The sequence below is a fragment of the Mobula birostris genome, chromosome 8, assembly GCF_030028105.1.
Source record: "Mobula birostris isolate sMobBir1 chromosome 8, sMobBir1.hap1, whole genome shotgun sequence".
NCBI lineage: Eukaryota > Metazoa > Chordata > Chondrichthyes > Myliobatiformes > Myliobatidae > Mobula > Mobula birostris.
Window position 1 is genome coordinate 94,117,441 of NC_092377.1, and position 226,920 is coordinate 94,344,360.

A 226,920-nucleotide genomic window follows, 5' to 3' on the forward strand; every position below is an offset into this window, starting at 1 on the left:
GCATAGAGTAAATTTAAGGTCAGGGTTAGTTACAGGACTTGTTAAAGTAGGGCTACAACCCAGTTTACCTGTGAATGATGTTTCTCTATTGTTAGGGAATGACTTAGCAGATGGGCAAGTTTTTCCCGAAGTGCATTTAACAATAAATTCAAATTCTGAGGAACCACAGAGGGATTCTAGCATCAATTCTTCCTGTGTTGGAACCCGAGCTATGGCTAAAAAGACTGATGTGCAGGATGGGTCTGTTACCCATGACTGTTCAACTCAGGATTCAAATTTTGAGGATGTGTCAGAAACTTTCTTACCTTCATTATTTGATTAAGATTCTTGTGATAAATCTGACCATGAAGATTTGTCTTTATCTCGGAAGGAGATGATAGCAGAGCAGAGTAGAGACCCTGAGATTATCATATTAAAGGAACAAGCTCTTCCAGAGAGTGAAATTGAGAAGGTGCCAGTAGGATATTATTTTGAAAAGGGGGTATTAATGAGAAAGACGAGATCACCTACAATTCCTGCTAGTGAGGAATGGGAAGTTAATCACCAGGTAGTAGTTCCTAAAGTTTATCGAAATGAGATTTTAACTATGGCTCATAGTATGCATTTGGGTGGTCATTTAGGTGTAAAGAAAACTATGAACAAGGTTTTTAAACATTTTTACTGGCCTAGTTTAAGAAAAAGATGTGGCGACATTTTGCAGGACGTGTCATACTTGTCAGATTGTGGGTAAACCTAATCAAGTTACTCTAGTGGCCCCACTGCAACCGATTCCAGCATTTGGTGAGCTGTTTTCCAAATTTATTATAGATTGTATAGGCCCATTGCTAAAAACTAAAACTGGACATCAATATTTGCTGACCATTATGTGCACAGTGTCTAGGTTTCCAGAGGCAATACCCCTTAGGAATATAACAGCCAAAACTGTGACAAAGGCTCTTATAAAATTCTTTACTTATTTTGGATTTCCTAAGGAAATACAATCCGATCAAGGTAGTAATTTATGTCTGGATTGTTCCAGCAGATAGCTTATAAACTGGGAGCAAAACAGATTACCTCATCTGCATATCATCCAGAATCACAAGGAGAGATTCCATTCTACCCTTAAAACTATGATTAGGACATATTGTATGGAAAATGAAAAGGACTGGGATGAAGGCGTACATTTACTATTTTTTGCAGTATGGGAGGCAGTGCAGGAATCATTAGGTTTTAGTCCTTTTGAACTTGTGTTTGGGCATAGAGTTCGAAGACCTTTGGCCTTGTTGAAAGAACTGGATTAATAAAGAGGTACACACTAATTTGCTGGATTATGTTTTAAAATTTAAAGAAAGATTACATAACGCTTGTAGCTTAGTGAAGGAAAATTTAAAATCGGCTCTGGAGAAAATGAAGGCTTGGTATGATAAGGAAGCTAGAATGAGGTCATTTAAGCCTGGAGATAAGGTGTTGGTTCTTTTCCCGGTGCAAATGAACCCATTACAAGCTAAATTTCATGGTCCTTATGAGATTAAATCTAAAGTAAATGATGCGGATTACGTTATAAAAACCCCAGATCGAAGAAAGCCAACACAGTTGTGTCATATAAGTATGATAAAACCATATTATGAGAGACAGGCTGCTACTATGACTGTTGTGGTCAATAATAATGAGTTTGCTCCCATTGGGAACTTAATGGATGATTCATCTGAAACTCATTTTAAACCTAACATTATTTCTGCCAGATTACCAAACTCAACAATTCTGGAAAATATTGATGAGAAATTAGCTCATTTACAGCTAAAGAAGAGAGAGCAGATGAAACTATTAATTTTTAAATATAGGGATTTATTTCCAGACGTCCCTAGGAGAACCACAGTAGCTTCACATGATGTAGATGTTGGAGATGCAAAACCCATAAAACAACATCCATATCAGATGAACAGGGAAAAATGTGAACTTGCTGAAAAAGAAATTAAGTATATGTTAGAGAATAATATTATTAGACCTTCTAATTTGAATTGGAGTTCACCGTGTGTTATGGTGACTAAGCCAGACAATAGTATTAGGTTTTGTACAGATTACAGGAAGGTGAATGCTGTGACAAAAACTGATGCATATCCAATCCCTAGGGTAGATGATTGTGTGGATAAAGTTGGACAAGCAAAGTTCCTTACAAAGATTGATTTGTTAAAAGGTTATTGGTGTGTTCCATTGACAGATAGAGGTAGAGAGATTTCCTGCATTTGTAACCCCATCCGGGTTATATGAATATAATGTTCTTCCATTTGGGATGAAGAATGCATGAGGTACTTTACAGTGGATGATTAATAGTGCGATTCATTGGTTAAAAGATACAGATGCCTATATTGATGATTTAGTTACAGGAAATAATACTTGGAAAACACATATTACTGCGGTGGAGAAACTATTTGAAAGACTTTCAAAAGCTAACTTAACTATTAACTTAGCTAAAAGTGAATTTGGTCATGCCATGGTGACCTACCTTGGTTATGTTGTGGGTCAGGGAAAATTAGTTCCTGCTCAGGCAAAAGTTCAGGCAATTTTAGAAGTACCCACTCCAACTGGTAAGAAAACTCTCAGAAGATTCTTGGGTATGGTAGGATATTACCGAAAATTTTTTAAGAATTTTGCAAACATTGCTCTTCCATTAACTAATCTCTTGAAGAAAAATGAAAAGTTTGTTTGGACAGAGCCTTGTCAAGAGGCCTTTGATAAATTGAAAACTATTCTACGTAATCAACCTGTGCTCAAATCCCCTGACTTTGAAAAACCATTTTCATTAGCTGTAGATGCTAGTGATGAAGCTGCAGGAGCAGTGTTACTTCAAAGGGATGAGGGGGATGAAGTTGATCGTCCAGTAGCTTATCTTTCTAAGAAATTTAACGCCCATCAAAGAAGTTATTCAACTATAGAAAAGGAATTATTATCTCTTGTTTTGGCTTTACAACATTTTGAGGTGTATGTTGGTACTACTCAGAAACCACTCACAGTTTACACCAATCATAATCAAAGTGTTTTTGAGTAGGATGAAAAACAAAAATAGAAGATTACTAAATTGGAGTTTGATGTTACAGGAGTATAATATTTTGATAACTCATATTAAAGGTAAGGATAATGTGATTGCTGATTGTCTATCTAGATGTTAAATGTACAATGTAATTTTTTGAAGTGTATTTTAACATTTGTAACACTCCTACTATATGATAATACAGTGTATATTGTATAAGTTGTAAATTTTATATATTCCTATTTTTTTTTGAAAATAGTTAATTGTTAAAATTTTGCTCCTAAAAAGACCAAAATTTTTTTTGGAGGGAGGCGTTACATACCTCATGGGTATCTTGTGACTGTCTTATGAGCTTGATGTAATTGAGTATCTGATGAGCATGAAGTAATGGTCTTGTGGAGGTCACATGATGTAATTTTCCCGCCGATGTGAGGTCACGTGATGACATATTCTCACCAGGTATGTAAAGGGAGACCCCTGGTGTGACGCAGTTAGTTTTTCCAGTTGAGTTTTAAGTTCAGTTCGTTATTTAATTCGTCAGATACATCGTTATGCTGCATATTCGTCTTATGACGCGGTTTTGTTTTAAAGTGGAGTTCTACTTTCTGTTGTAAGTAGTATTGGAGAGTGGAGACCTTACCGGAAATACAGGAATTCGCCGAGTCGAGTAAAGCTGATATTGTTCGGCGGTTTTGGAGAGGATCGACCTTTATTGAATCTTCGTTCAAGAAATAGTGACCTGCATCTGAGATATCCTCTGCTAAGGTAGGAAGGATTATGCAATGTCCATTCTCCGGAGGAAAAGGTTAGTTCTTTTAAACCGTTTTATTTCTGTCGTCGTGAATCCTGCGGACAAGGGGCAGGTTTCAGCTGGGATCAGCAGTAACTTCACGTCTTCGAGGAATTCTTTACTTCAGGAAAGTCTCTCCTAATTGACTGTATAAATCTCTTGGGCTTTCGAATTTACCATTCTAAGAACTGTGTTTGAATTTACCACTTTAAGAACTGTTTTTGCATTTACCCTGTTAAGAACTGTTCCAGAGTTGCTGTATAGCAGTTAACTTTCGGTTAAATTAGTCGTTTGAATATCTTTCATTATTTTTGAGCAGAATTTAATAAATGTTTGTTTGTTTTTATAAAACCTGACTCAATTCTATATTCGTTGTTGCCAGTCACGTGACACTAACATTGTTGAGTTGATTACTGAATGAAGCATTCAAGTCTTCAAAGAATATTATCAGTTTCAAAAAGTGGATGAATGCATCTCATATACCTTTTGAAATTCATCTGACTTATGTGTGTAGCAGCAAGTGTTAAAACTGTTCATCATTCTCCATACAAAGCTCTCAAAATAGTCGAGAATTGAGAGCATGGAACTTGAGGCCATAAGACCATAAGAGCTTGGAGCAGAATTAGGCCACTTGGCCCATTGAGTCTGCTCCACCATTCCATTATGGCTGATTTATTATTGATCTCAAATCCATTCTCATGCCTTCTCCTCATAAACCTTGATGCCTTAACTAAGAAGAAACTATCAACCTCCCTTTTAAATATACTCAATGACTTGGCCTCCACAGCCATCCATGGCAGTGAGTTTTACAGAATCACCACTCACTGGTTAAAGAAATTCCTCCTCATCTCTGTTCGAAATGGACATCCCTCTATTCTGAGGTTGTGTCTTTTGGTCCTAGACTCACCCTCTATAGAATTTTCAACGTTTGTTTGATTTCAATGAGATTGCCCTTTATTTTTCTAAACTCTAGTGCATATGGGCCCAGAGCCATCAAACGCTCCTCATATGTTAACCCTTTCATTCCCGGAGCCAATCTCATGAACTTCCTCTGGAACCCCTCCAATACCAACACATCTTTTCTTAGAAAAGGGGACCAAAACTGCTCACGATACTCCAAGTACCGTCTGACCAATGTATTTTAAAGCCTCAGGATCACATCCTTGTTCTTAGATTCTAGTCCTCTCAAAATGAATGCATTTGCCTTCCTTACCACTGACTCAACTTGTAAGTTAAACTTTAGGGAATCCTTCGCACCTCTGAGTTTTAAAATTTTCTTCCCATTTAGAAAATAGTCTATGCCTTTATTACTTCTATCAAAGTGCAAGACCTACACTTTTTGACTCTTTGCATCTGACACTTCTTTGTCCATTCTCCCAACTGTCCAAGTCTTGCTGACTCTCTGCTTCCTCAACACGATCTGCCCCTCCAACTATCTTCATATCCTCTGCAAATCTGGCCATAAAGCTATCAATTCTGTCATCCAAATTATTGACGTATAACATGAAAAGAAGCAACCCCTGTACGGACCCCTGCAGAACACCACTAGTCACCGACAGCCAGCAAAAAAGGCTCCCTTTATTTCCACTCTTTGACTCCAGCCAGTCAGTCAATCTTTTATCCATGCTAGTATCTTTCCTATAGTACCGTGAGCATCTTTTAAGCAGCATCATGTGCGGCACCTTGTCAAAGGCCTCTGAAAATCCAAGTAAACAACATCCGCTGACTCTCCTTTCTCTATGCTGATTGCAATTTCCTCAAATAATTCCAACAGGTAAGATTTCCCCTTAAGAAAGCTATGCTGACTTTAGCCAATTTTATCATATGCCTCCAAGTACCCAAAAACCTCATCCTCAATAATGGACTCCAACATTTTCCCAACCACAAAATACAGACTAACTGGGATATAATTTCCTGCCTTCTTAAAGAGTGGAGTGATACTTGCAATTTTCCAGTCCTCCAGAACCATTCCAGAATCCAGTGATTCTTGAAAGATCCTTATTAATACCTCCACAGTCTCTTCAGCCACCCCTTTCAGAACCCTGGGCTGCAGTCCATCTGGTCCAGGTGACTTACCTAGGTTCGGACCTTTCAGCTTCTCAAGTACCTTCTCCTTAGTAATAAGAATTACACTCACTTCTGCCTCCTTACACCCTCTGATTTCTGGCATACTGCTGGTGTCTTCTACATCAGGGGTCCCCAACCTTTTTTGCACTGCGGACCGGTTTAATATTGACAATATTCTTGCGGACCGGCCGACCTGGGGCCAGGGGTCAGTGGGTAGGGTTGCCAACGCACAAGAGTAGCAGTCAAAAAATATGTTGTGTTTACCCTGAGAAAGACTACAATGACCATGAAGTCTTGCGCGGGCACCAGTGCGCATGCATGACCTGCGCATGAGTGTACCTGCTGATATTATTCCCTGTAAATCGTTTTTGGCGATTCTGTTCGGGGGGGGGGGTGTTAATCACGTCCGGAATATTGGTAATAAGAGGCTAATACACTCAATTTCGTTTCTAAAGGTGTTTATCTAACGAATTTAATATTAAACACACAGCGCATATTTTCCTCGCATGAATATAGTGATAAGTCAATCATCAGGGGAGGACAGGGGAACTTGAAGTTAGTGTTGAAAGAATTTCCAGTAGAAGTGGTAGAGGCAGGTTCGATATTATTTAAAGAAAAATTGGATAGGTATATGGACAGGAAAGGAATGGAGGGTTATGGGCTGAGTGCAGGTCAGTGGGACTAGGTGAGAGTAGCTTTCAGCACAGACTAGAAGGGCCGAGATCGCCTATTTCCGTGCTGTAATTGTTATATGGTTATATAAGTCATTTATCAGTCAATAGCATCATAACGTTTTAAGTAATAGAAACATAGAAACATAGAAAATAGGTGCAGGAGTAGGCCATTCGGTCCTTTGAGCCTGCACCGCCATTTATTATGATCATGGCTGATCATCCAACTCAGAACTCCGTCCCAGCCTTCCCTCCATACCCCCTGATCCCCGTAGCCACAAGGGCCATATCTAACTCCCTCTTAAATATAGCCAATGAACTGGCCTCAACTGTTTCCTGTGGCAGAGAATTCCACAGATTCACCACTCTCTGTGTGAAGAAGTTTTTCCTAATCTCGGTCCTAAAAGGTTTCCCCTCTATCCTCAAACTGTGGCCCCTCGTTCTGGACTTCCCCAACATCGGGAACAATCTTCCTGCATCTAGCCTGTCCAATCCCTTTAGGATTTTATACGTTTCAATCAGATCCCCCCTCAATCTTCTAAATTCCAACGAGTACAAGCCCAGTTCACCCAGTCTTTCTTCATATGAAAGTCCTGCCATCCCAGGAATCAATCTGGTGAACCTTCTTTGTACTCCCTCTATGGCAAGGATGTCTTTCCTCAGATTAGGGGAACAAAACTGCACACAATACTCCAGGTGTGGTCTCACCAAGGCCTTGTACAACTGCAGTAGTACCTCCCTGCTCCTGTACTCGAATCCTCTCGCTATAAATGCCAGCATACCATTTGCCTTTTTCACCGCCTGCTGTACCTGCATGCCCACTTTCAATGACTGGTGTATAATGGCACCCAGGTCTCGTTGCACCTCCCCTTTTCCTAATCGGCCACCATTCAGATAATAATCTGTTTTCCTATTTTTGCCACCAAAGTGGATAACTTCACATTTATCCACATTAAATTGCATCTGCCATGAATTTGCCCACTCACCCAACCTATCCAAGTCACCCTGCATCCTCTTAGCATCCTCCTCACAGCTAACACTGCCACCCAGCTTCATGTCATCTGCAAACTTGGAGATGCTGCATTTAATTCCCTCATCCAAGTCATTAATATATATTGTAAACAACTGGGGTCCCAGCACTGAGCCTTGCGGTACCCCACTAGTCACCACCTGCCATTCTGAAAAGGTCCCGTTTATTCCCACTCTTTGCTTCCTGTCTGCTAACCAACTCTCCACCCACACCAATACCTTACCCCCAATACCGTGTGCTTTAAGTTTGCACACTAATCCCCTGTGTGGGACCTTGTCAAAAGCCTTCTGAAAATCCAAATGTACCACATCCACTGGTTCTCCCCTATCCACTCTACTAGTAATGTTTGGATATTAAACACACGGCACGTATTTTCCCCGTATGAACATATAAAATCATTGCAACGCACCAATATCGCTGAATCAGTGGGAGCCCTGGGCTTGTTTCCCTGCAACAAGATGGTCCGATCGAGGGGTGAAGGGAGACAGCGATACTCGAAGGGGGTTCCTTATGTCCAGTCCATTCCGCAATTTAGTTTTCGTTGCATTCATTTCAGAGATATGTTGGAAATGGAAGCAATGTTTTCAGCACTTTCGTGGCTATCTCAGGATATTTAGCCTTGACTTTGATCCAGAATGCCGGCAGAGATGTTATTCCAAACATACCTTTCAGCCCACCGTCATTTGCAAGCTGGAGGAGTTGATCTCCTTCCTGCGCTGACATGGATGATGCGCTGTTAATGACCTCGCATGTGTTCAAGCTCAACAGTGGACGTGACAGGGAATGAGGAAAGGTGCAGCTGCTCCTATCGCCAAATCATATCGTTTCCTCGCGGCCCGGTGGTTGGGGACCACTGTTCTACAGTGAAGGTTGACTCAAAATATTTATTAAGTGTGTCCACTATTTCTTTGTCCCCACTACTACTTCTCCAGTATCATTTTCCAGTGGTCCAATATTCACTCTCGCTTCTTTTTTCCTGTTTTTGTTCATTCATTATAAATAATATCTACATTTTTTTCCAGGTTCACCATTTATGTTTGGTTATTTCCAGGTAAAGAATTGACATAATGTCCAATATATCAGTCTCTGGCAATGTTAAAAGATATCACAAACCTGTTCAGTTGCATTCAAAAAGCAATAGCCTGCTTTAGTACTTTAGATTCTTGATTCCTCAATGGGACAGGCCCCGAATAAACAAACTTTCTGTGACCTCAAGGCTCCTAAAGCCAATGAAATATTTCCAAATGTAGTCACTATTGTAATGAAGGGTGAAGCAAACACCATTTCACACATGTTGAGGTAAGTGATGTTTAATAATATTAGCTAAATTTAAATGTTGGGCAGAGAAAATAGAACAGGTCATCTTCTGAATAATGACATGGGATTTCAAACATCTAGCCAGGTGTGTAGACCTGGTTTCAAATTTTCTTCTTAACTGGGTGATGCTTCTCATGATGAGGCATTCCCTCAGTAGCATACTGAGGTGTGTGCTGGCATCAGGTCCATAGGCCTTTGATTTAGTAACATCTGTTGTGTAAGCATGGCGGTGTAGTAGCTAGCATAACGCTTTGTGGTAAGTATCAGTAACTAGGGTTCAATTCCCACCACTGTCTGTAAGGAGTTTGTATGTTCTCCTTGTGACCTCATGGGTGTCTTCCCACAGGCCAAAGATGTACCTGTTGGTAGGTTAATTGGCCATTGCAGATTATCTCGTGATTAGGCTAGGGTTAAATTGTGGGTTGCTGGGTGGCGTGGCTCTAAGGGCTAGAAGGGCCTATTTCACGCTATATCTCAATAAATAAATAAACACTAGCAATCAAATATTTAATTAATCTTCCAGGAAACATTTCAAGGAACTGCCACTCAAATTATTGAAGTGAGTAAAAGAAAAAAAGATACAGGACTACTTTGAAATACTGCAGTAGAACGAAGCCCCAGTCAGAAAAACATAGATCTATGTCAACGCAAGACAGGTAGATTGAACACTACTTTATGTTTGTGAACATTTTTGGGGAACAGTGTACCAATCAATGGAATTTGTTGCTAACTTATTACTTCAAAACTCAGGTTCAAATAGTAATAAGCGTGGACGCTGAAAAGGCATTTGATTCAGTTAATTGGAATTTTCTTTACAGAGTTTTACATAGATTTGGTCTAGATGAAACAATTATTAAAACTATACAAGTGCTATATGACAATCCTACAGCTAGCATTAAAATCAATGGATATTTATCTAATAGTTTTACCCTAGAAAGGAGCATGAGACAAGGTTGTGCACGGTCACCACTACTCTTCGCATTATATCTGGAACCATTAGCTCAACACAACAGACAAAATGAAGATATCAGGGGAATTACTATTAAAGGGACAGAACATAAGTTGGCAGATGAAATTTTGATCTGTCTAGGGGAACCAACATACTCTACCTAATTCAGATTATTATCTGAATGGTGGCCGATTAGGAAAAGGGGGGGTGCAACGAGACCTGGGTGTCATTATACACCAGTCATTGAAAGTGGGCATGCAGGTACAGCAGGCGGTGAAAAAGGCGAATGGTATGCTGGCATTTATAGCGAGAGGATTCGAGTACAGGAGCAGGGAGGTACTACTGCAGTTGTACAAGGCCTTGGTGAGACCACACCTGGAGTATTGTGTGCAGTTTTGGTCCCCTAATCTGAGGAAAGACATCCTTGCCATAGAGGGAGTACAAAGAAGGTTCACCAGATTGATTCCTGGGATGGCAGGACTTTCATATGAAGAAAGACTGGATGAACTGGGCTTGTACTCGTTGGAATTTAGAAGATTGAGGGGGGATCTGATTGAAACGTATAAGATCCTAAAGGGATTGGACAGGCTAGATGCAGGAAGATTGTTCCCGATGTTGGGGAAGTCCAGAACGAGGGGCCACAGTTTGAGGATAGAGGAGAAGCCTTTTAGGACCGAGATTAGGAAAAACTTTTTCACACAGAGAGTGGTGAATCTGTGGAATTCTCTGCCACAGGAAACAGTTGAGGCCAGTTCATTGGCTATATTTAAGAGGGAGTTAGATATGGCCCTTGTGGCTACGGGGGTCAGGGGGTATGGAGGGAAGGCTGGGGCGGGGTTCTGAGTTGGATGATCAGCCATGATCATAATAAGTGGCGGTGCAGGCTCGAAGGGCCGAATGGCCTACTCCTGCACCTATTTTCTATGTTTAAATTGATGCGATACTTTGAACAATATGGCCAATTATCAGGATACAAGATCAACATAGATAAAACCCAACTACTTTCATATAACTATAGTGCGCCAAGAGAAACTGAAAGTAGATATCCTTGGGCATGGCAAACAGAGTCTGTCAAATATTTGGGCATCATTATGCTAAAAGATTTGGCAAAATTATCAGAATGCAATTATCAGCCTATATATAAGAAAATTAAGGAAGATATAACAAGATGGAACCTAATTCTTTTTCTTGGTCTCAGTTCAAGGATTGAATCTACTAAAATGAATATACTGCCCAGACTACTATATCTCTTTCAGACTCCACCAATAGAGATTAACCAAAATCAATTCAATAAATGGAACAAGATGCTATCAAGATATATATGGCAAGGTAAAAGGCCTAGAGTTTGTCTCAAAACTTTGCAATTAGCCAGGGAAAAAGGAGGATGGGGCCTACCTTCTCTTAGAGATTATTATTTTTCAGCACAGTTGAGAGCCGTGATATGCTGGTGCAACCCATCATATGGTACTCAATGGAAAAATACTGAGGACGGGATACTTTCCATCTCCATACAGGCAATTTTGGCTGATAACAACCTACAAAGTTACATAAATACTATTGATAACCCATGGGTGAAATGGACTCTTAAAATATGGAAAACTATTATAAAAGAATATAAACTAGAGAGAGACATTGCAATTCTTAAATGGTGTGCATGTGACTCGGATTTTACGCCGAACAAACTGGATGCTAGATTTAAGGGCTGGACAGCTAAAAGAATAACAGTTCTATGCAATATAATGAAAGAAGGAACACTGTTCAGTTTTGAAATGCTCAAAGAGAAACACTTATTAGAAAAACAAGACTTTTATCGATATTTACAGATGTGACAGTATGTTAATAGGACGGTTAAAAATGTAACCAAGGCAGCTACATGTTTGATAGAGCTATTTAGAAAAGCGTATAATTCAGACAACAGTAGTAGAATAATTTCAGGCGTGTATAAGGCTTTGTCAAATCTTAAAACACATTCAACTTCATACATTAAAACAAAATGGGAGAAGGAAGGAGGGATAATAATATCTGAGGAAGACTGGACAATAATATGGAGGTATCGGTGGAAGTGTACCAGCTCACAGAAATGGAGGGAGTTCGGGTGGAAAAACTTTTTAAGATATTTTATTACACCCTGTCAGAAATCCCATTATGATAGTAACCTCCCTATTTGCTGGAGAAATTGTGGAAATCAAAATGCAAAGCATTATCATATTTTCTGGGAATGCCCCATTATCAAAGACTATTGGATTGGGATATACAATGCCCTACAAGACATCTTTAAATGTGAAATACCCTTAGGAAGTAAGACCATATATTTTGGGTATATACCTCAAGAATGGTTGAAAAGAGACAAACATTTAATGAATGTACTGCTGGTGGCTGGTAAAAAGACCCTTACCAGGAAATGGTTGTCACAGGAGAGCCCAACTTTAAATGTATGGATGGAAATTACAATGGACATTTACAAAATGGAGAAGATAACAGTATCTGTTAGTCAAAAGTTGGAACAATTTGATTCATACTGGGAAAAATGGTTTAACTACAACACATAGGCCTGATTTTATTCTCACAAGTCAATGAATATGTTGTAAAAAAAAAGATCACTCCCTACCTTGTACAGTTTTCTTCTTTTGATTGTTCTTTCTTTCCTCTCGTGTATACAGTACCTCAGATAAATACTGTAGATTTGTGACAAATATGACTATATAATATATGTACACTATCTGAAATACATCTCATGGAAATGTTTGTTTGATGATGAACTTCAAAAAAAAATAAATTACAAAAAAAAAACAAAACTTAGGTTCAAATTTATGCAGGCAGCCTTAAGAAGCCTAAAGGTGACAAGAACAAGACCGTGGTTCTCCTCCAGTAAGTTGCAAACTCATAATCAAGAATTGTTTGGCACTCCATTATGTTTCTGATAATGACAGGGTTGTTGTTAGACTATTGTAGCATTGTCAGTAAATGTAATGTTACTTAATGTTAATGGTCATGTCTTGGCAAGGGGTGCTCACCGTTCTGATTTTGTTTTCTCTCTTTGCACATTTTTGTAGGCAAGCCCCAATAAGATTTACTAACATCGCTCATGCTATCATTGTAGTCCTCCTTTACTTTGGTCTACGTTATATTTCATAAGCTTTAACTACTCTCGTATTGAAAATTACTGCATTTGCAGTGTCTGATTTCTTCAGGTTTTAATTGTCCATAGAGGTGAAGCTGGTTTCTGTTATGTGCTGAGCAGTGTCCACAATGCTCTGCAGATTCCAGCAGTCATGGGCAGAGCTGCTGCTGTACCAAGCTGTGTTGCTACAGATAGGATGCGTTCTATGTTGCATTGGGAAAAAATGGGTGAAGGTCAAAGGCCAAATTTTTTTGTTGCCTGAGAAAGTAGAGGTGATGGCAAGCTTTCTTGGCCGTGGCACCAAAGTGAGTAGATGAAGACAGGCTAATGTTTACTCCTTGAATCTTGAAATTCACAGCCTTCTTGACTTCAGCACCATTGATGTGGACAAGAGCATGTGCACCCCCCACTTCTAGAGTCAAGACTGGCTCTTTTATTTTACTGACATTGAGTGAAAAGTTGTCATGACAAATAAACACAATAGGAAAATAAGAATCTGATTTGCAAAAAATGTACATGAAGTGTAAACTATATTTTTTCTAATAATTGTCAATTAGGTTAAAATATGGTTCAATACCCTGTGCATTTAACCTGTTTGATTTGATTGGTTTTTTTTGGTCTTTTAGAAAATAAAAATTAAAGAAAAATTAAAGAAAATTAAAGTGAAATTGAGGCTTATTTTTAAAATTTCAGGTATATCAAATTTGGTTTGATGTCCTTGAAACATTTGAACATTTTCAATGGATGCAAGTTAGAATCAATTTTGCATGCTGAATTTAATACACTATTTTAGATATTTTAAAGCTTTTTGATATACTACAACTCAACATCTAAACTTATTAATAAAAAAACAAAAACACTAATAAAATGATTCAAAGACTTTTAATATACAGTTTTTTAAAATATAAATTAAAAGGAAACAGAACATTTGACACCTGGAAATTTAACATAACCATTTAAAAAGAATAAAACCCAATTACACACAACAATTAGGCAACTGCAAAAACTCCCATTGCAAAAGATTCTAGGATTTACATACCAGTTGAAAAAAAGACTCAAGATTTCTTTAAAAATAATTGCCCCAAGAAAGAAACAAAACATCCTGGTTTAACACATTAAAAATACATCAGTCCAATACACTTTGGATGAGAGTTCATAAGGCAAAATCTATTTTATTTTTGTTGTGAATATATTCCTTGGCTTCCATTTCTTAAGTCAAACATTGCTTAGCCATCATATACTTGCTCTCATTCTTTCTGACTACCTCTCAGTGTAATCAATACAAGGAAAAATATATCAATTATTATACTTAAATACAAAATGAATACTGTTATTCCTAACAGAGAATACTAAATACTACAGACAAGGTTAAAGTACACAGGTCATATTAGATGTGCCAGAAAGATTATCGCTTTGTTCTTAAATCTGGTCAACTTTATCTAATCTTTACACATAATTGAAGCTGCAAATAACCATGCCATTGAAACAAGTTACATATATACAATAAATTTTACCACCAGTATGTACATTTTACATTTGTAGAAAGGCTTATTTTCTTTGCACCTGTTTGGAAATACAAACCCCAACTCAGTTCAAAAATAAAAAGATTAAGCTCAGAAGGTCAGAAAAGAAAATTGAGATGTAATAAAAAAGGCACATTTGGCAGCTACTAAAACTGACGTGCGCCCGACACAAACAGTACAGTGCGCATTAATACACATTCAGTCACAGGTTAATTGACTTCATTTAAACCAAAGCAAATCACTCAGGCTGAAACAGGTTTTGTCTGATGCATCAAGGATCACCAGCCTTGTTGCAGTAATTTGCTGCAATATTTTCTTCTACGAAGGAAGGCTCATTCAGTTTATTATCCCCCAACAGGAACATCGAGCAGCAGATAACTGAAGATGAGGTACAGATCAACTATGATGTAGCTCTATGGTGGAATGTGCTCAAGGGGGTGAATGTTCCTATCTTTTACAAAATATATTTTGAAAAATTAATACATTTATCAGGAGACACTGCAACTTTTGCAAACCTACAGAGTTGGCCATTCTTTTTGTAAAAAAAATCCTATGTATTTCTATCCCTGCCTTGTGGTCATCAAATATAAAATTTTAAAGAATTATAGAGTATAGAAAAATTATAAACAAACAGTTTTGTTAAAACAAATAAGAATTTAACTTAACAGTCTTTTACTGCATTCAGTGACATGTAATAAATGTAACTTTGATAATTATCTATATAAGATATACAGAAAGGGAAAGTGTCTCATTTGTCACCTGCAGTTGAGATAACAGCTATGGATTCTAGCTTGTAGTGAGTTAAGCCTTCACCATATTTTTCACAAGTGCTTTCTCTCATTTGCCTAACCACAACCAATTGATATTAATCATAAAAACTGAACTACACATTGGTAATAGTGTTTTCCAACTGGTATGTAACCCTGAAAATGAAAGCAACTGATATGCAATTTTTCACTGCTCATACTTTTTTTCATTAGAGTTTCCCTTTGAATGCTTTTACAATTATTCCCCAAGTTTTGCTTTCCCGTGCACTCACTGCCTTTCACAGTGGGATCATTATTAAAATGAAAACAGCATGCATATTATTCTCAAGTGGTTAAGGTGTGCTGCTTGATTTAAAAGATCCAAAAAGCATTCTTCAGGGTAAAGAAAAAAAAATCAACTAGTGAAAAGATAGAACTAATCAATATGCAGAGGTTTTCTGAATGACATTGGCATTTATGAAACTAAAAATATTTTACATCCAAAACTACCGGATTAATGGGCTTAAGTATAAATCTTTCATTATTCAGCATTAATGTTTTGTTAACAAGCTGACAATGATTCAGTAGTTTATAACCTGTTTAGCTCATGACTCAAAATTGTGTGTATATCAAATCTGTGGCAAATTTCATTTTGCATTTTATACCCACACCTTTGGCAGCCCTTCAGCATTTTACCAATTTACAGAATCAATGAAAACACCACAAACTGAACTTTTGTTCAAAAACAGTTTTATTTAATGCCAATTAAGCCTTTTATTCAGGGCTATATACTGAAAATACCCATAACAGTTTAGATTTGGCAGCCCTATCAATATCAATTGGTTAACTGAACAAAAAGTAGCCACTGGCATATCTAAGTGCTTAAAAAGGTCTGCTGAAATTATAGCATGTTTATGTTGTTTGCCTGTCCCATATATGCTGAAATATTTGCGTAAAGCATAATAACCTACAATATGAAATCTATTTAAGTACAGTATATTTAAGTTTAGGTGAATTTATTTATTGTAGAGGCAATAAACTGATTTATTTAAAAATTAGCATGCATTAGGTGTGTTTATTCAGACCACAATGTAAGACACTGGAATGAAGCTTGAAGAGTAACCCAGATCATAACATCATTACTTTTTGATCAATAATAACATTTGGTTTCTATTTGGATCTACATTTGTAAATACCACAGTTCAGGATGAGGCTTGCTATTAAGTCCTATGCTCCACCCACCATTGCTTGAATAAAATAAAATAGTTTCCATCTTAAACATCCTGCATTCCTTTTTTTGACCCCTATGCAATTGCTGTAATATCAATGAGAGTTATTTGAGGCTGTGTGAGATGAACAGCACACAACTGTAGCAGAAATTAGTTACCATCTTTCATGGGACAGTAGGATATGTTTTAAATAGAAATGTAGTTGATTTGAAAACGAGAACAGGTAATTCCGACTAATTTATGAAAAAAATGGTGTTTTGAAAATGTTAAATGATAAGCCTACAGGAATTTTTTTAAGGCAAAGATGATGATTTCAGTAAAGACTGAAAGAACACATTCTACTTATCATAGAGGATATAGAATCAAGCCAAGAACAGCCACTACAATATTAAATCATGTGGTTATCAGTACAAAGCTTTCTTATGCACTACAGTGTGTCATATTTATTACTCTTATCACAGGTAATTACTCTACAATCCAATTTACATTAAACAGTATAAGCTACTTCAACAGCATCTTGCCTCTAAAAAAACTCAGGGTATTTTGTTCACTTATACAGAGTGTATATAATTCTGTTCCAGCATCAACCTCCTTTACCTTATGTATCGTATAACTCAAGCTGGTGCAAGGTATGGGAACATTTGGCAATCTGAATAAATAATTTATATTTATCATAGCCAATTATCTGGTTGAATCTTATGAAATAATCCAGTCTGCCATATAATTTCAGAAACTGCAGTGATGTTATGAAATGGGGTTGTCACTTGACTTAAGTCAGTAATTGCAAATTTAAGAGAATAATATGTCCGAGCCCACTGAAAACGTAAATGTAGAAATGATTAGTTTCCACATTTTACTGCATTGGGTAAAATTCACTTTCCTTTGTTTAATGGAGATAGGTGCTACATTCTCATTGAAGGATTTTTCTGGTCTGACTTGTTCTTGGATCACTTTCACAAAGAATGTGCTTCTTTGGTGTAGCAGGTACCCATATTTCAAGAAGTTTTATAGTTACCACTCTGCAGAGCTAGTATTTCCTCAATATTCTAGGTACCAAAAATGCATTTTCAGAAATGAAACAAGGCATGATTATGTGAAACATCAATCCTGTGTTTTAAGTTGAAGGTGCAAGCCACTTTATCCTCAAAGAAATGTCTTGTTGACCAGTTGATATCAATGGTCGACCTTCATTGTTGATACAACTTTATTACTGGTATAACAACCCCACAACGGCATTCTCAGTTACTGGCAAAGTCAACATGGTTCAGTTTTTACATGTAACTATCCAAATTGTTCTTCACTGCCTAAATGCAAACAGAGAAGGCAAATAGATGGAGACTCCAGTCTCTGCCACAATCCAAGCTTTAACTGTATTCCTATAGCTGAGACATTTAGATTCCACCCATCTCATAAACTCCCTCTGCCTCATGCTGCATCCTCTGCAGTTTCCATGAGTTTGTAGTGTTTAATGTAGATATTTTATAGCTAAGAAGAATGGGCATTTTCCAGCAGAGGTGGTCCATCCCGATGGAACGAAGGATGTGTGTGCTCCCTTTTATAGGTTTTTGGTGGAAGCTTTGGAATTGTTTGAGATGTGGAGCTCTGTCTTGGTGGAACAGGTGGTCCTGCTGCAATGCCAATGTCTTCTTGTGGCAAAGGAGGAGATGGCAATTGTCTGCGGGTTCCAAGTGGTGAGGGCATCTGAGGAGGTGGTGGAGTAAAAGGAGTAGGTGAATTAGGGAAGAAAGTGTTGGGCAGTTCAGTTTTTCTACCCATTGGAGGAGGTTGCAAAGGCAAAGGTGAGACTGTAAATACATCTGGTGTTCGTACGGGCTCTCGAGGTGGCAAGCTGGGAGGACTGTCAGGAGGTTCTGAAATCGATGACCTCTCAGACAATGGATATCGAGGTGAGTAAACCTTAGCTGTGGGTTGTCGAGGTGGTATAGCAGGTGGGCTGTCCAAATGTTTTGACTTGATCTGAAATAGAGAAGTATGCACATTAGTGACTGATTAGCCTTGTGAATCATACCATTTCCAAAATCATTAATCTTTCAGAAGCCATTAAAGCATGAAATCCAGAGCAACTCTTTACTGCTATATGAAAGGATAGCTACATTATTAAAGTGTCTTATTTTGGTCAAGATGTAAAAGTAAGGCCCTGTCTGGTGTACTGATAAAATACTATAGATGTATTACAAAGAATTCTCAGTGTAGGGACCAAGATTCTTCCTTCAACCAACAACATGAAGAACAATTATACTCTATTCATGTATTTGTGTGGGTTTGCACTATGTGAAATATTACTGCAGCATGTGTCTACAAATGACTGGTATTCAAAATAATCCATTGGCAGAGAACACCTTTTAAATATCTAGAGTGCATAAAAACATTATAAAAGTTATGATACACAGGCAATATTTCACACAATACCATAGATTATATTGAAGTAATATTTTAGTTTGCTCACCTTAGATGGGGATGATTCTGTTGGAGCTGATTCAGGTCGTCTACGTGGTGGAATAGGAGGAGGCATGTGTGTTTCATCAGCAGTTTTATTGCAACTCATTATTGAAGAGATTGATTGTGATCCTGTGATTAAATAAAAACAATTCAGCTTTGCTAACACTAGAATTCATTCAAATAATATTTACATTACAGGCTTTGTAGGATCAACCACTGGCAAAATTCAAAGAGGACATTCATCGTCAAGTGTGTGCATGCATTGAATTGTGCAACTTGGATCATGAATTCCAATACTGAACTGCAGAGGGTAAAAGCAGTTACAAACATGCAAATTTATGGTTAACTTTCAGTAATATCTGCAATAAAATAAGGCATTAAAAGCATTAGTAAAAGCTCTGACCCGGGTTCTCAGATAGGCTGATTATAATGTACCAATGAAAAGGTTACATGTATTACAATCTAAAACCGAAATGCTATATCTACAAGTTATAAGTTACTTCAGTAATATATTTCTTTTTACTTAAAATTAAATGGTAAAATGAAAAATCCAACTTCAAAATGTTCACCATAATCTATATATGATTAACTTTAAATTACAATGCCTTAAAATTTGTTCTGTTTGAATACCAAACTGGTGAAAAAATCCAGATGCATATGAAATAAAGGCATGAAGGAAGGCGAACATTTTCAATGTTCCAGCATGCATGCTGTCATCTATGTTAAAACAAAGCTGCTTTTTAGCATAAAAGACAGTGCATGATCAGCTTTAAAAAGCCGTGCTGTATATTAAATATGCAACATTAAAGCCCAATACTAACTTGTGCCATGGGCCAGTGAAACGGGGGAAAATATGGTATCACTGCCTGTGGAAGAAAATAGAGAAAATCTAAGGAAGGAACCAAGCTAAACAGATTTATTGAATTTTACCATTTGTAGATGTCAGTTATGTGCTTTTTATGTCTTCTGATACGTAGATTTGGTAGTGTAATAATTTGCTATGGACAGTATAATGACACAAATAAACTTAATGTTTAATACTGGCACACCTTAGCACTAAAAATATACATAACACAAATACTCTGCCCCTTAGGTTCAAAGGAAGAAATCAAAGTTGATGACAATGTTTCTCACCCTTTATATTCCACCTTGCCTGAACAGAGGAGCATTTTCAATAAAAGACTAAGCTAATTGCGCTGTTCCAAAGAACGTTACATGAGGTCATTCTTACCCTCGGCCATTAGGCTCTATAATGAGTCAACCTATAGTTGAGGAAGTGATGACCCCCCTCCTGTTAGACTGTTATTAACCTGTTTACCACACCCTGCTATCGCAGACTCCCTGTGCAATAGTACAATTCTTACTCTATCATCTTACCAGTGTGAACTTGTAAATCTTGTACATCTTATTTTTAAGGTAACTTTTTAAAATTCTTTCTTACTTCTCTTCTAATATGTGTATATCTGTGCACTTGTAATGCTACTGTGACACTAATTTCCTTTGGGATCAATAAAGTATCTATCTATAAATTAGGTCATCACAAAGAATTTAGATACATTTTAAGTGAATTTCAAAATGATTTGAGAGATTACTTGTCTTTTCTTTCACTAATGCAATCATATACCTAATACCTATTAAAGAAATATTGATATAAAAATAGTACTCATTGCTATGAATGCTTATGCTTAGATTGGTGAATTTGAGAAATGTGTGATAAAAATGTGTGCACTCTACAAATGTGTCACAAATATAAAAGTAGTGCTGCCTCTCCAAAAATATTTGCCATGTTTACTCAGTGAACTGCCATAACTTGGGCATATGACCTTAAAAAACAATTTTAAAAGGGTGCTTTGCAGATTGAATCCATAGATAACCTTGCTTTCTCAATGAACATAAACCAGTAAAATAATTGCTCTCCTTCCTATAACAAGCTTAGATTACAGTACTTCCTGATGTGGCTGAATGAAACAATTACCTGTTTTGATGCTCACAAATTTATCAGGTCATTTCACACAGAGAAGGTTTTGGTAATATGTGAAAAAACAACACCTTTGCTTCAGATGGTTTTCAACTCTAGCTTGCATATTAACCTACTCCATTTCCCAGCTCAAAGCATGCAAGTAGTAACATATAAATTAAGGAAGCAGTTTCTAAATATTTATGACTAAATAACAAACAAAACTTAAAGGCCAATGATATTACTGTTGAATTAAAGCCTACTTTTAGGAACTTTATTTTGAGGTTTAAAAGTGATAAAATTAACAGCATACTTGAATTGAAAGGACTAGCTGGATCAGAGTCCCCAAATACACTGCAGACATCTGTTGAGCTGGATGCTGCTGAAGCAGGGGGTGGTGTCAGAGGTGTACGCGGAGAGTTTGGTGCTGATGCTGCACTTTCAGTCTCATTTTCTGTGATGCGGCTGTAACTGATTTTACGTGGTTCCTGCAGTAGTGGTGTAGGATGCCCACGCAAGGTTCCTGATCCTGGATGCCGAGGGTTAGATGGCCGGACACCAGGAGACTTCAGTGTGTAGTTAAACCTCTTTGCCTAAAATACAGTTCAATTGAAAGAAGCTAAGTTGAGTCACGTCCACAATGGAAAATTTTAATGGGTTATGTAGATCATCAATACAGTAGGGATAAAGAACTTTAAAGTAAAATGATACAAGATAATTCAAATGAAATATTTTCTAATGGATTTATCTCTGAATTTTACTGAAGTCTGTAACTCAAGCCAGAAGGCTTGCACAACACAAGTTCAATCCTGTCTCTCTGATTTTCTACCTTAATGAATTATAGAAAAGTTAGTGATTATATTTAGCTTTGTAGTATTACAGTATCTGATATTATCTGCATCAGTGATCTTTTTAATGTCCCATGCAAACTAAGAATGGGAATAAGGTAAAAACAATTTAGCAAATTTAAGAAGCCAGGTACAGAAGATCTCTACAGAGTAGTGGCCAAACAGCGATCGTGATTGACTGGCAAGAACAAATTAAAATAAAGCAGAAGCAAGCGGAGTGGCCATCGTTGGAGAGAACAGTGTTACAGAGTTAACTTGAGGCTTCAGTGCGGAGAGGCTTGTGTGAGAGAGGGCACAAAAAGCTGTCACCAAGTTTTTCTCTCCAGTTTATTTGTTGTTTTCCTCTTTATATTTGCACAGTTATAACAGTAGGGATGCAAGGCAGGGTAGTTGAATGCTGCAGCATCTAATACTCTGCATTAAGGAACTGGTGCTGGAATTGCATGAACTCTGGATCATTTGTGAGGCCGATCGGGTGATAGATATGACACAGAGAAGTACTTAAAATCAAGGCACAGGATACAGGAGACTGGTGACAGTCAGGAAGAGGAAAGGGGTTAAACAGCCTGTGCACAGTACTCCCGTGGCTAGCCCCCTCAACAACAGGTACACCACTTTGAATACTGTTGTGGGGGATGACCTAGCAGAGGAAAGTCACAGCATTTAGGTCTCCAGCACAGAGTCTGGCTCTGTGACTCAGAAGGGAAAGGGGGGGGGGGGTGCAGATTGGAAGAAGAGGTGAGCTGTGGTGATAGGGAACTCGTTAGGGGAACTGAAAGGAGGTTCTGTGGACAAGATCGAGATTCCTGGATGGTATGTTGCCTCCAGGGTGCCAGGATCCAGGACATCTTGGATCGAGTCCTCACTATTCTTAAGTGGGAGAGTGAGCAGCCAGAGGTTGTGATCCATATAGGTACCAATGACGTAGGTAGGAAGAGCGACAAGGTTCTGCAAAGTGAGTTCAGGGAAGTATGTGTTAAGTTAGATGGGAAGATCATACAGTTTAACATGTGGCTAAAGAGTTGGTGTAGGAGGGAGGGCATCAAATGTTTGGATCATTGGACTCTCTTCCAGGGAAGGTGGGACCTGTACATTTACACCTGAACGGGAGGGGGATGGGAACCAGGGTGCCAGAACAGATAGCGGAGAGGTTGTGGAGGCAGATGTTAAGACCTCAAAGTGAGGTCTTAAGGTTGAGCATGGTGCGACTAATATTCTAAGCTCAGAATCAGGTTTATTATCACTGGCATGTGACGTGAAATTTGTTAACTTAGCAGCAGCAGTTCAATGCAATACATAATCTAGCAGAGAGAGAGAAAAAAAATAAAATAAAACATAATAATAAGTAAACAAGTAAACCAATTACATATATTGAATAGATTATTAAAAATGTGCAGAAACAGAAATACTGTATATTAAAAAAAAGTGAGGTAGTGTCCAAAGCTTCAAAGTCTATTTAGGAACTGGATGGCAGAGGGGAAGAAGTTGTTCCAGAATCGCTGAGTGTGTGCCTTCAGGCTTCTGTACCTCCTGTCTGATGGTAACAGTAAGAAAAAAGCATGTCCTGGGTGCTGGAGGTCCTTAATAATGGACACTGCCTTTCTGAGACACTGCTCATTGAAGATGTCCTTGGTACTTTGTAGGATAGATGGAGCTAACTAAATTTACAACCCTCTGCAGCTTCTTTCAGTCCTGTGCAGTAGCAACCACCGCCCCCCCCATACCAGACAGTGATGCAGCCTGTCAGAATGCTCACCATGGTACAATTATAGAAGTTTTTGAGTGTATTTGTTGACATGCCAAATCGCTTCAAACTCCTAATAAAGTATAGCCGCTGTCTTGCCTCCTTTATGACTACATCAATATGCTGGCACCAGGTTAGATCCTCAGAGATCTTGACGCCTAGGAACTTGAAGCTGCTCACTCTCTCCACTTCTGATTCCTGTTTGAGGATTGGTACGTGTTCCTTTGTCTTACTCTTCCTGAAGTCCACAATCAGCTCTTTCGTCTGACTGATGTTGAGTGCCAAGTTGTTGCTGTGGCACCACTCCACTAGTTGGCATATCTCACTTACGTCCTCTCATCACCACCTGAGATTCTACCAGCAATGGTTGTATTGTCAGCAAATTTGCAGATGGTATTTGAGGTATGCCTAACCACACAGTCGTGTATACAGAGGATAGAGCAGTGGGCTAAGCACGCGCCCCTGAGGTGCGCCAGTGTTGATCGTCAGTGAAGAGGATATGTTATCACCAATCCGCACAGACTGTGGTCTTCCGGTTAGGAAGTCGAGAATCCAACTACAGAGAGAGGTTCAGAGGCCCAGGTTCTGCAACTTCTCAATCAAGATTGTGGGAGTGATGGTATTAAATGCTGAGCTATAGTCGATGAACAGCATCCTGACATAGGTGCTTGTGTTGTCTAGGTGGTCTAAAGCTGTATGAAGAGCCATGAAGATTTCGTCTGCTGTTGACCTATTGTTACGATAGGCAAACTGCAATGGGTCCATGTCCTTGCTGAGGCAGGAGTTCAGTCTAGTCATAACCAACCTCTCAAAGCATTTCATCACTGTCGATGTGAGTGCTACCGGGCGATAGTCGTTTAGGCAGCCCACATTATTCTTCTTTAGCACAGGTATAATTGTTGCTTTTTTGAAGCAAGTGGGAACTTCTGCTCGTAGCAGTGAGAGGTTTCAATGTAAGTAGTATTGTAGGAAAGACAGATGAGCTCAGGGCATGGATCAAAACATGGAATGATGATATTGCAGCCATTAGTGAGACTTGGTTGCAGGAGGGACAGGATTGGAAGCTCAATATTCTTGGGGCTTCCATTGTTTTAGGCTCGACAGAGTTGGGGGGGGGGGTGATGATGTTACTAGTCAGGGAAAATGACATGACTGTGCTCAATCAAGACAACCTGGAAAACTCATCTAGTGAGGCTTTATGGGTGGAACTGAGGAATAAGAAAGATATCACACACAAAATGCTGAAGGAGCTCAGCAGACCAGGCAGCGTCTATGGAAAAGAGTAAACAGTTGACACTTCATTAAGACTGGAATAAAAAGATCAGAAGTTAGAGCAAGGTGAGGGGAGCAGAGGAAGAAATACTAATGAGATGTCCTCCTTCTTCAAAGAAAGGGGCTTTCCATCCTCCACCATCAACGCTGCCCTCATCTGCAACTCTTCCACTGTGCACACATCTGTCCTTACCCCATCAGGGATAGGCATAATTCTCCGTAACCTCTGCCGTTTCCAATGGGATCCCACCCTTCCCCTACTTTCTGCAGGGATCGCTCCTTACACAACTCTCTTGTCCATTCATCCCTCCCCACTGATCTCACACCTGGTACTTATCCTTGCAAATGGAACAAGTGCCATACCTGCCACTACACCTCTCACCTTTCAGGGCCCCAAACAGTCCTTCCAGGTGAGTTGACACTTCACCTGTGAGTCTGTTGCAGTCATCTATTGTATCCAATCCTCCTGATGTGGCCCCCTGTATATCGGTGAGACCCAGTGCAGACTGGGAGACCGCTTCACCGAACACCTACACTCTGTCCTCCAGAAAAAGCGGGATCTCCATGTGGCCACCCATTTCAATTCTACGTCTCATTCCTATTCAGACATGTCAAGAGTCCATGGCCTCCTCTACTGCTGCAAAGAGGTCACACGCAGGTTGGAGGAGCAACAGCTTGTATTCCCTCTGGGTAGCCTCCAGCTTGATGGCATGAACACTGATTTCTCGAACTTCTGGTAAATGCCCTCCAACCTTCACCATTCCTGTTTCCCTTTCTCACCTTATCTCCTTAGCTGCCCATCACCTCGCTCTGGTGCTCCTCCCCCTTCCCTTTCTTCCATGGTCTTCTAACTTTGCCCATCAGATTCCCCCTTCTCCTTATTCTTTCACCTATCAACGTCCCAGCCCTTTACTTCATCTCTCCCCCACTCCTGATTTCACCTATTGCATACCAACTTGTACTTCTTCCTCTGCTCCCCACACCCTCTTGCTCTAACTTCTCATCTTTTTTCCTCAGTCCTGATAAAGGGTTTCAGCCTGAAACGTCAACTGTTTCCTCTTTTCCACAGATACTGCCTGGCCTACTGAGTTCCTCCGGCATTTCAGTGTGTTGCTTCGATTTCCAGTGTCTGCAGATTTTCTCATCTTTGTGCTCATAAGAAAGGTATGACCACATTAATGGGGCTATATTATAGACCATCCAACAGTCTGCGGGATTTAGAGGAACAAACTTTTAGAAATTGCACACTGTTGCAAGATATACAAGACTGTTGTAGTTGATGATCTTAACTTTTCACATATTGACAGACTCCCATACAGTAAAAGGACCAGATGGGATAGAGTTTGTCAAATATGTTTAGGGAGATTTCCTTAATTGGTACACAGAAGTCCCAAAGACAGAGTGCGCGATACTTTATTTGCCACTAGGGAATGAGACAAGGCAGGCAATAGGAGTTTTTGTAGGGGAATTCTTTGCATCTAGTGATCATAATGCCATTAGTTTCAAATTAAACACGGAAAAAGATAGGTCTTGTCCGCTGGTTGAGATTCTAAATTGGGGAAAGGCCAATTTTGATGGTATCGGAAAGGATCTGGCAAGTGTGGATTGGGACAGGTTGTTTTCAGGCAAAGCTGTGCTTGGTTAGTGGGACCCTTTCAAAAGTGAAATTTTGAGAGTACAAAGCTTGTATGTGCTTGTCAGAGTAAAAGGTAAAGATAACAAGTGTAGGGAACCTTGGTATGCAAGAGATATTGAGGCTCTGGTTAAGAAAAAGGTGGTGCATAGCAGATAGGAACAATTGAGGTACTTATAGAGTATTAGAAATGCAAGAGAACATTTAAGAAAGAAGTCAGGAGGGCTAAAAGGCAGCATGAGGTTCCCCTAGTAGACAAGATGAAGGAGAATCCAAAGGGCTTCTACAGATATATTAAGAGCAAAAGGAATGCAAGGGACAAAATTAGTCCTCTGGAAGATCAGGATGGTAATCTATGCATGGAGCCAAAAGAGATGGGGAGATCTTAAGTGGATTTTTTTGTATCTGTATTGACTCAGGAGACAGACACGGCACCTATAGAAATGAGGCAGCAGAGAGGTCATGGATCCTGTACAGATTACGGTGGAGGAGGTGTTTGCCATCTTGAGGCAATTAGGGTGGATAAATCCCCAAGGCCTGACAAGATGTTTCCTTGGACCCTCTAGCAGAGAAGTGATGAAATTACTGGGGCTCTAGCAGAGATATTTAAATCATCCTTAGCGACAGGTGAAGTACCAGAGGATTGGAGGATAACTAATGTTGTTCTGTTGCTTAAGAAAGGCTCTAAAAATAAACCAGGAAATTATAGGCCAGTGAGTCTGACATCAGTAGTGAGAAACTTATTGCAAGGTATTCTAAAGGACCAGATATATGAGTACTTGGATAGACATGGACCGATTAGGGTTAGTCAGCATGGCTTTGTGCGCAGTAGGCTATGCCTAACCTATCTTGCAGTTTTTTTTGAGGAAGTTACCAGGAAATTTGATGAAGGCAGTGGATGTCATCAACAGGGACTTTAGCAAGACATTTAAGATGAGGTAGTCAATTGGATTAGACATTGGCTTTGTGAGGAGAAGCCAGAGAGTGGTAGTAGATGATTAACTCTGACTGGAGGCATGTGATATGTGGAATGCCAAGGGGATTGGTGCTGGGTCTGCCGTTGTTCATCATTTATATCAACAATCTGGATCAATGTTCTCTCTAAGGTGTTTGCCATGCACACATCTTTAGCTACCAGCGCACAAAGAATTAGTATTTTGAGGATGGACTTTAGGACCAGGGGTAGCCAGGGAGCTCAGGAACTGCTGCCCATGGCTGCTACTGAATCCGCAGTATTTCTGTTCTGCTAACAGATGCCGTTAACGCATTAAAATTAATGGATCGATAATTCTCAAATCGTGTTATTTCATTCTCTGCAAATTTATACTTACACTGACTTTCTACTGATTCAGGACTCGGCAGCAGCCACAGGTTCCTGAGCTCCCCGGCTCCCCCAGGTCCTAAAGTCCATCATGACGCAAAACCTTTGTGCAATTCCTTTGTGCGATAGTAGCAAAAGATGTGTATGCGTGTGCACACCTTACAGGGAACATTGATCTGGATAATAATATGGTTAACTGGATCAGCAAATTTCCAGCTGATACCAAGACTAGGGGTGTAGTAGACAGCAAGGAAGACTATCAGAGGTTGCAATGGGATCTGGGCCAGCAGGAAAATCGACTGAAAAATGGCAGATGGAATTTAATGCAGATAAGTGCGAGGTATTTCACTTTGGTAGGACCAACCTGGGTAGTCTTACACAGTGAACAGTAGGGCACTGAAGAGTGTGGTAGAACAAAGGGATCTGAGAATACAGGTCCATAATTCACTGAAAGGGGTGTCACAGGTAGATAGGATCATAAAGAAAGCTTTTGGCACATTGGCCTTCATAAATCACATATTGAGTACAGGAGATGGAATGTTATGTTGAAGTTGTATAAGACATTGGTGAGACCCAATATAGAGTACTGTGTTCAGTTTTGGTCACTGACCTACAGGAAAGATGTAAAAAAGGTTGAAAGAGTACAGAGAAAATCTCCAAGGATATTGCCAGAACTGGAGGACCTGAGTTGTAAGGAAAGATTGAATAGGTTAGAATTTTATACCTTGGAATGTTGAAGATTGAAGGGAGATTTGGTAGTGACATACAAAATTATGAGGGGGTATAGATGGGGTAAATGCAAGCAGGCTTTTTTCCACTGAGGTTGGGTGGGGCTACAACCAGAGGTCATGGCTTAAGTGTGAAATGTGAAACTTTAAGGGGAACACGAGGGGAAACTTCTTCACTTGGAGGGTCATGAGCGTGTGGAACGAGCTGCCAACGCAAGTGGTGCATGCATGCTCAATTTCAATGTTTAAGAGAAGTTTGGATAGGTACATGGATGGCAGGGGTATGGAGGGATATGGGCCAGGGGCAGGTTAATGAGAGTAGGCAATTTAAATGGTTCAGCATGGTCTAGATATGCCAAAGGGCCCGTCTCTATGACAGACTGTACTTTTCTATGATTCTGTTACTTAATTTCTAGATAACTTGAGCACAAATTAAAGTTTATCACAGACTTTATCACCAAATGCTTTGAGGATTGTGTACCAAAGAGAATAATCTGTGTGTTCCCCAAGCTAAAATGACAGATGAATCAGGTGATTCACTCCCTGTTGAAGCCTAGCTCTACAGCATTCAAATCAGTTGATCCCGATCTTTACAAGAAATCAAGACATGACCTCTGAAAAGCTAAAAGAGATGTTAAGAGACAGTACCAGTCCAAAATAGAGCCTCAGAGCAGACATCAGTTGTGGCACGACTTGCATGCTCTATTGAGCTACAAAGGAAAATTGGGCAGCATTGCTGACAATAGCACATCCCTTCCCAATGAATTTAATCCATTCTATGCACTTTTTGACAAGGGAACTGGTATGTCATTACCCATCTTGACAGCCTTCAGTGCACCTGAACTCACAATCACCTTTGCAGTCATCAGATTACTTTTCTGGAGAGTTAACCTGTGGAAAGCATCTGGCCTGGATGGTATCCCTGGCCGTGTCCTTAGATCCTGTGCAGATCATCTGGCTGACATACAATGTCCAATTCACAAGAAATCAAAAGTCTCTTTTCAGATGCCAATTATTACAAACTTCCGGGCAGCCTACAAGCCGTTTAAATTTTGCAGCTACTCAAGCTGTGATTTTATAGGTAGTTTCTGTGGCTCTGTCTGTGAAGCTTTGATGTCAATTTCCTTTGGAGATGCTTTGTAGGCAGGTTGATGGAAACAAATAAGGCAGATTACATCGTGGTCAGTCAAGCCCATGTTGATAACTCAGAAATGTGGATAATATGGTAAATTGAATTGACTTTATTTCTTACATCCTTCACAAACATGAGGAGCAAAAATCTTTACCATCTAAATGTGCAATCAAAGTAATTTATAATAAATAGAACAGTCAATGTAACATAGAAATACACTCAACTCTGCGTGAGTTAATTATTCTGATGGCCTGATGGATGAAGCTGTCCCAGAGCCTGTTGGTCCTGGCTTTTATGCTGCACTACCATTTCCCGATGGTAGCACCTGGAATACATTGTGGTTGAGGGGACCTGCGTCCCCAATGATCCTTCAGGCCCTTCTTGCACACCTGTCTTTGTAAATGTCCTGAATCATGGGAAGTTCACAACTACAGATGCACTGGGCTTTACGCACCACTCTCTGCAGGATCCTGCAATTAAGGGAGGTCCTCGGTGACATGGATGCCGAGAAACTTTAAGCTGTTTACCCTCTCAACCCCAGATCCATTGATGTCAATAGGGGTTAGTATTGTCACATGTATTGAGGTAGAGTGAAAAACTGTAACAGGATGCAGAATAATCTGTACAGTTACAGAGAAATGGCACTACAGACAGACAGCAAGGTGCAAGGCCACAACAGGGTAGATTGTTTGGTCAAGAGACCTCCTTATACTAGGGGACTGTTCAATGGTCTTATAACGTGAAGGATAGAAGCTGTCATTGAGCCTGGTGGTACGTGCTTACAAGTAATGGGAGAACTGAGCTGCAGTATGAAATTTGTTCAGATTACATACTATAACAGCATTTGGATTAGAGGGATAGGGGATAGAGAAAGGTGCTGCTTGCCCTGACAACTTGCACTTGTTCCTCTGATTAAATAGGGTATTGTTATGACAGGACAGTGCTCCAAGCATTTTGTCAAGAGAAGGATTCTTTTAATGCGACTGTTCCAGAATTGCATCCCTTCCCAATCTGGTAGGGAAGATCAGTTTGTCTGAGATGTAAACAAGGATTTTTTAAGGTCTGAATAGAAGTTCTTGTTGGACTATTCTGAAACTTCCAGGGTTAGAGTTAATTGTTCTGATCACTGTAGCAAGATGGATACATGTTACAGTGAGCTGAAGGATTATGCAGCATTCACCAGTTCTGCACTGGGAGATGCTGAAACAGCAGGCTAGCTTACTCTTGATGGCTAAGCTCACTGAAGCCCTCATGGTTCTTCTTCTGGTTTGCCATTTCAGAAAATGAACCCACCACTTTGTTCTTTACACTAGCCACCTTCAGACCATTATTCCTCACCCATCTAGAGGCACAAAGAATGTGATTTGCATAATGCACCAATTCAAACAAAAGAAGTGAAGAGAGTAGTACCAACCATTATACACAGCCTTTTCTCGACTGTTTCAAAACTTTTAACTCTATCAGCATTTTCTTCAAATTTGGCTGCTCACAGAAAATTGCATCTTTATTTTTGTTCACTGATAGTATACACAGGCCATGCTACTAACCAACGACACTCTAACAGAACCAAGTCAATGAAGACCACTGACAAACAAGACTGCTGTTCAAACCTGAGTTGCAGTATGTTGTTGATACCTGTGTTTGAGCAGATGTGGAGACTAAGCTTTAAGCCCTCATTGATTCACTTACAGTGGTTTGAGTGGATGGCTCTTACTTTCAATACACACAAGTCAAAAATAGTCTACTAACTTCCTCTGACAACTGAGATTCATAGAGAGACCCTGGAAAATGTGGACCACGTTCCATATCTCAGGAGGCACCTTTTCTAATGATGGAAATTGATGACAAAATTGATGGACATTGGACATGTTCAATGCAGTAGTACAGCCTTTGCTTGATTTGAAGACTTCAACACCAACATAAAAATTATGGTCTGCTGGAAGCAGTAATCCTTGCACTTCACTTTGTTTCCAAAATCTTGACTTCTTGTAGCAGGCACTAGAAGTGTGCCAGAAAGCAGTCTCCATAAAATCCACCAAATTCACTTGAAAGGTAAATAAACCAACATCAATATTCTATCCAGGACCAACACCCCCAGCACTGAAGTGCAGGTTACACTCCATCACCTCCACTTAATAGGTAAATCCCTTGCATGCCTGAGACCAGATTCTGAGATCTCTCTTGAGAAGAGAATGACAGACAGAAGTCAAGATCTAGGATATGCTCAAATTCTTTTGAAGAAAGGCAGCACCACTGCTATTATTCTGATTTTGTACTATTTTATTTACACATATCCCCCGCTTTTTGAAAGTTTGCTTTTACGAAAGATCAACATTAGTACTTGTTTTTGCTAACCGAAAGAAATCCAAAGAGGATTTTCACTTTTACAAAAAAAGGCAAAAAGCAAAAATAGCGTTCAGCGTTTGTTTTGCAGCAAGCCATTATAGAGGCAGTGCGCACCCTGAGCAGCGAGAGTGGTGCTGCCAAGCTCCTTCCCCGGGAACTACACTCAGCATCAAGACGCTATAGCTTTGAACTATGTCTGTGAGCATCTGTGCTTTACCTCAATTTATTTTGTGCATCCGTTAGCAAAATGTGTCCTAAGGTATCAGAAAAGCCTAAGAGAGCTCGTAAGGGTGTTAAACTTAAGAGTAAAGCTGGATGTAATTAAGCATTTTGACCGTGGTGAACAAAATAAAGACATTGTGCATATGTTGAACTTGCCTGCGTCCACCATGCAGAGAGAAAGAATCTTGAAAGCTGCTGATGTTACTATTGGTTCTGATCGTAGCAAAGTGGTCTCTTTTAGTCGGCATCCGGTAATGGATAAAATGGAAAGTCTATTGCTTAGTGGATTGATGGTAAGTGAAACTGTAAATACATTATTTCTACTTTATATAGGCTGTGTATTTACCATATCATTCCTGCTTTTACTATATGTTACTGTTATTTTAGGTTTTTTTTGGATCTGAGAACGCTGAACAATTTTTCCCGTATAAATTAATGGCAATTGCTTCTTCACTTTACGCCATTTCAGCTTATGAAAGGTTTCATAAGAACGCTCTACTTTTGGATAGTAGGGGATACCTGTATTTTGTATTTTATAGTAACTTTACGTCTGCAGTGTACTAATGCAAAACAATGAACTTCATGACATACCAAACAGTGATAATAAACCTGATTCTGATGAAATCAGTGAACTTGTTCCTGAGTAAGAAAAGGGAATCCAGTTGTAACTGGGATGAAGTGAGTCACAGAAGGATAAAAGAAATAAAGGGTTTAATTTAAAGGCGTATCAGTTCATTGGTGGCTAGAAAAGACCTACTTTATCACAGGAGTGCTCAAATATGGATCCTCCTGGGACACATCCAAGATCACATTCAGCATTCCCAATATTGAATCACTGTTAATATGCATTTAAAAGATAAAAATACTTACAAATCTAGGTAAAGACTTGGCATTCCGAGGCTCTATTTCCAAAGACTTATTGAACAAGTAATCTGTAAATTCTTTCTCTAATATATTTCCCATTGGATTTAAATTTTCAAAAAACTTCTGTTAAAAGAAATGGAAATATGAAATAAAAATGGAAATGTAGGTATCTGTCCAAAATTGCAGTTGATGTGTTTTACAATCATACAGAATAGAAACAGGCTTTTTGGCAACTTAATCTGGGCTGAACATTTTTTATTTTCCCCACACTTCCCTTAAATCTTATCTCTGTGCATCTCTCTAAAAGAAAAACGACTGATTTGGATTAAAGAAAATATTAGGAAAAGACGACAATGAAACTAAACTTTATTTAAAAGTTACACAATCTCTTAGATTTAATTTAGAAATTTATAAAGAACTGAACATTCTGTATGACTGGTTCCAGTATTTTCACCACAATATCAATTTCAGACAGACATGGCACTTCTCCAAGTGTATATCTTAACACAATTTCTGATATACAATTTAGACAATAAAACTACATAAACATAAGAAAGTGTGCAATGCTGGAAATCCAAAGCAACACACACAAAATACTGGAGGAACTCAGCTGGTCAAGCAGCACCTATGGAAGTGAATAGATAATCAGTGCTTCCTGAGACCCTTCTTCAGAAATGAGATGGAAGGAGAAAGGTGCCAGAATAAAAAGGTAGGGGAAAAGAATGAGGCTAGCTGGAAGGTTGCAGGTGAAGCCAAGTAGGTAGGAAAGGTCAAGGGCTGGAAAAGGAATTTGATAGGAGAGGAGAGTAGACCATAGAAGAAACAGGAGGAGGGGACCCGGAGGGGACCCAGAGGGTAGTAATAGGCAGGTGAAAAGAAGTAAAAGGTCAAAACATGGAATGGGGTGGGGAATTTGTTTACTGGAAGGAGAAATAGATATTCATGACATCGGGTTGGAGGCTACCCAGGCAGAATACAAGATGTTGCTCCTCCACCCTGAGGGTGGCCTTATCTTGGCGCAAGAGGAGGCCATGGACTGACGTACTGGAACAGGAATGCAAATTAAAATGTTTGGCCACCGGGAAGTCCCACTTGCGGCAGATGGTGCGGAGGTGCTTGACGGTCCCCCAATTTTACTATGGTTCTCACCAATGTAAAGGAGGTCACATTGGGCGTACCGGACACAATAGACAACCTCAGTAGATTTGCAGGTGAAGTGTTGTCTCATCTGGAAGGACTGCCTGGGGCAAACGAAGAGGTGTATGGGCAGGTGCGCACTTAGGCCGCTTGCAGAGATAAGCAGCGGGACTTATATTATTTCAGTCTAATTCAGTCCCTCTGAACAACACCCTCATGCAATATATGGTACGACGATCTTGAAGGTTAGGTCACATGGGATTCGGGGGAATTGCGAGTTGGATTCAGAATTGGCTTGATGATAGGTGATGGTTCAAGATCGATTCTCTAACTGGAGGACTGTCAGGTGCCCCAGAGGTCAGTGCTGGGACTTCAGTTATTCAGTTACTTGGCCTGCCTCACTTCCTAAGAGGAGGAACTGGACCTCTTCTTGCGGAATGACAGGCCAAATAACTGAAGTGGTAGCTAGGGAGCACTTTAATCCAGTGACCACAATTCTATTAGTTTTTAAAAAAGTTATGGAAAAAGATAGAAAAGATCCACAAGTTAAAGACCTAAAGTAGAGAAAATCCAACTTTGAGGGATCTAACTGGGGTTGACCGGTGAATATGTAAAGGCAAATGAACAGTTGGCAAGTGGGAGGCTTTTAACAGGAATATATCAAGAGTCCAGGGGGTAGCATGTTCCTGTTAGGGTAAAAAGGTAGACACACCAAGTTTAGGGCAATAAGAAATATCAAGGCTCTGGTAAGGACAAATAAGGAAGCCTATATCACATTAAGGCAGCTGGGTACGAATGAATCCCTCGCCGAGTATAAACAATTTAAGGCCAGGATTAATAAAGAAATTAGGAGGGCAAAAGGAGCGTATGAGATGTATTTGGCATGCAGGGTTAAAGATAATCCTTGGAGGTTCTTGGGTTATATTAACAGTAAAAGTGTGACTAGGGAGACACTGGGTCCTCTTATATGCTATCGTGGCTGCCTATGTGTGAAGCCACTGGTGATGGCCAAGATTTTTAATGTCTATTTCTCCACTATGTTTACTGAGGAGAATATCATGGATGCCAAATAAATGAAGGTAATAAGTAATGAGGTCTTATAAGAGAAGAAGGTATTTACAACCTTGAAGTGCATTAAGATGGGCAAATATCCAGGTGCAATCCCCAGATCTTATGAGAAGTAAGGGAAGAAAGCCTTTGTAGAGGTACTTCCTTCATTGTTAGCCATTGGTAAAGTACCAGAGACTGGAGGAAGTCTCAGGTTGTTCCATTGTTCAAGAAGGCTAGCAAGGACAAGCCAGGGAACTACAGGCTGCTGAGCTTGACTTCAGTTGTAGGAAAGTCACCGCAGGGAGTTCTGAGTGACAAGATCTACTACCACTTAGATATGAGGTTTGATCAGGAATAGTCAGCAAGGCTTTGTGCATACAAAGTCATGTCTTATGAATCTTTTGGAAATTTTCAAAGAGGTAACTAATGGGATAGATGAAGATAAGGCAGTGGATGTTGTTTATATGGACTTTGATATGGCCTTTAACAAGGTTCTGGATTGTAGGATGATCTTCAAGGTTAAGTCACATGGGATTCAGTGGGAGCTGCGAGGTGGATTCAGAACTGGCTTCATGATATGTGATGGTTCAAGATCGATTCTCTAACCGGAGGACTGCCGAGTGCCCTAGAGGTCAGTGATGAGACTTCAGTTATTCATTATTTATGTAAATAATTAAGATATGAATGTTTATGGCACGATTAGAAAACTTGTTGATGATACAAACTTAGGTTTGTTGCTAGTGAAGCATGTTACAATGAATTGCAAAGAGATCATGAAGAGTTAGGGAGGTGGGCTGAGAAACAGCGAACATATTTCATGTTATGTAAATATATGGTGGTGCATTTTAGGCAGTCAAACTAGACTTATCATTAGTCAGGGTGCCGAGGTTAGGAGTAGCAATATTATGTTGCAGCTATACAAGTCATGGGTGAGGCCACATTTAGAGCATTGTGTACAGTTTTGGTCACTGTTATAGAACAGACATCATGCTAATAAGATTTACAAAGTCATTGCCTGGACTAGGTGGATAGCCACAGTCTTTTTCCCAGGGTTAGAGTCCAAAACAAGACAGCAGTGATACAAGATAAAAGACATCTGATGGGTAACTTATTTACACAGAAGGTAGTCAGTACCTGGAATAAACTGTCACAAGAAGTGGTCGAGGAAAATGCAATTACATTTAAATGGCAGTTGAATAGGTACATGGAGGGGAGGAAGAATCTTGGAGGTTTATTAGCTGAATGCAGGTAAATGGGACAAACAGGGAGGATGCTGTGGTCAGTATGAACCAGTTGGTCAAAGGACCTGTTTCCATGCTGTATTACTCTATGATTGACTCCAATCTGAATTCATGATGGCATGTGCTGTAAACAAACATGGGACTGAAATAATAGCTGCTGTCATCCACTTCTTCATTTGTAAAGTAAATTTTTTAACTCCAGCAGTAATTTTTAAAAAGTCTATCTTGACCAAAGCAGGCACAGGAAGAGCTTCTTCCCTGAGGCTATGACGCTTCTGAACCTCTCATCACAGCGCTAAGCAATACTGCATCCGTATTGTACTCTCTCAGTACTTTTATATTTGTGTGTTGTAGCACTTTTTTTATTCACAGTTACTTTGCAAATAACACTATTCTTTGCATTACTGGTCAGATGCTAAATGCATTTCATTGGCTTTGTATCTGTACTCGGCACAATGACAATAAAGTTGAATCTAATCTAATCTCATACAGGGATTTTTTTTGTTGATTCTTGCCTGAAACACAAAAAACACTGTTGTCCAAAATTGAGATTGTTCTTTTTTAAATGTGAGGTGACAAGGTTTCCCAGTAATAATTATCCAATCTCAGCATGTTGAACAAATTTGAGCATTCTGAATTACGTCAGGTCTGAAATCTCCCTCTCTCTAACAGAAGAAGTGTTGAATAAAACAATTCATACACAATTTATTTTTTACTGAACTATTTTCACAAAATAAGGCATTGTTGCATTTTCCCTCTCCTCTTGGTCTTTCTAAAAAAGGACTGACCTTAATGTTTTGCTCTACTCGTAAGCAGTATGGTTGATTTTGGTATTGCTGGATCTCTCCTGTTATTTCAGCAACCTTCCTTCTCTTACTGAAGTTTATTAATTCTCTACCATGTCTCTTCAGGAAATCAGGATTACCTTCCTCAGTCTTCAAAATGTTTGTCAAATATATTCCTAAATAATGAAATAAATTGCCAGTTACTTGGTTAATAAATTTGAAATGCCCAAGTAAAATTAGAAACAATCAAACTTGAAATCAAACAAAAGATAATTTAAGACATAGCTAATCCAATGATAAAGACACAGCCTGTTCCTTCAAAATGGACTTCACGTGTGAATATGAAAGGTCAACCTCACTGCTCTTTTAAATTCCACAGTTCAGCAGTTTCAGGTGTCACAACCTTGAAACATTCCCCACACCTCTTGATAGCCAACAGAACCTGGGTTGATTCTTTTTCAAGTTGATTTTTAGTTGATTCTTTTTCTTTTACAACAGTTTTTAAAAGCTTCTGATGTTCAAAGACATTTAAAAACCTTAAAATTCAAGTAAATATTAAATAATTATAAAAGCCCCCCATGTAGGATCTTAGATTAAAAGTTAAGGTGGAGTACAATTAACAGTGTATTACAAGAACATGATGAGGATTGGCACACCAAAATTGTCCTTGTGCCTTTTAAAGCCCAATATATAGCTGTATCAGTTTCCGACTTGCCCACAGCACCGAGGTAGAGTGTGCAAACATCAATGAGTGCTAAGAATTTACCTCATCAGGACTCTTCTGCAACGTGGTGTATGTTACTTCTCACCAAACCCACAGATTTTACAGTGCATTAGTATACTGAGCTGTCACATTGCATGCAAGAACTGCTGTTACCTGCTTTCCTTTTTGCAAATACTTTGTTACAGATGACTGAAGCTGAGCAAACCTTTGCATTGGTACAATACTATTGTCTGAGTCAAACTACGAATAGCACTTTAGTATGATTGGAGATAGACCAACTGAATAGATCAATGAATTAAGTAATATGGTGAGCAGTTTTGGGCACCATATCTAAGAAAGGATATGCTGGCATTGGAGAGGGTCCAGAAAAGGTTTACAAGATTGATCTCAGGAATGAAAGGGTTAACATGTGAGGAGTATTCAATGGTTGTGGGCCTGTACCCCTTGGAGTTTTGAAGAATGAGGAGGGATCTCACTAAAAGCTACCAAATATCGAAAGGCCCAAACAGAGTGGACATGGAGAGGATGTTTCCAACTGTGGGAAAATCTTCAGACAGAGGGCACAGTCTCAGAATAGAAGGCCATTCCTTTGGAACAGAGATGCCGAGAAATTTCAGAGGGTGGTAAATCCATGGAATTCATTGCCATGGACATCTGTGAAAATCAAATCAATGGATATATTTAAAGCAGACGTTAATAGGTTCTTGATTAGTAAGAGTGTCAATGATTATGGGAAGAAGGCAGGAGAAATGGGTTGAGCCATGATTGCATGAGGCAGTAAACTTAATGGGCCAAATGGCATCATTCTGCTCATATGTCTATGGTCACCACAGCAGCAGGTGGAAACCTATGCAACTATGGGGCGAATGTGCAAAATCCACACAGACAGCACAAGAGGTCAGGGTCAAATTTGCACTGCTGGAGTTGTAGGGGGAGTTGCACCAAAGTGGATAACTTCATAGTTCCTACATTGGAAATAATCTGCCATCTCTCCAAAGCTAGCTCTCTAATTCAAAATAGTCAGCTTGTCCTCATTAGATTACTTTAACTTAGAAAAGACAACATAGGAGAAAGAATTTCTCCAGATAAAATATAAACAAATACAAGATTCATATGAAATTTCTCATCCCACTGCTGTTGTTTACTAAACAATAATACCAATACCTATAATACATGTAGTACATCACGGAATAAAAAAAATCAGAGCCTACCAAAGAAAGGCACACATGGAGGGTTAATGGATCTGAGTTTGGCCAAATACTTTTTATAGTGATCTTCACTCAATTCATGAGCTTCCTCCAAAATTTTCTTTTGCCGACTTGGTATTTGCTATGAAACCAAACAAACAGAGCAATCAGGATTGAGGAATTCCATTTGGTTCAACCAACTTACAACATCTACATTGTATATTTGCATACCGAAATATACTAATTTAGTCTAGGTTAAATTTGGACTCAACCTAGTTGTCTTTTGAATAAATGAACTTATTAGTTGCTGTACTGCATTATTGTACATGGAAAATGTCCATGACTTAGTATGAAGATGATATTTCCCAAATTATTGCTAACTTGTGGATTCTTGATTGGACAAAATACATTTTGATTCCAAATGTAATCACTTTGCTTTCAAAAATTCTCCTCTTTCTTAAATTTATTTTGTTTAGCAAATAGAAAACTAATCACTTTTACCTTTTCATTGCAGTCCTTAATTCTTTCCACCACCTCCTTTTATCTTAAGTCCAGTGACAATTTGGGGCACAAGTCATGCATGGGATAATAACATTTTATAAATGGTCAGAAACAGCTCTAAGCTTCATCCTTGATTTTATGCATCATTTTAATGTCACTGCCAGTGATGGCTCCCATTACAAAATGCTGCACAAGGTAGTTTTTAAGCAAAGTTCCTAGTACACTGTCCAAATCCCCAGAACAGATAAGATAATTTAACACCTGTTGGCTTCAAGCCCAAATTTTGAGGATCAGCACCAGATTTATTGTCACTAATATATGTCTTGAAATTTGTTCTTTTGTGGCAGTACAATGCAACATATAAAATATACAATAAGAAGCACACACACATTATATAAAATAAATAAGTAGTGCAGAAATAGTTAGGTAATGCTCACGGCTCAATATCTGTTCAGAGATCTGATGCCAGAGGCAAAAAAGCTGCTCATAAAACATTGAGTGGATGTCTTCAGACTCCTGTACCTCCTCCCTGATGGAAGCAATGAAAAGAGGGCATGTCCTGGATGGTAAGGGTCCTTAATGATGAATGGTAGGCTTTGCCCCTCCATACTAGATAGCGATGCAACCAGTCAGATGCTCTCCACAGTATCTGTCGAAATTTGCTAGAGTCTTTGGTGACATACCATATCTCCTCAAACTCCTAATGAAATATAGCCACTAACATGCCTTCTTTGTAACTGCATCAATATGTTGGGTCCAAAATAGATCTTCAGAGATGTAGACACCTAGGAACTTGAAACTGCACACTCTTTCCACTGCTGAATCCTTGAGAGGACTGGTGTGTGTTCCGTCGATTTCCAAAAGACCATAAGACATAGGAGCAGAATTAGTCCATTTGGCCCATTGAGCCCGTTCCACCATTTAATCATGGCAGATCCTTCATACCCCCTCCTCAGCCCCACTCCCCAGTCTTCTCTCCATAACCTTTGATGCCGTGTCCAAGCAAGAACCTATCAAGCCCTGCCTTAAAAACTCCCAACGACCTGACCTCCAAAGCTACCTGTAGTAATAAATTTCACAAATTCACCACTCTCTGGCTAAATTCCCTTCCTGAAGTCCACAATCAGTTCCTTGGTCCTACTGACGATGAGGGCAAGGTTGTTGTTGTGAAACCACTCAACCAGCTGATCTATCTCACTCCTGTATGCCTCATCACCATTTGAGATTCTGTCGACAACAGTTGTATCATCAGCAAAATGATAGATGCCGTTTGCGCTGTGCCTAGCCACACAGTAATGCATGACGAAAAAGTACAGCAGTAGGTACGTATATCTGAGGTGCACTTGTGATGATTTTCTGTGACCCACACTGACTGTGGACTCCCAATGACGAAGTCAATGATCCAGGTGCAGAGGGAGGTACAAAGGCCTGGGTTTTAGATGTTATTGATCAGTACTGACAGGGTGATGGTGTTGAATGCTGAACTGTAATTAATAAACAGCAGCCTGACATAGGTATTGCTGTCGTCCAGGTGGTCCAAGGCTCAGCAGAGAGCCAATGAATCAGAATCAGGTTTAATATCACCTGCATACGTCATGATATTTGTTAACTTAACACAGCAGTACATGATTATACACAAAAAATAATCTGCAGTAAATGTATGTACATTAAATAGTTAAATTAAAAATAGTTCAAAAATAGAAACAATTTAAAAAGGTGAGGTAGTGCTCATGAAATTTAGGAATCAGATGGCAGAGGGGAAGAAGCTGTTTCTGAATCGCTGAGCACGTGCCTTCAGACTTCTGTACCTCCTTCCTGATGGTAACAATGACAAGGGGCATGCCCTGGGTGATGAGAGTCCTTAATAATGTACACTGCCTTTCTGAGGCACTGCTCCTTGAAGATGTCTTGGAAACTCTGGAGACTAGTACCCATGATGGAAATGGCTAATTTTACAACTTTCTGTAACTTCTTTTAATCCCATACATTAGCCCCCCATACCAGACCGTGATGCAGCCTGTCAGAATGCTCTCCGTAGTATATCGGCAGAAGTTTGAGATGACAAACAAAATCTCCTCAAACTCCTAATGAAGTATAGTTGATATCTTCACTTCTTTGTAGCTGCATTAATATGTTGGGATCAGGTTAGATCCTGAGCGATCTTGACACCCAGGAACTTCAAGGTGCTGACTCACTCTACTTCTGATCCCTCTAGGAGGATTGGTTCATGTTCCCTCATCCTACATTTTCTGAAGCCCAAAATCAGCTCTTTGGTCTTACAGACATTGAGTGTAAGGTTGTTGCTGTGACACCACTCAACCAACTGGTATACCTCGCTCCTGTATGGCCTTTTGTCACCATCTGAAATCCTGCCAACAATGGTTGTATCATCAGCAAATTCATAGATGCTATTTGAGCAATGCCTAGCCACACAGTAATGGGTGTAGAGAGTAGAGCAGTGGGCTAAGCACACATCCCTGAGGTGCACCAGTGTTGATCGGCAGTGAGGATCCAATTGCAGGAGGAGGAACAGAGGTCCAGGTTCTGTAGTTTATTGATCAAAACTAGGAATGATGGTGTTAAACACTGAGCAATAGTCAATGGACAGCATCTTGACATAGGTATATGTATTGTCCAGGTGATCCAAGGCTGCGTGAAGAACCATTGAGATTGCATTTGACGTAGACTGATTGTGGTGATAGGCAAATTGCAGTGGGTCCAGGTCTTTACTGAGGCAGCAGATGACTCTAGCCATGACCAACCTCTCAAAGCAATTCATCATCATAGATTTGAGTGCTACCGGATAATAGTCACTAAGGTAGCTCACCCTGCTCTTCCTGAGCACTGGTAAAATTATTGCTCTTTTGAAGTAGGTGGGAACTTCTAATGTAGCAGTGAGAGGCTGAAAATGTCCTTGAATACACCTGCCAATTGGTTGGCAGAAGTTTTCAGGGCCAAAGCAGGTACTTTATTGGGACCTGCCACCTCACGAGGGTTTACCCTTCTGAAAGGCAGCCTGACATCGGCCTCCGACACAGAGATCACAGGGTCACCGGGTGCAGCAGGGATCTTCACAACTGTAGTTTTATTCTCTTTCAAACTGGGCATAAAAGACGTTGAGCTCATCTGGTAGTGAAGCATTACTACCATTCATGCTATTGGGTTTCGCTTTGTAGGAAGTAATGTCTTGCAAACCTTTCTAGAGTTGACGTGCATCTGATGTTGCCTCCAATCTCGCTCAGAATTGTTTCTTAGCTCTTGAAATAGCTCTCCACAAGTCATACCTGGTTTTCTTATACAGAGCTGGGTTGCCAGATTTAAATGTCACAGATTTTGCCTTCAGATGATGAACCTCGTATTTCATCCACAGCTTTTGGGTTAGGAATGTACAGCAGGTTTTCGTAGACACATACTCATCCAGACAGGTTTTAATGAAGTTGGTAACAACTGCGGGATTCTCATCCAGATTCAAGAGGTTGCGTCCACTGTTGATCTATTTCCTTGCGGAAAGGCATGATGCGTTTTAAACTAGAATTGCCGAAAGATGGAACCACAGTGCCAGAACAGTTAGTAGAGAGGTTATGGAGGCAGATTTTGATAAGGCCTCAAAGTCAGGAATCAAAAGGTTGAGCATGGTGCGACTAGTGCCCTGAGCTGCATATACTTCAATGCAAGTAGTATTGCAGGAAAGGCAGATGAACTTGGGGCATGGATCAACACCTGGAATTATGACGTTGTAGCCATTAGTGAGATTTGGTTGCAGGAGAGGCAGCTCAGTATTCCTGTGTTTCGTTGTTTTAGACGTGACAGAGTGGGAGGGATTAAAGGAGGAGAGGTGGTGTTTCTAATCAGGGAAAATGTCACAGCAGTGCTCTGTCAGGACAAACTGGAGAACTCAACTAGTGAGGTGTTATAGGTTGAACTGAGAAATAAGAAAGGTATGACCACGTTAATAGGGCTATATTACAGACCATCCAACAGTCTTAGGGATTTAGAGGAAAAAAAATTGTAAATAGAACGCAGGCTGTTGCAAGAAACATAAGGCTGTATAGTAGGCAATTTTAACTTTCCACATGTTGACCAAGAATCCCATTCTGTAAAAGGATTGATGAGATAGAGTTTGTTAAGTGTGTTCAGGAAAATTTCCTTCATCAGTACATAGATATCCCTATGAGAGAGTATGTGATACTGGCTCTGCTATTAGGGAATAACACTGGGCTAGTTACAGAAGTTTGTGTAGGGAACACTTTGCTTCCAGGGACCATAATGCCATTAGTTTCGAAGTAAATATGTAAAGAGATAGGTCTGGTTTGCGGGCTGAGATTCAAAATTGGAGAACGCTATCAGAAGTGATCTGGCGAGTGCGGACCGAGAGGAGATTTGATAGAGGTATACAAAATTATGAGGGGTATAGATAGGGTAAATGCAAGCAGGCCTTTTCTATTGAGGTTGGCTGGGACTACAACCAGAGATCATTGCTTAAGGATGGAAGGTGAAAAGTTTAAGGGGAATATGTGGGGAAATTTCTTCACTCAGAGGGTTGTGAGAGTGTGGAATGAGCTAACAGCAAAAGTGGTCTTCGTGAGCTCGATTTACGAGGGGTGATTGTTGTTTGTGGCCTAAGATAGGAGTCAATTTTAGAAAACTTAGCACGTTTATTTTTCAACATATTTCCCTCCTACATTTACACACTTAGTCCAGCGGGCATGGAGAATATGATCTTGGACCTCCAAAAAGTGTCCACAGCAGGGGTGATTGATAAGCTCGTGGCCTAAGGTAGAAGGAGATGAGTTATACGGCTCTCGTTACATGCCCATGCAGTTCAACTCTGAGTGATTATGCAGAAAGTTTGAAGTTCATAACTCATCTCCTTCTACCTTAGGCCACAAACTTATCAATCACCCCTGATGAGTTATTAACTTCAAACTTTCTGCATAATCACTCAAAGAGTTGAAATGCATGTGCACGTAACGAGAGCCATATAACTCATCTCCGCCTACCTTAAGCCACAAACTTATCAGTCACCCCTGCTGTGGACACTTTCTGGAGGTCCAAAATCCGTATGCTCCACGACCATTGGACTAAATGTGTAAATGTAGGAGGGAACTATGTTGAAAAATAAATGTGCTAGGTTTTCTAAAATTGACTCTTTCTACCTTCAGCCACGAACTTATCAATTACCCTTCGTAAATGTTTAAGAGAAGTTTGGATAGCTATATGGATAGTAGGGATACGGAGGGCTATTGTGCAAGTGCAGGTCATTGGGAGTAGGCAGTTTAAATGGTTTTGGCATGGACTAGATGGGCCAAAGGGCCTGTTTTTGTGTTGTATTTCTCTATGACTCTATTGTGGCAATAGGCAAATTGCAGCAGGTCCATGTCTTTCCTTGGGTAGGAGTTAATTTCAACCATGACTAACGTCTCAAAGCACTTTGTGTCAGTAGATATGAGTGGTACTGGGCCATAGCTCTTGAGGCAGTTCACCCTAGTCTTCTTGAGCACAGGTACCAGTTACACCATCAGTGCCTGTTGCTTTGCGAGGGCTCATCCTTATGAAAGACGCTGCAGGGATATGCCCAGCTATAGCTTTATTCTCTGTTTCAAAGTATGCATAAAAGGTGTTCAGCTCATCGGGGAGTGAAGCATCACAGCCATTTATGACATTAGGTTTGCATCGTAGGAAGTAATGGTCTGCAAACTCTAACATAGCTCCTCTGCCTCACTTGACCATACCTTTGAGGTCCTCACCACTGGTCCTGTGGTCCTCAGTCTCTGTATAATGGGAGTAGAAATAAAACCAGATGATTGGACTTGCCAAAGTGCAGGCGTGGGATGGCATGGTAAGCGATCTTGATGGTAGTGTAACAGTGGTCAACCTGTGTTGACTCCTCTGATTCCACAGGTGATATATTGGCGGTGGTTGGTCAGTGACCTCTTCAAGCTGGCCTATTTTAAGTCTCCAAAATGATCAGGAAGGGATCAAGGTATGCTGTCTCATAACCACCGATCACGGTGATCAGCTGCTCCAGTGCCAACCTAACACCGGCCAGGATGATGCCAGAAAATTCCTTCGACAGATAGAATGGATGACAACTGACTGTCAAATCTTCCAGATTGTGGTAGCAGGACTGAGACAGAATAGCCAGATGACACGATGAGTAAATCATGAAGCAAATGTTGCTGCTTCTGTCTTTACCTGGTGCTACTCTCTAATCCTTGTGGTGGAAGGTGAAGGTTTGTGTCTGGAATGCTGAGGGGTGAGCCACATCTCTGTGAAGCAAAGTAAACAGCAGTCCTTGAGGTACTACAGTCTTGTACTGACACCTTCAATTTTATTTTCCAGAGGATTTGAGGAAGTGGCAACCCTCTGGACCCCGTGATTCAGTTTTACCTGCAGCCCAGCACTTTGGCTACATTTTCTTAAAGGGAAACTGCACTTGGTATGTAGATGGTCTGCAGTCCACAGTTCACCAATTTTGAGGATAGACTGCTTTTTTAAATGTCTTAAAACGTAGCTTACTGAAGTACCTATGGTTGTGACTATAGATTTCAATTGAAGTAGTCCTAAACAGATATATTTGATGATTTCTTTTGGAGATGCAAGCAAAGAGTCACTGCTCTCCAATGCCACCAGATCTTAAACTGTAATTCATGTTCACCCATCAACTTCCATCCATATCTTCATGTAATAATGTAATTTTATTTGCTTAAGTTACTTTATTTTACAGTATGTTTGCTTATAATTAATCACAAAAGTTTAATGTTTTAAAATAAACTTTCAAAATTACTTTTATCCTCAACTGCTTCCATATATCTTAAAGTATTTGGTGGCAGTGAAATAACTAACATCATAAGTAGTGCTAGGATTAGGATAAGTCAAGGTGGGTCATTATTTCCCACAACCTGCAGAAATGCCAAGGCAATACATTGGGAGCTGCAAAATTTAATGAGTAGCCAACATGGTGCAAGTGGCAGCTTAAGAAGCAGAATGGGGTACCATCATAATCATGTGAACTTGTGAATTACTTCCCGCATTACTTAATCCAATGTTTTGTAATATGTGACTGAATCAAACCAGCTTCTCAATATTTGAATAATTAGAACAACACACAAAGTTTAATTTATGAGCAATATGTTCCATGAATGAGAGAGGAAACTTTCTCTGAAAGAGATATGGGGATGAACTTCTATCTTCCATCACAGAACTTGTTGAGAAAGCACTTTGATTAATTTTAAGGAAAAATTGGACAGATTCTTGATAACTCAGGGATTAAAAGGTTAATTGGGTAGGAAGGAATGAAAATCTGAGATTTAAATGAGGTTAGAAATCTCATTGAAAAGTGGAGCAGCTCAAATGCTGAGGAAGTTCCTCATGCTCCTATTTCAAATGTACATTGCAGGAGTTTTACAAAAATTGCACATTTAACAACAGAATACCAATGACGTATACTCAAAGTGACCAATTGTTCCTTCTCACTGTAAAATTCTATTTTCTGTGAATAGAATCCTACTCACTAATTGCACCATGCATACCTATTAAAAAGTTCATGCCCAGAAAGTATATTTTTATGAAGTTTATCCCACAATAAATACTTCATCAATAATTATATTTAATATTTGAAGCTGGATAAGAATACCTTTCTTCCACAAAAAAAAAGGGAAATGCAGTTTCTCTAAGAAAGCTATGTTGCAGTGATAATTGAAAAGAAAATGGTCATTCACATTCTCCTCTTTACACATTCAGTCACACATTACAAAACATTGGATTAAGTAAGGCGGGAAGTAACTCACAAGTTCACATGATTATGATGGTACCCCATTTATCCGGAATAGTCTTTCGTTTTCACAGAATTCTACATATTACATTACAACTTTGAATGGATTACATACCTCAAATGTGTGATCTAGTCGATAAACAGGAGATGAATTCATGGCACTAACCACTTCCAGCACACCGTTAAAATTGTTTAGCTCTTGGAAAACCTGCAGGATCTCAATTATGCGACTGACCACTGCAATTCTTTCCTCCAAATTTTCAGTTTCTACTATGCACCTAAAGATTTAAAATAATTATAAACTTATGACAAAGTCTATTTCAACAATAAAGAAACATTTTGATTCATATATTCAAAACTTGGAAAACTTAACTTTCCACTAAATTTAACAGCAGTACCGAAAGACAAGAAATTATATTCATTTCTGCATGTCACTGATAATTAATTTTTGGAAATCAACAAAGCTATTAAAGTTTTCAAAAGTAGATTCCCGTTGCAATCTACATCCAAATCTTTCAAAACGCCTTCAGAGAAAATGTTACCTAAATACAGGCTAGATCATTGTGCTCAGACCCCTACCACCCAGTTCGGTGTTCACCTGCATCATTAGTGAGAAGTCTATATTACCAGTTCTCTGAACCCCAGAGTCTGGTGGCATGGCTTTAGATAGTGAATTAACCTCAGGTAGTGCATTACGGAGGACCTACACAAATACAAGCAATGGTTGTAAGACATAGCTTTGAATCTGTGGAAAATTAGCACTGATTGCAATTTGATTTACAAAGGAGGTAAATAATAAATTAACTAAAACTTTATTATGTATAAATAATTTTAAAAATTAATCATAATTTTAACCATTGCAAAATCATGATTTAAAATAGGATTTGATGAAATATAGCTATACTAGAATCAGGATAAGATAGATACTTATTGATCCCAAAGGAAATTACACTATCACAGTAGCATTACAAGTGCACAGATATACAAATATAAGAAGAGAAGTAAGAAAGAATAAAAAATAAACAGTCTAACAGGAGGGGCTCATCACTTCCAGAGCTATGGGTTGACTCAATATAGAGCCTATTGGCCAAGGGTACGAATGATCTCAGATAACACTCTTTGAAGCATCTCTGAATAAGTTTAAAACTGTAATGATTTATGTGGCACTAAGAATTATACTTGTTCCAAATTAGTGCAGTAGTGGAGCCTTTTTAGGACAAATAATATACCATGTACCGAATCCACGTGTTAGCCCAAAATGCTTGCATTGGCTGATCAGTAACAAAAATTCTAGCATTGAACCTTGTTGCATGCATTGCCACTTTATCAGACTGTAATCAAACACGTAAATGCCTTACTTTTCAAACCATAAAGTGAGATTGGTCGTATGTCGTATCATCTTCAAGAGGTTTGAAGAGTTTATTTCTTTATCATCCTTCGTCCACACACTTCCTACTAGTTCTGATGGCTGAACAGCTCTAAAATCCATATTCATACAACCACAACATTAAAACCAAGTATTAATAAACAGTTCAAACTTTAGCATTTCATATGACAAATGCTATAAGTGTAAATTCACCAGTTTATGGCATTATTAGTTATTTACATAACAACATGCTTAAGTAAGTATCTTGTCCAGAGAAGAGGTGATTTTTACTTTAAAGCTCTATTAAACTGAAAAACTGTTATCAGTGGAGCAAAGCAGATAACACCACTGCATTCTGCCCTTGAATTCATCTCACTTATATAATCCGAAAATTATTACTGAAACAATTTTAAGCATTTACAATACAAGTTCTTCTAGACTGACATGAACTACATTTGTATCAATATTTCATTAAGTGTACTCTATTACATTTTGTAACAAGCTTTTCAGCAAAACATAAAATTACTATTTTGAAGGTTCAGCCATACAGTTGAACTCACCTTGTATTACAACTCTTAAAATCTTAGTAAAATCTAATGTTGCTTATTTGCCATAATAATGTGATTCTAAGTCTGAAATCAAGAATATTCAACAGCAGCATTAGAAAACGTGTTACCTGTAAAGATCTGATTCTAATAATGTTAGCTGCCTTGCAATCTCTATTGGATGCAAAGTCAACAAGTCAAATGCTTCAGTCTGGTCAACTTTAGTTATATGCCATTCAATAGATGGGGGTGAACTTTGAAATGTAATAGCATGTGATGGTCCATTTGCTTGTGCTTGTTTTTTCCTCTGAATAATTTTACTGATAGATTCAACCCATTTCTTCATGGCTTTACCTGCATCACAAACATGAAAGGGTTATTATAATTAGCCTTTAATATCGAAATTACTTTTTATTTGTCAATATTTTCGAGTTGAAGATGCTTGGTAGCTTTAGGGCACTCACCTCTAACTGTCCCAATGAATTCCTCTAGACGACGCAACAACTCTATATCTCTTTCAAAGTCATAGAAGTGATGTTCTACCCAGTGACGACAAACGTTCAGAACTCTTAATGCAATAAAAATTAGAAAATAAGTTTTGCAGTTTTAGCAATTCCCCTCATTATTGCCTCTCATTGTTCAATTGACTAAAATAAATTTAGTTATTCCACAGTATTCCACCCAACTATACAAAAATTAGCATAATTTGTAAAGCAAGATAAATTTGTGTAAGAAAGGATGTTGACTCATACTACCTTCAACTTTAATATATTCTAAAACTTTTATATGTAACATGGCAACACAATGTTGCAAGGAACTCATTTCAAAAGAAAAAAATTAGTTTTCTTGTCTATAAAGAAGTTCTAAGTACACTCTGGGGCCACGTTATTAGGTATATGAGGTACCTAAAAAAAGGTAGCCACTGGGTGTATGTTTGCAGTCTCCTGCTGCTAGAGCCTATCCACTTTAAGGTTCAATGTGGTGAACATTCAGAGATGCTCTTTTGCACACCACTGTTGTAAATGTGTGGTTACTCTCACCTTGGACCATTTTCACCCACAGAACTACAGCTCGTTCAATTTTATTTTTTGTGCACCGTTCTCTGTAAACTCTAGTCTGTTCAGTGTGAAAATCCCAGATCATCAATAGTTTCTGAGATACGCAAACCACCCTGTCTGTCAACAATAATCATTCTACAGTCATACTCACTTCGATCATAGTTCTTCCTAATTATGATGTTTGAATTAAACCTCTTGACCATGTCTGCATGCATTTATGCATTGAATTGCTGCCATATGATTGACTGATTAGATATTTGCATTAATAAGCAGGTGTACAGCTATACCTAATAAAGTGCCAACAGAGTGTAGTTCCATCAAGTTCTCTGTGAAATGATTTCCAGATTACTAGAAATTAAACATTGGTTACTAATTCCACAAGAAGAAACAACATGAAATTCTGGCAAACTCAAGCTTCTGAAAGCTGGTACAAAATCTGATCAGTGGGACATCTGTGATAAGATAATGTGAATGTCGAAGAATTGAAAGCAATTTAATTTTTTTTAAATCACAAAATGGCTGTCCCCACCCGACACAAAATACACAAGTAATGCTCCACAAATATCTTTAGCCTTTCAATGTTGAAGCAATAAATTTTGAACTGTGAGCAGCCAATCCAGTGGGACAGCTATAAGCCAGTTCCATTGATTGTAACTGAGATATTCACAGAGTGATAAATAAACCTGAAACACAGACATCATTAATTTCCACTAATGAACTAGATCTGCGTTAAAGCATTGCAAAAATGAGCAAATCTTGTTCGAACCAAAAGTACAGATATTAATTCAATATCTCCAAGAGAAAATTTGAAGTTTAATTCATGGTGATAAAAACCATCTTTGACAACTATAGCTGCAAATCAATTTCCCAGATAATCTGCAGAAACTAACAGAGACAAATGTGAGTTTCTTGCAGAGACAACAGAATTTATTAATGGGAGAAAAGAGGAACTGAAGAAATTAATTATTAGGCAAAAATATAAAGTAGAGAAGTTGGTAAGCCTGAAAGCCAATAATTCCAAAGGAACATGTCAAAGTTTAGAAAGAGTAAACACAAGGAATTCTGTCCTCTTGTGGCAACCATTTCAGCCCTGGGAAAAAGCTTCTGACTATCCACACGATCAATGCCTCTCATCATCTTATACACCTCTAACAGATCACCTCTCATCCTCCGTCGCTCCAAAGAGCAAAGGCCGAGTTCACTCAACCTATTCTCATAAAGCATGTTCCCCAATCCAGGCAACATCCTTATAAATCTCCCCTGCACCCTTTCAGTGGTTTCCATATCCTTCCTGTAGGGTGGTGACCAGGAATGAGCACAGTAATCCAAGTGAGGTCTGACAAGGGTCCTATATAGCTGCAACATTACCTCTCGGCTATTAAACTCAATCCCACGGTTCATGAAGGCCAATGCACCGTATGCCTTCTTAACCACAGAGTCAACCTGCACAGCAGCTTTGAGTGTCCTTTGGACTCGGACCCCAAGATCCTCTGATCCTCCACACTACCAAGAGTTTCACCATTAATACTATATTTCTGCCATCATATTTGACATATCAAAATGAACCACCACACACTTATCTGGGTTGAACTCCATCTGCCACTTCTCAGCCCAGTTTTGCATCCTATCGATGTCCTGTTGTAACCTCTAACAGCCGTCCACACTATCTACAACACCTCCAACCTTTGTGTCATCAGCAAATTTACTAACCCATCCCTCCACTTCCTCATCTAGGTCATTTATAAAAATCACAAAGAGAAGGGGTCCCAGAAGAGATATCTGAGGCACATCACTGATCACCAACCTCCATGCAGAATATGACCTGTCTACAACCACTCTTTGACTTCTGTGGGCAAGCCAATTCTGGATCCATATAGTAATGTCCCCTTGGATCCTATGTCTCCTTACTTTCTCAATAAGCCTTGAATGGAGTACCTTATCAAATGCCTTAATGAAATCCATATACACTACATCTACTGCTCTACCTTCATCAATGTGTTTAGTCACATTCTCAAAAAATTCAATCAGGCTCGTAAGGCACTGATTAGTCAGCCTTTGACAAAGCTATGCTGACTATTCCTAATCATACTATGCCTCTCTAAATATTCATAAATCCTGCCTCGCAGGATCTTTCCATCAATTTACTAACCACTGAAGTAAGACTCACTGGTCTATAATTTCCTGGGCTATCTCTACTCCTTTTCTTGAATAAGGGAACAACATCTGCAACTCTCCAATACTCCTGAACTACTCCTGTCCCCATTGATGATGCAAAGATCATTGCCAAGGGCTCAGCAATATCCTCCCTCACCTCCCACAGTAGCCTGGGGTATATCTCATCCGGTCCCGGTGACTTATCCAACTTGATAGTTTCCAAAAGCTCCAGTGCACCCTCTTGCTTAACGTCTATATGCTCAAGTTTTTCAGTCTACTGTAAGTCATCCCTACAATCGCCAAGGTCCTTTTCCATAATGAATACTGAAGCAAAGTATTCATTAAGTACCTCTGCTACCTCCTCCGGTTCCATACACACTTTTCCACTGTCACACTTGACTGGTCTTATTCTCTCACATCTTATCCTTTTGTTCTTCACATACTTGTAGCATGCCTTGGGGCGTTCCTTAATCCTGTTTGCCAAGGCCTTATCATGGCCCCTTCTGGCTCTCTTAATTTCATTCTTAAACTCCTTCCTGTTTGCCTTATAATTTTCTAGATTCCTATCATTATCTAGTTTTTTTGAACCTTTCGTAAGTTTTTCTTTTCTTCTTGAGTAGATTTTCAACAGCCTTTGTACACCATGGCTCCTGTACCACACCATACTTTCCGTCTCATTGGAACGTACCTATGCAGAACACTACGCAAATATCTCCTGAACATTTGCCACATTTCTGCTGTACATTTCCCTGAGAACATCTGTTCCCAATTTATGCTTTCAAGTTCGCGCTTGATATTCATATTTCCCCTTACTCCAATTAAATGATTTCCTAACTTGTCTGTTCCTATCCCTTTCCAATGCTATGGTAAAGGGAATAGAATTGTGATGACGATCTCCAAAATACTCTCCCAGTGAGAGATCTGACACCTGACCAGGTTCATTTCGCAATACCAGATCAAGTACAGCCTCTCCTCTTCTAGGCTTATCCACATATCATGTCAGGAAACTTTCCTGAACACACCTAACAAACTCCACCCCATCTTAAGTCCCTTGCTCTAGGGAGATACCAATCAATATTGGGGAAATTAACATCTTCCATCACGACAACCCTGTTATTATTGCACTATTCCAGAATCTGTCTCCGTATCTGCTCCTCGATGTCCCTGTTACTATTGGATGGTCTATAAAAAACACCCAGTAGAGTTATTGACCCCTTCCTGTTTCTAACTTTCACTACAGAGACTCTGTAGACAAGCCCTCCATGACTTCCTCCTTTTCTGCAGCCGTGACAGTATCTCTGATCAGCACTGCCACCTCTTTTGCCCCCCCGCCATCCTTTTTGAACCATCTAAAGCCTGGCACTCTAAGTAGCCATTCCTGCCCAGCCATCCAAGTCTCTGTAACAGCCATAACATGGCCAAGTACTGATTCACGATGTCAAGATGTCATGGCTCCAAGTACTGATTCACGCTCTAAGCTCATCAGCCTTGTTCACGATATTCCTTGCATCTCCTTCCTTAGAGGGTCAGACACCCTGAGCCAATAGGCTGGTCCCGGACTTATTTTCTGGCATAATTTACATATTACTATTTAACTATTTATGGTTTTATTACTATTTAAATATTTATGGTGCAACTGTAACAAAAACCAATTTCCCCCGGGATCAATAAAGTATGACTATGACAAAATAGACACATCTCAAACCATCAGTCTGAGTGCATCCCTTCTCTATCACCTGCCTATCCTCCCTCTTACACCATCTACAAGATTTCTCGATTTGTGACTATCTCCTCAGTTCAGTTCCCACCCCCCAGCAATTCTACAAACGTTTGTAGTTTAAACTCTCTCAATAGCCTTAACGAACCTCCCTGCCAGGATAGTGGTCCCCTTGGATTCAAGTGCAACCCGTCCTTTTTGTACAGGTCACATCTGCTCCAAAAGAGGTCCCAATGATCCAGAAATCTGAATCCCTGTCCCCTGCTCCAATCCCTCAGTCACGCATTTATTCCTCCACCTCACTCTATTCCAATACTCACTACTGCGTGGCTCAGGCAGTAATCCCAAGATTACTACCCTTGTGGTCCTGTTTCTCAGCTTCTTTCTTAACTCCATGTAGTCTGTTTTCAGGACCTCCTCCCTTTTCCTACCTATGTCATTGGTACCAATATGTACCAGGACCTCTGGCTGTTCACCTTCCCACTTCAGGATATCGTGGACGCAATCAAAAACATCCTGGACCCTGGCACCTGGGAGGCAAACTACCATCCGTGCTTCTTTCCTGCATCCACAGAATCACCTGTCTGACCTCCTAACTACAGAGTTCCCTATCACTGCAGAACCGAATTGTTTTCAGGTTGCAGGATGTGACTACTGAGGCAATGTATGGTTGCTATGCTACAGCTAGTCACAATCTGTATCAATAATGTGGTAAAGAAATCAAATGTAATATTTTCAAGTTTTCTGATTATACCAGACTAGAAGGATTGAGAGTATAGCAGAAGATGGAAATAGGCTTCAAGAGGATATGGACAAAGTGAGTGAATGGTCTAGAATAAAGCAGGTGGAATATAAATGAAAAATCTGGAATTATGCACACCACAGAAAAGTTGGGAGTCTTTGTGAAATGGTTAGAGGCTGTATAATGTTTATGCTCAGAGATCTACATATATTTGCAAACAAGTCATTAAACAGCAACATACAGGTTAAACAATGAGCAAGTCAAATGGTGAATTTATCTTTTTTAAATGACAGAAGTTGAATACAGAAGTAGAAAGTCTTACTGCAATTTTACATCTCGTACGTTGTTGAGATAATCAATTTAGATGTCACTTAGAATTCCAAATTTTTTATAGTGTATGGGGTCTTTCTCTTTTGTTAAATTTAAAATGGCTTCTTTTGTTATGTTATACTGGAGAATGCTGAGAAAGTCTCTAACTAGACAGTTGCTTGGGTTATTATAGATAGCAGGGTGCTATTAACCAATGGGTGGTCATATATTGTTTTGTTTTCGGATACCATGCTGTATCATATGACTGATACTGCGGCAACCGACCCTGTAGGGAGTGTTGAGGCAGGTGCTGGGTGGGATTTCCCCTAGACATATACGAGCCAATATAACGGAAGAGGGGGCTCATCCGGGATTTGGATTTTCGGTAAAGCTGTAATAGTCGTCGCGTTAAGTGGTGCGAAGACGGATCGAGATAAGATTGTAAGTTGGTGTGAATTGGAGGAGGTACCCGTGAATCATGCATGCGTGCTAAGTGGGGTCAATTTTCGCATTCCGGCAGATGTACTGGTGCGAGGGTTGAGTATGATCAAAGGTATCGGGCAGGTAAACTTATAGCTAGAAGGTGTGGGAAAGAACTGGAGTCCAGCTGGATGTTGGTGCGGACAAGTGCCAACGTCATGACGTTGGAACTACCAGCAACAGTCCACGTCCAGGGGGAGGTGGGGCCGTGGGGGTCTCCACACCCTCCCGGAGGACGAAAGTGAGGAGGTGCCGGAGGAGGAGCTAGATGAGGCCCCAGGGGAGGTGCCAGTAGCCAGGGGTGGAGGTGTGGAATGGGAAGGCTTGGCCAGGCCCCGTCCCCCAGTTAGGGCTGAGACCTCCGAGTTAGCGGCTGCCATTACCTTCCTGGCGAGAAGGGTTGAGGGGCCCCGCCCAAAGCTGAGAATTTTCTCGGGAGCCAGGCCCACCCCAGAAGGGGAGGATGAATATGAGACCTGGGTTGAGGATACATCCCAGTTGTTAGAGGTGTGGCCAGTTTCAGATGAGGAAAAGAGACAGCGATTGGTGGAAAGTTTAAGGGGCGGGGCAGCCCGTGTGATCCACGATTTGAGAGCGGAATGCCCTTCAGCTTCCCTGTCGGAGTGTTTGGATCTACGTTGGAGGAACATGAGGAGCGGCTGCTGAAGGTGCTGAGTTGGCTGAAGGAGGAAGGGTTAAAACTTTCCCTGGATAAATGTCAGTTCTGTAAGACGTCGGTCAGTTATGTCGGGCACATAATCTCACGAAATGGAGTGGCGAAGGTGTTATGGGAGAAGTACTTTGTTCATTATGGCCTTCCTCGGCGGATCCATAGTGATTAGGGACGGGACTTCCAGAGCAGGCTTATCCATGAATTACTGGGTATGCTTGGGGTTGAGAAATCCAGAACCACCCCCTATCACCCACAGGGTGATCCTCAGCCCGAGAGGTTTAACCGGACCCTGCTGGACATGCTCGGCACTTTGGAGATCGGACAGAAGAATAAGTGGAGTCAGCACATCGCTGATTTGGTTCACTGTTACAATTGTACTCGCAATGATGCTACAGGGTACTTGCCCTACTATCTGATGTTCAGACGGGAAGCGAGGTTGCCCATTGATCTGTGTTTTGGGACTGAAGTGGGTGAAATACCTTCGAAGCCATGTCTGAAGTACGTGTCTGATATGAGGAGAGAGTTGAAAAGGTCGTACGAGTTGGCTGAGGCGGCAGCCACCAAGCAGAACCAGCGGAATAAGAAGAGGTATGATCAGAAAGTAAAGTTCGTCCAGCTATTGCCAGGAAACCGAGTCCTTATCCGGAATTTAGGACTACCTGGTAAGCACAAGTTGGCGGACCGTTGGGCAGCCACCCCCTATGTGGTGGAGAGTCAGATGCCGAATCTCCCTGTTTACCGGGTGAGACCTGAGGATGGGAAGGGGCCTGTCAAGGTACTCCATCGGAACCACCTGCTGCCTCTGGGTCGAGACGTGCAGGTAGACCCAGAGCCCGAATGGGAGTTTACGGCTAGTACGAGGACTCTGGGAGGGCGCGGGGCAAGGGAAGAGCCCGCTGCAAAGGAGACGGGGCCGGTCCCCACCCCGAAAAGGGATACGTCATCGGAAGACGATGATTCGGACGTGTGGTACCTGTTTATGTTTGCTGATTCCCCGGTGCCGGGAGAAGAGGCTCCTGGCCCTTCCATCACTGAGTTAGGGGAACCGAGGGAGGGTGTTGCAGAGCCGTCTGTACTACAGCCGGAATTGGGGGAGGAGAGGGTGGGGCCAGAACCTGAGGCAGGGGGCTCACAGGGGCTGAGGGGTCCTGGTGAGGGGGAGGGTCTGACAGATAGGCCCGGTGGGGGGGGGGGGGGGTTACCTGGGGTGTCTCAACAGGGAGAGTCAGCAGAGGAAGTCCAGAGGCCTCAGAGGAGTAGGCATCCCCTGGAGAGACTGACTTATACAGCGCCGGGAGAACAGGGTGTGATCTCTACTGCCCTGGAAAGTTATTTCACTGCTTTATGCACCTGGGTTGGGTTTTGTGTTTTACAAGGAGCACTGGTGAACTCTGTTAATGTCATGAGGGCATGACTTTTATTGGTGGGGGGGGGAGAGTGTATGGGGTCTTTCTTTTTTGTTAAATTTAAAATGGCTTCTTTTGTTATGTTATACTGGGGAATGCTGAGAAAGTCTCTAACTAGACAGTTGCTTGGGTTATTATAGATAGCAGGGTGCTATTAACCAATGGGTGGTCATGTATCGTTTTGTTTTCGGATAAATGCTATATCATATGACTGTGGACGGGGTTTTTGCGGGGAGTCGGAGGAGAGACGAGGAGGACGGCGGATGTGTGGGGGTTTTTGGCGGGGAGCCGGAGGAGAGACGAGGAGGATGGCGGATGTGCGGGGGTTTTTGGCGGGAAGTCGGAGGAGAGACGAGGAGGACAGTGGACGAGGTTTTTGGGGGGAGTCGGAGGAGAGACGGGGAGGACGGTGGACGAGGTTTTGGCAGGGAGTCGGAGGAGAGACGGGGAGGACGGTGGACGGGGTTTTTGGGGGGAGTTGGAGGAGAGACAGGGAGGACGGTGGAGGGACGGGGAGGACGGCGAATGTGCGGGGGTTTTTGATGGCGAGTCGGAGGAGAGATGGGGAGGACGGTGGATGGGATTTTTGGCGGGGAGTCAGAGGATAGATGGGGAGGACGGCGGAGAGACGGGGAGGACGGTGGAGAGACGAGGGGTCGGAGGAGAGACGGGGAGGACGGTGGACGTACGGAAAGGCTCCGGTCGATCACTCCGGGTGGTCCCGAGCCGTGAGCTGACAGGATTCGGGTGGTCGTCAGGAATCGATTGAGCTCCAACGGTTGCGCAGAAGAACTTGGACTTTGATAAGTGTTGGCGCCTTTTTTTCATTACTTCCCTTTCTGTATTGGATTTATATTAATGTCATAGAATTAGTAATATCTATAAAGTGTACTTGTTAAAATTTACTGGGTGTGTTGGCTGATGATTGATGTTTGGGCTTGATTCAGGCCGAACCGACCCTGTGGGAAGCGTTGAGGCAGGTGCTGGGTGGGATTTCCCCTAGACATATACGAGCCAATATAACAGAACGTTACTGTAGTATTACAAAATGCTACTTACCTAAGTTGCACAGGTTGAACATATTCTTTCCTAAACCGTTTCAGTTCTGCACTAAGAGGTTGGTCACCATGCTCCAAAGCTTTTCGATCAGCTTCAGTGGGCTCTGGCTCTGGAATCTCAAATCTGACATTAAGTGCAGTATACAACACAAAATCAAAATGTGTCCACCCAAAGTATGTTATAATTCATTTAGTATCTTACTCAAGTGGTAAACTGAGTAAAATTATAAGCTAAACATAAATAAGACTAAATTTCACCACTTCATTTATCTCTTGCAAACACTACGCACATCAGTACTGCATTCATTTATCAGCTTTCTTTCTCATTACCAATTGTGTTGTCACCATCTGCACTTGTGAATGAAAGAATACAAGCTTCTTGAAATTTTATACTTTCATAGTAGAGAAATAGGTCATTAAGACCAACCATCTTTGTTCTGCATAAGCCTTGTCTGATCAACATATCCTTCTATTCCTTTCTCACTATTTTCTGCTATAGTTCAACTTTAACTTGATTTATATTCTTTATCACAGTCATTATTATCAACACAAAACTTTCTAATTCTACGAAATTCTGCCAAGTTCAAAGCACCAATGTTGCTCAGCCTCTGCTTGTGTAGTCAGAAAACCAGAAATGCTGAACTACACAATAATATACAAATAGTTCAAAATATATTTTTAATTCACATAATGAAATTTCTCCATCTGTCACAATAATTCCCCCTCCTGTTCAAGGCAAATTTTCCACACCACCCGTATTACTCTATTCCAGAACCCAGTCTAATTCAATAGACAAATACAAAAGCATTATTAGCATCTCTCACATGTGACAGGTGCTCTTTACCCACTTCCCACTTTCTCTGGATTCTCTTGGTCACTCTCCCAATTACTATCCTCTGTGATGCTGCTTACATCCTGCCAAAGATTTGCTCTGCTCTATACAACAGAAAATTGGTACAACTACCACAGAAACAGATAGAAAGGAATAGTTTGAATTAAAATGAAACAAATTAACAAAAACAGATTATGGAGACATACACTAGAAAAAGTGTGTGCTAAACGAAACAGGAAGGGTGTAACACATACCAACATCAGGAATAAAAAAGAAGAAACTGAATAAGGCATGAAGAGACTTGACAGCAGTTTCACATCACCTGAAATCCTTACATGACTGTGTATACTGGCTACCTCCAAGGCGGACCAAAAGTCACTGTCGTAGAAGAGATTTCCTGATCCATAACTGTCTGCAATCCAGACAGTACAAAGCATTCTAAATGCAGTAAAAGTGGCATCTGTCTAAACTTTGGCCTAAAGCTTAGATACAACTACATATCTAAATAAAGAAAGCACTTTAGAGTCAGCTTATGGAAAATAAACTGGCCATTACACTAACACCAGCAAATAGAGCAATACTCTACAATCCAAAATATTTAGGAACCAAGAAATGTTAGCAATAATTCTCTTTCCCCAGCTTCTAATCTGCCAGTTTTTTTTTTGGCATACAAGATTTGAGGCTAACAATATTTATGTATTATTTATGTAAGCTAACATTTCAAATTATTTTTTAAAAACTTCAATTTTATTAAGTTCCTGGTTTTGTGCAGCTACGTTTCTTTTACTATTCCTTAACATTAAGACAACAAATTGCAGCACAAGATCATTCAGTAACCTACCTTTCAATTAAAAGCCCAAGCAACTCCCGAGGCTTGCAGAAAGAACGATATGTTGTGAGGAATGTCCTAACAAAGTTTGGATCTAGAAAAACAAGAAGTATTTTGAATATGGTACCCTTAATGTAACTTCTGCAATTTTTTTCCTGAAAACAAAAGATATAGTAATTTGTGACATCAAAAAGCCCACTACAAAATATTTATTATTTCTATTATATAATGCCTCAAAAGAAGCATTAATTTCAAAAAGTAAAACATTGACCATTTGCCACTGAGTTCATAATATGTTTTATCTATTTTCTTGTGCATTTTATTCCTTATGCCATTTAAGGTGTCTGCAATACAATACCAATGCAAATATCGAATATCAGAATAGTACATAGTATTCTGTTTTTCCGATGAGCAAGTGAATCATAAATTCTGTGTATGGCATTCACTTAATATTTTGGAGATGGGAAAGCATGGTGAAAAACAGAAGAATGCAAGACTAACTAAACATTTCACATTTCTTCAGTTGAAGTAGAAAGATATTCTTATTATCAAATTGCTATCAATTTAAGCAGAGCCAGCACTACAACTTAAAATAAACAAGAGCATCAAAGCAAAATAGTACTTCTTACACATTACAAAGCAGAATATATTTCGCGAAACTATTGTCATGTAAATACTATTAGCCCAACACTCCTACAGTTTATTTGTTCTGTTCTATAAAACAGACAATTAATAAAAACAAAGCCATAGGGGAAAACTTTTTCCTCCTTTTAGTACCTTCAGGATATTCTTATTCCAACTTATGTGTTTAAAAACCTTTTGAACAAGCATTTTACGTCCTTCCAGCTTTTCAATTCATTTTTGTAACACGACCTGCCTGCCTTTGCTAAAGACAATGCACCAATACACAATTCATTAAACCTGCCTTCTCTAAACATACTATGATCCACCTGAATAGTTGAGTGACTATTCCTTCAAATGAAGAACTGTCAATTTTTCAGTTAGCTTGTCACATATTTTCCAAAAATGATAATCAAATTTAGAAAATCTACAGATTAATTGCGCAGTCTGCTCACGTGTACATGTCTAAAAGATGCTGAGAAATGTCATATGTCATTTTGGGGTTCCTCAAGCAAATCTTTTGTCACTTCCTCTTTCCCTTGTTTATGTGCCTTTACCTCACAAGATGCCACTGCTGCTTAACGCCTACCTTTAAGATTTCAGGGCTGCCGGTCTGCCTGACCTCCTGCAGCAACAACACAAAGTGGACGTCTGATTTGTAAAATGACAGCACAGTGGACATCTTGGATCAGGTCTCGTGTCTATGGTAGTTTGACCTAGCGGCACCAGAAACTACCGAATCACCCAGCGAGCTCTGCAAATCAAAACAGCAGATATATGTTTTCATAAACATGTCAGTTTACCTTTTAAACTGTTTTAATGCCACCTGCAGAACTCCAATCAAGGTGCCAGAAATCCCCAATGGGCAATTCTGATTTGTACATGCCAAATGTGGCATTTTATGCAGTTGAAATCTGCACCATGTGTCCACGTGGTTGGCTCAAAATGAATATGGTGCTGGAACCATTCAAACATCCACAGTAGTGTGCTTGATGGAACTTTTCTTTGAATGACTGAATTTTAAATGTGCACTACCACAGCCTAGCAGGAAAAAGAAAAAAATAATACTGGGAGGAGGTGGTGCAAGATAGGTGAGGATTTTGTACATATACAGTTGCAAGAAAAAGTTTGTGAGCACTTTGTAATTACCTGGTTTTCTGCATTAATTATTTATAAAATGTGGTCTGATCTTCACTTAAGTAGCTTAAACTAATAACGCACAAACAACTGAATTTCTTGTACACCATTTAAATAATCACAGTCTAGGTTCAGTAAGGTAGGTGAACCTCTGGGATAATGCCTTCTACAAAAGCTATTCGGAGTCAGGTGTTCCAACAATGAGATGAGATTGGAGGTATGGGTTGGAGAGGTGCCCTGCCTTATAAAAAAGACATACAAAATCAGGTTACTGACAGAATCTGCTCTTCTCAGGAAAGGTCTGTTTCTGTGCACCATGCCTTGATCAAAACAACATTCAGAGGACCTTAGAAGAAGAATTGTAGAGATGCAAGAAACTGGAAAAGACTAAAAAAGCATTTCTAAAGACCTCAGTGTTCATCAGTCCACAGAAAGAGAAATTGTCTACAAATGGAGACAACGCAGTACTGTTGCTACTCTACCTAGGAATGGGCATCCTACAAAGAGCACAATGTGCAAATTATGAGGGAGGTGAAAAAGAATTAAGGGTAACAGCAAAAGACCTGTAGAAATCTCTCAAACGTGCTAAAGTCTCTGTTCATGTGTCCACTACAAGAAAAACACTGAACAGAGACTTCATGGAAGGACATCATCAAGGAAACCACTGCTCTCCTAAAATAACATTGCTGCACGTCTCAAGTTTGCAAAACCACCTGGATGCTCCACAATGCTTCTAAAACAATGTTCTGTGGACAGATGAGACAAGGTTGATCTTTTTGGTAGAAATGCACACCGCTACTGCACATTTGGAGGAAAAAGGACACTGCACACCAACACCAAAACCTCATCCCAACTGTGAAGCATGGCAGAAGCATCATGGTTTAGGCTGCTATGTGCTTTGGAATGGCCAAATCAGAGTCCAGACCTTAACCCAATTGAGATGCTATGGCTTGACTTGAAGAGGGCTGTTCATGCAAAGTATCCCAGGAATACTGATGAACTAAAACAGTTTTTTATGGAGGAATGGTCTAAAATTCCTCCTTGCCATTGGGCAAGTCTGATCAGCAGCAACAGGGAACATTTGGTGGATGTTATCGCTGCTAAAGGAGGTTCTACCAGTTATTAAATACAAAATTCACATCCTTTTTCCAGCCTGGACTGTAAGTAATTAAACAGTGTTCAAAAAAGATGTGAAAAGTACAAATGTTTGTGTGTTATTAGATTAGGCAGATTGTGTTTGTCTATTATTGTGACTTTAAAGAAGATCAGACCACATTTATAGAATAGTATAGCACAGTACAGGCCCTTCGGCCCACAATGTTGTGCCGACCCTCAAACCCTGCCTCCCATATAAGCCCCCACCTTAAATTCCTCCAAATACCTGTCTGGTAGTCTCTTAAACTTCATTAGTGTATCTGCCTCCACCACTGACTCAGGCAGTGCATTCCACGCACCAACCACTCTCTGAGTAAAAAAACCTTCCTCTAATATCCCCCTTGAACTTCCCACCCCTTACCTTAAAGCCATGTCCTCTTGTATTCAGCAGTGGTGCCCTGGGGAAGAGGCGCTGGCTATCCACTCTATCTATTCCTTTTATTATCTTGTACACCTCTATCATGTCTCCTCTCATCCTCCTTCTCTCCAAAGAATAAAGCCCTAGCTTCCTTAATCTCTGATCATCATGCATACTTTCTAAACCAGGCAGCATCCTGGTAAATCTCTGCTGTACCCTTTCCAATGTTTCTACATCCTTCCTATAGTGAGGTGACCAGAACTGGACACAGTACTCCAAGTGTGGCCTAACCAGAGTTTTATAGAGCTGCATCATTACATCGCGACTCTTAAACTCTATCCCTTGACTTATGAAAGCTAACACCCCATAAGCTTTCTTAATTACCCTATCCACCTGTGAGGCAACTTTCAGGGATCTGTGGACATGTACCCCGAGGTCCCTCTGCTCCTCCACACTACCAAGTATCCTGCCATTTACTCTGTACTCTGCCTTGGAGTTTGTCCTTCCAAAGTGTACCACCTCACTTCTCTGGGTTGAACTCCATCTGCCACTTCTCAGCCCACTCCTGCATCCTATCAATGTCTCTCTGCAATCTTTGACAATCCTCTACACTATCTACAACACCACCAACCTTTGTGTCATCTGCAAACTTGCCAACCCACCCTTCTACACCCACATCCAGGTCATTAATAAAAATCACGAAAAGTAGAGGTCCCAGAACAGATCCTTCTCACTAGTCACAATCCTCCAATCTGAATGTACTCCCTCCACCACCACCCTCTGCCTTCTGCAGGCAAGCAAAATCTGAATCCACCTGGCCAAACTTCCCTGGATTCCATGCCTTCTGACTTTCTGAATAAGCCTACCATGTGGAACCTTGTCAAATGCCTTACTAAAATCCATATAGATCACATCCACTGCACTACCCTCATCTATATGCCTGGTCACCTCCTCAAAGAACTCTATCAGGCTTGTTAGACACGATCTGCCCTTCACAAAGCCATGCTGACTGTCCCCGATCAGACTATGATTCTCTAAATGCCTATAGATCCTATCTCTAAGAATCTTTTCCAACAGGTTTCCCACCACAGACATAAGGCTCACTGGTCTATAATTACCTGGACTATCCCTACTACCTTTTTTGAACAAGGGGACAACATTCGCCTCCCTCCAATCCTCCGGTACCATTCCCGTGGACAACGAGGACATAAAGGTCCTACCCAGAGGCTCAGCAATCTCTTCTCTTGCCTCGTGGAGCAGCCTGGGGAATATTCCGTCAGGCCCCAGGGATTTACTGTCCTAATGTATTTTAACAACTCCAACACCTCCTCTCCTTTAATATCAATATGCTCCAGAACATCAACCTCACTCATATTGTCCTCACCATCATCAAGTTCCCTCTCATTGGTGAATACTGAAGAGAAGTATTCATTGAGGACCTCGCTCACTTCCACAGCTTCCAGGCACATCTTCCCACCTTCATCTCTAATCGGTCCTACCTTCACTCCTGTCATCCTTTTTTTCTTCACATAATTGAAGAATGCCTTGGGGTTTTCCTTTACCCTACTCGCCAAGGCCTTCTCATGCCCCCTTCTTGCTCTTCTTAGCCCCTTCTTAAGCTCCTTTCTTGCTTCCCTATATTCCTCAATAGACCCATCTGATCCTTGCTTCCTAAGCCTCATGTATGCTGCCTTCTTCCACCTGACTAAATTTTCCACCTCACTTGTCACCCATGGTTCCTTCACCCTACCATTCTTTATCTTCCTCACCGGGACAAACTTATCCCTAACATCCCGCAAGAGATCTCTAAACATCGACCACATGTCCATAGTACATTTCCCTGCAAAGACATCATCCCAATTCACACCCGCAAGTTCTAGCCTTATAGTCTCATAATTTGCCTTTCCCCAATTAAAAATTTTCCTGTCCTCTCTGATTCTATCCTTTTCCATGATAATGCTAAAGGCCAGGGAGCGGTGGTCACTGTCCCCCAGATGCTCACCCACTGAGAGATCTGTGACCTGACCCGGTTCATTACTAGATCTAGTATGGCATTCTCCCTGGTCGGCCTGTCCACATACTGTGACAGGAATCCATCCTGGACACACTTAACAAACTCTTCCCCATCTAAACCCTTGGAACTAATCAGGTGCCAATCAATATTAGGGAGGTTAAAGTCACCCATGATAACAACCCTGTTATTTTTGCATCTTTCCAAAATCTGCCTCCCAATCTGCTCCTCTGTATCTCTGCTGCTACCAGGGGGCCTATAGAATACCCCCAATACAGTAACTGCTCCCTTCCTGTTACTGACTTCCACCCATATTGACTCAAAAGAGGATCCTGCTACATTACCCACCCTTTCTGTAGCTGTAATAGTATCCCTGGCCACCCCTCCTCCCCTTTTTCTGTCCTCTCTATCCCTTTTTCTGCCCTCTCTATCCCTTTTAAAGCACTGAAATCCAGGAATATTGAGAATCCATTCCTGCCCTGGTGCCAGCCAAGTCTCTGTAATGGCTACTACATCATAATTCCATGTATGTATCCAAGCTCTCAGTTCATCACCTTTGTTCCTGATGCTTCTTGCATTGAGGTACACACATTTCAGCCCTTCTACCTTACTGTCTTTACACCCTTTATTCTGCTTCTCTTTCCTCAAAGCCTCTCTGTATGTTAGATCTGGCTTTACTCTATGCACTTCTTTCACTGCTCTATTGCTCTGGGTCCCATCCCCCTTGCAAATTAGTTTAAACCCTCCCGAACCATGCTAGCAAAGCTACCTGCAAGGATATTGCTCCCCCTCAAGTTCAGGTGCAACCCATCCAATCTGTACAGGTCCCACCTTCCCCAGAAGAGATCCCAATGATCTAAAAATCTAAAACCCTGCTCCCTGCACCAACTCCTCAGCCACACATTCAACTGCCATCTCCTCCAATTCTTACCATCATTGCCACGTAGCACTGGCAGCAATCCTGAGAACGCCACCCTTGAGGTCCTGTTCTTCAGCCTTCTGCCTAGTCCCTGAAGCTCACACTTCAGGACTTCATCCCTCTTCCTGCCTATGTCGTTGGTCCCAACATGTATCACGACTTCTGGTTGCTTTCCCTCTTGTACCAGGATATCATGCACCCAGTCGAGACATCCCGGACCCTGGCACCCGGGAGGCAACAAACCATGCAGGTGTCCTTCTCATGTCCACAAAATCTCCTGTCTGCTCCCCTGACTATAAGAGTCTCCAATGACGACAGCTCTCTTCTTCTCCATCCCACTCTTCTGCACCACAGGGTCAGACTCAGTGCCGGAGGCCCTGCCACCGTGGCTCACACCTGGTCGGTCGTCCCCGCCAACAGTATCCAGGACGGTAAACTTATTATTCAGGAGAATGGCTACATGGGTGCTCTGCACTACCTGTCTGCTCACCTTCGCTTTCCCCCCTCTGACTGTCACCCAACGACCTGCATCCGACAGCCTAGATGTGACTACCTCCCTGTAGCTCTCATCTATGACTGCCTCATTCTCCCTTATGAGTCGAAGGTCATCCAGCTGCTGCTCCAGATTCCTTACACGGTCTTCCAGATCGCCTAGCCGTATGCACTTCTGGCAGATGTGACTCTGCAGAAGAGGAGAGTTCCCCCAAGACTGCCACATCTCACATGAGAGGCACATCACCGTCTCAGGAGACATTGTAAAAACTAACTGCAAGCTAGCTTGTCCTCCACCTCTTCTCGTCGAAGCCTCTCGAGTCAAAGCTCCACTCCTTCACTGGCCCACTCACTCACTGGCTGCTTTGCTTGAGCTATCGCTCTATTTATCTGTTTGAGCTTTTCAAAATGTTTGGTCACCTGACCTCAACTGCCCAATCAGCTGCTTTCTGCTGAGTCTGAGCTATTCAAATCTTGATTGTCTAATCAACAGCTTTCTGCTGATCTATTCAAATCTTGATTGATTTGATTGCACAGACCAACTGCCAAAACTGCCAGAATCTCTAGAGTCAAAGCCTCTTCCACTCTTTCACTGGCCCACTCACTCACTGGCCGCTTTGCTTGAGCTATCCCTCTATTTATCTGAGTAATGCTGAAAACAAGGTAATTGCAAAGGGTTCACAACCCTTTCTTGCAACTGTATTTATTCATATGCAGTGTTGCAAATATGCAATGCTTTATTTGCTTTGTAAATAAAATCGCTCTGTCCCACAGAGGAAGTTGTTCTCAAACGGCAGAGGTAGGCAACCGTGGCTGACAAGGGAAGTCAAGGACCGCATGAAAGCCAAGGAAAGGGCATATAAAGTAGCAAAAGTGAGTGGCAGTTGGATGATTGGGAAGCTTATAAAATTCAACAAACGGCAACTAAAAAGCTATAAGAAGGGAAAAGATTAAATATGAGGGCAAACTAGATAATAATATAAAACAAGATACTGCAAGTTTTTGCAGTTATACAAAGAATAAAGGGGAGGTGGGAGTTGATATTGGACCATTGGACCACTGGAAAATGATGCTGGTGAGTTAGCAATGGGGGACAAAGAAATGGCAGATTAACTTAATGGGTACTTTGCATCAGTCTTCACTGTGCAAGACACTAGCAATGTGCCAGTAGTCCGTGAGTGTCAGGGAGCAGGAGTGAGTGCCATTGCTATTACAAAGGAAAAAGTGCTAGGCAAACTCAAAGGTCATAAGGTGGATAAGTCACCTGTGCCAGATGGACTGCATCCCAGAGTCCTGAGAGAGGTTGCTGAAGAGATAACGGATGCAATGGTCATGATATTTCAAGAATCAAAGAAAGGAAATTATTGGCCAGTTAGCCTCAACTCAGTGGTTGGGAAATGTGTTGGAATTCATTATTAAGGATGAGGTTTCAGGGCACTTGGAGACTAAAGGGAAACTTTGCCTGACAAACTTGTTAAAGTTCTTCAAAGAAGTAATAAGCAGGATGGACAAAGGAGAGGTAGCAGATATCATTTACTTGGATTTTCAGAAGGTGTTTCATAAGGTGCCACACATGAGGCTGCTAAATAAGATAAAATCATATGGCATTACAAGAGAGATACTGACATGGATAGAAGAATGACTGACAGGCAGGAGGCAGCGAGTGGAAATAAAGGAGCGATTTTCTGGTTGGCTGCCAGTGACTAGTGGTGTTCCTCAGGGTTCAGTACTGGGAATGTTACTTTTCACATTGTCAATGATTTAGATAATGGAATTGATGGCTTTGTGGCAAAGTTTGCAGATGATACAAAGATAGTTGGAGGGGTAGGTAGCGTCCAGGAAGCAATGCAATTGCAGCAGGATTTCAACAAATTGGAAGAATGGGCAAAAAAGTGGCAGATGGACACAGTGTTGGGAAATATACAATAATGCATTTTGGTAAAAGGAACAATAGTGTGGACTATTATCTAAATGGGGAGAAGAATCAAACGTCAGCAGTGCAAAGGGACTTAGGAGTCCTCATGCAAGGCTCCCAGAAGGTTGAGTCTGTGGTAAAGAAGGCAAATGCAATGTTGGCATTTACTTCAAGGGGAATAGAATATAAAAGCAAAGAAATAATGCTAAGCCTTTATAAGACACTAGTCAGTCCGCACTTGGAGTATTGTCAACAGTTTTGGGCCCCATATCTCAGAAAGGATGTGCTGTCATTGGAGAGAGTCCAGAGGAGGTTCACGAGGACGATTCAGGAAATGAAAGGGTTAACATATGAGCAGCGTTTGGCAGCTTTCGGCGTACACTCACTGGAATTTAGAAGAATGCATGGGGACTTTGACAAATTGGAAGAATGGCAAAAAGAAGTGGCGGATGGAATACAGTGTTGGGAAATGTATGATAATGCATTTGAGGAGCATTTGGCAGCTTTGGGCCTGTACTCACTGGAATTTAGAAGAACGCAGGGGCGGGGGAGGGATCTCATTGAAACCTACCAAATGTTGAAAGGACTAGATACGGTGGATGTGGAGAGGTTGTTTCCTATGGTGGGGGTATCCAGAACTAGAGGGCACAGCCTCAAAATTGAGGGACGATCTTTTAGAACAGAGGTAAGGAGGAATTCTTCAGCCAGAGAGTAGAGAATCTGTGGAATGCTCTGCCACAGACTGCGGCGGAGGCCAATTCCATGGGCATTTTTAAGGCAGAGGTTTATTGGACAGAGCATCAAAGGATATGATGAAAAGGCAGGTGTATGGGGTTGAGTGGGATCTAGAATCAGCCATGATAGAATGGCAGAGCAGACTCAATGGGCTGAATAGCCTAATTCTACTCGTCTTATGGTGTCCTGAAGAAGGGTTTTGGCCCAAAGTGTCGACTGTTTATACTCTTCCAGTGATGCTGCCTAGCCTGCTGAATTGCTCCAGCATTTTGTGTGTGTTGCCTTGGCCCCAGTGTGACTGATTTTTGAGTTATTGAACTACAGACCAGAGACCCTATAAACCAGTAATCACATCAAATGTTTAAAAATTGGTAAATCCTAATGCTTGCTTGTTGTTATAATTCTCTGAATATCTTGTGCTTTCAGAGAATAAAATTCATTGATTGAGCTGGAAGAAGTTTATCTTGGTTGTGATGAGCTGTTCTAAAGAGTATCTTCTTTAAGAAGGCGATGCTTGGCCCTATTCCTTAAATTTTAGCAGATTCAATATAGTAGTTTGGAATTCAGATTGTAGCATTTTAGCAGGTACTACCAACTTAGTGTGGAAGAATCTGCAGACAAAGCTGAAAGAAAGTTGAACTTGAGTGGGCTGCACTGAATCAAGTCTTCACCCTGAGTGGTATCAAAGCGCTCACTTTAAAAAAACGGCTTCCCAAATAGGTGATATGTACGACCTTACAAAAATTTAGACACAATTATGTCATGTAACACTCTAAGAAGCCTCACTCACAATGCGCTGGAGGAACTCAGCAGGTCAGTCAGCATCAGTTGAAAAGATTAGTCGACGTTTCAGGCCGAAACCCTTTGTCAGGACTGAAGGAAGATCTTTGGGGAGGGTTTGAAGAATGCTGGTAGTACTCTCAGAAGTTTACCAGGACTTTCATTAAGCTGTGATGTCACAGTGTGTTCTATTAGGTCTGTTTTTCTTGACAGTTAGGGAGTTTGGAGGAGCTCTGGACACAGGATAAAGTTTTCTTTTCAATAACAATACCTCCATTTACAAACCTCCTTTAACGTAGCAAAAACAAAAACTTGATGTAGTTGAAGGCAAGAATAGGCAGTCTTAGACTTTGCATGGATAAAAGGCTAGAAAATCAACTTGGGAACTGAAATATGACACAAAGGTTGCAAATTGTATGTGTTATTTGAGAGAATTGTTGATGGCTACAGAATGATGTTTGTGATGGGCAGTTTTGTCTTTCTAATATTGAATTGAAAGAAATTTCTGTTAACAATAATGATACTGAATGAACAATCTGAGAAATTAGAGAAAGTGAAGGAGAGAAGGGAGGTAGTGTTGAGAAAAGTTATCCGTGTAAAGTGCCTCTCGGCAATGTTGTTAAGAATAGAAAGAAGAAATTGGATGGGACCAAAGGCCATCATGGAACTCTAGAGTAACATGCAGACATGAAAAAGAAGCTATTGCTGATTAACTTCTATCTCTGTCTGAATAGAAAAAAATGGAAGAATGATGCCCTATATGCTGGATGATGATGGCAGAGTGCTCCAGGAAGATGGAATGATGCAGGTTAAAAGGAAGAAATGAGAAAGATTAACTTTGACATAATTATAAATGTTATTAATTAGAGCTGCTTTGTGCTACAGCAAGAGCAGAAATAGTTTTGTTTATTTTTTTTTCCAGGATCTAGATGACCCAGACACCCATGCCATTATTGCTGTTGCTATCAGTAGTGGTAAACCATCTTTTTAAACTGCTGTGGTTTTTCTAGTGAAGGTAGTCCTAGAAAGTGATTGGAGAAGGAAGTTCAGGATTTAGACCTAATATAGATGAAATATCAGTGATGGTATGCAACTTGGAGGTGTACACACAGATGGTGAACTACATGTGTGCCTTAAGCTCTCATCCTACTTGACAACAGAAGTCATGGGTTGGTAGGTGCCATTTGAAGTGGTCGAGGCAAGAAACTACAGTGCATTTTGTAAAAGGTACTGGAGAGAACAAACGTTTAGGATGATTGTTAGGCTACCAGTCAAACAGCCTACTTTGTCAGGAGGGTGTTCATTTCCTATATATGCTGAGGTTGAATACATTCTGGTAAGTAGAAGGTATTACATCAAACTCTTCACTATAGCCACCTAGCTCAAGTTCAAGCTTAAGTTGAATTGTCATTCAATTGTACATGAATACTCAGGAATACAGCCAAACAAAACAGCATTCCACTGGAGCCAAGGTGCAACCAACACAGTATCAACAGTCATACACAGTGCAAGGCACATATAGCACATAAGATAGCAGTAAACATACAGTCACACAAAAAGTATAATATAGCCCAAGTCCATGAGTGTTTGGATGTCGTCGGCCAGAATAAGCCCACAGCAATCCGCAGACAAATGCAAATCAACCTGTTTTCCACCAAATGAACATACTGGAGAACAGCACTATGGCATGAGGCCCAGTCTGCGCTACAACAGAGGGCGTATATAGCTATATTGCCATTGGTCATACTAAGAAGCCAGTAAACTGGACTTGCAATATTCTACATTACCAACACTGTTCCTTCTAAGCTGCACGGGTGTATGGCCCTGCAATAACTGAAATGCTACCATGCTCATAGCCTTTGCTGCTGTGCAGCTGGAATTTTCTTTTATATAATGTTTTATTGAAGTGTCACGCAGTTTTTAGACCATGTAAAAATTTTCTGCTCAGAGCAATGGTTGGTCTGCACAGCTGTAAAAAAAAAATTACAGGCAACATTGATTACCAATGGCTAACAGGGTCTTGTGATCACAAGCAAAACCTCCATGGCAACCATTCGTTGTTAGGCTCCACACCACCTTTGCACATTGACAACAACTTCTTTCTGTAGCAGGCAGCAACACAGTCCACACCAAGTCCAGCTCCTCCAGCTCCCCCGCTATTAAGCAACTTACTGATGAAGTAGATCTGCAGTACTTGACATTCTTGATAACCAACAATGTCTTTCGATTGTAAAAAAAAAAGACAAAGGATGAACAATTGCACTTTTGGTTGGACCAAGAGTGGCCAGTGCTTCAGGGTGTGCCTCCATCTTACATGTATTTTGATAGATGACTGAAGTATTTTGGAATGGCAAAAAGTGAGTCACTCTCCAGAGGATCCAATCTCTGATGCACTCTCATACCCATTTTTATGGTAGCTGGTCCAGTCAAGATTTGGGTTAGTTGTGACCCCCAAGGATGTTGCTGGATATGCCACCAAATGTCAAGGGTAAGTGATCCCACTCTGTTGTTCGAGATATTTACTGTCAGGCAACCTTGTGATATTTATTTATTTATGTCATTTATCGGTCCATGGCTGAATGCTAGCTGCTGCTTCATTTTCCATGAGGCTGGAAATGGAGTTGAACATAAAGTAACTAAAGGTGGTTAGTCAAGGATACGGCCCTTAAGTTGTCCAGCAGACATCTACTGTGATAGTGATTGCCCCCCAACAACCACAGCCATCATCTTCATGTGTGGAATGAATCCTTCCACTGGGAGAGCTTTCCACTTAATGCAACTGACTTAAGTTATCTGAGCTTCTTGATTGCTGATCAAATGTTGCTTTGATGCCAGGGGCAAATTGTTCTCTCACTTCTGGAATTCAGCTCTTTGGTCTATGTCTGGATAACACTGTCAATGATACCTTGCATACATTTACTTAATACTGAGAATAGATTACATAGAACAGATGGGAGTGGACACGCTTTATTGTTAGCAGGAGGTACCTGAGAAACTTTCTACATTAAGAACAAAAGAAATAGCAGTAGGAAACCAATGGTTCATGTCTGTCCGATGATTCAAAATATTCACAATTAATCTTTTACCTCAGTATAGTTTTCCACACCAACCATTATCCTTTGATTCTCTAAATATCTAATGCTTCTCTACAATGTACACTTTCAGTGACTAGATGAAAAAATTCTAAATAGTTAATGGATCAAAACAGCTCTTCTAATTCCTCTACCAAGTGATCATCCTTACACCAGGGGTTCCCAATCTTTTTTATACCATGGACCAATATCATTAAACAAGGAGTCCATGGATCCCAGGTTGGGAACTCCTGCCTTAGGCACCCCAGACAGGGGAAGTATCAACTTTCAGTGTTTTGTACTTTTCAATAAGAGACTGATTAATCTCTCATCTTCATCTGGAAGTGCATCGAGGACTTTGTTCCCCCCCCCCCAAAGAAAAAATCGGTCCAGGTCTATCCAAACTAGAAACGCTGGATTAACAGCATCTTGCGTGCTGCTCTCACCAGGCGAGACAGAGCTTTCGTCACCAGTAACCACCAGGAACTCAAGAAACGCAGCTACAATCTATGAAAAGTCATCAAGGCAGCAAAACAATAATACAGGGACAAGATCAGGACACAATTCTCTACCAACAACACATGCAGCTTATGGCAAGGTCTGCACACCATCGCAGACTTCAAAGCTAAAAGCAGTGGTGCTACCAACATTGCTGCCTCTCTCCCAGATGAGCTAAATCCTTTTTTACACTCGGTTCAATGTTGCCAACACTGAGCCCCCGAGGTGAGCCGCTGATGTGACCTACATCTTGGTCATCTTTGAGGCTGAAGTATGTGGGTGTTTCCAACGAGTGGACAGTCACATGGCTGCGGGACCGAATGGCATCCCAGGGCGGATATTCAGAATGTGCATACCACAACTGGCTAGTGTGTTTGCAGACATTTTTAATCTCGCCCTCTCCCAGTGTAGAGTGCTCTCCTACTTTAAAACATCCACCCTGTACCTAAAAAGACTAAGGTAACATGTCTGAACGACTGGCATCCTGTTGCACTCACCTCAATAATAAGCAAATTCTTTGAGAGGCTGGTCAAGGACTGCATCTGGAGCAAGTTACCACCCACAATGGACCCCCTACAATTCGCCCACCGACATAACTGATCGACAGATGATGCAGTAGCCATAGCTCTCCACGTCATCCTAACACATCTGGAGAAGAGGGATGCTGTTCTTAGACTACAGTTTAGCATTCAACACCATAGTTCCCTCCAAGCTTGACAAGAAGCTCAGAGACCTTGGCTTTCACCCTGCCTAGTGCAGTTAGTTCCTGGATTTCCTGTCAGATCACTGACAGATGATAAGAATGGACTCCCTCACCTTTGCCCCTCTGAACCTCACCACAGGAGCCCCCCAGGGTTGTGTCCTAAGCTCCCTCCTTTACTCTCTGTACACCCATGACTATGTTGCTACCCCAATCCGCTAATTAAATTTGCAGATGATACTACATTGACTGGCCTGATCTCAAATAATAACGAGGCAATCTACACAGAAGAAGTCATCACCCTGACACAGTGGTGTCAAGAAAACAAGCAATCCCTCAATGTTGCAAATCAAAGGAGCTGATTGCGGACTACAGGAGGAACAGAGACAGACTCATCCCTATTGACATCAATGGATCTGTGGCTGAGAGAGTGAACAGCTTTAGGTTCCTCTGAATTCATCTTGGTCTGAACATACTGGCCATGTGGTAGAGAAAGCACAACAGTGCCTCTTTCACCTTAGACAGATGAAAAAGTTTGGTATGAGTCCCCAAATCCTAAGGACTTTCTACAGGGGCACAATTGAGAGCAGCCTAACTGGCTGTATCACTGCCTGGTATGCGAACTGTACTTCACTCAATTGCAGGACTCCGCAAAGAGTGGTGTGGACAGCCCAGCACATCTGTGGATGTGAACTTTCGACTATTCAGGACATCTACAGAGACAGGTGTGTAAAAAGGGCTGAAAGGATCATTGGGGACCTGATTCACCACAACCACAAACTATTCCAGCCGCTGCCATCCGGGAAACAGTACCACAGCATTAAAGCCGGGACCAACAGGCTCTGGGACAATTTCATCCACCATCCCATCAGACTGATTATTTCACACTGACACAATTGTATTTCATAGCTATATTGACTGTTCTGTTGTATATCTTACTGTACATACTATTTATTATAAATTATTATAATTTGCACATTGCACATTCAGGTAGAGACGTTACCAAGGATTTTTACTCCTCATGTCTGTGAAGGATGTAAGAAATAGTCAATTCATTTCAATCCAAATTCAATTCAATTCATCATATGACAAGCCCCACCGCCCAGAAATCAAACTGGTGTTTGTGCTTCTCTGCAGACCCTGTACAGCAACAACGTATTTCAAAGTCAGATTCCCAAACAAGCACTCTAAGCTCAATGCAGCAACACAGTTCCAGAATAGATCATGTTTCAAGGCTACTATTACACCCTATCCTCGTTATATGCCAGGGATACATTCCTCGAAGTTGACACATAATGTGAAATCGCATAATGTGAATAATTATTTAAATGGAGAAAATAGGGATGTGTTCCAGAGGGCTTCCTAAATATGTTTTATCTGTAATTTATTCACATTTTTATACCAATACAACACAAAAGCAGTACTACAAGACAACATTTGTATTATATTTAATCAATTTAAGGTAATATTCAATGTAATAAATCATAGAAAGTTAACATCTGAGGGTGTACAGTACTCACCAACAGTGGCAGGTGTGCTCGCTCCGGGAGATAAGTGGTTGTTGTGGTGTCAGATAATATCAGACACAGCAAGGGGTGAAGGAAGACTCACAGAACTCTTTGAACTGCCGGCAGCAGAAGATTACAGCGCTTTGCATAAAGTGGTGAGGGTTATTTGCTTGGCAGCATTTTGTTTTAAATTTGCTTGTAGGGAAGAAGGGTTGATGGCAGGGAATGACTGAAATGCTGACTCTGTTCTAAACTTGGGTCCATGCCCATCGCCATTTGTGCCAAGTGTTCCAACTTCCACCATTCCCTCACCATTGGTAAACTTCCGGGATTTTCAAAATCGCCTGTTGCTTGCAGCATCTGAGAGGTAGTTCGCCGTAAAAAAATACGCACGCCTTGAATGTGGATCACACCAGTCGAGTGGTTGAATCAGCGATGTTGTGTTAGGCAGCAGGAAACATAGTTATGTTAGGATGAATGCTGTCCAGATGTTTAGAATGGGCTGGCGCATTGTCAAGCAACAAAAGAACTTCAACGACAAGATTCTGTTCCCAGCAGTAGCATCCCAGAGTTGTGTTACCTTCAGCTGATGTCGCGCTGTTTATAATTTCCAACTTTTTTCCCAAGTGTTAAAGCGGTTCTCTGCCGCTCGGCTGATGGCCCAGGACATGATATCGGATGCTTAGGAGGCATAGTTAAATATTTCAAGCACAAAATCACTGCACCATATGTAAAACCAACAGAAGTTTAAGATCGCGCATCCACACCTTGCCAAAACCAATGCAAGAGTGGCGGGAGAGAGATAGTGAGGCGCACGCACCTGACTTGTACTGGCGGGAAAGCGGTGCTTCTCATCCCAACAGTGAGACTGTGAGGCGCGCGCACGTGACTTGTATTGGAGGGAAAGCAGTACTCCTCGCATAACTGTGAATTTTGGACGCATATAACAAGACATTGGTAGAAACAGGTTCCTCGCATAACTGTGAATCCGCATAGTCTGAAGACGCATATAGTAAGGATAGGGTGTATTAAAATTTCTTTGGAAAAAAAACATGTAACATTCTTACTAATTCATGGAATTCCCTGCCCATAATTGTCATAAATGGAAATGGAACACCCAGGTAGGCACTGAGTGATTTGAACTGTGATGGGAGTATAAAAAAGCCATATTCAAAGATCAAGAGTAACACATGATACCAAAACATTCAATCCAATGACATCAACTGTAACCCATATAAAGCTCCACAGCCACTTCATAATTCATAGCAGTGTAGAGGAAGCAGTCGCCCTCAACTTCAATTTTCTACCCAAGATCAAGGTCACTGATGGCCTGCCATATCCATTCAAGTTTCAGGCTTCATATACAAGGAGAAAGACAGATGAAAATTCTACCAAGAACCACCAAAATAAGACATTAGTTTAATTGGGACCAATATTTCAAATGAGGGACAAGCGTTTTACTCAGCAGATCAATAGCTGTACAAATGTGTGTGAGACGAATGGTTATACAGCTGTGCCTTTGAAGCATTGACATAATTGAATTGAACAAACGTTTTTATTTATAGCAGGCATACAACAAAGCAGGGAGGGTATAGGGAAAGAAAATTTGAAAAGACAACACAAAAATTGCTGGAGGAACTCAGCAGGTCAGGCAGCATTTATGGAAATGAATAAACAGTTGATGTTTCAGGCTGAGACATTTAAACAGATCACTATAGATTCAGAGCTGGTGCTCCTCGCCATCAGTTTTCTAAGAATTTTGTATATTTTTGTGAAATTACCATCGATTTTCTAAGCTCCAAAATTCCAGAATGCTTAATCAGATTGCTGAATCTTTCTATTTATCAGAAAAGCACTACCTCAGAAGTCAATCTGAAGACCTTTTACTACATGTCTTCTGCTGCAGATATATCATTCCTCAGACAGGGAGACCACAACAGTATATAATATTGTAGGTGCAGTCTGAATAGGGACCTTATCTTGGTCCAATTATACATCTTTCCTCTTGTATTTAAATTCTCTTGTAATATAAACCTAGTGCTCTTTGCCTTTCTAAATGATTGCTGTATTAACTTTTAGTGATTTGTGTACAAGAATACCCAGGTTCTTCTGAACACCAGCACCATTCAATCTTTCAGCACTAGCAAAGCCCAGTGCAGAGTTGGTGATCAGGAAGAAACACGATTAATATCTTTAAGGAGACCATTTAGAGACTTTTAAGTAGGTTTTGTTTATCTTGAAAATTCAGCAAAATAATGTTTTAGATCTCCTTATATTTGAACATCTATTTCTCACATCATGTAAATTACTGAGGTTTGAAATATATGTAGTTGTTAGCGCACTTTCCTCATGGAATCCTTAAATTAGAAGGGGAGAACACCATTCAAACCACCCCTCCTCCACTTCAAACAGAAAGGTTTGGTTACACAACAGCTTATTCTGGATTCAACAATCAGGAAATTATATAAATGATTTTACATGAAGGGCTTGCATTTACCTGATCCCATTTAATATAATTTATAGACTTGGGTCAATTAGCTGAATAAATTATATCTTAAATCATTTATTTGTGGTTTCAAAGCTTTATTGGGAAATTTAATACATAATAAAATGCTAAATGCCCTAATTACCAAGCTCTACCACAAACTGTTCTGAGTCAAGAATGAACAATAAGTTTCTTTGAAAACAATCATCCTTAGGTTCCACAAGAAAGGAAACGGACGCACTGTTGACGCACACAAGAGTGCACTTAAACACCAACATGTTATAAATAGAACACATTTCAGTGAAATATAAGCTGGGCATCTGTCAACAGTCTCAAAACTTTGGGAAAACGCTGTCATATTTGCTTGTTTTATTTTAAAACTTAAATAAAAGCAGCAAAATAATTACATTTTCAACAAAAGGAACCAGAGGTGCTTAATTTACATAACTTTCACAAAAATGGTAGAAAAGTCTTTTACACACAACTCATTGGGGTGGGGGGAGTGAATTGAACAGGAAGCTCCTTTCTACCACCAATATAAATTAATGCACTATACACTTTGTAACATTGAATATTTTTCTGACTTAAGTATAAAACTAAGAATTTTTTGAAAAAATTCTATCAATTTCAAAATGAAAAATGCATTTATAGAATGCCCTTGATGAAATAAAATGAAGCAAGCTACTTGATAGAAACACTACATCTAGAAAAAAATATAAAGTTTTACACAGAGCTATGTGAAGAAATATTAGATCAAATGACTTAGCAGATAGAGAAATGAAGAGAAGGAATTTCTGATATACACCAAAGGTTGCAGATACTATTGTCAGGAACAACAAAACAATCTGCTGGAGGAACTCTGTGGATTGAGCAGCATCTGGGGATGGGGAGAGGTGGGGGGTGGAATGAGCTGTTCACGTTTTGTATAGAAACTATCAGGAATTTCAGCTTTAGGCCAAGATAGTTGACCACATGACCATCAACAATGAAATAATTACAATTAAAATTGGGACTGTGCAAGAAACCAGATAGTACCACAGAGAATTGAAATGGGAGCAAGTGTTGGTCAGCAAACGTGGATATGATAGACAGGTTGATGAGAATCTAAGCAAAATTCAGGAAGTGGTGTCTTGGATGAGCATATGTTTATGAACAGTACCAGAAAGATTGAGAGTTAATAAAGACATGGTTGAAATTTTCAGCAGGTGAGTGGAGGAAGGAATGCTACTTTGTTAATTAAATACTTTATACCACCTTTCAGATTTCAGAATCAAGTTTACTATCACTGACATTTCTTGTGAAATTTGATATCTTCTGGCAGCAGTTCAGTGCAAAACATAAAAACTGTAATAGGCTACAAAATATAAATAGAGGAAAAGTGAGGTGGTGTTCATAGTGCTCATTCAAAAATCTGATGACAGAGGGGAAGAAGCCATTGCTAAAACGTTGTACTACCTCCATGATGGTAGTAATGAGAAGACAGCATATCCAGATAGTTAGGGTCCTTAATAATGGATGCCTGCCTTCTTGAGGCACGGCCTTTTGAAGATGTCCTTGATGATGGGGAGTGTTGTGTCCATAACCCTCAGCAGCCTCTTGCTGATGATATGCACTGCAGTCTCCATACCAAGCAGTGATGCAACTGGTCTGAATGCTCTCCTCCATACATCTGGAGAAATCTAATCGTCTTTGGTGACATATCAATTCTCCTCAAACTCCTAATGAAGTATAGTTACTTGCATGCCTTCTTTGTATCAACATGCTGGGCCCAAAGTAGATCCCCTGAGATGCTGTTGCCAAGGAACTTGAAACCGATAACCTTTTCCATCACTAATCCCTCAATAAGAACTGCTGTATGTTCCTGACTTTCCCTACTTGAAGTCCACAATAAATTCTTTAGTCTTGCTGACGCTGAGTGGAAGGTTGTTGTCACGACACCATTCAACCAGCCTACCTTGGTCCTTTAGGCTCATTGTTGCATTTGAAATTCTGCCAAAAACAATGGAGTGATCAGCAAATTTAAAGATGAAGTTCGAGTGAGACACTCAGTCATAAGTGTGGAGAGAGACCAGAAAGCACTCATCTTTGAGATGTGCTTGTGTTGGCTTGTCAGTGAGGAGATGTTATACTGATCTGCACTGTTTATGGTCTCCCAATGAGGAACTTGAGATCCATTTGCAGAAGGACATACAGAACCCCAGGTTTTGAAGTCTGTTGATTAGAACTGAAGGGATGATGGTGTTGAACTTTGAGCTGTAATTGATAAAGAGCAACCTGGCCTAAGTATTGCTGTTGTCCAGGTGCTTCACAGCAGAGGCAGTGAAATTGCTTCCTCTACAGACCTGTTGAAGCTGTAGGCAAATTGCAACAGGTCCAGGTCCTTGCTCAGGCAGGACCCCTCAAATCATTTTCTGAGACAGAAATAGATGGAAAGAAACTGAGTTTGTAATGAGGACCAGAGACAATGGTGTCAGCTTTCATAATTTTTTAAAATTTGCTCATCTAATAAAATGATTTGTGATAGTTTGAAATGATCTTTGCATTCCTGGTAAATCTTTGAATAATTACCTGCTTTAGCAACAGATTAAACAACATGCACTCACCCTCTCCATTGCATCTCCCCCCGCTCTTCCTGTTGAATACAATGCCAATGAATTTCAAGTATAAATGACTTTTTAACTGATGGATATGGTTGCCTGACATTTTAACAACTAACCTGCAAGGAATGTTATATGATCAATAGTTTGGGATCAGAGGAACTGCAGGTGGGTATACTTTCTAGTTCCTTTGATAAGATGATCTTAAAAAGAGCAATGGGATAGAATCTAATGACATAATTAATAAATAAATGAATTGACAGACTTGATGTTTGGGACAAGCAAATCCCCAAAAAAATTTCATACTACTGTGGAAGACGGATGTGGAAGTAGTTTTATAAAATGATTTGTGATGGTGAAGAGAGCCTAAAATTAAATATCACATTAAACCTTTAAATAATTAAGTGTTTTAGCAGTAGATTAAATAACATTCACTGTGATCCAGATAAATCTGGTAAGGGATGGTTAAAGTAGTTCTTCCCAATCCCTAAGGACGTTCAAATGAGGATCCCTAGGAATTAAGGGATTGGAGAAGTGGGATAAACTATGGGGAATAATGAGATGGGAGAATTTGAACTGGAATAAAAGCATTAAAGTATCCTCTGGTACTACATGATTCAGTGGCCTGCTACCTGTAAAAGGGCCACAATATATTGTGGGCCAGAATCTAGATATATGGGACTGTGAATATGCTGTGATTAAGATGCTTTTCTTGTGGTGCACATAAAAAAATGGGGTTATAAGCTGAAAAAATAACAGCAGAACAAGGAAAATTTCAAAATTACCCTATCAATCTTAGTTACAATTAGAATAAAGGTCATGTGAATTAGCAAGGCCAAGGGTGTAACCATGAATATAGGTTGAGGATATTTAGATATGCAGAGGGTTTTGAAGAGAAATGAAGGTATTGAAATTAAAAGCAATAATAATTAAGGTAAAGAACATAGATATTTACAGCATATTACAGGTCCTTCAGCCCACAATGTTGTGTTGATCAGTTTCTACTCTAGAAACTGCCTAGAATTACCCTACTGCATAGCCTTCTAAGCTCCATGTACTTATATAAGAGTCTCCACCTCCATCACTGTCAATGGCAGTGCATTCCACACACCCACCACTCTGTGTGAAAAACATACCCCTAACATTCCCTCTGTATCTACTTCCAAGCACCTTAAAACTATGCCTCCCTGTGATAGCCATTTCAGCCCTGGGAAAAAGCCTCTGACTATCCACACAATCAATGTCTCTGATCATCTTATGCACCTCTATTAGGTCACCTCTCATCCTCTGTCACTCCAAGGAGAAAAGATCACTCAACCTATTCATATCAGGCCCGATCTTCAATCCAGACAATATCCTTGTAATCTCCTCTGCACTCTTTCAATAGTATCCACATCCTTCCTGTAGTGATTTGACCAAAACTGAACACAGTACTCCAAGCAGGGTCAGGCCAGGATCTTATATAGCTGTAACATTACCTCACGGCTCTTGAACTCAATCCCACAATTGATGAATACCAACACACTGTAGCCTTCTTAACAACACTGTCAACCTGTGCAGCTGCTTTGAGTGCCCTACGGACATTGACTTCAAGATCTCTCCAATCCTCCACACTGCCAAAGTCTTACCATTAATACTATATTCAGAATTCAAATTTGACCTACCAAAATAAACCACTTCACACTTATCTGGGTTGAACTCCATCTGGCACTTCTCAGCTCAGTTCTGCATCCTATCGATGTCCCGCTGTAACCTCTGACCACCCACCAGACTATCCACAACACCCTCAACCTTTGTTTCATTAGCAAACTTGCTAACCCACCCTTCTATTTCTTCATCCAGGTCATTTATAAAAATCACAAAGAAGAGGGGTCCCAGAACAGATCCCTGCATAATACCACTGGTCACCGACCTCCATGCAGAACACAAACCATCTACAACCGTCCTTTGCCTTGTGGGCAAGCCAATTCTGGATCCACAAAGTAAGGTCTCCTTGGATCCCATGCCTCCTTACTTTCTCAATGAGCCTTGCATGGGGTACCTTATCAAATGCCTTACTGAAATCCATATACATTACATCCACTGCTCTACCTTCATCAATGTGTTTTGTTACATCCTCAAAGAATTCAATCAGACTCATAAGGCACAACCTGCCCCTGACAAAGCCATGCTAACTATCCCTAATCAGATTATGTCTCTCCAAATGCTCATAAATCCTGCCTCTCAAGATCTTCTCCAACAACTTTCCCACCACTGAAGTAAGACACGCTGGTTCATAATTTTCTGGGTTATCACCACTCCCTTTCTTGAACAAGGGAACAACATTTGAAACCCTCCAATCCTTCAGTACTACTCCTGTCCCTAATGATGATGCAAAAATCATCGCCAGAGGCTCAGCAATCTCCTCCCTCACTTCCCACAGTAGCCTGGGGTATGTCTTGCTGACTTTATCTAACTTAATGTTTTTTAAAAGCTCCAGCACATCCTCTTTCTTAATGTCTATACACTCAAGCGTTTCAGTCCACTGTAAGTCATCTCCACAATTGCCAAGGTCCTTTGCTCTGGTGAATACTGAAGCAAAGTATTCATTAAGTACCTCCACTACTTCCTCCAGCTCCATGCACGTTTCCACTCTCACTTCTGATTGGTCCTATTGTCACATGGCTCAACCTCTTGCTCTTCACATACTTGTAGAATGCCTTGGGGTTTTTCTTAATCCTGCTCGCCAAGGCCTACTCATGCGCCCTTCTAGCTCTCCTAATTTCATTCTTAAGCTCCTTCCTGGCAACCTTGTATTTTTTTAGAGCTCTATCGGTACCTAGTTTCTTGAACTTTTTGTAAGCTTTCCCTTTCTTCCGAACTAGATTTTCCACATCTTTTGCACACCATGTTTCTTTTACCCTACCATCCTTTTCCTGCCTCAATGGAACATACCAATGCAGAATGCCAGGCAAATGTACCCTGAACATTTGCCACATTTCTCCTGTGCATTTCCGAGAATATCTGCTCTCAATTTATGTTCCCAAGTTCCTGCCTAATAGCGTATTTCCCCCTACCTTAATTAAATGTTTTCCCAAATTGTCTGCTCCTATCCTTCTGCAGTACTATAGTAAAGGAGATAGAGTTGCGATCACTACCTCCAAAATGCTCTCCCACCGAGAGATCTGACACTTTGACCTGGTTCATTTTCCAATACCAGATCAAGTACAGCCTCTCCTTTAGCTGGCTCATCTAAATATTGCATCAGAAAACCTTCCTGAACACACCAAACTCCATCCTATTGAGGCCCCTTGCTCTAAGGAGATGCCAGAAAGGTTGAATTAGAGGATGAGAAGAAGACTTAGTACAGGCATTACGAAAATAAATAAATTTCACTTTTAAAACTTGATCTTTTGAAACAATGTGCCACTAACCATTTTAAGATTAATTATGAGTACACTAAAAACCGTAGAACACAATCTTTCCAAAGCAAAGTCTCACAACTGACAGCAAAGTCAAGCATCATCAATCAAAGCTGTAGAAAAAAATCATCCTCCAAAGATGTATAATAAAATAATTTGTTAGACAAAGGTAATGAACTTCACTTTAAAGTGTACTTTACCGAGAATGGATCGTTCATATTCAAAAGTACACAATTTTTCAAGAACAATTATTTGACTTAAGTAGTACATCTAGTGCATTATGTTTTCCTTTAAAAACACAAACTCTGACAAATCTCAGTTTTTTGAAGAAGAAATAAAGAGGATAGATGAAGGTAAGGCACTAGATGCTTTCCATATGAATTTAGCAAGGTCTTTGACAAAGTCCCAATTGGCAGGCTAGTGTGGAAGGTTAGATCACATGGAATTTGGGAAGAGATAGCTAAGTGCATTTGTAATTGGCTCAATGATAGGAAACAGAGTGAAAGGCAAACGTTATTTATTGGATTGAAGGCCTGTGTCCTTTGATACACTAGGGGTCAGTGCTGGGAAATTTGTTGATTGCTATTTATATAAATGATTTGACTGTGAATATATGAGATATGATGAATAAGTCTACAGATGATACTAAAATAGGTGATATTATAGATAATGAAGAGGGTTATCAAAAATTACAGAGGGATCCTGATCAGCTCAGTAAGTAGGCTAAAGAATGGTAACTGTGCTTTCAATTCAGGTAAGTATGAAGAGATGCAGTTTTGGGAAGTTAATCAGGATAGTGAATGGTTAAGCTCTGGGGAATGCTGTGGAAAAGAGGAACCAAGCAGTACAAGTACATAGCTCCCTGAAAGCAACATCACTGGTAGACCGGTGGTGAAGGTGGTAGTTCGCATGCTAGTCTTTATCAGTCAGGGCATTGACTATGGGAGTTAGGATATTATGACACAATTGTACAAGAAACTAGTGAGACCACACAAGTATTGTGTACAGGTTTAACTACCCTGTATATAGGAAAGACACAATTAAATTGGAAAGAGTAGAGAAGATTTACAAGGCTGCTGATAGGGCTTGAGGGACTGAGTGGGTGTATATAGAATGAGCTGCCAGAGGAAGTAGTTAAGGCAGGTACAATTAGAACATCTAAAAGATATATGGATTAGTATATGGATAAGAGGCTTTTAAAGAGAAATGCAGGCAAATAAAACCAGCTTGATGGGCACCATGGTTAGTAATGACAAGTTGGGCCGAAAGGCTTGTTTCTGTGCTGTACTACACTATGACTATGACATTAAAAGGAAACCAGGGGTAAGGCAACCAAAAAACCCAAACTGTTGAACTGTTTTGCACCCAATCAAATCAAGTAGTATATCAATACCCCGTCTGGGTCTCATACAAAATTTTACATATAGATTTTAAAACCAAACGCTGAGACATTGACTACAAAAATTCACTCATTTATTTCTTCCAGAAAATCTATCATGAAAAGGCAATATTCTGTCTGAAATCTTAACTACCTTGCTGTACACAGATGACAAAAGGAAAAGTTGACTCAAAAGATTGGATCAAAAATAGTTCCAAGATTAGAAATGACTGGTTGCAGCAATGTTATCTGATTTAAATGCACAAGAAAAACAAACAAAAATAACCATAGGACATTGCAGAAACAGTTTTGTCAAACAGGACTTAATGCAAGAAACTGAGAACTAGAGGGGCAAATCACAACCAATTTATCACTGTGCTAGGGTATAGCATGCACTATCCAAACTGAAATAACATTGCTAAAATTTCTATTATTGGATGCTTCTAAATTCAGAAACCTGAAATAAAATTCATTTATTTTATACAGTCGGTATTATTTAAATGAAAAATGAGATTTTAAAAAACCTTCTGAGTTTTTAAATCCCTACTTCCTTCATTTGTAATGCATTCTTGTTATTCAGTCTATGAAGACAAACAGCAATATAGCAGTTTAGTGCTATTAAAGAGGCTGATTGCTTTACTTCTAGTTAACATTAAAAATTTTTATTGAAGAAAAGTTAAAAGCACCCTCGGAATAAATTGGAGTGGCATGGTAGTGTGGTGGTTAGCACAACGCTTTATAGTATAGGTAACCCAGTTTCAGTTCCCCGTTACCTGTAAGAAGTTCGTATGTTCCTATGGGTGATCTAGTTTCCTCCCATAGTCCAAAGACACATCAATAGGTTGGTTAATTGGTCATTGTAAATTGTCCCGTGATTAGGATAGGGCTGAATCAGGGATTGCTAGGCGGCACAGCGTAAGGGGCCTTGAGGGCCTATTCTGCATTGTATAGAAAGGGAGGGGGACAGACAGAGACAGAGAGGGAGAGAGCGCGAGACAGAGAGGGAGAGAAAAATAAAAAAGAGAAAGAAAAAGAAAGAAAGAAGGAAGCAGAGCAAACATTTCAGGAGATGGCCTTCCCACTGGAATTAGGAAAAGTTAGAAATCAAACTGTATTAATTTGTGGGAAGAAAGAATGGAGTGAATGTCTATGATAGGGGGAAGAATGAGACACCAAATGATGACTTTGGGGATATTTCTGGAAATTAGGTGATTTGTCTGCAGATTTAAATGAAAGGAGATGAATGAAGGAGAGAAGAAAATTCAAATAAAACACTGCAGTTGCCAAAAATCTGAAAGAAAACAGAATGCTCAGCAGATTAGGCAGCACCTGTGGAAAAGCAAAAGCTGAATTAATGTCACAGGTTGATGCCCTTTCATCCGAACTGACCAGTTCTGATATACCTACTAAAAAGGCTGATTATTTCAAACTGTTGAAATCAGAGTTGAGCCACAAATCTAGCAGGAAGATAAAATGCTCTATCTCAAGCTTACATTGGACTTTGTTGGGGAATCTGAATGCAGATTGCGTGACTGCTTTGCAGAACACATCCACTCAGTCCTTAAGGATGGCCCTTAGCTTCCAGGTACTTGTCACTTTGTCCATCCCACTACAACTCTGACATCTGCCTTCAACCACTGTTCCCATGAAGCCGAAATAAATAAAGCCAATGTAAGCTGAAAGTACACATTTCATCTTCCCACTGGGTCATTGACTTAAAACATTAACTCTGTTTCCCTTCCATAAATGTTGCTTGACTGGCTAAATATTTATGTAATTTTCTGTTTTTAATATCAGATTTCCAACATCCAGAATTTTCCTTGTACTTTAGATGAACACAGAAGTTGGACTGATGCAATAGCCATTTATAAATAACTGAATAAAAGTGTGAGCTTCTTTCAATATTTACAAATCAATGAGTAAGCCATTTCAATAGTAGGAACAAAACGAACCCCCACCCCCATCCCCCAATATGGCAGAGAAGCTATTCTGAAAAATTTCCACCTACCTGCATACATATGGTAAGTTAGCCGCTCAATTAATTTTATAACAGTTCCAGCTTTGATAATAGGAATTCCCGATTTAGACTGTACATTCTCCTCAAATACAATGTTCTCCTCAGAGTCTGGCTCAGCAAACCTGTACACTTCAGGACTTGGGAGTCTAAGTGGCTCCTCTTTTTCCTCTTGTAGCATAGTGGCATCCAACATTCTCTCCAGTGTACTCCGATATTGTAAAGAAATTAAAGCTGCCATCCAGTTATTCTTTTCCTCTGCTGACTTGGCAGCAAATATTACACTGTTTTCATCTTTTAAGATAACTTCAAAGGCATGTTTGTACTCATTAGTGTCGTCTTTATCATTAATCTGTACCTTTCGCATGAAAAATTTTTCTTTGAGACGATATTCAGCACAACTTCCACCAGGTAATCTAGGCTGACCATGATTTGATTTACAGCAAATCATCAAGCCATCAAATAGGAATATGTGTCTTTCATGCTTTGCACCAACACGCGTCAGTGTGCCTTCCATAATAAACTCATTACAGCATTGCCCAATATCCTTGCCTTCCCAGCCATCAATGTTTTTTTGGATTTCATTCATTTTCTTAATTGCCAGATGTTTGCTTTTCATTTGTTGATTATAAAAGCGACAGGCAGACTCACTGGAAGAGAAAATAATGGTCTTTCAAAATCAACATCTTAGTATTATGACCTTCATTGTCTGTGCATTGATACACTTCTGAACTAAAAGCTACTATTTTAATAATACCTAGTTTAATATTGAGATACACAGAAGTAAACCACAAAATATTCGTGTATTGGACATTAACTGTTTATCAATCTAAAAATAATATATTTCATCAGTTCTAAAACAATTTACTCCTTTAGTGCAACCCTTGAGCACATTTCATCATTAGTCCAGAATTCAGATCACAGACTTTTCTTGGGGCATTGCCAATAGTCACAATTGTCAACACGAAGCAGACTTTTACAAGAAAGGCCAGTATTGCTGGTCTTTCCCTTTCTTCCTGGCAAGACGCACCACACTACAATATGTACTCCACTAAGCAACCTAAATAAAAAAGCAAATCCACCTACTGTGAGTCACATTACTATTTTAGCAAGTTTTCTGTTGAGATTGCCACTGCTTAATGACTGGAACTACCCAATTGTCCCACTTGCTACACTAAATGGTACTCATTCTTGAACTTAAATAGTTATGGAATAAATCTATTTAGTTTTGTCTCTTCAAGCAAAAACACAACTGGAAAAAAAAACATTTTCCTATTTCACAACAGTGAGTTAGCACCATAGCAGATTTTTTTCTAGTGAATATTTTCATGGAATGTTAATTTTTAAAAACAAAATATTGCAGCTTATTCCTTCAAACAAAACAACTATTAAGCAATTACTTTTGGAATGTTTCACTGCTTACCATCTGATGTGCAGCAAAGTTGTTATGTTCATAATTCGGATTTTGCTTGAATTTAGCTTCAGTTGTAAAAGCTTTAAGCACATAAAATACTTTGAACAAAAACACGCTTTTTACACCTGACGTTACTTCCTGTGTAAAAAGCAGGCTTGCCACTAAAGTAGTTGCAAATAGTTAAAAGGAAATGGGAACAACGGCAACTTACACTTGTGGCCAATCACAAAAATTTCAGGGATGAATGGAAATTGCTTACCTCAGCCTTCTCTTTGCAAGGCTTTTTGAACAAATCCTTTCCATACTGCTCTGCAAGTTAAGTAGTGCAGTTATGGCTTGTTTTAAACATTCTTTGTCTTCTTCATTATCACTTTTTTCTTCTAATTGCTATTCAGATGAGGAAAGAACAAGCAGTTGAGCAGTTTATAAGACATGTCCCAATTAAATAATTTACATTTATGATGTAAGGAATAATATTTTGGGGAATTAGAATACGAAACTCTTTGAATTTTTATCTCTGACAACTAACAATTGATTTATAATCTCTTTCCTCTTGTAAAGGGTGATAACAGGATGACCGATTTTTTCATACAAATTGAGGGTGTAAGTTTGATCTAACACCAGCGTTTTATGCCTAAACAAAAGAGACTACAATAGGATGAGGATGAAGCTGGCTAGCATAGAATGGGAACCAATACAAGGCAGAGAATTGAGATAAATTAATGATTCCATTGTTATAATCAGTAAAGTGCTACAGGGGTTTGGCACTGGGTTTGCAACTGTTCACAATATACACCCATGGCCTCTTTATTAGATGCACCTGCTCATTAATGCAGATATATAATTAGTCAATCATGTGGCAGCAACACAGTGCATAAAAACATGCAGACATGGTTAAGAGGCTCAGTTGTTGTTTAGACCAAACATCAGAATGGGGAAGAAATGTAATCTAATTGACTTTAACTGTGGAATGATTGTTGGTGCCAGAGAGAGTGGCTTGAGTATCTCAGAAACTGTAAATCTCCTGGGATTTTCACACATAATAATCTAGAGTTTACACACTGGATTCCATTCCTGTGGCTACTTTATTAGGTACACTGTGCAGCAGTAGCATAGCAGTTAGTGCGATACTTTTACAGCTCAGGTCATCAGAGTTCAGAGTTTAATTCTGATGTCATCTGTAAGGATATCCTCCTTCTGTGGAATGCATGGGTTTTCTCCAGTTCCTCCGGTTTCCTCCCACAGTCCACTGGTGTACCAGTTAGTAGGTTAATTGATCATTGTAAATTGTCCCATAACTGGGTTAGGGTTAAATCAGGTGTTGCTAAGTGGCTTGAAGAGCCCATTCCATGCTGTATCTCAAAATAAAATAAAATAAAAATAAACTTCTGTATCTAATATAAAGAGCCCACTGAGTGGACATTAATAATTTGGAAGAGGGAACTGAGTGTACCATATAGAAGTTTGCTGATGGCACCAAATTGAATGGAATACCAAACTGCACAGAGGATGCAGAGTGCTTGCTGAGGGATACAAATAGGTTAAGTGGATAATCAAGGATCTGGCAGATGGAGCTCAATGTTAGCAAAAGTGATGTCATCCACTTTGGAGGAAAAATGGAAGATTAGATTATTTAAATAGTGAAATATTGCAGTACACTGTTTTCCTGAGTGATTTGGGAGTGCTTGTGCATGAATCACAAAACGTTGGTTTGCAGGTGCAACAAGTTATCAAGGCGGCAAATGGAATATTGTCCTTCATTGCTAGAGGAATTGAATTTAAGAGCAGGGTGGTTATGCCTCAACTGTACAGGGTACTAGTGACGTCACACCTGGAGTACTCTGTGCAGTTATGGTCTCCTTACATGAGAAAAGATATACTGGCTTCGAAGGTGGTTCAACAGGTCAATTCTGGAGATGAAGGGGTTAGCCTGAGAAGAAATGGAGTCACCTGGGAGTTCAATTGCTGAATTTCAGAAGAACGAGAGAGGATCTTATAGAAACATCTAAGATTATGAAAGGAATAGATACGATAGAAGCAGGAAAGTTGTTTCTGCTGGTGAGACCAGACACAACTTCAAGAATCAGGGTAAGTAGATTTAGGAAGATGATGAGGAAAATTTTCCTAGTGTGAATCTATGGAATTCTCCATCTATGGAAGAAGCAGAGATAACTAATATATATTTAAGATACCTTCAGATAGAGTTTTGCATTGTAGGGGAATTAAGAGATAGTGGGGGAAATGCAGATAGTTGGAGTTGGATCTAAGGCCAGATCAGCCATGATCTTACCGAATGCCAGAGCAGACTCGACAGGCCAGATGGCCTACTCCTGCTCCTATTTCTAATTCTATTTCTACTCTGCCATCCAATTTCTGAATGGACATTAAACCAATGAACACTACTTCTTTTTGCATTTTTGGACTACTTAGTTACTTTATATACACAGATATATATAGTTATGCCTCAACTGTACAGGGTACTAGTGACATCACACCTGGAGTACTGTGTGCAGTTCTGGTCTCCTTACATGAGAAAAGATATACTCAGAAATCAAGTTTTTATTGTGGGATAATATGATTGTGACACTAAATATGGAAGTACAACCAAAATTACAAGTGACCTTCCTGGTTTTAAAATGACAACTCTTAAGCATTTAGCAAATACAGTAAATATTACCTGTACAAATATTAAAATCATTTTACAGTTACCTTTGGACTTTTCAGTTAAATACAAAGTTACTTTATAAAAAGTTTCAAGATAAATTCAAAAACCACACAAATAAGAATCTTATTGACCACACTGCAATTTTGTGATATGAATACACAGAATGACATCATTCCCACATACAACATTCCTCTGGAACATTTGGAGGGACAGAGTTGTTGGGGGCAGGGGTTTGAGATTTAACACACATCATCATGGGTCTGCATGACATTGAGCACTCCAGGGACATGGACTTATTCTCACACTACAAGTCTGAGAGACCTGGAAGATCAGTGAACAATCCATGGAAATCCTTGGGCCACAACCTTCAACATTCCCAACATTTAATTACCTTCTTCACCAGCCCATGTCCCCACTGCCACCACCTCCATCTCCCACCCATATGAAAGTGGCCCCCTCGATTTCACTCTCCTAATACAACTAGACAATCCAACTTCATGCCTCCTCAAATCCAAGATCTTCCTAGAAACAACTAACAAACATCTGGTAAGTATACCTCTCCCTACCACAAATGCATCAGAATGATCTCCATTCAGCCCTAATAGAACAACATGACGCTGCTGACTCTCACTCCCCTCCCCAACAGTCTCTTCTCACCGCAGCCCTGCACCATCTCCTGAAATGCTAACTAGGCCTTTGCTGACCTTCTGAGCTTGATCTGGAGACAAACAACACATTTGGTTTTTTTGTGACTGAGATGTGACTGAAATAAAACATTCAATGTGTCTCCTTATATACACTATTCAAAATGAGCTTCAGAATACACTGGAATTTCTGAACACCATTTTTTTAAACACTTTGATATTTTATCATCTAAAATTCATTGTTGAAAGGGTACTGCAAGCAAATTGAACAGCACCCTTTGAATAGGTAAAAATTATATTAAAATCATATCCTTTTTACCCTTTTAAATTAACTGAAATATATATAAGGCAAAACAAGATTCAATAGGGATGACAAGGCAGAAGGCATGTTGTAACACCAGCATGTATAAATTGCAGAAGCCAGTATGATTCTAAGTTAAAAAGTCAGCACAACATCATGGGTCAAAGGGCCTGTACTATGCTGTCATTTTCCAGGTGAATAAACACATCTGTATCTTAAATAATGTTGAAGGAGCTGTCAAGGTGGAGTCCAATCTCCAGTCACTGGTGTGTGAGGAAGGGGAGGTCCCCCTTAACGATTTGATTTCTCTCACTGTTTCAACCACAAACCAGACACATTCCTTGCAATAGGTAGTTCAAGTTTATTGTTATTCAACTGTACACATGTATACAGCTAAAAGAAAAAATTCTCCTCTGTACCAAGGTGCAAACACAGTACATCTATCACATACAGCACAAAAAATATTAACACAGTAATATTAACAGATAAAAAAGTATGGTGTAGATGTACAGCAGGGTCTTGCATTCATAAGAAAGATGATAAAACAAACAATTGCACCATTGGTTGGACCTGGAATGGCCACTGTGACTGGGTGCACTGCCACCTTGACCACTCAATTAATAGGTGAATGACCTTAAATCAGACAAGTATGGTCACAGTGACGATGTAGAAGGTTCAGACTTTGACCTTACATAATAGGTGTGAGATAAATTGTTGCAAAAGGATTAAGATCATGCATTGCAGGGCTAAAGGACAAACTCTGTCACTGTGATAAAACAGTATAAGAGTCAAAAGGGATGTGACAATAGTTGTAGCATAGACAAGGTATCAGAAGTCCAATATGGTCCCATAGGTCAGAAGTAGAGGCCAGGAAGGAGGAAGAAGAGCATCCACTTGTCATTACTCATGTAAAAAAACATACATTTAATGACTACATTATTAGATACAGCGGTGTACCTAATAAAGTGGCCACAGGAGTGGAACCTAACATGGGCATCTGTTGTTGCAGCCCATCAAAGGTTCAACATATTGTGCATTCACAAAGATGCTCTTGTGCACAACACTGTTGTAATGCATGGTTATTTGAGTTATTGTTGCCTTCCTGTCAGCTTGAGCCAATCTGGCCATTCTCCTCTGATCTCTATCATTAACACAAGGCACTTACGCCACCAGAACCGCCGCTCACTGGATTTTTTGTTTTTTTGCTTTTTTGTACCATCCTCTGTAAGCTCTAGGGACTGTTGTGCATGAAAATCCCGTAAGATCAGCAGTTTCTGATACTCAAACTACACCATCTGGCACCAATAATCATTGCACGGTCAAAATTACCTAGATCACATTTCTTCCACATTCTGATATTTGCTCTGAACAATAACTGAACCTCTTCTGCATGCTTCTATGCACTGAGTTGCTGCCACATGATTGGATGATTAGATATCTGCATTAATGAGCAGGTGTACTGAATAAAGTGACACTAAATGTATGTAGCTCTATTTAGACTGAGCTTCCAGAGACTAGAATTGGAAATGATACGGTCAAAACAAAAATGCAAAATCTCATGTAATAATTTCTGCATTTTTATGTGAGTTACACTAAACTGTCACTGTGTCAAGCGAACATTGGGTCTAAGAGTGGTGTGAGAGATAAAAGAGTTCAATTTGAGATGCAAATCTCTGGCAGCTTCTTCCACATACCCATCACTACTTCTGTGGGAAAAAAAAAGCTTAGATGGGAAAAAGACATTCACCCTATCTGTGCCTCTTAATTTTATGATCCTCTATTAAGTCACCTTGCAGCCTGAGAACAAACTTTCCTTGTAGCTAAAGTCCTCCATTCCAGACAACATCCTGGTGAATCTCCTCAGCACTTACCACATCCTTTCGATATAGGTTGGGTGTGTAGATATTCTATAGGTAACTATTTGAACATAATATTTGTTTTAAGATGCATATTAAGCCATAACAAGGGCTTCAGCGTATAACCTGTGTAATCTGCTATTTAATCTATTGTCAATTTTGCAAAAAGTTTCTAACAGTTTGAGTCAAAATTATAGTTTATTGTCATATGTATAAGTACGGATGTATGCACAAGCACAATGAAAAACTTACTTGCACCAGCACATAGCATCATACACAGCAAGTCAAAGTTATTAAGCAATTAATCAAATTAAGTTATGTTGTGTTTATCACAACAGCATTTAATCTTATACATTTCATAGCTTATTATTAATTATTGGTTATTACAAATCAATACAATAATCCCTTCTCATACCTTCAGCAGTTCAAAATAATGCAAACAATGGTAAACGGGTGCCAATAAGAGTCTGGGAAGAACATACTGCACAGCTTCTTTGAAACCTTCACCAATTGACTGAAATGAAACATATCAATTAGACTTAATATAATCTAGATTACATTTGTAATCATTCATTTAGAAGGGAGATTTTAAGATATCTACCGATGAAAAAACTCACCTGCAAGTAGAATGCAGCACCTGGCTTTGATAGAAGGCTGAGGAAGTGGTCATGAAAACCAGGTCGCAATATATCCTGTGCATAGTTTTCATATGGATCAAATGCTAACTCCTGAAAGAAATGTCAAATATACATTTATGTCATCTTGTGCAGGAAACAAGTGAATTTTCCTAACTATCCATTTAAAAGTTAGTAACATTTTCTTTTGTTTCTGTCCAAAACAAAACATATATAAATACAACAAACGCTAGTTTCAAGATGCTAAACTTAGAACCTATTTTTATGAAGTACCTTAAGTAACTAATTTGCAATTTATTTTAACTATAGAGAAAATATTGAGGAGCTTCATAAGCAACCAAAAAGGATCAAAATAACTTCTTCTAAACTAAGTAACAAAGCACTAAAGCAACCCCTATGGTGACAATGTAGGCTATAACATTTCTACTATATAATGGCACCATGGTAATGTAGCAGTTAGGGTGACACTATTACAATTTGGGACATTCTGGAGTTCAGAGTTCAATTTTGCCACTGTCTGAAAGAAGTTTGTACATTCTCCCCATGATCATGTGGATTTCCTCTCACAGCCCAAAGATGTACCAGTAAGTAGGTTAATTGTTCATTGTACATTGTCCTATGATTAGGCTAGTGTTAAATAGGTGGGTTGCTGGGTGGTGTGGTTCATTGGGCCAGAAGTGCCTGGTCTGTGCCATACCTCTAAGTCAATCAATCAATCAATCAATAAATAAAGCAAGCAGGCTTTTATAGCTGCATGGTAGTGTAGAACTTAGTGCAATGCTTCGCAGCACTAGCTGTAAGATTGGGGTTTAATTCCCACCGCTGTATGCAAGGAGCTTACATGTTTTCCCCATGACTGTGTGGATTTTCTCCCACATCCCAAAGGTGATCAATTAGGGTTAGTGAGTTGTGGGTATGTTATGTTGGCACCAGAAGTCTTGCAACACCTGCAGTATGCCTGGCATATACTTCGCTGCTTTGATTTGACACAAATGACACATTTCACTCTATGTTTTGATGTACATGTGGTTCCTTAAGGCTGTTACAGCCAGGGATGGTAACTGGGACAAGCTCCCACTACCAGTTAAATGCTCCCAATGGCGTGCACCTCAAATAGCCTCTGACAACCAAGTGCAGCTCTTGGCCTTCACATGTAGCTTAGCTACTACGCCCGGCGGAATCATCTCTACTGACAGGAGAAGGGGCAAAGACAGGCTTTAACCAGTCTTTTAGGGCAGATTTAGCTTGTGAGCCATGGTTGGAAGCTCATCTAGAAGAAGGAAAGCTATGAGCTCAAACGTCTGCTGCCTTGTGGCTATATACACTCATGGGGAAGGCTTCCAGAGTAAACCCCGAGGGAAAAATCCGGAGCGGGAGTCCCTAAGGTAGTCCTACATTGAGTTCAACACTGACTGGCAGCTCCTGAAACACTGCTGGTGCCAAACTATATCGGTTTCTGCCCTTCCTTTGGATTCATCAGATATGTGGCGAGGGGGAACTTGCTACATGGGCATCAGCTTGCTCTCTATATCGTACTGGCCAAGCTTGTTTACCTTGACAGCTAGGATACAATACCTATGGTCAACTCTGACTGACAGAGACCTCACGTGACAAATAAAGCTAATCTCTATATCTTTAACGTTATAAAAATCATGTTGTCCTTTAGGGAGAGTCTGTTCCAAAGGGTTCAGGGCAGGAGCAAAGAGAAGAAATCAAATGGCCAATCAAAGTAGTTTTAAGTGCGATGAGAAAGACCTAAATTAGATAAGAAAACTGCAGTCTAATAACATGATAGCTTAAAGTTCAATTATTAATACTAGAATAGGGGGAAATAGATGGTATTTGCATATGCCTGAAGCTTTTCTGCTTGATAGCAGTGTCATCGTTTTCAGAAGGACTGTTGAGATAATAGCAGAGAATTTGGTAGACGTTACGCACTGTAGAGTTGTAGACAGTCAAACCTCTAACAAGATGGATGAGGTGTCAATCAAGTGAGCTGCTTTGCCCTTGATGGTGTTGAGCTTTATGTGCAATGGTAATCCATTTGACATTTGGCTTCTGTCTTGAAGGTAGTGGAAAAACACTGGGGCATCAGCAGCAGAGTCACTCAACAACGGATATTCCTCAACCTCTCATCTTCTCTTATTTCCGCAGTATTTATCCGTCTGGTCCAAATGAGTTGGTAGTCAAGGGTGAATGCAAGGATGTTGTTGGAAAGGGGATTAGGCAAAAGTAATGTCTGAATATCAAGATGAAGTGGTTAATCTTATTAGAGATGGTCATTAGCAGGCACTTTATCCAACTACAGTTTTACAATCCCCCATTTTATTCCATTATCTAAATTCTATGTAGATACTGTCACTAGTTGAAGCTCCCATGCCCAAGTGTTTTTCAGATTAGCAAGCTAAGGAACTGAGAACAGAATTGAACATCATGCAATCATTGATGAAAATCTCTACTTCTGACCTCAATGGAAAGAAGAGCACGAGTGAAGCAGTGCTCATGGTTCAGTCTGGGGCTTTGCCCTGTGGAACTTCTGGCTATGTGCTGACATTGGGATAATTGTCCTCCAACAATCCCAATTTCTTTTACACATATGATCTAATCATTGAAGAGTTTTCCCTTGATTGCCAAAGAATTCAATTTTGCCTGGGCTCCATGATGCCACACCAAGTCTAATGCTACCTCTTCATCAGCAGTTACTCTCATCTCCGGAAATTTTACTGTGTGGTCAATATTGGTATTAAGATTGTAATGATGTTAGGACTCAAGTAAGTCTGATAAAATCCAAACAGTGTCAGTGAGCAGGTTATTGGCAGCTAAGTGCAATTCAATAGTACTGTTGATGACAGAATAGCCTGATTTGATTTGTCCTGCTTTTTGTGAATGGACATAGCTGAGCAACTTCCCATTACAGTGAAAATTTTCGCTGGTGCCATAGCCTTTGCTGCATTAATGCTCTTGACTATTTCTTGCTAACATGTAGAACAAACCAAATTGAATAAAACTTACATTACGTTCTTTTTGGACGGAAACACAGATGGAGATAGATCATCCACTTGGCACTTCTAGCTTAGCATGAATGAGATTGTTTTAAGCTTGTTTTCAGTAATCAAACTCTGGGCTCTGCCATAGTTGAGGATGAAACTTTCTGACTATCCTGTTCTGTTAGCTGCTTAATTGACCATTACTAATCATAATGAGAACCAGATCTTCTACCTGACCCAATAACTAAAGGCACTTTGCATGCTGTTTTCACTGATTACCACACATATTGTCCTCTGTTGCAGGTTTACTGTGTTGGCAGGTGTAATGGAATAGCAATTGCAGTTTCTGTATCACAATTTCAGGCATCCAGGTTTAATCCTGACATCAGGTGATAAATGTGTTTGTTGAGTCCACAGACTCTCCATGTTGTGCAAATTTTCATTATGAGCTCCAGTTTCCTCCCACATCCCAAAGACTTAATGTGGACAACTGTCAAAAGGATCTCAACACAAGTAAGAGCACATAACTTGTAGGGATACAGGAAAAGGAGGAATAGGACAATGTGACGGATGAGACTGCTCCAGTGGGATTTGGGTATGGACCAAATGGGCCAAATGAACTCCTGTGTGAGAGTAAGCATGGAGGACAGAACATTTTTAGAAATGCCAGGTACACCTGCCATAAACAATTCCTGTTCTCATTTAACCATGATTTAATGTAATGGTTTAGAGAGTGATATATTAAGTCAATTGGTTACAAACGATATACAGTTTGGGGAAAAGGCAATACTTGGGTGTTGTGTAATGAACCAGATTTGATTAGGGAGCTTAAAGTAAAGGAATCCTTAGGAGGCAATAATGATAATGATAATATGATAGAATTCACCCTGTAGTTTGAGAGGGCAAAGCTAAAATCAGATATACTGGTATTATAGTGGAGTAAAGGGAATTACAGGGGCACGAGAGAGGAGCTGGCCAAAGCTTATTGCAACAGGACACTAGCAGGGATGACAGAGAACAGCAATAATTAGAGTTTCGGAGACTAATTTGGAAGACACAGGATCAGTACATCCCAAAGATGAAGCAGCATACTAAAAGGGAGGACGAGGCAATCTTGGCTGACAAGGGAAATCAAAGCCAGCATAAAAGCAGAACAGGGCATACAATATAACAAAAAATTCTATATTTCATTAGAAGTTTGAGGAGGTTTGGTTTGTCACTTGAGAACTTCTACGAATGTACCCTGTAGAACATTCTGACTGGCTGCATCACCATCTGGTATGGGGGGGGGGGGGGGGGGGGGGGGGGGCGGGGCAGGGGGAAGAGGTTGCTGCTGCACAAGATCACAGTAAGTTGCAGAAATTTGTAAGATGAGTCAGCTCCATCATGTATACTAGCTTCTGTAGTATCCAAGACATCTTCAAGGACCGGTGCCTTAGGAAGGCAGTGTCCTTCATCAGGGACCTCCACCACACAGGATATGCCCTTTTCTCATTGTTACCTTCATGAAGAAGGTACAGAAACCTGAAGGCACACACTCAGAGATTGATTATATATATAAAAATGCTGCCATAAAGTTAACAAGTTTCACAACATATACCAGTGATATTAAACCTGGTTCTGAAAAAATAGTGGGAAGCTAGAGGATTGGAGCCCTTTATAAACCCAACAGAGGGCAACTAAAAAAGCAATAAGACAAAAGATGAAATATGAAGGTAAACTAGCCAATAATATTTAAAAAAACAGAAGTTTTTTTTTCAGATATGTACAGAGTAACAGAGAGGCAAGAGTGGACATCAGACTGCTGGAAAACGATGTGGGAGAGGTAGTAATAGCTAACAAAGAAATGACAGACAACTTGAATAAGTATTTTACAGATGAAATAATTTCGTCAGGCAAGAGATTTGTCTATTAAATTCACCACTTACCTCAGCTAAGTCTTCAAAACAGCTTCCCACTAAGGGATGGGGGCTACCTTCATCTGTCATTTCCACAGTATCTTCAATTAAGCCCAATAATTTTACAGTCAACTCATGGATATCCATAATACGGCTAAATATGGTTTCTACATCCTATGAAAAGATAATGATAAAACCTTAAGACACAACATAGGTCAATTGTATTTATGTGTGCGGGGCAATGAACTACATTTATGAGGTGAATAGATAGGGTAGGTAGCAAAAAAACCTTTTTCTCACATTAGGAGTGTCTGAGACAAGAGGGGAAATGGGTTAGAGTCAATAAGGGGATGTGCTGAAGAATTTTTTTTAATCCTCCCACAGGTGGTGGAGGCAAACATTCGCACATTTAAGAAACTTCTAAACAAGCTCTAGGACATAGAGGCATAAGACAGATGGCACTGATGTAGAAACAGACTCTTCTGCCCAATATATGCATAAAGTAGTACAGCTAAGAATCTGAAATAAATCCAACAGAGGGTTAATTGTTTACTATATACTGCACTTTGTATTCAATTAAATTTATTCTCTTAATAATTATTTAAAAGGGCAATCTCCTGCAGATAAAACTACAGAATTTGAGATAAAAAGGTATTACTACACTGTCAAGACTTTCATGAAATATTTAAGCAATTTAACTAGAGCCTTCTGAAGCAAAGTAACTGAGTTAATCAAGTAGGAGAGAATTTGGAATCATCAACCATAATACAATTAACTCCAAAGTAAGAACTAAAAAAGCAAAACACTGGGATGATAATAACAAAGTGTTGGAAATAAGCAGGTTAGGCAGCATCTGTTGATAGAGAAAAAGGGTTAAGTTTCAGGTTGAAGACCATTTTGTCAGTACTGGAATAGAGAGAAAACAAGTTAGTTGTAGGTTACAGAGGAAGTGGGGAGAACATGGGGACAGGACAAAGGGAATCTCTCTGATAGGTTGAGGCCAGGGATGTTTTGGTATATTTGTTAATGTGGCAATTAGAGCATGATAAACTTGACAAGTTGCAAACAGCTGGTCAGGATGTGCTGAAGGAGAGGGGAGAAACTGAGCCAAGACTGACAGAAACTGAGCTATTGGAGTGAGAAACTGCAGAATTCATTATACAGTATAGAAGGCCGCTGGAAATGGGAGACAAGGTGCTATTCCTGAAGATATATTGGGCCTCACTGTAACAGTGCAGGAAAACACCAAGAGACATGACAGTAAAATTGGATGGATAATTAAAGTGGCTTTAAATTGGCAGACCCTGACCATCAGAATATTTCCAGCATTTTCTGGGTCTTACCATCTATAATGTTTATGGTTTTCTTTCACTGGAGTAATAATATTCAACTGCAAAAGAAACAAGCTAGATACAGAAAGAAACCTTGATCAAATTAAATGAATGAAACCAATATCTAATAAAGCTGCAGACCACAAGTGCAGAAATTAACTTTATTAAAAAGTGGGGAAGAAAGTAAAATTCAGGTCTACTAGTTAAAGAAATCACTTCTAAGAGAAAGATGTAACTGTTGGTCAATTGTTTAGCCACTGGTTGATCATCACAGCCAAAAACAATATTGGAGAAATTCCTCAGAAAAGTTTCTTTCCACAAAATTCTTTGACTGTTTCGTTATTCTGCTTATATTGTGTAAAGTGGGGTTCCTTACTGCTTAGTCAATGCTGAATTCAATTCACAACTTTTCTAATACTTAAGCAGAACTTTTTAATTTACAACACAATCTGACCAATATCTGAATTTAAGTGATCAAGTAGAAGATAATATTGTGCCATATAAATCCTACGTAATGACATTAACCAAATAAAAGTTCAGACATTTTATTTGGTATGCACATTACATAAAAGGCTACATACAAATGTGGTCAGTAAATTCAAATGATCTCCGAACACACATTAACTCAAGGATAATGTTTGAAATCTGATTAATCCTCCTGCAACAATACCATTCTGCTAGACGTTGACCAACCAAGGGGATACTTTTTTTTGATAAGATAGCATACCACAGAAGTACATAGGGACTCTGGTGCACCAACTTAACTGTTTATCTGGGTTCAATATTATATTGCATTCTTTTTTGAAGACATATGCATTAACTACAATAGTTCTGGAGAGTTAAAAATACATAGATGCTTTTCTTCAAACAAAAGGGAAATAAATTCTGAGAGTAAACTTCAGAAAGACAATTAAAAGCTTTCCATATGGGAACAAAGAGCAGCAACACAATAGTCTGCAATAAAAAGAACAGGTTATGTCAACCTTACCATTTCCTTTATGAAGGAAAGGTCACGTTGAAGAGTTCCTGTTAATGATATAATCTTATGGTTGCAGAATTTAACCTAAGTAGTTTAAATTGTTATATTTTGTATTACAGTTTTAGGAAACCCAATTATAGATACCCTACACAAGTGTTTTCTGTATTCAAAAGGTTTTATCAGATTTTTAAAAAAGGTGAGTTTTCAAACTTATGTACACATATCGCCATCTAGTGCTAAGTAGCAACAATGCAGCTCTTAGCATTCCAAAGTAATAAAGGACATTAAAATTTAAATTAAAATCTACACATTAAGATGAGACTTGCAAATGCTAACAATATTCAATATTAAACAGTTTTCATTGTTTTTTGACCGAGAAAGAAAAATCTTTGCGCAATTTGGAAACTTGACCGAAATTTCGTAATCTTAATGGCCGTCTTATGTATATGGTCAAATAAGCAGAAAGTGCTGGAGGCACTCAGGAAGGTTAGGCAGCAGCTGTGGAATGAGAAACAGCATTAATATTTTAGCATCAATGATGCTTTCCTCTCTTTCCCAGCTCTGACAAAGGATCTTGGTTGGATAGACAGTGCCTATAAAAAGTATTCACTCCTTTGGAAATTTTCATGTTTTGTTTCTCATCACTGAATCGCAGTGGATTTAATTTGGCTTTTTATTTTACACTGATCAACAGAAAAAGACTCTTTCGTGTCAAAGTGAAAACAGGTCTCTACAAAGTGATCTAAATTAATTACAAATATAAAACACAAAATAATTGTTTGCATAAGTACTCAACTCCCCCCTCCTTTGATACGACACAGCAAATCATGACTGGTGCAGCCAATTGGCTTTAGAAGTCACATAATTAGTTAAATGGAGAACACTCCAAGCAACTCCACAAAAAGATTATTAAAAAGCACAGGTCAGGAGATGGATACAAGAAAATTTCCAAGTCACTGAATATTCCTTAGAGTATGGTTAAGTCAATAATCAAGAAATAGAAAGAATTTGGCACAGCTGTAAGTCTGCCTAGAGCAGGCCAATATCAAAAACTGAGTGAGCCTGCAAGAAGGGTTCTAGTGACAGAGGCCACCAAGAGACCTATGACAACTTTGGAGGAGTTACAAGCTTCAGTGGCTGAGATGGGAGAGACTGCGCATTCAACTGTTGTCTGCATGCTTCACCAGTCACAGGGCCAGTGGCAAAGAGAAAATTGTTGAAAAAAAAACTCTCATGAAATCGCAGTTAGAGTTTGCCAGAAGGCATGTGGGAGTCTCTGAAGACAGCTGGAGGAAGGTTTTATGGTCTGATGAAACCAAAATTGAGCATTTTGGCCACCAGACTAAACACTATGTTAGGCAAAAGCTAAAAACCTCATCATGAAAAACACACCACCCCTACCATGAAGCATGGTGGTGGTGCAACATGCAGTGGGGATGCTTCACTGCAGCAGGCCCTGGAAAACTTGTGAAGGTACAGAATAAAATGAATGCAGCAAAATACAGGGAAATCCTGGAGGAAAACCTGAAGCAGTCTGCAAGAGGACTACGATTTAGGAGAAGATTTGTTTTCTAGCAAGACAATGACCCCAAGCATAAAGCCAAATCTACAAAGGAATGGTTGAAAAACAACAAAGTTAATGTCCTGGAGTGGCTAAGTCAGAGCCCAGACCTCAATCCAATTGGACCTGGACCTGAAAAGGGCTGTTCACTCACAATCCCCAAGCGATCTGACAGAGATTGAACAGTTTTGTAAAGACTGGGGAAGAATTGCACTGTCCAGATGTGCAAAACTGATTGAGATTTATCCACACAGATTCAAGGCTGTAACTACTGCCAAATGTGCATCCACTGATTTGAAGGGGGTGAGCAATTATGCAATTTATTTTGTGTTTAATAATTGTAATACATTTAAACCAATTTGTAGAAATTTGTTTTCACCTTGACATGTCTTTCTGTTGATCAATGTCAAAAAAGCCAAATTAAATCCACTGTGATTCAATGTTGTAAAACATGAAAACTTCAAGGGTGGTGAATACTTTCTATAAGCACTGTGTGTATATATATATATATATATATATATATATATATATATATATATATATATATATGATAGCGCTAGACAGCAACTTCCAAGTTCACTTGCAGAACAGCTTAATTTCTACCTTTAATGTCTTTTTCCTTTTCAAGGTGGTCAGGGTTCTGTCAAAGGCCCTGATCTAGAGCTACTCTCAAACTTCAGTTCTTTGCAGTGGTGGGACCCACTCCTGGGACTTACCAACTAGTGACAGAGCCTAGAAGATGAGCACACCTTCGGGGCTCTGAGGCTTTGCAGCCCTGGGGATGATCTGATTCTATACCGGTGCCACTGAAGCTTCATGGGAGAAAATGGAATATCATAAACAGCGGATCGGCTGTCAAAGGGCTCTGTACTTGGCAAATTGCTCTCGCGCTCTCTCTCTCTTGCTCAGTGACACCTCCCTGTCTCTCCCTTTTTTAAACGGGAGAAAGAGAGCCTGTGGTAGGTCAAATTGCCAAGTAAATAATTAGTTTTTGTTGTACTGCAGATCATAATCTTTTTTGGGGACTTTTGCTTGCACGGTGGGTAGAGAATGATGATGCTTTTTTATGAAATAAGTGGGGTGGCAATGTTGTTGCTTTGCTGCTGTTTGTGCGTGGGAGGAGGGAGTGGGGGGCTTTGTTAGTGGAAGTTTGCGTAGAACAAGAATTTCAGGTTTTATATTATATATATTCTCTGATATTAAATGGAACTACTGAACTTGAAACATTAACATCACTACACAGATACTGACTGATCCTGCTGAACTTTTGCATCTTCTGCTTTGATTTCAGATTTCCAGCCGTGGAGTTTTGTTTTGATATCCAATTCTTGTGTATATGTCCTAGCAAACAAAAGAAACTGGAAATAGGCTTCACAATGCTCTGTCTATGTGTGTTTTGGGCAAAATAAAGGGAAGGAAAATGCAAGACTTAAATAGGCAACAAACATAACAATCCACATATTTGAAAAACATATTCATAAAATTTACAACATACGTTTGAAGAAAACAGCTTTGCATCTGATACAAATGGTTCCCTGAAGACTTTAATGATGAGATTCAGTTCTCTTAGATATTGCCGGATCTCAGACATATACATCTTCACTAAATCATAGTATGCTTGTTCACCAGTGTTAATGGGTTCTTCTTCTATCACACCTAGGTCTTCCTCATCTTGATGGAACATATCCATTAGTACCTAGAAAACATATTTTTGATTTCACTTCATGTACTCTGAAATAAAGAAAACATTGCACACATGGAAGGGTAGTTTCATTCTTCAGATGTGGCATTTTAGTTTCTTTGAGGATGACTTTTGCCATAACTTCCCTTTAACATTTTAAAAGACATTTCCACTGTTCTTTGTGTTCTTTGATTAGATGGTGAAGAATGATTAGCAAACAAATCACTTTTCAGAGACCAGAAAATAAATAATTTAAGATAAAAAGATAAAGATTAGCTTTATTTGACACATTGGAATATACAGTGAAATGCATCGTTTGTGGCATATCAAATTAGCAAGGACTGTACTGGTCACCATGCTTGCAGCGCCATCATAGCATGCCCACAACTTACTAACTTAAACCGTGCATCTTGGAATGTGCAAGGAAACCAGAACACCCAGAAGAAACCTGATCACAGGGAAAATGGAACAAATTCTTTACAGCAGTGGGAATTGAACCCCAATCTTACAGCCAGCACTGTAATAGCGTTACATTATGGTACCACATTGCTGCATGTTAATTTTCAAAATGAGCATGTCTTCATTCAAATACTCCGTCTATACATGTTCATATTATCATGTGTCATATTGTATGATGTAGGTGATCATGGTCTCATGACCATGATTGTTCTTGGCAATTTTTCCTACAGAACTGGTTTACCATTGCCTTCTTCTGGGCAGTGTATTTACCTGATGGGTGACCCCAGCCATTATCAACATTCTTCAGAGACTGTCTGCCTGGCGTCAGTGGTTGCATTACCAGGATTTGTGATATGCACCAGCTGCACATACGACCATCCACCATCTGCTCCTTTGGCTTTACATGGCCCCTGACTGGGGGGGGGGGGGACTAAGCAGGTACTACACCTTGCCCAAGGATGACCTTTATGCTAGTGGAGCGAAGGAGCACCTCACAAATCCTTTTGTAGAGCTGTATCTCCACCCTGCCATCCAGATTCATACGATAGCATTAAATTCACAGATTTATCATGTGGATTATTCTTCCCTTCAGCAGATTGGAGATGAAAGAACATTCTTGAGATGCTGATGCAAACAAAACGTAGAAAACCATGATGATTAAGCTTTTTGCTATTTTCTTAGATACAAGGAAACTAATCATAGTTACCTTGACAACTAAACTATTTGATACCAACAATTCCTCAATGGATGCATATTTAGTACTTTGGCAGGTTCAAGATAAAGTTCTTTCAATGGGAGTACAAGTAATAGACTCCTATAATTCCAGTAAAAATCCCAACCAATAACAAAGGGTAGGTGGATTGAAAACCAAGAGGGAAAATACAGCCCAAAATTACCTGCTTTCTTAAAAAAAATCAAAAAATCACTCGATGGACCCAAGACCATCCAATGCCGAGGAAAAGACAATCTCTAGGGATACTAAATAATACCTGAGCCTGAAGTCTGAACAGTTATTTTAATGCGAATGACATACAAATCTAGGGTAAAGCACCCCGGAGAAACGTGTACTCACAGAATGGAATGGGCCTTATATGTCATATAAGAATGACATGAATGAAGGTAGCATGTAACCGATGCTCTGAAATCATCAATTACTAAATATCTTAAAGGAAAAAAAACGTGACTTCTCTTTTTATGGAATGGTGACATCTGGTAACGTTCATTTTTAGAAGCTGTTAACATGGGCATTAGTAATATTGATGTAATCATGATATTACAAAGCACCTGAATTTGTAAAAAAAAAGATACAATAAGTAAACAATATTAATTATTGGAGATTCTGTATGCATCTGAATCAAACAAAATACAATAGATTCTGATTAATTCGGACCACATCAGGACCAGTTCATTTTGGCCTAATTAAGCAGCTGCTTCAATGAGCTGAAGTTTCATGTAAGTAGTTGAAAATGCAAAAAAAAGACAAACTACCATTTAACTGAGTAACAAATTATGTATTTAAATGAAATACAGAACAAATTAGGAAACTACCAATACTACTGCAATACCATAAAAATGTGTATTAGTTCCTAATAGTTATCAATGGAGGAATTCATACAGAGTACACTGCTGTGTTCTTTTGATTGACTGTAAATGAACAGAATCATCACAGACATCCAGTGCAGATAATGAATTGCTTTCATACAATACTTTTATCATCTGCATTCTCCAAATCTTCTTTTTCATTGTAATGTTCAAGATGATTGCTGATACCTTCAAATTCTTAGTTTCTAACTTGCAGTAGTAAAATTGTTTCATTTTCACTTCTGGCCATTTCTGACATCTCTAAGTCTGAATGTTTGAAAATGTATTGAGCAAACAGCTCTGAATTGTCTTCCTGCTTATTTCTTGTCAACTATCAGTGACAAAAATCACTATTTTTTGAACACATAGACACGCATAACAATGTTATGTAAAACAGTTCGTTCTAAGCATGATGTAGTTTGCAACAGCCACACAGTTGTATACCATTGACCCTAGTTAGAAACTGTTCTGCAACAGTCTCCTGCCCCAATTAAGCGGCACAGTGTCCCAAATAAACGATGGGAGTTCTGGCTATTTTCTTGGTTAAATTTTGTTCTTTCAAGAATTGCCCCAAATAAGTGGCAGCCCCACTTAACTGATGGCCCAATTAACTAGAATCCACTGCATTTCAAAGTGGAAAATAATTAAAACCTGGATTTCCATCTTTAATTTTTCCTGAGTTTCAGGGAGACAGTCACCCCTAAAAGTCAGGAGACAGGTAACTGGGTGACTGTCAGGAGAGGGAAGGAGAATAGACAGAAAGAGCAGAGCACCCCTGTGGCTGTTCCCATCAACAATAAGTATACTGTTTTGGATACTGTTGGTGGGGATGACCTATCAGGGACAAGTTGTAGAGGTCGCATCTCTGGAACCGAGACTGGACCCTCAGCTCAGAAAGGAAGGAGGGAAAAGAGGAGAGCAGTAGTGATAGGGGATTCAACAGCTAGGGGGACAGATAAGAGGTTCTGTGGGAGAGATCGAGAATCCCGGATGGTCTGTTGCCTCCCTGGTGCCAGGGTCCGCGATATCTCGGATCGAGTTCTCAGTATTCTCAGGAGAGAGGATGAGCAGCCAGATGTCGTGGTCCACATGGGGACCAATGACACAGATAGCAGTAGGGATGAGGTCTTGAAGGAGGAATATAGGGAGTTAGGAAAGAAATTAAAAAGCAGGACCTCAAGAGTGGTAATCTTGGGATTGCTGCCTGTGCCACGAGACAGAAAGGGCAGGAACAGGAAGTTATGGCAGATGAATGCGTGGCTGAAGAGTTGGTGCAGGGGGCTGGGGTTCAGATTTCTGGATCATTGGGATCTTTTCTGGGGAAGGTCTGACCTGTACAAAAAGGACGGGCTGCAGCTGAACTGGAAAGGGACCAATATCCCGGCGGGCAGGTTTGCTAGAGCTGTTGGGGAGGGTTTAAACTAGTTTGGCAGTGGGGTGGGAATCAGAATGTGAGTGCAGAGATTAAGGTAGAAGGACAAGGGCATGATGCTATGTGTTCTGAGTTGGTGAGGAAGGACAGGCAGGGAATAAAACATAAATGTAGCCAGTTAGAGGGGTTGAAATGTGTCTCTTTCATTAAAGGGGATGAACCTAGAGCATGGATCAGTATGTGGAACTATGATGTTGTGGTCGTTACTGAAACTTGGCTGGAGGAAGGGCAGGATTGGCTGATGCAGGTACCGGGGTTCAGGAGTTTTAAAAGGAATAGGATGGGAGGTAGAAAGGTGGGGGGAGTAGCATTACTGGTCAGGGATAGTATCACGGCTATAGAAAGGGAGGATGCTGCAGAGGGTGTGTCCACTGAGTCGGTGTGGGTGGAAGTCAGAAATAGGAAGGGATCAATCACTATGCTGGGAGTAGTCTATAGGCCCCCAAATAGCCCTCGGGACACCGAGGAGCAGATAAGCAGGCAGATTTTAGAATGCTGCAGGAAATACAGGGTTGTAGTTATAGGTGATTTCAACTTCCCTCATATTGACTGGCACCTCTTGACTGCAAGGGGGATAGATGGAGCTGAATTTGTCAGGTGTGTTCAAGAAGGATTCCTGACACAGTATGTGGACTGGCCGACGAGAAGAGAGGCCTTACTGGATCTAGTTCTGGGTAATGAACCTGGTCAGATGGTAGACCTCTTGGTGGGGGAGCATTTTGGTGCGGGTGACCACAACTCCCTTAGCTTCAGCATAGCTATGGAAAATGATAAAAACAGACAAAATGGGGAAGTTCCTACACCGATCAAGGGAATGGCGGCGTAAGGAAAAGGTCTCTCGACAAAAAAGAAGGTAAACTGCCCCATAATCAAATTTAGACAAATACTTAATATTGCATAACTATATTAATAAAAGGGGCAAGGATGATGTCTAAGAACAAGATTAAAAAGTCCGCTCTGAAGGCTGATAAACATAAAGAGACGCAGCAAGGCGACGGGCCTAGCTCCCCCACGGCAAGCCAGGACGGAGATAATGAGGGCGAATCGGTGACTCTGTCCTTGATTCTCGGAGAGATTCGCGAGTTCCGACAAGATAACAGCAAACAGCTGGAAGATATTAAAGGAGAAATAGTAAAAACTAACTCGCGGATAGATGAAGCCGAAGCGAGGATTGTTGGAATTGAAGAGAAGCTACAAGACGCAGAGGAGGTGATAGCAGAAGTGCTGAAGCTACAAGACCAGCTCCAGTGGAAACTAATAGATCAAGAAGGCCGCTCGAGAAGGGAAAATGTGAGGATTTACGGAGTTCCCGAAGGTACTGAAGGTAAACCCGGATTGATGATTCCCTTCGTGGAGAAGCTACTTAGAGAGAACCTTGATATACCGGCCGCAAAAGACCTACAGATAGAAAGAGCTCACCGCGCGTTGGCACCACAGCCTCCAGCAGGCACCCAGCCCAGATCGATTCTGGTCAGATTTCTCAGTTACAGAACGAAGGAAGAGGTGCTTAAAAGGGCATGGCAAAAGAAAGGTTTCATGTGGAACAACTGTAAAATCAGTTTAGACCACGACTACACACCGGGGATTCTTGCCAGACGGAAGGAATATACGGAAACACGGAGAGTCCTGAAGGAAAACAACATCAAATTCCAGACCCTGTATCCAGCTCGGCTGAGAGTCTTTTACGACGAAGGGACAAAAACTTACGCTACGGTGGAGGAGGCAACATTGGACCTGGCGGACCGGGGACTACCTATTAAAGTTATCACCCAACCGGAGTCGCTACTGGAGAGGATTCGGCAGAAGTCGTGGCAGTTAGTGGGGCGAGGACGCTCCTCTCGAACCAGAGTGTCAAACTACAAGGAAAAGCTGCAAATATTCAGGCGCGAATGTACAGAGACCACAGATTAATTAAGAGAAATGACTGAAAAGAGTAAATCGGACTTAAAGGTAAAATGAAAACTGGTAACTGAAAATAAACTAGACGGAATAACTTGAATGATAGCAATATGGTAGAGACATAAATAGGAGAAAATTCTCTATGATTATTCAAACTGCTGAGGGCCCTCTAACACAGGGTGAAGATAGAGGTTATCCCTCTGAACTGAGGCGGGTCGGTGCTCAGGCCTCACTGTGGGAAGCCGGGAAAAATTTTCAAATGTTGCACGTTCAAAAATGTCTAGGGTGTGGTTATATGTCTTGGTTTACTGTTGAGAAGGGATTGCTTACTGTTTGGTTAGAAAAGGAGAGTGTTTTTTTTTCTACTAGAGAAAAATGCAAACTGAATTGGTAAAAATAATTTCCTATAATGTTAATGGGGTTTTGAATCCAATTAAAAGAAATAAGATTATGTCTAAATTGAAAAAAGAGAGGGCACAAATAGCTTTCCTCTAGGAAACACATATGAGCCAATCTGAACATGGAAAATTAAAAAGAATGGACTTTAAGCATGTATTTTATTCATCATATAAATTTGAGTCACAAAAGAGGGGTAGCTACTTTAATATCAAGTACTCTTAATTATGAACATATTTCAGAGACTAGAGACAAAGAAGGACGGTTTGTAAAAATCACAGGAAGAATAGAAGGTACAGAAATAACATTGCTGAATGTTTATGCTCCTCCAGGTTGTGAATGGTCATTTTATAGACACATTTTTGACCTAATGGTCAGTTCTCAAGGGGTAGTAATTTGTGGAGGGGATTTTAATATTAGATTAAATCCTATATTAGATTCTTCAAGAACAGTTACTCAGGATAAACCTCTGACTCGGAAAGTGAATTCATTGATGGAGGAGTTGGGAATTATAGATGTCTGGAGGGAATTACACCCTACTAGTAAAGATTATACATATTACTCTTTCCCTCATTCAGCCTATTCAAGGATAGACTATTTCTTTATCTTTAATACAGATAGACTCAGGATAAAAAACTGTAATATTGCAACAATTGATATGTCAGATCATAGCCCAGTCTCTATGTCTCTAATCCTGGAAAGGAAAATGAGGAAAACACTATGGAGGCTAAACTCACATATACTCAATAACCCGAAAGTAATGGAGAGATTAAGGGGAGAAATCAAAGAATATCTAGACCTTAATGACACGGGAGAAACATCACCAGTGATCTTATGGGATACATTGAAAGCTGTACTGAGAGGGAAAATTATTTCCATTACCACTCACATGAAAAAAATCAATGCACAAAAATTAGCAGACCTTCAAGGAAAATTAAAACAACTTCAAGTTGTAGATAGCAACAAAAGTAATTCAAATCTAAAACAGGAAATTAGGAAATTGCAAAGTGAAATTGACGATATTTATACGTTGGAAACTCAAAGAAATTTTCTTTACCTGAGACAAAAGAATTATGAAGTAGGAGGTAAATCAGCTAGATTATTAGCATATAAATTACGAAAACAACAAGCAGACGATACAATTCATAAAATAAAGAATCCAAAGACAAAGCTTGTGGAGAGTACGATAGGGAAAATTCAAGAGAGTTTTGAAACATATTATCGAGAGCAGTACTCCCAACCCCGGGCCCCCAATGAGCCCTATATAGACAGTGTATTGAATTTTTTAGATCTACCTAAACTTACAGATTTACAAAATGAAAGTTTATTAGAACCAGTAACTGTCAAAGAACTGAACGTGGCCATCTCTAGGTTAAAGGCTGGAAAGTCCCCGGGTTCTGATGGGTTTTGTCTCAGAGTGGTACAAGTCCCTGAAGACACAGTTAGCCCCATTACAACTTAACACCTTTAAATGAATCTTGCAGAGAGGAGAAACTCCACCTTCCTGGAGAGAAGCGATTATTTCAGTTATTCCTAAAGAGGGTAAAGATAAACTAGAATGTGGCAATTATCGGCCAATTAGTGTTCTTAATTTAGATTACAAACTATTTACATCTATATTAGCGCGCAGATTGGAAAAGCTTTTACCTGGCCTAATCCAACAAAGACAAACACAGGACAACATAAGGAGAACTCTGCACATATTAGAACAGGTTAATAAGAACGAGACAGAGACAATGGTAGTAGGATTGGACGCTGAGAAAGCTTTTGATTCGGTTAGTTGGGCATTCCTATACAGAGCGTTAGGAAGATTCGGCTTTCAAGAAAAGTTTATTAAAGTAATTCAGACTCTATATGACAGCCCTACAGCCCGAATTAAGATAAACGGGGACCTCTCTGACTCTTTCATCTTAGAGAGAGGTACTAGACAGGGATGCCCAATTTCTCCTCTCCTTTTTGCGCTATATATTGAACCGCTTGCCCAACTAATAAGACAGAGCGAAATCGTAAAAGGTATCAAGGTGGCAGGGATTGAACAGAAAGTGGCGTTATTCGCAGATGATGTTTTGGTCTATCTGAGTGAACCAGAAAAATCATTTATAGGATTGTTTCCACTGTTGGATGACTTTGGGAAAATATCAGGTTATAAAATAAATGTAAAGAAAACACAAGTTATGTCCCTAAATTATACACCATCCAAAAAATTGCAGGATACATATGATCTTAAGTGAGAAGCTAAATCATTAAAATATTTAGGAATAACCCTGCCGAAGGATCTTTCAACACTGTCACAGGTAAATTATGGGCCATTAATCTCAGAGATAAAAGCAGGTATGCATAGATGGAATCTTATCCCCTTTTTAAGTTTAAATTCAAGGATAAATACTATAAAAATGAATATTCTTCCTCAGTTATTGTATCTTTTCCGTACTTTACCGCTGGAGGTGGATGATAATCAATTCAGGGAATGGGACAAATGGATTTCCCGCTTCATTTGGCAAGGAAAGAAACCTAGAATTCGATATAACACCTTACAGTTAAGGAGGAGGTATGGTTCTTCCTTGCCTGAGAAATTTATTTTTATGCCTCACAGATAACCCCTCTGTTATATTGGTGCAATAGGGAATATAAGGCTAGATGGAAGGAAATAGAATTTGGATTAGTTGACAGTTTTCCTCTTCAGGCCTCAATAGCTGACAAAGGATTGATGGCCCATTTGGAAAAATTTAAAAACGCTTGGATAAATCTTACATTAAAAGCATGGCAGAAGGTGGTTAATTCATGTGGAATTAATAACATGTTAAAACTCTTTAGATGGTGTGCATATGATACCGAATTCCTTCCCAACAGAGGAGATAAAAGATTTGAGCTATGGATAAAGAAAGGTCTTACAACCTACCTCTCATTTATAGATAAAAGAGTATTACAAAGTTTCCAAATCCTGCAGGACAAACATGGCCTAGAACATAATGACTTTTTTTAGGTACCTTCAAGTACGAAACTATGTTAACCAGAGTTGTAGATATACAGACCTATCAACAGTAGAATTAGAATTTTTCAAGATTCTGAATTCGGCGTGCAGTTCAATACCTAGTAAATCAGTTTCTCGATTATATAATGCACTCTCCCATGCTAAAAATGTAAATACACTGTGTATTAAAGAGAAGTGGGAGAAAGAAGCGGGGTTGGTACTTTCAGAGGAGGCTTGGGAGAAAATCTGCAGCTTTCAATGGTCCTCGACTAATTCTTTGACTTGGAGAGAACATTGTTGGAAAAACATTATAAGATACTTCAAGATCCATATCAGGAAAAATATAAAGATACAAATGTGATGTGTTGGAGAAGGTGCGGCTCCAAGGAGGCAAATCATTTTCATATTTTTTGAGATTGCCCTAAATTAAGTCTATATTGGGAAGGTATTCATAGAACATTAGTTAAGGTACTTAGGTCCCAGATACCTCTGAACTTTGAGGCGCTCTATTTGGGGCATGTATTGTTTCTTGAACAGAAGGAAGATATAAAGTTGCTGCAGGCCCTCTTAGCGGCAAGTAAGAAATCAATCACTAGAAAATGGCTAAATCCAATACCACCTACATTAGAAGATTGGTACGAAATTATCTTGGAAATATTTAAAATGGAAAAGTTGACTTACTCCCTGAGAACTCAAAAAGAAAAATTTTATCAAATCTGGAATAAATGGATTGAATATATAACCCCAATGCCAGCAGACTTTAGATGACTCTCCTAATGATTTATACTGCTCTTCTCATCAACACAGTAATATTGCTAACGTAAGCACCCCTAGTCTAAATGTTTGTTTTTTTTGTTTTCTTTTGGAAAATAAAGAATTAACACAAGTAAAGGGAAAGATTTGGGAAAGGGATAAAAAAATGAAAAAATTAAGTAAATAAGTACATAGAGATTGGATAATTATGTCTGCGGGCAGGAGCAAGCATGAACAAATTAGGATATAAACACCTACAATGGTTGATACATAGGCTTATATACAACATTTTGGACCAGTGGAAATGGTCCAGAAGGCTTATATGGAAACTATTACCATTTTTCTTAACAACTAATTCCATTACTTAGCCTAATAGGTTAGATTTACCACAGTACATAATTATCTATTTAAATGTTTATTTTCCTTTTATATCATCTCAATGTGTACTTAAGAATGTATAAATAATTGTAGTTTTATACATATAAAAAAATGGAAAAGGTTATATGTGTGAAAAAAGTACATGATTTGTGAATTCCTTATCCAAATAAAAATAAAACTTAAAAAAAAAACAGACAAAATGGGAAAGTGCTTAACTGGGGAAGGGCTAACTATGAAGGGATGAGGCAGGAACTAGCAAGAGTAAATTGGAAACAGATGTTCAAGGGTGAAAGCACAGAAGTAATGTGGAGGAAGTTTAGGTACCACTTGTGCTGGGTTCAGGATAGGTTTGTCCTACTGAGACAAGGAAAAAATAGTTGGAAAAGGGAACCATGGCTCACGAAACATGTGAGGCAACTTGTCAAGAGGAAGAAGGAAGCATATGTTAGATATAAGAAGCAGGAAGGGCTCATGAGAAATATAGGGTAGCCAGGAAGGAGCTTAAAAGACTAGGAGAGCTCAAAGGGGCATGAGAAGGCCTTAGCATGTAGGATTAAGGAGAACCCCAAGGCATTCTATGCGTATGTGAAGAACAGAAGGATGACAAGAATGAAGGTGGGGCCGCTAAAGGATAAAGAAGGCAACATGTGCCTGGAGGCAGAGGAGGTAGGGGAGGTCCTAAATGAATACTTTGCTTCACTATTCACAAGTGAAAAGGACCTTGATCAGGGTGAGGTCGAAATAGAACAGGCCTGTGTGCTGGACAATCTGGAGATTAAGGAAGAAATAGTGTTGGATTTTCTTAATAACATCAAGATTGATAAATCCCCAGGGCCGGACATGATATACCCCAGGTTGCTGTGGGAAGTGACAGAAGAGATTGCTGGAGCAGTAGCTATGATCTTTGAATCCTCTCTGGCTGCAGGGGAGGTGCCGGAGGATTGGAGAATGGCAAAGGTAGTTCCCTTGTTTAAAAAGAGGTAACAGGGAGAATCCTGGGAACTATAGACCAGTGAGTCTTACATCGGTGGTCTGCAAACTATTGGAAAGGATTCTTAAGAATAGGGTCTACGAGCACTTGGAGAAGTACAGTCTACTCTAGGATAGTCAACATGGCTTTGTGAAGGGAAGGTCGTGCCTCACGAGCCCAATTCAGTTTTTTGAAGAGATAACAAAAGAAATTGATGAGGGTAGGGCGGTAGATGTGTCCCACATGGATTTTAGCAAAGCATTTGACGAGGTCCCCCATGAGAGACTCATCCAGAAAGTCAGGACGCATGGGATCAGTGGAATCTTGGCTGTTTGGATAAAAAATTGGCTTAAAGGAAGAAAGCAGAGGGTAGTAGTGGAAGGAAAGTATTCTGCCTGGAGGTCAGTGACTAGTGGAGTGCTGCAAGGTCCTGTCCTGGGACCCCTGCTCTTTGTGATTTTTATAAAGGACCTGGATGAAGCGGCGGAAGGATGGGTGAGTAAGTTTGCAGACGACACGAAGGTTGAAGGAGTTGTGGATGGAGCTGTAGGTTGTCGAAGGTTACAAGAGGATATAGACAGGATGCAGAGTTAGGCAGAAAAGTGGCACATGGAGTTCAATCCAGCTAAGTGTGAGGTGATGCATTTTGGAAGGACAAACCAGAAGGCTGAGTACAGGGTAAATGGTCAGTTACTTAAGAGTGGATGAACAGAAGGACCTTGGAGTTCAAATCCATACATCCCTCAAGGTCGCTGCACAGGTTGAGAGGATAGTTAAGAAGGCCTATGGGATGCTAGGCTTCATTAATAGGGGGATTGAGTTCAAGGGTAGAGAGGTCATGTTGCAACTCTACAAATCTCTGGTGAGACCACACTTGGAGTATTGTGTTCAGTTCTGGTCACTTTATTATAGGAAGGATGTGGAAGCTATGGAGAGAGTGCAGAGGAGATTTACCAGGATGTTGCCTGGATTGGAAAACAAGTCTTATGAGGCAAGGTTAGCAGAGCTGGGACTTTTCTCTTTGGAGCATAGAAGGATGAGAGGGGACTTGATAAAGGTCTACAAGATTATGAGAGGCATAGATAGGGTGCTTAGCCAGTACCTGTTTCCCAGGGCACAAATTGCAAACACCAGAGGGCATATGTACAAAGTTAAGGGAGAGAAGTTTAGGGGAGACATCAGGGGTAAGTTGTTGTTGTTGTTGTGTTTCTTTTTGTGTGTTGTTGTTGTTTTTTTTTTTTTTTTTTTTTTTTTACACAGAGGGTTGTGGGTGCCTGGAATGACTTGCCAGGGATGGTGGTGGAGGCTAAAACATTGGGGGTATTTAAGAGCCTCTTGGACAGGCACATGAATGAAAGAAAAAGAGGGTTACGGGGTAGTGTGGGCTTAGTAAGTTTTTTTTAAGGAATATATGGGTCGGCACAACATTGAGGGCCAAAGGGCCTGTACTATGCTGTAGTATTCTAGTGTCTAGTGACATTGAAGCAAAAAAATGACATTGGTTTCAAAAGTAGGTCACAAAATAGAAAAAAATATACACCAGAATGATGCAGCAGCACAAGTTCTTCCAAAATAAAAACTAACTAACAGCATTTCCTTCACTTGCGTATTCAAACACATCCCTGCATCACAATCGAGAAAGGAAAAAAAATCGCAAATACAACTCCTACAATGATTGGTAAAATTGAATCTATTAGTCTAAAAAGGAAAGAATGTGTAACTCCAACAAGATAGATTTCAAAAAGGTTATTCAGACTACTTTTGAGCATCTGAATTCTGAAAATATTTGTTATTTATTAAATAGTAAATGTTTACAAAAGTATCTGATATTCCAGTGAAGCTAAAGTTTCCTTATAGGTCCAAGGGAAGAGTAAATAAAACTACCGGTGAAGAAGCTTGCAAGTTCCTTTAAAAAATGTATGTTTTCTTACCTTATCAGCACACATTGCTACTTTAATATCCTGTTGGGTAATTTCGTAGTGCCGTATATTTCGCACATAATTGCCTGCCAGCTTCAGTATGTCAGCAGATATGTACTCTAACACTGCAACGATGTAAACAGAAACTTGATGGTCAACTTTGTATCCAAGAACCTCCTGCAGAAATATGAAAAATACCATTCATCAGTTACTGGTCTTCAAAGAATTCACAAATTCCTAATTTGTCCCAATTCCCAGTGTCCTGACGAAGGGTTCTGGCCCAAAACATTGACTGATCTTTTCCATGGATGCTGCCGACCTGCTGAGTTCCTCTAGCGTGTTGTGAGTGTTGCTTTGACCCCAGCATCTGCAGAGTATTTTGTGTTCCCAAATGTTTTTTCACAAATCAAAACAAGGTTAGAATGGATGTGAAATTCAGATTTGATGAGAAACAAGATCGAGGTGCATGTAGGTTGCGCAATCTGGCCTGTGGTAACACGCTCCATTTGTAATTTTATAGTTCTAAATGCCTTCTGCAGAATTCTGTAAATGAAGGGAGCCACTGACTAGGCTACAGGCAAAGTAATGTCCCAATGGCAATTTGATAATCACTGTTGTCAAACCCTTTTCACCTGTGGTAAAATCTCTCTCATAGTAAGATTTTAAATAGCCTAAATAAACTGAATTAAAATAGACCAAATTGTTGTGAAAAATTGAACTTAAGTCAGCTTTTAAATGGGTAAAAAATTAATACAAAAGGTAACAAAAAGGGAAAAGATTAGATAATCAAAGCATAGGCCTGCATTAATCAATATTTGCATTTGAATAAAGGGGGTGCAGTTCCCATGCTAGATATCCTTAGTGCATCTGGCTCCTTAATTGCATAGATTAGTGCTCCATTCCTGGACACAGTGCAAAATGAGAGCTATGTGCGCTGGCTTCTGACTTCCAACTTGTTTCTGACTTCAACATTGTAATGTGCAGGGACAGAAATCAGGAACGAGCTGACTTGTGAGGTGGATGGCACTGGTGGTGGTGGATGTTTTGCCACATTATTCAATGGGGTGGCTTTTCTTCTGTAATATACTCGCAGACTTTTAATAACTAAAAGAGATGAAATGTCAGTTTAACAAACAAGCTGTCAATATAATAAACAGATTTTTTTGAAATGGAATACATTTAAGTACATGAATTAGAACAAAATTTACTGTTTTTGACACAATTACAAAAATAAACATATAGAAACAAATATAAAACACATGAATTTCACATACAATATTTATGATAGACACTGCATCACAATGAGGCAAGCACCAACTAATGGAACAGTCCATATCATTAAATTAAAAAACTAGAAATCAACAAATTAATGAAATCAAGCATGCATACCAATGAATTAATAAAATTGAAGCAGCTGAATTAACACATGAATACGGTAGCAGGGATTCCCAAATTAAATGGAAAAAGAAACAGGAGAATCACTAATAATCAATCAGATCACTCGTTTTAGTGAGAGAACTCTAGCCAAAGTGTCAAAAGTTCATAGTTCAAACTTCTCTCCGAGGCCTTGAGTACAAAACTAAGCTGACACTTGCAGTACTGAAGAAATGTAGCAGAAGCCACTTAGATGTAATTAATTCAAAGTCCCATTAGCTTTTTGTGAGATACATCAAGAATTCCTACAGAATGTAACTAACAACTCCAATACTATGGAGATATCATTTGAAAATCTGATAGGCATATGGCTAGGGGAAAAGGCTACTTTAGGTGCCTGATGTTTAGATAAGAGAACTGTATACCAGTCATGCCATAGGGAAATCAAATGAGAATATTAATAATGTACATTTTCAACTGTCTAAAAGCATGTGAAATTGTCAGAGGACAGGGGTTTCCTCCTCCAAGTTTGTGGATAACTTACTGGAAAAATGAAGCCATCAGGAATTGATCACAAGCTCTATTCCTCAGCCATCAACTCATCCCTCTCTGAAGAAAATACCCGAAGCTGAGTCAGAGTAGTCACAACCTTAATTGAGCTTCAAAACCCTCAATTCAGAGTTATTTCTAGGATCCCCCATTTCTACTATTCGTTGAATCATTTAAAGCCCACATTCATAACTATTACCTGCATGCACCACTACTTTCTGAATCTGTTTGACCTCCAATCTACTGAGTAGTACTTAGGTAATGCTGAGGGAGGTGCTGAGAGAGGGAAACAAACTGCTAATGAGGCCAAAATCAGAAAAGGACAATGCACTACTCTGTGAGTAATGGGTTTTATTAATGGTTATATTAAGTGATAGCTTCTAACTCTGACAAAAGTAATAGAGCAGCACATTTTTGTCATTCACAATAAAACAAATAATTAAGTGACACAAGAATTTTACTTCGGCTCTCTACTTTGATAAAGTTTACATTTCAACTGAAATCAATTAACAGTTTGATACATTTAAACATAAGCCCAAGAATATCAATCGAAATAAATTTATTGTCATATGGTAATATGATTATCCATCAATTTTTAAAGGTTCAGAAATGACAACCTCCTACAAAGGAAAGAATTTAGCATCCAAGTTTCACAACAGTTCAATTATTCTACAACATGAGGCAGAATTTTAATAATGAAATCTTGCTCCTTGAATCTTACACCCACATGCAGTTTCTTCATTCATTCATTTTGAAAACAATCACCTTTATTAAAATGGCAGCATGATTCTAAATTTAATTGTTTAAAACTTACCTTCAGAAGAGGATGAATCTTATCAACAGGCAACAAAAGGGGACTTCTACGTTTGCGTTTTTCTATGGCAGATTGAGCATCTGCTATGGCCCACTTGTCAATTGGATGTGGAAATGATTTCTGCACTCGCTCCTAATGGATAAATTAAGAAAAAAACCATGTAACCTGTGAAACTAATTGTCAGCTGGACAACACAGATACTTGCTGACAAATTTCAATTACTAGCTTTTTCATTTAAAATCCTGAGTTTATGAGGTTAACACCCAATACAACCTTCTTAAACCAGGAAATCTGTTGTCAGTCCACATTAACTTCTGTCTGCACTGTTGAAAATTTGTGAACAATTAGATGCCATAATTAACTGGATAATATTAATGGACAAGAGCAACATTTTAAATTATTGTCTGGAAGGCAAAACTTCTTTTCATTCATTCCAATTTCCTTTCGATTCTGTCTTTCCTGCCTTTCTCACTGTACAAAACTACACTTATTTGATGCTACTACTCATCCTTTCCTCTGCATAACAAAGTATTCTTATTATCAATGGGCATCGGTTAATCTCTAGTGAGAATTCTCTAATACACATCATGAAAATTGTCTTGACCAGAAGAATTGATCAAATTGAAAAGCAAGGAAAAAAACAGAAAGGAAAGGGTGGGGGGTGCATGGAACACTCTTAAGGCCATGAGAATAAATTGTTAACCTACTATGCTTAACATCAACCTTTTGGGAAGTAGCTTTACATGCAATATTTCTTCCATTGTTCCATGGAAGAAAATGTTGTATCAATATTTGTTCTGTTACTGAAAAAAAAATGGCTGAAGGACAATAAAAATAGACAAAATTAATATATTCAAGTGTCATAACTCTGCAGCTTAGTAGTATTCTGAAATACAGTGGTGCTAGAAAATTTGTGAACCCTGTAGAATTTTCTCTATTTCTCCATAAATATGACCTAAAATGTAATCAGATATTCACGCAAGTCCTAAAACTCGATAAAAAGAACTCAATTAAACAAATAACACAAAAAACATTATACTTGTTCAATTATTTATTGAGAAAAATGATACAATATTAAATGCATTTGTTAGATGAAGTATGTGAACCTTTGCTATCAGTAACTGGCATGACCACCCCCCCCCCCACACACACACACCCTTGTACAGCAATAACTTCAACCAAACGTTTCTGCTAACTGTTGATCAGTCCTGCACATCAGGTTGGAGAAATTTTAGGCCATTCCTCCTTACAAAACTGCTTCAACTCTGGGAGATTGGTGGGCTTCCTTGCATGAACTGCTTGCTTCAGAACTTTCCACAACATTCTATAACGTTAAGATCAGGACTTTGACTTGGCCATTCCACAACCCAAATTTTCTTCTTTTTAAACCATTTAGTTGTTGAATTACTGTTGTCTATCAGATCATTGTCTTGTTGCAATATCCAACTTCCATTAAGTTTCAGGTGACTGACTGCTAACCTGACATTCTCCTGTAAAATGTCTTGATACAATTTCGAATTCATTGTTCCCTCAATGACTGCAAGCCGTCCAGGCTTGAGGCAGCAAAGTAGCCCTAAAAGGTGATGCTCCTTCCACCATGGAACAGATGGATGAGGTTTTGGTGTTGGTGTGCAGTGCTCTTTTTCCTCCAAAGCAATGTGCACTTCTGCCAGAAAGTTCAACTTTTGTCTCATTTGTCCACAGAACATTGTCCCAGAAGCATTATAGAACATCCAGATGGTATTTTGCAAACTTGTGACGTGCAGTAGTGGTTTTTTTTGGAGAGCAGTGGTTTCCTTTGTGGTGTCCTTCCATGAACACTATTCTTATTCAGTGTTTTTCTTATAGTGGACACATGAACAGAGACCTTAGCAAGTTCTAGAGGTTTCTGCTGGTCTTTTGCTGTTACTCTTGGATTCTTTTTCACTTCCTTCAGCATTGTAGGTTGTGCCCTTGGTGTGATCTTTGTAGGATGTCCACTGCTAGGGAGAGTAGCAACAGTACTGAGCTTCCTCCATTTGTACACAATTTCTCTTACTGTGGACTGATGAACACTCAAGTCTTTCGAAATGCTTTTGTAGCCTTTTCCAGCTTCATGCATCTCTACAATTTTTCTTCTAAGGTTCTCTGAAAGTTGTCTAGATTGAGGCAGGGTGCACATAAACAGATCTTTCTAGAGAAGAGCAGGCTCTGACAGTAACCTGACTTTGCGTTTTTTTAAATGTAGGGCAGGGCATTTCTTCAACTCACATCTCCAATCTCATCTCATTGATTGGAACACCTGACTCCAAGTAGCTTTTGTAGAAGGCATTATCCCAGAGGCTCACCTATTTTTTCCAACAAATACATGCAATTTTGGATCATAATTTCTAAATAAATAAATAAACAAGTATAATGCTTCTTGTGTTATTTATTTAATTGGGTTCTCTTTATCTATATTTAGGACTTGCATGTAGTCATACTTTTGCTCAAATAGAGACATTTCTACAGGGTTCATGATCTTTCTAGCACCACTGTACCCATGTAATCACAAATGGTTGATAAAACCAACCTTGCCAAATATAATCCATAAATAAAGAGCTAAACCTGCTATTTATGTTGAATAGTAAATTGAATAGCATATCCTGAAATTAAATCCTAACAGGAAGTTAAAGCCTTATGTACTCTTCATAAGAATGTCAATGCAAGAGTCACAGTGATGAAATGGAAAATAAAACAAGAATACATGAATATGCATTTTAGATGTAATTTCTATTTAAATAATAAGATACAGACACCAAAGCTGTGAATGACCTCAGGTATATGGAGATTGGAGTAACAGGAAGAATTCAGCCACATGTGCATGGCAATGATCAAGTCTGGAAGAAACAAAAGCATAAATGAATATTATTTAAAGCAGCAGATAACTAATGGCAACGTTGGAGTCAGTCAATATACCAGAGAAAGAAGTAGGTGGCGAGGATATATTCACCCAAAGATCATCTTGAGATTGAACTGGAAACCAAGAATAATAACAGTCTGCTTCAGTATCAGTTAATTTCTAAAAGGAATGAACAAGTGGCTGGGGAGTAGAGTTCACGGTGGGATAAAAACAGAAGATGTCCGGGATACTCAGTAAATCAGCCAGTGTTTGTAAGGTGAGTCAATGACCCATCACCAGAACTGAAAAAGTGAGATAACAGGCATGTCTTAATTTGAAGTGTGGTGTGGGAATAAGGAGAACCAAAGGGAATATCTGTAACATAGTAAAGAGACACAGTAGTCATGCAGAAATATAGCAAGGAAACAAGCCCTTCAAGGCCACATAGACTGGGGTCCCCAATCTTTTTTGCACTGTGGATCGGTATAATATTGACAATATTCTTGCGGACCGGCCGACCCCTTGGGGTGGGGGGAGGTGTTAATCAAGACTGGAATATAGGTGATAAGTCAACAATAAGTCACTTATCAGTGGCTAATACACTCAATTTCGTTTCAAAAAGGGTTTATCTAACGAATTTAATATTAAACACACAGAACATATTTTCCTCACATGAATATAGTGATAAGTCAATTATAAGGGGGTTCCTTATGTCCCGCCTATTCCGCAATTTAGTTTTCGTTACATTCATTGCAGAAAACTCTGCTTCGCAGAGATATGATGTAGGAAATGGAAGCAACGTTTTCAGTGCTTTCGTGGCTGTCTCAGGATATTCAGCCTTGACTTTGATCCAGAATGCCGGCAGAGAAGTTGTGTCAAACATACTTTTCAGCCCACCGTCATTTGCAAGCTCGAGGAGTTGATCTTCTTCTCGCGCTGACATGGATGATTCACCGGGGACATTCACAAATGGGTCACGGACCCATTCCTTTGCACATTTTGGGTCATTTGTGGTTGGGAAGTAACGCTCGAATTCTGTCAACAGCCAAGATAGGTGTTCGTGCACCAGCTGTGAGCCTCAGTCGCTCCCAGATTCCCAGCTAATGTTGGGAACATGTCAAATATGCCCCTGTCCACTCGCTGTCCCCACAGTTCCAGTTTGGCTGTGAAAGCAGACACTTTATCTGCCAACTTGAAGACAGTTGTCATTCTCCCCTGAAGTGACAAATTGAGTTCATTGAGCTGGTTGAAGATGTCACGCAGATAAGCGAGTTTTGCTATCCACTCCTCGTCACTGAAGTGTACTGCCAGTGGTGTCTTTTTTCTTGAAAGAAATCTCTGTAACTGCTCTCTTATCTCAAAAACCCCGGCCAGGGCTCTCCCCCTTGATTGCCACCTGACTTCAGTGTGTAAGAGAAGGCGTTTGTGCTTTGCATCCATTTCCTTGCAAAGCTGCTCAAACAGACGTGAGTTCAGGGTTTTTGCTTTGATGTGATTGATAACTTCAACAATGTCACTCAATACGCTGTTAAGATTAGGTGACAATTTTCGGCTAGCCAGCATTTCCCTGGGTGTGACACAGTGTGTAGACTGGCATTCAGGAGCAACCTCTTTGACTCGGGTAGTGAAACCTGACTCGTTAAGCCGTTCCAACAGCTGTGCTTCGATGTCCTCCGCTATGTCATCCATTCTCCTTGAAACTGTGGTAGCTGAAAGAGAAACCTGTGCCATCTTGTTAGCTGCAGCTTCTCCCAACAGTTCACGGCACATCCTTGGCAGCAGGCAGTATCAATTCTTCACCAACAGTGAAAGACTTTTTAGCCTTAGCAATACGGCTAGCCACTAAGTACGACACTCTCAGAGCAGCAGCATTTGTGGAGGTGGTGGCTCTCAGCACTTGCTTCTGTTCCGCTTGCTCAAGTTCTTTCCCGCTCAAAAAAACTCAACGGGTTTGTTTTTAAGTGCAGGGTGCTTGGACTCAAGGTTCCAAAGCAGTTTTGAGGGCTTCATTGCCTCATTAGACAGCTTGTCTCCACATATTACACACAGGGGGCTTGGAGCTTGCGAGTCACCGGTCGCAATAAAGCCATATTTTATGTACGACTCGTCGTATTTTCTGTTGAAGGAAGCGTTCTGTTTTTTTGCAGTCTCGGCCTCAGCTGTCTCTGCGTTATCATCATCGTTAGGCCTTTTATGTCCCCTACCATCTCTTCCAAAGAAACTCTCAAGCAACGTTTGTTTTTTACTCATCGAGTAGTTGCAGGTTAATGACCGACTGATGACCTCGCGTGCGTTCAAATTCAACAGTGGGCGTCACAGGGAACGAGGAAAGGTGCAGCTGACTAATATCGTTTCATATCGCCAAATCATATTGTTTCCTCACGGCCTGGTAGTACACGCTTTGCGGCCCGGTGGTTGGGGACCACTGACATAGACCATCAAACACCAATTTTCACACTGATCCCATCCTAACTCATTTTATTCTCCCCGTATTCCCATTAACCCCACCCCAGATTCTCTCACTAATGGAGCAATTTAAAATGGATGATTAACAAATCAATCTGCATGTTTCTGGAATGTGGAACGAAACTACAGCACCTAAAGCTAGGACACGTCAAAGAGAGAACATGTAAATTTTGCTTAGAAAGAACAGAGGTCAGGATTGCATGGAAGTGACAGCAGGGTGGAAACTGACAACAAAGGTAATGAAAATACCAGATTCTTTAACATTTCAGTAAGCAGTCATCAATGAACCACATTAAAAAAAGTCAGGAGGACGCAGAGTAAGTGAAGACGTTCGGTATTTCATACAAAAGCAGTCATAGTTTGGACTCACTGAAGCTCCTAGAACCAAGTACAAGTTTAATTATCATTCAACCATTCATGAATACCGCCAAACAAAACAGCATTCGTCTGGAGCCATGGTGCAAAACACAGTACAAGGCATATATAGGACATATAAGACAGCAGTCAGCGTACAGTCAATACAAAACAAAATATGGCCCAAGTCCCTGAGAGACATATCCTGCAGATTAATGGTGCATGGATGATTGTCAGCAAGAATAAGGCCTCAGCAGTCTGCAAACAAATGCATGCAACCCATCTTGTTTTCCACCGAGTGAACACTGGAGGGCAGCACTGATGCACTGGGCCTGCCCCCAATCAAGCACAGATGCCGTGCCACAGCACCTCCGGCATCTTCTCTTCTGGGCGGCAGCAACAGGTAAGGCCACGGCATGAGACCTAGTCCGCACTACAACCAAGACTACGCAGTCTCCCTGCTGTTGGTCTTGTCAATAGACCAGTGAATCGGATTTGCAGTATTCCAGATTACCAATGTTCTGCGGGGTCCTCTGAGCACAATAAAAACCTTAAAAGACAATCACTCGCTGTTAGACTGTACACCTCCTTTGCGCAGTGACTCCAACATCTTTCTGTAGAAGGCAGCAACAGTCCACACAAAGTCCGGCTTCTCTAAACCTGCTATTGAGGAACTTGCTGATGGGGCAGACTTGTAGTACCTGAAGTTCTTAATGTCCAGTAGTGTCTTGCGATTGTAAAAACTATTTTAAAAATACAAAAAACAACTTTGGTTGGTCCTGGAGAGGCCACTATGTCCATGTGTGCTGCCATCTTGGAAGACCAGAGACATATTTAATTTCAAGAAAGTGAGCAGAGTTAAAGAAGTAACTGATCAATGTAAGAATGGATTCACCAAGCAAATGAGGGTGATGGTGGAAGGGTTCTGATTAGGCCCCATTCAAGGAAGCAAAGGGCCTTCAGGGGTGGGGTGGAGAAATTGGGAGATTAAATATCCTAAGTGAAGATGAGTCAATGAGCATCAGGAAACTAAAGGAAGGCATTGGGTGGTATGGACCTAAGTGATGGAAGAATCAATGTGTATACTGAGTCACTATTGCCTGTAGAGGGAATTAGGTTATGGACTGTCAGGGCGACAACGTCCTCATGTTCAGTAGTGAAATATAGTATAATGGAAAATGAAAAGCTGTCTGAGGGCTGATGGAGAGCCTCAACAAGGTGAAAGCCATTTCACCAAATCACAAAAGTACTGTCATTGTCACCAATGATAACGATGTTTAGACTGGTCTTTAGTGATCCAAGTGTTACAGGTTATGAGGTGGGTTCATTAGAGTAGGTGCAGAAGAAAATTTTAGACATTGCTTTTTTAATAGTTTGTGACCTAAAGAAAATAAGGCTATTAAAGAAATGTTCAAACTGGATACAGAATTTCTGAATACTAGAGAAAGGGGTCCACAGTCTTAAGTAAAGATTTCTGGCCAAGAAAATAGGCATGGGGGTGAAGTCAACAAAAGAAGAGTTCAACATAATATTAGGCTCAAAATTCATTAGAATTCAGATGTTGGGTGTTGAAACAAGGGCCTTTGCTAAACACTGATCATTTGTCATCAGTGAGAAGATCCAAGAAATAGTGAGAACAGTATTTATCATGATCGTTTTCATTTTATCTACACTTAATATACCTGGCCATTTGATAAGTGCTATGATAATTTAGAGACAGTGGAAGGGTTGGGAGAGAAATTGGTGAAATATTTACCCAGAGTCATTATGTGGAACTGATGCTGTATTTTTGGAAGCTGTTAACAGGATTAATAAGTGGAAGAGGAAGAAAAGTTATTCAAAAATGATTTAATGGTTGAGAGAGAAGAATTGAATTAAACAAGTGTGATGCCACACAGTTGATGATGTCAAAAAATACACAAAGATCAACAAAGGATAGATAATCATCACGCCAAAGGATGTCACTCACACCTAATGAGAACAGCTGAGGTCCCATGTGTTCATCTTGTCTAACAAACAGAAACCAGAACCCCACCAAACAATACAGTGAAAGACCCCACAGAAATGTTACCAGACAGGGCACTGCTTGACAGACAGAAGTGGTGCACTCTCAGCAGAGCGAGAGCGGGAGTTTGTAGGACGGGAGACAATATGGTGAAGTGGGGTTTAAAGACCAGCGCATCCTGTGAGTGTGGCGAAAGGGTGCAGAACATTGAACACGTTCTGCGCAACTGCCCACTGTCACCTGATTTAGCTGACACTGACCTGCTCAACGTCAACCAAACAACACTAGTGGCTGGCTGTCTGGTGTGACAAGCTATGATGATGATCTTGTCTTTATTCATGTTGCTTAACCTTTATCAAATAATCACCTAATCCAACACTTTCCTTTAATGTTCATTCTTTGCAGAATTTCTCACCCTTCCAAAAATGCTTTCCATCCAAAGGTTCTTAGCACTCCTTCTTTCTCAATGACAAGATATTCTGCATCGCTATTTGAAAGAAGGACTCAGCTGAAAAATGTATGCTTTAACACTACTTTGACCCATTCAAGTGGTTCTGTGCTCCTTCCCTAGTCAACATCTTAGAAAGATAACCTCTTTTACCCTGGTCTGAGATATCAACATTAGATCTTTCTCAATCACAAGGACCATCTAAGCCACCTTCAACACCCCCTTCCTCTACCTCTATATCAGCCTATTGCCTGCTGAAACTCTCATTCATGTTTTATCATGTCCACATCTAATTATGACAATATAAACTAATTTCCATCCAAAGTCCCACACTGCTGAACAAATGATATAACAGCAAAAAGAAATATCTAGCATATTTCCATGAGACGATAAGACGGGCAGAACTTGGCCATTCAGCCCATCGAGTCCACACCATTATCAATCACAGCTTATTGTTTGTCCTTCTGAACCCCATTCTCCAGCTTTCTCCCCCTAACCTTTGATGCCCTTAATAATCAAGGCTGATCAACCTCCGCTTTAAATGTGCCCAATGATTTGGCCTCGACAGCCGTCTGGTATAATGAATTCCACAGATTCAGCACCCTCTGGCTAAAGAAATTCTTCCTCCCTGTCCTAAAGAGACATCCTTGTATTCCAAAGCTGTGCTCTTTCTAGGCCCTTCAATATTTGATTAGTTTCAATGAGATCCTCCCTGATTCTTATAAACTCCAGCAAGTACCAGCCCAGAGCCATCATGCGCTCATCGTACATTAACCCTTTCATCCCAGGGACCATTCTCATGAACCTACTCTGGACCCTCTCCAAAGCTAGCAAATCCCTTTTTTTTTTAAAAAAACGTAAGAGGCCCAAAAACTTCAAATGCAGTTTGACAATGCCTTATAAAGCCCCAGCATTACATCCTTGCTTTTATATCATACTCTTCTTGAAATAGCATTTGCCTTCCTTACTACAAACTCAAGTAGCATGTTGACCTTTAGGGAATCCTGCACTAAGCTCAAATAAGACCCTTTGCACTTCCAATTTTTGAATTTGCTCCCCACCTTTATTCCTTCTACCAAAGGATACCCTTCCATCTGCCACTTTTTTTTGCCCATTCTCCTACTATGCCCAAGTCCTTTTGCATACTCCCTACTTCCTCAACACAATCTACCCCTTCACCTATCTTTGTCATCGTCCACAAACTTGGCCATAAAGTCATCAATTCCATCATAAAGATCATTGATATATAATGTAAAAAGAAGCAGCTCAACACTGACCCCTGTGGAACATCTCTAGTCACTGACAGCCAACCAGAAAATGCCCTCTTTATTCCCATTCTTTGCCTCCTACCAGACAAACAATCTTCTATCTATGCTGGTACCTTTCCTGTAATACCATCCTGTTTAGCAGTCTCGTGTTCGCCACCTTGTCAAAGGCTTTCTGAAAATCCAAGTTAACAATATCACCTGACCCTCCTTTATCATCCTGTCTGTTATTTCCTCAAAGAATTCCAACAGAATTGTCAGGCAAGATTTTCCAAGTAAACCATGCTGACTTCAACATACAGAGGTGCTAGAAAGTTTGTGAACCCTGTAGAATTTTCTCTATTTCTGCATAAATATGAACTAAAATGTGATCAGATCTTCATGCAAGTCCTAAAACTACATAAAGAGAACCCAATTAAATAAATACAATCTAATATTACATGTATTTGTTAGAAAGAATAGGTAAACCTTGGGGGTAATGCCTTCTACAAAAGCTATTTGGAGTCAGGTATTCCAATCAATGAGATGAGATTGGAGATGTGAGTTGTAGAGGTGCCCTACCCCATAAAAAAGACAAAAAGTCAGGTTACTGACAGAGCCTGCTCTTCTCAAGAAAGATCTTTTTGTGTGCACCCTGCCTCAATCAAACCAACTTTCAGAGAACCTTAGAAGAAAAATTGTAGAGATGCATGAAGCTGGAAAAGGCTACAAAAGCATTTCAAAAGACTTGAGTGTTCATCAGTCCACAGTAAGAGAAAATATGCACAAATGGAGGAAACAGTACTGCTGCTACTCTCCCTAGGAGCGGACATCCTGCAAAGATCACACCAAGAGCACAACATGCAATGCTGAAGGAGATGAGAAAGAACCCAAGGGTAATAGAAATCCCTAGAACTTGCTGAAGTCGCTATTCATGTGTCCACTATAAGAAAAACACTGAACAAGAATAGTGTTCATGGAAGGACACCACAGAGGAAACCACTGCTCTCTAAAAAACAACATTGATGCATGACTCAAGTTTGCCAAAGACCACCTAGATGTTCTACAATGCATCTAGGACAATGTTCTGTGGACAGATGAGGCAAAAGTTGAACTTTCTGGCAGAAATGTATATTGCTACGTTTGGAGGAAAAAGGGCACTACACACCAACACCAAAACCTCATCCCAACTGAGAAGCATGGTGGAAGGAGCATCATCTTTTAGAGCTGTTTTGTTGCCCCCAGGCCTGGACAGCTTGCAATCATTGAGGGAATAATGAATACAAAATCGTATCATGACATTTTACAGGAGAATATCAGTGTAGCAGTCTGTTACATGAAGATTAATAGAAGTTGGATAATGCAACAGAGCAATGATCTGAAAGACAATAATAAATAACAACAGAATGATTTAAAAAGAAGAAAATTCATGTTTTGGTATGGCTGAGGCAAAGTCCTGACCTTAATTCTATAGAAATGTTGTGGAAGGACCTGAAGCAAGCAGTTCATGCAAAGAAGCCCACCGATATCCCAGAGTTGAAGCAGTTTTTTTCAGGAGGAATGGCTAAAATTCCTTCAAGTCAATGTGCAGGACTGATCAACAGTTACCGGAAATATTTGGTTGAAGTTATTGCCATACAAGGGGGTCACACCAGCTACCGAAAGCAAAGATTCACATACTTTTTCCAACAAATACATGTAATATTGGATCATTTTTCTCAAAAAAATAAATGAATAAATATAATTTTTTTGTGTTATTTATTTCATTGGGTTCTCTTTATCTAGTTTCAGGACTTGCATGAAGATCCAATCACATTTTATGTCATACTTATGCCAAAATAGAGAAAATTCTACAGCATTCACAAACTTTCTAGCACCACCGTATTTTATCATGTGCCTTCAAGTACCTCGAAACCGCATCCTTAATAATGGACTCCAACATCTTGCCAACTTCTGAACCCCTTTCAGAACCCTAGGGTGAAGTCCATCTGGTCTAGGTGATTATCTACATTCAGACCTTTCAGCAAGTACCTTCTCCTTAGTAATAGCGACTATACTCACTTCTGCCTCCTGACACTCTCGAATTTATGGTATATTGCTGGTGTCTTCCACAATGGAGACTGATGCAAAATACCTACAGTTCGTCCACCATTTCTCTGTTCCCCTTCATTTTTCCAGCATCATTTCCCACTATTCCGACATTCACTCTTGACTCTCTTTTACTTTTTATATATCTGAAAAAAAACTTTGGTAACCTCTTTTATATTATTGGCTAGCTTAACTTCCTATTTCATAATTTCTCTCCTTATTGTTTTTTAAGTTGCTTTCTGTTAGTTGCTATAAGCTTCCCAATCCTCTACCTTCCCATTAATTTTTGCTATATCGTATGCTCTCTGTTTTGCTTTTATGCTGTCTTTGTCTTGCCTTGTCAGCCATGGTTGCCTCATCCTCCCTTTAGAATGCTGCTTCTTTGGAATGAACTGATCCTATGCCTTCCATAATTGGTCCCAGGAACTGGAGCAACTGCTGCTATGCTATCATCCCTGCTACTATCCATTTCCAATCAACTTTGGCCAGCTCCTCTTTGTCTCTTTAGTTCCCTTTACTCTACTGATTTTAGTTTCTTCCTCTCAAGCTATAGGGTGAATTCTATCATCAGTGATTATGAGCACTGCCTCCTCAGGGTTCTTTTACTTTTAAGTTCCCAAATCAAATCTGGTACATTACACAACACCCAATCCAGAATTGCTTTTTTCCCAGTGGGTTTAACTATAATTTCCTTGGTGCGTGTGTGCTGTAGATTATAAGTGTGTAACTTGAGGGTATGAAAACTACAGAATCAGAAAAAAATTCAGACACAGAAGTACCTTGATACGGACAAGAAATGCAGGCTTGATTAAGACAGATGGGAAGGAAAGGAACAATGGGAAGAGGATCAGCTTGAACAAAAGACATTATGAAAGTAAGTGCTGAAGTATTAAGATAATCCAGAAAGGCTTGTTATGACAGGTTTATTGTCTCGGTTAGGATATGTCCTTGTTAAGCAACTAAGTGTCATTAAACAATTGGTTCGAACTCTTTTGCTGTAATTTAGTTCTATAATTTAGTTTTATTTCAGCTTACCTCCACATCTGGAACACTGCGGGGCTGAACCAGACACAGCATGCTTAACAGCTGTAGAATTAGCTCTTCAATATATTGCAAAGCATCCTCAGTAGATTTAAGCTTGGGATGTACTTGTTGTTGAACCTGTCAACAGCAAATGGAAAAGCAACTTACAATTAAAACCCAAACAAAACAATTAATAAATACACATTTCATAATTTTTAAATTTCCCAAGTAATACTTCAAATACCCGACTAAAAAAGTTATTTCCATATGCAATATTTTATGGTATTCTGAGCTGTATATTTTTGATTGGCAGTATATTCAACTCTAACCAAAAAAAGTTGATATATTCTAAATATGGTCACCTATTTGGCTCATCTACATTCATCCATCCAGAAAGGTCAAGTTCTCTCCCATGACAAATTTGGTTCAGCTTTGGATATGTTACAGGTCCACTGGCTTCATTAACAATTAAACAGAGATAGGTGTGTAAAAAGAGCCCAAAGGATCATCGGAGACCCAAGTCATCCCAACCATAAACTGTTCCAGCTGCTACCATCTGGGAAATGGCACCGCAGCATAAAAGCCAGGACCAACAGGCTCCGGGACAGCTTCTTCCACCAGGCCATCAAACTGATTAATTCACGCTGATAATTGCATTTCTATGCTACATTGACGGTCCTGTTGTACATACTATTTAGTACAAATTACTATAAATTGCACATTTAGACGGAGACATAACATAAAGATTTTTACTCCTTATGTATGTGAAGGATGTAAGTAATAAAGTCAATCCACAGTTCAAATGCTGTTTGTATGCCTAATTATTCTGGGAGTTGACTTGACTGATATTATCGATTTGCAGAAGAGGATCATCTGGAACGTCATAGTGCTATTGCATGACTTGAATTGGATATTCTTATCTTTACAGTAAGTACTAATGCAATCATTCATAAGGCACATCAAGCATACACAACGTTTAACTGAATTACCTAATTCCTTTTACTTCACTGAATGTGAACATTAAAGGTCATGTATGTTCAATCAGATTGCTTCAATCAACCCTTTCCATTTATTCATGATCTTCAATTACTACAAAAACCCTCCCAACATCTGGTAATAATTTTACTCAACTTAAACAGGACATATTTCTACAAGTCTGCCATTCAACCCTGGATGAGCACCCATTCTCTGCAAATACCTGTCTTTCCACTGTCTGATTTCAGTGCAAATTTTTGGTAGAAGTACATTCAATCAGAAGTGGAATCCACCTGCTTAACTTAGTCGTGACCTTTACCCGGCTTCTACTGAGGAATTGATGCAGAGCCAATATCCAAGAAGAAATGCAAATCACTGAAATGGAATCTTGATCTCTATTTGAGTCTAGTCTACATTTCACAGATTTGCAGGAATTCAAGACTATTCAGAGCTAAGCTTAACGCAACTATTATATTTTTAGGATGAATTCTACCAAAGACCTCTTCCTATTAACAGAAATCCTAAAATGTGATTGCTCAAGAAGAAAGAATTTGGTATTGTATTGCACATATATTGCATTTCTTAATTTAAAAGTCAATTCAATGCAATAATCAAAGTGTGTGTGAAAATAATTTAGCAGCACTAAATAAACCCTTAGTTTAAACCCAGAGCCCCTTATTCTACACCCTTAATTATGAAATCATATTCCAGCTTATCCATTACTAATCTCTGAATATTCACATGTCTCCTCATGCCCCTCTCTTCCTTCTTTGACTTATCCCATCTACTTTCGTCTAGTCCTCCCTTTCCACCTGCATCAGGACACTTCTTGTGCTCTCAAGCATTCTGATCACTTTCAATTTCTTTGGCACCAACATCCCATGGGCATCTAGTCTAGTCCTGACGAAGGGTCTCGGCCTGAAACGTCGACTGCGCCTCTTCCTACAGATGCTGCCTGGCCTGCTGCGTTCACCAGCAACTTTGATGTGTGTTGCTAGTCTTTATACATTTCCATTTCCCCCAGCAGGAAGGATTTAGGGCCCTCTGCTTCTTTCTTGAGCATGGGCTCTTGCATGGGCTGCAACTACAACTGTCTTTTCATTGGCTACATGTAACCATCTTTATCTCAAACCTACTCTGGCACCTCTCCATAACTCTTTCACCATTATATTAACTGCATTGGTGCTGCTTCCTATAATCATGTGAAACTCCTCAGTTTTATCACCTTTGCTACAGATTCATTTGGACCACTTTTGACACTAAGACTGTCATTGTGTGTGAGTGATTGAGTGGGAGGTATGGGGCTTGTTTTTCTGTTATTCTGTATTGTAGTTGTTGCTTGTGTAGCCCTGCTGAATATTGTGAGCATGCTATGTTGGCACCGGAATGTATAGCAATACTTGCGGGCCGCCCCCAGTGTACCCCTAGGTGGTATTAGTTAACGGAGAAAATGCATTTCACTGTATGTTTTGATGTACATGTGAATCTGAAAAACTGAATCTGAATCTAAACTAGAGTTTTATTCCTTGGAACTTAGGAAGTTAAGTGATAATTTGAAGTTTTAAAAGCACTAGGAGAACTGATGAGGCAGACAGAAAATATTTTCAGTAGTTGAGGTCCTTAACAGTATTATTATTCTTTTACTGTTGTTACATGTACCAAGATACAGTGAGAAGCTTTTACTTGTGTGCAATTCCACAGCTGGTTTCCCATCAAATTGTCACTATAAATACAAAGTAAGCAAAATTAAATAAACCTTTCAAAACCAGGCAGTGATTAGAGAATAGAAACTTTTAGACAAGGTGCGATTGAGGTATTAGAGCAAATAAATATTGATTTTTACAGGAGTGATATAAAAATGAGATCCTAATGTGGTTAATGAAGTAGAGAAGAATTCAAAGAGCATAAAAGCAGCATATGGCATTTGTGACTGACTCAAATTTTCTATGCTGCATTTTCTATTTCTCTTGATTGTCCTTAAATCATAATCAGGGGCCTTCCAATCTTACAATGCATGTCTGGTTACAAATAATTTTCTGTGAAAAATCTCTGTTATATATTGTTAACGTAATGAACTTTGCCAATACCAGTGCATTAATGGTGCTGTATTAAAAGAAACTGCTGAGTATAATCTTGACCACTAGGTGTCAATAATGCCATTAACATTTTGATGCTTTTTAAAAATCAGATATGGTATAATTCTCTGGCATCTTGCTTCAGGTTCAGGGAACATTTCCAGGAACAAAAGCACTAATTTGGGTTCTCTGTGATGTGTGAACCTCTGCTCTCGCAGGTTCTGGGCATTGCTATGCTGGGTGCCTTTTCACAGGGTTTTGACCCAAAAAGTCAGCAATTCTTTATCTCTCATAGAAGCTGCTCAACCCAGAAGGTTCATCCAATAAGATTTGCTTCAACTGGTACAAACCCTGCCTTAGTTGTTGCTGCACAATGTTACAAAAAACAAAACAGCACTGTACAGACCTTTTGGCTTAAAATGTTGTGTCAACCTTTTAACCTATTTTAAAACCAAGCTAACCCTTCCCTCCTCTATAATGCACTATTTTTCTATCATCCGTGTGCCTATTTAAGTATTTCCTAAATGCCCCTAACGTGCCTGCCTCTATCACCAGCCAAAAAAAAGGCCATTCCATGCACCTACCACACTCTGTGTAAGAAAAACTTCTCTGACATCCTCCCTATACTTTCCTTCGATCACTTAAAATCATGTCCCCTTGCATTAGCCATTTCCACCCTGGCAAATAGTCTCTGGCTATCCATGCTATCTATGTCTCTCATCATCTTGTATACCTCTATCAAGTCACTTCCCATCCTCTTTCGCTCCAAAGAGAAAATCCCTAACTCACTCAACCTATCTTCATAAGACATGCTCGCTAGTCAAGGCAGCATCCTCTGCACCCTCTCCAAACATTCCAAATCTTTCCTATAATGAGGCGACCAGAATGGAACATAAGTGAAGTCTAACCAGAGTTTTATAAAGCTGAAACATTACTTGTGGCTCTTGAACTCAATCCCTGACTACCAAAGGCCAACACACCATACACCTTCTTAACCACCCTGTCAATTTGCATATCAACTTAGAGATCCATGGATGCGGATCCCGAGATCTTTCTGCTCCTCCCCATCAACAAGAATCCTTTCATTACCGTTGTATTCTGCCTTCAAATTCAACCTTCCAAAATGAATCATTTCACAATTTTCTGGGTTGAACTCCACTTGCCACTTCTGAGCCCAGTTGTGCATTCTGCCAATGTCCTGTTGCAAACTACAACAATCCTCCATTCTATCCACGACTCCACCAACCTTTATGTCATCTGCAAACCAATCTACTCTTCTACTTCCTCACCTAAGTAGTTTATAAAAAACAACAAAGAGCAGGAGTCCCCGAACAGATCCCTGTGGAACATGTTGTTTACTGATCTCCAAGCAGAATACTCTCTGTATATTACCTTCAATGGCCAAATCAATTTTGTAACCACATAACCAAGTTTCTCTGGATCCTATGCTCCCTTTCTGAAAGAGGCTACCAAGGGGAATCTTATCAAATGTCCCCTTCGTAGGCTCTTTCAGGAAGGGGGCATATCCACTGCTCTACCTTCATTGATGTGCTTTGTCCATTCCTCAAAGAAGTCAAGCAGGCTTTTGAAGCATGGCCAACCCATCACAAAGCCATGCTGACTATCCCTAATCATACTATGCTTCTCCAAATACTCATAAATCATGTCTCTAAGAATCTCTACAATAATGTGCTCAACACTGAAGTATTTGAGCAAGAATTCCAAATAGTCTCATCTTTAGCATAAAGCTGAACTTGAATTTTTTGATGTCCTGTCATTCTAAATACCCAATTAAGAGTTATAAACCTATCAGTATCTTTCAATAGCTTAATTCTACAACTTAATCTGAATTCCAATCTTAGAATAGAACAATGCCAACCACTGGTACTGTCTACACTGCACTCTCTTTAAACTGGAATGTATGGTACTCAGAACCGATCAAAGCACTGGGAAATGCAAAGATGGCATGCTGAGGAAACCACAGATAACAAAGTATATTGAAGATTTGATTAAAAAAGGGAAGCACATTACAAGCAACTGTAAGCAAATGAGACCTTGGATATAAAGGGTGCATGAAATATAGAACATAGAATAGTACAGCACAATACAGGTCCTTCAGCCCACAATGTTGTGCCGACCCCTAAACCCTGCCTCCCATATAACACCCACTTTAAATTCCTCCATATACCTGTCTAGTAGTCTCTCAAATTTCACTAGTGTATCTGCCTCCACCACTGACTCAGGTAGTACATTCCACACACCAACCACTCTGAGTAAAAAACCTTCCCCTAATATCCCCCTTGAACTTCCCACCCCTTACCTTAAAGCCATGTCCTCTTGTATTGAGCAGTGGTGCCCTGGGGAAGAGGCGCTGGCTATCCACTCTATCTATTCCTCTTAATATCTTGTACACCTCTATCATGTCTCCTCTCATCCTCCTTCTCTCCAAAGAGTAAAGCCCAAGCTCCCTTAATCTCTGATCATAATGCATACTCTCTAAACCAGCCAGCATCCTGGTAAATCTCCTCCGTACCCTTTCCGATGCTTCCACATCCTTCCTATAGTGAGGTGACCAGAACTGGACACACTGCTCCTCCACACTACCAAGTATCCTGCCATTTACTTTGGAGAATCCTATTCTACAAGAGGTGGAGGGAAGCTTTTCTAATTGGGAGTCTGTGACTAGTGGTGTAACTAAAGAATAGTGCGAGGACCTTTGTTGTTTGTGAGGCACATTGACAACTTGGATATGAATGCAAGAGGTATCAAGTCCGAGTTTAACAGCATGGAAATAGGTCCTTTGCCCCCATTACAACCCAGTGAGCTCCTCCCATCAGTCTGCATTTGGCCCATAGCATTTTAAACCACTCATCCATGTACTTACCTAGAGGGCTTTTAAATGTAAAGTGTGCTCCCCCCAACCACTATTGCTGGCAGCTCATTTCAAATATGCACCGCTCTTCGTGTTCAAAGTACTTTGATTTTTGAACGCTTTGTGTGAAGATGCTGCTCCTGATATCCCTTTTAACTGTCTTGCATCTGATCTTAAAGAGATACCTTTTTTTTCAAGCATCCCCTCTGTGGGAAAATGACTATATTCCCGAATCACAAATGAGAAAATCTGTAGATGCTGGAAATTCAAGCAACACACAGAAAATGCTGCAGGAATTCAGCAGGCTAAGCGACATCTAGGGAAAAAAGTACAGTTGACACTTCAGCCCAAAACATCAACTGTACTTTTTTTTCCATAGATGCTGCCTGGCCTGCTGAGTTCCTCCAGTATTTTCTGTGTGTTCCTGAGTACTTGAATGTGTGCCTTCATGCTTCTGTACTTCCTTCCTGATGGCAGCAATGAGAACAAGGGCTGACTCCTTTGAGGCATCACTCCTTGAACTTGTCCTGGATGCTACAGAGGCTAGTGCTCATGATGGAGCTGACTAAGTTTACAACTCTGTGCAGTTTATTTCAATCTAGTGTAGTAGCCTACCCCCCCCACCCCCACACCAGATGGTGATGCAGCCAGTTAGAATGCTCTCCATGGTACATTTGTAGGAATTTGTAAGTGTTTTTGGTGACATACCAAATCACTTCAAACTCCTAATGAAACATAGCCACTGTCGTGCCTTCTTTGTAGCTGCATCTCTATGTTGGGTCCAGGTTAGATCCACAGGGACTTTGACACTCAAGAACTTGAAATTGCTCACTCTTTGCACTTCTGATCTCTCTACAAAGACTGGTGTGTGTTCTCTCATCCTACCCTTTCTGAAGTCCATAATCAGCTGTTTGGTCTTACTGACAGAGTGCAAGGTTGTTCCTGTGACACCACTCAACTAGCTGATATACTTCACTCCGATATTTCCTCTTATCACCATCTGAAATTCTGCCAACAACGGTTGTATTGTCAGCAAATTTCTCGATGGCATTTAAGGTGTGCCTAGCCATACAGTCATGGGGGAAAAGAGACTAGAGCAGTGAGCTAAGCATACATCCCTGATATAGGCTAGTGTTGATTGTCAGTGAGGAGAGATGTTATTTCCGACCTACACACATTGGGGTCTTCCGGTTAGGAAGCAGAGGATCCAGTTGCAGAGGAAGGTACAGAGGCCCAGGTTCTGAAGCTTTTTGATCATAACTGTAGGAAATATTGTGTTAAATGCTGAGCTGTAGTCAATAAAAAGCATCCTGACATAGGTATTTGTATTGTCCAGGTGATCCAAGGCCATATGAAGAACCAATGAGGTCACATTGGTTGTAGACCTATTGTGGCAATAGACAAACTGCAGTGGGTCCAGGTGCTTGCTGAGACAGGAGTTAATTCCAGCCATAACTATTCTCTCAAAGCACTTCATCACTGTAAATGGGATGATAAAGGAGAAACCTTTTCCAGAGTGGTTGATAATCTGGAACACTGACATTGGAAGTGATGCAGACAGATAGAATCACCATGTTTAAGAGGCATTTAGACTGACACACGAATAGGCAAGGCATATGGGAACTGATCAGCACTAATGTACTAATGTAACAGGCTGAATGGCCCATTCAGAAATGTTTGATCACACAGAACAAAATAGCCTAATGGATCAGCACCTTACCACAAAGTTAAACATTAATTCACTCCATCATCTGCACACCATGATTATACCATCTACAAAATGTATTACAGTTACTTGCCTGGCCCACTCCAACATAATCTCCCAAATCAGGCATCTCATCTGCCAGGTGACAACTGCAATAAATCTTTGGCAACACCATCAACTACAGGTCCAGCTTCAAATGAATAGCATAAATGGCAGCGATGCTTCACTACCAGATGAACTCAACGCCTTCTATGCCACCTTGAAAGGGAGAACACAACTACAGCTGTGAAGATCCCTGCTGCACCCGATGCCCCTGTAATCTCCGTCTCAGAGGCCGATGTTAAGCTGTCTTTAAAGAGAGTGAACCCTTGCAAGGCAGAAGGTCCAGATGGAGTACCTGGTAAGGCTCTGGAAACCTGTGCCAACCAACTAGTGGAAATATTCAAGGACACTTTCAACCTATCACTGCTACGGGCGGAAGTTCCCACTTGCTTCAAAAAGGCAACAATTATATCAGTGCCTAAGAGGAATAACATGAGCTGCCTAAATGACTATCGCCCGGTAGCACTCACATTGACAGTGATGAAACGCTTTGAGAGGTTGGTCATGACTAGACTGAACTCCTGCCTCGCAAGGACCCGGATCCATTACAATTTGCCTATCGCCACAATAGGTCAACGGCAGACGCAATCTCAATGGCTCCCCACACAGCTTTAGACCACCTGGACAACATAAACACCTATGTCAGGAACACACATAAAAGTTGCTGGTGAACGCAGCAGTCAGGCAGCATCTATAGGAAGAGGTACAGTTGACGTTTTGGGCCGAGACCCTTCATCAGGACTAACTGAAAGAAGAGCTAGTAAGAGATTTGAAAGTGGGAGGAGGAGGGGGAGATCCGAAATGATAGGAGAAGACAGGAGGGGGAGGGATGGAGCCAAGAGCTGGACAGGTGATTGGCAAAAGGGATATGAGAGGATCATGGGATGGGAGGCCCAGGGAGAAAGAAAGGTGTGTGGGGGGGGGGGGGGGAGGACAGCCCAGAGGATGGGCAAGGAGTATAGTGAGAGGGACAGAGGGAGAAAAATACATATGTACATACATATAAATATATATATATATATATATACACATACACACACACACACACATACACATATATACACACACACATATATACATATTATATATAAATAAATAACGGATGGGGTACGAGGGAGAGGTGGGGCATTAATGGAAGTTAGAGAAATCAATGTTCATGCCATCAGGTTGGAGGCTACCCAGACAGAATTATAAGGTGTTCCTCCAACCTGAGTGTGGCTTCATCTTTACAGTAGAGGAGACTGTGGATAGACATATCAGAATAGGAATGGGATGTGGAATTAAAATGTGTGGCCACTGGGAGATCCTGCTTTCTCTGGCGGACAGAGCGTAGGTGTTCAGCGAAATGGTCTCCCAGTCTGTGTCGGGTCTCGCCAATATATAGGATGCCACATCGGGAGCACCAGACGCAGTATATCACCCCAGCCAACTAAGGGGTAAAGTGTCGCCTCATCTGGAAGGACTGTCTGGGGCCCTGAATGGTAGTGAGGGAGGAAGTGTAAGGGCGTGTGTAGCACTTGTTCCGCTTACAAGGATAAGTGCCGGGAGGGAGATCGGTGGGGAGGGATGGGGGGGGGGGGAAACGAATGGACAAGGGAGTTGCATAGGGAGCGATTCCTGCGGAAAGCAGGGGGGAGGGGAGGGAAAGAAAGATGTGCTTAGTGGTGGGATCCTGTTGGAAGTGGCAGAAGTTGTGGAGAATTATATGTTGGACCCGGAGGCTGGTGGGGTGGTAGGTGAGGACAAGGGGAACCCTATTTCTAGTGTGGTGGCAGGAGGATGGGGTGAGAGCAGATGTGCGTGAAATGGGAGAGATGCGTTTGAGAGCAGAGTTGATGGTGGAGGAAGGGAAGCCCCTTTCCTTAAAAAAGGAGGACATCTCCTTCGTCCTGAAATGAAAAGCCTCATCCTTAGAGCAGATGCGGCGGAGACGGAGGAATTGCCAGAAGAGGATGGCATTTGCGAGAAGAGGAATAGCCCAGGTAGCTGTGAGAGTCCGTAGGCTTATAGTAGACATCAGTACCTTATCTCTGGAGACAGCTTGAGACAGAAAGATCTAGAAAGGGGAGTGAGGTGTCGGAAAAGGACCAGGTAAACTTGAGGGCAGGGTGAAAGTTGGAGGCAAAGTTAACGAAGTCAATGAGCTCAGCATGCATGCGGGAAGCAGCGCCAATGCAGTCGTCGATGTAGCGAAGGAAAAGTGGGGGATAGATATCAGTATAGGTTTGGAACATGGATTGTCCCACAAAGCCAACAAAAAGGCAGGCATAGCAGGGACCCATATGGGTGCCCATGGCTACACCTTTAGATTGGAGGAAGTGGGAGGAGCGAAAGGAGAAATTATTAACAGTAAGGACTAAATCCGCTAGACAGAGCAGAGTGGTGGTAGAGGGGAACTGGTTGGGTCTAGAATCCAAAAAGAAGCGGAGAGCTTTGAGACCTTTCTGGTGGGGGATGGAAGTATATCGGGACTGGACATCCATGGTGGAAATAAAGCGGTGGGGGCCAGGGAACTTAAAATCATCAAAAAATTTCAAAGCGTGAGAAGCACGAACATATGTAGGAAGGGATTGACAAGGGGGGATAAAACAGTGTCGAGGTATGCAGAAATGAGTTCAGTGGGGCAGGAGCAAGCTGAGACAATGGGTCTACCTGGACAGGCAGGTTTGTGGATCTTGGGTAGGAAGTAGAAACAGGAAGTGCGGGGTGTGGGAACTATAAGGTTGGTAGCAGTGGATGGGAGATCCCCTGAGCGGATAAAGCTGGTGATAGTGTGGGAGACAATGGCCTGGTGCTCCTTAGTGGGGTCATGATCAAGGGGTAGATAAGAGGAGGTATCCACGAGTTGTCGCTGTGCCTCGGCAAGTTAGAGGTCAGTACGCCAGACTACAACAGCACCCCCCCTTATCGGCGGGTTTTATAGTAAGGTTAGGATTGGTGTGGAGGGAGTGGAGAGCAGAGCGTTCAGAAGGAGTGAGGTTGGAATGGGAACAAGGTGTGGTGAAGTCAAGACGGTTGATGTCCCGTCAGCAGTTAGGATGCCAGTTAGGCAGTTAGGACCTATGTCAGGATGCTGTTTATCGACTCTAACTCAGCATTCATTACCATAATTCCCCAATCCTGATTGAGAAGTTGCAGAACCTGGGCCTCTATACCTCCCTCTGCAATTGGATCCTCGACTTCCCAACTGGAAGACCACAATCTGTGCAGATTGGTGTTAACATATCCTCCTTGCTGACCAACACTGGCACACCTCAGGGGTGTGTGCTTAGCCCACTGCTTTACTCTCTATATACACACGACTATGTGGCTAGGCACAGCTCAAATACCATCTATAAATTTGCTGATGATACAACCATTGTTGGTAGAATCTCAGGTGGTGATGAGAGGACATACAGGAGTGAGATATGCCAACTAGTGGAGTGGTGTCGCAGCAACAACCTGGCACTCAACATCAGTAAGACAAAAGAGCTGATTGTGGACTTCAGGAAGGGCAATATGAAGGAACGCATACCAATCCTCATAGACGGATCAGAAGTAGAGAGAGTGAGCAGCTTCAAGCTCCTGGGTATCAAGATCTCTGAGGATCTAACCTCGTCCCAACATAATCTATGTAGTTATAAAGAAAACAAGACAGCGGCTATACTTCATTAGGAGTTTGAAGAGATTTGGCATGTCAACAAATACATTCAAAAGCTTCTATAGATGTACCGTGGAGAGCATTCTGACAGGCTGCATCACTGAGTGGTATGGGGGCTACTGCACAGGACTGAAAGAAGCTGCAGAAGGTTGTAAATCTAGTCATCTCCATCTTGGGTACTAGCCTACAAAGTACCCAGGATATTTTTAGGGAGCGGTGTCTCAGAAAGGCAGTGTTTATTATTAAGGACCTTCGGCACACAGGACATGCCCTTTTCTCACTGTTACCATCTGGTAGGAGGTACAGAAGCCTGCAGGCACACACTCAGCAATTCAGGAACAGCTTCTTCCCCTCTGCCATCCGATTCCTAAATGGACATTGAACCCTTGGGCACTACCTCACTTTTTTAATATACAGTTTTTCCGATGTTTGCATGTTTTTTAATCTGGTCAATATATGTATACTGTAATTGATTTACTTATTTATTATTGTTTTTATTTATTTCCCCTTCTATATTATTTATTGCTTTGAACTGCTGCTGCTAAGTTAACAAATTTCACGCCGCATGCCCCTGATAATAAACCTGATTCTGAGATGACACCTATTAGCAGAGCTTCATTAATTGGCATGTTTTGGTTACTCAGGAGCATAATTGCTATTTATTTCAGAGTTCTTGTCGATTTAACATGCTGACCAGTTTCAGTTCCAATCAGACAAGCAAAGAGAATTAACTATTTAATTTTAAACAAATAATTTTAATCCAAATAATTAAGCATTGCAATACTGTAATCAAATGGAGAATTATTTTATGCATACTAGACAGTCAAAATAAAATTTACCAGTAAGAAAGTGCAAAGGGAGTGCTAACAGAACAATAAGCAGGATGTATTGCTTCATGATACCAAAAAGATTGCTGGAGAAACTCAGTGGGTCAAGTAGCATCTGTAGAGCCAAATGGATAGTCAGTCAACGCTTTGGGTTGAAACCCCATATCAGGACTTACTTCACAATATAAGTTTGCCTAGTGTACACAATTGTCAAGGCCACAAATGTGTATTATTACATGATGTTCTAAGAATTTTAACCTATATCAGAGCTGATTTATGCAATCCTAGTAACCATTGCTTAAAACTAAAATGACTATTTACAAGTAATTATATTTTCTTACAAATGTACCCAATTCCTTCTCACACTTTTTTTAAAATCCTCCAAAATACAAGGAGTCAAATTGAAGCAAAATCAATGTGTAGCCAGACAAGGTAGAGGCACTTGCAAGTAAGCAGAAATGAATGGAATTAACAGCGAATTTTCAAGACCTGTGGGGGTGAGGGGGGACCCTTGAGCTTGCCATACTTGAAAAAAAAACATTATTTCTGATGACAAGCAGCCTGGAAAATATATTTCTTTATTTTCCTTATTGTAATTGCAAAAAAAAAGTAACTGCACCAACTTGTCATTATTTAGAGAATTATTTAATTGTCTCAAAAGAAAACACTCACTAGTTAGAAATCTCCAGGGCGGCATCCCTCCTCAGATAAAAGCATCAAATGACATGATACTTGCATCTATTACAGAATAAGATCATTTTCATGTTGTAGAATATATTCTATTTCCCTCCTTCTCTCTTCTGTCTTTTACTATTTTCTTTCAGGTGGGAATTGGTCTACTCTAATATGATGTTGTATGGCAGTATGCCTTGAGGAAATAATAGCTGCAGGCTGTATTTTCCAAAGCTAATGGAAGGCATATGGCCTTCATTGCCTTCTGCATCACATGCTCTTCACAAACCCACAGCACTTAACATACTCCATTCCTTTTCCTTCTGCCTTTTGCTCTTGTATCTAACCTTTCCTGCTCCTTTGAACTATCCAGTGATTAATCTTCCTTCAACAGCAGACTGTGAGTGTTCATTAAATTCATCATTCAGGCTTTGTCCCGTTAGATCACTTTGTTTTTGCATTTTAATTTATTTGAATATATCAAACCAGGAAGAAGAAAACTACAGCATTTCTTTACATTTTTCTCCCCAAGTTTCGATAATTAGAATGCTTTGAATTTCTAATTGCCAAAAGACATAAGAAGTTTAATTAGTTTTGATTTCTACTTTTAAATCAAAATTTAAAATTAAGATGGTGAATACAAACTGGTCTCCATCAACTTACATTTACTGAAATGTACTGTGTATATAAAAGCAAAAGTAGTTGTGCATTGTATGACAGGCACGCAGACTATCCCTCACACACAGCTTCCTTGAGATTCAGTGAATAGCAGGGTAATGACGTGTGACATTGGCTGTGGAGTGTAGCCTTGAAGTAAGGTGACCAAATCCCCAAGGACTAACCAAGTACACCCTGGATCTTGTGGGAGTCCAGAGAGGAAATCACAGGAGGCCTCGTAGAGCTATTTGCTTCGCGATTAGCCACTGGTGAAGTTGTAGAAGACTGGAGAATGACTAATGTTGTTCCACTGTTAAAGAACGACAGACCAGGGAACTACAGGCCACTGGAAGAAATTCTGAGGCACAAAATTTATCATCACTTGGATAATCAACGCCTGATCAGGAATAGTCAGCATGGTTTTATGCATGGGAGGTGAAATCTGCAAATCTTTTGGAGTTTTTCCAAAGAAGTAACTAAGGGGATAGATGAAGGTACCACAGTGGATGTTGTGTATACAAACTTCAGTAAGGCCATTGATAAGGTCCCGCATGGCAGGTTAATCTGAACAGTTAAATCTCAGGATTCAGGGGAGCTAAAATGACAGATTAATAGGTTGCAGTGGGTGGTGGCTCAAAGTCAATGCTCTGAATGGAGGACTGTGACTAATGAATCCCCCAGGGTTTGGTGTTGGTAAGTCTTAATTACTACTTATGTAACTGATACGGACATGAATGTACATGGCACCATTATGCTAATGATGCCAATTCAGGGGTCCTTGCAATAGTGTATTTGCAAAGGGATCTTGATCATTTGGGGAAATAGGCTGAGGAATGATAAAGTATTTCAACTTAAGTAAGTATGAGATAATGTTGTTTGGCACAGACAAACTAGGGTAGGACCTAAACAGTGAATAGCAGGGCAGAGAGGCGTTAAGGACAGAGAGACCTAGGAGTACAAGTGCATAGTTCACTGAATGTGGCCTCATAAGCAAACAGGTGGCGAAAAAGGTGCTTAGCAAGCTGGCCTTCATCAGTCAGGGCATCGAGTTTAAAAGTAGGAACATTATGCAGCAGCTAGGCAAGTCATTGGTGAGATAGAACTTCGAATATTGTGTACAGCTATAGGAAAAACATTGTTTATCTGGAGAGGGTGTAGATAAGATTTACAAGGATGCTGCCTGAATTAGAGGGCCTGAGTTATAGGGAGAGGTTAGCCATGGCTGAATCTTTATTGGCAAATGGGGGGGGGGGGGGGGGGTGACATATTAAGGTTATAAAATCATGAGGGGTATGGATAAGAAAGACAGTCATAATCTTTTCCTTAGGGTTGGGGAGTCCAAAACTACAGGACGCATATACAAGAGAAGAGGTTAAAAGAGACCTGAGAGGTAACTTCTTTACACACAGGATTGTGAGTACCTGGAATGAGCTGCCAGAAGAGGTTGAGGCAGTTATAATTGCAACATTTAACAGCCATTTGGATAGGTCACAGGGGGAGGGGGCTTGGAAGATTATGGGCCAAACAGGGGCAACAGTGACCAGCAGGGAGGATACGGTGGTCCCATGTACCAGTGGACCAAACAATCTGCTTCTTTGCTGTATTAACTCATTGAATCTATGACACACATTCAGTTAGCACAAGGGTCAACTCTTGATTCTATTTGTCACCAGCAGCACAGAATTGTTGCACATGGAGAGAGAGAGAAGATTAAGAACAGATGACATGATGATGAATAAGGAACTCTGAAAAGCAGTGTTTGCTGGGAAGTTCTGCACCTGATTTTTAGAAAAAAATCATCTGGAGAAGCAGCATCTGTGGACTAATAGGAACCTGTGGTTCACTTCATACCTTCCACACATAGGTCATGAGTCTAGTGTTCACAACCTCTGCTGAAGTGAGGAAGCTTAGGTGGAATGATAGCTGTCATTCCATGCTGTTCATTCCTTTTGTGTGAACAAACCATTCCATTCCAGGCAAGCATGCTTGGTGCTGCACGTTGGAAATTCTGCATGCAGCTGTGTGTACTCCCTAGCTTGAGTTTTCATATTTGCATACCTTGTTGTTTTCTGTACTGACCTCCCCTCTAGTCTTCCTTTGGTGAACATTGGAAGTACGTGGGCTAGGATCACTCAAAAGTAAGATGGGCTATATGTTCAGAAGAAGTGTGATGCTTTGACCATGGATACTATTCATCCTCCAAATGTTACAAGCTAAAGAAATGCTCATTAGGGAGGGGTTGGTATACATGCTCCTATTTACATCAATGGAGCTGAGGTTGAGAGGATTGAGAGCTTCAAATTCCTAGGACTTAAGGTCACCGTTGTAACCCACGGCCAAGGAACCTCATCAGCGCCTCTACTTCTTCGAGAGGCTAAGGAAATTTGACATGTTCCCTTTGACCCTCACCAATTTTTAAATCATTGCATCATAGGAAGTATTGGATGCATCCCAGGTGAGCATGGCAATTGCTTTGCCTGTGACCACAAGAAACTGCAGAGCTGTGGGGATAGCTCAGCAAATCACGGAACCTAGTCTCCCCTCCATGGACTCTGTCTGCACTTCTCACGGCCCTCATAAAGCAACCAGGATAATCAAAGGATACATCCACTTTTCTACCCCGCCCCCCCCCCCCCCCCACTGGACACAAAAGCCTGAAAGGACATATCAAGGATAGCGTAATTCTAACTGCTAAGACCATTAAACTGTTCTCCTGGTACGATAAGATGAACAGCTAATCTCACAATCTATCTTGTTATGGCTTTGGACCTTATTGTCTACCTGTGTTGCACTCTCTCTCTGTAATTATAATACTTTATTCAGCATTGTTATTGTTTTACTCTGTACTACCTGAATGCATTGTTGACCTGATTGAAAGATAACAAGGCAAGTTTTTCCTCTATACCTTGGTACATGTGACAACAGTAAACCAGTTTACCAATTATCAATTTACATTAATCACCAGTTAATTAAAAATTGAAATCTGTCACCAACTAGCAATTATTCAAAATGCAACAGTATTCATGCTAACTAATTGTCTCTTCACAAAAAAATTACAATATGGAACATAGCTAAAATCAACCACAAGTACAAAGAGAAACTAAACTGAATTTATCACGTGAATCTGAAGCTAATGTTTTAAAATGGCTTAAGGATGAATGCTTTCAAGGGGAATTTAACATTACTGCGCTTTGGGAAGACATGATCAGTCTTGAGGGTAAATTGTTGTTAAAAATGATGGCAAGTTTCTGGGAAATATGAAAATAGCCACTATACTAATACTTTTCCTTATTCTATATAGAAACAGTCTCTAGTAAATGAAACCACTCATTTTCCTGTAGCAAAGCTACAATTCATCGGCTTTCAGAGTTGTCAACAACTTCTTTTTCCAAATAGTAGTTGCTATTTCTTCATGATTAGAAAAGTTACTTACTTATTTCAAAACACCTAAATGGCTCGAATATACAAGCCACCTTGATGATCTTACCAACAATCTGTTGCGTTTGTTTTTAAAAGAGTGGTAGGTGCCTGGAATTAGCTGAGGTAGTGGTGGAGGCAGATATGATAGTGGCATTTAGGAGGCTTTCAAATAAACACATCAATATACAGGCAATAAACAAATAATGTGGAGGCAAAAAAGACTTATTTTAATATTTCATCATGTTCAGCATAGTCATCTTGGGACAAGGAGCCTGTTGGACTCTTATGAGCTTAGTTTTGTGAACCTGTAGTTAGGATCATGGTTTGCATCCCAACATGAAGCAAACCTAAGGTGAAATGATTTTCTACAAGGAGGAAAATTTGAAGAAAGTGCTCTACAGTCCCTCCTGGTTGATTGAGTCAAAGGATTCAATACAGGTTGAAAGGTTCAATTCTAATGATTGGTGCTGTTTCTTAGCATCGGTTGTCATGTGGTGAAAGTTATATCAACTGTTCCTCCAGAGGGATAAAATCAAAATATGATTCAGCTGTAGCTCTTCAGCACTGGAAGGTGCTGGTTGAGAATGACCTTGTTATTATTATCCTGTGGACAAAAAGAGACTGCTCTGTAATTTGTCTCCTTTATTGAAGATGCTGATGACTTTGGCATTTTGGAGGTCACCTATAATATCACCTCTTCCCAGATACGGGCAATGAGATTATGGATATGTGACTGGAGCTCCCTACCACCAGATTTTAGAACATGGCAAAGACAGAATCTTGTTCTCAAGGCCTCCTTATTCAATTGGCAGATGGGCTTTGTTGGTCACGAGTGATGACAAGTCTAGACCAAATATACTGCAGCAGATGCTCACTCAAAAACCAAGAGACTGACTGCCTCTCTGTCCTTCGGTTCATTTGCATATTTTTCTCCCTAACTAGAGAAGGATCTTGGTTATTTGGGCCAAACGTGGCCTTGAGTGTATTATAAACATTGCACTGTCTGCAGTGCCTCCTGTGCTTTTTCCTCATGCCATCTGTCTTCTAGATCTCAGGTTTTCTGCTGCACGTGGTGGTTTTGATAACTCTTGAGACTTGCTTAATTAAGAAATGTTTCAATTGTGAATGATTAGCTGCAATATTCCCTGGTAATTCTCACCAAATCAATCCTGGTTTTTCTTGGTAGAGAAGCCAAAAATCTCTATATAGATGCGAATGAAGATAGACATCAGAGCACAGATCAGTGATTTCCACTGGCTTGCGAATCAAAAGATTACCTATGAAATGCTATCTACCTCTGTGGGGTCCTTCACAGCGTTGACATTAAATTTCTACCTTTTCTGGTATTTTAGGGTCAAATCTATGGAGGTAACAGACTGGATTAAACACATCAGCAGTCATCTTGTTTTTGCTCAGACTAGGAATGTCGCTATGGGGAAATTAGCTGTCAGTCTGAAAAGCAACCTGAATACACTCATAACTTTCTTCAGAACAGACTAAAATGTTTAATTCCTAGAAATTTTAAAATCAACTCTCAAAAACTTTAACTAAGATCCAAGAGATTAATCAAAAACATCAACAGATGATTAAAGAAACAGGAGAAAACAAAAAAAAAATGAAGTGAAGTCAGTGAAGTCCATCAGAGCTCCTAAGAATTGGGAACAGTACCAAGCATAAAAAGTGCTTTTCAATGGGCAGTAGCCTCCCCAGCGTTGAGGACACCTTCAAAGAGCAATGCCTCAAAAAGGCAGCATCCCTCATTAAGGATTCCCATCACCCAGGACATACTCTCTTCTCAGTGCTACTATTAAGGTGGTGGTACAGGAGCCTGAAGGCACACACCCAATCCTTCAGGAACATCTGCTTCTCTTCTGCCATCAGATTTCTGAAGTTTTTTTTTATTATTATGTATTGCAAAGCACTGCTGCCACAAACCAACAAATTTCATGACTTATGCCTGTGGTATTAAACAGATTCTGATTCTAAAAAGACAACAAAAATTAGACATGGGAGAAACTTGCAAGAAATACCAAAACTAGCACAAAATATTAATTCTATTAGGAAAAAAGCAGGGCAAGTTAATTTAAAATCAGTAATTGCAGTAAAGAAACTGTAGGAAATAATTACTTTGCACCATTTTCAAGCAGAAGAGGAAACCATACTAGACATTTGTAGGAAACTAATATTGAAACAAAAATATTTAACTAGCAGTCAAGTGATCTGGTACATTCTAACCCTGAAAAAGGGAAGGTAGAAATGCATGCATCTCTTTCTTATACAGTATTCATTTATACTAGCTTTGATTTTCTTCAGTCTCTCCAGTGCAGTCGGATGAGTTTGTCTCTAGTAAGGCAAACTCATCAAGACTGAAGGTGTAGAGTTACCTGAAGGCCACATACCACATGTACAGGACAGTTACAAATACCTGGGGGCGCTACAGGTGCATAGAAGGCATGATTAGGACACAGGGAAGGCTGAAACATCCAAGTACCTCCAAAGAGTGAGACAGCTGAATGGGAACAACAAGATTAGAGTCATCAACACATTCTCCCTACCAGTCATCAGGTACCAGCCACAATAGTGTGCTGGCCAAGGAATGAACTGGAAGCCACTGACATCAAAACCCAGAAACTACTAACAATACATAGACAATTCCATCCAAAGGCCAATGTCAAGCGACTGTACACCCACTGGAATAAAGGAGGACAGGGACTTGGAAGTTTCAAGGCCACAGTCCTGGAAGAAATGTGAAACATCCATGAGCATGTCAGGAAGATGGCCCCTAAGGATGACCCGCTTGGAGAATACCTCAGACAGCATGCAGGGGATATGGAAATGGAAGTGGTTGAAGCAGAGCCAGAGGATCAGAGATCATGGCAGGACAAGCCACTGCACATGATGTACCATCGCCAGATATCAGAGGTGTCTGACATAAGAAAGTCCTACCAAGGGCTGAAAATGGTAGGCAGAGGGGCAGCACAGAGACACTGCTCATGGCTGCACAAGAGCAATAGGAGCAGGGGTTTATCACACCAGATAAGACCCAAGATGCAGACTGTGCAAGATGCAGGCAGGGACAGCATACACTAAACTGCACAACCAAGTTGCAGGAATTGTGTACAGGAACATCTGCATTGAGTATGAATTGGACACTCCCAAGTCTAAATGGGAAACACCCAAGAAGGTACTGGAGAATGAGAGAGCTAAGGTCCTCTGGGACATCCAAATACAGACTGATAAGCAGGTACTTGCCAAACAACCATAGTAAAACTGGACAAGGAACAGAAGAAAGCAATAGTAATAGATGTGGCAATCCTGAATGACAGTAACATCAGGAAGAAAAAATATGAGAAGCTGAAGAAATATCAGGGCAGATAGAAAGGACATGGAAGGTTAAAGCCAGAGTAATCCCAGCACTTGGGACTGTGACACCTGGACTGGGAGAGTGGCTTCAACAAATCCCGGGAACAACATCTGAGATCTCAGTCCAAATTGAGCACACTATCAGGAAGAGCAAGGATACTGTGCCGAGCCCTCAAGTTCCCAGGCCTCTGGTAGAGGACCCAAGATTGAGGGAAAATACCCTATGGGGTGGAGAAAAATTTACTGAAAGCATCTACAGTGGGATTCATTGGCCTTGGGGGAGTTGAATTGCCTTCCAGATTTGTCCAAACTAAATGGAATTCAAGGTGAGACTTCACAAACTATTGTCTCACAAATAATTATAGGACATAATTAAAGGACTAATGTTATTAATGGGAGCTCATAAGATACAGAATAATCATTCTGGCTGGTCTAGGTTAGGAACAGGGATAAAGAGGTAAGCAATTTAGGAGTTTAACCATGGATTACATGTACAAGGTGCAGTGAATTTAAGAACACTTTTGCAATGACTACTGATGCTACATCAATTGTAACTTCTTTTCAAATCTTTTTATTATTATCCAAAATTAACACATCGAAGTAGGCAACACTTACAATGTCTCAAGGAAAAAAACACATTGTTTTAAAGATTGAAAAAATTTTGGTGACAAAAAAACAGGAAAAAAATCCTACTAAAGCAAAGAAAAGTGAGAGGAAAAAACCCATTAGGTGTCCAAACCCAGAGCCATGCGTCATACAAAAAGCTTCTAAAAGATAAACATCAAACCGCCAGCATCAATTGTAACTTCTAAATATGAGATTGGTAATTTAGTTTTCTTAATCAAAGTTATAAGGAAATAAATAACTACAAGATAGAAAATAGATACAAAGGTGGCTACCTGGTATCAATCAACATTTAGATTATGAGAACACTCAGTCCTCTTTTATTGTCATGTAGAAATACATACATGCATTAAGAAATGATACAATGTTTCTCCAGAGTGCTATCACAGAAAAACAGGACAAACCAAAGACTAACACTGACAGAACCACATAACAAAAACATATAGTTACAGCAGTGCAAAGCAATACCATAATTTCATGAAGAACAAACCATGGGCACGGTAAAAAAAAAGTCTCAAAGTCCCCGAGTCGATTGACTCCCAAGTCTCCAATAGCAGGTGGCAAAGGGGAGAAACTCCCTGCCATAAACCTCCAGGCATCGTCAACTTGCCGATGCCTTGGAAGCAGCCGACCACAGCCGACACTGAGTCCTTCCATCCAAAAACTCGAGCCTCCGACCAGCCCCTCCGATACAGCCTCCTGAGCGCCATCCTCTGCCCAGCGCCTTCGACTTCGCCCCAGCCGCTGAAACAAGCAAAGCCAAGGATTCAGGGCCTTATGCTTCGGAGATTCCGGTTACCACACAGTAGCAGTGGCAGTGAAGCGGGCATTTCAGAAGTTTCTCCAGATGTTCCTCCGTACTCTCCTGTCCATCTCCATCAAATCAGAATTGTGCATGGTACCCTACTTGACAAATTACAGATATCATTCACCAGAGAGGCCGTGTGCGCTGCCGTCGCACCGCCATCTCCTCCTCCTCATTTTGAATGGTGACAAAAGCCTTGGGGTGGGTTGATTCTAAATAGCCTGCCAGCCCTATGTTGGCAAAGGGGTACTGTGAGAGAAGGATGCATTGGATGTACTATATGGCCTAACACTGTTCCCAGGTTCTAATTCAGGAACATCAAAGATTCAATTATATTGCAGCAGTCCAAAAGATTTTTCCTGATTACCTCTATGAATAATAGAAATTTATCTTGATGTAACTAACTGGAAAGAAAACCAAAGTTGCATACATATAGCAATTAAACTAAATTTCAGCCTTCTATTTATATTTATGTATATTAAGTTTTGGTCTCTTTATTATCTGATTGACATATCTATAATTCTCTTCCAGAGAATGGTTTGTATTGTCATCTTATCCTTTTATTTTTCATTGTCCCAAGGAAATTACATGAATTTCAATGGCCAGATTGTGTCATACAATTCACTGTTATACCACCCGAAAGCCAGCCTTTCTGTGGAGCACCAAGCCTCACTCTCTGCCAAACTTTTCATTCCCATTCCTCAGCAAGCCAACCTCTAATCAACTCTAGCTACAGTGTTGCCTACTACCAAAACAAAGCATTAACTCCAATCAAACCTCATTCTGCTTTTCCAATTTCAATGGAGAACTGCTGCTTTCACTCATTGCGTTACAAAAAGAGGGTGAATTTCTCAAAGGAAACTGAAATGCAGCCAAGCTGACAAATATAAGCAAACTCAAGATTCCTTTGAATTCTTCACCTGCCACTGGGGTCCCACTGACTTTCTGCATTCAATTCAAACCTTTTATATTTCCTTTTCTCAGACCTTATTGTGACATGATCCACAATTTCCAAGTTATGAAACACTACACACAAAAATGCTGGCAGTTGGCTAAAGTCCTGCTGAAGGGCCTCAGCCCAAAATGTTGACTGTACTCGCGTGTTGCTTGGATTTCCAGCATCTGCAGATTTTCTCTTGTTTATAAAACACTACATAAGCCACAGCCAACAAACCACATGCTTCTGGTCACTACCTTACAAAAAGATGTGCTACTACCACAGACCAGATGCAAAAAAAATGATGCTAGGACAAAAGGATAATAGTTATGTAAAGAGGTTGACTAGGCTAAGGAGATTTATTTGAAACAAAGGTACAGAGTAATGAGAGATCAAAAGAGAGGTAAAAACGAAGGGCTATAGGTTTAAATTCATTGGAAAAGGATTAAATGGGAGCTCAGGAAAGATGGATGGGAAAGTAGTGAAAGTCAACAGTTACACAAAAATTCAAATAAGAAACAAGTACCAAGAAATGTACAAGTTGTCACGGAAAAACAAACTCACAATAAAATTGGTTGAAAAGGGATGCTGAAATCAAAAACTGCAGAAATCTACAGCACAAGAATTCTCCAATCCATTGTCATTTCTGGTCAAATATCCTTCTGCTGCTTATACATGAGTATGTCAAATGTCACACGGGTTTCCACTTCCAGATAATGAGTTTCCAGGGTAGATCTTATTGCCTCAGTGCCCTCTGAACAATTAAACTTAAACAGACATCCTCTGGTTATCCCTTGAATGTTTCAAATAGCTAAAATGATTAGGTTTTATATTGCTAAAACTACTAAAAAACTAAAACACTCAAATACTTATAAATGTTCAAACACAGAAATTAACAAATCATTAGCTTTTCTTTAAAAACCCTTGAAAGATATTAAAATAATATTTTTGTAATTTTTTGAATAGCCCACCTATTTACTATAACTGGGATCTCTCAAAGCTATTCCCCTCCATGTATGAACTCCCCAACCACTGGGCCGCAGACCGGTACCGGGTCGCAGAGCATGTGCTACTGGGCCGTGAGCAAACAATGAGTCAGCTGCACCTTTCCTCATTCCCCATTCCGTCATGCACTGTTGAACTTGAACATACGGTTGCCAACTGTCCCGTAGTAGCCGGGACATCCCATATATTGGGCTAAATTGGTTTGTCCCATACAGGACCGCCCTTGTCTCATATTTCCCCCACTAAGGTAGAGCATTCCTATGAAACCTTTTGTGCCGAAATGGCGTAAAGAGAAGAAGCAACTACCATTAATTTACATGGGAAAACTTATGTGAGCATTCCCAGACCCAAAAAATAACCTAACAAATCATACCAAATAACACATAAAACCAAAAATAACACTAACATATAGTAAAAGCAGGTATGATATGATAAATACACACCCTATATAAAGTATTAATAATGTATGTACAGTATAGACAGGAAGATAAAGGCAAAACCAATCTATGGGGAAAAATCGGCACGTACACGCATGCGCACATCACACGCACACGTCACACATGCGTACACAGGTGCCCACGCAAGGCTTCATGGTCATTGTAGTCTTTCCTGGGGTAGTGTCCCGGGATTTGACTGCTACTTTTGTCCCTTATTTGGGAGTGAGAAAGTTGGCAACCCTAACTGTAAAACACATGTTGAGGTGAGTTTAACCCCACTTGAACACCGCAACCACCCCCCCGCCCCCGGGTCGGCCAGTCCGCAAGAATATTGTCAATATTAAACCAGTCCGCGGTGCAAAAAAGGTTGAGGACCCCTGACTTATACTATCTAAAATCTGACATATAATTGTCTGGTGAATTCTTATCTGTAAAGAAGCTGGCAATTCCCCAGCTAAATCCCAAAGTCCTATAGCATGCCAGTAACTGGTGAATAGTTGACAACAATGCCTACATTTCAGTGTAAGCACACGCATGCACAGAAATTCTAAAGCCAAAAGTCAGTCTGACTGGTGATTTTAGCAAATGAACAGTCTGCCAGGTCTGGGATAATGAGTTAGTGATTGTTAATGTGAAGGTAAAATGTTAAAAAACAATGGCACTGTTAATAAGAGATTAAATCATGGGCATCCAACTCAAGAACAAGGAGGAAGAAATCTTGTCCAATCCAGAAAACTTATTTTAATGTGGACCAATTAAACAAATATATATCAAAGTTCTAAGTATGTATACCATATACAACCATGAGATTTGTCTCCTTACAGGCAGCCACAAAATGAAGAAACCAATAGAACTCATTTAAAAAAGACCTTCAAACACCCAAATGTGCAGTGAAAAAAACAAATAGCACAAACAATAAAAGTAACTAGCATTCAGAATTGAAGTTCATGAAAGTGAGTCCACAGATATGAAGCCAGCAGCCAGCCGATCCAGCAGTTCATTAATTGTAGGCCACAACCTCAGTTCAGCGTAGAGATGAGTAATCCTCACAGAGAGGTTTGGGAATGGCCAAAAACTTTTGTATTCAAACTAATAAGTAATGCATGACTGACTCACAATCCAGAGAGCTACTGGAAAGAACTTATTTTGCATATTTAAAGCACTGCCTTGTTTTCTTCATGTACCGATTTCCAGATCACCAAGGTTTGTAGAGTGAAAACACTTTCCTCGATCTTCAATTCTTCTACATGCTGAAATAATTCTTATCCTTCCCCTTATTCAACCAATTATTGTCCTCTCAAGGGAAATGGGTAATTCCAATTCCTGCTTGTTGTTGCTCATAACCTTATACACCTGAAACAAAGCACCTGTCTCCTTTTGACTCCCAAAGAAAAGAATATAATTCTAGTCACTCTCTCCTTATTAACAATAATTTATCAGCCTAGGAATCAGACCGCATTTCTTCAGATAGGCTAGATTTTACTTTCTCACTATGAAACACACTACTAATTTTGCTGTCAGAATCAGGTTTAATACCACAAGCATAAGTGTTAACTTAGCGGCAGCAGTACAATATAATGCATGATAACATAGGGAAAAAAATAAGTAAATCAATTAAAATACATACAGATATGCACATTAAATAGTTAAATTAAAAATAGTGCAAAAACAGAAATAATAAGTGAGGTAACGTTCATGAGTTCAATATCCATAGTCATTAATAGAGCTCACACTACTTTTCTTAGGCACTGGTATTATGGTTGCCCTTTTGAAGCAGATGGGAACTTTCAATCATATCAATGAGCAGTTGAAAATGTCCTTGAATACACCCGCCAGTTAGTTGGCACAAGTTTTCAGAGCTTTACCAGGTATTCCATTGGACCTGTCGCCTTATGAGGGTTTACCCTCTTGAAAGACAGTCTGACATCAATCTCTGAGACAGAGGCCACAGGGTCACTGAGTGCAGCAGGGATCTTCACAGCTCAAGTTATATCCTCCCTTCCAGAGCAGGCATAAAAGGCATTGAGCTTATCAGCTAGTGAAGCATTCACACTATTGGGTTTCACTTTGTAGGAAGTAATGTCCTGCAAACCCTGCCAGAGTTAACATGCAGCCAATGTTGCCTCCAACCTCTGTTGAAATTGTTTCTTCTTTGCTCTTGAAATAACCCTCTACAAGTCATACCTAGTTTTCAGACTTAAATGCCACAAATCTAGCCCTCAGCAGACGATGAACCTTTTGGTTCATACATGGCATTTGGTTTGGGAATGTACAGCAAGTTTTCATAGGCACACACTCATCCACACAGGCTTTAATGAAGTCTGTAACTACTGCAGCATACTCATCCAGATTTGAAGATGAATACCTGAATATAGTCCAGTCCACCGATTCAAAGCAGTCCTGTAAGCGCTCCCATGCTTTCCCTGTCCATACCTTCTTGGTCCTCGCTACTGGTGCTGCAGTCTTCAGTCTGTGCCTATACTCAGAGAAGTGCAGCCAGGCAATCAGACTTTCTGAAGTGTGGGCATGGAATAGCACAGTAAGCACTCTTGATCTTAATGTAACAGTGGCCCAGTGTGTTGCTTCCTCTGGCACGACAGGTGATTTGTTGATGATAATTATTTAATGACTTTTTCAAGCTGGCCTCGTTAAAATCACGGTGTGCTGTTTCATGCACATTGATCACATTGCTCAGATCATCCAGATCCTGTTTGATATTGGCCTGAGGTGGAAGGTACACCGCTACAAAAAGATCGCTGAAATCTCCCACAGCAGGTAAAATGGACAGTACTTAATTGCGAGATATTCCAGATCTGGTGAGCAGAATCGGGACATCACTGATACATCTGTGCACCAAGAGGAGTTGATCATGAGGCATATACCTCCACCTTTCGTGACAGTGTATAGTGAACGCTGAGTCTCGGTATCAGGTACGGAAGGGTTAACCAGGATTCCTTGAAGCAGATGACACACGCTGTCCTAATATCTCTCTAATGCAGCATCAGCAAGCTTCTTAATAGATGCCTCTACACTCAAGTTAAAATTATTGTGTGTGTCTAGTACAGCTTTCCCCCGCCATCCGAAGGTAGAGCGTTCCTACGAAATGGTTTGTAAGCTGAAATGTCGTAAAGCGAAAAAGCAATGACCACTTATTTATATGGGAAAAATTTGTGGGCATTTGCAGACCCAAAAATAACCTACCAAATCATGCCAAATAACACATAAAACCTAAAATAACAGTAACATATAGTAAAAGCAGGAATGATATGATAAATACACAGCCTATATAAAGTAGAATACTTTTCCACAATCATTACTGCACTGTTCTCCGTAGCGAAAATCTTGCGCAAGTACCGCCGGCAGAAAATCTCACGCAAGCGCTGCCGGCAAAAACACAGCACAAGCGCTCTCCAGTAACCTTTAAGCTATGAAGCTGCCAAATCATACCAAATAACACGTAAGAATACACAGCCTATATAAAGTCGAAATAATGTATGTACAGTGTATCACTTACCGGAATTGGTTCAGCGCCAAGCACACTGATGATGGTGTGTTAGACTGAGTCGTCGCAGGTTGGGTGATGCAGTGGCCCCCACCCTCCAGGCCGCCGACAGATACCGAACCACGAAGCATGCAGGGGTACAGCGGTAGCCAAGAGGCATCCAGCACATCTTTAAAAAAAAAAGCCAAAATAAACATGCTAATTAATTACGTATCGGGCAGCACCTAATTAATTAGCATGTTTATTTCGGCTTTTTTCTTAAAGATGTGCTGTGTGCCTCCCGGCTACCGCTGCATTCTCCGCGAATCACGGGGTGGTGGGACACTGGGGTGTCATCTCACTGTCTGTTTCCATTAGAGCAGGCAGCTCATCTTCTCCTATGACTGCCTGCCTCGATGTCGAAGGTCGAGGTTCGTCGTCTGCTGTGGCTGATGCAGAAGGCTTGCTTGACTGCTGAGCCTCGCGCATTTTTCTATCATACAGTTCTTTGTAAGGACTCAAACCATCCTGCAAATATCCCCTAAACCTGCTTACCCTTTCAAAATTAAAGTTGTACTTTATCATTGCAGAAAAAACCTCACGCAGTTGCTTCACGTTCAGTTCCTGGACGACTTCACTTTTGGTCCGTTCACTACTGCATTCAGTTTCAATTGTTATCCTTTCCTCTTCAGTTCTTGGTCATGGGATGCCAAAACCTCTTCAACATCATGTTCGTCAGCTTCCACAAGCCAAACTCACTTAGTCCTTACTTCCTTCACCACGATCGAAACGCTTAATTATGTCTAGTTTTACGCTTTGTGACATCCTTACAAGCTCTTTTAGGCTTTTCCAATACCTTAGAACTCATCTTGCAAACGGCTGCTCACAGGCACGTGTTTAAGCAATGCCGGCGAGAATGCTGTTCCGAATCCGGGGGAGAGCAGCTGCTCGGGGCGCGCAGCGCACTGCCTTTTATCGCGCGCTGATGTTTTTTCGTAACAGTGAAAACACCTTCTGAAAGCAAAAACAGGGTACTAATGTAGGTCTTTCGCAACAGTGAGGTTTCGTAAAGCAAACGTTCGAAAAGCGGGGGACACCTGTATAAAGCCAAGAGCCAAGTATTGCGTCCTGCAGAATATCACTGTTTATTGTCTTCCATGTAACTTTTTAAATAACTTGAAACTTTTTTTGGATCCCTTACCTTTCACTTTCTTAATTAATCCAGAACTTTGTCAATTCTTGCTAAGGTCAATGCATACTGTATCAATTAGGATATCCTCATCACTTCATGTCAGATGAATCTTAATAAGTCCATGCTAGTCATCTTTGATTCCCAGAGTCATACATACTACCCTGCGTTACAGCAGGGTTCTGTGTTCCTAGTAAAAAGGCTCAATCACAATTTTCCCTTACAAGCAAAACTACATTATCCACACATGCATCATGAAGTATGAGTTGAAAAAAAAATTGTGCTGATTTACTTTTATTTTATACCAATTCCTTGAGAACAAATCTTATTCCAGACTAATTTTTTGTGCCCTAATTGTGAATTCTGCAAGGTGAATTTCTGTAGCCCAGAGTTATAACACAGGGTCACCTGTACAGCAGAGAAACAGGGACTTCAGCTCACCATCATGCTCATTGACAATAATCCCACTTGTCTCCCTCTATGAGCTCCAGCGGAGATGTTAAGCGTAGCACCTATAAGGGCCATTGCCATACCCGAAAACACAACATGAAATGTGATATTCAAGCCAGGCTGAAGAGCAGAGGAATGAAGCCTCCTCTACCCAGCATCTTGTTGATGAATGCGCAGTCGCTGGAAAATAAGATTGACGATCTCAGAACAAGGCTGTTGTATCAGAGACAGATCTCAATTGCTTGCTGCACCGACACTTGGCTATCAGCAGACATACCGGGCATGGCAGTCAGACCAGAGGGTTTTACGATTTTCAGAATGATTCGAACCACAATCTCTGTTAAGGAAAAAGGTGGTGGCGTGTGCATTTTGGTCAATTCTCTTTGGTGTTCGGACATGGGGGTTATGTCAAACTTTTGTTCTCTACTTGGAACACTTAATGATCAAATGTAGATCATTCTATTTGCCTTGGCAGTTCTCATTCGTGATCCTGACCAGTTTATATACCACCAGTAGCTGACTGTAAGCAAGCATTTGCAACACTGCACAATATTGTCTGCAGGCAAGAAACAGCCCATCCCAAAACATTTCAAATTATAGTCGGTGACTTCAACCAGGTCTGTTTGAAGAAAACCCTGTCCAATTATCATCAGCATGTAATCTGTTGCACCAGAGCTCCCAAACATTAGACCACTACTACACTGTGATAAGGAATGCCTGTTGTTCCTTTCCAAGACCACATTTTGGCAAATCTGACCATTTGGCTGTACTCCTACTACTTGCATACAGACAGAGCAAGTAGCAAGGCTCCAGAGATTTAAAAAAACTACCAGTTGGTTGTGAGAGGCAGCGGAACAATTACTGAATAGCCTTGAGTCAGGAGACTGGGCCGTGTTTAAGCACTCATCTGAGGATCTGAATGACTACACCAGGGTTGTAACAGACTTTATTAAAACAGCTGTGGATGAGTGTGTTCTCATGAAATAGAACATAGAACAGTACAGCACAGTACAGGCCCTTCGGCCCACAATGCTGTGCCGACCCTTAAACCCTGCCTCCCATATAACCCCCCCACCTTAAATTCCTCCATATACCCATCTAGTAGACTCTTAAATTTCACGAGTGTATCTGCCTCCACCACTGACTCAGGCAGTGCATTCCACACACCAACTACTCTCTGAGTAAAAAACCTTCCTCTAATACACCCCATGAACTTCCCACCTTACCTTAAAGCCATGTCCTCCTGTATTGAGCAGTGGTTCCCTGCGGAAGAGGCACTGGCTGACCACTCTATCTATTCCTCTTAATATCTTGTATACCTCTATCATGTCTCCTCTCATCCTCCTTCTCTCCAAAGAGTAAAGCCCTAGCTCCCTTAATCTCTGATCATAATGCATACTCTCTGAACCAGGCAGCATCCTGGTAAATCTCCTCTGTACCCTTTCCAATCCTTCCACATCCTTCCTATAGTGAGGTGACCAGAATTGGACACAGTGCTCCAAGTGTGGCCTAACCAGTTTTATAGAGCTGCATCATTACCCCGCAACCCTTAAACTCTATCCCTCAACTTATGAAAGCTAACACCCCATAAGCTTTCTTAACTACCCTATCTACCTGTGAGGCAGCTTTCAGGGATCTGTGGATATGTATCCCTAGATTCCTCTGCTCCTCCACACTTCCAAGTATCCTGCCATTTACTTTGTACTCTGCCTTGGAGTTTGTCCTTCCAAAGTGCACCACCTCACACTTCTCCAGGTTGAATTCCGTCTGCCACTTCTCAGCCCACTTCTGCATCCTATCAATGTCTCTCTGCAATCTTCCACAATCCTCTACACTATCCACACCACCACCAACCTTTGTGTCGTCTGCAAACTTGCCAACCCACCCTTCTACCCCCTCATCCAGGTCGTTAATAAAAATAATGAAAAGTAGAGGTCCCAGAACTGATCCTTGTGAGACACCACTAGTCACAACCCTCCAATCCGAATGTACTCCCATCACCACAACCCTCTGCTTTCTGCAGGCAAGCCAATTCTGAATCTACCCGACCAAACTTCCCTGGATCCCATGCCTGAAATCATTCAGGGTTTACCCCAATCAGAAGCCCTGGATGAACCATGAAATCCGGAATTTCCTGAGGCATTCAAGTCTGGAGATCAACGAATGCTTTACATCTCTGGAAAGCCGTCTCACAGGTGAAGTGGAGATTCCGAACTAGACTGGAATCAACGAGAGTTGCTCGACAGTTGTGGCAGGGTTTGAATGCCATAACCTCCTACAAAGTTAAATTTAGTGACACGTGGGATAGTAGAGCTTCATTTCCAGATGAGCCCAATGCCTTCTATGCTCGCTTTCGCCACCAGAACAGAGAGGAACCATTGAGCACCCCCATATCTCCCAATGATCCCTTGGTCTCAGTATCTGAAGATGACATGCAGGCTGCCTTCAAGAGGGTGAATCTAAGGAAAGCATCCGGTCCAAGCGGAGTAGTTTGCCAAGCACTGAAGACCTGTGCTGACCAACTGGCTGGTGTGTTCACAAACATCTTCAACCTCTCACTTCAGCAGTGTGTGGTACTCATCTGCTTCAAGCAGGTTTCAATCAAGAAGAGCGTGGTAACCTGCCTCAATGACTATGGCCCAGTGGCACTTACATCCACAGTAATGAAGTGTTTTGACAGGCTGGTATTGAAACACATCATCTCCAGTCTGAGTGTCAACTTGGATCCACTGCAATTAGCCTACCAGAGCAACAAATCCACAGCAGATGCCATTTCATTGACTCTTCACACAACCCTGGACAGCAAAGATGCATACATCAGGATGCTCTTTATCGATTACAGCTCACCATTTAATACCATCATCCCCTCAAAACTAATCAGTAAACTCCTCATACTGGGCCTCAATACGCCCCTGTGCAATTGACACCACTCTTGTGGGCTGTATCAAAGGTGGTGATGAATCAGCATACAAGAGGGAGAATGAACATTTGTCTGAATGGTATTATAACAATAACCCCTCACTCACTGTCAGAAAGACCAAGGAACTGATTGTAGACTTCAGGAGAGGGAAACCAGAGGTCCATGAGCCAGTATGCATTGGAGGATCAGAGGTGGAGAGGGTCAGTAACTTTAAATTCTTGGCTGTCACTATCTCAGAGGACTTGTCATGAACCCATCATATAAATGTACATGCAAAGAAAACACAACAGCACTTCTACTTCTTGGGTGTCTGCAGAGATTCAGCATGACATCCAAAAGCTCAACAAACTTCTAAAGATGTGGAGTAGAAAGTGTATTGACTGGCTGCATTGCAGCCTGATATGGGAACAACAACGTCTTTGAATGGAAAATCTTACAAAAGGTAGTGGATTTGGCCTAGAACATCATGGGTAAACCCCTCCTAACCATTGACATCTATATGAAATGGTGTAATAGTTCTTTTACCTTAAGCTCCGTAATCGCCTCCGGTTTATTACATAACACCCAATCCAGAATAGCTGATCCCCTAGCAAGCTCAACGACAAACTACTCTAAAAAGCTATCTCTCAGGCATTCAACAAGCTCACTCTCTTGAGATCCATTACTAATCTGATTTTCCCAATCAACCTAAAATGTTAAAATCTCCCATGACTACCATTAAACTTGCCCTTTTGACACGCCTTTTCTATTTCCTATTGTAATCTGTGATCACCCTCCCCTTTTGAACGTCATGGACTTGATCCAAGATGTTCCTGAACCCTGGCACCTGGGATGTTACATACTATCCAGATGCCTCAATCACATCCACAGAATCTTGAGGTGCTGCAGCTTAGTGCACCTCGTGCAGTGTGGTTATCCGGGAGGCTAGATATCTCCCACATGAACTTGGTGAACTGAGGTGCAGGTGATATCTGATGTTTTCCATTGGCTTTGAACACCATTCACATAATCCCAGCAAGCGGTTTATTTGAAGAAAAGTACCATATTGCAGCAAGGAAGTTTCAAAAAATTGTTAGCCACCAGACCTTTCTAAAAGCATAGGTGATAATTCATGCTTGGAATTTGCTATAAATATTATGACATTTTAAAAATTATTTTACATGTCTACACATTTCTCAGTTTTCTGCATCACAAGTGGGTTAAAGAGCCACTATGGACACCAGTATCTTGGTTGATATACCTGTTGATACCATGAAAGTATAGAACAGTTATGTAATGATTTATATAATGATTTTTCAACAGATTTAAAAATATACAGCAAAGAAAACAAAGTTATGAATATATCATGCAGCCTTACAGATATGAAACACTTTCCATGACTTAGTCACATAAGAGTCTATAAATAAAAACATTTTTTTAAAAACTTGTAATAAAGAATATACTTTGGGGAAGGGGAAGCATATCACTCTGATAGGGCAAATAAAATCAGCAACTTAAACACCCAAAACTCCTGAATAGAATAGGGAATTACAGCAATATTTAGGAAGTAATCATTAATTTTATAACAGTAGTGCATTCCAATTAATTGGTCCATTAGTTAATCACGGCAACCACTTACTTGGGACAACTCAAAGAACAAAACTAATTGAGAAAATAGCCAGAATTCCCTTTGTTTATTTGAGACACTGTCACTTAATTGGGACAGGAAACTGCTGCCGAACAGTTTCTAACTAGCGTCAGGTACATGAACTTCTGCGGCCATTAGATACTCTGCTTAGAGCAAACAGTTTTTAAATAGCATCAGTTGTGTGTGCTTATGTTCAAAAAGCAATGATTTTTGTCACCGATAATTGGTGAGAAATAAGCAGTAAGATAATTTAGAATTGCTTTGCTCACAGCAGTTTTGAGCATTCAGGCTTGGAGAGGTAAGAGAAATGGCTGGAAGTGAAAATGAAACTATTTCACTACTTCAACATGTTAGGAACTACAAAAAATTTGAAGGTATTGACAATCATCTTGAATGTAGATTTGGAGGATGCAATTGTCAAAAGCATTGATTGAAGGCAGTCCATTATCTGCACTAGGTACCTGTGCTAACTTTGTTCATTTACTGTCACTCAAAAGAACACAGCAGCGGTTTATTTATCCGTCGTGTCCCATGATGACAGTGAAACCTGTGTGGAGAGTTTTTAAAGTGGAAAAACTATTGTATTAGGCCAGTTCCACTCTCTCAACCTTGGAAGTCCAAGTCCGGTGGTACAAATAGTCGTCACCAACTGCAGTCTTCCATAGTTGCAATAGATAACCGCGACTTTTTCTGTGTCTTATCATGCCCTTTGCTCTCCATGAAGCACTGTAGTACTATCTTCTTAGCCATTGGATCTCACTGTGATCTCACCTGCCTGGTCCGCCAGAGCTGACTTCACATGCTCGGATAGGTATGAGGCCCGCCAGCTCCTCGCACCTAGTTTAACATGTCTGTTGAAACAATGCACCAAGTAAGGCCACTGTCGCATGCAAACAGCTACTTGGAGCCACAGGTGAGAGCTGATTGCCAGTGGGAACCAAAGGTGAGAGAGCTGCCCATCAAAGGCGCTACCCCTCATTGGACACCCCATACATGGCAGCATAAGCTCGATGAATTCCTCATTAATAACTATTAGTTCCGATTTATTCTGTATTTCATTTTAAAATATAATTTGTTACTCAGTTAAACAGCAGTTTGTCTTTTTTATACTTCTTAACTATTGGAGCAGACACTTAATTGGGCCAAAATGTACTGGTCCCAATAAACCAGAAACCACTGTACACGGATAACTAACAGTCACGCAATAAAAATTAAAGCGTACATATCAAAAACACCGCAGATGCTGGAAATCGGAAATAAAATCAGAACATGCTAGAAATGCTTAGCAAGTTGGGCAACATATGTGCACATAGAAGCAGAAACAGTTACAAACACTCTGCTGGAGGTACTCAGAAACCTTGACAGTTTCTTTCCTCCCACAAATGCTGCTCAGCCTGCTGAGTTCCTGCAACAGACTATTTATTGCTCCAGATTCTGGCATCGACAGTCTCTTATGCCTCCAAAAAGAGTTAACTCTTCAGGTCAAGGACCCTTTATCAGAATAAAGGGTCTTCAATTTTGTGTATTAATTCTGCTCTTCCTTCCGTAAATGTTGTCTGACCTGTTGTGCATTTACAACAATGTGTTTTTGTTTTTTTAAACAAGTGCCTATCAACTAAAAAAAATTAAGTCCTAGGATTGCTGATTACTCACACCCTAATGACCATAAAATCTCTTCAGTATAAATACATTCCTAAACAAAGAAAATGTACATGATTTAAATTTTTTCCAGTATATTTCTATAACCTCTTACATTACAAAGCTGAATGTTTTAATTTCCTTCAATAACAGAAAATCAGGTGAACACCCAGTGCTCAAATACATATATCCTTTAACTTTCAGTTTACTAGCATTAAAGACAACAGTCTGAGAAATTGTAATTACTGTGTTTGCCAAATAACCACCATTTAAATTATTCATAGTGGCACAATCAAACACAAAAATGACTGGCTAAATAGAAAATGAACAGAAATACTGACAGGCATGCAAAGTCAAATTAAATCTATAAATTAACTCATTGATACATCTTCAAGTTACATAGAACATAGAAATCTACAGCACATTACAGGCCCTTCAGCCCACAACATTATGCTGACCATGTAACCTACTCTAGAAGCTGCCTAGGATTTCCCTACCGCATAGTCCTATGTTTTTCTAAAGTCCACGTACCTATCTAAGAGTCTCTTAAAAGACCCTAATGTATCTGCTTCCACTGCTATTGCCGGCAGTGCATTCCACGCACCCACCACTGTGCGAAAGAACATCCCCTCAGTAGCTATTTCCAAGCACCTTAAAACTATGCCCCTCGTGTTAGCCATTTCAGCCCTGGGAAAAAGCCTCCGGCTATCCACATGATCAATGCCCCTCATCATCTTATACACCTCTATCAGGTCACCTCTCATCCTCCGTCACTCCAAGGAGAAAAGGCCAAGTTCACTCAACCTATTCTCATAAGGTACGCCCTCCAATCCAGGCAACATCATCATTCAATCACAAGCAATCCTAACCTCAATCTGTAATTTAATTTAATATGCTAGTCTGATACTTTGATTATTAATTAAATGTCACAATCTCAAACTGCAACCATCCTCCTATCTCAGCTTTCAACAAACTGAAAAAGTGGCTGTGTTCCTGTTGTGCAAAGTTAAATATTGGAGAGGTGCAAGGTGTCTTAAAGGTGTTTCTGGTAGTATAATATGGAACTGGTACACTGCATTCCCTTCCTCATTGCAGGATAAAGAACCAACTAAATAGCTACCGGCCAACCCCGCCCCATCATCCCAGCAGCCTGGCAGCGGCGAGTTTTCAAATCCATTCACAACTTAGCGCACCCCTCCATCAGGACAACCGTCTGGCTGGTCTCCAACAGGTTCCTGTGGCATGGACTTTGTAAACAGGTCAGTGAATGGGCCAAAACGTGCATGCAGTGCCAAACGGCCAAGGTGCAGCAGCATACCAAGGCTCCGCCACAGCAGTTCGAACCCACCCACTGGAGGTTCGACCACATTCATGTGGATATCGTGGGGCCCCTACCAGTGTCGCGAGGAGCGTGGTACCTCCTAACTATGACAGACCGGTTCACCAAATGGCCAGAGGCAGTCCCGCTCACCGACACCACCTCCAAATCCTGCGCCCGAGCACTGATCGCAACCTGGGTAGCACGCTTCGGGGTACCAGCCCACATTACCTCCGACAGGGGCGCCCAGTTCACCTCCAGCCTATGGTCTGCTATGGCCAACCTTTTAGGATCACAGCTACACCACACAACTGCCTACTACCCACAGTCTAACGGACTAGTGGAGCGTTTCCACCATCACCTGAAGTCGGCTTTCATGGCCCGCCTGGAAGGGCCTAACTGGGTGGATGAACTTTCCTGGGTCCTGCTTGGAATCTACTTGGCACCCAAGGAGGATCTGCACACCTTGTCATAGATCATTTTTCAGAGTACCAGGGAATATCTAAAATATTGGAATGTTGTTTTTACAGAACACCATACTTAAGACAGACTCAAAACTCTATGGCAAAGCAGGATTGGAAATTAACTTAATACATTTGAACAGACTCCTGCAATTGCTGGCCAATAACTATCCTGTAGGTGACAACCAAAATTCCTGTCCTAGACCAAGGTTCATGCAATCTTCCAGAAGTACATTCTTTAGTTCTGGTCTAGGTTGGAATGAAAGATGGAAGTCAGAAATATGTTGAACATCAGAGTCACAGAATCACAGGAAATAGCGTGCAAAGGCATTCTTTTAGTTCCATTGCTGTGGCTTCCACCTCACACCCTTGTAAATTATTTCCACTGAGATATTTATTCAAGCCTGTTTTTGATGCCATAATTTTCAGTATCTATTCATTACTTTCTATCTTCTAGTTCTTGATCTTTCTGCCATGGGAAAAATTACTCTTCATCTTTATCATTCTAAATACCTATGATTGTGCCTTTTAGTTTTAAAAGTTCAAAATAAATGTATTATCAAAGTACATGTATGTCAACATATAATACACTGAGATTCATCTTCTTGCAGGCAATCACAGTAAATACAGGAAACACAATAGAATCAATGAAAGACCACATCCAACAGGACGGACAATAACCAATGTGCAAAAAAAAAACAACCTCAAACGCAAAAAGAAAAATAAAATAAAAATCAAGAACACAGAGTAAGTGAGAGCAAGTCCATAGCTTATGGGAATTGTTCTGCTATGGGGCAACTGAAGTTATCCCCTCTGGTTTAAGACCATGATGATTGAGGGGTAATAACTGTTCTTGAACTTGGTGGTGCAGGTCTTGAGGTTCCTGGACCTTCTTCCTGATAGAAGCAGTGGGAAGAGAGCATGGCCTGGATGGTGGGGTGACCTTGATGATGGCTACTACATTCCTGTCACAGCACTCTGCAGATGTGCTCAATGGCGCAGAGGGCTTTACCCATGATGGATTGGGCCAACTTTTCTACAACTTTTTGTGGTCTTTTCCATACCTCCTCCTTTCCAAGGAGAAAAATCCCAGCAGTTCAATTGAACCACATAATCTCTGAAATAATTGTAGTATTTCTCTCTGCACCCTAAGATCTTAATATTGTTTGAAAATATGATGCCTAAAACTGCTTACAATACTACAGATGTAGCAAAGCCAATATTTTGCAAAAGGTTTATCATGAAGTTCTTACTTTTCTTCTCCATGTCCTGGGGCTCAATTTTTTTTCCAAATATTTCAATACACTTTATTTGCCAACAAAGTAATCTGCATGTTAAATATAAATTTTGGGTAAATATGGTACATGTGGGGCATTATGGCTATTTACCAACAGTACCAACTTAAAGAAAGCATTACTCAAAAAAGTTTTAGCCACACTCTATGTCATAGGCTACTTTAAATTTGTATACCAGGTGGGTTTTATATCCCTAAGCTGCAATTTTGTGCTCTTGCAGATTGTACACACATATTAGTTTCCAATTTTAATTAATAAAAATTGACAAATTAATTAAATCTATAAAACTATTCAAAAGTGAGAATTACTTTATAATGCAGATATCTTTACAATTAGTGAATGCATCAAAAAATTAAATTGCTAAAATATTTGCTTTGCAAACATTACACTCTGAATTTGAGATAGATTGCCAAATTTGATACTGATGTTCAGCATCACTCTTGAAGATTTATATTTTAATAAAGTTATGAGACAGATGCAGTTCAGTACAGCACGGCAGAAAAACACGATTATAAATTATCAAAAGAAAATGAGACAATGGATTATATTGGGAAAGAAGTACACTAAAAAGCAGTCACTATATATGATATTACTCATATTGTGAAAAGTTGTGTGGTTTTGAAAACCATTCCTGGTATAGATGTCATTAGCCTACATGGAATTCAAAAGTTAGTAATTGACATCAAACTTGCTGGAAAGGGGTTTTAGAAATAGTACTTCTTTTGAATTAGAACAAGCCTATGGTGCAACCAACCTGAAAATTCTGAACATTATCCAATTCTGAAAGTCAATAAACAAGCTGTACTGCTTATGAAAAAATGATCAATGTAACACATTAAGACTTTTTCTCACTTAATAGCTGTAGCCCAACTTGAATATTTCGAGCAGTTTTAATTTTCCATTACATTCAAAAGAGTGCTTAGAGGTTTACTTACAGTACCAGTGATTAACTGCCCTTGACTGTATTACCATGAATGACTACCCTACCTTCAATGTTCTGAGGTTGACTATTACTTAGCGGTGGTCATGCTCCAGAAGTTAGGTTTTGAGAATGTAGATCTTCTTCCCTGGTAATTTAGTTCTTAAAACTGAGATTAAGGGTTGCATTCAAACCAACAGTCTCAACCAAAGTAAAAGTGGAGAAATTCCAACTGATTTTCTTTCCCCTCTATATAGCATTACCTGACTTTTGTATTCAATTCATCATAAGCTAATCACTAGAATATATTCAAGTGGGGAAATCCTGTCCAAGTGTATTTTCTGATATAAAAGTGTCAACAATATTGAAGGAAAGCCTGCACTGATAATTCATTCACCCAAATTTCCCTAAAACTCCCTTCTTTAAGCAATTTTTCAGTCACACCTTTGGCTCAGCACCAAGCTTTGTAAGATTGTGCTTTTTTTCTGCGTCTAATTTCAAAAACTAGGTCCCATGTGGAGCTGTGTTAGATTACTTAATTTCTATATTCAAAGAATCTAGATTTGAGTATTTTTTTTAAATGATGAGATTTTTGACTTCTCCAGTGTGTTCAACACCATCCACCCTGCTCTGCTGGGGGAGAAGCTGAGAGCAATGCAGGTGGATGCTTCCCTGGTGTCATGGATTCTTGATCACCTGACTGGCAGACCACAGTATGTGTGCCTGCAACACTATGTGTCCGACAGAGTAATCAGCAGCACTGGGGCTCCACAGGGGACTGTCTTGTCTCCCTTTCTCTTCACCATTTACACATCGGACTTCAACTACTGCACAGAGTATTGTCATCTTCAGAAGTTTTCGGATGACTCTGCCATAGTTGGATGCATCAGCAAGGGAGATGAGGTTGAGTACAGGTCTACGGCAGGAAACTTTGTCACATGGTGTGAGCAGAATTATCTGCAGCTTAATGTGAAAAAGACTAAGGAGTTGGTGGTAGACCTGAGGAGAGCTAAGGTACCAGTGACCCCTATTTCCATCCAGGGGGTCAGTGTGGACATGGTGGAGGATTACAAATACCTGGGGATACGAATTGACAATAAACTGGACTGGTCTAAACACTGAGACTGTCTACAAGAAGGGTCAGAGCCGTCTCTATTTCCTGAGGAGACTGAGGTCCTTTAACATCTGCCGGACGATGCTGAAGATGTTCTACGAGTCTGTGGTGGCCAGTGCGATCATGTTTGCTGTTGTGTGCTGGGGCAGCAGGCTGAGGGTAGCAGATACCAACAGGATCAACAAACTCATTTGTAAGGCCAGTGATGTTGTGGGGATGGAACTGAAATCTCTGACGGTGGTGTCTGAAAAGAGGATGCTGTCCAAGTTGCATGCCATCTTGGATAATGTCTCCCATCCACTACATAATGTACTGGGTGGGCACAGGAGTACATTCAGCCAGAGACTCATTCCTCCGAGATGCAACACAGTGTGTCATAGGAAGTCATTCCTGCCTGTGGCCATCAAATTTTACAACTCCTCCCTTGGAGGGTCAGACACCCTGAGCCAATAGGCTGGTCCTGGACTTATTTCCTGGCATAATTTACATATTACTATTTAACTATTTATGGTTTTTATTAATATTTAATTATTTATGGTGCAACTGTAACAAAAACCAATTTCCCCCTGGATCAATAAAGTATGACTGTGACTATGACTATCAAGGTTCTATTGAAAAATGTACCATTTAGGTTCATTTCAGTATTATGTTGAACTTTACTTTCCTTTTGGTTGTCAATTTGTGTACAATCTACTCAAACTATCTCTATTAGCCTAAATTTACTATCCTCGCCATTTATTTATTTTTTTATTTAATATCATTTGCAGAATATGTACCCCAGCCTGGATCATCTATGGGCAAAACATCAACATTCATGAATGCTACCCGGTCAGCTAAAAACAACTACAGGTACCTACCACTGGTCGCAACTTTCTGTCCCTTGGCCAAATATCTATCTATGTTTCCACTTCCCCTTTATTCTGAATGTCTTCAAACCGATTACGTAGTGATTTAATTAATTGCTTTTGTTAGTTCATAATGCAATATAAATCTTTTCCACTGTTTCAAAAACAACCCAGCTAGCCAATACACAATTTACCTTAAACAAATCTATGTGGTTTCACATGGCAATTAATATTAGACTGATTTTCAGTATGAGAAAATAGGAATAGCAGGCCACTCATCACCTCAAGCCTGCCTCACCATTCAAAATGACAGTAACTGATCTGTCCTAGTCCTCACATCTCCCTCTACAGCAGTTTCCCAAAGCCTTCAATTGCATGAGCTTTCAAAAATACTATCTGCTTGCTGTTTAAAACATCCAGCGACCTAACCTTCACAACCATTTGGGATAGGGAATTCTAAAGATTCTCCAACCTTAAGTTGCTCCTATACAATTTTAAATGATCACCTCCCCCAACATGTTACAAATATGTCCTCTCATTCAAGAGTCTCCCACTAGCAGAAATAATGACGTCAATCATGCCATGCTCGCTCTGAATCTTATGTCTCAATCTGATAACCTTTTACTCTTCCCGTTTCCAAAGCATATTAATCCACTCCATTGAAACAGATCTGTCAAATGCTTTCACCACCAAAGCTACAATAATTGGCTTTCATGCAACGCACACAAACTGTGGAGGCAATAACTGGTTTTCAAGCAACACACAGTTGACATTTCGGGCTAAGACCCTTCAGCAGGACCTCCTCTAGAGGACTATACTCTTTTCCATAGATGCTACCTTGCTTGCTGAGTTTCTCTCACATGTTGTGTGTGGTACCCGAATTTCCAGCAACTACAGATTTTCTCTTGCTTATAATTGGCTTTCAAATTGTTAATTTATTCAAGTTTCCCTTTTGAACACAATGCTCAATTCTTCCAGTTCTTCGTCAATATTTCCAGTTAATGAAAACTCAAAAACCATGGACAGAATTTTAGCAAATTCCAACCTCCATTTCCCTCAGCAACCCAAGATGGATCTATTCAAGATGTACTGATTTCTACTGTGGGTACTGCTGAATTTCTTAGATCTCCTATTCAATGCAAATTCTCAACTAGCTAATTTGTTATATTAGTTTTATTCTCGTTAGATAAAGCAAATGAAAAGTATTCATATAATACATTGTCTATCCTGTCTATGAGAAGTCACTCCCCTTTTTATTTCAGTTTTTTCTATCTATTTACAGTTTGTGTTACATGCTGTTCCATTCTCATATTCTCTGTTCCTCTTAATTCCTTTTTCAGTTCTCCTCTTTATTATGCATTTTCTCCTTGGTTCTCTAATGAATTACAAAGCTGAAATAAGATGTGGCAGATGCTTTATGTCTGAAAACTGAAATATACTTCAGTGCCTTGTGTTAATATTTTATGAGGAAGTAGCAATACCCGACAGAGTAATCTGTCAAAATACTGAGTAACAGCAATAGTCGTTAACCATGTTTTATTCAGGATTATTGCTTGAAGCTTAAACTTGTTTGGCTGGAGGGTGTAGCGTATATTAGATAAAGCCAAAGTTATGCTTGGAATTTGCTCTTTAATGAAATTTTGCCAGTGCAGACTTGTAACAGTGACATTCATGCACAATACAAAAAAAAAATTAACCAGACACATCAATTTTTCCAAAGCAAACGACATGTACTAAATACAATACTTGTAAACAAAAATACTTATTTTTATCCCAAAATGAAATGATTTCAGTAATGTTAATACATGATTGTGGAGTATATTTGCCACAAATAGAAATTTAACCATAAATGTGGAAAATTAGAAACATTAATGGGACTTTGTTGATTCAATCTGAATATGATTACATAAGGAATACATAGCCAGCTAACTTACATCTCCTGTCTTACAAAAATAGGTAATATTTGGTCATTTTCACCTGATGAGCCTAAATACAGATAATTGGTTTGAGGTGCCATGTTCATAGTTTTCATTAGTTTGCCTGCAATGTACAAAGGTTAAGGAGTTATACCCGGTGGCAAGACTGATAAATTGATTAATAGTGGCTACCTTCTATGCATACAACAAATAATGTACTGATGACTTTAGCCAGAGAGTGGTGAATCCGTGGAATTCTTTACCACAAGCAGACGAGGAGACCAATCTTTATGTATATTTAAGGCAGAGGTTGATCAATTTTTGATCGGTCAAGGCATGAAGGAAGAAGGCAGGAGATGGGGGCTGAGAGGAAAATTGGATCAACCAGGATGAAATTGTGGAGCAGACAATGGGCCAAATGGCCTAATTCTGCTCCTATATTTTATGGTCTTATGTGCCAACTGGTCTGGGATATGTTTCTAGATTGTAATAGTTGATAAAATTTCATTTTGTTTTTCTCTACAATAAAAAAGCAAATATCCATATGCACCTATCAAAATTTTTAAAAATTCACAAACCCTTTGGTAGACAAGAGACATCTTGTTACTTAACAAAAACAATCTGAAATTCCTTTATTTTCACCAGCCTCATCTTACAATGAAACAGCCAGGTTGCCTCATGAAACTGACTGGCTTTCTTTATCACCTTTTAGCACCCACAGTTTTACTTTCAACACAGTAGTTTCAGTACAATAGCAATTCTTAAGTCTATTAAAATGTTTCAATCTAGCATCCATCTAAATAGACAAAATCTGTAATTGATTACAAATATTGCTACTACTTGATTTGTACGGAAGTCAGAAATACAAAACTTATTACAACAATGTAAACTAAGCATGCAGTCTCAAAGAAATTCTTATATTCAATCCATAATATTTTGAGTAATAAACTGTTCATTCTATTGACTTAGCTGCTTAGTTCAAATTATCAAAACCTTATCAATTTAGAAATATTAAATAATAGATCACAGAAGCCAGATTAGCCAAATACCCTCTGGAAGAGTAGAATAACTATTTAATTATAGTACCATACAAAATATTACATTGTAGCAAGATAAGAATTTGCTTTGAAAGCAAAAGGAAACCTGAACTAAAACAAAACACTCAGTTGCTCAGATAACATTTGCATAAACGTTCTTTTATAAGGAATAAGAATTTTAAAGTGCATGAATTTATAAGTAATGCAAGGCTAGGTACTGGGAAGGGACTGGTGGTAGAAAGGAGGAATTAATATAAAACATCTGCTATAAGATAGAGAAAAAAAAGGCAGGATTAAAAGACAAAAGATGATGGAAGAACACACATAAAGGGAGGATGCTGGGACGTATCTAGAAATTGTCTAGAGCAACTGGGAGAACTACAAAAATCTTTGTAAATGAAAAGGGCAATCTTGGCCTCAGAATGTACTAGAGTAGATGGACCGCAAATATGTAGATTTTGACCTCAAGTAGCACTTCATCTTACATACGAACATAAGAAATAGGAGGAGTAGGCCATCTGCCCCGTTGAGCCTGCTTCACCATTCAACAAGACCATGGCTGACATGACCATGGACTCATCTCCACCTACCTGCCTTTTCCCCATAAACCTTAATTCCCTTGCTTTGCAAAAATCTATCCAACCTTGTCTTAAATATTTATTGAGGTAGCCTCCACTGCTTCATTGGACAAAGAATTCCACAGATTCACCTCTCTTTGGAAAAAGCAGCTCCTCATTTCTGTCCTAAATCTACTCCCCCCAAATCTTGAGGCTATGCCCCCTACTTCTAATCTCATCTACCAGTGGAAACAACTTTACTGCCTCTATCTTATCTACCCCTTTCATAATTTTATATGTTTCTATAAGATCTCCTCTCATCCTTCTGAATTCCAGGGAGTACAGTCCCAAGCGACTCAACCTGTCCTCATAATCTAATCTCCTCATCTCTGGAATCAACCCAGTGAATCTCTCCTGTACTGCCTCCAAAGCCAGTATACCTTTCCTCAAGTAATGAGCCCAGAACTGCACGCAGTACTCCAGGTGTGGCCTCACCAGTACCCTGTGCAGTTGCAGCATAACCTCCCTGCTCTTAAATTCAATCCCTCTAGCAATGAAGACCAACATTCCATTTGCCTTGATAGCCTGCTGCATCTGCAAACCAACCTTCTGTGATTCATGCACAAGCACTCCCAAGACCTTCTGCACAGCAGCATGCTGTAATCTCTTACCATCTAAATAATAATCTGATCTTCCATTTTCCCTTCTAAAGTGGATGACTTTGCATTTACCAACATTGTACTCCATCTATGTCTCTCTATAACCTATCTATATCTCTCTGTAGACACATTGTATCCTCCACACAATTTGCTTTTCCACTCAATTTAGCGTCATCAGCAAACTACACTACATTCGGTCCCCTCTTCCAGATCGTTTATACGTATCGTGAACAATTGTGGGCCCAGCACCGACCCCTGCGTCACACCATTCACCACTGATTGCCAACCAAGGGAACACCCATGTATCCCAACTCTCTGCTTTCTATTGGTTAACCAATTCTCTACCATGCTAATACATCACCTCCAACTCTATGCATCGTTATCTCATGGATAACTCTTATGTGGCACCTTATGGAATGCCTTCTGGAAATCCAAGTAAATAACGTCCATCTGTTCCCCTCTACCCACTGTGCTTGTTATATCCTCAAAGAACTCCAGTAAGTTTGTCAAACAGGGCCTGCGTTTGCTGAATCCATGCTGCAATTGCCTGATGGATCCATTTATTTCCAGATGTCTCGTTATTTCTCCCTTAATGAGAGTTTCAAGCATCTTCCCAACTACAGATGTTAAACTAATTGGCCAATAGTTACCTGCCTTTTGCCTACATCCTTTTTTTGAACAGTGGTGTGACATTTGCATTCTTCCAATCTGCTGGGACCTGCCCAGAGTACAGAGAATTTTGGTAAATTATCATCAAAGCCTCAACTATAATCTCTGTCATTTCTTTCAGTACCCTGGGATGCATTCCATCAGGACCAAGGGACTTGTCTAACTTTAGGCCCCTAAGTTTGTTCAGCACTACTTCTTCAGTGATAGCTACTGTAGAGGTCCTCACCTCCCAACGCATCCATATCATTTCTCTTCTGCATTTTAAATGTGTCCTCCACTGTGGAATAGTCATTCAAAGCCTCAGCCATTTCCTCATTACCCAATTCCCCCTTCTCGTCCTCCAAGGGATCTACGTTCACTTTGGCTACCCTTTTCTGCTTTATATAAATTATAAAAACTTTTACTATCCGTTTTTATATTTTGTACTAGTTTATTTGCATAATCTATCTTCCCTTTCTTTATTGCTTGCTTAGTGGTCTTATGTTGCTTTTGTCCGCTCTGTCCGCCAGAGAAAGTAGGATCTCCCAGTGGCCACACATTTTAATTCCACATCCCATTCCCATTCTGATATGTCTATCCACAGCCTCCTCTACTGTAAAGATGAAGCCACACTCAGGTTGGGGGAACAACACCTTATATTCCGTCTGGGTCGCCTCCAACCTGATGGCATGAACATTGACTTCTCTAACTTCCGCTAGTGCCCCACCTCCCCTTGTACCCCATCCGTTATTTATTTATATACACACACATTCTTTCTCTCTCTCCTTTTTCTCCCTCTGTCCCTCTGACTATACCCCTTGCCCATCCTCTATTTCTTCTCCCCCCTCCCCCTTTTCCTTCTCCCTGGGCCTCCTGTCCCATGATCCTCTCATATCCCTTTTGCCAATCACCTGTCCAGCTCTTGGCTCCATCCCTCCCCCTCCTGTCTTATCCTATCATTTCAGATCTCCCCCCTCCCTCCCACTTTCAAATCTCTTACTAGCCCTTCCTTCAGTTAGTCCTGATGAAAGGTCTCGGCCCGAAACATCGACTGTACCTCTTCCTATAGATGCTGTCTGGCCTGCTGCGTTCACCAGCAACTTTGATGTGTGTTGCTTGAATTTCCAGCATCTGCAGAATTCCTCGTGTTTATGTTGCTTTTTAAAGTTTACCGCAACTTTCCAGTTGCCCAATATTCCTGGCAACTTTGTACACACAATCTTTTAGTTTGATGCTTCCCTTTATTTCCTTAGTTATCTCTGGCTGGCTCTCCCCACCCTTACTGTCCTTGCTTTTAACTGGAATATAGTTTTGTTGAGCACTGTGAAAAATCTCTCTGAAAGTCTTCCACTGTTCTTCAACCATCCCACCATATAGACTGTGTTCCCAGTCTATCCAACTCCTCCCTCATCCTGTTGTAGTCTCCCTTGTTTAGGCATAATACACTCCATTTGTATGAGAAAATCAATCATTTAAAAAATCATTTTTTAAAAATCATTAAAAATAAATAAATAAATGTTTTTTTTAAAGGGATCAATCTTTCCAAGAGGATCCCCAACTACAGATTGCTAATTTTATCTGTCTCATTGCACAGGGCCAGATCCAAGATAGCATGTTCCCTTGTAGGTTCAGTAACACATTGTTCAAGAAAGCCGTCACGTATGCATTCTATTAAGTCCTCCTCAAGATTGCCTAGACCAACTTAATTCACCCAATCTATGTGCAAGTTAAAGTCCCTGACAATAACCGCTGTTCCATTCTTATATGCCTCAGATATTTCTGTTTATTGCCTGTGCCACTGTAAAGTCAGCCTATAGACAACTCTGTGATTTTTTTCCCCTTACTATTCCCAATCTTTACCCAGATGGATTTAACATTCTGTTCCTTAGATCTTACATTGTCTCTCACTATCGCTCTGATCTCATCCTTAATTAAGAGTGCTACCCCACCTCTCTTACCTTCCTGCCTATCTTTCCTTATTACTCATGGTTAGTGGTGCTGGCGCATCCACTTTACATTAACAACACCTTACATCTACGAGAAAATAAAGTCAGTAGTTTAAGACTGGAAATTGTTATACAATGATAAAGCCACAAGGTGTGATGAATTCTGTTCGTCAAGTCTCATTGGGAACATATCAGAAGGACAAGAATATTGATGTTAGACTGGGAATGGCACAGACTTGACTCGACTACGTCGACTCGACTCGGCACGGCACAAAGTGTTAAAGTAATGAGCAAACAGAATGTAAGTGTCATCTTGAGAAATAAATGAAGGTGTTCAGTGAAGCAATTTTCAAACTTTCAAAAGATCTTTGAAAAAGGCATCAAAAACTGCACATAGAATATACCAGATCAGAAACTGAACAGGTAAGTTCGTGTTTAAGTCCTAGTTAGACAATTGCCAGGGGGAAGACTACATGCTGCACTACAAAGCTTCTTTAGAATGATGAAAGGGGAAAGAATGGGATTTGTATTGGTATGGTATATTGGAGATAAGATCTGTCCTTAACCCCAAACATTTACTCTTAGTTTTTGTTCCACAGATGCTGCCAACCTTGAGTATTTCTAACTTTTTGATATTTATTTTAGATTTTCTAATGGGGATTATTTTACTATATTAAGAATTCAAGATCTACATGTTCTTGCTGAATAAAGGTCAAGACTAGCAGGACAAGGGAACACTCTATGTCCAGGAATATTGATACTCTAGTCAGAAAAGAAATTAGGTATAGATCAGTAACAAGCAGCTTGAATCAAGTGAATCACTGGGGGAGTTTAGGGGATGCAGGAGTATAATGAAGGAGGAAATCAGAAGAACATAAAGGAGTCATGAGATAGCTTTGGCTGAGAAGATTGAAGAGAACCCAAAAGAGATTTTAAGTATATTAAGGGGAAAAAAGAGAAACTAGAAAGAGAAGAAGCCCCCCTCAGAGACCAAAATGGACATTTTATGTGGAGCCACTGGAGATGGGCATCTTCCCAAATGAACATTACTTCTTTGTTTTACCATTGTTACAGACATGGGGACTTCAGAACTTGAGATATTTAATAGGGATGTCTTGAGGTTAGTCCACATTACAGCAGAGATGGTTTGAGATTTTATAACAGATATGAAGGTAGATAATTCTCTAGCACCTGATCTGATATCCAAAGACATTGTGGGAAGCTAAAGAAGCAATTACAAGAGTCCTGGCTGAGATGTATACCTCATCGCTAGCGACAACTGAATTGCCAAAAGATTGCAGGGTGGCTAATTCCGCCTTTATTTAAGAATGGCTGCAGGCCAGTAAGCCACCAGATAGGATCCAAAGAGAGCTAACTAATTGAGAGATGGTAGGAAGTAGGTGTTAATGGTGGAGGCCTGTTTTGCAGACTGGAGGGTCAAGACTAGCAATGTTCACAGGAAGTCAGTGATAGGCCCATTAATATTTGTCATAGTCATAGTCATACTTTATTGGTCCCGGGGGAAATTGGTTTTCATTACAGTTGCACCATAAATAATTAAATAGTAATAAAATTATAAATAATTAATAGTAATTTGTAAATTATGCCAGGAAATGTCCAGGACCAGCCTATTGGCTCAGGGTGTCTGACCCTCCAAGGGAGGAGTTGTAAAGTTTGATGGCCACAGGCAGGAAGTCATTGACGCTCAGTGTTGCATCTCAGTGGAATGAGTCTCTGGCTGAATGTACTCCTGTGCCCAACAAGTCCATTATGTAGTGGATGGGAGATATTGTCCAAGATGGCATGCAACTTGGCCAGCATCCTCTTTTCAGACACCACCAGAGAGTCCAGTTCCATCCCCACAATATCACTGGCCTTACAAATGAGTTTGTTGATTCTGTTGGTGTCTGCTACCCTCAGCCTGCTGCCCCAGCACACAACAGCAAACATGATCGCACTGGCCATCCGTGGCACTGATAAATTTACTTTGCAAAGTACATATATGTCATCATATACAACCCTGATTATTTTTTTGCGGGCATTCACAGTAACTACAAGAAACACAATATAATCAAAGACTGCACCCAACAGGACACTCAGACAGGCAATGTGCACCTACAAAAAGAAAAAAAATGATGATAATAATTACAAATAAAGCAATAAATATTGAGATGAAGAGTTCTTAAAAGTGAGTTCATGGGTTGTAGGAAATATTTAGTGATGGGGTGATGAAGTTATTCACTCTGGTTCAACAGCCTGATGGTTGATGGGTAATAACCGGTCCTGAACCTGGTGGTGCACAAGGAGGTATTTAGGCCTAGGTCTTGAATCTTATTGATTAGTTTTGATGGATGATAGTATTGAATGCCAAGCTGGAGTCAATGAAGAGCATCCAAATGTATCATCTTCACTGTCCATAAGTTTCAGCGTTGAGTGAACAGCCAATGAAATGGCATCTGCTGTTGACCCGTTGTAAAGATACAATACTACTATACTATGTCGACTCAGGCCTAGGGGGCCGGCGTCGGGCACGATGATGGACTCTCCACTTCTCCCTCTCCCTCATCAAAATACAATGGTGCAAGAAAACTTGTGAACCCTGTAGATTTTTCTCTATTTCTGCATAAGTATGATCTAAAATGTGATCACCTTCACACGTCCTAAAACTAGATAAAGAGAACCCAATTAAATAAATAACACAAAAAACATTATACTTGCTCATTTAAAAACGCAAACACGAGGAAATCTGAAGATGCTGGAAATTCAAGCAACACACACAAAATGCTGGTAGAACGCAGGAGGCCAGGCAGCATCTATAGAAAGAGGTACAGTCAACGTTTCAGGCCAAGACCTCAATTCAGTATCTTTGAAATGCCTCTCAAACTCATTTTCTTGAATGATTGAAACACCTGAGTCAGTGTTCAATTCCATCTTAATTAATTTACAGTTCACTTCTGGTGTAGCCATATTGCTTGCCTATTGCTAGTTTTTATATTGTAAATATCAAGGCTACGCAGTCCTATATCACTGTCATCAAAGTTTTCATCAACAGCATGCAGATACGTGCTCTTTTTGAAACTGTAACTTGACTTCTCAGCTTTTTCTTTCCCTGAGCGGTCTGCCTGACATGCTCTTTGTCTGTGTCCTACTTTGTTTATTTTTTGCAAGTTTCATCTTTAAACCTGCATTTGTTTGGTGTATGTGAGCCCTTACCACAACGGTAGCACCATATGTTCGACCAGGCTGGTTTCTGCTTAGACATTGCAATTTTGTTCACAATCACTTTCATTCCTGACTGCAACTCAATTGCATCTCTACATTTTCCAGTGAAACAGCAATTTCAACTGCTCTTTTTAAATGTAAGTTGTGCTTCAGTTATGAGCCGTTTTTGAATGCTTTCTTGTAAGATTCCACAACGTAAATAATCTCTTAGTGTATCATTAAGCCCATTACCAAACTGAAAATGCTCAATCTTTTCAATTCACCCACATATAAAATGGTCTCCCCTTCCTTCTGATTCTGCTTATGAAACCTGAAGCATTCTGCAATCAACAATGGTTTTGGTTCTAACAATGCTTCTGCATTACTTTCACAGCATCAGCAAAGCTCATTTCTGCTGGTTTGGTTGGAGCAGTTAAGTTTTGAAACAAACTGCATGCCTTTACACCCTATGCACTTAGCAAAATTCAAAGTAAAATTTATCAAGAGTACAATACGTATGTGTCACCACATACAACTGAGATTGTATACCATGGGCATACTTAGCAAACCTAAAGAACAGTAACTGGAAACCGTAAACATCAGGAACTGTTAACTGTAAACAAAATGCAAATGCAGATATAAATAAATAGCAATAAATAAAGAGCGTAAAATAACAATATAAGAGTCCTTAAATAAGTGTAGTTATCCCCATTTGTTCAGGAGCCTGATAGCTGATGGGAAGTAACTGTTCTTGAACCTGGTGTTGCGAGTTCTGAGACACCTGTACCTTCTACCTGATGACAGCAGCGAGAAAAGACCATGGCCTGGGTGGAGAGGATCTTTATTGATTGATGCTGCTTTTCTACAACAACATTTTATGTAGACGTGCTCAACAGCTGAGGGTTTTACCTGTGATGCCCTGGGCCAGATCCACTAAAATTGGTACTTTCATTGGCCACTTCATTTGCTTCAAGATATTGTTAAATTAGCTCAGTGTACATACATGAACTAGTTACCTGTTGTGTCAATCTTTCCAACCAGCGTAGCCAACCATTTCTGCTTTTATTTATGATTATTATCACTCAGTGCCTAGTCTTCTGTTTACTGCTCTTTCTTTTAAAACTTGACAGTCTGCACATAAGTGCTGGGCTTCACATTTTACCCACAATTCCTGGCTGCAATTTTTTTTAGTTTGAATGTCTTGCTGTGCTTCAATAGGTCAACAGCCATCTTGAGTTTGGTTTTAAAATACCACAGCCAATGTGTGCTTTGTAACTTCAAAACATTAAACTAATTCAAGGTACATATGGGAGTCCGAATTTGGGTCTAACTTCAGGCGTACTTTGAGTGAGGCTCACACGTGTCATATGGTAGTGCGATGACATATGCAATTCATGCATTCTACATATAACTCGCAATGAATATTTTTAAACAATGCTTCATCAATGTTACATATACACATCCCCCCACCATTTTTGTTTTCCATTACCCCATTATTACCACTCTAGCAACACACATCAAAGTTGCTGGTGAACGCAGCAGGCCAGGCAGCATCTCCAGGAAGAGGTACAGTCGACGTTTCAGGCCGAGACCCTTCATCAGGACTAGCAATTACCACTCTAGCATAATTTTCCAGTGGTACAATATCCACTCTTGCTTTTCTTTTACTCCTTATATATCTGAAAAAAATTGCGTTCACTTTTATATTATTGGCTAGATTATCCTCATATTTCATCTTTTCTCCCATTGTTTTGTTTTTAGTTGTCTTCTGTTCATTTTTAAAGCGTCTCATTCCTCCAACTTTGTACTATTTTTGTTATTTTGTATGCCTTCCCTTCTGCTTTTATGCTGTCTTTAACTTCCCTTGTCAACTTTTAGAATGCTCTGCATTGGGATGAACCAATCCTGCGTCTTCCATATTAATCCCAGAAACTCCAGCCATTGCTTCTCTACGTCATCACTGCTAGCATCCTCTTCCAATCTACATTGACCAGCTCCTCTAAACCTTGCTCTCTTTTCACTGCTGCTATCAGAAAGGAGGTTCAGGAGCCTTATGTCCCCCACCAGCGTGGATAACTTTACCTTCCTCAATACTGAACTGTTTCCACAACCTGCGGACTCACTTTTGAGGACTCTACAACCCAGGCTCTCAATATTTTTATTTATTTGTTTTAATTTAGAGATACAGTGAGGAACGGGCCCTTCCAACCTAACGAGCCCCGCTGTCCAGAACCCACCTATATAACACTAGTCTATTCACAGGACAATTTACAATGACCGATTAACTTACTAACTGGACTGTGGAAGGAAATCAGAACACCCAGAGGAAACCCAGGGAGAATGAACAAACTCTTTACAGACAGTGCCAGAATTGAACACTGAACTCCGGAATATCCTAAGCTGTAAAAGCATATTTGCATGGTTTGCCTTCTTTTGCACATTGGTGGTTTGTCCGTCTTTGTTTGTGTGTAGTTTTTCATTGATTCTATTGTTTCTTTGAATTTACTATGAATGCCTGCAAAAAATGAATCTCAGGGTATTATATGATGACGTATATGTACTTTGATAATAAATTCATTTTGAACTCTCTCATGCCAATGTAGTTGCCTTTATTTAACTAAAATATCTGACTTTAGCTTCTCCTTCTCAAAATTGCAGGGTGAATTCTATCATATTATGATCACTGTCTCCTAAGGGTTCCTTTACCTTAAGCTCCCTAATCAAATGTGGTTCATTACCCAACACCCAAGTATTGCCTTTTCGCTGCTATTAAACACAACTCATGGGCATTCTACAAATTGCTTCTCTTGGAATCCAGCACCAACCTGATTTTCTCAATCTACCTGGATATTGAAATTCCACATGACCATTGTAACACTCTCATTTTTACATGTTTTTCCTACGTCCCATTGTAATTTGTACCCCAGATTATGGCTGCTGTTTGGAAGCCTACAAATAACTCCTATCAGTGCCTTTTTATATTTACAGTTTCTTAACTCTACCCACTAGAAATTTACATCTTCTGATCCTATGTCACCTCTTTCTAAGGATTTGATTTTATTTTTTAACTAACAAAGCCACTCATCTATCCTTTTGATAGCTGTGAATCTTTGGACCTACAGGACTGAAGATGTTATGGTTGAATGCAAAATAAGGTAAATAAACTTATACTGCAGCTAGAAATTGGCAGTTTTGATGCTGTAGGCATCAAAGAGTCATGGTTGAAAGATCACAGCTGGAGGCTTAACATCCAAAGATGTTGACTGACCTACTGAGTTTCTAGAGCACTGTGTGTGTAGCACAAGATTTCCAACATCTGCAGAATCCCTTGTGTTTATGAATTTCAAAAGTACACTACAACAGAATACACTGTCACAATAAAGAAAGCCTGAGTCAACCAAACCTACAAATTTAGCTCTGCTGGGAAAAATTATAACCCTTTGGACCTATTGAGAAGGAAAGTAAAAACATGATTAAAAATCACTTCTCATGAAAAATCACCTACAGTGGTGCCAGAAAGTTTGTGAACCCTTTAGAAATTTCTCTGTTTATGCATAAATATGACCTAAAATGTGATCAGATCTTCACACAAGTCCTAAAACAAAATAAAGAGAATGCAATTAAATAAATAACACAAAAACTTTACTTTTTCATTTATTTATTGAGAAAAATGATCTAATATTACATGTATTTGTTGGAAAAAGTACGTGAACCTTTGCTTTCAGTATCCAGTGTGACCCCCTTGTACAGCAATAACTTCAGCAAAACATTTCTGGTAACTGTTGATCAGTCCTGCACATCGACTTGGAGGAGCTTTAGGCCATTACTCCTTTCAAAACTGCTTTAACTCTGGGATCACAAGCAAGAGAAAATCTGCAGATGCTGGAAATCCAAGCAACACACACCAAATGCTGGCGGAAGTCAGCAGGCCAGGCAGCATCTATGGAAAAAAGTAGAGTCTACGCTTTGGCAGGACTGGAGAAAAAATGATGAGTAAATTTAAAAGGTAGGGGGAGGGGAGAGAGAAACACAAGGTGATAGGTGAAACTGGGAGGGGAAGGGATGAAGTAAAGAGCTGGGAAGTTGATTGGTGAAAGAGATACAGGACTGGAGAAAGGAGAGCCTGATAGGAGAGGACAGAAGACCATGGAAGAAAGAAAAGGGGAGGAGCACCAGAGGGAGGCGATGGGCAGGCAACGAGGGAGAAGAGGATGGGAAATGGTAAGGCGGGGGTGGAATTACAGGGAAGTCAAGAAATTGATGTTCATGCCATCAGGTTGGAGGCTACCCAGACGGAACACAAGATATTATTCCTCCAACCTGAGTGTGGCCTTATCAAGACAGTAGAAGAGGCTATGGATTGACACATCGGAATGGGAATGGGTGGAATTAAAATGGGTGGCCACTGCCAAGAAGTTCAATTCTGGACTCATCTCTCATCTGTCCACAGAACATTCTTCCAATAGCCATCTGGCATATCTAGTGGTCTTCAGCAAACTTAGACGGGCAATGTTCTTCGTGGAGAGTAGTGGCTTTCTCCTGGGATGTTAGTGGGCTTCTTGGCATGAACTGCTTGCTTCAGGTCCTTCCATAACATTTCTATAGGATTAAGGACAGGACTTTGACTCGGCCATTCCAAAATATGAAATTTCTTCTACTTTAACCATTCAATGGTAGACAGAATTGCGTGTTTAGCGTCTTGCTGCACGACCCACTTTCTCTTGAGCTTCAGTAAACAGACAGATACTCTGACATTTTCAAGTAGAATTTGCTGGTACATTACAAAATTCATAGTTCCATCAGTGATAGCAAGCCATCCTGGTCCTGAGGCAGCGAAGCATGCGTCAACCATGACACTGTCACCATGGTTCATACATGGGATGAGATCCTTATGCTGGAATGTAGTGTTTGCTTTTTGCCAAATATAATGCTTCTCATTTAAGTCAAAAAGTTCTACTTTGGATTCATCTGTCCACAAACCATTGTAGTTCAGTGTTTGCCTGATGCAAGAGAGGCCTGTACCTCCTTAAATGTTACCCAGGGGCCTTGCTCTTAGAGTGATTTTTGTTGGCCAATTACTCCTGGCGAGAGTAACTATAGTGTTGAATATCATCCATTTGTACACCACCTGCCTGACTGTGAATTGGTGGAGCCCAAACTCTTTAGAAATGGTTTTGTATCCTTTTCCAGCCTGGTGACCATCAACAACCCTTTTTCTGAGGTCCTCAGAAATCAATGATCAAGGCATGACACACTTCTAAAAACCTGCGTGGTGAAGATCAGACTTTGATAGCAAAGACTCAGGTTTATGTTCTTTAAATAGGGCAGGACCTCCCGCACTCTTACCTGATTGTCATGCCATTGATTTAAACACCCAACTCTAATTTCCCCTCTAAATGAACTGATAATCCTAAAGGTTCACATACTTTTCCAACAAATCCATGTAATATTGAAACATTTTTCTCAATTAAAAAATGAACAAGTATATTGTTATTGTGTTATTTACTTCATTGGGTTCTCTTTATCTAGCTTTAGGATGTGTGAAGATCTGATCACATTTTAGGTCATATTTTTGCAGAAATAGAGAAAATTCTGAAGGGTTCACAAAATTTCTAGCATCATTGTACCCTAACGTCTGCTCTCCACAGATGCTAACCTACAGTATTTTACTTTTAGCATCTACAGCGTTATTTCTTGCTTTATGACTAAAACATTGACTTTAATAACATAAAAATGTTTTTAATTCCTTTTTTAAAAAAGAGTCAATGGCTGTAAGGGGACAGAACAGTGAAGTGCATACCACTTTGTACTCTAGTAATCATATAACACTATTGCTGCACCAATAGCTGGATCAAATTTGAATCAGACCTGTCAGTAATAGACTCAGCCAGTAGAAATTAATTTTGGCTTGCTGAAAGAATTAAAAAATACTGAATATTAAAAAATTCATTCCAGGTAATTTCACAACACCAGGAAACAAATGTAAAGGCAAAAACAAAATTATAGCAACGTGGAGGCAGTTCCCATACCAATAAACCAATGAAAATGGATATCCATAATAGGAAAATATATGCATAAACTATGGAATAAGCAGCAACATGATAGGAAAGGTGGTTCCTTCAGCTGAACTCAGTATAGAACCCAGTCTTGAACTAAAACTAGTACAAGATATATTATTAGTTAATTGCAATGTCTGTTAGAGAAGCCAAGCCACTTTATTTGTGTATTTATATAAAAATGACAATGGCGCACAATTATTCAGTCATCAGAAACCCAGGTAACTGATGAGGCTAAGAAGAGGAAACAGTTTGAATCAAAAGGGCCACTCAGAAGCTCTGAGATATATTGATCAGACCATTATTTACATTTTGTGTTGTTTTGCACATTGTTAGTTTGTCAGTCTTTGTGTTTATATTTTCCTTGATTCTGCGGTTATTTTGTTCGGCTGTGAATGCCTGCAAGAAAATGAATCTCAAGGTAGTATATGGTGACATATACATACTTAAATAATAAATTCACTTTGAACTTTGAAAGGCAAATTCAAAATTGGCTTTTCTTGCAAAAGGATGGAGTATAGAAGTAGGGGATTTCCAGGTTAGGCAGGATTATACTTGAGAGTGGAATTAAGGTTTGAGGATGTCTCAAACAATAATGATACAACAGTGCAGTTTGTAGATATATACTTACTTCATAGGTTTGTGGGGAAGGAAGGCAAACTTGTGCCTGTATACATTGGGGGATCAGTAGTAGAGAAAAATCATCAGATCCAAATTTCTGGGTATTAACATATCCCGCGACTCATACTGGGCTCTTTCCATAGCTGCAATCACAAAGTAAACGGCACTAGTGTCTTTCCTTCTCAGGAAATTAGAGGTCACCAAATACTCAAAACTACTACAAATGCATCACAGAAAGTATCCTGTCTGGTTGTATCATGGTCTAGTACAGCAATTCAAATGCACATGAACACAAGAAACTGCAGTGTGTAGGGGATTCTGTCCTATACAAAAGGAACACATCCCTCCCCATCATCAGCAGTATCCAAAGGAGTCTAAACGAGGCTCTGCCTCAAGACAAAAATATCCAAAGATCCCTACCATCTGGGCCAAGCCATCTTCTCGTAGCTACCATTGGGCAGGGGTAGAGAAGCCTGAAATCCAACACCACCAGTTCAGTAACAGCTATTTCCTTTCAACCATTCAGATCTTGAGTTGACTAGCACAACCCTGATCACTATAGTTCAGCAACACCGTGATAACTTTGATCACTTTGCCCTAAAATTATTCTAATTGCATTCTTGTAAAAATTGTGTATAATTTATGTTTAATTTATATGTGTCTTGGAATGCTGCTTATATGATCCTCTGTACCTGTCATACTGTTGCAAGTTTTTCATTGCACCCATACCTACATGTACTCTGTAGTATTCTGTTCTGTTCCACCTGAAAAATTGGGGTCTCATATGTCAGATTGCTGTTTATAGACTTCAGTTTGATGTTTAACACCATCAGAAACTGGCAGGGAAACTGTCCTCACTGGGTTTTAATGCATCCCTCTGCAACTGGATCCTCGACTTAACAGAAAGGCCACATTCAGTCTGTGTGGACTGCAAAATCTCTAGTCCCATTACACTGAGCACTGGCACTTCCCAGGGCTGTGCGTTTAGCCTGCTGCTGTTCACACTGCCGATGCATGACTGTGCTGCAGGATTCAGCTCAAACTGTATTAATCAAGTTTGTGAATGACACAGTAGTGGCTGGTCTCATCAACAATGATACATAGAAACATAGAAAATAGGTGCAGGAGTAGGCCATTCGGCCCTTTGAGCCTGCACCGCCAATCAGTATGGTCATGGCTGATCATCCAACTCAGAACCCTGTACCTGCCTTCTCTCCATACCCCCTGATCCCTTTAGCCACAAGGGCCATATCTAACTCCCTCTTAAATATCCAATAAATAGCCAATGAACTGGCCTCAACTGTTTCCTGTGGCAGAGAATTCCACAGATTCACCATTCTCTGTGTGAAGAAGATTTTCCTCATCTCGGTCCTAAAAGGCTTCCCCTTTATCCTTAAACTTGTGACCCCTCCTTCTGGCCTTCCCCAACATCGGAAACAATCTTCCTACATCTAGCCTGTCCAATCCCTTTAGAATTTTATACGTTTCAATAAGATCCCCCCTCAATCTTCTAAATTCCAGCAAGTATAAGCCTAGTCGATCATATGAAAGTCCTGCCATCCCAGGAATCAATCTGGTGAAGCTTCTTTGTACTCCCTCTATGGCAAGAATGTCTTTCCTCAGATTAGGGGATCAAAACTGCACACAATACTCCAGATGTGGTCTCACCAAGGCCTTGTACCTCCCTGCTCCTGTACTCGAATCCTCTTGCTATGAAAGCCAGCATACCATTCGCCTTTTTCACCGCCTGCTGTACCTGCATGCCCACTTTCAATGACTGGTGTACAATGACACCCAGGTCTCGTTGCACCTCCCCTTTTCCTAACTGGCCACCATTCACATAATAATCTGTTTTCCTGTTTTTTCCACCAAAGTGGATAACCTCACATTTATCCACATTAAATTGCATCTGCCATGAATTTGCCCACTCACCTAACCTATCCAAGTCATCCTGCATCCTCTTAGCATCCTCCTCACAGCTAACACTGCCACCCAACTTCGTGTCATCCGCAAACTTGGAGATGCAGCATTTAACTCCCTCGTCTAAGTCATTAATATATATTGTAAACAACTGGGGTTCCAGCACTGAGCCTTGCGGTACTCCACTAGTCACTGCCTGCCATTCTGAAAAGGTCCCGTTTATTCCCACTCTTTGCTTCCTCTCTGCCAACCAATTCGCTATCCACATCAATACCATACCCCCAATACCGTGTGCTTTAAGTTTGCACACAAATCTCCTGTGTGGGACCTTGTCAAAAGCCTTTTGAAAATCCAAATATACCACATCCACTGGTTCTCCCCTATCCACTCTACTAGTTACATCCTCAAAAAATTCTATGAGATTCGTCAGACATGATTTTCCTTTCACAAATCCATGCTGACTTTGCCCAATGATTTCACCGCTTTCCAAATGTGCTGTTACCACGTCTTTGATAACTGACTCTAACATTTTTCCCACCATTGATGTTAGGCTAACCGGTCTATAATTCCCCGGTTTCTCTCTCCCTCCTTTTTTAAAAAGCGGGGTTACATTAGCCACCCTCCAATTCTCAGGAACTAGGAGTAGAGAGAGGAAGTGGAGCGCTGGTGGACTGGTGTGAGAACAACAACCTTAGTCTCAATATGGAGAAAACAAAGGAAATGATTGTGGACTTTAGGAAGGTGCAGATGAAACATCCCCTTCTGCACATACATGGCTTCTCTGCAGAGAGTTAAGTGCACCAAGTCCTGGGAATTCACATCATGGATGGCCTCACCTGGTGCCTCAATATCACCTCCCCGAATCAGAAGCACAGCAACACCTCGATTTCCTGAGGAGACTGAGACTACGTTCACACTACACCGGATAATTTTGAAAACACCGGTTTCGAGTAAAAACGACAGGCGTGCACACTAAGCGTTTTTCAAAATATCTCTGTCCACACTAACACGGATGCTTAGGCGAATCTCCTCTACTGGGCATGCTCAGGACACACAGAAAACACGCAAAGAGGTATACTTAGTGCACGTTTGTCCAGTTACAGAGTAGAAAAACTTCAAAGGAATTGCTCTTGGCTCTCGCGCAGGAGGACTTAAAACTAAAAAAAAAGCAAATACTGGAGCATACGAAGGCAACCGACAAGGAGTTCACGGACAGTATGACCCGGCTGACAACAAACATTGAAAAACTGACTAACCCTGTTGCATTAATAAAGCACCTTGTTAAATGTATAAAACATGTCTGCATCAGTGTTATCTTGTATTTCCATACAAAGTTACATTAGGCTGTTACACATCTATTGTCAGAGAAGTACTTGCATAAATAGGTAAACCACCTTCATACAAGCCAGGACAGAAAACAGGGCAAAGTGAGTATACTATTTATTCAGTAAGCTATGGGTCAAAGTATTTGGTGAGTACATTTCTAACCGTTCTGGCTTCAGTCTCGTTGTGGACTGTTCTGAAATTGTTAGGTTATGTAGGGGGTTGCGTTCAAGAAAACAACGAAATGCCGCGCTGCGGCCAACTGTTCCGGCACGTCATGACAGTGTTTTTAAATAGTCAAAAAAGCTCACTTTACAATTTAACTGTCATGCCATTCATACCGATTGCGCATTATAACAGCCGTACGGCAGTGTGTAGACTGTTAAAGAACTTTGGAAAAGGAATTAGAGCCAACGCCAGTTTTTTTTATTGTTAATAATTTTATTGTAAGTAAGTCTTAATTCTTGACTAAGGTTTGAGAGTCAACGAAAGATTTATTGTAAACATCTTTCATTTGAGTATGGACTGACAGTCAACGCATAATTTTATTATAAATAACTTTATTTATTGAATAAGGACTCAGAGTCAATGAATGTTTTTTATGTAAATAACTTTATTTTGTAATATTTCTGAATAAAGTATTTTTGGGAAAAAAAGGAGAAAAAAAACAGCTGTACAGCAGTACTTGCGCAGTACCAAGCAGAAGCAGAAGTATTGTTGTTGTGGTGTTGTCATGACAACGTTTTTAAATCTCTCCATTTACCCCATACACACTACAACAGATATTAGGCGTTTTCAGATTTATTCACTCTGGAGACTGTTTCTGAAAATCTCCGTTTTCGGGGGATGAAAACGCAGTTTCAGTGTGGACGGAAGGTCAAAACGAAGAGAAAAGGCTTCGTTTTCAGAGTTATCTGGCGTAGTGTGGACATAGTCTGAGGCAAGTGAGGCTCCCCTCCCCCACCAAATGGATTTTACAAGAGCACCATTAAGAGCGTTCTGAAGAGCTGCATCTCCATCTGGTACGGGAGCAGCAGAGCATTGACCAATTAAGTCGCTACAAAGGACTATGAGAACAGCTAAGAGGATCATAGGGGCTCCCTACCATCCATCAGGGACATTTACCAGCAGCGCTGCATACGCAGGGCCCTTCGTATTATCAAGAATCCCACCCATCCATCCAGCATCCTCTTTGACATTCTACCATCACGCAAGAGACTCCAATGCATAAAGACAAGAACAGTCAGGATGGGAATCAGCTTCTTCCCCCAGGCCGGTAGGCTTCTGAACTCGTGACTGCAACGTATTCGAAGTGTCACCAGATAATTTGTACTGTACTCTACAATATTTAATTTAAGCACTTTACTTTGCTGGTCTATGCATAATTCATTCGTAGACAATTCTTACTTTTCTAAATTATTGTGTGTTATATGTATGTGAAGTGTACACCTATGCTTTACACCCTGGTCCAGAGAAACATCGTCTCATTTGGTGGTATATAAATGACAATAAACTTGACTCGTGCTTATGACAATAAACTCAACTTGTTACAAAATAATTTGCGGAACAAACCAACTTGCTGAGTAAAATCTTCAGAACAAATTATTCAATATCATGCCTTTGCATAACTTGAAAATAAACAAAGCAGACAAATTATCCAACTAAGAAAAATGTTTTAAGGCTCCTAAAGAGTGTCAGAAAGAAGAAAAACTACAGATGTTAAAAATCTGAAACAAAAACAGAAAATACAAAAACGTTCAGCAACGGTGGAGAGAGGGAAAAAAAGAAGTTAACATTTCAGGTCAAAGTCCTTCTGAATGTTTCCTACAGCCTTGCTAAGTGTAAAATCTGCCACTCCACCTCCTCCCTTACCACTAATCAGGGTCCCAAACAGCCCTTCCAGGTGAGATGGTGCTTCATCTGAGAGTCTGTTGATGTCACTTATTGCATCCGGTGCTCCCGGTGCAACCTCCTCTGTATCGGTGAGACCCAACACAGATTGGGGGACCATTTCTTCAAGTGCCTTTGCTCCTTTCACTGCATTCCAGAATCTCCCAGTAGACACCCATTTGAATTTCACTTTCCATTCCCACACTGACATGTCTGACCACAGCCTCCTGTACTGCCACAATAAAACCAGACACAGATTGGAAGAGCAACACCTTATATTCAAAAGGTTCACGTATTATCAAAATATTCAACTCTGAAGTTATTCTTCTTCAGAAAGTCATGAAACCAAGAAAAGAATGTAACACGATATACCCACCCCGCCCCCCGACAAAAAAAAATCAAAAACAGAACAGGAACACCAACCCCCAAATTCCCCCCTCCCCTGTACAAAATAAAAATGGAACAAGCATGTTGAACTGCAAATCCGCCTCCCCTGCACAAAAAAAACAAGAAAGATTGGGCAAAAGATACAGAATATAAAAACCTAAGACTGAAAAAAAAGTCCATTGCCCATAGTCCAAGTCCATATCCAAAACACAGAAAAAAAACCCTTGGGCTCAGCGGCAGGCCACACAGTCTCCCCTCTTCGGCAGAAGAGCAATCCCACAGCAATCAAAAGGCAGGCAGCCGGTGCTCACCCTCCACATTCACCTCAATGTTTCAATCTCCCTGGTCGCTTCAATCAGCGAACAATGGAAGTTCTAATCAGCAAAATGGAATCAAGCATTGGCTCCCCCCCTCCCCACGCAGCCTCCTCACCACAAGGTTCATGCTCACTGCCTTTGCCTCCCAGAATTCTCTCAGAGACTACAAAGCGCTGGATCACCCAAACAATCTCCCAAACTGCAAATCACAGGCTCCAGCAGTTCCAGAATCACATTCAAGATGAACAATAGATGTAAAGGACATAGAAGTGAAATAAATAATTTCATAGTCTATTCAGAAGATGTCAACCGTGGGAGCATTGTATGCAGGCACCATCCTGATCAGATCTGTCTTAGTAGTCTCCAACGTGACAGCATCAACATCAATTTCTCTAACCTCTAATAAGTACTTCCCTCTGGTTTCCTTGTACACCCTCCTCAACCTTGTTTCCTCTCATTCTAAGTGGCTCTCTCACTCCTTCTCTTCCCAACCCACCCATCACCTCTCTCTGGTTCCCCATATCCTTCCCTTTATTCAAGGTCCACTCTCCTATCAGATTCTTTCTTTAAATCTTTGCCTCTTCCGCCTATCACCTTCTAACTGCTTTAATCTCCTCTCCCCCAACTACTTAACTATTCCCTCTCACCTGAACTCACCCATTTCCTGTCAGCTTATGCTCCTCCCCATCCCCCTTTCTTTTCAGTCTGGCTTTCACCCCATAACTTTCCAGTCCTTTTGAAGCACCTCAGCCCGAAACACCAACTGTTATTTCCCTTCATAGATGCTGCCTGACATGCTGAGTTCCTCAGCATTTTGTATGTGTTTCCAGCAATTTTTGTTTAGTTGTGTAGGATGTTCTTCTAGATCCAGTCAGCTTTAATTGCTTCATCAATGACTTCTCCTCCATCAAAAAATTCGAAATGGGATTATTAGAAGTAGCAAAAATTCTAGGTCCCATTATTAATTCCACAGATAATAAACCTGTTCATAGTCACAAGTAATTATTCCCAGACAATATCCTAGCCTAGATGCTAACTGGCAAGTAATACTTGTGCTACAGCAGTGAATGACTGATGATGAAATCATCCCATCATCCAAATACACAGGCAATATGTTGAAATACAGGATTAGTGCAGTTCCAGGAATATTTAAGTAGCGTAATACAATCTAAAGCAAATCAATCCTTTCGCTTTACCCCAATCACTACCCAGAATTCTCCTCCCTTCAATGCAAGTGCACTAAAGTGTATTATCTATTACTTAATTTTGCAGCAATTCAGATCTTCAAGTGTATCTCTAAATCCCAAAAATTCTACCAACTAAGAGGACACAGTAGGGACACAGTGACACTATCATTACTATGCCCTAACTTCAGAATACATCATTATGCTTTTTCCATCACTGAACAAAAGTCTTGGAATTTCTTGACTAACAATGCTTTTAGAGTACTTTCATCACAAGGACTAGTGATTCAAGTGGGCAGCTCACAACCATTCTTGAAAGGTTAAAAGGAATTTAACTTTGCCAGTGACAGAATAAATCCTAATAATAAAAAAGTATTTTAAAATTTATTCTAAGCACAGTCATCATACTGGATAACTCACAATGCAAAGCCCTGGGCATCACAGTAGATAGCAGTTAGTGCAACTCTATTACAGTTAAGTGTCAGAACTCGGAGTTCAATTCCGAAGTCACCTGCAAAGAGTTTACATGCCCTACCCATGAGAATGTGGGCTTCCTCTGGGTGCTTTAGTTTCTCCCCACAATCCAAAGACATACTGGTTAGTAGGTTAATTGGTCAATGCACATCACCATTCTATGATTAGGCTAGGGTTAAATCACGCACAGATAGATAGATAGAGAGATAAATAAATAAATAAAACAATCATATTACTGGAGAATTAGTCCTCAAGGGAGCAGCATTTTACTTCACACTCTAATATACTGCCTGTGTTTCCAGTGATGCCATGATTCATCTTAAATCTGATGCAGCAAGCAGATGGAACTTTAATCCAATTTCACACTGAATTGGTATTCCACATTTTATGATTTTACTTTGCATTAAAATTGAAATTTTGAATACAACCCTTCAATGCTAAATAGCATGACTGGGTCCATTTACACAGACTAGCTTAGATAATCCTTCATCCAAGGAGTACAATGCAACCTTCACCATCACCTTTTACAGCTAAGTCTATCAACATTTTTGAGTTCATCGTCTTCAGCATAAATACAGAAATTTCTTCTGCAGGTACCTATAGAAGTAGCAATGGGCTATATAGAGTTAATTTTCAAATACTAATTATTTGACCTTTTCTGGTTTTCTTTTCTAAAAGTTAAATTGTCTGTGGAAACACACCTTTGAGCTCAGTAATAGTTTCTTCTCCTACGGTCCCATTATTCTGAGTAAACCTGTCAGAGCCTACCTCCAATGACTGTAGTAGAATTAGGTCAGTTCCTAATCATCAAGGGCTCTCACAATCCAGGACATGGCCTCTTATCATTACCACCATCGGGGAGGAGGTACAAGAGCCGGAAGATCCACACTCAATGTTTTAGGAACAGCTTCTTCCCCTTGTTCATTAAATTTCTAAATAGTCACTGAATCCATGAACAATGCCTTGCTATTCCCCTTTCACACTAATCTTTTTTTTATAACTTCTAGTAATTTTAAGTCTATGCACTATATGCACTGTACACTGCTGCCACAAAATATCACCACATATGTAAGTGATAACAAAACCAATTCTGATTATTCTACACGTCCAGCATGTCCTACACTAAAATTCTACTCTACCATAAATCATCCAGTTTCATCTCATAAAAAAAAATTGCACTTTGGACAGTCGACATGCATCACTATATAAGACACTGAATCTAATACATCTTTTTTTGCACAATACAGTAATGTAACATTAAATGGCTTTGATCACATGTCTAGAATCTAAATTACTTTTGCAGCAACAGCATTTTCCAAATGAACCAATGGATCATTGTTGTTTCTGATGCAAGTCCACAAATTAAAAACAAAGCACTGGAAAGCATATGCTCGTCATTGCCTTAGTATTATATGTACAGAGCCAATGCATTATAAACCTCACTGGATAAATCAATTTAATCAATTTTATCCATCATAACTTATATAACACAGGATAATGTCAATACCAAAAGTACAATCTAGAAAGTGATGCAATAAGGTGCTTGAAAGATGGGTGCTGGGACCACACATGACTCTAAACTGTTTCCATTACCACTCTAATAGACACCTAGCTCGAACCAGAATACTTCAGCTCACATGTCTGTGACAAAATCATTTCATTTTTTAAAGATGAAATTATGCATGTGGGTGGACATAAGGTAAACTTATATTTTCCTTAATTAAAGATTAAGTAATAATATAACTGAATTGTTTAAGATCAGAATTTGATTGAGTCAGGCAGGGTGAAACTTCCTTTTGGTAGAGAAATCTAGAGGAAGAGTATATAACCTTAACATTAATGTGAGTCCATTCAGGGGCAGTGTTCGAAAGCATTACACTGAAACAGCAACATAGAAAACCTACAGCACAATACAGGCTGTGCCGAACATGTCCCTACCTTAGAAATGACTAGGCTTGCCTATAGCCCTCTATTTTACTAAGCACCATGTACCTATCTAAAAGTCTCTTAAAAGACCCTATCATATCCACCTCCACCACCATTGCCGGCAGCCCATTCCACGCACTCACCACTCTCTGCGTAAAAAACTTACCCCGACATCTCCTCTGTACCTACTCCCCACCACCTTAAACCTGTGGCCTCTTGTGGCAAGCATTTCAGCCCTGGGAAAAAGCTTCTGACTATCATATGAAGAACGACTGGATGAACTGGGCTTGTACTCGTTGGAATTTAGAAGATTGAGGGGGGATCTGATTGAAACGTATAAAATCCTAAAGGGATTGGACAGGCTAGATGCAGGAAGATTGTTCCCGATGTTGGGGAAGTCCAGAACAAGGGGTCACAGTTTGAGGATAAAGGGGAAGCCTTTTAGGACCGAGATTAGGAAAAACTTCTTCACACAGAGAGTGGTGAACCTGTGGAATTCTCTGCCACAGGAAACAGTTGAGGCCAGTTCATTGGCTATATTTAAGAGGGAGTTAGATATGGCCCTTGTGGCTACAGGGATCAGGGGGTATGGAGGGAAGGCTGGGGCGGGGTTCTGAGTTGGATGATCAGCCATGATCATAATAAATGGCGGTGCAGGCTCGAAGGGCCGAATGGCCTACTCCTGCACCTATTTTCTATGTTTCTATGTTTCCATCCACACGATCAATGCCTCTTATACACCTCTAACAGATCACCTCTCATCCTCCGTCGCTCCAAAGAGCAAAAGCCGAGTTCACTCAACCTATTCTCATAAGGCATGCTCCCCAATCCAGCCAACATCCTTGTAAATCTCCTCTGCACTCTTTCTACGGCTAAGAAGGGGGAAATTTGCACGTCCTTCTTCTAAGCTGGTGATGGATTAGCCAAAAAATTGAACCATCAAGATAAAAAGAATTTTGTTAACAAGCAAATTATTGGTTACAAAACTAAGCATGCAACAGAGACAGGTCAGTCATATTTAACTGTGACAATAAGATCAGCTGAAATGGCTAAAATAATACTTTCTTCAAATCAAACACGTATCTGAGATACCTGATGCATCAAGATCAAGCATCACAATTAAATAGGCTCCCTACAACTGAAAAGGGAAAACAAATGCTGGAAATCTGAAACAAACAGAAAATGCAGGACACCAAGGTAGCATAATAGTAAGTGTGATATTATTACCGCTTGGGCATTGAAATTCTGAGATTAATTCTGATGCCATCTGTAAGACGTTTGTATATCCTTCTCGGGAGCATGTGGGTTTCCTCACATTTTCCAAAATCATGCCAGTTAGTAGGTTAATTGGTCATTGTAAATTGCTCTGTGATTAGACTAGGGTTAAATAGGTGGAGTGCTCTGTGGTGCAGCTTGTTGGGCCTGTTCCATGCTGTATCTCCAAATAAAAATATATTGAACAAGTTGCACTGCAGCAGTGGAAAAAAGAGAGCATATCAGGTTAATGACCTTGGGGGAAGAATGAAATGGATCAAGAAGGGTAGGAACAAGAGCAAGATCTTTCCTGGGCCCAACATATTGATGCAATTACAAAGAAGGCACATCAGCAGCTATATTTCATTGGGAGTTTGAGCAAACTTGTTATGTCACCAAAGAATTCAGCAAATTTCTTCTGATGTACCATGGAAAGCATTCTAACTGGTTGCATCACCATCTGGTACGGAGGGAGCACTGCACAGGATCCAGAAAAGCAGCAGAATGTTACAAACTTTGCTAGCTCCATCATGGGTACTAGCCTCCTTAACATCGAGGACATCTTTAAAAGGATGCATCCATCATTGACACTCCATTGCCCAGGACATGCTCTCTTCTCATTGCTATCATCAAGGTAGTGGTACAGGATACTAAAGACACATACTCAATACTTGAGGAACAGTTTCTTCCCCTCTGCCATCCAGATCTCTGAACAGACCATAAACCTATGTACATTACTTCTTTTTTTTTTGCTCTTTTTGCACTACTTATTTAATTAAATATTTTTATATATTTTCTTACTAAAATCTATATTTTTAATGTATTGCATTGTACTGCTGCCGCAAAACAACAAATTTCATGACATATGCCAGTGTTATTAAACCTGATTCTGATGCAAAAGGTATATTATAGTTGGAGACTAATAAATGTGGTAGCCCTGACAGAGAGATGATGAAGGTTTGTCACTGATGTCTATAAGTGTAAATATAGTTGGATGAATGAAAATGGATGGGAGTAGAATTACTGAAACTGTAAGATACATAACACAACTCCTGATAGAACTCAGAAACAAAAGAGAATGCTAGCAAGACAGACAACATGTGTGGAGAGAAAAAAAAGTTAACGATACAGATTAATGACCATACATCAAAATTGATTAATTCAATGTTGAATTTGGATAGTTATAGAGTCTCTCGACAGAAAATGGGATACTATTCCTTAAGCTTACTTTCCTCAGACCATGTCTCTTGGACAATGTCTCCCATTCACTACATAATGTACTGGGTGGGCACAGGAGTACATTCAGCCAGAGACTCAGTCCACCGAGATGCAACACTGAGCGTCATAGGAAGTCATTCCTGCCCATAGCCATCAAACTTTTCAACTCCTCCCTTGGAGGGTCAGACACCCTGAGCCAATAGGCTGGTCCTGGACTTATTTCCTGGCATAATTTACATATTATTATTTAATTATTTATGGTTTTTTTATATTGCTATATCTATACTCTATTCTTGGTTAGTGCAACTGTAACGAAACCCAATTTCCCTCGGGATCAATGAAGTATGACTATGACCAATTCACATCAAGGAAAAGCATCTCATCTTCTGACCAGGAATTCCACATTCCTCAGGATTCACAATGAGTTCAACAATTTCAAATAAGCAGTTTTCCAGTTTGTGTCAGAAATGCCAAGTTTTGATGCAAGATTATTAACCTGCATTGTAAACCTTCTCTCTACAGATGGTGCCAAACCATCTGGGCATTTCCAGTAATCTCTTTTATTTTAAATTTCCAGCAACTACTATACTGTTTCACCCAGTTCCACAATACATCTATTTCTTGTTCTCAGTTATCTCTCTGTATTTACATCTCCTCCATATAAACTGTGACAAGCCTTAACCACTCTGTCAGCTGGTACCTTCACTTCTGTCATTGTATTTCTCTTGGTCTCAGTCCTTTCAGACATTCCCTTTGCTCTTTCCACCCCTCTTGCTTCTCTGCAACTTAAAACTGGTTTGGTTTCTAACTTTTCCTTGTTCTAATCAAGTCATCTGTCTGAACAGTGACCTTGTATCTCTCCACTAATGCCAAATGACCTGCTTCATACTTCCACATTTTCTGGCTTTATTTCAAGCTGCACACAATCATTCCTTAAAGTCATGCATAAAGATTAACAGGAGATACAAAAGTAGGAGACGCTGGAACCTGGATCATCAAACAAACACCTGCAGGAACTCCGTGTGCCAAGCAGCATCTGTAGAGGGAAATGAATTGTTGGCATTTTGGGTTGAAACCCTGCATTAGGATGGAGGATTTTGATGCACAATATCAACAATTCCAGCCCCCCCTCCACTACCATCCCTCATCCACAGAAACAGGTACAATTCAACCCAAAGAGTTCCTCCAGCAGACTGTTTGTTTCATGAAGATTAGCATCTTGTTAATATATTAAGGTGTGTGGAAGGGGTTTGGGGAGGGGGATAAACTTTTTTTTTTAAAGCGTGTCATACCAGACATTCAGCCATTCTTGGCTGGCATATGGTGTTAGGATTAACCAGGTCACGCTATGAACATTCCTGACTCGACCCTTGTATTTTTTTTACAAGGCCAAGTGGCTAGCTCAACACTCAACCCGGCACGGATGGAAAGCGTGCTCAGGGGTGGCCCGACCTGAATTCGAACTCTCATTTCACTTATGCTAATCCAATTTTCCCTATATCTGCTTAACTTGAACATGCACTTTTTTGACTTTCTAAAAACTGGTAATGCATACTATATAATGTCAAGAAATACTCTGATCTTATCTGCTCAATACCTCAGACAAGATGAAGATATCAGGGGAATTACTATTAAAGGGACAGAGCATAAATTGGCCTGTTACGCGGATGACATTTTGATCTATCTAGGGCAACCAACATACTCTTTACCTAAATTGATGCAATCCTTTGAACAATATGGTCAATTATCAGGATACAAGATCAACATAGATAAAACCCAATTACTTTCATATAACTATAGCCTATCAAGAGAAAGTGAAAGTAGATATCCCTTGGCATGGCAAACAGTCTTTCAAATATTTGGGCATCGCCATGCCAAAAGATTTGGCAAAATTATCAGAATGCAATTATTTGCCTATATATATAAAAAATTAAGGAAGACATAACAAGATGGGATCTAATTCCTTTCTTTAGTCTCAGTTCAAGGATTTAATCTATTAAAATGAACATATTGCCCAGGCTATATCTCTTTCAGACCCTACCAATAGAGATTAACCAAAATCAATTCAATGAATGGCACAAAATGTTATCAAGGTATATATGGCAAGGTAAAAGACCTAGAGTTCATCTCAAAATTTTGCAATTAGCCAAGGAAAAGACGGGATGGGGCCTACCTTCTCTTCGGGATTATTATTCTGCAGCACAGATGAGAGCTGTGATATGCTGGTGCAACCCATCATATGACGCTGAATGGAAAAACATTGAGAAGAAGATACCTTCCATCTCCATTCAGGTAATTTTGGCTGATAGCAATCTACAAAGTTATATAAATACTATTGATAACCCATGGGTGAAATGGACTCTTAAAATATGGAAAATTACTATAAAAGAATACAAACTAGAGGGAGATATTGTAATTCTTGAATGGTGTGCATATGATTTGGATTTTACGCCGAGTAAACTGGATGCTAGGTTTAAGGACTGGACAGCTAAAGGGATAACAGCTCTATGCAATATAATGAAAGGAGGAACGCTGTTCAGTTTTGAAATGCTTAAAGAGAAATATTAGAAAAACAAGATTTTTATCGGTATTTGCAGATGTGACATTATGTTAATAGGTGGGTGAAAAATGTAACTGAGGCAAGTACATGTTTGATAGAACTGTTTAGAAAAGCATATAATTCAGATAACGGTAGTAGAATCATTTCAAGCGTGTATAAGGGTCTGTCAAATCTTAAAACACACTCAACTTCATACACTAAAACAAGATGGGAGAAGGAAGGAGGGATAACTATATCTGAGGAATATTGGACAATAATATGGAGGTAACAATGGAAGTGTACCAGCTCACAGAAATGGAGGGAGTTCGGGTAGAAAAAACCTGATAAGATATCTTATTACACCCTCTCAAAAATCCATTATGATCGCAACCTCCCTGTTTGCTGGAGAAACTGTGGGTATCAAAATGCAAACCATTACCATATTTTCTGGGATTGCCCCGTTATCAAAGACTATTGGAGTGGGATACACAATGCCCTACAAGACATCTTTAAATGTGAAATACCCTTAGAAAGTAAGACCATATATTTTGGGTATACACCTCAAGAATGGTTGAAAAGAGATAAATATTTAATGAATATACTGCTAGTGGCTGGTAAAAAGACCCTTACCAGGAAATGGTTATCACAGGAGAGCCCAAGTTTAAACGCTTAGATGGAAATTACAATGGACATTTACAAAATGGAGAAGATAACAGCATCTGTCAATCATAAATTTGGAACAATTTGATTCATACTGGGAAAAATGGTTTAACTACATAACACCCCATAGGCCTGATTTTATTCTCACAAATCAATGATTATGTTGTAAAAAAAATCACTCCCTACTTGTACATAGTTTTCTTCTTGTTTGTTCTTTCTTTTCTATAAGTGTATACCTCAGATAAATACTATGTGGAGATTTGTGGCAAATATGAATATATGTTATATACATACAGTATCTGAAATACATCTTATGGAAATGTTTGTATGATGCTGAACTTCAATAAAAAATAAATTACAAAAAAAAGAAAGAAATACAGGTGTCTCACGCTTTTCGAACGTTCGCTTTACGAAACCTCACTGTTACGAAAGACCTACATTAGTACCGTTTTCACTTTCAGAAGGTGTTTTCACTGTTATATAAAAAAATCAGTGCACGAAAAAATCAGCGCGCAATAAAAGGCAGTGCGAGCCCCGAGCAGCTGCTCTCCCCCGGATTCGGAACGGCATTGCTTAAACACGAGCCTGTGAGCAGCCGTTTGCAAGATGAGTTCTGAGGTATCGGAAAAGCCTGAAAGAGCTCGCAAGGGTGTTACACTTAGTGTAAAACTAGACATAATTAAGTGTTTCGATCGTGGTGAACCAAGTAAGGACAACGTGAGTTTGGCTTGTGGGAGCTGACGAACATGATGTTGAAGAGGTTTTGGCATCCCATGACCAAGAACTGACAGATGAAGAGCTGATGAAAAATGGATAACAATCGAAACCAAATGAGTAATGATAAAGTACGACTTTAATTTTGAAGAGGTATGTCGCTTTAGGAGATATTTGCAGGATGGTTTGGGTCCTTACAAAGAACTGTGTGATAGAAAAATGCGCGAGGCTCAGCAGTCAAGCAAGCCTTCCACATCAGCCACAGCAGACGACGAAGCTCGACCTTCGACATCCAGGCAGGCAGAGATAGAAGATGAGCTGCCTGCTCTAATGGAAACAGACGATGACGAGATGACACCCCAGTGTCCCACCACCCCAACCCCCAGGCTACGGACAGATACCGATTCGTGGAGAATGCAACGGTAGCCGGGAGGCACACAGCACATCTTTAAGAAAAAAGCCGAAATAAACATGCTAATTAATTGGGTGCCGCCCAACATGTAATTGTCAGCCCAGATCAGAGGCGACGCAATCGGCACTGATCTGGGCCGACAATTACGTGTAGGGCGGCACCTAATTAATTAGCTTGTTTATTTTGTTTTTTTTTTCTTAAAGATGTGCTGTGTGCCTCCCAGCTACCGCTGCATTCCTGCATGCTTCGCGGCAATGTATCACTCGGCAGCCTGGAGGGTGGGAGACCACTGCACCATCCCAACCTGTGACAACTCAGTCTAACACACCATCATCAGTGTGCTCGGCAAGCTATCTTCCCAATTCCAGTATGTGATACTACACTGTACATATATTATTTCTACTTTATATTGGCTGTGTATTTTTACGTGTTATTTGGTATGACTTGGCAGCTTCATAGCTTAAAGGTTACTGGAGAGCGCTTGCACCATGTTTTTGCCATCAGCGCTTGTGTGAGATTTTCTGCCGACAGCGCTTGTGTGAGATTTTCGCTACGGAGAACAGTTTAGCAATGATTGTGGAAAAGTATTTCTATTTTATATAGGCTGTGTACTTATCATATCATTCCTACTTTTACTATATGTTACTGTTATTTTAGGTTTTATGTGTTATTTGGCATGATTTGGTACGTTATTTTTGGGTTTGCAAACGCTCACAAAATTTTCCCATATAAATAAATGGTAATTGCTTCTTCGCTTTACGACATTTCGGCTTACGAACCGTTTCATAGGAACGCTCTACCTTCAGATGGTGGGGGAAACCTGTATTTTGATCTTAAAATGCATATCCAAAACAATCGGAATACTCATTCAAAGCAAGTTTAATTTTGGGGTGGGGGGTGTGGCAAAGAAGGATTGAAATGAGTAATGAAGTATTTTCCTCCCAAACACATTAGATTTGCTGTTGCCTGGTGGGTATGAAAGCCTGTAATATAAAGCTTCTTCATTTAGTGCAACAGATTACGGTAAACACTTGGAGGTTGGGGATCGCATAGCTGCAACGTAAACAGTGGATGAGTGAAATTAAATTATCATAGTTTATAAATCCCTATTTTGTTATAGATAACATTACTTGTAACATAATGATTGAACAAAGTATAAATTATTGCAAATTTAGCTCAAATTCTTGGATTGTGGATTCAATTACGTCAGGCTGGAAGGAATTACCAAGGTACAGTAAGATATGGTCATGGTAAAATCCAAAAGCTAGAACATGGACCCTGAACACTAAAGCACAGGTTACTAAGCCAAGGAAAATCAGAGGTTAATGGCAATATAGTATTTTGAAAAGGCAAGGACAGAAACTCAGGAGCAAGTAAGCTCAAAAACACAAAACATGCAATAAAATGCACAAGTGTAAATTCACTACGGAAATAATGAAAACATCTAGGTAGCACATCCAAATTTCAAAAAGTTTGGTTTTTCCCATTTGTACCTTTCTAAGAAAACTGGAGCTAAGCTTTTCAAAACTTTTGTCATAAAACTACTCCGGGATCATACCTTCAACTTGTTGGCAACTTCCGTATTCCACTGCCAGGGTAATAAAGACAAACATCCCGCTGTCTTCCTCCATTTAACATCTTCAGTTTAATGATACCTGCATTACTCTCTAGAACAACATGTCAATCTCCACTAAAACAATGTTCGACTTACATATTCTTGCCACCAAAGTGGATAATCTCAGATTTCCTTACGATGTATTTCAAACAGCAATCCCATGCTCAAACTCAACCAATCTATATCCCTTTGTGGACTCTGTTCTCTTCACAACATGCTTCCTCACCTCTCTTTGCAGAGACAGAAAATCTGACAACACAATCAATCCCTTCATCCAAGCCTTTAGTAAAAATTATAAAAAGTTGAGACTGCATCACTGATCCTTGTGGAACTTTTACTTACAGCATGCCAACCTGAAAATGCCCCAGTTAGTTGGACAATTCACAAATGTTATTCCACAAGGTATATGGTATCCTACTGAATGTTTTCTGGAGATCTAAATATACTATATCTTCTGGTTCCCTTTATCAAACCTGCCCAATAGATCCACATCTTTTCACATCACTACTTAACCTTGTGTTGACCCTCTGCTACCATCATTTTAATAACTGATTCTAGCAGTTTACTCCATGACAGATGTTAGGCCAACTGCCTTTTTTTACATACCCATTCCTAAACAGGGATAATACTTCTGCAATTTCTAATCCCCTGGGATGTTTGCAGAAGCTAAGGAATTTCAGAGGATCATAACCAATGCATCCACCGCCTCAAAAGAATATCAAGATACAGACAATCAGGTCCAGAGGACACAAACTGAATTTTTCTTTGACATTTTCTTTGGTCATTTGTTTATCCAATTTACTTATAGATTAAAGGCAAGGAAAATTATAGAGTTTGTTAAATGTGCTAATTTTCTGATTTACACTTTACCCTAAATTGTCACTGTTATCTAGGCAACGATACAAAGTCCCATCCTATCTAGTTCCACCCAAATGTATTCTACTTCATGTTCCAAGCTAAGATCCTTTCCATTACCTTATCTCATCCTCTATTATAAGGGCTGCTCCTCCTCCTCCATATTGCCTCTCTCCTGAAAGCAAACTGGAAAATGCAATTGCCCACATCATTTGACACATATCTGTTATCAATTTGTCCATCTTGATATAAATGTGTGCTTTCAGATTAAGGGTCTTCAACATTTCCTTTTTACTATTTTTCTCTACTCTAATTGGTGTGAAGAAGAAAGCATTAGGTTCAAGCTACAACAGGATGATAGATATAGACAGACAGATGGATAGATACTTTATTGATCCCAAAGGAAATTAGTGTCACAGTAGCACGAATATACAAAGATACAAATATAAGAGAAGAAAGAATAAAAAATAAGTTACCTCAAACAGTCTACCAGGAGAGAATCATCACAGGCTATAGGTTGACTCATTATAGAGCCCAACAGCCGAGGGTATGAATGACCTCATATAGTGCTCTTTGGAGCAGCACAGTTGTCTTAGTCTATTACTAAAAGTGCTCCTCTGTTCAGCCAAGGTGGCAAGCAGAGGGTGAGAAACATTGTCCAGAATTGCCAGGATTTTCCGGAGGGTACTTTGTTCTGCAACAACCTCCAGTATGTCCAGTTTGACTCCTATAACAGAGCCGGCCTTTCTAATCACTTTATTGAGTCTGTTGGCATCACCCATGTTGATGCCATTACCCCAGCACACCACAGCATAGAAGATTGTGCAGCCAACAACAGACTGGTAGAACATGTGAAGGAAAGGGCCTTCATTCTCCAAAGGACCCCAGTCTCCTCAGGAAGTAGAGGCAACTCTGCTCACAGTCTCAGTGTCAGTGCTCCATTCAAGTCTGTCATCCACTTGTAGGTCCTCACCACATCCACGTCCTCACGACCAATAGCAATAGCGAGCAGTGCAGGCTTAGTCTTCCTAGAAGTCCATCACCAATACCTTTGTCTTTCTGATGTTGAGCTGCAGATGATTCAGCTTGCACTATTTGACAAAATCCTCCACCTGTATTCATCTAACTGTCCTTCCTTTGTACACCCAACTATTGCTGAATCAGAGAATTTCTGCAGATGACATGACTCACTGCTATATCTAAAGTCCGAGGTATACAGGGTAATCAGGAAGGGAGCCAATACAGTCTCCTGTGGGGCCCTAGTGCTGCTTATAGCCATGCCTGACACACAGCTCTGAAGCTACACAAACAGTGGTCTGTCATTCAGGTAGTCCATTATTGTGATACAATGGAAGTGCCAATCTGCATTGAACGGAGCTTTTCCCCCAGCAATGAGGGCTGTATGGAATTGAAGGCACTTGAGAAATCTAAAAACATGATCCTCACAATGCCGTCCTGCTTAAACAAATGGGAGTAGGCTCTGTTCAGCAGGTAGATGATAGCATCGCTGACTCCAATGTGCTTATGGTAGGCAAACTGCAGGGGATCGAGACCTGATCTGACCAGGGATCAGAGGTGAGTCAGGACCAGCATCTCTAGAGTCTTCATGATGTGAGGTCAGGGCCACGGGATGGTAGCCATTCAAGACTTTCGGTGGGCCCTTCTTGGGTGCTGCGACCACACATGATGTTTTCCCACCACAGTCGGGACCCTTTCCAGGCTGATTTTGCATTTGCTTTTAGAGATGCAAAACCATTGGCCTCATCTGCAAAGCATCTGATTTCTGCATTCAGCAAGTGAACAGAAGCAACTTTTTTATTATTGGGAATATTGTTCAGTCTGTAGATTCACATCCTGATGGAGATTGGCAAAAATATCATAGAAGTAGTTTAAACTTACATCCCAAACCACAACACATCAGTAATTAATAAATTCCAATTTTGATCCACATCCTCTTACAGATCAGTTTTGATGATAAAAGCAGGATACAAAATTATCTTAAGAATTCACACTAGGAATTATTCTTATTTAATCAAATGAAATCATATGGCACATTGACATAAACAAAGAATCTCTACTGAATTAGTAGGACATCACACAATTCAGGAAAATTGGCTTATACCACTTATGCTGACCAGTTCTGAGGCAGGCTCAAATGGAGCACTTGTTCCTCAAGGATCTCCCGAATTCTGTGGCATTTAGACTCATTCTGCATCTTATACGTACTATAAGAGGGGTGATTGATAAGTTTGTGTCCTAAAGTAGGAGTCAATTTTAGAAAACCTAGTACATTTATTTTTCACCATAGTCCCCTCCTACATTTACACACTTAGTCTGGCGGTTGTGGAGCATATGGGATCTTGGACCTCCAGAAAGTGTCCACAGCAGAGGTGATTGATAAGTTCGTAACTAAGCATGCAGGTCAACTCTTTGAGTGATTATGCAGAAAGTTTGAAGTTAATAACTCATCATCTCCTTCTACCGTAGGCCACGAACTTATCAAGCACCCCTGCTGTGGACACTTTCTGGAAGTCCAAGGTCTGTATGCTCTATGACCGCTGGACTAAGTGTGTAAATGTAGGAGGGGACTACGTTGAAAAATAAATGTGCTAGGTTTTCTAAAATTGACTCCGTCTACCTTAGGCCACCAACTTATCAATCACCCCTCGTATATAACATTTACCAAAATTTGTTCACTATGTTTTCATGCATGAAACAATGACAGAAAAACTACTGGATTTATTGGAGGAAACAACTGTAATGTTAACATCAAGAATGGTCTAACAAAGCATCAAAAAAATGCCATGCCCGAAGCATAAACACTGCAAAAAATATAGCACCTTGCAATAAGCAGAAAAGGAAGTGTAAGCCTTATCAAATCTTTGAAAACAATCCCAAAGTTTCCAGTATTTCTCCCTGCTAGCATCCATCACGAATATCTTGCAATTAGATACTTGAAATTCAAAAACATTACATAAACATTATGTAACTTAAAAAATTTATCCACTGGAAGGGGGTGAATGGAAAAAAATCTTTTAAAAAATTACATCTCTTGCTACTGTATGTTGAGGGATAATCAACCATTAACGTCTGAAACCGGTTTGTGGCATAATACAGCAGGTATACATTTTGTTCTTTTCTCTTTATGAGTGGAGAGTTAGCCATAAAAATGTGTATAAAATTTGTGACAGACTTAAATGTATTGAAAGGGATGACTGCAAAAGCAGACCAGAGGCTGAGTACCCCTTGGCGAATCTTTTCCACTGTCTTCAAGACATGTCAGGAACATCGTAGAATATTCACTACTTGCCTGGATGGGTTCACCTCCAATAACTCAAGAAGCTCAACAATATCCTGGTCAAGACCATTGAGCATACTAGCACCCTTTAACTACTCTAAACATTTTCCCCCTGCACAAGTTAACCTACACCATACACAAAACTCGCTTGTGCTTTGAAGTGCTTGCTGTCGTTAATTCAGGTTTCAGAAACATACAGGGAAAATAAATCATTGCTGCTGAGTAGACCATGAGTTCACTGCCAAGTCTGAAATCTTGATCTAATACTATTCTTGTTCAGTCAAAGGCTGTGGTGGCACACTTGAGGCAGTGATTAAATCTGTCACTGATATTCAGCTTTGCTGAGCAGTTCTTCCCAAGATATGTAGAGCCAATTATTGTTTTCCAGCAACTTGTCATGGAACTTTATTGCTGGGCATTGGAATTAATCTTATACATTAATTCATTAATTATGAGTTGGTAAATTACCTTATTTTGTTAATTTTTACAGTAAGCCTATTCTTAGGTGTGTTTTGATAAACATATCAACAATGACTTGGAACTCAGCCTCCAAGTCTTTACATATAGAACTGTCATTTGCATTCAGCAACTCAATGATTTAGACAGGAGCTGGGGCAACAGAGATTGGAATATTTCCTTTTCACCCAATAATGTAGCTCCTTTCCAGAGAGAGATGAAGTGTAATTCTGCAAAAGGGCTATTTATCCAGTTTGCCTTCCTTGGCTCCAATCTGCATTGAGATTAGGTTTGTCTTCATCATGTAGCAGAGGTTGATAAATGTAAAAGTGACGACAAATTTCTTAGGGCAGCCAAACATGAGAATGACTCTACACAGCTCTCCTCAGTTCAGAAAGTCAATGTGTTTTTTTTTGTTATGAGTGTTAAGATTACTTAAAAAAGCACCCATGTATGATGCCGCTTTCTGCGTTTTACAAATGCAGGTCAAAAAAAAGCTTTAACTCCCTCTACAGATACTATTATTTGATTTCTGTATTAGAAAATATAGAGCATCAAGTATCTTTATGACTAATGCAAAAAATTTTAAAATACGTAGATGTGCTAATGCCAAGATAAATTTAAAAGAAGGATCTTGACAGACCAAACATACCACTATACTTCTGTGATTGTCCTTTTCTTATCAGTTCAGTGAAAACTCTTGTGAAACTATGACCAAATTAACCATTAATGAATCCTCAATTTTAAAGTCAAGACTGGGAATCTGATTGCAAATGCCTGAAAATTGTTGGGCAAATTGATAACTTCCCTAGTGATATAGATGGCATAATCCTATCAATGTGGATATCTTAATAGAACATACCAAGGTTGTGATTGTATAGCCATTCAAGTCTGGCGACCCAGGCGTGTACCAGAAAACCAGGTATGATTTGCGGAAGGCTATTTCAAGGGTGAAGAGATCATTTTGAAAAAGGTTGGTGGCAAAATCAGATGCACGGCAACTCTGGCAAGGTCTGCAAGACATTGCCTCCTACAAAGCGAAACCCAACAGCATAAATGGCAGCAATATTTCACTACCAGACGAATTCAATGCCTTCTATGCCAGCTTTGAAAGGGAGAACACAACTACAGCTGTGAAGATCCCTGCTGCACCCGATGCCCCTGTAATCTCCATCTCAGAGGCCGATGTTAAGCTGTCTTTAAAGAGAGTGAACCCTCGCAAAACAGAAGGTCCAGATGGAGTACCTGGTAAGGCTCTGGAAACCTGTGCCAACCAACTAGTGGGAGTATTCAAGGACATTTTCAACCTCTCACTGCTATGGGCAGAAGTTCCCACTTGCTTCAAAAAGGCAACAATTATACCAGAAGAAGAATAATGTGGGCTGCCTTATTGACTATCGCCTGGTAGCACTCACATCAACAGTGATGAAATGCTTTGAGAGGTTGGTCATAATTAGACTGAACTGCCTCAGCAAGGACCTGGGCCCATTGCAATTTGCCTATCGCCGCAACAGGTCAACAGCAGACACAATCTCAATGGCTCTCCACCTGGACAACACAAACACCTACGTCAGGATGCTGTTCACCGACTATAGCTCAGCATCTAATACCATCATTCCCACAATCCTGATTGAGAAGTTGCAGAACCTAGGCCTCTGTACCTCCCTCTGTAACTGGACCCTTGACTTCCTAACCGGAAGACCACAATCTGTGCAGATTGTTGATAACATATCCTCCTCACTGATGATCAACACTGGTGCACCTCAGGGGTGTGTGCTTAGCCCACTGCTGTACTCTCTATATACACATGACTGTGTGGCTAGGCATAGCTCAAATACCACCTATCAATTTGCTGATGATACAACCATTGTTGGTAGAAACTCAGGAGGTGACATGAGATATGCCAACTAGTGGAGTGGTGCCGCAGCAACAACCTGGCACTCAACGTCAGTAAGATGAAAGAGCTGATTGTGTACTTCAGGAAGGGTAAAACGAAGGAACACATACTAATCTCCAGAAGTGGAGAGAGTGAGCAGTTTCAAGTTCCTGGGTATCAAGATCTCTGAGGATTTAACCTGGTCCCAAGATATCAATGTAGTTATAAAGAAGGCAAGACAACAGCTATACTTCATTAGGAGTGTGAAGAGATTTGGCATGTCAACAAATACACTCAGAAACTTCTATAGTTGTACCGTGGAGAGCATTCTGACAGGCTGCATCACTGTCTGGAATGGAGGGGCTACTGTACAAGACCAAAAGAAGATGCAGAAGGTCGTAAATAGAGTCAGGTCCATCTTGGGTACTAGCCTACAAAGTACCCAGGACATCAGGGAGCGGTGTCTCAGTAAGGCAGTGTCCATTATTAAGGACTTACAGCACTCAGGACATGCCCTCTTCTCACTGTTACCATCAGATAGGAGGTACAGAAGCCTGAAGGAACACACTCAGCGATTCAGGAACAGCTTCTGCCTCTCTGCCATCCGATTCCTAAATGGAGATAGAATCTTTGGACACTACCTCACTTTTTTAAAAAAATATATAGCATTTCTGATTTTGCAAGTTTTTTAAAAATCTATGCAATATATGTAATTGATTTGCTTGTTTATTATTAATATATATTTTTTCTCTGATAATGTATTGTTCTGTGAAGTTTTGTACCTCAAACCAAAAAATTCAATATTTAACTATTTAGTTATCAATAGTTATTCAAACATCTATCTTCTGGAATTAGAGTTTTTAATAATTCTGTATATGAAATATTAGCCAGCTGGAGATGTAATAGCACCAGCACTGGACTTCGAAGCAAATGGTCATGGGTTTGAACCCAGTAGGCTCCTTTCAAATTAGCCTCATAAAACTGTCAAATGCTACGGAAATGCTACAAAAATGCAACTCAATGTGGCTAGGTGTAAAAAGGAACAATATGAAATACACAGACCAAATTATCCTTAAATTATATTTTCTGATACTGCTGCATTAGTGTCCTGAACATCTTAAAAGTTCTAGTACAAGATATAACAGATGGCATTCTAAAGCAATATCTGAAAACAATTAGAATTAGTTAACATTTGATCACTTTAGAAATGTGCATATCTTTAAAGTAAATTAGCTTTCAATATAAAAATAACTGACCTGTGAAATTAATTCAGAACTTTTACATACAGGGAAATGCATAATGGTAATTCGTTTATGTACTGAGAAACAGTGAAGAGTTTTTGTTTGCATGCATCAGCAGATCATTCCATATACAGGTACACTGAGGTGGTACAAAAGGAAGACAAAACAGAATATACAATATAGTGTTAAAGATAAAGAAAATGCAGTGCCACCAGGTAGACAAATAAAATGCTAGGGTCATGATGATGTAGATTGAGAGATCAAAAGTTTATTTTAACATACAAGGCGTCAATTGAAGTGTCTTATAATAACAGTGCAGAAGCTGTCCCTGAACCTGGTGGTATGTGCTCTCAAGTTTTTCTACTGCCTGACAGAAGGGGGAAGAAGAAAGATTGAGCAGAGTGGCAAAGTCTTAATACAACGGATGGTTTTCCCCGTGGAGGAGAGGCTGGGTTTTGAGAGGGACTGGGATACATTCACAACTTTCAACAATTTCTTAGGCCTTGGGTAGAGCAGTTGTCATACCAAGCAATGATGTACCCTAATAGGATGCTTTCTAATGGTGAATCTGTAAAAATTAAGAGGGTCATAGAGGACATATTGAATATTCTTAGCTTTCTGAGGAAGTAAAGGCACAGATCTTTCAGGATACAAATGTTTTATGGGCTAATACACAAACAAGTGAAATATCAAATTCCATGTCTCCAGCTTGAAGAATTACACAATCATACAGCACCAAAAGTCTTCGTGGGAATGTTTAAAGGTAATTGCAATATTCAGTTAAATTCTCAAGTCCTCAGGTAGTGTCCCAGAAGACAGAACACTTGAGACATGAGCTGATATGTCACAACGGACCTTCACATCCCCAAGTGCAAGATAATGAACAGCTCCTTCTTTGCTTAACATTAATAAATCTGACACAATTAGAATTCTGAAAAGTCACTTTTTAGAATCCAGACTAAATCAGTCACATAAATACTGCAATTGCATCAGGTCAGAGATAAAGTATTCTAATATGAAGAACACATCTTTTGAATCTTTCCATCATCTTCAAGGCACTAATTAGGAATGTGATGTCATCTTCTTACCTAGATAAATACAGTTCAAACAACACTCAAGCAGGTTGACACAAGACAAAGTACCTATTTGACTGGCTCACCTTGAAACATTATCACCTTCCATAAATGCCACAACTTTGCTGCAACATAAATCAGCACAGAGCACTGTAGCAGGTCTCCAAGATTTCAACCGTTACTTCAATACAATGCCAGCAATGTCTCTATCCCCAAATGAATAACTAAATAGGGAAATGAATGAAAAAACCCTAACATTCACCCCCACAACTGCATAAACACAAAGATATATAGGAACACTAAAATTTACAAGATCCTCTTAGGTTACACACCATCCTGACTTGGAAAGGTGTCAACAATCCTCCATTATTACCGAGTTGAGATTTTGGTACTCATTAGCTTACAGCTGTATAGAAATGTCTCCGTCACTGTCTTCAAGGGAAATTATGAAAAGGTGAAAACTTTCAACCTCCCCATTAAGACCTACAACCAATGAAACAATAAAATGCTGTGCCTATGTCAGCACTTTGAAATAGCTGTGCAATTAGTGTTAGTTTTTCCTCATTGACCTACAAATCTTTCCTGTTAGAGTATATATACAAACTCTTTTTTGAAAGCTGCTATTAAACCTGGCTCTACTATCCTTCAAATAAGTGCAACTCAAACTCATAAACAAACACATGAAACTGAAAATCTGGAAATATTATTCACCAGATCAGGCAGCATCTCTGAAGAGAGCAACTGAGTTAATATTTGAAGTGAATAAGATTCATTTTAGAAACTGGATAAAGTTAAAGATAAAACACTACATAGCGACCAGGAAAGATTGAATAACTAAAGTGCTGATGGGTGATAAAAGTGACTAAAGTACAGGAAGAGTGATAAAGGCCAGTAAAAAAAAATTTTGGATTATGTAAAATCTTGCTCCATAATAAAAAGTTACATTCACTTCTTCTGATTCTTTGATTAACTTAATTCATAAAATTTTGAAGTAAACTTTCCAAATGGACATTATGGTTCAAAAATATACATTCTGCTTTGTAATTCAATTAGGGTGTTTTTACATTTAAAAGCAAAATTTTAGTAATATTCAGAACCAACTTCATTCTATATTCTGAAGATACTAGAGACTGCACATAAAGCAAAAAAAAAGGCAAACTGCTGGAGAAACTCAGCTGGTTCTGTCCTGATGCAAGGTCTCCTTGCAAAACATCAATTAGCCCCCTCATCTCCCAGCAGTGAGTTCCTCTGCAGCCTGTTTTTTATTGCTCATTCATATTATTTGCTTAAGTACTTTACACCTTGACAGGAACCACTCTCTCCCACCCTTCATAAATAACATAAGAAAATGCATTATTATTATATACATATTATGTATTGTATTGTACTGCTGCCGCAACAACAAATTTCAGGACACATGCCGGTGATAATAAACATGATTCTGATTCAAAATCTCTTCCCATGTGCAGACTCATGCACTATCAACATCTGAATTAAGTGTTTATTGTTTCATGCACCCAAGGCTAGACTTGTGTCACACCAGTCATGTCAATTATTCACAATAAAGAAACTATCACTTCTCCAAAAGAGATCCACAAGAGGATACCAGAGGATATAAAAAATATATCAAATTCAGTTCCATCTGAGGTCAGATATACCAGTATGATGAATAAATATATTGACATTCACAGTGCTTTTATATTTTGTAGTGTATTATTTATTTTATAATACAGAAAATATTCCTTTGTAACCAGGGCACTGTTGTTCAGAAGCTACAATGGTATTTCTAAATGAACCCTTACACAAACAAACTTAATTCAGGTATGAAATATTAGTGTTTTAGAATTGTTATAAAAATTGTTCTAACAATTCGTTCTCAAAATCACTTTTAAGTTATTTCTCTCAAAATTTAAAGGTAACTAACATTCTGAAAGATGTATTCTGGCACTTGTGTTTTCATGCAAACAGTCAACGATGCTTCAAAACTGAGTTCTAAGACAGATTGCAGAAAACGAGATTGAAAGCACATCCCTACATCCTCTTAAAATGTATCTCATCAGTACACCCACCGAACGTCAGGCTACCTTTTCAGTCATAAATTCCACACCGTCTTAAATCACACAAAACTAAAGACAGAGGCACGGGAGGAGTATCTGAAATCCCATTTTTGCACTCTCATGCCGTTCGCTACCCAGACAAATCCGCAGGACGAATATGCACCTTGAAGGCAACCAATGACAAGGCATCCTACCCGACCCCAACAAGAAACACAACTGACCGCATATACCGGAATCTGGAGCAATAAGCTGCATGAGGAACTCAGCAGACTGGGCAGCATCTGTGGGAGGAAAAAAAACTGATGCAGGGTTTTAACCCAGAACGTCCACAATTTCTTTCCTCCTACAGATGCTGCTCGACCCGTTGAGTTCCTCCAACACCACATTCTTTGTTGCCCAAACATACACAAATCGTCCAACAATGAAATCAAACATTATTTACACCAGGAAATAACTAAGACAAATCAGGTAAAACTTAAATTGTAGATTAAGAGATTTATGCGATCACTGGACTGAAACGTTGCATAAAGTTGCTCTCTTCATCGAGGATGTCACTTGCTAAACCTACTGTGCACTATTCCAATAAAGCACGTCTTCTGTCAGTAAACGAGCACCACATAATGCTTTGCAGATTGCCCTCCGTTTTCACGACTGGAACACTGTCACTGATTTACTTAACAAATCGCACAGACAGCCAAAGAAAATGCCACCGAAAAAACAAAAATACCAAGTTGATGCATTTCCCCATTCACCACCAACCCACCCGCCCCTTTCCATGTCAAAAATAAAACCCAACTGCATAAACGTAACAGGCTGCGTTGGTGTAATCTTCGAGCACACCCAAGAGCCCGGGAGCAAGGCGCTTACCTTCCGCAGAGCAGTGACGAGCAGACCCCGCCATTTGGGTGCATTGTCCTCGCTGAAGAAATCGTACTGTTGCTGCGGCTGTTGCATGGTGCAGCCTCCAACCACCGGGCGCGCACCCGCCGCCTCTCTCGCCTCACAGCAGACGTTATCCACTCCCCTCCACCGGGTGATCCCGAACAAAAAATATATTTCTCTCTCTCACACCCCCACCCCACCCCCTTTACAAACCTCCCTCCCTCACTTGCTCAAGCGTTGGCCGGTCGCCTCTCATTCCACTCACAGCGAAACCTTCCCCTCCAAAAAAAACCCGTCTTCTTACCCCCTTCCCTCCCTCCCCACCTAAAGTTTTTGGAAGTGATCGTTTCCCCCTCCCTCCCCCCAACTTTCTTTTATTTTATGTAGTCCTGCCCCGGTCCGGTCCCGCCTCACTCCCCCAACTCTCGTCGACTCCGGCCCGGCTGCCCCCCGCTCGCCCGCCGGGGGACACCATCCGGCTGCCCGAGCGCTCGGGGAGTCGGGCGCCCGAGACGCGCCGCGCGCCCGCCCGCCGCCCTCGCCCTCGCCCTCGCGCCCTCTCCCAACGGCTCGTCTCCCCCCCACCCCACCCACCCCCCCTCCCAAGACAAGAGCGCCGGCGGCCAACAGTCGCCCTGAAGAGAAGGGGGGTGGTGGTTGGCACTCGCCAGCTGACCTCACTTACAGGATCCCAATCTGGATTTTTCTCTCTTTTCTCCCCCTTTTTCCCCTATTATCTGAGATCACATCCTGGGACCCCAGCTCCGCGCGCCGTTTAAGGAGGGAGAGAGAAGAAGAAGAAGAAAAAAAAGGAGGGGGGAGTTGGTAGAAATCGCCCCTTTAACTACAAAATAACCACAGGAAAAAAAATGTCCCGTGTGTTGTCTTCAAACTTGAGGGCTAGGCGCGACTGCGCATGCGGGCAGCCGCATTTTCCTTCTCGCCAAACGCGGAAAAGGAACAGGGTGAAAGGTTGTCGTCTCCGGGCGGGCGGCCGCTCGCAGCCTCTTCTGGGAAATGGAGTCCGTCGCCGTCGATGTTGCGCTGAGGGGGAGGGAACTGTTGACGCCGGAAACCTCATATATAAATAAGGTTACGGAGATATTCAGTTGGTTGGGTCGTTTCTCTGGAGAAAGCGAGATACACATTACTTCTAAAGGCGGCGACCTTTCGTCAGAGCTGAGCGTTGTATTTTTCTGCGGTTTCCAGTGTATAATGCGGCTAGTGTAGTGTGAGGGGGATTACTAAATAGACCATCACCTGGTAGGGGTCCAAGGCATAAAAAGAGGTTGGGAACTCCTCATCCTGGGGAATAATCATTTAAAATTCCATAGCTGTCGTCCGTGGTGTCGTACGCATAAATTCTGCAGGTTGATATTGCTACTGGAATTACTCCTGCTGCAGCTTGAACTGCTGAAGCGAATTCATTCTTGCATCTCTCTTCCCTCCCCTCTTCCTGCCCTCTTAGCCCCATTGTGCATGTACAGAAGTTTGTCAGAGTTTTAGATGACATGCCGAATCTGCGCATTGAGTGAGAGGTTGGTGTGGCACCATTCAACCAGATTTTCATTCTTCCTCCTACATGTCAATTCGTCACCTCCCTTGACTTGCCTGAGAACAAACTTAAGTATGGCATTGGAGCTGTACTTAGCCTGGCAGTCATAATTATAAACTGAGTAGAGCACGCAGCCTTGTGCTGATGGTGATTACGGAGGAGATGTTGTTGCCAATCTGTACAGGTTGGAGTCTGCAAAATGAGGAAATCGAGGATTCAGTTGCACAAGGAAGTATTGCAACCCAGGTCATGGAGCTTATTGATTAGTTTCTTTGACCACAATGCAATCAGGCAGCAGTCTGCACAGAATGCCTTTGAGGACCTAAGGGAGAACAAGGCAGCATCTTCTGTTGTAACACACAGAAGATGCTGGAGGAACTCAGCAGGTCAGGCAGCATCTATCGAAAAGGGTAAATAGTCAACATTTCAGGCTGAGACCTTTCTTCAGGACTGAAGTATCGTCTGTTGGATCACTTCCTGAGATGGTCTCACTTGGATGATGATGAGAATCAGATCCTTCACGCAAAGCTGGGCTACCAATACCATCACACACAACCCTCGAGCTAGTCGCAGTGCAGACAAGATGGTTGCCAATCTGCTCGTTGACTGTGTTTGCTAAGAAGTTATAGAAGAAATGTGGTAGTCTTTTGAGGTTCACCAAGCCACAAATTATGCCTCATACCCCTGTCCTTCCTGATGAACTTAGTAGAAGGCTCACAATGGATAGAGCCTTGCCCGACTCTAGATTTGAACTTTCCATTTCACCCCCCCCCCATTAATTAGGACTGAGAATTGCAATTCCCAGCTTATCCTCAAATCCCATTTTGGAAAGCACGTCCATCGTGTGCAAATACAATATTTTGTCAAAAGCCTGCTCCTGGTCCAAACTGACCAGGTAGATGTCTGCATGCCCGTCCCCCACATTTAAGAATGGTATGCCTGAGCTGCACAATATTATTATAGATCTTCCTAACTGGAACAGTACTGAGGTCTGATTTGCATGGATCATTTGCCCCAGAGCAGACTTAACTTGATCAGCAATGACCTCAGACAGAATCTTGTTATCTCTATTCAACTGTAAGATGGGTTCCAATTTCTGATCTTCTCCTTTTCCCTCTTCTGCTTATAGGTGAAGTCCTTCCTGGTGGATTTTAACTAGAATCATAGTGTTGCATTGTTCCTGCAAGTTTGAGCCTATCCAATCCCAAAGAGACAATATGCCATAGCTTTCTGGTGCATTATTTGCCCAAAAACAGCCTGATAAAGAGTCTTGACCCAAAACATTGACTGCTTATTTCCCTCATAGATGCTGCCTGACCTGCTAAGTTCCTCCGGCGGCTGGTTTATGTTGTTCTGCAATAAACAGCTTGTTCAGTGTCAAAAGCTGGTCCAAACAATTCCACTTTTCATCTAAAATGTTTGCAATAGAGAATAAGATCTTGAAGGTCAAGGTACCTTTGGTTTTCCCACCATACAGACCAGTGCAGGAGGATCTGCAGACCTTTATGTGTCCAGCTACAAAGCATTACTGGTCTGTCCTCTTCATTGAGGCTGCAGATCACAGAGCTCCTATGACCCCTTCAGAAGAAGTGTGAACACATCTCATCCCAATCCATGGAGTGGATTCTAGATCAGAAGACAATATTGGATTATTCCACAAAAAGAAGCAAGGATTCCTGACCTTACCCGTTGGACGTCCTCTGCCTTTTATTGTTGACTGCAGCAAGAATAAAGCCTGCATTCTTTTCTGGGTTTTGTGAAATTCCCTCATCTCCCTCACTTTCTAATGACTCCTGAGGATAAATGATCTCTTGATGTTCATCCAAATTGCTACCATCCTGTGCAAGGAAGAATCGAAGAGGGGTTTCACGGTTCTACAACCTAAAACCACTGACTTCATAAAGTTTCAATTTCCTGGATTCTTCTTCATCTCCCATATCCCCTTGCCAGATTTCTTGCTTTCTGCAGGTGACAGTCAGCAAAAATGAGGGAAAAGACATCAGTAGTTCTGCTTGTGTGTGCTTGGTTCACCAATAGTAAGCATCTCAGAAACCTTACTGAGCTGTCTGGCCAGCATGCTGCACCTGCAGGGTTGCTGAAGTTATTGCATCTTTGGCATCTTTTGTTGCTTCAATCAGCACTCTGGAGATAATGTCCAGTTTGTACACTGTGCCAAACCTTTCAGCTGCATTGATAATAAATTTGAAGTCATTCCCAGAATGATGGGTCAGGACATAGCCAATAGCAGTGGGAACAACTAGAGGATAGCTGTTCATTCATTTGTCTGAGCTGGGCATATGCATAGATTAGCTGGAGAAAGCTTTCCAGTACATTACATCTGCTGTAAGGAAACAGTCACAGCCACTTTTCTGATGTCAATGATGGGGAAGTTCCTTCCACAATCAGGGCAGAAGAGCTGCAGTTGCTACCTTCTGAGCATGTGCTGTAGAGTTATCATTGCAACCACTATTGGTGGTTGCCCAGGTGCAATATTCCAAAGGTTGCAAAATATTTGCAATTATCTTTAATCCCATTGCTTTGTAGCCTTAAAGCTTAAAATTATATTGGTATAGTTAATTATTCTACATACAACATATGTAACCTATTGTGTCTGCACTGGGTGAGGGTGAAGGTGCAGCTCTTCACCTCCCACTGGTGTTAAGTTCCATTGCAGTGAAGTTGCCATTGTTGCCGAGTGGAGAGCTGCTTGTTTTTCAGTTGTCTCCTTCACCTGTTTTTCGAAGAAAATTAATTATCAAAGTGCATATATGTTATCATATCCTACCTTGAGATTTGTTTCTTTGCAGGCATTTTCAGGAAAATAAAGAAATACAACAGAATTTATGAAAAACTCTAAATAATAAAGACTGACAGATGTGCAAACAAAGACAAACCGTGCTAATAATTTTAAAAAGTAAATAAATAGTACTGAGTTGTAGAGTCCTTGAAAATGAGCCTATAGGTTATGGAAATCAGTTCAGATTGGAGATCAGTGAAGTTATCCACACTGGTTTAGGAGCTTGATGGTTGTAAGGTAATAACTGTTCCTGAACCATTACTGTAATGGAGTCAGAGACACACACCAAAGAAAAAGTCCCTTTAGCTCATTGTGTCATTGCTGATTATCAAGCACCTTTCTATACTCATCCCATTGACTGGCACTTTGCCTGTAGACTTCTGTGTATGGGCAATTCATGTGTTCATCTCGATACATTATAAATATTGCAAGAGTGCCTGTTGCCACCACTATCTTAGGCAGTGTGTTCCAGAATCCAACCACCCTCTGGACAAAAAAAAAACACTTCTTCAGATCGCCATTACCCCTCTTGCTTTTTACCACAGTTACTTCTGTCTCTTACCACTGTATCAGTTGTTTGATCGGACTTTGGCAGGTATCCTTCTCAACTATTATGAGTGAAGTCAACGCAAGAACTCATGTTGAGAGTTATTTCATTAGCTCTCTGCCTTTGCTCCCTCTGGAATTCCCTTCCAATTATGGCAAGCATGCAATAATATTACCTTATC

The 226,920-nt window shown here is 40.2% G+C and overlaps 1 protein-coding gene across 2 annotated transcripts; it reads right to left on the minus strand.

The window, feature by feature from the left end:
* Window positions 1–13,817: 13,817 nt before the first annotated feature.
* LOC140201498 (son of sevenless homolog 1) lies at window positions 13,818–222,042 on the minus strand. Of its 2 annotated transcripts, XM_072265691.1 has the most exons (23): window positions 221,826–222,042; window positions 134,268–134,393; window positions 121,768–121,899; window positions 119,043–119,207; window positions 106,087–106,287; window positions 100,751–100,894; window positions 95,818–95,928; window positions 95,616–95,714; window positions 89,994–90,121; window positions 88,315–88,970; window positions 60,558–60,639; window positions 58,886–59,008; window positions 49,752–49,855; window positions 49,419–49,641; window positions 48,735–48,854; window positions 47,492–47,654; window positions 39,126–39,243; window positions 37,194–37,366; window positions 32,984–33,100; window positions 21,181–21,460; window positions 19,732–19,776; window positions 18,918–19,039; window positions 13,818–18,427 (listed from the first exon to the last, which is right to left on the minus strand). In XM_072265691.1, the coding sequence occupies exons 1-23, from the start codon at window positions 221,910–221,912 to the stop codon at window positions 17,936–17,938; spliced, it is 4,011 nt and encodes a 1,336-aa protein (XP_072121792.1). In that variant the 5' UTR covers window positions 221,913–222,042; the 3' UTR covers window positions 13,818–17,935. The 2 variants fall into 2 exon arrangements, with proteins under 2 accessions (XP_072121792.1, XP_072121793.1); XM_072265692.1 differs by lacking the exon at window positions 19,732–19,776.
* Between the last annotated feature and the right edge of the window lie 4,878 nt (window positions 222,043–226,920).

What these genes read in the sequence shown, in the direction of transcription:
- LOC140201498 (XM_072265691.1), bottom strand. Translation starts at nt 221,912, where the DNA reads ATGCAACAGCCGCAGCAACAGTACGATTTCTTCAGCGAGGACAATGCA. An exon ending in TAGCAATGTGTGCTGATAAG is followed by an intron (nt 106,288 to 119,042) that starts GTAAGAAAACAT and finishes TATGTTTTCTAG; the next exon opens with GTACTAATGGATATGTTCCA. An exon ending in CAAAGCTGTTTTCTTCAAAC is followed by an intron (nt 100,895 to 106,086) that starts GTATGTTGTAAA and finishes ATCTTTTCATAG; the next exon opens with GATGTAGAAACCATATTTAG.